Below are 288,358 nucleotides of genomic sequence, written 5' to 3' on the forward strand. Positions count from 1 at the left end.
AGTTCCTGTTCCAGCCTACAGGGGTGCTGCTGAGTATGGGCTTAAACACTTACACACCAGTAGGTCCCCACTTGGTCAAAATGAAAAAAAAAAATCACCAGAGTGTTTTTTACTTGATTTTAACATGATTTAACGCATGACCAAGTTGGGACCTGAAAAATGTCCCCTCTTTGCTCGGTGGTCCCCTGTTCGTGAATGTGTTACGACACCAATGTCCCCTGTTAGATAGGTAGACAAGTGCAAAGGAAACTCTGGGTTTACCGAAGAAAACCTGCTCCCGACCAGGTTAGGTTCACAGAGTGAGATACCATAGTAACTGACTCTGAGTAAGAGTTACCTCCCTTTTAGAAACAGGCTTGACTTAACCTGCTTTTTCGGGTTTCATTCTGAAACAGAAAACCCAGAGTTTCCCTCATTTCAGGGTTAACATACTCAGAGTTCTCACTTAAGTGTTAAGGTTAACCTCTAACCTTCTGAAACGGGCCCCTGAAACAAAGACAACACAGGCAGGGCTGCCAGGGCAGAACCCTGACACTGTTAGCTAACTTTTGTTTAGCAATATTTTGGTGTATATTTTTACATTTTTGCTGCTTTCAAACTCTCCCGCTTTCAAAACACTTTGTAACAAATGGACATGATCAAAATGCTTCAGGCATCATAAAATTCTTCCTTTTCTCTCCCCTGTTGTTCAAACTAAGTCATCGGCCCCAAAGAGTCACAAAACCCAAAGATCACTGTGGCTGAGCTCCAAAGATGCAGTCAGGAGATGGGAGAAAGTTAAACCATCACTGCATCCCTCCACCAGTCGGGGCTTTATTGCAGAGTGGCCCGATGGAAGCCTCTCCTCAGTGCAAGACACATGAAAGTTTGCTAAAAAACACCTGAAGGACTCCAAGATGGTGAGAAATAAGATTCTCTGGTCTGATGAGACCCCAAGATAGAACTTTTTCTAGGAAGGGTTCTGGTCATCCCAAACGTCTTCCATTTAAGGTTTATGGAGGCCACTGTGCTCTTAGGAACCTTAAGTGAGGCAGAATTTTTTTTGTAACCTCTGTGCCTTGCCTGTGCCTTTCTGTATCTGAGCTCTTCAGGCAGTTCCTTTGACCTCATGATTCTCATTTGCTCTGACATGCACTGTGAGCTGTAAGGTCTTATAGACAGGTGTGTGGCTTTCCTAATCAAGTCCAATCAGTATAATAAAACAGAGCTGGACTCAAATGAAGGTGTAGAACCATCTCAAGGATGATCAGAAGAAATGGACAGCACCTGGGTTAAATATATGAGTGTCAGAGCAAAGGGTCTGAATACTTAGGACCATGTGATATTTCAGTTTTTCTTTTTTAATAAATCTGCAAAAATGTCAACAATTCTGTGTTTTTCTGTCAATATGAGGTGCTATGTGTACATTAATGAGGGAAAAAAAATGAACTTAAATGATTTTAGCAAATGGCTGCAATATAACAAAGAGTGAAAAATTTAAGGGGGTCTGAATACTTTCCGTACCCACTGTATATGTGACTCAATTACAACGAATTATAATCAATTACGTATATGATCAGTTCTAGCTTAATAGCTGTTTAGAGAAACTATCCAAGTTTGTCCAGCAAACTGTTAGTTTTCAACAGACTATTATAAAAGGAAGGTTATTATCTGGCCACGAGAATAAAACTCCTATTATAGCATCAAAGCATAAAGCAATGGTGCCGGACTGAACGTAAAAGTGGCTTGGGTTTTATGAATGAGCAGCAGAACAATCGAGCATGAATATAATGTGTTTAATACATGAAAACTACTAATACAGAGGTTAGACATCTAACTATACACAGAGGATATACATATATACAAAGCGAAAGTAAAGGCAGGAAAAGAGAGGTGATCAAAGATTGGCAAATTACAAACAGTTAACCTTCGAGAGCCAGCAAAGAAAACTCACACAAATCTTAAAGAAGTTGAATATAGGTTCGGGTGCTGTAGAGTTTCAGAGCACTCGGTTCAGTAATTGGTCCTTCTTCAGGAGGGTGTCCTCCGGCGGGTTTTTCAAACAAGGTTTAAACTGAAGAGTAACATAACCGGAAAGAAAGAAGAGAGAGAGTCCATCTCCTAGGTGATGGTGGATGACGGCTTGACAAAACCAAAGCTTGTGCCAAGAAAATGGTCGTCCCTGGTAAGAATAGCACGTGATGGAAGCACGGTCATCTGAGACGTCCGGAGACGTGCACGAGAGGGCAATGGACAATTCATGTCTTGTGGCTCAATTTGCATAATTTTTGATACCTCAGATCAGGGTGTATTTTCTTCACAGTACCATTAAAAATATGTAATGACTGAGGCAAATCAGACACAATTATTTGTTAGTTCACCAATAGTTTTAAGCTCACTCTGGGATCTGACTGGCTTCCATTCCCCAAGAAGTTCTCAGTTACAAGTTTTATTGCACCAATAAATGCCACATGGAGAGCAGAGAAGAGACACACAAAGACATGCATCTTTCCTGCATTATCCACACATAACACAGACTCTCTTGCATTAATGTATAGACAGACTGTTCTATAAATGAACAGGCAAATTCCCAGGAAATGGTATCTATTATTACCGTTGCTGTATTACAATCATTGTATGTGTATGTTTTATGATACATTTAAGGTAACTTCAATCATGCCATGTTTAGTGTCTATGCGTTCGTATCGGGAAGATTTAAATGCTTGTTTATGGGGTATGTCCATACCTGCGCAACACATAAGTATTACAAGAATCTTTAATAGTTCTTATTCAAAAACTCAGCTTGTTAATCTGCTTAGTCGTAAAAGCCCTGACAAAGGGGGGTGTTGTCACCCGGAAATCTTCATTGGTCCAGTCAACAACTGAGAGGTGTAACTTTGACCAGAGGTTAAAAGCCAGCGAAAAATGCCACTCCCTCTCTTTTCCTTGCTTCTGGACGACCGAACGGATCTCCTTGCGGCCGGCCTAAGCCAGGCTGCAAGGCCTGTAGGCCTCGGCCTACAAACTAGCCATGTGCTCAACATCCAACATAGAAAAGACTGGCAACAACTTCAGATGAAATCCTCAAGATCTCTCCTCAACCTGGCGATCTGACGCTCCTCAGCCTAAAGGCATCTTGCAAGTATCGTACATTTTAACACTAAACAACGATTTAGTATTAATTTGTAAGACTTACCTTTGCCATTGCTGAAGAAACTGATGCTTCCTTTACAGATTTTCTTTGACTTTTTCCTATAGCTCTAGTAACAGTACCTCTTCCGGTTCAACCCTATCATTACTCATTCTTACCTACAGTACTTATGTGTGTGACCTTTGTTGTATGTTATGTGTTTGTTAGTTTAGTTATGTGTTTGTGAGTCAGTTAATAAAGATTTTGCACAATACATGTTTGGTTATGACTCTGTCTGCTAATAAACTGCCTCTTAAGTGATTTAGATCCCGACTAGGTGCTCTGAGTAGTACGGTAAAATAAGAATGCTATTTTTCCATAACTTGGAATTTAACATTTCTTAGAATTAATAAACAATCAACACTAAGTGTTCACTGGATGAACAGGTTAATTGATTGTAATATTAATCTTAATGTAGCTACATCCAGTTAATCTGATTAACAGATTTACATATTCATAATTAATCATAATTAATAATCATAATGAGTTATGAATAATTATTAATATGTCCCCTTTGAGTTAATTCACTACATATTTTGGTGGAAAACTAAAGGCATCAATTTAAGCAATTGTTTGCAGATAGACCAGTAATCAATCAGGTGTTTTGATAATCTTTATTGACATCTTATACATGCACATACAAATTTCTGATAAAATCAGCAAAACTGGGGCTTGAATGCGCATTCCCTTGAACGGCAGAACGTTCCTCGATTCTATAATGCATGTTTAAATTGTACGAAGAAGCTAACCTGAAATTATCAAAGAAATCATAATTTCAGTTGACGATGGAATTGCAGATTAGTAGTGCGTACAAAACGGTACCAAAATTAATTAACCTGAACTTGGCGAAGAAACCCCCACTTTCAGCTTTAAATGCATAAGTCTTTTTCTGACGACGTAATCGCAGATGAGCAGCGCATGCAAAGGGTATTAGAATAAATTAACCTGAACTTGGGCGAAGAAACCCCCACTTTCAGCTTTAAATACATAAGTCTTTCTGACGATGGAATCTCAGATTAGCAGCACGAACAAATAAACTAACCTGAATTTGGGCGAAGAAATCCCCACTTTCAGCTGTAAATGCATAAGCCTTTTTCTGAAAACGGATTTCCAGATTAAGCAGCATAACTTTACCTGTGAGTTTGTAATGGTGTTCTGGGCGAGACTTCCCAGTCACCGATTAAAGGTGCCCTAGAACTTTTTTAAAAAAATATGTAATATAAGTCTAAAACAGACAATACAATTCAAAGATGGCGCCTGTGTGTAACTCAGCTTGCCGTCTGCTCTGTTTGTCTTACGTGTTATCTGTTTTTATCCTGTTTTCATCTCTGCTTGTACACGAGTCAGCTCGCTTCGTGTGTATGAGCGCGAGTTCCTGCTAAATCTGAGGGGGGCGAGGTGGGGGTGTCGCTACTATTTTTAGGAGTTGCTTTAAATGTAAGCCTGCTTCTGAGGTAATGTTTGGGAGTTTTGAAGTGCTGGTTTTTAATGTGATCCTGACTAGGCCAGTGGTCTTTGCACTTTTATATAGACCTCCTAAATATAACAAAGACTTTATCAGGGAATTTTCTGAATTTTTATCTTCTATGTCAGGGATGGACAACTCCGGTCCTGGAGGGCCGGTGTCCAGCAGAGTTTAGCTCCAACCATAATCAAACACACCTGAATCAGCTAATCAAGGTCTTTAGGATTAGTAGAAAGTTGTAGGCAAGTGAGTTTTTATCAGGGATGGAGATAAACTCTGCAGGACACTGGCCCTCCAGGACCGGAGTTGTCCATCCCTGTTCTATGTTAATGAACTGTGACAGCCTTGTCATCCTTGGTGATTTTAATATACATGTCTGCTGTCCGGATAAGCCCCTAGTTCAAGACTTCTTATCAGTGCTGGACACGTTTAATCTGATGCAGTCAGTAGTGGGTCCTACTCATGTTTAAAGGCCATAGCTGGATTTGGTCTTGTCATGGGGTATTCCTGTCAGTGAGCTGGTGATAGAAAACACTGGGCTCTCCGATCATTATTTTATTACTTTTAACCTGCTTTTTTCAATGATCAGACATGGTGGGACCATCAATGATTCAACAGCGTCTGTTTTCTCAGAAGTTTTTAACTCTTGTTCACATTCATATATCACAGACTCATCCTCATCATGCACAGATCTAGATTTGTTGGTTGATGGTTTTAACTCTGAGTGAACTGGGATTCTGGACTCTATTGCCCCTTTTAAAAAGGTGAAATTAAAAAAAAAGTTTCTCATCCCTGGCTTAATGTAGAGAGCAGATTACTTAGGCAAAAATGGAGACAGGCAGAAAGGAGATGGAAAAGAGACAAGCTACAAGTCTCTTATGAGATTCTCAGAGACTGCATGCATCATTATCAACAGTTTGTTAAAGCTGCTAAGGAAAACTATTTTTCAGCTTTAATTACACAAAATTTGCACTGTCCGAAAAGAAAGTGCTTTTCCGTACAATCAATTCAGCTCTGAATAATGGTGGCCTAGCCGTTCCTGCCAGTTCTGAAATATCATGTGAAACTTTTGCTCAATTTTTTGTGGATAAGATTGGTAACATTAGAGCTAACATCTCAGTCCCTGCCTCCAATTCTGTCTGTCTCTTGGATCGGCCAGACTACTGCACTTTTGATCAGTTTTCCAGGTTTGAGCCTGTTTCCTTGCCTGTACTGTTAACAGTTATTCAACATCTGAAGCCGTCTGTTTGTTCACTGGATGTTATTACGCCTTGTCTTTTAATTCAGATCTGGGATGTTGTGGGTTCTACAATTCTTCTGATAATCAATCAGAGTCTTGCTCGTGGTATAGCAGCCCTTGTTAAAAAAGTCCAACTTGGACTCTTGACACCGTGGATCATGGGATCCTCATTGAACGGCTGGGGATGCTGCCTGTGGGTGTGATCTGCCAAAAATTTTGCCAATTCTGCCAATCTTATCATTGCTATGCTGACGACATCCAGCTTTATCTACCTCTGAGTTGTAGCGATGATGCCAATATCTCTGCGTTGTTTAAGTGTCTGGAGGAAATAAAGGCAGCTTTTATCAACTGAGAAGCATTGCTAAATTTAAGAGAATTTTGTCCTTCAGAGACAATGAGACTGTGATTCATGCTTTTATTTAATCCAGATTGGACTATTGTAATTCACTTTATATGGGGCTGTCAAAGAACCTGCTTTCTCGGCTGCAACTGGTACAGAATGCTGCGGCTAGATTGTTGACTGGTACCAGGAAGTGGTCCAGCATTTCCCTGGTGCTGGCTTCACTGCACTGGCTTCCGGTTGAGTACAGAATTCAATATAAAGTGTTGACAATCGTTTTCAAGGGTCTGCACAGTTTGGCTCCTGAGTATATTTCTTCTCTGTTAAAGCAGCATTGTGCCTCTAGACCGTTAAGATCCTCTCAGAGTTTGCTTTTAATTGTTCCTAGAGCACGGATGAAAACCAAAGGAGATCGTGCTTTCTCAGTGGCAGTGCAACGGTTGTGGAATAGTTTCCCACTGCACATTAGATCCTGTGACTCACTAGTTTGTTTTAAATCAATGTTGAAGTCGCACCTCTATTCTGTGGCTTTTAGCTGCCCTTAGTTTCCGGAACTCTGGCTGTGATGATTACTGTGGTACTGTGTCTGTTTTTAAGCTCTTTTTGTTATTTTCGTATTACTGTGTTTTTTGATATGTAAAGCACTTTGGCTCAACAAGTGTTGTTTAAAATGTGCTATATAAATAAATGTTGATTTGATTTGATAAGGTGTCCCCAAAATGTGTCTGTGAAGTTTCAAAATACCCCATAGATTTTTTTTAATTCATTTTTTTAACTGCCTATTTTGGGGCATAATTAGAAATGAGCCGATTCAGGGTGTGTGGCCCTTTAAATCTCTTGCTCCATGCCCCAAGAGCTCGCGCTTGCCTTAAACAAAATAAAAAAAAGTTCAAACAGCTAATATAACCCTCAAAATGGATCTTTACAAAGTGTTCGCCATGCAGCATGTCTAATCACGTAAGTACAGTGTTTATTTTGATGTATACATTGATTCTGAATGAGTTTGAGGCTATGCTCCGTGGCTAACAGCTAATCCTACACTGTTGTAGAGATTTATAAAGAATGAAGTTGTGTTTATGCATTATACAGACTGCAAGTGTTTAAAAATGAAAATAGTGACCGCTCTTGTCTCTGTGAATACAGTAAGAAATTATGGTAACTTTAACCACATTTAACAGTACATTAGCAACATCCTAACGAAACATTTAGAAAGACAATTTACAAACATCACTAAAAATATCATGTTATCATGAATCATGTCAGTTATTATTGCTCCATCTGCCATTTTTTGCTATTGTCCTTGCTTGCTTACCTAGTGTTGATTCAGCTGTGCACATCCAGACGTTCTGCCCTTGTCTAATGCCTTTCATAATGTTGGGAACATGGGCTGGCATATGCAAATATTAGGGGCGTACACCCCGACTGTTACGTAACAGTCAGTGTTATGTTGAGATTCGCCTGTTCTTCGGTCTTTTAAACAAATGAGATTTATATAAGAAGGAAGAATGGAGTTTGAGACTCACTGTATGTCTTTTCCATGTACTGAACTCTTGTTATTTAACTATGCCGAGGTAAATTACATTTTTGAATCTAGGGCACCTTTAAAGGCCTTTTTGCTATTCGTTACATCACTGTATTCATATTAATGCGCTAGACCGCACATATGAAACACACACAACGAATTTGTGGTGTAAATTCTGGCTTAGCTAAATAGCAATTCACCACTGTCTGTGAAGTGATGTGCTGCTGTGATTTTTGAGTTATGCGTGACCACACTGGAGTTCTCAATGCGGACTAGAATTCTGCTCTATTCTGATCGTGTTGCAGGCTGGCATTGGTCTCCTGGCAACGCATGACAACAGAGCGTGGAGAGCAGACACCTCTGAAAGTCTGATAACAGCACCCACATTACAGACTGTTGCGCAAACAACAAACCTCATGTAGCCAAATCTAGCTCTATAGAAGTCCTACACGTATACCCTACAAGTTAAAACCCTTTGTCTTGACTAAAAGCTGCTAGCACCCTGCTAGCACCTAAGGGGGGGTTCATGGGACTTAGAGATGAACCACTGACATTTCAAATCACTTTGAAACAGCTATGATGCATCATGAAGCCTCGTTTACTGAAATCACGTGACTTTAGCAGTTTGACACACGCTCCGAATCACCGATGCAAGACAAATGATTTACCTGTATTTCTGAAGCTTCACAAGGCACACCTCAAAGGCACCCATCTCTGGTTTAAACCATTTGTGTGTTTGTGTGTGTGTGTGTGTGTGTGTGTGTGTGTGTGTGTGTGTGTGTGTGTGTGTGTGTGTGTGTGTGTGTGTGTGTGTGTGTGTGTGTGTGTGTGTGTGTGTGTATGCGTGTGGTGTCACTCACTTTTTAAGTCTGAGTACCCCTAGTCAAGTTGAATTTAAATTAAATCTAAAATTTAATTAAATCAATTTGTTTAGTGTCATAGAACTATAAGGAAATTCCAAGTTTACTCTTTATTTTATTTTTTTTTATTTTTTTTTAACCCTATTCCTCCGGTTGATTTCTACTTCATGCTAATAGGCTACTTTGTTAACCTGACTATCCCTATGAAGCCAAGTTGAAGTTAGTTAAATTTGAAAATTTAATAAAATCAATTTTGTCTATTTGCCTTTCCTTTTAGATTCCTAAATCTATTAGGAAATTCTAATTTAATTTTTATATCAATTTTATTCTTCCTCTATGTGTCATTTCATTTCATTCACTTTCTTTTGTTTAAGCCTGAAAATCTCTATTCAGCCAAGTTGGTTTTAATTAAACTTAGCATTCAATGTCAGCAAAAGTAATTTGTTCTGGCCCTCTTCCTGTTCGTCGGAGTGATGAGATAGTTAGCAGGTTATCATCACTCAATGGCTGGCTGTCTAAGTGGTGTGCGCAGAATAATATAGGTTTCATAGACAATTGGAAAAGCTTTTGGGGCAGACCTGATCTGTTGAAAAGAGATGGTATTCATCCCTCCCGGGATGGTGCTGCTCTTCTCTCTAGAAATTTGGCAAATAGTCTTAGAGCTGAAACATGACAAACCAGGGCCCAGATCAGGACGCAGACAAACTGGCTAAACCGACCGTCTGCTAGCCGCCTCACGTCACAGAACTCAGATAATTCACAGCACATAGAAACACTTTCACCTAGATATTATCACATAGAGACTGTGTCTGTACCTCGAACTAGTAAATACAAAAAACTTCCAAAACCTTTTAAGGGTAAAAATTTAATTGATGTTCAAAAAATGAAAATCACAGATAAATCAGATAAACAAATGATAAAGCTTGGGTTACTGAATATTAGATCTATTTCTTCAAAAGCACTTATTGTAAATGAAATTATCACAGACAATAAACTAGACTTGCTGTGTTTGACAGAAACCTGGCTAAAACCAGACGATTACATTACTTTAAATGAATCTAGTCCTCAAGGTTATGATTATCGACACAATCCTCGACAGAAAGGCAAAGGGGGAGGTGTTGCTGTAATTTATAGTAATATATTCAGAATCATTCAAAAGAATTTCAAATATAATTCCTTTGAAGTGATGGTGCTTTATGTAACATTATGTAAGTTGACATTTGTGCTGGCTACTGTATACAGGCCACCAGGGCACCATACTGACTTTATCAAAGAATTTGCTGAGTTTCTATCAGAGTTAGTACTGGCTGCGGATAAAGTCCTTGTTGTTGGTGATTTTAATATCCATGTAGATAATAATAAAGACGCATTTGGATTGGCATTTGCAGATATTTTAAACTCTATTGGAGTTAAACAACACGTGTCAGGACCCACTCATTGTCGTAATCATACCCTAGATCTAATACTGTCGCATGGAATAGATATTGATGCTGTTGAAATTCTACAGCAGAGCGATGATATATCAGATCATTATTTAGTCTCGTGTATAATACAATTAGCCAAGGCTACAAAACCACCACCCAGCCATAAATATTGTAGAACAATCACGTCTGCCACTAAAGATTGCTTTATAAATAATCTCCCCGAGCAGTTTCATCGCCTTAGTATACCTGACAACTTAGAAGAACTCGATGCTGCAACAGAAACTATTGGCTCTCTCTTTTCCAGCACATTAGATGCGGTCGCTCCTTTACGTCTAAAGAAGATTAAGGAAACTAATCCAACGCCGTGGTATGATGAGCACACTCGGGCTCTAAAACGAGCTGTTAGAAAAGCTGAACGTAGTTGGAAGAAAACAAAACTAGAAGTTTTTCGCCTTTCGTGGAAAGAAAAAATGATTGAGTACAGAACAGCCATAAGAAATGCTAGATCTACTTATTTTTCAAATCTCTTAATAGAAAACAAACATAATCCTAGGTATTTATTTGACACAGTGGCTAAATTAACTAGAAACAGAGATTCAACTGCTGACGTTTCCATAGAGCACAGCAGTAATGACTTTATGAACTTCTTTACTTGCAAGATTGATAATATTAGAGAGAAAATTATAAACATGCAACCGTCTACAGTTTCTCTTCAGACAGTGCACTGTAGTGTCCCTGAGGTAAAACTAGAATCATTCGCCGCTATAGGAGAGGAAGAATTATCTAAACTTATCAAATCATCAAAATCAACGACATGTATGTTAGACCCAATGCCGACTAAACTACTGAAAGAAATGCTTCCAGAGGTCGTAGGTCCACTTCTTGATATAATTAATTCATCTTTAACACTAGGACACGTGCCAAAAACCTTTAAGCAGGCTATTATCAAACCTCTTATTAAAAAACCTCAACTAGATCCGAGAGATTTAGTAAATTACAGGCCAATCTCGAATCTACCTTTTCTGTCAAAGATACTAGAAAAGGCAGTTTCAACACAACTGTGTTCCTTTTTAGAAAGAAATGGAATCTGTGAGGATTTCCAGTCAGGATTTAGACCATACCATAGTACTGAGACTGCTCTCGTTAGAGTTACAAACGATCTACTCCTATCATCCGATCGTGGCTGTATTTCTCTATTAGTGTTATTAGATCTCAGTGCTGCTTTTGACACTATCGATCATAACATTCTTTTAAAAAGACTTGAAAACTATATTGGCATTAGTGGAATTGCTTTGGCATGGTTCAAATCATACTTATCTGACCGTTATCAGTCTGTGGTAGTTAATGAAGAGATGTCGTATCGATCACAGGTTAAATATGGGGTACCACAAGGCTCAGTATTAGGACCGTTGCTTTTCACTCTGTACATGCTGCCCTTAGGAGAGATAATTAGGAAGCATGGTGTTAGTTTTCACTGCTACGCTGACGATACTCAGCTCTATATTTCCTCGCGCCCTGACGAAACCTACAAATTCACAAAACTAACAGAATGCATAGCTGACATTAAAAACTGGATGACAAGAAATTTCTTATTATTAAATTCAGAAAAAACTGATTTCCTAATCTTTGGACCAAAAACTTCCTCAGAAAAAACCTTGAATACTCTCTAACACTTGACGGGTGCTCCATTAAACCTTCGTCCTCAGTTAGGAACCTGGGTGTGCTCTTTGATACCAATCTTTCATTTGAAAGTCATGTTTCTAGTATCTGTAAAACCGCCTTCTTCCATCTAAAAAATATATCTAAATTACGACATATGCTCTCAATGACAAATGCGGAACAGTTGGTTCATGCATTCATGACCTCAAGACTAGATTATTGTAACGCTCTACTGGGTGGTTGTTCTGCTCGGCTTTTAAACAAACTACAGTTGGTTCAAAATGCGGCAGCTAGAGTTCTTACTAGAACCAGAAAGTATGACCATATTAGCCCAGTTCTGTCAACATTACATTGGCTCCCTATTAAACATCGTATAGATTTTAAAATCTTGCTACTTACTTATAAAGCTCTAAATGGTTTAGCTCCCCAGTACCTAAGTGAGCTCTTAATGCATTATAGTCCTTCACGTTTATTGCGATCTCAGAATTTAGGCCAGTTGATAATACCCAGAATATCAAAATCAACTGAAGGCGGCAGATCATTTTCCTATTTAGCACCTAAACTCTAGAACAATCTTCCTAGCATTGTTCGGGAAGCAGACACACTCTGTCAGTTTAAATCTAGACTAAAAACACATCTCTTTGCTCTTGCATACACATCACATTATCAATACATTAACATTTTTCAAATCCGTTAATGTCACAGATCCCTTGTCTTCCTGGACTCCATATCCCATGATCCTCCTGTTTCATCACCTGCACTCACTTCCCTCGTCTGCTCCTCATCATCACAGATCACCTGCACCTGGACTCTATCATCTGCACTCCCTTTATAATGCACTCACTCCCTGCACTCCTGGTCCGTTCTCTGTTGTGTTTAATGTATGTTTGGTGTTCCTGCCCTGTGTTAATTAAAGTCTCTTACTATTGTGGAAATCCGTATCTGCCTCGTCTCTCTACACCAGCATCTTTAACAGAAGAACGGACCAATTATGCTGGATTTCCACAGAATAATGGAGACTTCCACCGGCTCCCTGGCTCCTGCTCCTCCTACGCCTCTCTCTCATCTGTCAGCCGGCGATCGCCTCATCGGGCTTCTTCAGGTTGGTCGTTCACTGGAGAGGTATGTGGAGGAGTTCGTTGAGCTGGCTTATCTGTCTGACTGGTCCGAAGCTAATTTAATCGCCCTGTTTTTGGACGGTCTGGATGACAACACTCTCCGTTTCCATGAACCTGATTATCGTCTCTCCTTAAGCGAAACTATCAATTTTATTTTGTTTTTGAATAATTCCCAATTCTATGTGGATGAGTGTTGGTCTTCAGTCCGTCCAGAAACACGGTCAGCCGGGCCAGTTAGTCAGTCTCCGTATTCCTCCGCTTACCCCTCCAGTGAACGTCCTTCCTGTCCCACACGGAACCCACACTCCTCAACTGGGTCCCGAAAGCGGAGGAGGAGGAAACAGTCCACTCCAGTCTCTCCAGAGCCCGCTCCAGTCTCTCCAGAGCCCGTTCCAGTCCCCACAGAGCCAGCTCCAGTGCCTGTGGGGATCTTAATTGTATTTGAGGGAATGAACTGGCCCTCAGCTCCAGCCGCCGCCTACGAGCCCTCAGCTCCAGCCGCCGCCTACGAGCCCTCAGCTCCAGCCGCCGCCTACGAGCCCTCAGCTCCAGACGCCGCCTACGAGCCCTCAGCTCCAGCCGCCGCCTACGAGCCCTCAGCTCCGGCCGCCGCCTACGAGCCCTCAGCTCCGGCCGCCGCCTACGAGCCCTCAGCTCCGGCCGCCGCCTACGAGCCCTCAGCTCCGGCCGCCGCCTACGAGCCCTCAGCTCCGGCCGCCGCCGCCGAGCCTGCCGCTCCAGCCGCCGCCGAGCCTGCCGCTCCAGCCGTCGCCTACGAGCCCTCAGCTCCAGCCGCCGCTGCCGAGCCTGCCGCTCCAGCCGCTCCAGCCGCCGCCGAGCCAAGCGCTCCAGTCTCCGTCGCCGAGCCAAGCGCTCCAGTCTCCGTCGCCGAGCCAAGCTCTCCAGTCTCCGTCGCCGAGCCGAGTTCTCCAGTCTCCGTCGCCGAGCCGAGTTCTCCAGTCTCCGCCGCCGAGCCGAGTTCTCCAGTCTCCGCCGCCGAGCAGAGTTCTCCAGTCTCCGCCGCCGAGCAGAGTTCTCCAGTCTCCGCCGCCGAGCAGAGTTCTCCAGTCTCCGCCGCCGAGCAGAGTTCTCCAGTCTCCGCCGCCGAGCAGAGTTCTCCAGTCTCCTCCGCCGAGCAAAGTTCTCCAGTCTCCGCCGCCGAGCAAAGTTCTCCAGTCTCCGCCGCCGAGCAAAGTTCTCCAGTCTCCGCCGCCGAGCAAAGCTCTCCAGTCTCCGCCGCCGAGCAAAGTTCTCCAGTCTCCGCCGCCAAACCAGCTCCATGCTCCTCCACCCACACATTGACTTTATTCCTTGGACTCCGCAATATGATCCTAAACCTCTCCAAGTATTTTTTGGGGGGGGGCCAAGTACCCGTGGGTGGGGGACATGTGGGCGCCACACATGTGGGTGGGCCTCTGACATGGCCTGCCAAGGCTCCTGACCCGCCGTGGCCTGCCAAGGCTCCTGACCCGCCGTGGCCTGCCAAGGCTCCTGACCCGCCGTGGCCTGCCAAGGCTCCTGACCCGCCGTGGCCTGCCAAGGCTCCTGACCCGCCGTGGCCTGCCAGGGCTCCTGACCCGCCATGGCTCATGGATCCGCCCTGGAGACCTCCACTCCAGTCCACTCATCCCCCGGCACCTGCATGAGGTCTCCAGGACGCCCGCCCCCCCCTCCCGGTTATTCTATTTACGGCGCGAGGACGCGCCTACCGGGAGGGGGAGGTACTGTCACAGATCCCTTGTCTTCCTGGACTCCATATCCCATGATCCTCCTGTTTCATCACCTGCACTCACTTCCCTCGTCTGCTCCTCATCATCACAGATCACCTGCACCTGGACTCTATCATCTGCACTCCCTTTATAATGCACTCACTCCCTGCACTCCTGGTCCGTTCTCTGTTGTGTTTAATGTATGTTTGGTGTTCCTGCCCTGTGTTAATTAAAGTCTCTTACTATTGTGGAAATCCGTATCTGCCTCGTCTCTCTACACCAGCATCCTTAACAGTTAAAGGATTGTTACGCTGCAATAATTAGGTCGGCCGGAACCGAGAACATTTCCTATAACACTAGATATACCTGTACATCAGAACAAGAATGGCATCTACGCTAATATCTGTCTCTCTGCTTATCCTGAGGTTTGCCGGGTGCTGGATCCAGGCCGTATCCAGGTCAGATGGAGAACCTGCGTCTGGACCTGACTACAACGTAGCCCAGGATCCCCGTATCCGCTTACATATATTTATATATAATCGATTTTTAATCTCTATAATAAAAATGTACAATTTCAGATTTTGATCTCCATATACATTTACATATATATATCTTCCAAGGGGTTTTTTCCCTCCTATGACTTTTTTCCCAGTGCTAGCACGCTGGGTTTTTCTCCTAGGGGGTTTTTTCCACCCCTGGAAGTCAGCCGACATTGGCTTAATGTAGCACCATCTTGTATATGTTACATATTACCACGCTTGTTTGTACAGTTTTAACCACTTCCCTTTTTTTCTGTGCTTCCAATATGTAAAGCTGCTTTGAAACAATTACCAATTGTAAAAGCGCTATATAAATAAATTTGACTTGACTTGACTTTAATTAAACAAACTTGGGCATTCACCTTCCCTTTAGATTCCCTAGAGATAAAAGGACCTTCTGTTTTTATCCTTTTTGTGTGTGTGTGTTATTCTACCATCACCCTCTTCCCTCTTTTTATAGGATTACAGTAGTTCTAGAAACTGTTGTTTCCTTAATGAGGCATAATGAGTTATAGGTTATTACTATCCTAAAGCCTATCTGTTAGCTACCCCTCCTCACTCCTTAGTGCCGAGTACATGAAGCACGGCCGCCGTCCAGTGCACTTTTGGCTCCGGAAAGGGCTAGGAACTCTTCCCGTTGTTTCTTTTCCTCTGACCTCAAGGCATCTGGTGTTTCTGTTAGCCTAGAGATTAGGTCATTACTTGAACCAGTGACACCTGCTTAACCATATTTCCTAGCAAAACTAAATAAGTAAAAACCTCTTTCCTTTCCTTCCTTTCCCTTTACTTATTTCATCTTTTTTTTTTTTTCTTCTACCAGTTTGTTCTATTCATTTACCTTATGGTGATAATTTCTGGAAAGGAACCATCAGTATTCTGAGTAATAGTTTAATGACGTGTACCAGCCCCTTCACGCAGCTTACAGCCGTCATCCAAGATAGTTAAACCCCTTAGTCTCATACCGGCTGCCCCCACTTCAGCTATTCACTCCCTATATGGCCCACATAGCTGTACGAACTTGCATTTGCCTGTGCCATCTCTCTCTCTTATGTCCCCATAAGTGTGTGAGTCTGCCCAGGACATCCAGCCCTGCCATCCAGGACCCCATGGAGACCCAGCGGAACAATGTGATGGTTGCCCTTCAGCCAAAGCAGTCAACAACCTGCAAATGCAGAGCTAGGGACAGCGAGATCGGCAGCACCAGCAGACATTTGACACCTGGCCTGAGCCACAAAGAGCTTCATCCTCTCCTTAGCCCATGCTCATACGGGCTTCCAACAGGAGGTAAATGAACGCTGCAAGTCACTGAGTTCCACAAAGAACCAACCCACTCAGCATGAGAAGGCACAGGACAGAGGCAAGGACCATGACAGAGCAGAGCAACTGAGGGAGATCAGCACTCTTCAAGAAGCTCGGACAGATGTTGAACTTTGCCATTTAAAGAACGTAAAGAACTGTTTGAATTTAAAGAAACACTAAAGCTAAGGCCCTTGAAGGCCATCCACATGCAGAATTGAAAGCCAAACACTGACTCCACAATTCAGCAGCGTGAGAGACAAACACATTGTGGTTCGAAAAGAACTGAAACATTCCGAACAACTGCAAATGGACCACACAAGGAACCTGCAACCTCCCCCAAACTTACACAAAGGGGGGAGGGGCCAGAGCCTGCAGCTTAGAAGACCACAGCGCCAATGCCAGCATAATAGACATTACCTTTGCCCAAAGTCCCTGAATGGTGTGACCCACCAAGACAGGCTTTCTGTTCATGATTATTTCTGACTTAACAGCCAGAAAAACTCCAATCAGACTATCAGCAGCTGAAACCAGTCAGCATAAAGGATTTCTCAGACTCAGAAGTCTGAATGCAGATTGAGTGCTGTCCTCGACACCCAAGCAAGGCAGATCTGAAGTCCCAATGTTACTGCCACAGGCTCAGACAAAACTTGAATGAATGGAAGACCTTTACCTCTTACACCAGTTAGTCACCTTTTTGGGCAGCACAACCTGCCCTCACACAATGCCATTCATTTGACCTAACGCAGAACGCCTGTAACACACAAGGCCCCTCAGCAGGGGTTCTTAAGACCCCAGTGACTTTGAACTGCAAACACAGTGCCTTCCACCTTGCTTCTACAAAGGTTCCTAGTCAGCATAGGGCATAAAGCTTTTAAAGCAGGTGAAAACGTGTGTTCGCAGAAATGCAGGAGTCTGCATTAGTAAAATATGAGTTTTACTGAGTGGAAGAAAACCTTGAAGGAATGTGTAAGTCTCAAGTGCTCATGACCATCCACGATGAGCTATTCTGAAACCTACAGACATTTGATATACACTGTTCGATTTGGCACTGCTGCACATTGATTTCCATTGATTTTTTTCGGGTTCAACGCTGCTCAACGCTGCTGCCTGCCTGCTGTCTGACCTACGCTCAGAGCTTCGTGGAGTTTATCCTAAATCCTTCTCTTTATTCCTATTCACATAATATAACTTTCTTATTTTTCACTAGATTACTTAACCTATTGCATAGTATTACTAAACGGAATGATTTATTACTAGCAATCCACCAGTGTAATCACCTAGTGTTAGCCATAGCCTGCTAGCCTGCTAGCTACCGTCTACTTTCTTTTTTCCACTAAACCAACCTTCCTTGTTGATTTAATGGCAGATTTATCCGATGTATGTTATTCTGATCTGTCCTCACCAGATCGGGAAGCTGTGGAGACGTTGCTGCCCGGCTTTCATCGATCCACCACGTGGTACAGCGTCCCGCACATCACCCTTGCCCCAGGCATCGGCAAGCGACCGAGACATCCAGCCAGCGAGTCCCGTGTGCGTTGCAGTTTTTCAAAGTTTTTCAAAGGCGTTCATCAAACACACGGTCAGTCATGTCCGACGATTATCATGTGTATTAAATGCAACATGTACAGCTTAGCTCTTTCTGTCAGCAGTGAGATTTACACATGCAATAAATGCAGGGATATTGTCAGGCTGACAGAGATAATCTCAGAATTAGAGACACGCATCCAAACTTTAATTGAGGATAGTGAGAATGAAAGGGCCTTAGATACTGCTTTGGATGCGACTAGCCTAGTAAACACTGCACATTCGGTTCCGGTTGTAGAAGCCATGCAGCAGGCTAACTGGGTGACTGTGAGGCGGCATAATGGCAAGAACAAACACCACTCTTCCGTTCTGATTAGAATATCAAACAGGTTCTCCCCACTCAGTGACGCACCCACTGAGAATTAATTGATGTTCAAAAAATTAAAATCACAGATAAATCAGATAAACAAATGATAAAGCTTGGGTTACTGAATATTAGATCTATTTCTTCAAAAGCACTTATTGTAAATTATCACAGACAATAAACTAGACTTGCTGTGTTTGACAGAAACCTGGCTAAAACCAGACGATTACATTACTTTAAATGAATCTAGTCCTCAAGGTTATGATTATCGACACAATCCTCGACAGAAAGGCAAAGGGGGAGGTGTTGCTGTAATTTATAGTAATATATTCAGAATCATTCAAAAGAATTTCAAATATAATTCCTTTAAAGTGATGGTGCTTTATGTAACATTATGTAAGTTGACATTTGTGCTGGCTACTGTATACAGGCCACCAGGGCACCATACTGACTTTATCAAAGAATTTGCTGATTTTCTATCAGAGTTAGTACTGGCTGCGGATAAAGTCCTTGTTGTTGGTGATTTTAATATCCATGTAGATAATAATAAAGACGCATTTGGATTGGCATTTGCAGACATTTTAAACTCTATTGGAGTTAGGCAACACGTGTCAGGACCCACTCATTGTCGTAATCATACCTTAGATCTAATACTGTCGCATGGAATTGATATTGATGCTGTTGAAATTCTACAGCAGAGCGGTGATATATCAGATCATTATTTAGTCTTGTGTATAATACAATTATCCAAGGCTACAAAACCACCACCCAGCCATAAATATTGTAGAACCATCACGTCTACCACTAAAGATTGCTTTATAAATAATCTCCCCGAGCAGTTTCATCGCCTTAGTATACCTGACAACTTAGAAGAACTCGATGCTGCAACAGAAACTATTGGCTCTCTCTTTTCCAGCACATTAGATGCAGTCGCTCCTTTACGTCTAAAGAAGATTAAGGAAACTAATCCAACGCCGTGGTATGATGAGCACACTCGGGCTCTAAAACGAGCTGTTAGAAAAGCTGAACGTAGTTGGAAGAAAACAAAACTATACGTTTTTCGCTTTCGTGGAAAGAAAAAATGATTGAGTACAGAACGGCTATAAGAAATGCTAGATCTACTTATTTTTCAAATCTCTTAATAGAAAACAAACATAATCCTAGGTATTTATTTGACACAGTGGCTAAATTAACTAGAAACAGAGATTCAACTGCTGACGTTTCCATAGAGCACAGCAGTAATGACTTTATGAACTTCTTTACTTGCAAGATTGATAATATTAGAGAGAAAATTAAAAACATGCAACCGTCTACAGTTTCGCTTCAGACAGTGCACTGTAGTGTCCCTGAGGTAAAACTAGAATCATTCGCCGCTATAGGAGAGGAAGAATTATCTAAACTTATCAAATCATCAAAATCAACGACATGTATGTTAGACCCAATGCCGACTAAACTACTGAAAGAAATGCTTCCAGAGGTTGTAGGTCCACTTCTTGATATAATTAATTAATCTTTAACACTAGGACACGTACCAAAAACCTTTAAGCAGGCTATTATTAAACCTCTTATTAAAAAACCTCAACTGGATCCGAGAGATTTAGTAAATTACAGGCCAATCTCGAATCTACCTTTTCTGTCAAAGATACTAGAAAAGGCAGTTTCAACACAACTGTGCTCCTTTTTAGAAAGAAATGGAATCTGTGAGGATTTCCAGTCAGGATTTAGACCATACCACAGTACTGAGACTGCTCTCGTTAGAGTTACAAACGATCTACTCCTATCATCCGATCGTGGCTGTATTTCTCTATTAGTGTTATTAGATCTCAGTGCTGCTTTTGACACTATCGATCACAACATTCTTTTAAAAAGACTTGAAAACTATATTGCCATTAGTGGAATTGCTTTGGCATGGTTCAAATCATACTTATCTGACCGTTATCAGTCTGTAGTAGTTAATGAAGAGATGTCGTATTGATCACAGGTTCAATATGGAGTACCACAAGGCTCAGTACTAGGACCATTGCTTTTCACTCTGTACATGCTGCCCTTAGGAGAGATAATTAGGAAGCATGATGTTAGTTTTCACTGCTACGCCGACGATACTCAGCTCTATATTTCCTAGCGCCCTGACGAAACCTACAAATTCACAAAACTAATAGAAAGCATAGCTGACATTAAAAACTGGATGACAAGAAATTTCTTATTATTAAATTCAGAAAAAACTGATATCCTAATCTTTGGACCAAAAACTTCCTCACGAAAAAACCTTGAATACTCTCTAACACTTGACGGGTGCTCCATTAAACCTTCGTCCTCAGTTAGGAACTTGGGTGTGCTCTTTGATACCAATCTTTCATTTGAAAGTCATGTTTCTAGTATCTGTAAAACCGCCTTCTTCCATCTAAAAAATATATCTAAATTACGACATATGCTCTCAATGACAAATGCAGAACAGTTGGTTCATGCATTCATGACCTCAAGACTAGATTATTGTAACGCTCTACTGGGTGGTTGTTCTGCTCGGCTTTTAAACAGACTACAGTTGGTCCAAAATGCGACAGCTAGAGTTCTTACTAGAACCAGAAAGTATGACCATATTAGTCCAGTTCTGTCAACATTACATTGGCTCCCTATTAAACATCGTATAGATTTTAAAATCTTGCTACTTACTTATAAAGCTCTAAATGGTTTAGCTCCCCAGTACCTAAGTGAGCTCTTAATGCATTATAGTCCTTCACATTTATTGCAATCTCAGAATTCAGGCCAGTTGATAATCAACTGAAGGCGGCAGATCCTTTTCCTATTTAGCACCTAAACTCTGGAACAATCTTCCTAGCATTGTTCGGGAAGCAGACACACTCTGTCAGTTTAAATCTAGACTAAAAACACATCTCTTTGCTCTTGCATACACATAACACTTTATCAATACATTAACATTTTTCAAATCCGTTAAAGGATTATTACGCTGCAATAATTAGGTCGGCCGGAACCGAGAACATTTCCTATAACACTAGATATACCTGTACATCAGAATAAGAATGGCATCTACGCTAATATCTGTCTCTCTGCTTATCCTGAGGTTTGCCGGGTGCTGGATCCAGGCCGTATCCAGATCAGATGGAGAACCTGTGTCTGGACCTGACTACAACGTAGCCCAGGAGACAATGGGCCTACAGATCCAGTTCTGGCTGCATCTATAATTCAGATTTTTAATCCCCGTATCCGCTTACATATATTTATATATAATCTATTTTTAATCTCTATAATAAAAATGTATAATTCAGATTTTGATCTCCATATCCATTTACATATATTATATATATCTTCCAAGGGTTTTTTTCCCTCCTAGGACTTTTTTTCCCAGTGTTAGCATGCTGGGTTTTTCTCCTAGGGGGGTTTTTTTCACCCCTGGGAGTCAGCCGACATTGGCTTAATGTAGCACCATCTTGTATATGTTACATATTACCACACTTGTTTGTACAGCTTATTTTTAACCACTTCCCTTTTTTCTGTGCTTCTAATATGTAAAGCTGCTTTGAAACAATTACCAATTGTAAAAGCGCTATATAAATAAATTTGACTTGACTTGACTTGATGACAACGACTTGTCAAAGGAAATGCTAACTCCAGCTACGACACTATGACACTAGATTGAACTGGTTAAGCTAGCACGGCCTAATGCCACTCACTTACACCTTCGTCTAACTGACACATGTTTGAATTGCATGTAGATTGGTGGTTGCAGGCTTGTTAGATGCAGATGAAACTATAGCTTGAATTGACGCCTCTGCTATAACAGAAAGAGTCTTAACACATTTTAGCATATGTTCAAATGGTATCAGTAAAGTTAAGCTGATTTTAGCGAAGAAAACCTAATATCATTATTAAAGCATAAGCCTGTTTTGACAAAGGAAGCTCAGCGGCATGTAAACTGTACCAGAATTGATTATTCTGCATAGGTTGGAGAAATACCAATTGCAGTATTGCTTAACCTGTTTCTGATGAAAAATCTCAGTACAGTGTTATAGGAATGTAGATTCGGATGAAGGTTTCCTTTCTACAGAGCAAAGGCCTTAGGAATTATAGCCAGAAGGACTCATTCACCTACACTTTAGCTGCATCTACAAGCATAGCTACCTGGTGATCAATATTATTTTTCATTGGCCGATAGAAACATCAGTATTTATTCACAAGACGAGACTTCAGCCCTCCAGCTAAGGTGGCTAACTAAACTACTATAGTTAAAGGTTAGCATTATTTACTTGACACCTTTAACTACAGCTTGTATGTATGCAGTGTGAAGTGATCTAAACCAATTTCCTTTAACCACATTCCTGGTTTTCTGACCTTTCACTTCCCTTACCTTGAATTCTTCTCAGCTACTTTCATCAACACTTAGGTGCATTTCTCCCTGAACACTGTTCAGCTTAATCTGCAGTTACTAGGGTAATTAAATCTAAATTTAATTACATGTAAACTGTTTAGTTAAAGAAGAATTCTAAGAGTTATTGAGACTTGTCAATAGCACACTAAACTAAACTTCAACACACAAATGGTTTGGTTCTGAACATGCTGCAGCTGTTAATCACTAGTGCTATTGACTATTCCCAATACCAGTTCATTCTGCTGTTTTAATCACTTCTTTAAGTCTTTGTATTGTAATCACAAAAGCAGTCGGCTATTCATTTTTACTACTATTATTTCTTTCATCTATGTGATTTATTTACATTTTCCTTTTGGTGTGTGATTTAATTTCCCAATAGAACCACAAGGATCTAGACATACTTTCCTTCTTGATTTTGTTTATTTACAACAGTTGCTTCAATTTTATGAGCCAGTTACAAACGTAATCTGAACAATTGCTATGGCATAATTTTGAGCACCACTAATGAACACAATCTAATAGGAAAGCTCTCCTCTTCCACTCCCTTTATCTTTTCCATTGGTTCAGAGGTCAAGTCTGTTGTGAGCCATCGGTAAGTTCTGATAAATAATTTGACATTAAGAACCATCTTAAGTCATTTATTAAACCTAGATGTATTTTATACACTTAGCTGCCCCACTGTGCCTTCAGCTCCAAACTCTTTTTGATCTTGCATTAGTCTCTTACCCTTACTCTCACAACAAGTGTGCCAAAATGTTGCAGAATGCTCAGCCTAACTGCCCAGATGGCAGACCAAAGGACTGGCTAAGTGTCGTGAGGAACACCCTCCTAACCTGGGTGCTGAACACTTGCAGCATTAGAGCCAAAAGCAACTGGACAACGATGGGAGTGAAGTAAAGGCAGATAACTCAAACCAGAGGTATGATCGCAGAGATCTGGCTGAAGCCAACTTCTTCCTGGCCCACAACCTCACATGTTTGAAACAGGAGGTAAACAACCTCAAATTCCAGATCGCAGGATCTCACAAGGAGCTGACACATGCTAAAAGCCGCACAGACCAGCTAGAGATGGGGGCTCTGGACAGACACAATGTCCCTGGCAGAGTGGAGTCACAGAAGAAAATCCATAGACTTCAAAACACTCTGACAGCTGAAAAGACAGCCAGAGAGTACCTGAAAAAAGGAAAAGGAACTTTTTCACAAAGAGTCGCTAGTAAAAATCGGCAAATTCTGAACTCTTGGACAAAGACTCCAGAATCAAGGGCCTGTAAATATCACCTGGATGTGTCCAGATCTGGGACTGAAGCTCTGACCAAGCAGCTTGACAACACCAAAGATGAACTTGACATGGCCCAAAGAGAACTGAGACACTCTTACTTGGAGCAGAAAGAACCACAGCAGGAGAGACATCGCTCTCACCCTCATGGAATCAGCAGAAGAGACTCACCTAGCCAAGCACCAAGGTACCAAGCCAAAGCCTTCTATTAGACACCTTACCTGCTAATTTCCTGAAATCCTCTGCAGTCGCAGAAGGAGAAGGATTAATTCAGATGAACCCTGAAATGGCACACAAAGTGACATTCAAAGACTTACAACAACAATCTCCTCGTCCATTACACAGCAGCCACCCAGAGGCTGCACAAGGGAAACTTGAAATGCCTGCATCAAACCTGTAGGAGCTTCTAACAATAGAAAGAGTGCTCCTTGAACAGCACTTACCTGAGGAGTGCTCAGAAGCACAAACTTCCAACCACTCACACAACACCACTTAGACCTGCTCAAGTCAGCACCACCACAAGAGCAGCGGGACACAATAAACTTCAGACACCTTCTGTCATCAACCCCAAATCAGTCCGAAACACTCTTCACACTACAGCTTCCATAACCTCTTCCTGCAACCACCTGCTCAAATGACACTGCCAAGGCACCTGATACCTCGACACCTGCTGAGCAAGCTCAAAGACCTGAACCTTGCCACCAGCAAACGTCTCGCCCGCAATAACTGACTTTAGGGTGACAGGTGACACGCTGTCGAGGCACTGGATGCTTCGATTCCTGCAGCACCAGCTCAGAGAACTTAGTTTGCCTACTGTCTGCATCAACCGTCATGGAACGACCACCACTCCAGGAGACATATACAACCAGGGCCCATCACAGCCTTCCAGCCTTGCATGCCAGTGATGTGTCTGATCTTTCTGCACCTTCAACGTCGCTCATTGTTGCCATAAGAGAGACAACAATGAGCGAATTATGGGGGGAATTATGTAATGACTGAGACAAATCAGACACAATTATTTGTTAGTTCACCAATAGTTTTAAGCTCACTCTGGGATCTGACTGGCTTCCATCCCCCGAGAAGTTCTCAGTTACAAGTTTTATTGCACCAATAAATGCCACATGGAGAGCAGAGAAGAGACACACAAAAACGTGCATCTTTCCTGCATTATCCACACATAACACAGACTCTCTTGCATTAATGTATAGACAGACTGTTCTATAAATTAACAGGCACATTCCCAGGAAATGGTATATATTCTTACCGTTGCGGTATTACAATCATTGTATGTGTATGTTTTATGATACATTTAAGGTAACTTCAATCATGCCATGTTTAGTGTCTATGCGTTCGTATCAGGAAGATTTAAATGCTTGTGTATGCGGTATGTCCATACCTGCGCAACACATAAGTATTACAAGAATCTTTAATAGTTCTTATTCAAAAACTCAGCAAAGGGGGTGTTGTCACCCGGAAATCTTCATTGGTCCAGTCAACAACTGAGAAGTGTGACTTTGCTCAGAGGTTAAAAGCCAGCGAAAAATGCGACTCCTTCTCTTTTCCTTGCTTCTGGACGACCAAACGGATCTCCTTGAGGCTTGCGGCTTTTTAGTTTAGTTATGTGTTTGTGAGTCAGTTAATAAAGATTGTGCACAATACATGTTTGGTTCTGACTCTGTCTGCTAATAAACTGCCTCTTAAGTGATTTAGATCCCGACTAGGTGCTCTGAGTAGTACGGTACAATAAGAATGTTATTTTTCCATAACTTGGAAATTAACATTTCTTAGAATTAATAAACAATCAACACTGAGTGTTCACTGGCCGAACAGGTTAATTGATTGTAATATTAACCTTAATGTAGCTACATCCAGTTAATCTGATTAATGGATTTACATATTCATAATTGGTCATAATTAATCATTCATAATTAATCATAATGAGTTATGAATAATTACTAATATTTCCACTTTGAGTTAATTCGCTACAAATAGAACAATGCATTTTACAGTTATGTGACATACATTGTTGAATGAGGTGTAATGGGAGCTTTATAATGAAACCAAACTTGTCATGTAAGAAAAGCATATAAAAGAAGTTATAGTTTACAGGCAAATTCCATCATTAAAACTGACACTAGCACAACTACAATCCTAGCTAAGCTTATACAGTAGGGATACCTATATGCAATTTGAAATACAACGGCGGGTACACTTAGGCATAGTCATATTTTGCACATATAATTGTCCATACGTGTTTGTGTGTGTCCGTGAGTGTGTGGTGTGTGTTGGAATTTGGCTGGTCTGGCTGGTCTGGCACTTAATACACATGAGGGGCCCTTTGATGTCCCAAAAGCTGGGAAATGGGGTTCTCTGTTTAACCTCAGCGGGTCCACAAAAGTGCCAAAGTGCTCGTCTTTCTTAGACCGGCCGGAGCCGATTCATGTTTTACATGCACAGTTCAGGAGGCTAAAAGCATTCTGAAAATTCCAAAGTTGGTTGGCCAAGACTGATTCTTGTACAGACGTTACAGTATTTTCCCTGTATTATGTATGTCTTTATGTTATATTAGCCTAATTATGATTCTTTAGTTATGTTAAGGTAAATGCTGACATCCAGGTGTATTTATTGTATTTATTGTTTTATGTACAGAGTGTGTCTTCCTCTGCACTTGTGGGTCATATGTCAGAACATTGTCATCTGAGTCATCTTCCTGCGCATACGTCATGGTGCTTTCGTTAGAGCACGTCAGAGGCCCAGATGGAAGAGAAGAACTTGTTGAACAAAGTCGTTTTTTGGGGGGGGTTTTTTGCACACAAAAAGTATTATTGTCGCTTCTTAAAATTATTGTAGAATCACTGTAGTCACGTCGACTAACAGATAAAATCTTGAGAGGTTCAGCGACATTGCTGGCAATGAAGGCCTCTCTGAGCCAACGGATTTGATCAAAAATATCTTAATTTGTGTTCTGAAGATGAATGAAGGTCTTAGGTGTGTGGAATGACATGAGGGTGAGTAATTAATGACAGAATTTTCATTTTTGGGTGAAGTAACCCTTTGTTGGATTCAACGCGGACCACCCAGAAGAACCCAAGCGAACGTTTAAACGCACTCCTGACAAAATGTCTGTGTTCACGCTCACAAATCTCTTAAACGTTTTGAACTAGCTACTTGCTATTAACCTGCTAGTACTTTATACAGTAGGGAAAAGTTATTCTTTCTTGGTCAGGAAGATAATTTTTCCTAGAATTGATAACCGATTATGCTGTCTGTTCGCTTGTCACAATGCAGAAAGGACCCAGAAGCGAATGCTGGTTCTTGTAATTTATTAAACAGTCAGTAAAAGGACAAAATAGGCTGTCTGCCGGTCACCGGCCGTGCAAGGCGGACGCAGATCAGGAGAAGGAGAACTCAAAGGAACCAGAGATCAAACAGGCGGAATGCCTGGTACAGGAAGCCTGCAGACAGAGGGTGCCCGCTGGAAACGCCGATCACACAGTCCACTTGGCAGTCACGGCAGTACAGGAGCGCAGACTTGTAGGCAGAAACAAACAGGGTGAAATCCTCGTTCGCCACGCACACACTGTGATACAGGACTAGATGAGCACACAACGACAAGGCGTAAACTGCAGACATGAGTGAACAAACAATAACCCGACAAAGACGAGAGAAGGGCATGAGAATTAAATAGCAAGGTAATCAGGGCAAAGGAGGAACAGGTGAGAGACTGTGCAGAGCGCAACCGCTGATTAAGATAGCGAACAGCTGAGGGAGAGTGAAAGCAATTAGAAGAGAAAGGCAAAAAAGGAATCAAACCAAACTCCTGACAGTACCCCTCCCTGACGGGCGCCCCCTGGCGCCCGAGGAAGACTGACGGGAGCGGAGGAAGTCCTCGATGAGCGAGCGGTCCAGCACATCCCTTCCCGGTACCCAGCTTCTCTCCTCCGGACCGTATCCCTCCCAATCGACAAGGTACTGATGGCCCCGACCCCGGGGTCGGACGTCAAGCAGCCTCTTAACCCTAAAGACGGGGGAGTTAGCGAGAACAGCAGGGGGGGGAGAGGGGGGAGAACGAGAGCGAACCGCAGGCTTAATGCATGAGACATGGAAAACGGGGTGGACGCGCTTAAGGGAATGGGGCAACCTGAGCCGTACAACCACTGGACTGATAACTTTAGTGACGGCATAGGGACCAATGAAACGGGGAGCCAATTTCCGAGCGGGCGTCTGAAGGGGTAAGTTGCGTGTGGAGAGCCAAACCCTCTGACCACACACATACCTAGGTGCTTTAGACCGACGACGGTTAGCGGCACGACGGGTGCGTTCCCCTGTTCGGCAAAGAACCGATCTCACTCTTCTCCAAGTGCGACGACAGCGCTGAATGAAAGCCTGGACCGAGGGAACAGCGGCCTCGGTCTCCTGAGAAGGAAACAGAGGCGGCTGGTAGCCCAAGCAGCACGAAAAGGAGACAGGCCAGTGGACGATGACGGCAACGAATTATGAGCGTATTCCGCCCACGTCAATTGCTCGCACCAGGAGGAGGGGTTATGGGCTGCTAAACAACGAAGCATCCGACTAAGATCCTGATTAGCGCGCTCGGCCTGGCCATTGGTCTGAGGGTGGAACCCTGACGACAGACTGGCAGTAGCCCCAATCTGTCGGCAGAATTCCCTCCAAAAATTAGAGACAAACTGGGGTCCCCTGTCCGAAACCACATTAGTAGGAAGCCCGTGAATCCTAAAGACATGGTCAACGACCGCACGTGCAGTCTCTTTAGCGGACGGAAGCTTAGGGAGAGGAACGAAATGAACTGCCTTAGAAAAGCGGTCAACGACCGTAAGAATCACCGTATTGCCACTGGAGGGGGGAAGCCCCGAGACAAAGTCCAGGGCAATATGGGACCAAGGACGGGACGGAATAGAGAGGGGCCGAAGCAGACCATCGGGAGGCGAACACCGGACTTTTGCTGAGCACAGACAGAACATGACGCAACAAAGCGACGTATCTCACGTTCCATGGCAGGCCACCAAAATCGCTGGCGAACGACTGCCAGAGTGCGTCCCACCCCCGGATGCGCAGCAAATTTGTAGGCGTGACCCCAACGAAGAACAGCTGGACGAACTGACCTGACGACGAAAAGCCTACCCTCAGGACACCCCTGGGGAACGACAGTGTGAGCCAGCGCCCTTCTCACCAACCGTTCCACACCCCATGTGACGGACCCCACCACGCATCCTTCTGGTAGGATGGTCTCTGTGGAGGAATCGCCCTCAGAGGAAGAGAACTGGCGAGAAAGAGCGTCAGGCTTAACGTTTTTGGACCCAGGTCTAAAAGAGATCGAGAAATCGAAACGCCCAAAAAAAAGAGCCCAGCGAGCCTGCCTAGAGTTAAGTCTCTTAGCAGAGCGGATGTACTCTAGATTACGATGATCCGTCCAGACAATAAATGGAGTGGAGACACCCTCCAGCCAATGGCGCCATTCCTCCAGGGCCAGCCGAATGGCTAGGAGTTCCCGATTACCCACGTCATAATTGCGTTCCGCAGGTGAGAGCCGGCGTGAAAAAAACGCGCACGGGTGAACCCTTTGATCAAGAGCGGAGCGCTGCGAAAGCACAGCTCCCACCCCGACATCCGACGCGTCAACCTCAATAATAAATTGTCTCTCTGGATCAGGCGAAATCAGAATGGGAGCGGATGTAAACAATCCTTTAAGACGTTCAAACGCGCATTGAGCCTCCTTAGACCAGACAAAACGGGACTTAGCAGACGTAAGAGCAGTCAAGGGGGCGGCAACCTGACTGAAATTACGTATGAAGCGGCGATAAAAGTTCGCGAACCCTAAAAACCGCTGAAGTGCCAAGCGCGACTCGGGAACGGGCCAATCCGTGACAGCCTGAACCTTGGAGAGGTCCATGCTAATGCCCTCTGCAGATACGACTGAACCAAGGAAGGTAACCGACTGGACATGGAACGCGCATTTCTCCGCTTTGACATAGAGACGATTCTCTAATAATCGCTGTAATACGCGACGTACGTGTTGGGTGTGTACCTGGAGAGATGGAGAGAAAATGAGGATGTCGTCCAGATACACAAAGACAAATATGTTGAGCATATCTCTCAACACATCGTTTACGAGCGCTTGAAAAACGGCTGGGGCGTTGACCAGCCCGAACGGTAGAACCCGGTATTCAAAATGTCCTAATGGGGTATTAAACGCCGTCTTCCACTCGTCCCCCTCTTTAATGCGCACCAAGTGGTATGCGTTACGGAGATCCAACTTCGTAAAAATCCTTGCCCCCTGCAGGATCTCGAAGGCCGATGACATCAGAGGTAAAGGATACCGGTTCTTAATGGTGATGTCATTCAGCCCACGATAATCAATGCAGGGGCGCAAGGAGCCGTCCTTCTTTTTACGAAGAAAAATCCCGCACCAGCGGGAGAGGAGGAAGGGACAATAGTACCTGCCGTGAGAGATTCGTCTAGATATCTCTCAAGCGCCTTGCGTTCGGGAGCGGACAGGGAATACAAACGCCCACGGGGAGGAGAGGTGCCCGGAAGAAGATCGATACTACAATCATACGGACGATGTGGGGGAGAGAAGCAGCCCGGGAACGACTAAACACCGCTCGCAGATCGTGGTACTCCTCCGGAACTCCAGATAAATCAATAGACCCCTCCTGAAAAACAGACAAAGATGAAACAGAAGGAACAGCAGAGACAAGACAATCAGTGTGACAAGACAAGCTCCATGATATAATAGAACTATTAGACCAGTTGATCTGGGGATTGTGCTGTATTAACCAAGGATGTCCTAGGACAATAGGGGCCATAGGTGAATGAAATACTAGAAAAGAAATTGTCTCTTGGTGGTTGCCCGATGTGGTGAGACTCACCGGGGCAGTAGTCCACCGAATGTTAGAAAGCACACGACCATCCAAGGCAAAAGCTGTGGGAGTCTCTTTTAATTCAAGAAGGGGAAGCCCGTGTTCAACAGCCCAGGTCTCATCAAGAAAATTTCCCTCCGCCCCAGAGTCAATCAGGGCAGAACAGACAACTGAAGAGGTGCCCCAGCGAAGAATGGCCGAAATCATGGTGCGAGATTTGAAGGATGGGGATAGAGGAGTTGCGCTCGCCAATACTCCCCGATCTACTGGCGAGCTCTCTCTTTTGCTGGACATGCGGCAGCAAAATGTCCAGTGCCACCACAGTAAAGACACAACCTCTCCCGGATGCGGCGTTGACGTTCAGCGGACGAAAGGTGTATTCTACCCAGCTGCATGGGCTCAGGCTCTGGGTGAGCCTCAGCTGGTGCCGATGATGTGAAAGGGGATTCCCGGAATCCCGTGACGTCAGCACGAGCGCGTCTGCGCAGATCAAAACGTTTGTCTAAACGAATGGCTAATTCCACCAACTCATCCAGGTGTGAGGGAAACTCACGGGCAAAAATTTCATCCTTCAGCTCATCATTTAATCCCTCCAAAAAGCGAGCCGTGAGAGCAGCCTCATTCCATTCACAGGTGGCGGATAAAGTCTTAAAGTCAATCGCATAATCAGCTGCAGAACGCCTTCCTTGACGAAGAGCCGCCAGCTGGCGAGAAGCCTCACGCCCAAAAACAGAGAGATCAAATACCTTCAACATCTCTTCCTTAAATGAAATGTACCGATTACAGCAAACAGCCTTAGCCTCCCAGACAGCCGCACCCCAATCCCGGGCCCGGCTCGTGAGAAGGGACACGACATACGCAACCTTGGCGCGGTCTGCAGCATACGTGACGGGCTGAAGGGAAAACACCACCTCACACTGGGTGAGAAAAGCCCGGCACTCGGTAGGCTCACCGGAATAACAGGGAGGATTGTTAATACGAGGCTCGGCCGTTTGTCGCGTCCCCGGAGATGAGGACTGGTCGTGACGTAAGTGATGTAGCTGGCTGGTCAAATCTGTCACCTGGGCCGTAAGTGTATCCACGGCGTGTCTGGCGGCTGATAACTCCTCGGCATGTCTTCCTAGCATAGCTCCCTGGAGCTCGACCGCTGAGCGGATGGCCGTCTCATTCGCTGGGTCCATATTGGTCGGGTTATTCTGTCACAATGCAGAAAGGACCCAGAAGCGAATGCTGGTTCTTGTAATTTATTAAACAGTCAGTAAAAGGACAAAATAGGCTGTCTGCCGGTCACCGGCCGTGCAAGGCGGACGCAGATCAGGAGAAGGAGAACTCAAAGGAACCAGAGATCAAACAGGCGGAATGCCTGGTACAGGAAGCCTGCAGACAGAGGGTGCCCGCTGGAAACGCCGATCACACAGTCCACTTGGCAGTCACGGCAGTACAGGAGCGCAGACTTGTAGGCAGAAACAAACAGGGTGAAATCCTCGTTCGCCACGCACACACTGTGATACAGGACTAGATGAGCACACAACGACAAGGCGTAAACTGCAGACATGAGTGAACAAACAATAACCCGACAAAGACGAGAGAAGGGCATGAGAATTAAATAGCAAGGTAATCAGGGCAAAGGAGGAACAGGTGAGAGACTGTGCAGAGCGCAACCGCTGATTAAGATAGCGAACAGCTGAGGGAGAGTGAAAGCAATTAGAAGAGAAAGGCAAAAAAGGAATCAAACCAAACTCCTGACATCGCTTGGACAAGCTGATTAAATAATCATCAAATTAATTCTGCTACAGTCTGAAACTAATCCAAATATTTATAATTAATTATAAATTGTTATAATTTATTATTCTTCTTTCTTTTTAGATCATTTGCTTCAGCTTTCAAATTCAAACACTTTCGTGTGCTTTCAAACGCCCCCGTCCATTGATCATTATAGCCAATCACAGACATATCTGATGAGTGAGTAAACACAAAGGCCAATCAGAGGTGTTTACGAATCCACTCAACAGCGCTCGAAGCATCACATTTTTAAAATTTCAGTACCGACTTGGTATCGCAGTTGGTACTTTTGACATCACTCAACACATAATCTATAAAGAAGCCAAAAATATGTATTCCCAGTTCAGCCTTGATGTTGTTCCCTCTCCTAATGTGAATTTTTTTTTAATCATCATTAAATGTTCAATAGGCAACTTTTTTGCTTGTTTCAGTTCTAATCCACTTCCTAGTATTTATAATCTCTGTTCATGAATTCTTTCCTGCTCTCATCCATTTATCACATGTTTACATCTGCAGAATAAAAAAAAACAGTAGCATTCCTAGCACATTACACAAACAGCCATGTTTAAAAATAGCTCAAATTTAAATTAATTTTATTTAACATTTACATTTACATTTAGTCATTTAGCAGACGCTTTTCTCCAAAGCGACTTACAAATGAGAATATTAGAAGCAATCAAATCAACATCAGTACAACAGTATGTAAGTGCTGTGTGAAGTCACAGTTTCATCAGTAAAGTGCTCGTAGCAAGGATTTTTTTTTTTGAATACACAAATTGATGGAAACATTAAAAAAAAAAAATTTAAAAAAAGAAGAAGATAGATGAATAAAAAGTAAGTGCTACTATTACTGGGTCAAGTGTTGATGAAAAAGATATGTCTTTAGCCATTTTTTTGAAAATGGCTAAAGACTCAGCTGCTCGGATAGAGCGTGGTAGGTCATTCCACCAGCCAGGAACAGACCCGGAGAAGGTATGTGAGAGTGATTTTGTGCCCCTTTGTGATGGCACCACATGGCGCCATTCACTTGCAGAACGCAAGTTTCTGGAGGCCGCATAAGTCTGAAGTAATGAGTTAAGGTATAGCGGTGCAGAGCCAGTGGTTGTTCTGTAGGCAAACATCAGAGCCTTGAATTGAATGCGAGCAGCTATTGGCATCATTTAAACATCATAATCCAAATTTCATTTATTCTCAATGGCCATTTTGTTAGGTACACCTTGCTAGTACCAGGCTGGACCCTTTTGCCTTCAGAACTGCCTTAATTCTTCATGGCATAGATTCAACAATGTGTCCTTAGAGATTTGGGTTTTTTTGTGTGTTCGTTCATATTGACATGATAGCGTCAAGTCAAGTCAAATTTATTTATATAGCGCTTTTACAATTGGTAATTGTTTCAAAGCAGCTTTACATATTAGAAGCACAGAAAAAAAGGGAAGTGGTTAAAAATAAGCTGTACAAACAAGCGTGTTAATATGTAACATATACAAGATGGTGCTACATTAAGCCAATGTCGGCTGACTCCCAGGGGTGGCAAAAAAACCCTAGGAGAAAAACCCAGCGTGCTAGCACTGGGAAAAAAGTCCTAGGAGGGAAAAAACCCCTTGGAAGATATATATAATATATGTAAATGGATATGGAGATCAAAATCTGAATTATACATTTTTATTATAGAGATTAAAAATATATTATATATAAATATATGTAAGCGGATACGGAGATTAAAAATCTGAATTATAGATGCAGCCAGAACTGGATCTGTAGGCCCATTGTCTCCTGGGCTGCGTTGTAGTCAGGTCCAGACACAGGTTCTCCATCTGATCTGGATACGGCCTGGATCCAGCACCCGGCAAACCTCAGGATAAGCAGAGAGACAGATATTAGTGTAGATGCCATTCTTATTCTGATGTACAGGTATATCTAGTGTTATAGGAAATGTTCTCGGTTCCGGCCGACCTAATTATTGCAGCGTAACAATCCTTTAACGGATTTGAAAAAATGTTAATGCATTGATAATGTGTTATGTGAATGCAAGAGCAAAGAGATGTGTTTTTACACCATCACACAGTTGCTGCAGATTTGTTGGCTGCACATCCATGATGCGCATCTCCCATTCCACCACATCCCAAAGGTGCTATAACGAATTGAGATGTGTCGACTGTGGAGGCCATTTGAGTATAGTGAACTCATTGTCATGTTCAAGAAACCAGTTTGAGATTATTTGAGTTTTGTGACATGGCATGTTATCCTGCTGGATGTATCAGAAGATGGGTACACTGTGGTCATAAAGGGATGGACATGGTCAGCAACAATACTCAGGTAGGCTGTGGTGTTTAAATGATGCTCAATTGATACTAAGAGGGCCCAAAATGTGCAAAGAAAACATCCCCACACCATTCCATCAGCACCAGCAGCAGATTGAACCGTAGATACAAGGCAGGATGGAACCATGCTTTTATGTTGTTTAGACCAAATTCTGACCCTGCCATATCAGAACAAGGGAGATTTTTCCAATCTTCCAATTTTGGTGAGCCAATCTGAATTGTAGCCTGAGTTTCCTGTTCATAGTTGACAGGAGTGGCACCCGATGTGGTCTTCTGCTGCTATAGCCCATCTGCTTCAACCCATGCCTCAGTTGTAACGAGTGGTTATTTGAGTTATTGTTCCCTTTCTATAAGCTCAAATCAGTCTGACCATTCTCCTCTGACCTCTGGCATCAACCAGGCATTTTTGCCCACAGAACTGCAGCTCACTGGATATTTCCTTTTTTTCTGACCATTCTTTGTAAACCCTAGAGATGGCTGTGCATGAAAATCCCAGTAAATCAGCAGTTTCTGAAATAATCAGACTGTCTCCCCATGACATTTTGTTCGCAAATGTACATTTGCTGTTAAAACAACTATTGCTAGGGAACTTTGCTTTTACATTGTTTAGATACACCAATCAAACAGTGTCCTGAGCAGGCCAGTAAGCTAGAGCAGCAGGGTGTAGGGTGGAGGGGTGTCACAGGGGACATGGAAATTACTATAAAGGGTGTTACAACTTGTCTCTCAGTGGCCCTTCCGTCTGAAAGAACAGCCTAGACTCTCTCATATCTCTGCCTCACATAATGGCCAGCAGGCAGGATGGTGTTTTTGTTCTGAAGGAGAAAGGCTTCAGGATGTTGCCGCTCAAAAGCAGTCGAAGTGGCTTCCTGTTGGGGGAAATGATCAAAAAGCTAGACAAGCCCTGGGTTGGACACGGCAAAACTTTCCACTATAATTCATATACACATATACAGGTTCATGCACATGTAGTGAAGTTGGATATGCAGAAGACGCTCTCCAGACCAAATCGAGGTGAGAATATTTCTCCTATTTTAATAAATAGATGCATAGGTTCTGGAACATTAGTTTGTTTTATGTTGATTTTTGCATTTGAAATGTGTTGTCTTATGACAAACATTAATTTTATAGTGGTCATGTGACATTTCTGTGCTCTGCTAAGGTTGCTTAATCATTGTCAGATGTGATTGGAAAAAACTAGGAAGAGTGGAGAGGTTTGGTTCAACATGTTTAATGAAAAGTTTGAAGATTCAAATGTCATGGACAAGTCACAACCATAGAAACCATGCTTCTGAGTAAGTTACCATTCCTATGCATAACATATCTAAAAATAAATACAGATTCACATCATTAAAATTCTCATTTAATTCTAAACTAATTTTAAGTGAATTTAAGCATAAAAACAATTAAAAAATGTACACTATGAAAAATACACTACCGTTCAAATGTTTGGGGTTGGTATAAGATTTTTTTATAAGATGTTTTTTTTTTAAGTCTCTTTTACTGAATTTATTTGCTGTATTTATTTGATAAAATACAGTAAAAAAAAACAAAAAAAAAAAAACAGTATAAAATACATTTATTTGATAAAATAAAGTAAAAAACAATTAAAATGATTTTATAAAATGTAATTTTATAAAATGTAATATTTTATAAAATGTAATTTATTCCTGTGATGCAAATCTGAATTTGATCTTTCAGAAATCATATTAATATGCTAATTTGCTGCTTAAGAAACATTTCTTAATATTTTCAATGTTGAAAACAGTTGCGCTGCCACTGCTTCATATTTTTGTGGAAGCTGTGATGCATTTTCTGTCAGGATTCTTTGATGAATAGAAAGTTCATAAGAATAGCATTTATTTGGAATATAAATCTTTTATATCAAACTCTTTACTCTCACTTTTGATCAATTAAACATGTCCTTGCTCAATAAAAATATTTATCTATTTAAAAAAAAAAATGATTTACAGAGTTGTTAAATTATTTGTGTTTTTAAAGTTTGTGTGTTAGATGATGACAAAGTTAACTTTAATGTAAAAATTACCATGCACAATTAAAAAATCCAGTATCAAAGAGTACTGATTCATATGAATGTAAAAATGTCTAATATCTTCAGATTATAATATACAACATCTATATTGTGCATTCCTTGCTAACCTGTTTGAGCTACCCTTCAGATTTGTGCAATTATTTTCCTAATTTTTCACAGACCTGACCAATGGAAGCTGCCAAATCCCTCTGGCAAATGACAGAATTGGTCTGACCTACATCTACAGCCTTTCCTTCGCTATTGGTCTCCCAGCCAACCTGCTCTCCCTCTGGGGACTGTACCAGCTAGGCCGGTCTGGTGGAGGTGGCTGCCAGCTGTTCTATATCTTTAACTTACTCCTTTCAGATCTTCTCCAACTACTCACCTTACCACTGTGGATCCTTTACCTGCAGGGAGACCACCGCTGGCCTTATGGATCTGTGACATGCCAGCTTGTGGGCTACGTTTTCTATGTTAACCTCTATGCCAGTGTCATTTTTCTTTGCCTCATCGCCCTGGACCGCTGTCTAGCAATTGTGTACCCTCTAAGCAGCCGTGGTGTACGGAAAGTGCGTGTGGCAGCCTTTTCTGGTGTAGTAGTGTGGACTTTGATATTTCTTTTCTGCCTGACTGGCCTCTATCCATCTGTGTTCGAGCCCCAGAGAGAGCTGTGTTTGGAGCAGTACCCTGTAAGCACTAGATATGCTTACTTCAAAATTGCCACAGTTGCTTTAGGATTCCTGATGCCCTGCTCTATACTAGGGTAAGTGAAAGGCTCTTAAGGACATTTATGTTTTGGTGTTTCAGTCCAACTGGGCCAATGAAATAATGTTCTTATTTGGTCCCGATCTAACAATTTATTAAAAAATTATAAACACTAAAACTAAACACTAAAAATGCAATTATGCAGTACATTGCTACTTCAGTTGTTGTGGTGTTGATTTCTAGATTATTGTGCAGAGTGATCAGAGTCATTTTAAATAATTGCAAAAAGCTTCATTAAGGGCAAGCTTCAAGCTTGCACAATGAGGCCAAGCCTTTTGGACAGCAGCCTGGTGTCAAGAAGGGCAGCAAAGAAACCAATTCTCTCCAAGAAATACATCAAGGACATACTAAAATTCTGCAGGAAGTACAAGGATTGGACATCAGAAGAATGGTGCAAAGTCATTTTCTCTGATAACGCCCCCTTCCGACTGTTTGGGACATCTGGAAAATTGTGACAAATTGTGATTTGCATCAACTCCAAGCACTAATAATGCAAGAATGGATCACCATCAGAACATCTTGGCCCAGAAGCTGCCAGAGCAAATTGCAGAATTTATGGCTTTTTCATATATTGAATGTTTTTGCCAATAAAAGCATTTCAAACTTATGAAATTTCAAATTTAAATTTCAAATTTTTGACGAAAATGGTATGAATGTTTTTCAAAACTAAATGAAAGCAACATGTTTATTATTAAGGTAGAAAATGGCAGCTGTGGTTGCCAGAACTTTACCATAAAAAAAATAGCAATGTTTTAGGTTTTACGGGACAGCACTTAGTTTACTGTTTATTTTACAGTTCAAAACCATATAAATTAAAGGTTTATAATAATTATGGTTCATAATTTATTTTTTAAAAAATCTGTTAAATTTACGGTAAATAATCATATTTCACTAACTGATATAATGTTAATTTACCAACCTATTGAAGTACTAATATATGTTTTGTACATTTGTAATACACTGACAACCACCAAACACAGTGGTGATGAGTCACATGATGAGTCAAAGTTCATCACAAGCAGCTTTTCCAAAAGCTGATAAAGACAATACTAATATATAGAAGGTGCACACAGTGTCATTCACACAAACACTAAACACCATCATGGTAACACACATAAAATTTTAAAAATGCAATAAACATTCATTTAAAAACATTAGATGTAACATAAAACCCTAATGTACATAACTGATTAGAAAAAAAATAAGAAAAACTGAGAAGAAACAGTTATTTCAACGAAAATACATCAAATGTGAAATGTCATGCAGGGAATTGGGGGAATGTTAATTTATGGTTTTTCACTGTAAAATGACTTGTTATTTTTCACTTCCAAAAAATGTAAATTTAATCATATTTTACAGTAAAATCACATTAAAAGTACCGTTAGATCTATTAGTTATTCACCGTATATAGTATGGAAACTTTCTGTAAACCAATAAACTGTTTTTCACTGTAGCATTTTTACAGTCTTTTGCAATTAAAATCACGATAATTTTTTACAGTGAAGTACAACATGAGTACAACATGAGTACATTTCTAAGAACTTGATAAAGATTTATTATCGTGGATGCTCTTATTTGTCACTGCCCCTGCAAACTTTTTAGCAACCCGTATTTATTAACATGTTGTCTCAACACACAGGCCTAGGAATTAATTTGCATACCGGAAAAATGCCATTGCAAAGATGACAAACACAGATACAACGTCTGTCTCTTTAAAGGAATGTTACTGTAAACACAATCATAACTATATCATTCATAACCTTTTGGCTTTTCTTTCCTCTTATTCATATTCAGGTACACCTCGGCCCGAATCGGATTAACTCTACGAAACTCCCCATCTGTCTTGGATCACGAACGCCGCAGGATTGTCGCTGCGCTGGTTGTCATCACTATTATCTTCATTGTCATTTTTGGTCCTTATCATCTGGTGGTCGGCTACAGATTTGTCACCCTGCTTCTCACGGAAACTGAAAAAGACCAGTGTTCAGTGGAAGTTTCCCTCTACCTTTACTATCGAATCTGCTATGGCCTCACAAGCCTCAACACCCTCCTAGACCCTCTTTTCTACATCTTTCTTTGCAACGATGCTCGCCAAGAGCTACGCAGATCTCTTCTCTGCCCCTGCCGGGGTAATAGGGTGCACCAGGGATCACGAGTACCTACTTTACCCAAAGGCCGTCTCAACCATAGTGCAGATGTTTAGCTTTAGCATACAGAATAGCTAATCGGGTTTAGTGACTTTGTACGGCATGTGCTGAAACCAAGGTTTTTTCACACATGACGTGAAATTTCTTATCAGACTAAGATCTGATTACCTGTCACCACTGCGATGACATCACTGATGTCATTAAGACATGGCTGGTATGAGACATTGGCACGTCCTCTGGATCACTGTCACAGGGAATGTGTGTCAGAGCTCCGCCTGCAGCATCTTCAGTCAAATGTTTAGACTCATATACAGCCTGAGGAGACTCTAATACGTCTCTATTTTGCTAAAAATACTTTTTTACATCTACCGAATTCAGGTGTGATTTTACCGAATTCATGTATGATTTTATACTACCTTTTAAAAGTTTGGGTTTTTTATTGTTTTTAAGGAAGTCTCCTATGCTTGCCAAGGCTGCATTTATTTGATCAATAATGCACTAAAAATATCTTTTTAAAATAACTAACTTTTAATTTCAAAATATATTATAAAAAGTAATTTATTACTGTGACGCAAAGCTGAATTTTCAGCATCATTACTCCAGTCTTCAGTGTCACATGATCCTTCAGAAATTATTCTAATATGCTGATTTGCTGTTCAAGAAACATTTCTGATTATTATCAATGTTGAAACCAGTTGATCTGCTTCATATTTTGGAGGAAACCATGATACTTTCCCTCAGGATTCTTTGATGAATAAAAAAGATCAAAAGAACAACATTTATTTGAAATAGAAATATTTTGTAACAGTGTAAAAGTCTTTACTCTGACTTTTGATCAGAAAGCTGCAAAAAAACAACAACAACAACAACAACAACAAAAAAGATCCTGGATCACAGCAAGTAAGCAACCAGGGCAAAAGTCTAGCTCTTTTTAAGGATTTTAAGGATATCCAAATCATGTCTGACACCTACTGGAAGACATATGCAAAGGCAGGCATACATGTGCTGTCAGATCAGATTTTGTTAGAACAGTACAATGAGAATATGAATGTAACTACATGCCTAGAGTGAAACGGAATGTGCTTGCTTTGGATGCATTTACACTATGGGCTGAAATATATATGTTGAACAATAATGCAACTATCAAGAAGTTCACTTTCGCCAGAAACTGGTAATCCACCTTTTCCCTATACTAGGCCTATGTTTTAGATCACGTGAGGCACTTCAGGTTTGGTTTAGTTTCACTCAACAAGGCTGAAACAAATAATTTCAAACCATAAGGCTATGCTACAAATAATCCTTATCCATCAGTGTGACTAAATGGGCAGTAAAATTTCCTTCATGTTCTAATATTAGACGTCAGGAGAATACCATAAAACTTGGTATTTTAATGTGACATGGAAGCCTACAAGAATATCTATGGCAAGAGCTCTTTTCAGTCACTGCATTATTTGTCCTCCTGATTATTTTCTCTTTCCCCCATAAATAAATTCACCGGAATACACGTTTCACAACAGCGTTTCCCAACCAGGGTGCCATCTGGCAAGAGCAGGAGTGCCATGTAAAAAGTCCTTCAAAAATTTTAAATTGCTAAAATGTTTAAAATCATTAATTATGTACCATCAATCTCTCATGTCTCCAATAACAACAAATAACACACAAATTTTAAATTAGCATAAAAATACGACATAAGAAAATTCGGTGTGGGTTGCGCATAATTCCTATTCCCATTCTTCATTCCCAGTGCGTACACATAAAGCTGCCTCTTGCAAGAGACTGGGTTGTAATTTTACATCCCAGACACAGGGAATACAAACACTGATCTCTCTATTCAAACCTGCAATAATTAATATGTTTAATGTCCCATGTCCTATGTCCCAGGACTATACGGAGCCCTGTGCTGACATGTAGAGAAAAAATAAACTGCATGTTTATGCTATTAATCATTCGAAACATGAGGACCCCATTTTATTGGAATATTTCGTCCCTGCATGCGTTTTAATTCCACTGTAGTTATATTGTGGCTACTTTTAGCCTATTTTTTTTAGTTTCTTCGTTTTTCAAATCGTAAGAACAAATTAATAGCCTAACAAAGTTCTCACATTTTTAGAAGGCTACAAAGACACAATTTAATAAAATGTGAACATCAGGTCCATAATTAATTTACAAAGTAACGCTTTAATAAAAAGTGATCAACAATTTCTTAATTTGTTTACAAAGAAATGGTTTAATAAATATGATCAACAATTTCTTAATTCATGGACACTTTATTTTTCTGCTAGTTGTGTTTAGAGCTCTGTATTGTACGTGAATGAATGTTTCAATGTGCATGCCTGACTTGTTGAAATACATCAGTGAATTAAGCTTTTTGTCTGCCGTCACTGTAATATCTCACTGTTACTAGTCTATTCAAATAACTGGAATATTATGCATTTATATGATAAATTATAGCCTATAAATGTAAGCAAATAAATTATGGTGTAAAAAAATAAAAGTGTGTTAGAACTACAGGACACACACATCTCAGTAGCCCGTATATGTTTGGGATTTAAACCCATGTCATTAGTGATACTGCTGTCCAATGCTCGACGACTGGACTACCAGTTGGATTTCCGTGAAATGTCCAGAAGAGAAGATCCCTTTTCCATCAGTAATCAGAGCGTCTGCGCATGCTTTATGCTTATTAAAGTGCAAGAGGGCTGTTCAAATCTTAATCAGGGATCGCACTGCATTTTGTTGAAAACAATAGGTTACTGTCGTAACCCAGGTTATCTACAACATCAAGTGGAGAGATCCACCTATGGGAAGGGCACCAAGGGCACCAATTGCACCAAGTCTGGCTAGACAGACAGAAGTTCATAGCCATTGCCAGGTAAGGCCCTACCCCCTTACCTGAGAGCATATATGAGCTGCATGCGCTGCTATTCTCCAGTAAGTATATTCACTTCTCGTGTGGCAAGCGGGGCAAAGCTGTTGGATCACTACACTCTATGTTTCAGAGAACCAGAGTTACGACATTAACCTATTGTTCTCTTTCATCATCTTGTGTTCGAGATCCACCTCTGGGAGAGACCTGGACAGCTCCCCGATTGCCCAATACACTCACAGTGAGGTTCTGTAAGCCAGAGGAGGATGGTCACCCTAAGGGGGCTGTGCCTGACACGTCCCAGAATCATGCACCTGACAACCCTGTTCGCACACACATGACCGCTGTGCACACGCAGGACATGAAACATGTATGAAGCACACACATGTAAATAATCCCAGCAATACAAATATAAACACCCAGGCAGGAATGTAAATGAATGGAAGGTGACATGAATGTGCATGGCCTGCCGGCCCACACATCCTTTGTTCTTTTACTACAACGTGTAAATAGGAAGGGAGAAAGGAAGGTAACAAGGAGGGCTATGAAGACCCCACCCCTAAAACAGAATGTGCTACCGAGGTTTTGGTAACATCTAGCTGGTAGTAATGCACAAATGTATGGGGAGAGGCCCAGCTGGCAGCAGAGCAGATGTTCTACAGTGACATTCCTCTAAACAAAGCCCAAGAGGTGGCTAAGCCCCTCGTGGAATGAGCTTTGATGTTACCTGGGGGCTGCACTCCCTTAGATTTGTGTGCCAAAACAATAGCATTCAAGCCAATGTGAGAGGCGTTGCTTAGATATGGGACTCCCCTTGCGAGGGGACACTTTTGAAATAAAGAGCTGGTCACTCTTCCAGAAAACACTGGTCCTGGTAATATACGTCTGTAATGCACAGACAGGACACAGAGTATTCAGCCTCTGATCCTCTGTGGAGGAAAAATGTGGAGGGTGAAAAGCAGACAGGGCCTCAAAAGGGTAATGAGACAGAGCCTCCAGCACCATGGAGAGGTCCCATTCACAAAGAGTTCTCCTGATGACTGGCAAAGAACGACGGGCACCCTTCATAAATCTGCAGATTAGAGGATGCTGCCCGACCGCTGAATCCTCAGAAATAGCTGCCAGGTAGATCTTAATAGTGGAAAAAGACCTGGCTTTGTCCATAAGGTCTTGTAAGAAACATAGAATATCAGAAATTGAGCTGATGATGATGATGTGAGACCACCAGAGGTGTAAAGAGTACCTGAAAACCATACTTGAGTAAAAGTACAGATACCTTGCAGCGAAAATTACTCCATTACAAGTTACAAATCACCAATTCCAATACGACTTGAGTAAAAGTCTTGAAGTATCTGATTTTAAGAGCACTTAAGTATTTTACTCATACTGAATGTAGGCTCTAAGATGCACTAGTCCTCGACACCTAAGAGACATGCCAGTGAAAATAAGAAACAATTGTTCCCTTTCAAAGGCTACACTCAAAGCTGCGCTTAGCTTAGTGTCCGAGGAGAGGGCACCGAGCTCAGTATTTTGGTCCGAACCCAAAGTGCCCCCCGGTATTCTGGTTAGGAAAGTAACCAGGCAAGTGTGAGGAGACGGGGTGGTGGAGGGATGCTGTAAAACTGTTGAGGAATATGGGTGAGTCGACTGTGTCTATATATATATGCTTTCACTCATGCTGATTGAGTAGATATGTTGATTACTGATTGCTAACAGCTGGCTGAAATTACGTGATGATTAGTCAGATTATTTGAACATTGCTCCTCCCGAATTTTGTTAATAAAACATCATTTATAGTCTGCGTGACATCATTGGAATTTGTCATAGGCGAGGCTATAATTAGATGAACCGCAGGTGCATCTGCAGGTCTTTTGTCTTCAGAGGCCATACTGTGAGGTGGGTGTGAAGCAGCTCTGCTCAAACTCTTTCCTTCAGCACTTTGTTATGAGTTAGATTTGACAAGCAGTGCGCAGAACTTTCTTTCCCCTTGTTCCTTTTTCAACTCTGTCTAACAAGTGAAAAGTGAACACACGTTTATTATATATTATATATTTGAGAGAAAGTCATGGCTGAATAAAGCAAAAGTTGTGTGTCTCCGTGTTTGCGTTCCATCTCCGAATCGGACAAACACACCAGCATTGTTTTGTTTGTTTGGGGAGAAGAGCGTGCTGCCCTTGCGTTATTACAGGGTGAGTGTGAGCACTGTGAATGTTCACAGTTTAAGTGCTTCGTGTTCGCTTTGTTTATTTCAAAGAGTAGCCCTCACAATGTGATCGTTGAGACTCGAGTGGCGATCTGGCAGAGGATTGAGAGATGGGTCCATCCCTGTTGCTCTTTCTCTCTCTCTCTCTCTCTCTCTCTCTCCGGATCGCGATGTCCTTTTGCCGTGAAATAGTTTGGATTGAAATAATGAGACGGGAGGCATCTCGTCTTTGCGGGAACTTTACTGAACAAAGTTTGATGAAAGACAAAAAAACTGTATTTGCTTAGCAAGCTAAAACATAGAGGGCGCGCAGCAGACCGTTTCCAGCATTCCCTGCCGATCATCTCTTGCACTGCTGCTCATGGGAAATGTAGTTTGTTTGAAAGAAAACGTTGTGAAGGTAAACTATAAAAACAATCATAAACATTAAAGCAATAATGATCCTTTTAACTTTATATTTAGCATCGTTCAATATCAATAAACTGCAAAAAATAAATTGCAACATGCAAAATTCATTCAACAGCCTCTGACTGTATTTCCATCTCTTTGTCAAGGTTTCTTGATTCTGAGCAGCTGACTGAGGGTTTGATGCAATGGTCTTGGGTGGTAAAGATGTAAATCGGTTACCGACCAGAAAATGAGCAAGAGTCAATGGCTGAGGTTCATCCAATTCGTTGTGAACGCAAGTGAGGGGTCTTGAATTTAGCACAGCCTCTACTTCAGTTAAGATGGTGGTTAGCTCTTTAAAATTTAATGAAGCTTTACCCAAGATTTTCTTCAGGCATGACTTTGTTGACCTCACAAGACGTTCCCAGAAACCTCCCCACCAGGCTGCTCGCTCGACTATGTACTTCCAGGTTATTCCCCTTTCAGCGAAGAAGATTCTGAGATCAGGCTCTTTGATTGACTTCCAAAGCTCCTTTAGATCCTGATCTGCTCGTTTGAAGGTCTTCGCATTATCTGAGTATCTAACCTTGCAAAGTCCCCTCCTTGCTATGAATCTCTTTAGTGCCAAAAGGAAGTTCTCTGTACTTTGACTTAAGACTAGTTCCAAATGTACGGCCCTAGTGAAAGCACAGGTGAAAAGTGCTATGTACGCCTTACTCGTACCATTACTGGTCTTCACCATGAACGGTCCAGCAAAATCCACACCAACTGTTTCAAATGGAGGAGATTCAATTACTCTGTCCCTCGGTAAGGGTGCGGTGGCCTGCTGGTCTGGCTTAGCCTTAAACCTCTTGCAGACGTGACACCTTCCGACTATCTGCTTAACGAGCTGTCTACCCTTCAGAATCCAAAATTCTGTCTCTGACTTGCATGAGTGTATCTCTTACACCCGAGTGCAAAACCTTCTCATGACAGTTTTGAATTAACAGTTCACAATACCTGTGTTTAGCAGGTAGTATCCATGGGTGCTGCTCTCTAAAGGTGAGATCAGATTGCTGCAGCCTTCCTCCCACCCTAATCGGGCCTTGCTCATCAAGGAATGGTTTAAGTTCTTTGATTTTTGAATCTTTATGTACATTCTGCCCTTCCCTGAACAAGTTCATCTCTCTTTCAAATGTCTCCTCTTGAGTCACTCTGACCCAATACAACTCGGCTGTCATTAACTCTTCAGCAGAAAGTTCTCCATGCTCCTTCACGCTTGAGCGTGTATTGGTGAGGAATCTCTTCCCAAGCGGTTATTCTGAGAACAGTACTAAATTTGCTGTATTTGCGCAGGTCAAGCAGCGTCTCTCTTTCATCTGTGCTGCTAAACTGCACTGCAACTTGGAATTTAGATCTGAGTTCTGCATTTACCTCTTCTTCTTGAAGCTCTACATCTGCTGATACTACGGAATCCACTGACTGGAGAAAATCAGGTCCATTCCACCACAAGTGATTATCAATCAAATTTTCTACAGATTGTCCTCTTGTTGGCAGATCTGCTGGATTGTGTTTTCCATTGCAGTGTGACCATGACTCTGGTTTCATGAGGCTCTGAATCTCAGTCACTCGATTTGCCACAAAGGGCTTCCATTTTTGCCCCGAACTGCGGATCCAGCTCAAGACTATCATTGAGTCTGTCCACATATGGAGCTGGCTTTCTCCGATTTTAAGAGCTTTTGACAGGTTATGAGCTAGCCCAGCACCTATCAAGGCTCCCATTAGCTCCAGTCGAGGAAGCGTCTGCTCTGGGGGGTCACTCATGCAGTGAAACACTAGTCAGACCCCCAAAGCATTTATAAAATAAATATATCTTTGTGCCCATGACGTCGGCCCACTCGACTATCGTGGGTGCGAAGGCACGCTTTTATGCGATGCTGCCTCAGATCTGAGAGATGCTCGCGTGTCATCTCTCCCCTGGGAGCGCATCATCAGAGGCGTTTCACAGCGAGTCAGGCTGGTACTGCGCTTTACACAATGGCTGTGTTACAGACCGTGTTTACTTGTCTGGTAATTTAATTCATTTAATGCTGCATTTAATTCTGTGGAATTAATAAGTGAAATGGCCATCTATATATATATAATATAATATATATTTTTATAAAATTACAATATATATATATATATATATATATATATATATATATATATATATATATATATATATATATATATATATATATATATATATATATATATATATATATTGTATATATATAAAATAATTTTATAAAAAAAAAATATATATATATATAAGCAAAATAAAATAGGTCCTCCATGACATTAACTCATTCATGGGGAAAACCTTATTTTTTGTGTGCCTTTGTGCCCTCTATGTCAACTTATTCGACTATCGTGGGTGCAAGGGCATGTGATAATACGATGGTGTTCCAGTTCGAAGAGACACTTTCAAGCTATCTCTTCTCTGGAGCTCATAGTCACTTAAAGAGACAGTGCTCCCCACCAAGCTATGCATAATAACATCCATGCTGGTAGGAAGGCGTTTTGATCAGTGTGTTAGACTGGTACTGCTTGTGTATGGCAGTGTTGCAGGTGGACCAGGCTGACCTGCTAAAAAAGGCTCAAAGGCAGACTGTAGCGAGTTGCGCTTCCCCTCGTAAAAACTGGGGACCAGCTCATCACACTCAACAGCCTCATAATATCTAACACCCGCCCCTTCTCAATACCTTCACATAAACTCTCCCCCGCCACCTCTGGTGCTTTCAGTGAAATGCTAGGTGTTCCGCTGATTCCTTTAACACATCAGGACGGGGAAAATCTAGCATCCCCTCAAAGGGAAGTATCAAAATTAGTGCCCATTTCAGAAAACTTGGCAGTGTGGAAACTACTGCCAGGGATTTCTGCGTGGGTTCCAAAGACAGTAGAAAAAGGATACAGAATCCAATTTATTCATCGTCCTCCGTGTTTCAACAGCATGGTCTCCACTACCGTGAAGCCGGGGGAAGCGACTTTAATGTCACAAGAGCTGAAGAAAGGGGTCATAGAGCATGTTTCTCTCTCTAGAGAGAGAGTCAGGTTACTACAGCAGATACTTCGTAGTTTCCAAAAAGGATGAGGGGTTGCGTCCAATCTTAGATCTTCGAGGCTTAAACCATTCAGTCAAAGCTCTCAAGTTCAAGATGTTAACCGTAAAGATGATCGTGTCGCAATCCAACATCACGAATGGTTCATAATGATCCATTTCAATCTCATATTTTCACATAGAAATATTTCCACACACAGGAGGTTCCTGAGGTTCACTTTTGGGTGCGAAGCTTACCAATATCGGGTTCTTCCATTTGCCTTGCCCTATCACCCCACACATACACAAAATGCATAGACGAATGGCTAATACTAGCACAGTCACAAGAGATGGCATTACAACACAGAGATGTCATACTAGCTCATCTAGTTTCTCTGGGGTTGAGACTAAACGAGAAGAAAAGTGTTCTCTGTCATACTCAGAGAATGACATATTTAGGGGTCGTATGGGATTCGACCACGATGCTGGCACAATTGTCTCCTGCTCGAGTCAAGACCATTCTAACCACCCTGAAAAATGTCAGGCTAGGCCAAGATTGCACTGTTCCCTTTCTATGTGGCTCAGACCACAGTTTTTTACCTTAGGCCCCACTCTATATGCGTTGATGTTGCAAGAAGCCAACAACAGACACTTCCTGTATGGGCTGGGGAGCAGTCTTAGGTGGCCGTCCAGTCCAAATGGATATGGTGAGGTCATCATCTCGTTTGGCACATCAATTGCCTTAAATTGATGGCTGTATTTCTGGCCCTGAAGTACTTCCTCCACCAGTTAAGGGGTTACCATGTCCTAGTGCGGGTGGACATTATTGCGGTAGCCTCTAATACAAATTGCCAGGATGGACATTTGATAATCAACAGTGCTTTGATCTGCCTGCATTGACACTATTCTTTAATAGATGCTGTGCAGCCAAAATCATGTACCAGTTATCAATGTAAAGCTGCTTTGACACAATCTACATTGTAAAAAGCGCAATATAAATAATAAAGGTGACTTGACTTGGACTGCGTTTGCGATGTCTAGACAGGCTAGTGCAGTGCATTCTGCTATGGACTCAGGACAAGTTCCTGTCCCTCAGGGCGATTTGTATCCCCAGATATCTGTCCAGACAGAGCATACAGACGGGGGAGTAGAAGCTCCACCCAAGGTAGTGAAACAAATCTGGTAAATATTTTATGAAACGGAGTTGGACCTCTTTGCCCCCCCAACAGGCAGCGCACTATATATATGGATACACTCTACTTCTTTCAGAGTCACCCAGCTCCCCTGGGTCTGGATGTGATGCACCTGTATGTGTTTCCTCCGATTTCTATGCTTCCAGGAGTTCTAACCAAAGTTCACCAACAAGGGACTTGCCTCTTACTGATGGCGCCACGTTGGCTGAACGGAATATGGTTCTCGGAGATAATATCTCTCCTCAACGGCTCGCCATTGGCGATACCGAAAAGGAGGGACCTTCTGTCTCAGGTGCAGGGGATGATATTTCATCCCCTGATGGAGATGTGGAAACCTTCATGTTGGCCCCTTAGGGGAAACCAACTAAGGCACACAGGGCTTTCACCTGATGTTATTGAGACTATTTTAAGTGCTAGGGCTCCCTCCACTAGATCAAGTTATGCTAACAAATGGGGTGTCTTTGAAAGATGGTGTATTGCACACCATACAGATCTGGTTAACTGCCAGATTTCTACAGTTCTGGATTTTCTGCAGGGAAAATTATCAACAGGCACATGCCCCAGACCCTGACAAGCTGTTAATGGCTATAACTTCTCTAAAGAAAACTGGGGACTTGCAGGCTTGCAGCAAAGAAAGCACAGCTTCTCGTTCCCGCCTTTTCAGGGAACAGGGTTACAGTAAAGTAACGCGGGGCGTTCCCTTTCAAAAGCTACACTCAAAGCTGTGCTTTCTTTGCCGCACTGGGGTGTCCCAGGACTACTCTTCAGACAAAATATCTGCAGATGCACCTGCGGTCAATCTAATTATAGCTTCACTTACAACACATTCCAATGACATCACGCAGGCTATAAATATAGGTCAATTACACTGACGTTGTTTTACACAGTTGAGTTTTTATATTGTAATAAATCAAGATCGACACAACTGCCTCTTAAATGTCTACAAATTCTAAAGTTTTAGTTAAGCTCAAATGCACACAAAAAAATCCATTAATAAACCAAAATCTTTCAAAAAGGTCTTGTCAGTATAGCAGGTAAATAAAAAAATGTTAAGTAAAATTAAATAGTCAAAGCCTACTTGCACTGGATGTGCTGGTTTTGGCCTCATCACCGTCTGCAGTCATGACCTCATCTTCTAAATCAAACACCTGCAGTTCAGCAACTACCTGCTAATGCACTTGCATTCACGTAAAGTAGCCTTGTTGACAAGTTTGGGTGAATAAAGGAAAAATGCACAAGATATGGTACCTTCAATGCCCTTAGATGACAAAAATATCTTCTTTATATTCGAAACAAACTGCTGCAGAAAAAGTTAGGTGCCATGCAAAATGTAATCTGTAATTGCATTACTCATCACAAATGTATTGGAGTAAAAAATATATTGACTTGTTCAAAAATGTAGTCAAGTAGAGAGTAAAAGTTGACAATCTTTCATACTCAGTACAACTACAAAGTAGCCAAAAAATATGTAAGTACAGTAACTAATTACATTTATTCAAATACTTTACACCACTGGAGACTTCTCCCATCACACCACCCTTCAAACACTTGCCACTTACAACCATATAAGGATTGTGTAGAAATGGCCCTTGCATTCTGTATAGTAGCAATCACACTTGGGGGAAGCCCTAGCGCATTTAAGTTTGTCTTCTCACAGGCCAGGCCCAGCGAGCCACCCTGTCCGGATGTGGGTAGGACAATGCGCACGTCACTGTTACAGAGCACCAAAGATTGTGTAACGGGCTGAAATGCAGTGAAAAAACCCATTGCATAAACACTCTCATTCTCAAAAGTCAGAGAAGCAAAACCTGGATAGATGAAGCCATTAGACCCTGCAGTCTGAGATATGTGCGATATTGCACTTTTGCTCCCTCTCTGAACTGTGACAGACAGTTCATTAGAGAGAGAACACGCTCTTGAGAGAGACATGCTCACATGGAGACTGAGTTCAGCTCCAAACCCAGAAAAATCACACTCTGACTGGGTGTAAAATTGCTCTTGTTTACATTCACCCTGAACCTGAAAGATGTGATGTGCATGAACACATGGCAGGTGTCCTACTGCACTTTCTCTTTCAATTCGGCTATTATGAGCCAATCGCCTATGTATGTCATAATCAGCAGACCTGACAAACTCAGGGGAGCTAAACCCGCTTCCGCACACAGACAGAAAGTCCTTGGACTTAAAGTGAGCCCGACATTCAAACTGACGAGATAATGCATCTGCCTTGACATTCTTAGAACCGGGTCAGTAGGTTACAGTGAAGTTGAAACGTGAGAAGAACAGGGACCAGTGAGCCTGGCGGGGGTTTAGTCTTTTGGCGGTTCGGAGGTATTCAAGACTCTTACGGTCTGTGAGGACGACAAACGGGTGTATGGCTCCCTCCAGCCAGTGGCGCCACTCCTCAAACGCTGCTTTCATGGCCAGCAGATCCCGATCACCGACGTTGTAGTTACGCTCTGCAGCTGTGAGTTTCCTGGAACAGTAAGCACAGGGGTACAGTTTAGGTGGCTTACCTTGTCGTTGTGAGAGGATTGCTAGAAGACGGGTGGTGGATGCATCTACTTCGACGGTGAACGGGAGTGACGGATCAGGATGGTGCAGGATGGGCGTAGAAGTGAAGCGTTACTTGAGCTGTTGGAATGCGTTTATGGCAGAGGGTGTCCACTTGAGTTGACATTGACCCTTTTTTACCATGCTGGTGAGTGGACAGGCTATGGTACTGAAGTTGTGTATGAATCGTCTATAGAAGTTGGAGAACCCCAGAAACCGTTGCATTTCCTTGAGGGTGTTGGGTCATGGCCAGTTAAGAATGGTGTTCACCTTTTTCTCGTCCATGGCGACGCCCTCGGGGCTGATGATGTATCCCAGGAATGAAGTAGAGGTTTTGTAAAATTCACACTTCTCAGCCTTGGCATATAGTTGGTATTGGATTAGTCGTTTAATAACCTGTCTGACTTTCTGGACGTGCTCCTCCATGGTGTTGGAGTATATCAGGATATCATCTATGTAGACAATAACAAAGCGGTTAAGCATGTCCCTGAACACGTCATTAATGAAAGCCTGGAAAACGGATAGACTATTGACCAGCCCAAAGGGCATAACAAGGTACTCGTAGTGCCCAGTAGCGGTAGAGAAGGCGGTCTTCCACTCGTCCCCCTCCCTGATGCGGACCAGATTATAGGCACTGCGCAGATCGAGCTTAGTGAAGAATCTGGCTGTGCAAAGCTGTTCCAAAGCTGCAGGGACCAGAGGCAGAGGATAGCGGAACTTGACAGTTATATCATTCAGACCACGGTAGTCAGTACAGGGACGGAGACTGCCGTCTTTTTTACTCAAAAAGAAGAAGCCTGCCGATGCTGGGGATGTGGATGGACATATGAAACCCTTGGCTAGTTCCTCCTCAATGTACTTCTTCATGGACTCAGAGTCTGGTTGAGAGAGCGGGAAGATACGGCCCTTGGGTGGTGTTGCTCCTGGGATGAGATCGATTGCACAGTCATATGAACGATGGGGTGGTAATTGGGAGGCACGTACCTTGCTGAACAACAGAGACAAGTCCTGATATTCTTCGGGGAGTTGCAGATCAGAAGGGGTTTCAGAGATGTGTGAGGGTTCGCTGGTCTGAATGGATCTGAGAGGAAGCAGGGTGGTTGCACAGGTCGTCCTGTGCCCAGGGGTCGCCCGTCTATTGCTTTCACTTCGAGAGAAGAAGAGCATTCAATTAAAGGAATTTTGAACTGTTGAGCATAAGATTGGGAGATAAAGTTCCCCGCAGCCCCGGAGTCTAGTAGCGGCATTGTTTCTCATAGGGTGTCATGAGACGTCAGAGTTATGAGTACGGAGATAGACAGGTCAGAGTTGTAATATGCATTAGATTCACTCACCGACCGTGGGTTCTCTGGACAAGTGCACACTGGACAGTTGTTGCCGACGGGACTGGGACTGCCGCAGTACAGACACAGGCGATGAGTCAGTCTACAACTTCTCTCTTCTTCAGATAGGTGGTAAGCATTGATCTGCATAGGTTCTGGGTTCTCTGATTCGACAGGTTGTATGGAGCGAGCACTGCGTCTCTGGCCAGCTTTGCGTGATCGGATGAGATTATCCACGTGAATGGCAAGTTCGATGAATTGATCCAAACTTTTCCCCTCATCACGACATACCAGTTCCGTCTGTAACTCATGAGATAATCCTCTTCTAAAGCAAACTTTCAATGTGTCACTCACCCAGTTAGTTTGTGCCGCAAGCGTGTGGAAAGCGAGAGCGTATTCAGCCGCCGTCCTCCTTTCCCGTGTTAACTCCATGAGACGATCACCTGCTCCCTTCCCGGTGCTAGGATGATCAAAAACCTCCTTGAATCGCTGCATGAAGTAGTCATAAGTCGGGAAAACCGCCCCATCTTCTCCCCATACAGCCGTTATCCACTCCAGTGCTTTCCCAGTAAACAGAGAACAAACTAGAGTGATCTTACTGGCATTGGTGGCATACATGGCAGGTTGTTGGCTGATGAAGAGGGAGCACTGGAAAGTAAAGCCTTTACACTGTGTGGGATCGTGTTGAACTTCTCTGGCAGAGAGAGGCAGGGATTCACCAGTGGTGGCAGTTGCGGCAGGGCAGAGATCTGCATTCCCTGCAGGGCCTTTACCAGTTCCTCTGTGAGAGTGAGAGTGAGGCGATTGAGCTGGTGCTGGTGGGCAGCGAGTTGACTGGCTTGGGCAGACATCGTAGCACACAGGTGAGAAAAAGCAGCTGGATCTTGTGTTGGCGAAGTCTTCTGTAACGAATCATCACTCAGGCTGGGATCCATTTGCATGCTTTTAATAATAATAAAGCATGGTCGTACAGGCAAGGTCAAACAGGAGCAAACAGGAATGTCAGGGACAGGCAGAATCGTGGTCAAGGTAACAGGCAGACAGGTCAAGACAAGCAGATATCACTCACAGATCGTTATTCCAGGCAAGGGTCAAAGGCAGGCAGAAAAGGATCGGTAACAGGTAGCAGCAGGGTCAACAACAGATAATCAGACAGAGATATAAACGCTCAGACTTCGCGATAAGAGGATGCATGAGAGAGTCTTTTATAGTCCGGGTGATGGGTAACAGCTGGAGCAGTAATCAGTCCAAGGCACGGGCTTATGGGTAATATAGTGTGTGTGTCAGTATTCGGGGGAAGGCTCCCTCCGATGGCCAGAGGAGGGAACCACGGAGTTCGTCTCTGTGACAATGACACATTTAATTAATAACATTTCATATATTACTTAAAGGTCCCGTTCTTCGTGATCCCATGTTTCAAACTTTAGTTAGTGTGTAATGCTGTTGTTAGAGTATAAATAAAATCTGTTAAATAAAATATCTCGCTTGGCATTGAACTTTGAGCTTTAAAATTTTCCAGAATTTCGGCCAGTTTGGACTACATCCCTCTACTTCCTTCTTTTATGACGTCACTAAAACAGTTTTTTGACTAACCTCCGCCCACAGGAATACACAAAAAAGGGGGCGTGGTCTTGTTGCGCTCCCACGGAGAAGAGCAAGAGTTGCGTTTGTAGAGTATGTTTGTCGCCATGTCGTCGAAACGGTGTTATTTTCATCCCGCAGTCCAATCACCTTTGTTTGGCCTTCCCAGGGACGCTGTACTTAGAGATCAATGGTTACGATTTATGTTTAACTCGGTTCCCGAAAATTATAATTGTGGTATCCTTACTGCAATAGTTAATGTTGGACTGCAGTGCACATAATGGCCACAAGAGGGGACTATGTTTATGTATATGGCTGTTTTCCGTATGAGGTACTCTTCTGAGTGAGTGCTAAAGTTGTACATTTTCTGTCGCTGCTTGTGGAGATTAAAGAGTTCAGTTTCTCAGGAATTATTGTCTTTTGTGTTCATTCGGCACAACACCACAATAATCCACATGTAAAACTATGTGCAGCACACGTTATGGTAAGAGGCGTGACCTTTCCGGGCAAGGAGCGCTAAGCTGCTGTCGAATCACAACACAGGAACCGCTGGCACAATCAGAACTCGTTACATATTTCTGAAGGAGGGACTTCATAGAACAAGGAAGTCATCAGCCCGTTTTTATGACAGTGGAAACAGCGATATACAGTTAAGTAAATTATGTGAAAAATACTGTGTTTTTTTTACACGCGAAACATGAACACATGTTATATTGCACACTATAAACACAATCAAAGCTTCAAAAAAACACGAAAAACGGGACCTTTAATCTATTAATCATATAGAAACTTTATTAGTTGCTGATGCAGTAATCATTAATTAATGGTTTAGTTCTCCATGAGTCATACATTAAAACATGATTATCTGTGCATTAGTTAAGCATGAACTAATTCATATTAGTGTACCCGTATTGTAAAGTGTTACCAAATGCACTTAGGCTATTTGATAATTAATTAGCCAAGACACATGGCTGTAATAGGCATTTTGGTTGACTACCTGCTATATGATCCACTCTGTGCTCTTGTGTCTCTGGACCAGAGAAGACTGTGTGCGCGGTAACGTGAAACCAGACTTTATTCAATGGAAAGCATATCACTGTCTTCATCGTTCCCTATCCCCTTTAAAGTCCACTATGTGCCATTCACAATGTAGAAAATAGTAAATGTGTGAACAAGTGACCGAGTTCAACCGCAGCTTCAGTGTCTATTTAAAATGTAGGAGGCAGGTTGCTGTTGATTCTAGAGAGCATTTGATTGGACAGAAAATATCTGATGAGAAGCTGAAATCTGCGGTGATATCATGAAAATTTTGAGACTGTAAACCAACTTATTCATAACCTTAAGACTAACATATTAGCTTTTGTAACATTATAAATCTCTTTACTGTCACTTTTGATCAATTTAATGCATCCTTGCTGAATAAGAGTATTTTTTATTTTTATTATTATTATTATTTAAATCTTACCCTAAACTTTTGAATGGTAATATATCATGGTTTCCACATAAAATATAAATCAGCCAAAACTGTTTTCAGCATTGATAATAAGACAAATTGTTTCTTGAGCAGCAAATCAGCATTAGAATGATTTCTGAAGGATCATGTGACACTGAAGACATTTCTCTAATGGAACATTAACTTCCCAATTCACTTTATATCCCTTTACTTCACAAATGCAGTGGCTTGGATCTGTTCAAACATCCTCTGATATTTGACACATGTCCTCCAACATCTGCTGTCTTCAGCTGTCATTTCTTCAACCCCCTCCTGAATTCCTCACCTTCTCATTTGGTCAAACTGTTTGATGTGTCACGACTCATTCCTCACCCATCAATAAGTAGCATCAAGTTGACCAACATCCTGGAACAGTTCACACCTTCCATGTTTGTTATCAAGTATCCCAGCATCCTGTTGACAATTCTATGTATTTTTTAGGCTACCTTAAGGGTACTTTTGTTTCCTTTTGTATCAGACTAGTGCATATACCATAACATGTGCAAGTGCAACATTCATGAAGCTGTGAAATTTCACTTTCCAACATCTGTTACAAAAAGTAGCCTATTGTAAGAATATAGTTTAGTGGTTATGCATGGCATTTGATTACTTATTCTATGATATTTTAATGTTGCCATAAGGTGTTTCAAACAAAGGATTATAAAAAGCAGCAGTTTCAAGTCTACATTTTAGATGAGTCCTGATTTAAAAAGAAATACACTGGGTATTTTAAATGTTTGACATACAAAATCAATCAGCTGTGCCTAATGCACCAAAGCCTTCAAAGTGTGTTTTGAATTTAGTACATTTTATGATTATTTATCATGAATAGGGTTCATGATTCCATAGGGTGTTTGATGTTATGAAAGGCCCCAACGCATCTGGCATTGCCTCATGTTTAACAAACATTATCATATTTTTGGAAACTGTGTTAACATGACATGTAGCCTACATATGATCATTTTTGTGAATCAGTAGGTCTCTCAAAAACCAGAGCCACCCAAATATAGCAACTACACAACTGGTGCTAATAGGACAAACCCGGCGAATCTGAAGCCGCGAGCACTGAGTCCGAGTCGACCGGCCCTCGACAGTTCCGTCAATCATGGCGCGCAGCTGTGCGTGAGTGGCAGCACAGTAGACCAATTCCAACCACAAACGCTACAATGGGCGGGGCGTAGAGTGGAGAGGGGTGGGGATTTCGGGGTCATTCACAGTCTTGCTGCTCCACTCTGACGGCGTGTGTTGGAGGGGAAGGGTGTAGCAGCACATAACTACAGTCTTGTTAATGAACAAACGTCCTAATCGAGATCGTTTTCAGATATAGTAGAGAGGATTCTCACGAAAATCACCCCAACATATACAGGAACCGTGAGTTCAAGTGCCATAAGGTGTCGGTGACTGTTGATTAGCGGCTGCGTTAGCTGTTGTGCTAACACCTCGTTTACATCCACCGTCATCAGACAGCATCAGTCCAGCACCAGACCCGCCACTTGCTGCACTCCTGCGATCTTCCCTCACGCTTTAGGCAGCCGTTATTGAGTTGATTTGCCCCCACTGGAAAGGTTGTCGGAGTTGAACCCCTCCCTGTGAGTTCTGTGCTCCCCCGTCACCTTTGCCCCCCTCTTTCACCCGAAACACTGGACACACACAAGCGGCCGGAGAACGGCGAGAGGCCCGTGAAGCTGGGGGTGATACCGGACTCGCACGCTGTCGGAGCGCCTAAAGAAAGGCACAGTCGTGGGGACGCGCCGACGAACATGGACGGGTTGGCGGTGGAGGTGCGCGGCTCCAACGGGGCCTTCTACAAGGTAACCTTATTTTAAACAACAATATGAAACCATTAACATCAAGTGTACGCATTCACAAACGAGTCTAGACAGCTCAGGTGTGATGCAGTGACGTGCATCACTTTCAAAGAGAACCGAGATGTAAGTGCTCCCTGCTATTTTGGACCTACTCGCTAGTCATCGGCCTGTTTGGATAGATTATTTATTTTATTTCTTAGCTGGTAAACATGAGAACCACCGAGTCCTGTTAGCAGGTTAGCTAATGAGTCTGTTGACAAGAAACCAATGGCAGTGTCTCAACCTAATGAGCTGCCATACCTATATAGTATTTATGGGCATCACAGGCGCTTTCATGAGAGGATGGGTGTCTCACTTTGTTTTGAGACACGTGATGGGACACTCCATCAGCGCTTGAAGAGATTGTTAGCCCAAAAATTAAACCCGTTATCATTTATCATCCTCATGTTTGTACCAAACCCTTTCTTTCTTCTGTGGGCCACAGAAGATGTTAGGGACTTATTTCACTTTCACTGCATCTTTTTTTCCAGACAACAAAAAAGTAAATGGTGTCTGACGGCATCATTCTTCCAAATTGAACAACAAATATTCATTAAGGATGAACTATCCATTTAAGATTAAGGCAGTGTTTTTGATTTTTATATCAAAGTGTCAGCCTTAAATTGTGTTTTATGTTCATTTTGGGAAACTAGAGCCACTGGTTGTTATTCACAAGCCTGTCCCATTTTTTTGGTCAGCATGTGTTCAGGTTAGGCCGTGGGGAAACCACTCAATTCAGCTTTTGTGTTGCTTCAACCAAATGAGCTGTTTGGACCAAAGAACCATTCCAGTACTGCTGTTGCCGATGATGGTGAATTTGTTCAAGTTGAGATCAGGCTCCTTTGATAAATCACAAGGTATTTTGGTGTCGTGACCATCCAGTTTTATCAAACTGCAGCTGTGAAGTGATGCAAATGTGTGCCATGAAGAGTCACATGTTTCACTGATTTCATCCATCTCTGTGGAAGTGTGAACTGAGAATTCAACAGAGCCCAACCCTGATAGAACAGACCATATGAAACTTTTTTTTTTTTTTTGATGGGCATATTATTCCATCGGTTATTTCATTAAATTGGATATTATTCCATTGTGATTTATTTAGTTAAGGATATACTATTTTGTAGTAAGATGACAGTGATGGCTGTTTCAAGCTGTAAAACTCTGAGGGGCCAAAGCAGGTGGGAGAGGAACAGGTGATCTGACACACAACACTCTGCAACCCCCCACCAATACTATTACTAGCACTCTATCCTTTGCTCTCTTTACTTTTTCTGTTCCATGACCCATCATGTTGTGATGTTATGTAAAAGATTAATTCTTGCCAATTTAGTCTCACCTCTGTTTTATTTATATGCACATTCTGCATTTTTGCTGTAAGCTCTGTCACCGTGTTCTTCTAATTCTAAATTGACTATTTAACAAGTAATCCCATTTCCAACAACAAGTTCTGATCCGGGGGATGATCTGATCAATGTCTTGGTTTGTAACCAGGTTATGTGAGTATAAAAATCTTAAGCATATTTCTAACTCCACCAAGTAGACATTGAAGGGTAAAGTCTGCCCCAATATTCAGATTAGTGATCAGTGCAACTGATATGTGCAGAATCTTAAATGATTACTTTTTCTCCTGTCTTGAATGTGTATTTTTAGTTTTATTAATTAATTATTATTTTTTTTAATTAACAGACTTTTTATAAGACCTATTCATAAGTTTGAAATATGAAAGTTATTCTAGATATGCAGTTTAACTTCAAGGTTTCTTTGAGGTTCCCCAGTGAGGGAATCAATAGAGGATGGACAAGGGTCGATTAGTTATCTGCAACTCATCCTGCTTGGTCCTTGTAGTCTGTAGTATCACATTCCCAGAACTGCCACCTTAACATTATGGTCCATGCCTCTCATGGGCATATGTGGTAAGCAAACATGGGAATATGTAACTTCACAATCTAGTACATTGGAATGGCTTCAACACAGGACAGTCTATATTAAAAGCATGCTCAGATTTTCAGATTTTGCTGACTTGTAAATAGCAGAATTAAAGACATTAAAAAATTATTTTAATAGCTCATAAATAGAGCTGGTTATTGTACATTTTACATTCACAGTTATAGACAGACATACAGAAATAAAACTTTAGACCTCTCTCTCTGTTCGATAATGTGGATTTGACAAGAGTGATTCATCCATTAGGTGGTTATATGTGAATTCATGTGTCTTGTGACTCTAAATAGGCCTACATATGCACCTGTGAGTAACAGATTTTGAGGAGGGGACTTTGGTTGCCTACTCCCCAATTATGTCTCGCATTCACAAGCCATCATGCGTGACGTGTTTGTGGCCATGTTTGTGGCAAATATATACATGTTGCTTTAGGAAGTTAATGTGTAAAATCACATGGTTTTGTATCACATCTGTGTCTCACAGGTGTTGTTAGCTCCCCAAACAACATGTGCTAACTTGGTGCCATTGAGAACCCTTTTGCTGATCATATTTTCCCTTCTTTTTTAGGGTTTCATCAAGGATGTACACGAAGACTCCCTCACAATAGTCTTTGAAAACAAGTAAGTTTTGGCCGTTTAAGTAGCACAACTGATTTCAACATTGATAGTATTAAGAAATGTTACTTGAGCAGCAAATCATCATATGATTTAAAAAGATTTAAAATGTTAAATTGTATTCATATTTCACAGTGTTGCTGTTTAACTGCGTATTCTTGATCCAATAAATGCAGCCTTAGTGCGCATAAGAGGCTTCTTTCAAAAACATAAAAAAATATTTGTAACTAGAGGTCGACCAATATATCGATTTGCCGATATTTTCCCCGATATTTAAGCATTTTTCCATAATCGGATATCGGTTTTGTAATATTGTATTTTCCGTTAAACACTGCCATCTTGTGGGTGTTTTGAGAATTGCGTGCAGGATCGCCATTAAAGGGTTAGTTCACCCAAAAATGAAAATAACGTAATTTATTACTCACCCTCATGCCGTTCCACACCCGTAAGACCTTCTTTAATCTTCGGAACACACATTAAGATCTTTTTGTTGAATTCCAATGGCTCAGTGAGGCCTCCATAGCCAGCAATGAATTGTCCTCTCTCAAGATCCATTACTGTACTAAAAACATATTTAAATCAGTTCATGTGGGAACAGTGGTTTAATATTAATATTATAAAGCGATGAGAGTATTTTTGGTGCGCCAAAAAAAACAAAACAACGACATATATAGTGATGGCCGATTTCAAAACTCTGCTTTAGAAAGCTTCGGAGCATTATGAATCAGCGTGTCGAATCATGATTCGGATCGCATGTCAAACCACCAGACTGCTGAAATCACGTGACTTTGGTGCTCCGAACCGCTGATTCAACATGCTAATTCATAATGCTCCGAAGCTTCCTGAAGCAGTGTTTTGAAATCGGCCATCATTATATAAGTCGTTATTTTGTTTTTTGGCACACCAAAAATATTCTCGTCGCTTTATAATATTAATATTGAACCACTATACTCACATGAACTGATTTAAATATGTTTTTAGTACCTTTATGGATCTTGAGAGAGGAAATGTCATTGCCGGCTATGCAGGCCTCACTGAGCCATCGGATTTCAACAAAAATATCTTAATTTGCGTTCGGAAGATTAACGAAGGTCTTAGGGGTGTGCAACGGCATGAGGGTGAGTAATAAATAACAGAATTTTCATTTTTGGGTGAGCTAACCCTTTAAAGCCCATTTGAGGGGAGACTAGACAACAGCGTGCACAGGTAAAGTATACCTGCTTTTCTATAATTAGTACATTTTATTTAACATAATAGCCATTAATGCACAAATTAGATGTTGCATAGATGCCTAAAATGTAGCTAGTTTATGCAGCTTATCTCTAAGAAATAGACAAACTCATGGAGTCACATAAGATAATCTGTCAAGTCCTGTCCCAATAAATATGTAACTTTGCATGAATTAAATAATACAGCCATGAATGAGCACATGTTGGAAATAAAAGCGCTGAATTTAATTCTCTCTGTTGTCTATGCTCATCATTAATCTTGTGAAATTTTCTGCATTTTGCTGTTCACTCAGTGGGTTGATGCTCAATAAACGGGTTGCTGCGGGTTTATGCTCAGCTACCGCATGTAATTTCACTTTTTGAAAACACCGTAATTATATAAACATTTACTATATAACCATTAATTCGCTAATAAACATCCAAGTAAACAACTCTATGGAAATTAATTATTCATTATCTCTGCGAGCCATCACCGTTTGAGTATAGTTCTGTGTAAATGTATAAAGATAAACAACGCTTTGTCCACAGATTTCATAATCTAGAACGACAAAAACATTATTAATAATTCTGATATAACATACCAGTTTAGAAATGCAATAAAATACAATGTTTTGTTTGTTCCAATATTCCAGAGAATATTATTCAGTTATTTAACATTATCCAGCGAATTATTCTTCACTCTTTAGCCTATTAAACGGCTTATAAATCTACTAAAACTGTGTAGTTTAAAATTAAGTATTGCATTTCTGCAAAGTTGATATGTCTCCTGTCTTTAATTTATTTTCTCCATTTGAAAACAGACATTCTACATTTATTTTGCTTATTGTTAACATTAGTGTTGCTGCTGATGCTTTTTATAAATTTTATTTTTGGAGGGAGTGATTGTTATAAATAAAATGGTTCAGTTCAGTGGTGTTGTAATTGTGTCAAAAACAGAAGTATAACAGTAAATAAATATTGGTTCTGCATATCGGTTATCGTGCACATAAACACACAAATTATCGGTATTAGTTCTAAAAAAAATCAGTATCAGTTGATCACTATTAGTGACCCTAGGCTTGGTCGATATGACCAAAAAAAATTATCACAATAACATTTTTTCATATCAGCAATATCGATAATTGTCACGTTAAATGTCAAATCTTTATTTCTTTCAAGTTTAAAGGCAGACTTTTGCTCCTGAGAGAAAGTTGAAGAAACCAGACCGTTAATTGTAGTTAATGAATTAATCTGAGGTAGAACATTCAAAACATTTTGGAGTTCCTTTTCGGTCTTTTTCCTTAACAAAATAAATTTAATAGAAAGAATTATTTCTTACTTTCTGCATGTTCTAACCTATGATATATTTTCAAATCATCACAGGTTTTTGTTGGCGGACTTTGATGGCACGTATCTTTGGTATACTTTGCTGTGCAGGCTGCAATATTAATAATATTACATGTTTTGTCTCTTAGAAATGCACATTTCACAGTAGCTTGATTTGACAGTAGCAGTAGCTTGAATTGTGTTTTAAACGCAAATGGTGGTCAGCTCCTGAGTCAGCATCAAATGCATGCATCGTGCTGCTCGTGTACAGTGTCGGCCAATACTGAGTCAGCGTTCTGACGTAGAACCAGGAAGTGCTGCACTGTTACTATGTCAACAGCTGGGCCTTGAAAGGTGCAATGACGTTGCTGCCTATGTGTGATTCAGAAACCTTTCGGATTTCATCAAAAAATATCTTATTTGTGTTCCGAATATGAACAAAGGTCTTACAGGTTTAGAACAACACTAGGGTACTTAATGAGAGAAATTCCATTTTTGGGTAAACTAACCCTTTAAGTGCTTCTCACTGGATCGCACAGTGCTGTTTAATAGTCACGTGATCAAGACCGTTCAGCAAAATGCTTCTGGAGCCCTGTGCTGCCATTTGAGCTGAGCTGATAAATGGTCTGTCTGGCACCGTTATCTGTGTTTCATTCTGCTTTTTCAGCATAAACATTATATTGAACATTTATCAAACTTTTGTTATCATTTTATCGAGAAATTAATTGCAATTCACGTTTTATCGCCCAGCCCTAACTGACTCCAAACTTTTGAATGGTAGTGTGTACATCTTTATAAAAAAATAAACATGGTTGTATCCAATATTTTATTTATTAAATTCATGCTAGTATTAACATGTACAAGTAGATCAATCTATATGTAATTTATTTAAATAAAAGTAAACTATCAGCTTGTTTTTTTTGTTTTATTTTGTGCTTAACTGACCGATCACTTCCACTTTTCCTTTAGCCATGTGCTTCAGCCCGTCTCTCAGCATCTGTGCTAATTCTCTCTGGCAACTGACAGACCAGTCTTTATAGTTCTCTCTCCCCCCCCCCCCCCCCCTCCCTCCATGTCACCCTATTCCTCCCATCTTTATCTGTTTTCTTTTTTCTTCTCTCACTCCCCGTTTTGGGCTGACTGAGATCCATAAATAGATCAGTGAGGTATGCAGGCAGGGGAGTGTGGGACAGTAGCCCTGCAATTCTTGGGATGGTTCTGCTGACCCATGGACAACCAGGAGCACTGTCATCTCTCTGATACCGTTTGCTTTTGGATTTTATTAGATTTGTGTATAATAGTGAATTTGTCTAACCTTTGTTTAGTTGATAAAGTCAAACAGATTAAGACAGTGTAAGGAATTTCAATAAAAGTGAGGTTTTTCACTAACTGAGAAAATTAGTTTTTTTTTTTTTTTTTTTGAACTTTTGTGTTCATTTAAGTGTGACTTATTCAAAGTTGTGAGCTTAACATTTGTTTCTGAGAGCATATGTTTTGCACATTTCAGTATAGCCACAATGAACCCTTATATCTCAGCGTTGACACCCCTCCTCACACAAATACTCCTCCACCAGCGTGATACTACTTTAAAACGGACATCTTCCAGAGTATACATATGCCATTAAACTGCGCTGTTTCTCTCTTCATTGGGTTTTGTTAGGCCAGTCTGCAGGGTTTTTGGAGGTGGGGTGTCAAAGAAGTGAAACTTGACTGACAGCTCTGTGTCTGTGTGTATGACTTCTTTTCCACAAGTTGGCAACCGGAGAGACAGCTGCCGTTCAGTGACGTGAGGTTGCCGCCCCCACCCGATTACCACAAGGACATTTGTGAGGGTGATGAAGTGGAGGTAGGGATACATTCACTTCTAAAACACCCGGAGCACTACTCAAAAAAGCCCCCACATATGAATCATCACTGGAGAAATAGCCCCTTGAAATGCTCTGCTTAAAAAACATGTATCAGGCTGTCATCTTATATTACTTTCCTTTGCCCTAAACACAGGTCATTCTTTAAAGACAACATGAAATGCCTTTACAACATGTTTAACTTTAGTAATATGTATATTACTTTGGAGTGAAATGCAGGTATTTATGTAAAAAGGGGCTTTATTTATAATAGAATCTTAGCCATGTGATTTGATTGGATTCTGAAATGTATATAGTGGTATTGTTTTTCCTTCCACTGCCCATGCAGCCTTTATGTGAGCAGACATGAAATTTCAGAGGTGACAAAAGTTATTTTAAGTTTTTGACCAAAAAAATAAGTTAAGCCAGTTATTTATATCTTTTGCTATAGTGTGTCAGTAGGAAATATCAGTTTAAAATTCCAAACATTCCTTTTGCCATTAATTGTAATCCAGTGAGAATTTTGTATGCACAACAGCTGGTATGCTCCACGCATAGATCTGATCTCAGTCCATCGAGTCCATCTGGGATTACATGAAAATACTGAGACTAAATCTCTAAGAAACCTACCTCCAAAGCTATCTGAAAAACTGTGCAGGTGTACCTAGGAGAAAAGCTGCTTTAAACACGAAGGGTGCTCACACCAAATATTTCTTAATTTTGAGTAGATTTGAGTTAAAAGAAGTTAATTGATAAATAAAATCTATTTATGACATTTATTTTTGAAAGCATCCTCACTTTACAGCATTTTCAAACAGGTGCCTAAAACTTTCACTAGCTTTGGAGGTAAGGTTGCCGCAGTTTTGCTGGATTTAGTCTGTCTCAGTTTTTGTTTGTTTGTTCATGTAACTGCAGATGCACTTGATGATGGTGAGATCAGATCTCCATGTGGAGCATACCGGCTGTTGTCAGACTGCTTGTGAATACTAACTGGATTATTGGATTATTACAATTAATGTGTAATGTAAACTGATATTTCCTACGGACAAAAAGACTATTGCAAAAGATGTAAGTAACTGGCTTAAAACCCTTTTTTTTTTTTTTTTTTTTTTAAACAGTACTCAATAATTAAATCAATGTAATGACCCTTTAAAATGTGTGATAGACAATTTGAAATTACTAATATTATATCTGTACCATTATCTGTTATTGGTGGTATTGGTATCAGCCAGAATTTTAATACCGTACACTTCACCAGCCACTTTGATATTGCCCATTTGACTGATTAACAGGTCTGAAACGAATCCAAAATCTGCCGACAACATTGTCAATGAATAATGCTTGTTTTGTTTTCAAGTATTCTTAGTTAATTGGGTAAATATTGTGTAAAATTAATGTTTCTGCAAATAGTATGTACATCTTAATTGCAGAAATCATGTTCATGGATGAAATTATTAACATTAAGGCCTGTTCACACCAGGACGAATATCGCGTGCGATTTTCGCCGGCGTTTAACGCCTCGTGACTAAACAACGGGCGCCAATGTGAGTGTGCACACCGACGCGAAAAACACGAGGAGTAAAAGCGTAATTTTTTTAAAAAACGTCTCTGGTTTGTTTTTTTGGTTTGAAGCGCCGCGTTAAAAACTGGCCGACCAATGAAATTGGTGCTTTTGTTCACGTGCCTAGAGCTGCTGAAGTTACAGTAAAACATGACTTGGTGGCGCTCAAGCACAAAACAGTCTTGCCGAGCACACAAGACGACGAAGAGAGAGTAAGTAGATGAGGAAGACCCCTACAAACTATCCCTGCGTCTCAAACAGCTCCCTAGCTTCCTAGGTCGTGTATCAGTAACTTATACCATTTAAATGAATGTGGCCGACTCCCTGATCAGTGCCCTGAGTATTGAACTAGGGAGCTGATTGAGACGCACGCTATGGGTGCTCTGCCAGTTCTTGGCCATACCAATAGATGTGTATTATTTCTGTATTTTTGCTGTTTTTTTTTTTTTTTTTCTTTTTTCTTTTACATTCAAGAAATATAGTTGAGAATGTCTATTTCATAAATGTTTATTTGCACTACGGTTTCTGAATACCATCTCTCAAATATGCCATTTAATATCTGCATTTTTATCTTCTTTAACTTTACTAATATATGTTTATTTGCACTACCGTTTCTGACTACCATCTCTCATATATATGCCATTTAATATCTGCATTTTTATCATCTTTAACTTTATTAATGTCATAAATATGTTTATTTGCACTACCGTTAAGCACAAGTGCCACATACTGTCAGGGAGTGAATTTGCACGTTCACTCTGCGTATCGCCAGTGAAAATCGCTTGGGTGTGAACACAAAAAACGTCTCGAAAAACGTTGGCGATAAACGCGTGCGATATTCGTCCCGGTGTGTACGGAACTTTACTGTAGCATGAAGCAGGGCCAAGTTCCTCGAGAGCAGTTTCTTCCAGTCAAGCGTATGTGGGGTAACGCAGCGCTGTTTTATGGTGAAAACATGCATTTGTGGAAAATCAAGAAAATTTGATTCAAAAAATAAGACTAAACGTGTTGAGCTATATAACGATAATTAGTTTTCTCTCTACAAATGTATCCATTTCCCTCGTCTAATAAAACATATAATATGAAAGCATCTTTGGTGTTTCCATGGTTTCTACAAAATGAAACAAAAAAACTTATATATCGAGAGTAAAGCGTGTATGAAGTTACTGATAGGCGACTGATAGGCATCTGTGTCCTGGTTAAAATGGCTTAATTTTCTGGATTTAAACATTCTTAGAAACATCTGGGTTAATGTAAGTACACAAGTCAACAAAATTTGACACTGTTCTAGTTATTGGATTTTAATCCAAACATATTACATATTGTGCCTTTTAAATTGTTTTATAATATATATTGGGCATCTTAATCTGGTGTTGGTGTCTTAAAATAAGAAATCGGTTGACCAATAGATTCAAATTTGCCTGACACACACTGCCTCTGTCATCTCTATCATACAACACATTCCTTTTACGGTACAAACAAATACTAATTAAGTGTGTCTACTTTCACAGACATTTCTTTCAGTGCTTTACTTACAAACTTACCTGACCTGATCTTTCTCCTGCAGGTTTACTCCAGAGCCAATGAGCAGGAGCCCTGCGGCTGGTGGCTGGCAAGGGTGAGGATGATGAAGGGAGAGGTAAGTCTGGTCCAGGTGTCCGAGCTATGCACATGAGCATGTCTTTGATAAGGTGTGTGTTACAGGGTCTGCATTTCAAGGGCTCTGTCTCTCATTATTCCCTCAGTTGGCCTCTGAAGTTGAGTCCAAAGTGAATGTATGAATATTGATGAAGGGTGTTTCAGGTCTTTCTGGGACTTGTTGCTCCAGTAGGTCTTTAACAAGCAAATCTGCAGCACTGACCCAGTTACCCATAAACATTGGAGTGATCTCATTTATTGAGTCAGACGGAAGCCCCTGGTGATCTAATGGCAGATTGCCATAAGCTCTACAATGTGTTCAGTATGCATGAGCAAGATAAACAACCTTAAAATGTAGGTCCATTTAAAGACATCTGGGATACCCACTTAAAGCATCAGCTTAAATGAATGTTCTGGGTTCAATACTAGAAATGCTCTAATGGCCGCATGAGTTGTATTCTGTCATTACCACAAAAAATAATTTTGAATTGTCCCTTTGCAATAATGTAAACATTAGCAGTCATTTCAAAGAAAAATACTGACTATACATTTATAAATTTTTCTATTGATGAGAATTTTATTCATCTTTAATTTTTAATTATGAAGAATAATCCATTATTCTTTAAGCTTGTTTTTTTATTCAGTCCCTCCAGGATTCCGCAATTCCGCGATCGCAGAATTTACTACAAAATCAAGCAAACTCAGCAAAATTCAGAGGGGCTCGCAATTGTTCTAAATTGCCGCATATTTTCCGCAGATTTTGAGCCTAAACGCGTCATGTGACGTCATCACAGCGTACATTCAGCCAAAGGAAAGCCTACTTTGAAGTAGATTACATGTAGTTTCATCTGTCAGTCAGTCAACCACCGCAACAATCCTGCTCCCGCTGTAAGCACGCAACCCTCTCTCTCACTCACACACACACACATACACGCCTATATTACAAACAGGGGACTATCACTCTACACCCGCCAAGAGGGGACTAGTGTTTCTGGTCATTTTGAAGAAACAAAAATGACATACAAAATTTTCTTTTAAGGTCTTTTTTCATAATATAACTTCAAATGAGCATTTTTTTTTTTATTTTTAAAAAAAATATGCCAAGAGGGGACCTGCAACTCTGACCGATGTCTACCTATCCAACAGGGGACCTCCATAGCCTGCAATGGAGCTATGTATGAACAGTGAACTGGCAGTGAAGTCATTCTGTAACTTTATATATATATATATATATATATATATATATATATATATATATATATATATATATATATATATATATATATATATATATATATATATATATATATATATATATAAAATTATAAATTATATTTATTATATTGTGTAATGTTCACACAGGCATAAGGGATCACAGTAGGCATAAACATACACAATATACAAATAAAAAAAAAATAATGACCAAACCATCAGTTATTAAAAATTTTAAACATTGAATTGCTTGAGGAAAAACCATTTGAATCAGTTTTAAATACAACCGAGGAAAAAATACAGTCATTGAGATGGCAACAGTTCAAAAGCTAATGTTTTGGACATTACAGAAGAGTATTTTCTTTAAGAAATGTATTCTCTGTTGTTGATTCATACAGTATATGATCAGTCCACATATCCCATTTAAGCTTATTGTCAAGTATACCAAGATATTTATAATTTATAATTAATTAAAAAATTTATGCTCTCTAAAATTAATAGACATTTTCTTTGTTTTGGAGATGTTTAGAGTGACATTTGATTCCTTGCACCAATTTAAAAAGATTGAGGACTGGACTGTGTAAAATAAATTAAATAAAAAAAAAATTAAAATAAATAAATAAATAAAAATAAATAAATAAATAAATAAATATTATTAGTGTATTTTTTATAGCAAGAACTAAGTTCAAAAGTTTAAATCTAGCAGAAACAGGTATAAGGTAACAATTGCAGGTCACCATTTTATCAGTTTAGTGATTATATTAAACAAATGGATACTGGTCCCCTGTTAGATGGTGTGAAATGATCTGGTTGCTTTGCCAGTTCTTCAGTTTCATTCATTTTGACCTTAAAAATCTTTTTACAGTGTATTTTAATAACAAGAATGGATGTTTTAGTGTTTTTATGAACATTGCTGCTACATTCAAAGATATACAGAATACAAAATATTGCTAAATATAAAGGTATAAATATAAAATTATTATTTAAGGCGAGACACTACAGGTGAATAGGGATTTTTTTTTAAATTAGAAGATATCACTGTGAAACTTCTCCAGTTTATTACTGGCATAAACATAAGAAAAAAATGTATTACAAGTTTTGTGTAAATTTATGTTTTAATATGCAAGTGAGGCCTTATATACTTAAATATATGCTAATTTGCATACATTTCCAAAAACCAGGTTTAAAATTTTTGGTTCTATTTGTTGACACATTAGATGAAAGGGCTTTTACAGAAGGGATTCTGGATATCTTATTTTGTGCTTTAGTAAATTAGAGAATACTGACAATAGCCTTAAAAAAACTTTTCATTTTGAAACTATTTCTCATTTTGAGAAAACGGCCTTTAAAGTTTTTATATTGTATAATTTCATTTATTTCTATTGAAACCCAACCTACAAACAAAATATATATTCAGTTTATTAATATCAGTATTATGTAATATTTAAAACACATGGAAATTGATAAATGAATAAATTATTAATAACAATAGCCTTAAGCTGAAGAGAACTACCTTAACAAACACACATAACAGCAGTCACAAAAACTGCAAACTTCTGCAGTACCTATCTCTCTCACACAGACTACACTCCAGCAACACACTGCTACAGAACCCATGATTCTGTGGATCGATGTTAATTTTCAGCCCTGATCCAGCACAGTTAGGACAACATAAACCACTGACTAATTCATACAATCATGTGACGTGAATTATGAGCCATTCCTGTGTGGCGCGACTGTCATTCCCAATCCCTCCAACACACTCTTTCTCTTTCCAAACAATAGGTTACGCGATGAGACACTCGCTGATGGGGTTTCATCGTCTAATCTGTTGTTTACTTTCTTTTTTACTAGCTCTTGCAAGTGACAGCTGTTGCCGTATTTTCAGTGAAACTTTATGACTTGATTTCGGTGCCGTCGCATTTTCTCTCAGGCGCAGAATAAACAAGGAAGCGTGACGCCTGAGAACCAATCACGTAGTCGGAAATTCACATCGGTCAATCAGATGTGGTTTTCGGCTGTAGATTCCCTGGCAAACTTTCGCGGTTGGTTATTTCTACAAAGGAAATGCCCATATTTGGATTAGACAGGGCTGTTAATGAGACTGAGAGCTTTACAATGATACCAGGCTTTATGGGTTAAATCAATCAGTGAAATTTGATTTGATTAAACAACGTGCCTTTGGTCCCCTGTTGGTAAATTGCGACATCTGTTTGATTGCGTTGCCATTTCTTACCATCACAAACACACTAAATATTTTGGAGGTCAGATCTCAAATTTTATGTTGACTTGCTGCATTGCTGCCAAATTGTCAGTTATCTCAATTAAATGTGAACTTAACTGACACTTTAGCTGAACCAACTGAAGATTTTCAGTGCAGAAATCAACATAAAACTGATTTTTGTCCTTTAAAATCTTTCTACTGCGATGAACATTATAAACATTGCTATTACATTCAGAGATAGTCAGAATAGGAAATATTGCTAAATATAAAGGCAACCAAGCAGGTGTCACTTTACCATCTAACAGGGGACCAGTGTCCTTTTGTGTAATGAAATCAATATAACATGCACATTTTGCTGCTGCTTAACTTCACCATGTACACTTTAACTTGTGTGAAAATGGGCATGGAATGGTGAATAAAAAATGGCAACCTATTATGGTAACCTGTTATTATAATGGTGAATTAGCTAATTTTGTTCAAGTCAATTATTAAACCTTACTGAACCAACCTAAATACTTTAATTTATAACAACAAAACAAAGTGTTATGGGTTAAATCGAGCACAAATAGCTCTTTGAAGTAATACCACTTTATACAGTGAATATTGATTCAATTAAATAAAGTGCTTTTGGTCCCCTGTTAGATGGCAAATTGCGTAATCTGTTTGGTTGTTTTGCCATTTCTTACCATCACAAAACACACTGTAAATATTTTCCAGGTCAGATCTCAAAATTTTTTGTAGACTTGATGCATTGCTGAGTTGTCAGTTATATCAATTCAATAATTTGAACTGAATGTCTTTTAACACTGGCACTTTAGCTAAAACAATTAAATATTTTCAATGCAACAATCAGCATAACACTGAGTTTTAACCTTTAAAATCTTTCTAAGTTGTATTTTTATGGCAATATCTGGTGTTTTAGTTTTATTATGAACATTGCTATTACATTCAGAGATATGAAACATTGCTAAAAGTAAAGGCAACAAAACAGGTGTCACACTTTACCATCTAACAGGGGACCACCGTTCTTTTGTGTAATGAAATAACTATTACATGCACATTTTGCTGCTGTTTACCTTTACCATTTAACTTGATTGGAAATGGGCATGGAATTTTAAAAAATGGTAACATATTGTGGTAAACTGTTACTGTAATGGCAAATTAACTAATTTTGTTGAAGTCAATAATTAAACCTTACTAAACCAACCTAAATACATACATTTTTACCCAAGGAAAAAAGTTTTATGGGTTAAATCAAGCAGAAATAGCTCTTTAAGGTAACAATTGCAGGTCATCACTTTATACAGCGATTTTTGATTTGATTAAACAAAATGCCTTTGGTCCCCTGTTTGATAGTAAGAAATGGCAAAGCAACCAAACAGATGTCACAATTTACCATCACAAACACACTGTAAATATTTTGGAGGTCAGATCTCAAAATGTTATGTTGACTTGCTTGTCAGTTATCTCAACTAAATTATGTGAACTAAATGTCTTTTAACTGACACTTTAGCTGAACCAACTGAAGATGTCAAAATGTCGGAGTATGGATATGTGTCAGTATATTATGTACATGCATTCAACAGCCCAATTAAATGTTTGTATGTCATTTATGTTAATCAACAAAAGATAAATAAATAGACTAAACTATTTTTCAGATACAGTATGTTTATTTAATATTTAATTTACTATTGTATTTGTAATTTGCTTAATTGCTTCTTTGTTCTTTTTTGTATAGCCTAATAAAAATAACTTACACAATTATAAAATTTATCATATTAAATGATAGCCCTGGCTAGGACACATTTTTCAATATTTGTCACTTTTTCAAAACTCTTCAATCAGTTCTCCAAACCAGCTTTCTGCTTCACAGCAGTTAATTTCACATTCAGAATATACTAAAACCACCAAAACACTTAAATTATGTCTCAAATCATGTCTTTTTTTTTTCTTTTTTTCTTTTTTTTTGCTGTTCAAAATTCACTGCAGTTTGTTACAATGTTCATGTTTGCATTAGTGTACAAAATTATTTCTTTATTAAGTTTTATCAAGTTTTCCCTTTTGTATAGATGATGAAAATGATGAAAGACTGACATGTAACTGTTCAGCTACACCTAATTGTTTTGATAGTATTTCATATTTGTTTTAGATTTGGAATATATTTCAATATGATACTACTGTAGAAATGTTGCAAATTTTTGTCTAAATAATAACTGTGTGAATAATTATGAAATGTGTCCTATAGTGATTGAAAAAACTGTAATAGCAGCTGTAAATGTGGCCTTATTTATCATTCAAAATTAGTGTTAAACACATTTACACAAACACATGTAGATGGTCAAAGTATCACTGCCTCTATAGGATCGTTCACACCACCATCCTGAGTGACTAAAGACACAGAATGATAATATGCAGTGAGGAAGTCGCAGATACTAAAAACTTAATGAGTTAAACTCTTTTTGTTTAAGATATAATTTAAAACTGTGGTCTAAAGATTGAATTATTTGGCCATAACTCATTATTATCCTTGATATTCTAAACATAGGTAATTTTGTGTGTATTTAGAATTGAGCTTGCGGCACCAACCCCCACTGACAATTTACATTTCAATAGGCTTCAAAAAACAATTTTGTCACAGGTGAGGTACAGGCCAAAAAAGCTTACTAACTACAAATACTGTTACAAATGTCTAAGAATCTGTGGAACTTCACAAATAAACTAAAGATTCTGGGATTTACCCAAATTAAATTAAAAAACAGTTTTACCACCGCTAGGATGCATTTCTGTTTAGGATAACTGAGTGAAGAGTTTTGGAAAATTACCTAACCAGCTTTCAGCTTCACAGAAGTTAATTTCACATTCAAAATGCACTAAAACTACCAAAATTACTACTCAATTCTTCACAAGACTAGCAAAAGTTCCCCCCAACAAGCACACTTTGTCACTCATAAAACCAAACAACAACAAAGCAGGAGCATTACACAATGTTTTCTTTTGTACTTCTTTACAAAACAAAAATAACATTATCTACTGTTTATAATTCACAGTAGTTTGTTACATAATCCATGTTAAATTAGATGGTGATGAAACAAAGACTAACACTTGTGTAGGTGTTCAGCTTACATATAATTATTTTGATTGTATTTGTTGTTTTTTAGATTCAGAATATATATCAATATGGTGTTACTGTAGAAATGTAGAAAATTTCAATCTTACTCGTTTTTGTGTTGTGTTAGGTCTTGAATTTGTTAAACAGTTTTGTTAAGAGTATGTAAGCATGTGTAAATTGGCCTGTATAGAACATAAAGCTTTGGTGTTGTTTGTGTCTAAGTGAGAAATGAATTGTATGTTACTTGACAAAAAGTTATTTGTCATGTAACAAACTGCAGTGAATTATAAACAGTAAAAAGTGTCAATCTTGTTTTGTAAATAAATTTTACAAAAGAAAACATTGTAACTTTGTCAAAAAACAGGAGCATTACACAAAGTGTGTTTGTTTGGGGGAAACCTTTTCTAGCCTTGTGAAGAATATGATTTGACACACAAATTAAGTATTTTAGTAGTTATAGTGCATTTTGAATTTGAGATTAACTGAAGCTGAAAGAAATGTGTCCTAGCGGTGGTAAAAATTGTTATAATTTAATTTGGGTAAATCCCAGCTCCTTCTCTTGTTTATTTGAGAAGTTCCACAGGTTCTTTGACATTGGTAACAGTATTGGTAGTTAGTGAGCTTGTTTGTCTGTACCTCACCAGTGATAAACTGGCCTTTTTGAAGCCTAGTGTATTGAAATGTAAAGCGGGGGCAGCGGGGGTAGTGCACTCAACACAATCCAAACCCAATCCTGAATACACATGAAATTACCTATGTTAAAATATCAAGGATGAGTTATGGCCAAATCATTCAATTTTTTGACTACAGTTTTAAATGGTCTTTTAAACAAAGAGAGTTTGTTTGACTCATTATTTTTTTAGTTTTGTCTGTGTGAATTTCTCACTGCATCCAAACCTTTAAGTTGATTTGGAGCTTTTTCAAAAATTATATATAATATCATGTCTGCTATTTCATAAAGAAACTTTGCTGCCATTTATGCAGCACTGTAACACTACAGAATTTGTAGTGTCTTATTCACCCAGTACACCAAACCAACTTTTTAACTTCACAGCGATTAATTTCATATTCAAAATGCACTAAAACTACCAAAACACATAATTTCTCAAATAAAGTCATTTTTCAAGAACACTAGCAAAAGTTTCACCCAACAAACACACTGTCACTCATAAAACACTATTGACAGGGATTATACAATATTTGTTTGCTGTTTTCTGCTGTTCAGAATTCACTGCAATTTTTTACATGATGTTACAGTAAAATTGTTCCTCCTAGGGTTTCCCCTTGTGTATAGACAGTGACTTAAGAAAATTTTCTAGCCATAAATGTTTTTTACTGGTCATGAAATTGTTTTTGCCAAAACAAGCAGTAATGACACCAACATTTTAGATACCAGTGAAGATTTAAAATTCTCTATTTCAATTTCAAGACCACATCTAAAACCACAAGCCTAATTGACCCAGGTGAAAAAGAATTATATTAAAAATATACTTTAATAAAGTGTACTAAGTATATTTTCTACATTTTGTACTATTTTCGTCAAATCCAAGTATAGTTAAGTGTATTCAATTATGTATTAACTTCAACTTAACATCTATTTAACTACACTTCTAGTGTAAATGGTATACTAAAATGGAACAACTTTTTTTAAACTTCAAGTGCACTAAAATACACTAATGAAAATCAAGATTCATGAGCAATTAAGCACACTTACAGTACAATTGTATTGTATTGCCATTCTAATGTAAATACTTAAAAAGGCGTTGCAGTGCAAATTACAGTTGTTTAAGTACATTTTGTGCATACTGCTATCATACTTATTACTATAAACAGTTAATTTAGTATGCCTCTGTAACATTTCAAGTGATCTACAAATGCACTTCCTAACTATATTTAGTGCTTTTAAAGTGTCCCACTATGACAATAATAATGTTTTTGAAGTGAAGTTCAATTACAACCTAAATGTTATTATAGTGTAAGGTAGAAACAAATTGAAAGTACATTTGTAATTTTATCCCCATTTTGTTATACTTAAGCATGAATGTTGGTATTACACTACAAGTGTATTACATTACAATTCAGTTCAAATACATTAAATCAACAGATTACAAATTGCATTTCAGAAAAGGATCTTTATTATTAACACAAAAGTAACACACAAAAGCAGATATTGGCAAAAGGAGGAACCTTGAACAGTCGACTTTCTCTGAAATGCCGGGAACAGACCAATGGTAAACAACTTACTACACATGCATATCTACAGGTGCTGGTCATATAATTAGAATATTGTGAAAAAGTTCATTTTTTTTCATTGCAAATTATTTTAAAAAAACTTTTATTTATACTAGAATCCCTACATGTAAAGTAAAACATTTCAAAAGTTTTTTTTTTTTTTTTATTGATGAGTGTACAGCTCATGAAAGTCCAAAATCCAGTATCTCAAAATATTAGAATATTTACATTTGAGTTTCATTAAATGACCATCCCTACAGTATAAATTCCGGGTATCTCTTGTTCTTTGAAACCACACTAATGGGCAAGACTGCTGACTTGGCAATGGTCCAGGAGACAATCATTGACACCCTCCACAAAGAGAGTAAGTCACAGAAGGCCATTACTGAATGGGGTGGCTGTTTACAGAGTGATGTATCAAAGCATATTAAATGCAAAGTTGACTAGAAGGAAGAAATTGGGTAGGCAAAGGTGCACAAGCAACAGGGATGACCGCAAGCTTGAGAATACTGTCAAGTAAAGCCGATTCAAACACTTGGGAGTAGGCCTGCACGATTCTGGGAAAAATATGAATCACTATTTTTTAGCTTAGAATTGATATCACGATTCTCTACAACGATTTTTTTTTTTAAATAATAGATGTCTGCATTTTTGGACGACTTTTCGATCTCTTGCCTTGTACGGCTGCTTCATCATATTGCACTTTTTGGTGACGTTTGAGGTGCTGGTAAAGGTTTGTGGTGTTACCTTGCGGCACTTTGTCGTTGGCTGAGGGTGAAGCCCTGTGAGAGCGGTCCTTTCAAAATAAAGGCTGATCTTTTTTTTTTTTTTTTTTAAATCGAAGTCATTTAAAAATTGAATCGTGAACATGGTGAATCGAGATCGCGATTTTATAACGATTTATCGTGCAGGCCTACTTGGGAGAGCTTCAAAATGAGTCAAATGAAGCCGGAGTCAGCACATTTAGACATCTTCAGGAAAAGGACTACCAAGCCACTACTGAAACAGAAACAACGTCAGAAGCATCTTACCTAAGGAGAAAAAGAACTGGACAGTGAACAGTGGTCAAAAGTCCTCTTTTCAGATAAAAGTAAATTTTGCATTTCATGTTTAAATCATGGTCCCAGAGTCTGAAGGAAGACTGGAGAGGCACAGAGTCCAAGCTGCTTGAAGTCTAGAGGGAATTTTCTGAAGTTGGTAATGATTTGGGGGGCCGTGACGTCTGCTGGTGTTAGTCCATTGTGTTTTATCAAGTGCAAAGTCAATGCAGCCATCTTCCAGGAGATTTTGGAGCACTTTATGCTTCCATCTGCTGACAAGCTATATGGAGATGCTGATTTCCTTTTCCAGTAGGACTTTAGCACCTGCCCACAGTGCAAAAAACACTTCCAAGTGGTTTGCTGACCATGATATTACTGTGTTTTATTGGCCAGCCAACATGCCTGACCTGAATCTATGGGATATTTTCAAGAGAAAGATGAGAAAGTCGATCCAACAATATAAAGATGATCTGAAGGCTCAATAGTGCCTCAGCAGTGCCACAGGCTGGTCACTTCCATGCCACACTTCACTGATGCTGTAATTTGTGCTAGGAGCAAGTCATTTGATGTAATATGTGCTGCCGACCAAGTATTGAGTGCACAAATGAACATGCTAAAGCAAGAACTTGAACTTTTCTGTTTTGAAAATCCATTTTTTGATTGATCTTAGAAAATATTCTAATATTTTGAGATACTGGATTTTGGACTTTCATGAGCTGTACACTCTAATCATCAAAAAAAATAAAAATAAAAAAAAAAAACAAAAAAAAAAACTTTTGAAATGTTTTACTTTACATGTAAGGAATCTAGAATATATGAAAGTTTCATTTTTAAAAATAATTTACAATAAAAAAATGAACTTTTTCACGATATTCTAATTATATGACCAGCACCTGTAGCTCTGACTTGAGTTACTAGAGGCCTTGTAGCTCTCATTGTTGCACTTCCTCCGTAGAAGGGCCCGAATCTCTGCCACCTCGGTGTTGGGGAATCGCTCCCTCACTGCATCTGTGAAAACGGGAAAGAGACATGGGGATGAATGAAAACAGGATAGACAATGTATAACATTGAAATACAATCATTGATTATAATGGATTTGTCAATCAATCATGACAATGGATTTGGATTCATAACTATGACATTACTGTACCTAAAATTGCGTTTTTTTTCTGGCTCAAGCTGCTCCTTCAGCTCGCCTTTTTTCCCTTTCCCTGTGAGGGTTGCCTATAAACGCAATATGTCACTTGTGGTCACAGTATTGGTACCTGCGCCAATTTGCCAGAGGCCTTGTAATTATTTCCGTACCAGGGCTGGGATGAACAGTTTCACATGGAGCATTCTGAGATCATTTTTTTGCTGAATTACCGCGGAGTGCAAGTTGTGCTAAAAAATAAACTGCCGGGATAATCATACAGCGCTTACACATCCAATAATGACATGTCCGATTCACGAACTAATAACTCATTTGAACTGATTCACTTAAATGAATGGTTAAAACAACTGATCTGTCCAACACTGAACTCATGAGACGTCTGAATCCATGTATAACAAATCGATACACTTTACAATAATGTTCCATTTTATTAAATTCTAGTTACCTACATTAGTATTTTTTTTTTTTTTTAAGAAAAAGGTGAGTGGCAGAGTGTATTACTATTATACGTTGTTGTTATTTTCATGTGAATGAAGAATTAAAAGATGCACTTTTTTCAGTAAGATATGCATTTTCAACAAATGTTAAATTCTGTTGGTTCAGGAAGGACACCATGACAGGCTGCTGGCTCCCACTGTCGATGTTAATTTTTTGTTGGAAAAGCACTCTCTGTGTTAGCTTAAAGCCCTCAAGTTTACATTGGTTACTGTATTTTTTCAATTGCTCTAAACAAGTATTTTGGGCGACCTTTTTTTTTTTATTGAATGCTAGACATCACTTTGTTGTTATTTTCATCTGAAAGAATTACAAGATGCACTTTTTTTTTTTAGTAAGCTAGGCCTATGTGTTTAAGGCTTCAAGGTTTTATCGAACGCTACCTCTGACTAATGCATTACTTTGCACTTGTATAGTCTTTTATTTTGGACTTTTTATAAATTGATATGTCTATTAATGGGGAGATTATCGATAATCGAATCAAACCGAAATAGAATCGGACTGAAAAAAAAGAGTCGTTAGATTAATCGATGCACCGAAAAATAATCGCTAAATTAATCGTAAAAAAAAATTATCGTTTATCCCAGCCCTAATCCGTACCAGCCCACTGTCACTTTTACCATATTGCTTAATCAGTGAAATTCAAACAAGAAGTTCCCGGCAAAAATGGCAGAGTTAAGTAGATTTTCAAATTTGTAATCTAGGAAGTCAGGTCTGTATTCCAAGACATAACGTGAACATGCATGTTCTTCAAATTAAAGGGTTAGTTCACCCAAATAGCAAAATTATGTCATTAATAACTTACCCTCAAGTTGTTCCAAACCCTTAAGACCTCCGTTTATCTTTGGAGCAAAGTTTAAGATATTTTATATTTAACTTAGTCCGAGAGCTCTCTGTCCAGAAAGGTAAGAAAAACATCATCAAAGTAATCCATGTGACATCAGAGGGTCAGTTAGAATTTTTTGAAGCATCGAAAATACATTTTGGTCCAAAAATAGCAAAAACTACGACTTTTCAGCATTGTCGTCTTTTCCGTATCTGTTGTGAGAGAGAGTTCAAAACAAAGCAGTTTGTGATGATATCCGGTTCGCGAATGAATCATTCGATGTAACCGGATCTTTTTGAACCAGTTCACCAAATCGAACTGAATCGTTTTAAACGGTTCGCGTCTCCAATACACATAATCCACAAATGATTAAGCTGTTAACTTTTTTAATGTGGCTGACACTCCCTCTGAGTTTAAACAAACCAATATCCCCGAGTAATTCATGTACTCAAACAGTACACTGACTGAACTGCTGTGAAGAGAGAACTGAAGATGAACACAGAGTCTAGCCAGATAACGAACAACAGACTGACTCTAAGATTACACTACAGATGAAGTGAAATCAGTGTACACTTTAATAAATTATACTTTGTATTACAAATAAGCGTACTTACTAAAAGTACACTAAATTACCATTATACATTTTTGTATTTTAACATATTTCATGAGAGTACTCTATGCCACTAAAAATACACTTATTTTAGAGTGTACTGTATAGTGTACAGAAGTCACACTTCTAATGAAGTGAGAACATAGTACACTTTTAAAAAAAGTATACTAACAATTAATTTCCAAAAAATATATACTTCCCATAAGTTCACTAAATTGCCACTCTAAGTATGTCAAATTTAATACACTTAAAAAAAATAAACTTCAATACAATTTAAAATACATTAACAACAAAGTACACTTTCAAAAAGTACATTTAAAAATTAATTTGATTACTGATAAATTAGTATACTTACTGTTTGGACTATTAAGTTGAACTTAATTACATCTTTTTTGAAGTATACTTTTAAAAAGTACAAATCAAATACTCTTTAAATAAAGTACAAGTAGAAGTATACTTGTTTTTAATTCATGTACTTCATTCATATTTCAAATACACTAAAGTATACTACTTTTTTACCTGGGGATATAAATGTAAAACATTATTAAAGACAAGTAAACAGTCAGTAATACAATTATTATCCAAATGATACAAATAAAATGAACCGTCCTTTTCAGGTTTTTCAGGTAGGTCTAACAGTAGTTTTCAGATACAGGAATTAAATAAAGTAAGGAAATGTAATATAACACTGCATAGCCTTCACTGTAAATTAAACATCTTTATTAATGAATACTTATTAAAGTTACAAAAGTTATCCAGTCAACAGAAGTGAGGGATAATTTTCTTTTGCCTTTGTTGTTTGATTAACATTAAAAACACAGACAATGCATGGATCTAAGATACTGATACTGTATATTAAGACCTAACCAACTATGTTTACTGGGATACTCACTATTTTTGACAGATTTTTTATTAGTCTGTCCACTTAAGAGCAAAATGTCATGCAAGACAGTTCAGTTAAATATTTGTGGGCTATCAAGAGATACTGATTTTTGGGCATGCACTTGTTTGCGCACACAAAACCTTTCTCACAGCACACAAAATGAGCTCCCTTTTGTGCCTTCTTGCACTTGAAGATTTAAATGGTCAAGGCTTAAACTCTCTTGATGATGCAGCGCTGACCCATCAACTGTCCCAATCGTTGTTTATGTTTGTTTACGTTCATGCTTTGTTAGAATTCATAAAAATGCTACCAGCCAACTGGCGTGTGACACCATTTTATACGCTCGCCAACACCAATTTTTACTCACATTTGGCGGTTGGGCAAGAATTAATATTAGGCCTTCTCTATAAGTACATGCTTTTTTTCAAAACTGTTCAACTTAAGTTCAAACCCGAACATAATATTACATTAAATAAGACATCAGTTTGATATATTTCTTTAGTAATATCATACTGAAATATATTTTCAGAATCTAAAAAATGATCTATCAAAATACTATCAAAACAATTAGATGTTGCTGAACATCAGTGATAATGTACTCATGTCCTCAGTGATAATCTGATATTTAGTTTATCTAGTTGTCATAAAACCAGACAATACATAAAGCCTGCTGTTTAAAAATCAAAATTCTAAGTTTTATGTTGATTATTGCATCTAAGTCTTAAACAGTTGGCTCAAATTAAATTAAATTTTAAAGTTGATCTGAAACAAAGTTAATTGAGCCAACTGACAATTTTGCAGCAATGCTGAAGTCAATATAAAATTTGGAGATCTTGATTGATTGATTTACTTGATTGATTTACTTTATTAATCCCCAAAGGGGAAATTCAATCTGACCTCAAATCTTTACAGTGTGTTTGTGATGGCAAGAAATGACAAAGCAACCATCGCACTTTACCATCTAACAGGGGACTCTAACAGAGTCAATTTGTTTAACAGAAGACTGTTCATTCTATAAAGTGATGACCTGCAATTGTTACCTTAAAGTGCTACTTCTGCTTGATTTAACCCCTAAAACATTGTTTTGTTGGTATATACTGATGTGTGTTCATTGGTTTATTGACCATGGTTAGTTTGTTGATGTTAAATAATATTTTGATGTGAAAAAAATGAGTTAGTTTACCTTTTTAGGTTATAATTTTTATTCATCATTCTATGCCCAATTCCACACAAGTTAAAGTGTACATGGTGAAGTTCAGAAGCAGCAGCATGTGCATGTTATAGTGATTTTACTACACAAAAGGACACTGGTCCCCTGTTAGATGGTAAAATGCAACCCCTGTTTGGTATCCTTGCCCTTATTTTGGATCAAAACTCAGTTTTATGTTGATTTCATTGAAAATCCTCAGTTGGATCCTCAGGAAAAAAAAAAAAAAAGAAAAAGAAAAAAAAAAAAAAAGTTCAGAAACAGATGTCGCAATGCACAATCTAACAGGGGTCCAAAGGCATTTTGTTTAATCATATCAATATTCACTGTATAAAGTGGTCACCTGCAATTGTTTCATTAAAGAGCTATTTCTGTTTGATTTTACCAATAAAACTTGGTTTTGTTGTCATAAATGAATGTATTCAGGTTGGTTCAGCAAGTTTAGTAACTGACTTAACAAAATTTGTTAATTTGCCAATAACAGGTTACCATAACAGTTACAATAACAGGCTACCATATTTTTTTATGCACAGTTCTGTGCCCGTTTTCACACAAGTTAAAGTGTACATGGTAAAGTTAAGCAGCAGCAACATGTGCATGCTATAGTGATATCATTACACAAAAGGACACTGATCCCCTGTTAGATGGTAATGTTTGACACCTATTTGGTTGCCTTTACATTAAGCAATATTTTGTAATCTGATTAGCTCTGTTTGTAACAGTAATGTTCATAATAAAACTAAAACACCAGCAAGTCAACATAAGATTTTGAGATCTGACCTCCAATATCTTTACAGTGTGTTTGTGATTGTAAGAAATGGCAAAACAACCAAACAGATCTGGCAATTTACCATCTAACAGGGGACTAAAGGTTGCCTGGAAAATCCAGCCTCACCACTGTACCAGCGGATGACTCTGGTCGGCCATTGAATCAATTTGATTTCTAGGGCGGAGCAAATCCGAGCAAACAGGAAGCGGAGTAAACCAATCAGAGAAGGGCAGATATGACGTTAGCAAAGCGACAAGAGAGTCAACAGCGAAAAGTAAATAATTAATGTGTTTTTGGTCATTTAAAACTGAATTCACGGCTGAATAGAACGAACTCAGGTGTCCCGTGCGCAGTCTTTGTTGATATTGAAGGGACTTTCGCCGCACTAGAGTGACGCTGTTTGTGTCACTGAAATAAACAAATCTGATTTCACGGTACGTTTTGGAGTTGACTCGAATCACGACGGAGGGCAGACTGACCAGACTGATATATCTTGTAGATATATATCAGTCTGGCCTTGCAAGACTAAAGGCATTTTGTTTAATCAATCAATATTCACTGTATAAAGTGATGACCCGCAACTGTTATCTCAAAGAGCAATTTCTTCTTGATTTAAAACAAAACTTAGTTTTGTTGGTATAAACTGATGTATTTGGTTTGGTTCATTGATGTTAAATAATATTTTTGATTTGAACAAAATGTTAATTTAGATGTTATTATTTTTATTCATCATTCAATGCCCAATTCCACACAAGCAAAAAGTGTTCATGCTAAAGTTAAGCAGCAGCAGTATTTGCATGTGCAGTAGTGATTTCACTACACAAAAGGACACTGGTCCCCTGTTAGATGGTAAAGTGCAATTAGCAATATTTCATACTGTTCATACTTACTGTTTACTGTTGTATCCCATACAACTAAATATAATATATGATAATAATAATAATGCTATCCTTACAAACCCAGACACTTAAAACAAACTTAAAAGACTTCCATGTCAAGGACAAAGTTCAAAATTTTAGGTTGACTGTTTTATTGAAAATTTTCAGTTGGTTCAACTAAAGTGCCTGTGTAAAACAAACAAACAAAAAAACAAGACATTCAGTTTGCATAATGTGATTTAAATCAGCTGAACATTTTCAACGCAGCAAGTCGATATAAAATTTTTAATCTTCACCTGATATAGTGACACCTGTTCAGTTGCTTTGTTTTTTGTTTTGTTTTTTTACTTTGGTTGATGAGTTGTATTTAATTTTATACTGGATGAGTATATATTTTGAAATACTGTTTTAAATGTCAATCTTAAATAAAATTTCATATTAATGTAATGCAAAGTTTGAAACTAGTAAGTTTTAGGCTTTTTCCCCCTTTTCTTTTACAAGGTCCCAGTTTGCAAATGTGTTGGTGACTAAATTGGTCAAATATTATCCAGATGTAGAATGATGCATAAATGATTTCTATATTAAAAAACAAACAAACAAAAAACATTTGAATATTTTGTTAATTTACATGGTAATTGTCTCTGAATGTATTAGCATAACAGTGAAATAATAATTAAGATAATTCAAAACATTTCTATAATTGGCCTAGTAGTATAAAAAATAAAATAAAAGGTTCCTTAAGAAAGCAGCCTGTTAAACAGCAGCTCGCAGTCTCCGAGCCTTTTCTAGGACAGCAAGCCTACTTAGTTTGTTATACACTATATATACACTACCATTCAAAACTTTGGGATCAGTAAGATTTTTAATGTTTTTAAAAGAAGTTTCATCTGCTCGCCAAGGCTGCATTTATTTAATTAAAAATACAGTAAAAACAGTAATATTGTGAAACAATTTACAATTTTAAATAACTGTTTTCTATTTGAATATATTTTACAAAGTAATTAATTCCTGTGATGGCAAAGCTGAATTTTCAGCATCATTACTCCAGTCTTCAGTGTCACATGATCCTTCAGAAATCATTCTAATATGCTGATTTGCTGCTCAAACATTTCTTATTATTATCAATGTTGAAAACAGTTGTGGTTTGTTTTTTTTTTTTTTTTCAGCTTTTTTTCAGGTTTCCTTGATAATTACAAAGTTCAAAAGAACAGCATTTATCTGAAATACTAAGCTTTTGTAACATTATAAACTACTGTTCAAAAGTTTGGGGTCAGTAAGAATTTTTATTTTAATTTTTTTGAAAAGAAATTAAAGAAATTAATGCTTTTATTCAGCAAGAATGCGTTAAATTGATCAAAAGTGACAGTAAAGTCATTTATAATGTTACAAAAGATTATATTTCAAATAAACTGTTCTTTTGAACTTTCTATTCAAAGAATCCTGAAAAAAAATATTGTACACAAATATTTTGTACAATTTTACACAATAAATGTTTCTTGAGCACCAAATCATCATATTAGAATGATTTCTGAAGGATCATGTGACACTGAAGACTGGAGTAATGATGCTGAAAATTCAATTTTGCCAACACAAGAATAAATTACATTTTAAAATATTTTCAAATAGAAAACAGTTCTTTTAAATTGTTTCACAATATTAATGTTTTTGTTGTAATTTTAATTAAATAAATGCAGCCTTGGTGAGCAGATGAAACTTTTTTTAAAAACATTAAAAATTTTACAGATCCCAAACTTTTGAACGTTAGTGTATATGAGATATAAGGGTTTTTTTGTAGTATATAATATAGTCAATAATAAAGTGTATAATTGTCAATAAAACAGTATACAGCAAATAAAGTAGTAATGTAGTAAATAATAACTACCCTCTAAACAATGTTTTGTTCCGTATCTCAAGAAGCAGTTCCTTAAGCAGCCTGTTAAACAGCAGCTCAGTCTCAGACCCTCTCTAGGACAGCAAGCCATTCAAACAATAGAGGAGTGTGAACGACGTGTGTTTATGGGCCATTGCAGTTCTTGCTCCAGCTTACAGGGGTGCTGCTGAGTATGGGCTTTGTTACGTCCCTCGTTAATTAGATGTAGTTTGTCTAGGAATATTATCAGACATAACAAAACAGTGGCAATGTGTGTATAATGGCAGTAACAGGATGGCAAAAAGAAAAGGGACAGACAAACCAGCAATTTCGTTGCAAAGGTTTAATTTCAGTAAATATAAGTGAAGTAATATAATAATAATAATAATAAAGTAGATATTTACAATATATACAACGTAACAAGAATAAAACAGCAAAAGATCTGGAGGAGAGGAAGGAGTGAGAGAGTGGAGCTTAAATCAAAGAACTAAGTATAACAAAAAAAACTAACTAAAGTTAAAGGGCTAAACTAACTAACAAAAGAAAATGCAGAAAGAAACATCTTCAACGTTCAAAAACGCTATAACTAAACCACGCTGTCTAACCAAACAAAACATACAGAAATAGCACCACTCGTTAAGGCTAGTGTGTCTAATACATATTTTCTTCTGCGTGTGTAAATGTAGGTCGCGACCTGCTTACCTGACTCGCAACCTCTCCAGCCAGGCTACATAGCTTTAAAACAGGATATGAGATGAAGGTTTCACGGGTCAGCTTTGAACCGGAACATGAGATGAAGGTTCCGCGAATACAGCGGTCATAAACAATCGGCATCCTAGATAAAGCATGTATCGAACACACAAGCACAAACGAACATAAGCACTCCCAACACAAGAGAAACTGACCCAACTGCAAGATAATAACAGCAGTAAAGTCGCAAACACTGATCAGTCTCTCAAACTGGTCTCTCGAACGAGAAAACCATCCTCACAGAGAATGTCCTATCTCCCCAACCCAGAGTCTGTTTTCGGGCTGCCGCCATTGAAGTTTTAAGCTGCTCACAAGCCGCTCCGTAACCCGCGATTGGTAGCGCGATCCCTGACGTCAGACCCTTACGCCAGCAGATTGACAGACGGATCGTCCAATCAGAAGTCACCCCTGAAATGGAGTACAGACACGCACATATATGCAGCGACATGAAAAAAAACAATTACATAGCGCAGCGTACGTAACAGGCTTAAACACTCACACACCTGTAGGTCCCCACTTGGTCAAAAATGAAAAAAATTCACGAGTGTTTTTTACTTGATTTTAACATGATTTAAAGCATGACAAAGTGGGGACATGAAAAATGTCCCCTCTTTGCTCGGTGGTCCCCTGTTCGTGAATGTGTTACGACACCAATGTCCCCTGTTTGATAGGTAGACAAGTATAACACACACACACACACACACACACACACACACACGCATGCTCTGAGTGACATCGTTTCCATCAATCGGTTAAGTTTATCAAGTGTCTGTATGTTGCATAAAAGAAGTTTGTGCACTCTGTAAACAGACCCAAAATGGACGAGGAGCAAGACTGAACAAGTGAAGGAGACTCTGAATGAAAATGTATTCGATAATATTTTCATGGTTAGCCCTGTAAAAACAGCAGGCAACTACTTCACCTTTCTGACACCGCTTGTGTACTGATTGTTTACATTCGAACTTTATAACTTATGTTCTTTTGCACTTTAATCTGTTTGAAACAATTGTTTGCTTTATACATATTCTTCAAAAGTAGGCCACTTTTATATTTAAGGTTCTCTTTTGTTGTATTATAAAAATACTAATCAACCCCGTAAAGCTTGAAATAACATAAGAAAATATATATATTTTTAAACAGAAGTTTTTTAAACCTTCAGACAAAGTTTGCATGTCAAGTCACCTTCATTTATATAGTGCTTTTTACAATGCAGATTGTGTCAAAGCAGCTTTACATTGATAATTGATATATCATTTTTCCTTTTAAAGAATAGTGTCAATGCAGGCAGATCAAAAGCACTGTTGAATAAATGTCAAGGATACTGTTGAATATCAAATGTCAAGTCAAAATAAATTAAATTAGGGCTACATGATTAATCGTATTTTATCACGATAACGATATCTGTTTCTCTCGATTGATTTTAAATAATAGTCACGATATTGGCCCGCTCTATGAAAATGAACATAATTTGGAAATATTGGAAGTAATATTAGGAATTTTGCTGGTTTATCTTTTGAAGTTCCTAAAGGTTTTACCAGTTTTCATAATGTTGATCAGCTAGAAATTATTTTTTTTTGCTTTACGAATTTGCCGGGCAATTTGAATCTGGTTTGTCTTATTGCAAACGAATTGTTACTTTAAAATCTAATGTGAATACATATTACAAAGCGCTCACCAAAACCATGTTTTGTATTGATTTACCATCTAACGAAGTTATCATAGTTGGTTAAATTTAAGTCTTTGTGCCACCTACAGGCCTTTTGGGTGAAGTGTAGGTTGGTAAAGAACTTGCAAAATAGCCACAGATTACATTACTCTTTTGATAGAATAAACATGATTAATAATCGTGATTATAATTTTGAGGAAACTGTGGCACTGGCTGTCGTGTTGATGTCTTCACAACGGATGATCTAGTCGACTCGATCTCTGCTGATACAGGCCTGCGTTGTGGTCGTGTCAAGGCACCGGTCCTCGGTCTCATCTGGAAACGGCCCCGAATCCGGTTGACTATGGTAAACCTCGGGATAAACAAGGACTAATATTAGCGTAGATGCCATTCTTTTTCTGATGTAACAAGTACATCTGGTGTTATAGGAAGTGTTCCCGGTTCCGGCTGAACTAATTTATGCAGCCTAATAATCCTTAAATGGATTTGAAAATATAAATACTGTATATAATGTGTTACGTGTATGCCAGGTTAAAGAGACGCGTTTTTAGTCTAGATTTAAACTGACAGAGTGTGTCTGCATCCCGAACAATGCTAGGAAGGTTGTTTCACAGTTTAGGTGCCAAATAGGAGAAGGATCTACCGCCTGCGGTTGATTTCGATATTCTAGGTATTATCAACTGGCCTGAATTCTGAGATCGCAATAAACGTGAAGGACTATAATGCATTAAGAGCTTGCTTAGGTACTGGGGGGCTAAACCATTTAGTGCTTTGTAAGTAATTAACAAGATTTTAAAATCTATACGATGTTTAACAGGAAGCCAATGCAGTGATGACAGAACTGGGCTAATATGGTCATACTTCCTAGTTCTAGTAAGGACTCTAGCTGCTGCATTTTTTACGAGCTGTAGTTTATTTATCAAGCGGGAGGAAAAACCACCCAGTAGAGCGTTACAGTAATCTAACCTTGAGGTCATGAATGCATGAACTAACTGTTCTGCTTTCTTCATTGAGAGCATATGTCGTAGTATAGATATATATTTTAAGATGGAAGAAAGCGGTTTTACAGTTGCTAGTAACATGGCCTTCAAATGAAAGATTGGTATCAAAGAGCACACCCAGGTTCTTAGCTGACAACGAAGACTTAACAGAGCAGCCATCAAGTGTTAGACAATATTCTAGGTTATTACGTGAAGAATTTTTTGGTCCAAAAATTAGAATCTCTGTTTTTTCTGAATTTAGTAGAAGGAAATTACTGGTCATCCAGTTTTTTATATCAGCTATGCATTCTGTTAATTTTGTGAATTGGTAAGTTTCGTCAGGGCGAGAAGAAATATAGAGCTGAGTATCATCAGCGTAACAATGAAAACTAACGCCCTGCTTCCTAATGATATCTCCCAAGGGTAGCATGTACAGAGTGAAAAGCAATGGTCCTACTACTGAGCCTTGCGGTACTCCATATTTAACTTGTGATCGATATGATATCTCATTGTTTACTACTACAAACTGATAACGGTCAGATAAGTATGATTTGAACCATGCCAATGCAATTCCACTAATGCCAACATAATTTTCAAGTCTATTTAAGAGAATATTGTGATCGATAGTGTCAAATGCAGCACTAAGATCCAGTAACACTAATAGAGAGATACAACCACGATCTGATGATAAGAGCAAATCATTAGTAACTCTGAGAGCAGTCTCAGTACTATGGTACGGTCTAAATCCTGACTGGAAATCCTCACAGATAGGTCTTTCTAAAAAGGAACATAGTTGCGATGAAACTGCCTTTTCTAGTATTTTTGACAGAAAAGTAAGATTTGAGATCGGCCTGTAATTGACTAATTCTTTAGGATCTAGTTGTGGTTTTTTAATAAGAGGTTTAATAATAGCCAGCTTAAAAGTTTTTGGTACGTATCCTAATGACAAAGATTAATTAACAAGATTAAGAAGGGGATCTATGACTTCTGGAAGCAACTCTTTCAATAGCTTAGTTGGTATAGGGTCTAACATACATGTTGTTGATTTTGATGATTTTAACAAGTTTAGACAATTCATCCTCTCCTAAAGCAGTAAATGAAATGAATTTGTTCTCAGGGACACTACAATGCAGTGTCTGACATGATACTGTAGTAGACGGTTGCATGGTTATAATTTTCTCTCTAATATTATCATTCTTGCAAGTAAAGAAGTTCATAAAGTCGTTACTGCTGTGCTCTTTGGGAACATCAGAAGTTGAAGCTTTATTTCTTGTTAATTTAGCCACTGTATCAAATAAATACCTAGGGTTGTGTTTATTTTCTTCTAAGAGTTTTGAAAAATAGGCAAATCTGGCAGTTTTTAAGGCCTTTCTGTACTCAATCATTTTCTCTCTCCACGAAATGCGAAATACTTCTAGTTTGGTTTTCTTCCAGCTACGCTCCATTTTTCTGGCTGCAGTTTTTAGGGCCCGAGTCTGCTCACTGTACCATGGCAATGGATTAAATTCCGTAATCTCTTTTAAACGCAAAGGAGCGACTGAATCTAATGTGCTGGAAAAGACTCTTGAAGCCCTGTTTATTTGAACATTTATCATGGTACAGTTAAAATTAACCTAAGCATGCCACTAATGTTTACTTGTATTGAACCTGGAACATTATTGTAAGGTTAAGGTAAAATGCTAGCATTTACATAAGCTGAATCAAAATAATCAAAAAATGTCTTTTTATTAAAGAGGACCTAGTATGCTTTTTTTACAAAGCCTTTATTTTGTGTTTGGGAATAGAATAGGTGTTCATGCTTGAATGCACATTATTTAGGGCTTTTGCACCGGAGGAACCTTTTCATATTTCCTAGAACTAATGGTGAAAGTACCCGCTTTTTGTTGTGTCCGCACCGCAGGAACTGGAAAAGATTTTAGTTCTAGGAATGCCTTTTGGGGGAACTGAATGAGCTCCTACTATAGAGTAGGGTCTATCCCAGCACAATCAGAACTACCAGTGACATAAGTGGCCGAACACACGTAGAACACCAGCACCCACCATTTTAAAAAAAAGCTGTGTGTACAGTTTATTGCCTATATATTTACTCCATGAGTATTCTACAAACAATTCTACAAACATAGAAAATAGTGATAAACAAAGCATAATACTCATAAAACATAATCATAAAATAAAACATAGCATAAAACAGTGATAGATGGACTTCTCAACCTTTACACTAAGGAGAAAATCCAACACGACTTTGAAGGGTCCAAGCGAAACATTATTATGCAGGGCCTGGCATTAAAGGGTTAGTTCACCCAAAAATGAAAATTCTGTCATTTATTACTCACCCTCATGCTGTTCCACGCCCGTAAGACCTTCGTTAATCTTCGGAAAGCAAATTAAGATTTTTTTGTTGAAATCCGATGGCTCCATGAGGCCTGCATAGCCTGCAATGACATTTCCTCTTTCAAGATCCATAAAGGTACTAAAAAAATATTTAAATCAGTTCATGTGAGAATAGTGGTTCGATATTAATATTATATTTTTAATATATATGGTGTGCCAAAAAAACAAAATAACTTATATAGTGATGGCCGATTTCAAAACACTGCTTCAGGAAGCTTCAGATTATTATGAATCATTGTGTCGAATCAGCGGTTCGGAGCGCCAAAGTCACATGATTTCAGCAGTTTGCCGGTTTGACACGCGATCCGTATTATGATTCGATATGCTGATTCACAACGCTCCGAAGCTTCCTGAAGCAGTGTTTTGAAATCGGCCATCACTGTTATTTTGGGGGTTTTTTTTGGCGCACCAAAAATATTCTTGTTGCTTTATAATAATATTATTGAACCACTATACTCACATGAACTGATTTAAATTTTTTTAGTACATTAATGGATCTTGAGAGAGGAAATGTCATTGCTAGCTATGCAGGCCTCACGGAGCCATCGGATTTCAACAAAAATATCTTAATTTGCATTCAGAAAATTAACGAAGGTCTTATAGGTTTGGAACGGCATGAGGGTGAGTAATAAATTACAATTTTCATTTTTGGGTAAACTAACCCTTTAAGCCTTGTCATGTGCAAGTGAATCAATCATTCACTTGGCCAAGTAATAATTTTGCTTGTCTGGGAAATTTATTCTGTCTGGAAGATTTATTCTGAAACAATATTGTCATCAATGTTCTATCAGCTTTGACATATATAAACCTGCATATTTGTGATATTTACCCTGAGGGCAGTAGGTGGCAGCAAATGACCATCTTAATGAGTGATTCGCTTAGGGTTTTTCACACCGCTTTTAATCCCGGGTAAAGAAGCGTTTCACACTTGTAATTTAGAAGCAGGGTTAGTACCGCTTTTCACCCGGGGTTATAAAACCCTGCTCTGGAGGGTGCCAAAGTTGTACAGTGTGAAATGATGCGGTATTAGAATGGTATGACTAGATGCTTAGCAATGGACAATCAATAGCGTGCCTAATATTCTACTATTTATGCTGCTGAAATGGACAAAAACAGTCAAGGGGGTCGCACACCGGACGCGAAGCTCGGCGCTGTGCAGCGTCGAGTCTCTGACAACTCACAGGTATCGCACACCGGCAGCGCACATTATATATGCGCAAGCTCAATTTTGACTCGACTCCTGATAGAAGAGCTGCACAATGGGAGTGTTTTACGTCAACAGGGAAACGTTACATGCCTATGCTTTAATATTTCGCACTGAGGTTAGTGTACATGGAAAAATGGCACAACAAAGAAAAAGGAAAGAAAATGCTACGTTTATTATACATTTTTAGACTTTATTCAAGCTGTTAAACTTAGAATGTGAAACTAATGTATCTTGCAGCACAGGGTGAAGTCAGTATGTACATTAAATGTATCTCAAATCGTCATTAATGTAAAACAATGTACATGGCGCTCTGTGGCGCGGCAGGATTTTAAACAACTTCCTGAGTCGTTGCTGGGCGCCGCGGACAGGCGCCGAATGTCGCCGCCGGTGTGCGTACTCTCATAGAAAACAATGCGTTCGAATTTTAAAGATGTGGCGTGACGCGTCTGGTGTGCGACCCCCTTCAATGTTAAACAGTAAGTGACTTAACGATTTGTTTATTGAACTGTTGAAATCAGTGTCACATTTTCAGTCGTGATGGTATTCAGGAAAACGGCACTGCTCCTTTGTTTTGTTTTTTCATTGAGGCTGCGGGAGCCTCAACAGCACAACCTTGTTACCTTCTATACATTATACATTATCCACTATCGGTTGCCACTGACAATAAATGTAATCAAATCAGAATCATTCTCATGTTTGGTGATTCCATATTTTTTTATTTTATTTATGTTTTAATCAGGCTCTGTCTGGTCGTAAAATTCTTAAAAAAAAATAAAAATAAAAAAAAATTGTAAAAGTAAAATTCTTTTACTTGCCCCTTCAAAAAATCCACCCACTCCCAGACAAGCCGACAAGTGTTAATGTTGAGCCCTGTTATGTATTGTCTCTTTATGGTTAATGATGTTTTTGAGAAATGCACCCCTTTTTATTTAGTTCCTCTGTCTAAGAAGCCCCTCCTCCAAAAAATAGTGTGCTCTAATTGGTCGGCTGGACCAGTTAGTTGGTGTTCAACCAGAGCATGTTTTGTCATGCCTCTTACCATAACTGTGAGTTTCAAAACACTAATAACTAACTCAACCAGGCCTCTTCCCTTTATTTTGCATATGCTTTAGGCAGGAGTTATTTAATTGAGGAATACTGTGATGTATTTGTTCCCGGAAGAAAACTCAAGACTACAATCAGTCAGTTTCAGGGAGTTCAGGAACAGTGCTTACTGATATAGAGAATAACTCCCTTTGGAGTGATTTTTTTTTTTTTTTTTTTTTTTTTTTGCAGACCTTTTTCATTCTCAAACAGCAACATTACACATGGCTGGAAATGGCTGAGATTCACAGGGGAGACTCTAGTTGGGAAGACTTTTATTTTAAATTATTTTTTTTTTTTTTCCCTTTCCTTTTTACTTTTTCTTCTTTGTTCTTTCAGTTACTTTTCAGACGTTTGTAAATATATAAAATCTTGTATAATCTATAATAACATTAAACATATTTCATGTTTCCTCCAAACATTTTTTATTTTATTTTTTTTAAATCGAGCAGGCACATTAAAAGGTCAGAACAGTATAAATGAATTGTCTGGCACACAATTCATTCAACAGAATCTCTGCTTGGACATAATTAATTACCTCTCTTTTGGTCAACTTAAAGATGCATTGTGTAAAAATCTGTATACTCATAAAGACAACTTGTTTCATTATTGGATAAATCAGTCATTTTGAGCAAATCTCTTGAATGAATTATTGACAAATACATTTTTATCAGTCACTTGTTGCCACCTGGTGGCGTTATGTAATTGATTCAATATTTATTTGACGCATTAAGTTATTTTCAAAAGGTGATTTACTCTTTTGATCACTACCGTAGATAGTGTTTATATTCGAACTATAAACTTCTATCCCAGTATTTCTTTGATCATTTTAAATTATTGTAACACAGAAATAATGATAGTCTACTATTGAAAAGACCTAAACATGCTTCATACCTGAACATGACAACTGCTCTCTGTGGATCAGCGGCAGTGCCAATGCAGATCTGAATGTTCGCATTTGTCAAAAGTTTAATACATGAATCATTGTCATTTAGGGTGTTTGAGACAAGATGGCAATCTTTTAAAGATTAATCGTGTCGCTCTACTGTGTCACATTAATGTAAACGTCTCTGTAACGAAGGTTCTTTGTGTAATGGGAAGGAAGAGGACAGGAATCGGCTTTAGGGCTGCTGACAGTCTTTATTCTCACCAGAGAAAAATATCAAACACATAAACAAAAAGACGGTGCAACGCACACTCAATAATTCCACATCCAAGGACGGGCTTCACTCCACGACACGAGCACAGCTCACTTAGTCCGACTGTCAGCAGTCCCTCTCTCTCTCACACGCTCCTGCTTCTCCTGGCGTTTTATCCTGTCTCCACGCCAGTTACTGGAACGAGAAACAGGTGTTCGTGATTTACATTCAACCCGTTCAATCACCGCACATCCCCAGACACTCCCTCCTGCCGCAGACCCCGCTAAACCACGCCCCCCTCGCCACATACCCCCACCGCCCGACTCAGGCCGGGGAGCCGTCCGGCCTGCAGCCCCCCCCCCCCATTTCTGGAGAGGAAGCCGGCCACAGCCATCTGAACACCCGGCCTGTGGATCACTTTGAATTTAAAAGGCTGTAAAGCAAGATACCAACGAGTGATCCGCGCGTTGGTGTCCTTCATGCGGTGGAGCCACTGCAGAGGGGCATGGTCCGAACAGAGGGTGAATTCCCGCCCCAGGAGATAATAGCGGAGGGTGAGGACGGCCCACCTGATGGCTAAACACTCTTTCTCCACGGTGCTGTACTTAGGAGAGCTTGCGGCTAATGTACAGCACCGGCCGCTCCTCACCCTCTATCTCCTGGGACAGGACCGCACCCAGCCCTCTGTCCGACGCGTCTGTCTGCAACAAAAAGGGGAGAGAGAAATCAGGGGAATGAAGTAACGGCCCGCCACATAAAGCAGCCTTCACCTGGGTGAAGGCCTGCTGGCACAGCTCCGTCCACTGGACCGTATCTGGTGCATCCTTTTTAGTCAGATCAGTCAACGGGCTGGTGAGGTCCGAATAATTAGGAACAAACCTTCTGTAATATCCCGCCAGCCCGAGGAACTGTCTTACCTCCTTTTTGGTCTTGGGACGCGGACAGGTTGCAACCGCTGCTGTCTTATCAATTTGGGGACGCACCTGTCCATATCCCAAGTGGAAGCCCAGATACCTTACTTCCACGCGCCCAATTGCGCACTTCTTCGGGTTGGCCGTGAGCCCAGCCCCTCTCAGCGATCTCAGGACAGCCCTCAAATGCTGCATATGCCGCTGCCAATCATTACTAAAAATAATAATGTCATCCAGATAGGCAGCCGCATACGCAGCATGGGGCCGTAAGATCTTGTCCATGAGTCGCTGAAAGGTAGCCGGTGCCCCGAACAGCCCGAACGGAAGGGTCACGAATTGGTGTAATCCAAACGGCGTCGTGAAAGCGGTCTTTTCTTTGGATAATGGAGACAAGGGGATCTGCCAATACCCTTTTGTTAAGTCCAGTGTCGAATAAAAGCGAGCTGTACCGAGCCGGTCAAGCAATTCGTCCACTCGCGGCATTGGATACGCGTCGAATTTCGACCTGCATTCACCTTGCGATAATCCACACAGAACCGTACTGAGCCGTCTGTTTTGGGGACCAAAACTATCGGGCTCGCCCAGTTACTGCTGGATTCCTCTATTACCCCCATTTCAAGCATTGCCTCTAATTCTGCCTGAACCACTTTTTTTTTGTGTTCAGGTAACCTATACGGCCGGCTGCGAATCACCACGCCCGGCTCTGTCTCGATGTGGTGCTGAATGAGGTCAGTACGGCCCGGTAGGGGAGAGAACACGTCGGCAAATTCAGCCTGTAATTTGGAAACATCAGTGAGCTGTGAGGGCGAAAGGTGATCTCCCCCCGGGGCCAGAGCGAGGGATTGTTTTTTTACATTCGCCTCTGGCCCGAGATCATCCTCCCCGCTAATCACCGTCGCCAGCATCACTGATTCCGCCTCACTCCACTTTTTCAGGAGGTTGAGGTGATAAATTTGACGTGCCCCTCTCCTATCGGACCGTATTACTTCATAATCGAGATCACCAACTCGCCGTGTGACCTCAAATGGTCCTTGCCACTTCGCCAGTAATTTTGAGCTTGATGTGGGGAGTAATACGAGCACTTTCTCTCCCGGTGCAAATTTACGCAGATTAGTTCCCCTGTTATACAACCGGCACTGTCTGTCCTGGGCTTGTAACAAATTCTCCATAGATAGCCGCCCCAAAGTGTGGAGTTTTGTTCTCAAGTCCAGCACATACTGAATTTCATTTTTCGACTGAGACGGTCCGTCCTCCCAAGACTCTCTTAGGACATCCAACACCCCGCGGGGGTGGCGCCCAAAGAGAAGCTCGAAGGGGGAAAACCCCGTGGAGGCTTGCGGGACCTCTCGCACAGCGAACAACAGGGGTTCCAACCATTTATCCCAATTTTTGGCGTCTTCTTGAACGAACCTACGAATCATGGATTTAAGCGTGCGATTAAAACGTTCGACCAGCCCGTCCGTTTGTGGGTGAAAGACGCTGGTTCGAATCGATTTAATGCCCAACAATTCGTACAGTTCGCGTAGCGTACGTGACCTAAACGCCGTGCCTTGATCAGTGAGGATTTCTTTCGGAATCCCCACTCGGGAGATTAAACTGAAGAGGGCGTCCGCAACACTCTTAGCGGAAATGTTGCGGAGAGCCACTGCTTCTGGATATCGTGTTGCATAATCCACAATGACCAATGCAAAACGATGCCCTCTCGCTGATCGCTCTAATGGCCCGATGAGGTCCATGCCAATTCGTTCGAAGGGGACCTGCATTAATGGAAGGGGGCGCAAAGGCGCTTTTGGAGTGGCCGGAGGATTTACCAGCTGACATTCACGACAAGACGCGCACCACCTGCGCACGTTCTCGTGAATGCCCGGCCAAAAGAATCGGGTCATGAGGCGATTTAGTGTCGCTGTTTGTCCTAAGTGTCCAGCCATTGGGTTGGAGTGAGCCGCATGGAAAAGCATTTCCCTGCGGCTCTTTGGTACTAACAACTGGGTTGTATCTTCCTTTGATTGAGTGTCTTGGGTCACTCGATACAACCTATCTTTAATAATCGCAAAATAGGGATAAGTTAGTGGTCGTCCAGGCTGGAGAGGCTGACCGTCAATCGTACTGACCCTCTCAAACGCATTTTTCAGCGTGTCATCGTGAGACTGCTCCAGGGGAAAATCATCACGGTCCGAGAGAATCAGTCTCCCGATCCCGCTCGGTTCCCCTGAGGCAGTCACCACTGGTCCCCGGTCAGTCTCTCCCGCCTGCACTCGCACTTCCCTTCCCCGCGTACATTTACTCCAAGAGGCACCCGAGCATAAATGCCCCAATAATTTATTAAATGCGGGCCAATTCGTCCCCAAAATTAACGGGTGCCGGAGGTGCGGATTAACTGCCACCTCCACACTATGCTTTTGACCCCTAAATAGAATCCCGACTGACACCAACGGATAACTCGCGATATCCCCGTGCACACACCGTACCTTAACCACGTGGCCTGTATCCAATGCCCCGGATGAAATCAGGCTTTGATGCACGGAGGTTTGGTTACAACCCGAGTCCACCAAAGCCTGATATGTACCCCCCTTGATACTCACTGGTATCTGGTACTGACCAGCCTGAACGGGGGCGACCTGCAGGTCGTCCGGGACCCGGATCAATGTCCCCACCTCCATCACTGGACACCGGTCTATGAAGTGATCCGGGTCCCCGCAACGCCAACAGGCCGGCCCAGACCTGCCCGCCGCTCCAGTGGCGGAGAACGGGCCGAATGATTGGCGTGGAGAGAGGGGAGAAGCAGGCGCGGGGTCCAGCCCGGCGGTGACCAGTCCCGCCCCCCTGGGCGGGGCTCTTGGCGCCACGAACTGCCGAGAATCCGTTCCACCCCGCCCTCGGGGCGGAACACGAGGCGGGCCGGGCGGACGGGTCCTATGTAGAGGGACAGGTTTAGAGAGAGAGAGGGGAAGAAGAGAGGGGGAGAGAGAGACAGATGGCAGGGATTCGCCGACCCCTGGGCACGCCACCAAGTGGTCCTCCGCCAATTGGATGGCCAAATCCAGCGACGTGGGCCGGTGGCACTGGACCCACTCGGCGGTCTTCTTTGGGAGCCGAGTGGTGAACTGTTCCAGCACCACGCGATCGATCATTTGCTCCGCGTCGCCTCCTTCGGCCATCAGCCATTTGCGGCACGAGTCCCGGAGCTGTTGGGCCAACACGAAGGGTCGGCCCGCCTCCCCCAGCTCCAGAGACCGGAAGCGCTGACGGTGCTGCTCGGGGGAGCGGCCGACCCGCTGCAGGATGGCCCTCTTGAGGTCGTTGAAGACCAGGAGGTTCTGGATGGGCAGCTGCTGTGCTGCCACCTGCGACTCGCCCGAGAGCAGCGGGACGAGCCGCATGGGCCACTGGTCCCGGGGCCAACCTGAGACCTCAGCAGCCTTTTCGAACAGGTCCAGGAAGGCCTCCGGGTCATCTTGCGGGCCCATCTTCTGCAGTGGCAGCTGGAAGGGGCCAGCAGCTGCCGCGCTGGTCGCCGTGGGAACCTCCCGGTCTATCCAGCTCCGGAACCTCTCGCGGTCCTCCTGCTGGCCCTGGATGATCGCCTCGAAGCGGCGTTCCTGGTCACTCCGAAGATCCAGCAGGGCCCGATGTTGTTCTTGATGCAGGACCACGAGGGATGCAATGATGTCCGCAAACGGCTTTCCAGCGGCGGGGGATGCCTGCATGGCGGCGGCTTCCGTCTTCCTTCCCGGGTTTCGGCACCAGTGTAACGAAGGTTCTTTGTGTAATGGGAAGGAAGAGGACAGGAATCGGCTTTAGGGCTGCTGACAGTCTTTATTCTCACCAGAGAAAAATATCAAACACATAAACAAAAAGACGGTGCAACGCACACTCAATAATTCCACATCCAAGGACGGGCTTCACTCCACGACACGAGCACAGCTCACTTAGTCCGACTGTCAGCAGTCCCTCTCTCTCTCACACGCTCCTGCTTCTCCTGGCGTTTTATCCTGTCTCCACGCCAGTTACTGGAACGAGAAACAGGTGTTCGTGATTTACATTCAACCCGTTCAATCACCGCACATCCCCAGACACTCCCTCCTGCCGCAGACCCCGCTAAACCACGCCCCCCTCGCCACAGTCTCTTTTTAGGCTAGACATCATTATTATACAGAGTTTGCATTAAAAACAATTTCAGATATGTAAACATTGTTTCATATCCATATGTTATCAGATAATTTTCTTTTATCAGATAATTTTCTGTTATCACATTTAAAAGTAACTGGTTCTGTTCAGATTTTCTGGTAAAATCTTGGTTCATCCAATAATTTACCTTGGGTGGTTTGCTCTGATGATTGGTTCTGTGAGGACTTGTGCTGACAGAGAGGCATTGGCTTACTGTAGCTATTTTAGCCAATCACGAATGTTTATTGCGAAGCCAACCATAGAATACTGCATTTTTTTTATTATACACTACTTTTTTCTTTTTTTTTCTTTTTTTTTGGTGCTATGTTTTTGTTGAATTTGTATCGCTTTCATAGGCTATTGAGTGAATAATGTATAGAAATCCTTTTAATTTCCTTAATCTGACCAATTTTAAATGGAATGCTGCCCCTCCCTCAATTTACTGTCCTCCTGCGTTACCACCCATTTCCAGCCCTGATTACACTAAAAAAACGCTGAACGTAAAAAAAAAACACAAGTTCCTGTTCAAACCTTCCTTTGCACACAGATTTTAACTAATTAGGTTAACGCAGCACATGGGTGACAGTCAGACCTCTCACTGGGACACTGTCTTCTCCCTCTTGCACACTTTACTCTGATATTGGGGCAGGCGAATAATAGGACTAATTTTTTAGACTTGACTTTTGACTGCATTCAAGGTCAAGTGTAGTCGGGTGTTACCCTGATATGAGATGTGGTAGCTCTGTGATTATTATAGGGTTTGTTATTAGGCAGGAGGGGCATTAGATATATAATTTTGCCCTTAAGATGCCTTCAGTCTCACTCAGCATGTGCTGTGCTAGTGTGTCTTGTCAGAGTGACTAATTACTGTCATTTTGAGCTAGTGGTCTAGCACAACAAAACCATCTGTGAGCAGCTTCAGTCTGTTTGCTGTGTCAATAAAGTGGTGAGGCTGTGAAAGAGGCCATTGTGACTTGTGTGATAAACAGTCAGCTGGTCATTACAGCAAGATCAACCTGACAGGGTGATCAAGAGCCAGATTCAAAGATGACTGTACATTTATCCCTCTTGTTGCATGGCTAATTGCCAAATAAGTAAATAAGAGGTGATTTAAAAATTGTTTTTTTGAGTTTAAATGATTTTATTAAATGGTCAAATATACATCTTAACAGTCATTATACAAAAATATTTGATCTCAGAATACTGTTTGACCAGAGTAACAATTGGCATAATAATCCAATTTAACTACCTAAAACAATTAATAAACATAGGTTAGCATGCAGACATTATATGTGTGGTGGGCATTGTGGTGATTTTTTTTTTTTTTGTCCTTTCAGTTCTATGTGATCGAGTATGCAGCCTGTGATGCCACATACAATGAAATTGTCACATCAGAACGAATCCGTCCAGTCAATCCTAACAGCCCCTCCTCTCAAAACTCCTTCTACAAAGTCCCCATCGCTGTACCCGAGGATCTCAGAGACATGTAAGTCACACATGCAGTGTTCTGATGGTCCATTTTATAATGTTTATACAACTCTTTATTGCAGTGGTTCTGTGGGGTCACAGGTCTATTCTGACAGGGAGGCACACAGCTAGGGTTGAGTATCATTTGAATTATAGTTTTGATTCCAATGTGGTAATAAAAAGAGAAAGATTTCAAACATATTGTTGCAAAACATTGTTGCAGCTGAATACCTTATCAGCAGAATATCAGCAGCTTAAAGAACAACTAACCAATAAACTAGACTAATATAAATTTCAAACATTCTTAAAGACAAGTTTATAGTCAGTAATACAATAAAAAAAAAAAATTGACAGTAACACAAATACAACTGAAAATAGTTATATTAGAAATAGAAATAAAATGTTAAATAACACTGCAACATTTTTGTTTTTATAAATAAAATATAGATTAATCCTTATTAAAGTTACAAAAGTTATTCAGTCAAGATCGAGTTTTTTTTTTTTTTCTTTTGTTCTTTTGTTCTTTGATTAACAATAACAAGACAGATGGCGGTTTATTAGTCTGCTGTCACTTTAGGACCTAATTAACAGATCCAATATACTGTTACACATGCATTTTCTTTCTCAGCTGTTTACGTTCAAATAAGACACACATAGTGTTTGTCCATTCAAGTGTAAGAAGATGTGAAAGAGAGCTCAATTTAGTCTTCGTGCACTATTTTTGTGTGCATGCTGGATGTGCCCAGAACAGAAAACGGTGTGCGATTGCCAAATTGAGTTCTCGCACATCTTGTGCTTGAATGGTTTAAAACCACATTGAAATGCGCACACACAGGAATTAAGTAGAACTGAAATTCTTAATTTTATATCAAGTATCCAATTCCAAAATTGGAATCGAGTTTCAATTCCTAACCCTACACACAGCAGGGGGGGAAAATGCTTAATGCAACTAATTATGTAATAATGCATATTTAGTTTTATAACTTTTGAAATATTTATCTTACAATACAGTCCAAATGTTTAGGGTCAGTTTTTTTTTTTTTTTTTTTTTTTTTTTTAAATTAAATTAATACTTTTTTCACAAGGATGCATTAAAATGATCAAATGTGACAGTAAAGACATTTCTAATTAACAATTATGAAAGATTTCCTTTTCAAATAAATGCTGTTCTTTTGAATCCTGAAAACCTTTAAGAAATATGAATCAGCACAACTATTTTCAACATTGATAATAACATTGATAAGAATTCTTGAGCAGTAAATCAGCATATTAGAATGATCTCTGAAGGATCGTGTGACACTGAAGACTTGAGTAATGATGCTAAAAATTCCATTTTGCACCACAGGAATATTTTTAAATTGTAATAATTCACAGTATTATTGTTGCCACTGTATTACTGTATTTTTGATCAAATAAATGCTGCCTTGGTGAACATAATACGTATAAGAGACTTGAATAGTAGTGTATATCTGCACGTATGTTCTGTTGTAATATGTCAAAGACTGTGCGTCCTCCCAGTGGTATTGTCTGTCAGTTGTTTCAGGCTAAACAAATTAAGCCAATGCCATCTTCAATAGATTGTGTGACATGCTTAAAAGCAATGAAAAACTTTGGGTAAAATAAAATATATATGAATTATATTAAGACAGACCAGCTGTACCACTGCTGTATTGAATGTGTGGTTTGGAATTTTGGAAGAATTCATTTTTTTTTATTTAATTACATTTTATTTTTATATTTTCTTATTTTAATGATGCAGTTGTTTAACTGAGAACATCCACAAAGACTTCAGGAAAGCAATTGGAGCCAACTGCATCTTCTACAACACCTGCACACACCAACTAATTGTCCTGGTCAGTGTTTAATTCTTATTTATTCTTGCTTTATGATGCATAAATATGCACTGTTGTGTCTGAAGGTGTTTGTCTGTTTCTCTACAGTCCATAAATGAGTCCACGGTGAAGCGAGCAGCCCTACTAAGTGACATGCATTTCCGGAGTATTCGCACCAAACTCATGCTGATGTCCCGTAACGAGGAGGCCACCAAACACTTAGAGGTAAGTGTCCTTTATATGCATGTTCTTGTAGAAGTGATTCTGGTCATACTGGAATTCCCCCTGTGGTTTAATTAAACTGTTTTAATTAAACATACAGCCATCTCGACATTTTTGTTTTTGTGTGTGCCAAAGACAAGTAAACAGCTGGCGTCTGCGTATCAGGAGGAAGTGAGGGTGCGTGAGGATCTAATGGGTCTGGCCATTGGTTCTCACGGTGCCAACATCCAGCAGGCCCGCAAAGTTCCCGGCGTCACTGCCATTGAGCTGGAAGAAGAGAGCTGCACATTCAGGATCTACGGAGAGGTCTTAATCTTTTCTTTAAGATCTTCTTAGGGGTGTAACGGTACATGTATTTCTACCAAAAAATTTAGGTATGGGTCGGTCTTTTCAGTACGCATGTGTACTGAACGAATACAGTGTTTTAACCGCTGCACTTGTGGTACTTTTCTGTTTGTGGAACGTAATTTCAAACTTGGAGTTTCACCCCAAGGATGGGACAATATAAATTATATAGACATACTTTGTTACAAGCACATCTAAAAAAAAATAGCGAAGGACACAGAATGAGCTGCTGCTGTGCATGGTCCAAGTTGTCTTAAACATGAAACATTTTTGTATTTCACTTTATATTAAGCACTTAATAAACCTACACGGCTTGCCCTACAGTTAGATGTGTGTGTTGTGTAATGCAATGCGTTTTCCTCAGCGCACAACTTACATCTTACTTTCCTATAAATGTTATAAATTCACTCAAGTATTTCTCAAGCATTCCTGACAGAAAACAAGTCTATATTTAAATGAGTCTATATTTAACTTTGCACACTTTAATGCAGCTTGTCAAATAGACAGTGGTTTAGAATGGGTTTGATTAATTCTAACCTAAATATAACCTAATTTTAAATTAGTTTGCTAACACATTTTGCATGTCAAAGTGTAAGCACTTCAGATCTCTTCCCCCAATTACAACACTATAAACTGCAGTGTATGTTGCTGCCAGTTGCAACAATGAGACTTTTTTTTTTTTTTTTTTTTTTTAATTTGAAGACGTACATAATTTGTTCAGTAAACCACTAAAACACGGTTTGTTTTTTCCCCTGCTGTACCGAACCGTGACTTCAAAACCGAGGTACATACCGGACCGTCATTTTTTTTGTGTACTGTTACACCTCTAGTTCATCTTGGATTGTTTTATAAAGATGCATGTAAGGTGAGTGACAGTAGTGTTTTTGATGGGTTTTGTCTCTCTGACTCAAGACCCCAGAGGCAGTAAAGCAGGCCAGAACTTATCTAGAGTTTAAAGAGGATTCCTTCCAGGTTCCAAGGAATCTCGTAGGTGAGTTGGTTTTCTGCTTATCATATTTCATTTGGACCTCTGGATGCAGTTTGTGAACAGACATTAGCTACGCAACATTTCTGAAAATCTGGCCCAAATGTTCTTACCCAATGATTCTTTTACAACAGGCAAAGTTATTGGCAAAAACGGCAAAATTATCCAGGAAATTGTAGACAAATCAGGTGTGGTTCGGGTCCGGATCGAAGGAGACAATGATAAAAAGCTGCCCAGGGAGGAGGTAGGCAGGCAGGGGGCTGGCAGAGACAACATTGTCAGCAGCCAAGAGGTGAATGAGCCGCCCACCTGATACAACAAACCTCTCACTGTTATGGCTAAATAAAACCTCAGTGAGGAAACCAATACATTATTAGTAACAAGCAGCTTATTTTCATGCAAGTGTTCACTAATATCGCAACTGCTATCCCTCCTCTTCCTTTGTTTTTCAGGGAATGGTTCCGTTTATTTTTGTTGGAACCAAAGAGAACATCAGTAACGCCCAGGCCTTGCTCGAATACCACGTGGCCTACCTTCAGGTTAGTCACCAATCCTTGAAAACTGATCTAGGAACAGGTTTTATCCTTTTTGTGCCTACATTTTACCTTAAGGGTTTTCAGCTTCTGAACTGATTGCAGTTGCTTAAGGGTGTCTGCAAATCCCATGTGTTTGTCTGATATTATTAAAGACTCAAAAGTGTACAAATTTTGAAACCTTATTGGCAACATAAAATTGCACAGATATATTTTACCACTAAAGTTCATTTAATAAAAAAAAGAGAGAAAAAAAAAGAACCGTTGTCTCTCGACTAGTCAGCTGATCTCTTCCAAGGAAAGTGGTTGGTCACCCTTAACCACAACCTCCTTTAGGGGTAGATTTGGTGGGGGAGGGGGCAAAGTGTGGATTACATGCTATGTACCCAGGCGCCTCTCAAAATAGACATTTCCTATCTCCGTCTCACCCCAGCTCTACCACATTGCCCCCCACCATCAGTGTGCAGCAGCTGTTTCAAACCAGCAGCTGTCACATTCTGATTTGACACCCTCAAACACTTTTACAGACATGTTTGATCTAGTGAAATCCCACCACAGTAAATGCTGTCTATGCAGATAATCCTGCTTGATGAGATGAAGGACTGGCACTCTCATAGCCAATCATTTCATCTGCCGCCGTCTCTATAAGAAAGACTTTAAGTGCTTAACTGTGTATTTTGTTTTGTTTGTGTAATAGTCAAACAAACAAAATAATAATACACAAAATAATAATAATATACTATATACTATATTATAATTATACATTTTGTTGTCTTTTATATTGTTGGTTTTATTATATATTGTATTATACTATATTGTTTTATGTGTATCGTATTATATTATCATTTATAATTAGATATTAAATTATCCTGTATTTTATCAAATTATATTGTCAGCAATATAAATAGTATATTTAATTTTTCCCTGTTTGCTTTTAAATAATGAAAACCAGTAAATATATTTTATAATGATATATTTTATTTTGTTTTATACTTTAAATTATATTATATTCTTCATTGTATTATAATTTATAATTGTATGTTGCATTATACATGTTTTATTATATTATCTTATTTTACTTATTGTATTTTATTGTTATATGCTATATTGTCAGATATTAATAGCCTAAGCAGTTTCTGCTCTTATGTTACTAAACAATGGCAACCAGTCTGCTTTATATCGTATTATCTTTTGTGATAGATTTCTGTTTGTGTTTTCTATGACTGCATATGTAGTTTAAGTGCCTGACACCTCTGTTATTGACAGGAGGTGGAGCAGTTGCGTCTCGAGCGTCTACAGATTGATGAACAGCTCCGACAGATTGGGGTGGGATATCGTGCACCCCCCAGCCGCTCTGGTTCAGGGGCCGCCGGCGAGCGTGAACGAGGCTACCTCACGGACGAGAGCACCAACTCTCTGCAGGCCACACGCACTTATGGAGGAAGAGGACGTGGGCGAAAATCTAACAATACATACTCTGGCTATGGTGAGACTACAACTCCCATGATGCTCCTCTGTCTTGGACAGTCTTTACAATCGTTAAGTCTGACGTCAACTGTGGGATTAAATTCACACCAATAGTATTGCAGTCATGGATCACTGAATGTATAATTTCTGCACTGACTACAATAGTGTTACAGAGGAGATAGTTACAGAAACCAGGTAGATTTGATATTCAGTGATTTATTCAAACACTTACTGTTTATTTACATAACTACTTGCATAATACTATAAGATTAATGTTTTAAATATAGCTTTAAAAACTAAATTATAGATCAGGGATAGACAACATCAGTTCCGGAGTCCCGCTGTCCTGCAGAGTTTAGCTCCAACCCTGATTAAAAAAAAAAAAAAAAAAAAGACACCCGTCTGTAGAGGATATGCACGTGACGTCACCGTCGACTGTTAGGACTGCGGTCACGCACGCTGAGTGGCAAAAGACTGAGCAGCAGCATTGGTTTTCAGCGTGAATGTCGCGAAAAACACACAAAACACATTCAAAATGGGAAAGAGCTTTGCGGCTGACTGTACAAATAGATTTGACACAAACCCTGAGGTATATATTTAAAAACTAAAGAAAGCAACAGAAAAAGAAGCAAATGGATCACTGCAATTCACAGAAACAGTTGGACTCCAGCAGAGAAACATGGATTTGCAGTTATCTTTTTGTGTCGAACTGTTGGATTTTGAGGTAAAATCATACCTTATATATTGTATTGTTATATATTATGTTGACGACTCATCAATTAAATATTTTCCATCTTATATTATGCATAATTGGGTGTTTTTAAATAAACAACACTGTCAAAAACTATACTATAAAAGTTTTAGGGCTGGACAATATGACGATATAACATTGATATAAGTGATTAAGCAGATGTAAACCTACCGATATTGTAGTTATATAAAATATTCACAGGCAGATTTCCCGGCGTCAAATCAGGCACATATAAATGTCAGGAAACACGACTCCTGGCTGCATGTCAATATCCATGGATTAGGTTTATTCAACAAGTTGTAAGAAACACTTTCGAGTCCAACCTTTAGGGTAATTCGTTAGTTTTACTCGTGTTTTCGCCGTTTCTCCTATTAATCCAGTTACGCAGCTGGTTCTTTTGCCACTCAGTCTAGCTGAGGGAGCGCGTTTTCGGCGGGAAAGTGATGTCGATGCATACCCTCTATAGTATTAATAATCCTGAAAACACTGATTAGCTGGTTCAGGTGTGTTTGATTAGGGTTGAAGCTAAACTCTGCACTCCAGGACCGACATTGCCCATCCATGTTATAGAAATATGAATTTAAATGGCCAGCAGGTGGTGGAAAGTTACTGTCTTTATGAGTGAGTTTTTCATTTAAATGTCTCATTCAAAATGTTGATTCATTAACGAAGCACTGCTGTTGCTCAGAGGCGAGCGACACAGTTCTGCTGTTTGATACTCCTTTCATCAAAATGGTGCAAAAACACGCTCAGAATTAACATATTGCTATATTGATTTATTTAACAGCTAATCTAATATTGGGGAAAACACTCTTGCTGGTGTGATTTAACTGGTGTGATTGCTATTGCTTAAAGGGTTAGTTCACCCAAAAATAAAAATTGTCATTAATTACTCACCCTCATGCCGTTTTACACCCGTAAGACCTTCGTTGATCTTCAGAACACAAATTAAGATATTTTTGTTAAAATCCGATGACTCAGTGAGGCCTCCATAGTCAGCAATGACATTTCCTCTCTCAAGATCCATTAATGTACTAAAAACATATTTAAATCAGTTCATGTCAGTTTGTTTTTTTTGGCGCACCAAAAATATTCTCGTCACTGTATAATATTAATATTGATCCACTGTACTCGCATGAACTGATTTAAATGTTTTAGTACTTTTATGGATCATGAGAGAGGAAATGTCATTGCTCTAGGGAGCATAGGGCAGGCCTCACGGAGCCATCGGATTTCAACAAAAATATCTTAATTTGCGTTCCGAAGATTAACAAAGGTCTTACGGGTGTGGAACGGCGTGAGGGTGAGTAATAAATGACAGAATTTTCATTTTTGGGTGAACTAACCCCTTAACTTTATCATTTTTATAATTTTATAATCTCTGTTCTAAAATGTGATCATTCATAAACCAGCACCCTTGTCAATGACATACTGTACATGGAAGACAAAATCTATAAATCTGTTTACAAGAAAACAATACATGACAAAATATGCAGGCAAATTTGCAATTTCGAGCAATATACAATGATCTAAATAATTGTGATGGCATATCTTTAACTGTAATTCACAAGCAAATATATTGTGCAAAAGACAGGAATTGAAGAGACAACAAGCAAGCATATTATTATTATTATTATTATTATTGTATGAGTGCTAAAAATATCTAACATTAACATAACGGGTATAGACGAGCCAGGCAAACATAAGAGTGATGTTGTGAGGCCGCTGCATAGTGGCAGTTGCATTTCGCGGTTCCACGACCAGTTTTAGGTGCATTAAAGGTAAATATAACAGTGATGGATCGTCAGACAGGCTCAACTGTGACAGATTGTCATTAGGATGGTGAATTTAACAATAAAAGATTGCCAGGTGGACGTATATACTGGCGACAGGTGGAGTTGCAGGCAAATATACAGTGTAACGTGTCCTGCCACAGAAAGATTTTACCACAGCTCGGAAATTGCCAGCTGTGATGGTTATTTTCCCCTGTATGAGTGTAAGCATCAGTAGCCATGAGTCACATTGAAGTGATGTCATCTTTCTCTCTTCGATTGATTGGTTAGAGGAGGAGCTATAAATCGAGAACTAGTGGACCAATGGTGACGCTTAAGCCCTCCGTAATTTATATGAAACTTGAACTGCGACATTTGGAAATGCAAGACCAGAACGTGGAAAGAAGAGCAAAGAGAAAAAAAAATAAAATAAAATATGACCACATTCTTTGCTATTCTGATCATTTTGCATTATTTGTTTTTTTTTTTTTTAAGGTTTTTTTTTTTTTTTTTTTTTTTTGATCCGTGACCACAATAATATTGGTGGGAATTTAATCCTATAGTCAAGCATCACTTTTTCCAGGTCCAAATGCTCTATCAGATCCCAAAAGCAAATAAAGAGTACTAATATACACTCATGGTGTGCTGTAAAACTACAGAAAATTTCTTCTGAACCACTAGATGGCACAAAAACCCTCAACAGTACTTTTCTCAACTCTTTTGACATGATCACTTGCAACAGTTAATGTTCAGTGTTTCTTTTTTAAATATTATGAAGTATTTTTTTTTTTTCTTTCTCTCCTGTATTTCTTTAGGCGGCCTTTTGCTCCATGTTGATGGGCCTTGTCTGAGGCGGGATGGGAAGGGGGGACTTTTGAGGGGACTTTTTTAGGGCCTAAGCCAAGAATGGCGTAGGGCCCTCTTGATCTAAGGATTATTAGGGCCCAAGCCAACGAAATGGCGAAGGGCCCTCTTGATCCCCTAAGGATTATTATTTTTAGGGCCCAAGCGAATTAACGTGCAGGGCCCTCTTAATCCCCTAAGGTTTTTTTTTTCTTTTCTTTTTTTCTCCGTCTTCCGGGGCTTTTGGGGGGCCTTAACATGCTCAAAAACTTTTGAGAATTGGCACACACATTGGAATCCGCGGCCATCACGGCCGGGCAGAAGCTGGTACCCGGGCATGGCAGGGGGGCTAAACATCACCCCCTTGAAAAAAAGTCTGAAAATTTGGTCCAAATATTAAACACGCTTGCACGTATTAGTATGAAACTCGGTACACATATAGACCTCATCAGGCCGAACAACTTTCGTACTCTAAGTTAAACGCCACGCCAACAGGAAGTCAGCTATTAAGGGTTGTTTGAAAAACGCATGCTCTGTAATTTGATATACTCCTCCTAGACGATTAATCCGATCACCACCAAACTTGGTCAGCATGAAGTCAAGACACTGATGATGAAAAATTGCCAGCGGATTTTTGATATCTCATAGTTTTGGCCGTGGTTGATATTTGAAAAATTGTTGCCATGGCAACACGTCAAACTTTAATCATATTCTTGAGTGTTTTTGAGGCTCTTAACATGCTTCAAATTGCATGAAACTCGACACACGCGTCAATATTTTCAACCAGTAGATATGGACAAAGCCATAGAAATGGGCGTGGTGGAGGGGCTCAGTAGCACCACCTTTTGACAAAAGTGGCGGGTTCGTTTTTCCTAGAGTCACCAAACTGGGTACACATATTCTCATCAAGCCGGAAAATTTTCTAATTTACATTCATTAGCTCCGACCAACAGGAATTCAGCTATTTTGGTTTGAATGTTAATTTTTTGAAAAAAACAGGCTATGAATTTTATACTACTACTCCTACAGGGTTTATACAATTTACACCAAACTTTTTTAACTTTGTGCTAACACATTGAAGTTGTTTGATTGTAAACAGATTTTGGATATCTCAAACGGTTTGGCCGTGGCGAGGCAACAAATTTATAGCAAGAAAAGGGAAACAAAGTGTTATAACTTCTTCATACATTAATTGATTTTGATGAATCTTCGGCTGTGTGTTCGTTGTACAAGGCTGGATGTGACTATTGTGATTCAAAGTTATAGCGCCACCAACTGGCAGCAGGAAATGTGTTACTTTCAGCATGCTTTGAGATCACCCTCTTATTTTTACCTGATTTGCTTCAAACTTCATTGGAATAATGTCAATGCATGGCAGATGTAGTCCTTTGAAAAGAATCGTGATATCTCAGACACACATCAAACTTTAATATTCGTTTTGGATGCTTTTGAGACTCTTAGCATGCTTCAAATTGTTTGAAACTCCACACACACATCAGGATTGTTAGCCAGTAGACATGGGCAAAGCCTTAGAAATGGGCAGGGAGGAGGGGCTCAATAGCGCCACCTTATATTCCAGTAAATGTAGAGTGAATTTGACATAGTTCTTCGATGTTTGTTTAACAGTTTTAACTGCCCACTGTGCACAGTTGCCCTGAAGCCACCGGGGTGGCGGTGGCGGGCCCAAGCCCGGTGGCATCGCTGCTCGCAGCTATATTTAGGGACAAAGGCTGAAGGCCCTATTGTTTTCTTTAGGATTATTATTATTAGGGCCAAAGCCCAAAGGGCTGAAGGCCCTATTGTTGTCTTTAGGATTATTATTAGGGCCAAAGCCCTGTAAAGGGCTGAAGGCCCTTTTGTTCTCTTTAGGATTATTATTATTATATATATATATATATATATATATATATATATATATATATATATATATATATATATATATATATTATATATATATATAATATATATATATATAATATTTTTTTTTTTTTTTTTTTTTTCTAAGTTTGGGAAAGATAAAATACGTTTTTAACACCAGGATTTGGGGATCCTCTGCCGTTCCTCCTTGCAGATCCTCTCCAGGTCTGTCAGGTTGGATGGTAAACGTTGGTGGACAGCCATTTTTAGGGCTCTCCAGAGATGCTCAATTGGGTTTAAGTCAGGGCTCTGTCTGGGCCATTCAAGAACAGTCACGGAGTTGTTGTGAAGCCACTCCTTCGTTATTTTAGCTGTGCTTAGGGTCATTGTCTTGTTGGAAGGTAAACCTTTGGCCCAGTCTGAGGTCCTGAGCAATCTGGAGAAGTTTTTCGTCCAGGATATCCCCCTGTACTTGGCCGCATTCATCTTTCCCTCGATTGCAACCTGTCCCTGCAGCTGAAAAACACGCCTACAGCATGATGCTGCCACCACCATGCTTCACTGTTGGGACTGTATTGGACAGGTGATGAGCAGTGCCTGGTTCTCTCCACACGTACTGCTTAGAATTAAGGCCAAAAAGTTCTATCTTGGTCTCATCAGACCAGAAAATCTTATTTCTCACCATCTTGGAGTCCTTCAGGTGTATTTTGGCAAACTCCATGTGGGCTTTCATGTGTCTTGCACTGAGGAGAGGCTTCTGTCGGGCCACTCTGCCATAAAGCCCCGACTGGTGGAGGGCTGCAGTGATGGTTGACTTTCTACAACTTTCTCCCATCTCCCAACTGCATCTCTGGAGCTCAGCCACAGTGATCTTTGGATTCTTCTTTACTTCTCTCACCAAGGCTCTTCTCCCCCGATAGCTCAGTTTGGCCGGACGGCCAGCTCTAGGAAGGGTTCTGGTCGTCTCAAACGTCTTCCATTTAAGGATTATGGAGGCCACTTTGCTCTTAGGAACCTTAAGTGCAGCAGACATTTTTTTGTAACCTTGGCCAGATCTGTGCCTTGCCACAATTCTGTCTCTGAGCTCTTCAGGCAGTTCCTTTGACCTCATTATTCTCATTTGCTCTGACATGCACTGTGAGCTGTAAGGTCTTATATAAACAGGTGTGTGGCTTTCCTAATCAAGTCCAATCAGTATAATCATACACAGCTGGACTCAAATGAAGGTGTAGAACCATCTCAAGGATGATTAGAAGAAATGGACAGCACCGGAGTTAAATATGAGTTTCACAGCAAAGGGTCTGAATACTTAAGAGACAAGGAGACAATGGGCCTACAGATCCAGTTCTGGCTGCATCTATAATTCAGATTTTTAATCTCCGTATCTGCTTACATATATTTATATATAATCTATTTTTAATCTCTATAATAAAAATGTATAATTCAGATTTTGATCTCCATATCCATTTACATATATTATATATATCTTCCAAGGGTTTTTTTTCCCTCCTAGGACTTTTTTCCCAGTGCTAGCACGCTGGGTTTTTCTCCTAAGGGGTTTTTCCACCCCTGTGAGTCAGCCGACATTGGCTTAATGTAGCACCATCTTGTATATGTTACATATTACCACGCTTGCTTGTACAGCTTATTTTTAACCACTTCTCTTTTTTCTGTGCTTCTAATATGTAAAGCTGCTTTGAAACAATTACCAATTGTAAAAAGCGCTATATAAATAAATTTGACTTGACTTAGGACCATGTGATATTTCAGTTTTTCTTTTTTAATTAATCTGCAAAAATGTCAACAATTCTGTGTTTTTCTGTCAATATGGGGTGCTGTGTGTACATTGAGGGAAAAAATGAACTTAAATGATTTTTAGCAAATGGCTGCAATATAACGAAGAGTGAGAAATTTAAGGGGGTCTGAATACTTTCCGTACCCACTGTATATACAGTGTTGGGCATGTTACTTTAAAAAAGTAATTAGTTATAGTTACTTCTCACAAATAGTATTGGAGTTAGTAACTGAGTTACATCATTATAAAAGTAACTAATTACCAGGGAAAGTAACTATTGCATTACTTTAAAAAAATAAATAAAAACAAATTACTTGGATGCCTCTAATATTAAATATAAGTATAAAAATAAATTATTCTTGATCGACTTGTGACATGAATCCGCTCTTGCTCACGACATGAAATTTCTCTGTACTGTACTACGAAAACATAGTTTCATATTTAGGGGCCAAGCACCGAAGGTGCTTAGGCACCTATTGTTATTGTTGGCGTTCCGTACGCTTATTAGGGGCCAAGTACCGAAGGTGCGGAGGCACCTATTGTTATTGTTGCCGTTCTTTTTAGGGGCCAAGCACCGAAGGTGCGGAGGCACCTATTGTTATTGTTGGCGTTCTTTTTTTTTATTTTTTTTTTTATTCTTCTTCTTCTTCTTCTTCCGCTCTTGAAGTCTATGGCAACCCATAGAACCGCTTGCGGGAAAGTTGTGAAATTTGGCACACAGTTAGAGGACAGTCTGACCTTTGTCCACAGCAAATTTGGAGTCTCTATCTCAATCCCTCTAGCGCCACCAGCTGTCCAAAGTTGCACTTATGTTTATGTTAATAACTTTTGAACCATAAGGGCTAGAAACAAAATTTTTTCCTCTGATTCCTTGGGTCAAGACGAATCGAACGCACCCTATGACGTCATTTTCCGTCATGAAAATTTTTCCGCCATTTTGAATTTTCTGAAAAACTTACTTTTTCGAACTCCTCCTAGGCCGTTACTCCGATTTTCATGAAAATTGAATCAGATCATCTTCAGACCATGCTGACAAAAAGTTATGGAATTCAAGTTGATTCCTCAAACCGTTTTCGAAAAACTCACGAACGAATTGTACGTAGTGCTTGCGAAAACAGAAGTAAGGCTGTATCTCCGCAACGCTTTATCGTATTCAGACCAAACTTGGTACATGTCATCACAAGCATGACCTGAGGTACCATGCAGTGTTTCGGCGCAGCGCCACCTACTGGTGCGGAGATATGAAAAATGGGTATTTTTGCTTATAACTTCTGATGGGTTTGTCCAAAAATCATAAATTTGGTCTCGTTGGATTCGGGGAATCATGCCGAGTCGAATGATATCCAATTTTCCCATATCGGCCATTTTGAATTTTGTGCTAAAATGCTGTATTTTACGAACGCATTAACGTATCTTTACAAAACTTGGTATGGGTCATCAGCACAATGCCCTGAAGGAGCCTGAGAAGTTTCGGCACAGCGCCACCTTGTGGTCAAAAGTTATAACAAAATTTACAAAAATGCTAATAACTTTTGACTGTATTCACCAATTGTAATGAAACTGGTCTCAGTAGATTCCTTGGGTCATGCTGAGAACATAGATATCACATTTGCTATAGTCAGCTAAACTTCCTGTCCGCCATATTGTTTTTCTTCAAAAACCTACTTTTTCTAACTCCTCCTAGACCGTTGCTCCAATTTTCACCAAAATTGAACCGTGTCATCTTCAGACCATGCCGACAAAAAGTTATGGATTCCAAGTCGATAAGTCAAACCGTTTTCATATACCGGAGCAAAGAATTTGAGATGTGATGCACAAATTACCCTTGAAGCTGTATCTCTACAATGCTTTGACATATTTAGACCAAACTTGGTACATGTCATCACAAGCATGACCTGAGGCATTATACAGTGTTTCGGTGCAGCGCCACCTACTGGAGTGGAGATATGAAAAATTGTTATTTTGCTCATAACTTCTGATGAGTTTGACCAAAATTCATAAATTTGGTATGGGTCATCAGGACAATGCCCTGAAGGAGCCTGAGAAGTTTCGGACCAGCGCCACCTCGTGGTCAAAAGTTATAACAAAATTTACAAAAATGCTAATAACTTTTGTCTATATTCACCAATTGTAATGAAACTGGTCTATGTAGATTCCTTGGGTTATGCTGAGAACATAGATATCAAATTTGCCATAGTCAGCTAAACGTCCTGTCCGCCATAATGTTTTTCTTTAAAAACCTACTTTTTCGAACTCCTCCTAGACCGTTGCTCCGATTTTCACCAAAATTGAACAGTGTCATCTTCAGACCATGCCGACAAAAAGTTATGGATTTCAAGTCCATATGTCAAACCGTTTTTGTATACCAGAGCAAAGAATTTGAGGCATGATTCAAAAATGACTCTTGAAGCTGTATCTCTTCAGTGCTTTGACATATTGACACCAAACTTTGGAAGTGTCATTGTCACCTCACTCTGACCATACCACAACAATTTGGACACAGCGCCACCTATTGGTCGAAAGTTATGAACCAGTAAATCCCCATTTTTGAAAATTTTTCAGCTCTTATGCCTAAAATGATCTTAATACGTCTTTAATTGTTCACTGTTGCAGTTGGTCTGATGCTCCCAGCCGTGTTGGCTGGTTTCTTGTGCCGTTTTTGTGCTTGGCCCCATAATTGCTGCTTGCAGCTATATTTAGGGGCCAAGCACCGAAGGTGCGGAGGCACCTATTGTTATTGTTGGCGTTCTTTTTTTTTTTTTTTTTTTAGGGGCCAAGCACCGAAGGTGCGGAGGCACCTATTGTTATTGTTGGCGTTCTTTTTTTTTTTTTTTTTTTTTAGGGGCCAAGCACCGAAGGTGCGGAGGCACCTATTGTTGTTGTTGGCGTTCTTTTTTTTTTTTTTTTTTTTTATTATTATTAGGGGCCAAGCACCGAAGGTACGGAGGCACCTATTGTTATTGTTGGCGTTCTTTTTTTTATTTTTATTTATTTATTTTTTTTTATTCTTCTTCTTCTTCTTCTTCCGCTCTTGAAGTCTATGGCAACCCATAGAACCGCTTGCGGGAAAGTTGTGAAATTTGGCACACAGTTAGAGGACAGTCTGACCTTTGTCCACAGCAAATTTGGAGTCTCTATCTCAATCCCTCTAGCGCCACCAGCTGTCCAAAGTTGCACTTATGTTTATGTTAACTTTTGAACCATAAGGGCTAGAAACAAAATTCTTTTTTCCTCTTATTCCTTGGCTCAAGACGAATCGAACGCAAAATTTTTCCGCCATTTTGAATTTTCTGAAAAACTTACTTTTTCGAACTCCTCCTAGGCCGTTACTCCGATTTTCATGAAAATTGAATCAGATCATCTTCACACCATGCTGACAAAAAGTTATGGAATTCAAGTTGATTCCTCAAACCGTTTTCGAAAAACTAACGAACGAATTGTACGTAGTGCTTGCGAAAACAGAAGTAAGGCTGTATCTCCGCAACACTTTATCGTATTCAGACCAAACTTGGTACATGTCATCACAAGCATGACCTGAGGTACCATGCAGTGTTTTTTTTTGTTTTTTTCAAAAAATTTTCCCATATCGGCCATTTTGGCCGTCGGCCATTTTGAATTTTGTGCTAAAATGCTGTATTTTACGAACGCATTAACGTATCTTTACAAAACTTGGTATGGGTCATCAGCACAATGCCCTGAAGGAGCCTGAGAAGTTTCGGCACAGCGCCTCCTTGTGGTCAAAAGTTATAACAAAATTTACAAAAATGCTAATAACTTTTGACTGTATTCACCAATTGTAATGAAACTCAGTTGATTCCTTGGGTCATGCTGAGAACAAAGATATCAAATTTGCCATAGTCAGCTAAACTTCCTGTCCGCCATATTGTTTTTCTTTAAAAACCTACTTTTTCGAACTCCTCCTAGACCGTTGCTCCGATTTTCACCAAAATTGAACCGTGTCATCGTCAGACCATGCTGACAAAAAGTTATGGATTTCAAGTCTAAGTCAAAACGTTTTCGTATACCAGAGCAACGAATTTGAGGCATGATGCAAAAACTACTCTTGAAGCTGTATCTCTGCAATGCTTTATCATATTCAGACCAAACTTGGTACGTGTAATCACAATCATGACCTGAGGCATCATACAGTGTTTCGGCGCAGCGCCACCTACTGGAGTGGAGATATGAAAAATGGATTTTTTTGCTTATAACTTCATATGGGTTTGTCCAAAAATCATAACTTTGGTCTCGTTGGATTCGGGGAATCATGCCGAGTCGAATGATATCCAATTTTCCCATTTCAACCATTTTGGCCGTCGTCCATTTTGAATTTTGTGCTAAAGTGCTGTATTTTATGAACGCATTCAAGTATCGTTACGAAACTCTGTATAGGTCATCAGAATAATGCCCTGAAGGAGCCTGAGAAGTTTCGGACCAGTGCCACCTTGTGGTCAAAAGTGATTATGAAATTTACAAAAATGCTAATAACTTTTGACTGTATTCACCAATTGTAATGAAACTGGTCTCAGTTGATTCCTTGGGTCATGTTGAGAACATATATATCAAATTTGCTATAGTCGGCTGAACTTCCTGTCCGCCATATTGTTTCACTTTAAAAACCTACTTTTTCGAACTCCTCCTACACCATTGCTCTGATTTTCACCAAAATTGAACTGTATCATCTACAGACCATGCCGACAAAAAGTTATGGATTTCAAGTCGATACGTTAAACCGTTTTCGTATACCGGAGCAATGAATTTGAGGCATGTTGTAAAACACACTCTTGTAGCTGTATCTCTGCACTTCTTTATCGTATTTAGACCAACCTTGGTACCTGTCATCACAAGTATGACCTGAGGCATCATGCAGTGTTTCGGCGCAGCGCCACCTACTGGTGCGGAGATAAGAAAAATGGCTATTTTTGCTTATAACTTCTGATGGGTTTGACCAAAATTCATAAATTTGGTATGGGTCATCAGGACAATGCCCTAAAAGAGCCTGAGAAGGTTCGGACCAGCACCACCTTGTGGTCAAAAGTTATAACAAAATTGACAAAAATGCTAATAACTTTTTTTTCTAATTGCTAACTGCTGCTGTTGGTCTGATGCTGCCAGCCATGTTGGCTGGCTTCTTGTGTCGTTTTTGTGCTTGGCCCCGTAATTGCTGCTTGCAGCTATATTTCTTCTTCTTCTTCTTCCGCTCTTGAAGTCTATGGCAGCCCATAGAACCGCTTGCGGGAAAGTTGTGAAATTTGGCACACAGTTAGAGGACAGTCTGAGCTTTGTCCACAGCGAATTTGGAGTCTGTAACTCAATCCGTCTAGCGCCACCAGCTGTCCAAAGTTGCACTTATGTTTATGTTAATAACTTTTGAACCGTAAGGGTTAGAAACAAAATTCTTTTTTCCTCTGATTCCTTGGCTCAAGTCAAATCGACTGTACCATATGACGTCATTTTCCGTCATGAAAAATTTCCCGCCATTTTGAATTTTCTGAAAAACATACTTTTTCGAACTCCTCCTAGGCCGTTACTCCGATTTTCACGAAAATTGAATCAGACCATCTTCAGACCATGCTGACAAAAAGTTATGGAATTCAAGTCAATTCCTCAAACAGTTTTCGTAAAATAAGCGAACGAATTGTGCAGAGTGCTTGCGAAAATGGACATAAAGCTGTATCTCCGCAACGCTTTATCGTATTCAGACCAAACTTGGTACATGTAATCACAAGCATGACCAGAGGCATCATGCAGTGTTCCGGCACAGTGCCACCTACTGGTGCGGAGATATGAAAAATTGTCATTTTGGGTTTGTCCAAAAATCATAACTTTGGTCTCGTTGATTTCAGAGAGTCATGCTGAGTCGAATGATATCCAATTTTCCCATTTCAACCATTTTGGCCGTCGTCCATTTTGAATCTTGTGCTAAAGTGCTGTATTTTATGAACGCATTCAAGTATCATTACGAAACTCGGTATGGGTCATCAGGACAATGCCCTGAAGGAGCCTGAGAAGTTTCGGCACAGCGCCACCTTGTGGTCAAAAGTTATAACAAAATATACAAAAATGTTAATAACTTTTGACTGTATTCACCAATTGTAATGAAACTGGTCTCAGTAGATTTCTTGGGTCATGCTGGGAACATAGATATCAAATTTGCCATAGTCAGCTGAACTTCCTGTCCGCCATACTGTTTTTCTTTAAAAACCTACTTTTTCGAACTCCTCCTAGACCGTTGCTCTGATTTTCACCAAAATCGAACCATATCATCATCAGACGATTCCGAAAAAAAGTTATGGATTTCAAGTCGATACGTCAAACTGTTTTCGTATAACGGAGCAATGAATTTGAGGCATGATGCAAAACACACTCTTGAAGCTGTATCTCTCCACTGCTTTATCGTATTCAGACCAAACTTGGTACATGTCATCACAAGCATGACCTGAGGCATCATGCAGTGTTTCAGTGCAGCGCCTCAGGAGATATGAAAAATGAATATTTTTGGTTATAACTTCTGATGGGTTTCACCAAAAATCATAAATTTGGTCTTGATAGATTCTGGGCATCGTTGAGTCGAATGATATCCAATTTTCCCATATCGGCCATTTTGGCTGTCAGCCATTTTGAATTTTGTGCTAAAATGCTTTATTTTACGAACGCATTAGCGTATCTTTACGAAACTCAGTATGTGTCATCAGGACAATGCCCTGAAGGAGCCTGAGAAGTTTTGAACCAGCGCCACCTTGTGGTCAAAAGTTATAACAAAATTTACGAAAATGCTAATAACTTTTGACTATTTTAACTCATTGTAATGAAACTGGTCTCAGTAGATTCCCTGGGTCATGCTGAGAACAAAGATAGCAAATTTGCCATAGTTGGCTGAACTTCCTGTCTGCCATATTGTTTTACTTTAAAAACCTACTTTTTCAAACTCCTCCTAGACCGTTGCTCCGATTTTCACCAAAATCGAACCGTATCGTCTTCAGACCATGCCGACAAAAAGTTATGGATTTCAAGTTGAAATGTCAAACCTTTTTCGTATACCGGAGCAACGAATTTGAGGCATGATGGAAAACACACTCTTGAAGCTGTATCTCTGCAATGCTTTGACATATTGACACCAAACTTTGCAAGTGTCATTGTCACCTCACTCTGACCATACCACATTAATTTGGTCACAGTGCCACCTATTGGTCGAAAGTGATCATTTTTGATCATTTTTCAGCTCTTTTGCCTTAAATGATCTTAATAGGTCTTTAATTGCTCACGGTTGCATTTGGTCTGATGCTCACAGCCATGTTGGCTGGCTTCTTGTGCCGTTTTTGTACATGTTATGTTTTAAAATAATTTATTTAAGTGAACGGCACGAGTAAGATGCATCATAAGATGAGCAATATATCGGAAGACACAGAGTGGGTTTAGACATGATTTTGACCACTTCAGTTTTGTTTTGTAGAAAGCGTTTCTTTAAAGTGAATTTATGGGAAGCTTTTATGGGATTGTTCACTTGAGTTCTATATAGCATATATTATGTAAATGCTCATTATTATAGATTATTCTCTCCAGTATTTAAGAAATTAAATTAATATAAATGTGATTAGTCAACTAATGGCTAGTCGACTAAAAAAAAAAAAAAAAACTTATTTCACATATAGGCTATTTTCGATACAGCATGTTATTCTAGTTTTAACTGTGTTCACATGCTCTGACACACATACACACACAGAGCATCATACATTATTATCAGTTTAACTCCCTGAGGTCTGAAAACGCGTCGGCGCGTTTTGCAGGATTTTTTTCACATTGCAGCAAAACAGACTTTAAATACTCCGTCAATTCTTGTCATAGAGACATAAGTAATATATCAATTGAAACTATAGAATGTCTTTTATTTGTGTACACTGAGTAAAAACGCAATGTTGTGCTTTTTGTAAAATAAAGAAAACTAACATGATGTGTGATCTCTCCTCTCCCTCTGAACGAAGTCCAATCTGATAGTACTCAGAAAATGAAATGTCAGGTTTTAATCCTCAATATCCACACACATCAATATTGTCAACCAGTAGACATGGACAAAGCCATAGAAATGGGCGTGGTGAAGGGGCTCAGTAGCGCCACCTTTTGACAAAAGTGGGGGGTTAGTTTTTCCTACAGTAACCAAACTCGGTACACTTATTGTTCTAATCAAGCCGGACAATTTTCTAATTTACATTCATTAGCTCTGACAAACAGGAAGTCAGCTATTTTGGTTTGAATGTAAATTTTTTGCAAAAACAGGCCTTGAACTTAATACTACTTCTCCAACAGGGTTCATACAATTTACACCAATTTTTTTTTACTTGGTGCTAATACATTGAAGTTGTTTAATTGCAAACGGATTTTGGATATCTCAAATGGTTTGGCCGTGGCGAGGCAAAACATTTATAGCAAGAAAAGGGAAACAAAATGTTATAACTTCTGCATACATTTAATTGATTTTGATGAATCTTCGGCTGTGTCTTCATTCTACAAGGCTGATCACATAGATGTGACTATTGTGAGTCAAAGTTATAGCGGCACCAACTGGCACCAGGAAATGTGTTTCTTTCAGCATGCTTTGAGATCACCATCTTATGTTTACTCTATTTGCTTCAAACTTCATTTAAATAATGTCAAAACATGTCAGATGTAGACCTTTGAAAAGAATCATGATATCTCAAACACAGTTGCCTTGGCAACGCATCAAACTTTAATATTCATTTTGTATGCTTTTGAGACTCTTAGCATGCTTCAAATTGTTTGAAACTCGACACACGTCAGAATTGCTATCCAGTAGACATGGACAAAGCCTTAGTAACGAGCAGGAAGGAGGGGCTCTATAGCACCACCTTGTAGTGCAGTAAATGTGCAGTGAATTTGACATAGTCCAAATAATTTTGACATAGTTTGACTTTTACTGCCTATTACCCGCTCTGCACAGTTGCCCAGAAGCCACCGGGGTGGCGGTGCCACCAGGCTTTGGCCCGTCATCGCTGCCCGCAGCTATATTCTTTTTCTTTTTTTTTTCTTTTTTTTTTTTTTTTTTAACAAAACCACTTTTAATATTTAATTTCACAACACAATATTTTACCAATGTTCTATAATAAAAAAAAAAAACATTTTATTTTCTATAGTCATACACAATGGGAATAATAAAAAAATTTCCTTGAGGTATGACTTCATCCTTATTCACCCAAAAATTTAATTTCTGTCATTAAGTACTCACCCTTGTCATTCCAAACCCGTAAGACCTTCTTTCATCTTCGGAACACAAATTAAGATAGTTTTGCTGAAATCCAAGAGTTTTTTTTTAATCCCCCATAGAAAGCAACGTAATTACTGTCATTCCAATGTCCAGAAAGGTATTAAAGACATTGTCTAAGTGACTACAGTGATAGTGATAGTAGAGAATACTTTTTGTGCGCAAAAAACAAAACAAAAATAACTAATATACTTATTGTAAATTGTTGAACGTTCTCATTGCTTCATAACATTAAAGGGATAGTTCACCCAAAAATTAAAATTTGATGTTTATCTGCTTACCCCCAGCGCATCCAAGATGTAGGTGTCTTTGTTTCTTCAGTAGAACACAAATGATGATTTTTAACTGCAACCGCTGCCGTCTGTCAGTGGTATAATGCAAGTCAGCGGGAACTTGGACTATAAGAGTAAATAAAACATGACAGACAAATCCAAATTAAACTCTGCGGCTCGCGACGACACATTGATGTCCTTAAACACGAAAAGATCGGTTTGTGCGAGAAACCGAACAGTATTTATATCATTTTTTTTACCTCTAATACACCACTATGTCCAACTGCATTCTTCACTCGATTCATGAGGTCTGATCGTGCTCTGACAACGGCAGTGATGTCTCGCGCTGTCGTGTTTTATTTACTCTTATAGTCCAAGTTCCCGCTGACTTGCATTATACCACTGACAGATGGCAGCGGTTGCAGTTAAAAATCATCATTTGTGTTCTACTGAAGAAACAAAGACACCTACATCTCAAATCATATGCCAACGTAACTATCCTACAATATTTTTGTGAAAAGCACTACAAAAAAAATAACTGACCCTGTGTTCCTAAATGGCTTCAAATAGGAATGCTTCCAACATTCTTTTCATGCAACTATCAGAAGCAAATACAAAAGTGGGGTGTTTATCAGCTGCGTGAATGTCGCATTTAATTATCCTTGTCTTCTCCACAGGAACAAATTCTGAGCTGTCAAATGCATCAGAGACGGAAGAGATAGGGGAGCGGGAGCCCAGGCCAAAAGGGGTTGGGGCAGAGGACAGGGGTTCCAAGCGTGGAGTTCGTGGCCGTGGCTCCAGCACTGGCAGGGGCCGAGGAGGACCAGGGCCCCGAAATACTAACACCATCAGCTCAGGTACATGCCGTTTGTATTTATTATACAGAATTAAATAGGTCTTGGAACTTTTTTCATAGTGAATATAATATTCAAGTTATGCTGTTAAATATTTTAATCTGATAGAAATTGCTTTGTTGTGAGTTAAATGTCTATATGAAGAGTTTCGTTGCAAAAATTTTTGCAAATTTAATTTTTCAAAAATCTTGATTTTTGGTTGTGCATTCCAATTAATATCAATTCAACTGCAGTTGGTTTGTTTTGATTTAAACCTTCATAACTTAAAAAATACAGCTAAATAGCACCATAAAACAAAATAATAACATAACATAATAATAAACATGTTTTGATAAATGTTAAAAACGGAGTTATCTCGTTTTGCAACAAAACTCTTCATATATTAAGTCAAGTCACCTTTATTTATATAGCCCTTTTTACAATGCAGATTGTGTCAAAGCAGCTTTACATTGATAACTGGTACATAATTTGGCTGCACAGCAGCTCTTAAATAATAGTGTCAATGCAGGCAGATCAGAAGCACTGTTGAAAAAATGTCAAGAATACTATTGAATATCAAATGTCAAGTGTCCCCAACTAAGCAAGCCGAAGGTGACAGCGGCAAGGAACCCAAACTCCATCAGGTGGCAAACAAGTGGCAAATAGGTGTTAAAATGGAGAAAAAAAATACCTTGGGAGAAACCAGGCTTATTCGAGGGGCCAGTTCTCCTCTGGCAAACAGTGCTTTGTTACAATCGGGTTGCTATCATAAGTCTGATAGGATCACAACAATCAAAGTATTTATTTCAGTTCCATCCAGTTGAGGATCGTATTCATCACGCCGGTATGGTCGGCTTGTAGAGGAACTGTGGCACTGGCTGTCGTGTCGATGAGGCCTTCACAATGGATGATCCAGTTGACTCGATCTCTGCTGATACTTCAGGGCTGCGTTGTGGTCGTGTCCAGTTGAGGATCGTATTCATCACGCCGGTATGGACGGTCTGTTGAGGAACTGTGGCACTGGCTGTCGTGTTGATGATGTCTTCAAAATGGATGATCTAGTTGACTCGATCTCTGCTGATACTTCAGGGCTGCGTTGAGGTCGTGTCATGGCACTGGTCCTTGGTCTCAGCTGGATACGGTCCGTATCCGGTTGACTACGGTAAACCTCGGGATAAACAGAAAGACTAATATTAGCGTAGATGCCATTCTTTTTCTGATGTAACAAGTACATATGGTGTTATAGGAAGTCTTCCTGGTTCAGGCTGACCTAATTTATGCAGCCTAATAATCCTTTAACAGATCTGAAAATATAAATTGATAATGTGTTGTGTATGCCAGGTTAAAGAGATTTTTTTTAGTCTAGATTTAAACTGACAGAGTGTGTCTGCTTCCCGAACAATGCTAGGAAGATTGTTCCAGAGTTTAGGTGCCAAATAGAAGGATCTACCGCCTGCGGTTGATTTTGATGTTCTAGGTATTATCAGCTGGCCTTAATTCTGAGATCGCAATAAACATGAAGGACTACAATGTATTAAGAGCTCACTTAGGTACTGGGGAGCTAAACCATTTACTGCTTTGTAAGTAATTAGCAAGATTTTAAAATCTATACAATGTTTAACAGGAAGCCAATGCAGTGATGACAGAACTGGGCTAATATGGTCATACTTCCTAGTTCTAGTAAGAACTCTAGCTGCTGCATTTTGTGCGAGCTGTAGTTTATTTATCGAGTGAGCAGAACAACCACCCAGTAGAGCGTTACAGTAGTCTAGCCTTGAGGTCATAAATGCATGAACTAACTGTTCTGCATTTTTCATTGAGAGCATAAGTCAGAGTTCAGATATATTTTTCAGATGGAAGAATGCAGTTTTACAGATGCTAGTAACATGGCCTTCAAATGAAAGATTGGTATCAAAGAGCACACCCAGGTTCCTAGCTGACGACGAAAACTTAACAGTGCAGCCATCAAGTGTTAGACAGTATTCTAGATTATTGCGTGAAGAAGTTTTCGGTCCAAAAATTAGAATCTCCTGAATCTCCTGAATTTAGTAGTAGGAAATTACTGGTCATCCAGTTTTTTATATCAGCTATACATTTTGTTAATTTAGCGAATTGTTGATTTTCGTCAGGGCGCAAAGAAATATAGCTGAGTATCATCAGCGTAACAATGCTGAGTATCATCAGCGTAACAATAAAAAATTAATGCCATGCTTCCTAATGATATCTCCCAAGGGTAGCATGTACAGAGTAAAAAGCAACAGTCCCAGTACTTAGCCTTGCGGTACTCCATATTTAAGTTGTGATTGATATGACATCTCATCGTTTACTACTACAAACTGATAACGGTCAGATAAGTATGATTTGAACCATGCCAATGCAATTCCACTAATGCCAACATAATTTTCGTGTCTGTTTAGAAGAATATTGTGATCAATAGTGTCAAATGCAGCACTAAGATCCAGTAACACTAATAGAGAGATACAACCACGATCTGATGATAAGAGCAAATCATTAGTAACTCTAATGAGAGCAGTCTCAGTACTATCCTGACTAATCCTGACTGGAAATCTTTACAGATACTATTTCTTTCTAAAAAGGAACATCGTTGTGATGAAACTGCCTTTTCTAGTATTTTTGACAGAAAAGTAAGATTTGAGATCGGCCTGTAATTGACTAATTCTCTAGGATCAAGTTGTGGTTTTTAATAAGAGGTTTAATAACAGCCAGCTTAAAGGTTTTTGGTACGTATCCTAATGATAAAGATGAATTAACAATATTAAGAAGAGGATCTATGACCTCTGGAAGCATCTCTTTCAATAGCTTAGTCGGTATAGGGTCTAACATACATGTGGATGATTTTGATGATTTAACAAGTTTAGACAATTCTTCCTCTCCTAAAGCAGTAAATGAATTGAATTTTTCTTTAGGGACACTACAGTGCACTGTTTGACACAAGACTGTAGTAGACTGTTGCATGGTTATAATTTTTTTTCTCTAATATTATCAATATTGCAAGTAAAGAAGTTCATAAAGTCATTACTGCTGTGCTCTTTGGAAACATCAGAAGTTGAAGCTTTATTTCTTGTTAATTTAGCCACTGTATCAAATAAATACCTAGGGTTGTGTTTATTTTCTTCTAAAAGTTTTGAAAAATAGGCAGATCTAGCAGTTTTTAAGGCCTTTCTGTACTCAGTCATTTTCTCTCTCCACGAAATGTGAAATACTTCTAGTTTTGTTTTCTTCCAGCTGCGCTCCATTTTTCTAACTGCTGTTTTTAGGGCCCGCGTGTGCTCATTGTACCATGGTGTTGAATTAATTTCCTTAATCTTTTTTAAACGCAAAGGAGCAACTGAGTCTAATGTGCTGGAAAAGAGAGAGTCAATAGTTTCTGTTGCAATATCGAGGTCTTCTAAGCTGTCTGGTATGCTAAGGCGATGAAACTGATCAGGAAGATTATTTATAAAGTGATCTTTAGTGGTAGAATAGATGGTTCTACCATATTTATGGCAGGGAGGCAGTTTAGCCGCTTTCACTAAATGTAATATACACGAGACTAGATAATGATCTGAGATGTCGTCACTCTGCTGCAGAATTTCAACGGCATCAATATCGATTCCATGTGACAATATTAGATCTAAAGTATGATTACGACAATGAGTGGGTCCCGACACGTTGTCTAACACCAATAGAGTTTAGAATGTCTGTAAATGCCAATCCTAATGAGTCTTTTTTTATTATCTACATTGATATTAAAATCACCAACAACAAGGACTTTATCTGCAGCTAGTACTAATTCTGATAGAAAATCGGCAGTCTCTTTGATAAAGTCTGTATTGTGCCCTGGTGGCCTGTATACAGTAGCCAACACAAATGTCAACTTACGAATTCGAAGGAATTATATTTGAAAGACTTCTGGCTGATACTGTAAATATTACTATAAATTACAGCAACTCCTCCCCCTTTGCCTACTACTATATTAGTAGTAATAATAGTAATAATAATAATAATAATAATAAAAATAAATTGACATCTATTAAAAAGACTGGAGGTGTCATAAATGAAATTATCAAAAGTTGTTGGAACTATATTTTTTTAGAGAAATATATACAGTTGATAAAATACATATAATGATTCCTTTTTAGTATTATTATTAACTCTTTCCCCGCTAGCATTTAAAAAAAAAAGAAAATTGCCCACCAGCATTTTTGATCATTTTCACTTTCATAGCCCACAGAATTTTGTTTAATTATCTGAACATACAACATACCAAAATTAAAGAACAGAACCTCTGCTTTTAAACAGCAACAAAAAATTACTGTAGCTTTTGTTTTGAGTAATTCACTGTATGTGGATGATCCACATACAGCGAATTACTCAAAACACTTACAACTAACAGTAAACAAATACATACAGATTTTCGGGGGTGCTTAATAAACTGACAGACTTTATATCTGCAAAATGTCTCTGAAGAACTGCATATTCTCCATTACCCTTATAGCTCCATAGACGAGAAAACCCGTAAAAATAGGAGTCCCGCCTTAGTAAAGGAGATGGTGCAGATCTCATACATATTGAAGCTTAAAAAATATTAAAATGTATACAAAAACAAATTAGAAGATTAATCACAATAAAGTTACAATAAAGAATTAATATGTATATAATTTGTACAGTGATGAATATGCAGTGTTATTTTACTTTTGTTTATTTTATTTCTGTACCTGAAAACTGTTAAATCTGCCTAAAAAGCAGTGTTTATTTCATATGTATCTTTCTGTTGTCTTTATGTAGTCCTGCTGAATGTTAAATGGATCCAATCCATGTTCATAAAAAATTATTTAATGATGTGGTAATAAACCTGCTAGCATATTTTAATGCAAGTGTTTTTGAACTTTGCATATTTAAAACATGTTCAAAATACTATCTATTTTGATGACAAAATCTCAAATAAGTGAGGAAGTGACAAATATTGGTATCGGCCAATAATTGTTCGTTAAAATCGGCATCGGCCCCAAAAAATATCAGTGCATCCCTAGTTGAAATTGAGTGTTATTTTGTGTGTTTTTGCACAAGATTAATACAGGGAAAGGTTATTGTTCAATGTTCTGTTATTTTGGTATTTAAATGTGTTTCTGTGATTAAGTTTTTAGGGTTACCATCGTGGTGAAGGATAGTGCCTGTGGTTAGGTCGAGAATGGGCTGTATCAAGGCTATATATATACTGCATGTTGATTAACTCTCTGAGGTCTGAAACCGCGCCGGCGCGTTTTGCAGGTTTTTTTCACATTGCAGCAAAGCAGACTTAAAACACTCCGTCATTTTTTTTTGTTATAGACCTAAGTAATCAATTGAAACTATAGAATATCTTCTTTATTTGTATACACTCAGTAAAAACAAAATGTTGTGCTTTTTGCAAAATAAAGAAAACTAAAATGATGCATGATCTGTCCTCTCCCTCTGAGCAAAGTTTAATCTGATAGTTCTCTGAAAATGAACTATAACTTAGTGAATACTAATCACAAAAAATTTTGACTTATGTCTAAAGACACGTTGAAATGTCAGGTTTTAAATCATGTAAGTCATATCGAAAACAAAAATTCTGTGTTTATGTAATCTGTATGAAAAGAGACGCATGTCAGAAGTTCGTGATTCAGCTCATTATCTGCTAATGTGGCCACGCCCACGGAGGGAGCGCTATTCAGAGGCAAATTATGAGTCAATACAGGCATACATCATCTCAATCATGTATTTATTGTCTTGAAAAGTTTTTATCTGTATGTAAAAGCCATGGTTAGCGACCTCTGGAAGACATGCCGTTAGTTCCTGATATGTCCTCTTCTTCTTTAGAATAATTTGTGGACTAAGTGTGCACACAGAGGGCCCTCCGACTGCAAGTATGAATTGAAAACACCATTCCTGAAATGTCCTCTTCTTTAGAATAATTTGTGGACTAAAGGTGTACAGAGCGCCCTCCGGCTGCAAGTATGAATTGAAAACACCAGCGCTCATAGTGATGTCAATGAATATAGAACAAATATAACTCCTCTGTAGAGAAAATTGACAAACATATGAGAATCCATCAATATTTCTCCAAATGTGCATGCTTTTAAACTAAAAATCTATATTCAGACTCTTTGCATCACAGAAATACATTATATTTTAAAGAATATAATAGAATACCATTATTTTAAATTGAGCTGAGACATGATTACAGAGGTTTTTTTCACAGCCTACCTGACTGAAAGGCCTCATTATTATGCAGCACCATTAGAGGTTCTTTATGTGATTCTTTTGTCTTCTCAGGTGTAAATGACCCATTATTCATGATGATTCACGCCTCCACGCGTACTGTTTCTTGACAAAAAGTGTCTTACAAAAACTAAATCAATATATTGTTTTATATGAACAAGTAGGCATTATAATTTTTACATAATTTTTAAGCAAAAACTCTAGCCTACAACCTCCAATACCCAGAAGTCTTGTAAACACAGATTTAATATATATTTTTGGCCTTATTTCAGTGTCTTAATTTTTTTTGTTTTTTCAATAGCCACGCATAAACGTTATTCCTTCAAAAACACAAACATGTGCATACATGTTCCTCACATATTATGGTTGCCTAGTTTGTGCTGAATACAGTGTAATGACACTTGTGTCATTAATATGTTTATGAACAACTGAAAAAAGCACAAATGTCAAAACTTCTCCAGGCCCCAAATCAGCCTCAGATTCCAGAGGGTTAACAGTTCATGCAAGTAAATAGTGATAGTCTCTTTGATGGTTACATTAGTGCATACTGGTGCGCTGTTAACTAATACTAAACCGTAAAGATTAGGTGTTAGTTTATTCAGTATTTCAATTTTAATTATAATTAATGAATTTGTGTAGTATAAAATATCTAAGTTCTACTAATCTTTGAGTTGTTTACTTAAATGTTTTGAGTAACCACTGCAGCAAAATAATTGAAAAAAAAGAAACACATGTATAGTAAACAATAGTTTTAATTACAGTTGACTTTAACATTAAATAAAACTAAAATTAAAAAAATTTCAGTTTGACTTCATTGTTATTTCTAATTATTCTTTACTTAAAATATTTGAGTTGCTTATTTTAGGGATGTCCCGATCACATTTTTTTGCCCTCGGGTCTGAGTCATTTGATTTTGAGTATCTACCGATACCGTGTCCCGATCCGATACTTCTATAATACATGAAAAAGAATACAGAAGAGCGAAAAAATATATCCAGGATCCAGGAACAGTGCTTTACAGGTTTTTCAGGTATTTAACAGTAGTTTTCACGTACAGAAAATGGATAAAGTAATCAAATATAAAATATCACTGCATATTATCTTTACTGTATAAAATAAAGATTAATCATTATTGAAGTTACAAAACTATTCAGTCAAGAGTGATTTCTTTGTTATTTGTTGTTTGATTTAACATTAAATACAGGCAGCAGGAATAGTTTTTTTTTTTTCCCTATAAGACATGCACATCCAGTACATATAGTGTTACACATGCGCTGTCTTTCTCGACTAATATGTTCACATAACCGACTATGTTTGCTAGGATACTCGCTAAGACGGGCATGTTGACATAATTTTTGTATGAATTTGTCCGCTGAAGCGCAAGACTTGAAAGAGAACTCAGTATTTGTGCGCTGACTGAAATAAGCGTGTGCGCGCTTCGGATGAGTGCACACAAATCTTCTCTCAGCGCGTGCGAGTTCTCTTTCGCGTCTTGTTCTTGAAGGTTTAAATCAGCGAGGCTTAAATGAGTTAGTTTAAACACAGATAGCAACGTGTGCTGGTCAGGTCTCACCTGTATCAACACCCGGGTGATGACGGCGTAAATGGCTGGACATTAGAGCAGACGGCACTCGCAGTTAACAGTTTACCAAGAGTGATTGTTTTGTCCAGGCTTTCTGATTATCGTTGTTGTAACGTTTTGCGCATCCATCGATTGAAACATACATTATCTGAACTATCTGTCTGTTTTCCACGTTGCTATTTTAAAAAAACCATAGTAATCAATAGATGCGTCGTCATTCGAGATGGACAGCAGTGTAAGTGCGTACCGATCTGCTAATGTATGCGATTAACGCCACGAAAGAAACAGGAAGTTGTTGTAACTCAGGCATACAATGTCCGATCTGCTTCAAACTTCACGTGTTCAATGATAGTCCTGGCCTGAAGACATCAACATGGCAAAATTCAGTTACGGTAAAAGCGCCACCTGTTGGCCGCAGGAAGTGTGGCATTTCGAAATGACTTTGGCATAATTCTCCTGTATTCACTCACTTAAATGCATGACGCCCACTGTTCACTGTTTTCCTGAGGCCAACGGGTGGCGGTGAGCCCGGGTGCGAGGGCCCTCTCAACGCTGCTTGCAGCTTTAATTAGGGCCCGAGCACCGATGGTGTGAGGACCCTATTGGAATTGCTCAGTTTATTATTATTATTAGGGCCCGAGCACCGATGGTGTGAGGACCCTAGGACCCTATTGGAATTGCTCCGTTTATGTTTATTATTATTATTATTATTATTATTATTATTATTATTATTATTATTATTATTATTATTATTATTATTATTATTATTATTATTATTAGGGCCCGAGCACCGATGGTGTGAGGACCCTATTGGAATTGCTCCGTTTATTATTATTATTATTATTATTATTATTATTATTATTATTATTAGGGCCCGAGCACCGATGGTGTGAGGACCCTATTGGAATTGCTCCGTTTATTATTATTATTATTATTATTATTATTATTATTATTATTATTATTATTATTATTATTATTATTATTATTATTAGGGCCCAAGCGAAAATTCGCGCAGGGCCCTCTTGTTCTTCTAAGGATTATTATTATTATTATTTTTTTTTTTCCGTCTTCCGGGGCTTTTTGGGGGCCTTAACATGCTCAAAAACTCTTGAAAATTGGCACACACATTGGAATCCGCGGCCATTAGGACGCCGGAGAGGCTGGTACCCGGGCGTGGCAGGGGGGCTCGACAGCGCCCCCTTGAAAAAAGTCTGAAAATTTGGTCCATATATTAAACATGCTTGCACGTATTAGTATGAAACTCGGTACACATATAGACCTCATCGGGCCGAACAACTTTCGCGCTCTAAGTTAATCGCCACGCCAACAGGAAGTCAGCTATTAAGGGTTGTTTGAAAAACGCATGCTCTTGAATTTGATATACTCCTCCTAGACGATTAATCCGATCGCCACCAAACTCGGTCAGCATGAAGTCAAGACACTGATGATTAAAAATTGCCAGGGGATTTTTGATATCTCGAACGGTTTGGCCGTGGCGAGGCAACGAATTTATGGCGAGAAAAAGGAAACAGGAAATGTGTTATAACGTCTTAATACATATATTGATCTTTATGAAACTTCACGAGTGTGTTCGTTATAGGAGTCTGATCACATGGATGTGACTATTGTGAGTCAAAGTTATAGCGCCACCAACTGGCAGCAGGAAGTGTATCACTTTTTGAAATGTTTTGAGATCACCCTCTTATTTTTACCTGATTTGCTTCAAACTTCATCAGTGTAATGTCAATACACAGCAGATGTAGACCTATGACAGGATTTTTGATATTTGAAATATTGTTGCCATGGCAACAGGTCAAACTGTAATAATATTCTTGAGTGTTTTTGAGGCTCTTAACATGCTTCAAATTGCATGAAACTCGACACACACATCAATATTGTCAACCAGTAGACATGGACAAAGCCATAGAAATGGGCGTGGTGGAGGGGCTCAGTAGCGCCACCTTTTGACAAAAGTGGGGGTTAGTTTTTCCTACAGTCACCAAACTCGGTACACATATTATTCTCATCAAGCCGGACAATTTTCTAATTTACATTCATTAGCTCCGACCAACAGGAAGTCAGCTATTTTGGTTTGAATGTTAATTTTTTGAAAAAACAGGCTATGAATTTTATACTACTACTCCTACAGGGTTTATCCAATTTACACCAAGCTTTTTTTAACTTGTTGCGAACACATTGAAGTTGTTTAATTGCAAACGGATTTTGGATATCTCAAACGGTTTGTCCGTGGCGAGGCAACGAATTTATGGCGAGAAAAGGGAAACAGGAAATGTGTTATAACTTCTACATACATTGATTGATGTTTATGAAACTTCAGGAGTGTGTTGGTTGTAGTAGTCTGATCACATGGATGTAACTATTGTGAGTCAAAGTTATAGCGCCACCAACTGGAAGCAGAAAATGTGTCACTTTCAGCATACATTGAGATCACCCTCTTATTTTTACCTGATTTGCTTCAAAATTAATCAGAATAATGTTAAAACTTGGCACATGTAATCCTTTGAAAATGGGCAGGGAGGAGGGGCTCTATAACGGCACCTTGTAGTGCAGTAAATGTGGAGTGAATTTGACATAGTCCTTTGATGTTTAACCGTTTTAAGTGCCTATTGCCCGCTGTGCACAGTTGCCCTGAAGCCACCGGGGTGGCGGTGCCACCGGGCTTGGGCCCGCCATCGCTGCTCGCAGCTATATTTATTTTTTTTTATTTTTTTATTTTTTTTTATTTTTTTTTTTTTTCCGTCTTCCGGGGCTTTTTGGGGGCCTTAACATGCTCAAAAACTCTTGAAAATTGGCACACACATTGGAATCCGCGGCCATTAGGACGCCGGAGAGGCTGGTACCCGGGCGTGGCAGGGGGGCTCGACAGCGCCCCCTTGAAAAAAGTCTGAAAATTTGGTCCATATATTAAACACGCTTGCACGTATTAGTATGAAACTCAGTACACATATAGACCTCATCGGGCCGAACAACTTTCGCGCTCTAAGTTAATCGCCACGCCAACAGGAAGTCAGCTATTAAGGGTTGTTTGAAAAACGCATGCTCTGGAATTTGATATACTCCTCCTAGACGATTAATCCGATCGCCACCAAACTCGGTCAGCATGAAGTCAAGACACTGATGATTAAAAATTGCCAGGGGATTTTTGATATCTCGAACGGTTTGGCCGTGGCGAGGCAACGAATTTATGGCGAGAAAAAGGAAACAGGAAATGTGTTATAACGTCTTAATACATATATTGATCTTTATGAAACTTCACGAGTGTGTTCGTTATAGGAGTCTGATCACATGGATGTGACTATTGTGAGTCAAAGTTATAGCGCCACCAACTGGCAGCAGGAAGTGTATCACTTTTTGAAATGTTTTGAGATCACCCTCTTATTTTTACCTGATTTGCTTCAAACTTCATCAGTGTAATGTCAATACACAGCAGATGTAGACCTATGACAGGATTTTTGATATTTGAAATATTGTTGCCATGGCAACAGGTCAAACTGTAATAATATTCTTGAGTGTTTTTGAGGCTCTTAACATGCTTCAAATTGCATGAAACTCGACACACACATCAATATTGTCAACCAGTAGACATGGACAAAGCCATAGAAATGGGCGTGGTGGAGGGGCTCAGTAGCGCCACCTTTTGACAAAAGTGGGGGGGTTAGTTTTTCCTACAGTCACCAAACTCGGTACACATATTATTCTCATCAAGCCGGACAATTTTCTAATTTACATTCATTAGCTCCGACCAACAGGAAGTCAGCTATTTTGGTTTGAATGTTAATTTTTTGAAAAAACGGGCTATGAATTTTATACTACTACTCCTACAGGGTTTATCCATTTTACACCAAGCTTTTTTTAACTTGTTGCGAACACATTGAAGTTGTTTAATTGCAAACGGATTTTGGATATCTCAAACGGTTTGGCCGTGGCGAGGCAACGAATTTATGGCGAGAAAAGGGAAACAGGAAATGTGTTATAACTTCTGCATACATTGATTGATGTTTATGAAACTTCAGGAGTGTGTTGGTTGTAGTAGTCTGATCACATGGATGTAACTATTGTGAGTCAAAGTTATAGCGCCACCAAATGGCAGCAAGAAGTGTATCACTTTTAAAATGCTTTGAGATCACCCTCTTATTTTTACCTGATTTGCTTCAAACTTCATCAGTGTAATGTCAATACACAGCAGATGTAGACCTATGACAGGATTTTTGATATTTGAAATATTGTTGCCATGGCAACAGGTCAAACTGTAATAATATTCTTGAGTGTTTTTGAGGCTCTTAACATGCTTCAAATTGCATGAAACTCGACACACACATCAATATTGTCAACCAGTAGACATGGACAAAGCCATAGAAATGGGCGTGGTGGAGGGGCTCAGTAGCGCCACCTTTTGACAAAAGTGGGGGGTTAGTTTTTCCTACAGTCACCAAACTCGGTACACATATTATTCTCATCAAGCCGGACAATTTTCTAATTTACATTCATTAGCTCCGACCAACAGGAAGTCAGCTATTTTGGTTTGAATGTTAATTTTTTGAAAAAACAGGCTATGAATTTTATACTACTACTCCTACAGGGTTTATCCAATTTACACCAAGCTTTTTTAACTTGTTGCGAACACATTGAAGTTGTTTAATTGCAAACGGATTTTGGATATCTCAAACGGTTTGGCCGTGGCGAGGCAACGAATTTATGGCGAGAAAAGGGAAACAGGAAATGTGTTATAACTTCTGCATACATTGATTGATGTTTATGAAACTTCAGGAGTGTGTTGGTTGTAGTAGTCTGATCACATGGATGTAACTATTGTGAGTCAAAGTTATAGCGCCACCAAATGGCAGCAAGAAGTGTATCACTTTTAAAATGCTTTGAGATCACCCTCTTATTTTTACCTGATTTGCTTCAAACTTCATCAGTGTAATGTCAATACACAGCAGATGTAGACCTATGACAGGATTTTTGATATTTGAAATATTGTTGCCATGGCAACAGGTCAAACTGTAATAATATTCTTGAGTGTTTTTGAGGCTCTTAACATGCTTCAAATTGCATGAAACTCGACACACACATCAATATTGTCAACCAGTAGACATGGACAAAGCCATAGAAATGGGCGTGATGGAGGGGCTCAGTAGCGCCACCTTTTGACAAAAGTGGGGGGGTTAGTTTTTCCTACAGTCACCAAACTCGGTACACATATTATTCTCATCAAGCCGGACAATTTTCTAATTTACATTCATTAGCTCCGACCAACAGGAAGTCAGCTATTTTGGTTTGAATGTTAATTTTTTGAAAAAACAGGCTATGAATTTTATACTACTACTCCTACAGGGTTTATCCAATTTACACCAAGCTTTTTTTAACTTGTTGCGAACACATTGAAGTTGTTTAATTGCAAACGGATTTTGGATATCTCAAACGGTTTGGCCGTGGCGAGGCAACGAATTTATGGCGAGAAAAGGGAAACAGGAAATGTGTTATAACTTCTTCATACATTAATTGATTTTGATGAAACTTTGGCTTAGTCTTCGTTGTACAAGGCTGATCACATGGATTTGACTATTGTGATTCAAAGTCATAGCGCCACCAACTGGAAGTAGAAAATGTGTCACTTTCAGCATACATTGAGATCACCCTCTTATTTTTACCTGATTTGCTTCAAAATTCATCAGAATAATGTTAAAACTTGGCACATGTAATCCTTTGAAAATGGGCAGGGAGGAAGGGGTCTATAGCGGCACCTTGTAGTGCAGTAAATGTGGAGTGAATTTGACATAGTCCTTTGATGTTTAACCGTTTTAAGTGCCTATTGCCCGCTGTGCACAGTTGCCCTGAAGCCACCGGGGTGGCGGTGCCACCGGGCTTGGGCCCGCCATCGCTGCTCGCAGCTATATTTAGGGCCCAAGCGAAAATTCGCGCAGGGCCCTCTTGTTCTTCTAAGGATTATTATTATTTTTTTTTTATTTATTTTTTTTTTTTTTCCCGTCTTCCGGGGCTTTTTGGGGGCCTTAACATGCTCAAAAACTCTTGAAAATTGGCACACACATTGGAATCCGCGGCCATTAGGACGCCGGAGAGGCTGGTACCCGGGCGTGGCAGGGGGGCTCGACAGCGCCCCCTTGAAAAAAGTCTGAAAATTTGGTCCATATATTAAACATGCTTGCACGTATTAGTATGAAACTCGGTACACATATAGACCTCATCGGGCCGAACAACTTTCGCGCTCTAAGTTAATCGCCACGCCAACAGGAAGTCAGCTATTAAGGGTTGTTTGAAAAACGCATGCTCTGGAATTTGATATACTCCTCCTAGACGATTAATCCGATCGCCACCAAACTCGGTCAGCATGAAGTCAAGACACTGATGATTAAAAATTGCCAGGAGATTTTTGATATCTCGAACGGTTTGGCCGTGGCGAGGCAACGAATTTATGGCGAGAAAAAGGAAACAGGAAATGTGTTATAACGTCTTAATACATATATTGATCTTTATGAAACTTCACGAGTGTGTTCGTTATAGGAGTCTGATCACATGGATGTGACTATTGTGAGTCAAAGTTATAGCGCCACCAACTGGCAGCAGGAAGTGTATCACTTTTTGAAATGTTTTGAGATCACCCTCTTATTTTTACCTGATTTGCTTCAAACTTCATCAGTGTAATGTCAATACACAGCAGATGTAGACCTATGACAGGATTTTTGATATTTGAAATATTGTTGCCATGGCAACAGGTCAAACTGTAATAATATTCTTGAGTGTTTTTGAGGCTCTTAACATGCTTCAAATTGCATGAAACTCGACACACACATCAATATTGTCAACCAGTAGACATGGACAAAGCCATAGAAATGGGCGTGGTGGAGGGGCTCAGTAGCGCCACCTTTTGACAAAAGTGGGGGTTAGTTTTTCCTACAGTCACCAAACTCGGTACACATATTATTCTCATCAAGCCGGACAATTTTCTAATTTACATTCATTAGCTCCGACCAACAGGAAGTCAGCTATTTTGGTTTGAATGTTAATTTTTTGAAAAAACAGGCTATGAATTTTATACTACTACTCCTACAGGGTTTATCCAATTTACACCAAGCTTTTTTTAACTTGTTGCTAACACATTGAAGTTGTTTAATTGCAAACGGATTTTGGATATCTCAAACGGTTTGGCCGTGGCAAGGCAACGAATTTATGGCAAGAAAAGGGAAACAAAGTGTTATAACTTCTGCATACATTAATTGATTTTGATGAAACTTTGGCTTAGTCTTCGTTGTACAAGGCTGATCACATGGATTTGACTATTGTGATTCAAAGTCATAGCGCCACCAACTGGAAGCAGAAAATGTGTCACTTTCAGCATACATTGAGATCACCCTCTTATTTTTACCTGATTTGCTTCAAAATTCATCAGAATAATGTTAAAACTTGGCACATGTAATCCTTTGAAAATGGGCAGGGAGGAGGGGCTCTATAACGGCACCTTGTAGTGCAGTAAATGTGGAGTGAATTTGACATAGCCCTTTGATGTTTAACCGTTTTAAGTGCCTATTGCCCGCTGTGCGCAGTTGCCCTGAAGCCACCGGGGTGGCGGTGCCACCGGGCTTGGGCCCGCCATCGCTGCTCGCAGCTATATTTCTTCTTCTTCTTCTTCAAAATGAATCGCATTTGAGAGGGCCTAAACGTGCTCGAAAACTCACGAAACTTTGCACACGCGTCAGAAGTGGTGAAAATTTACGTCTGTTATGGGTTTCGGAATTGGGCGTGGCAAAATGGCTCGATAGCGCCATCTAACGTACAGCCCCGCTCGCTACATAACACTAGGGGTTTGAAATTCGGTACACACATTTATCAGCCCAGTACCTACAAAAAATTCTCTTGGAGCGAAATCCGAAACCAAACAGGAAGTCAGATATTTTGAATTAATTCACCGTTTTTTGCATTTTCCAGACGTTGTAGTTTAACGAACTCCTCCTAGAGATTTAATCAGATCAATGTCATTTTTGGTCAGTCTAATCTAAAGGCCTTTGTGACGTTAAATTGCGAAGATCTAGAGTTTTCGCTGAAGGGCTTGTCCGTGGCGGCCTGGCAAAGTTTGATGTTTCGCCATGAAACAGGAAGTTGTTGTAACTCAGACAAACAATGTCGGATCTGCCCCAAACTTCACATGCTTTATTAGAGTCCTAACCTGAAGACATCTTCATAACAATATTCAGTTACAGTCATAGCGCCACCTGCAGGCAACAGGAAATGACATGTTTTATACTGTGATTAACTCCTCATAGAGATTTAACCAGATCAACATCATATGTTGTCAGTCTAATTTTAAGACCTTAGCGATGATAAATATCAAAGATCTTGAGTTTTCGCTGAAGGGCGTGTCTGTGGCGGCCTGACAAAGTTTGATGTTTCGCCATGAAAGAGGAAGCTGCTGTAACTCAGGCATACAATGTCCGATCTGCTCCAAACTTCACATGTGTGATAAGAGTCCTGGCCTAAAGACATCTATATGACAATATTTAGTTAGTCATAGCGCCACCTGCTGGCAACAGGAAATGGCATGCTTCACAATGTAATTCACTACCAGAGTCACATTTCATTATGCCACGAAGTACCAAACATGCTAGAGACACGTTAAATCATGCAACACTTGGCTGAGTGCTAATTTATGCGATTAACGCCACAAAAGAAACAGGAAGTTGTTGTAACTCAGGCATACAATGTCCGATCTGCTCCAAACTTCACATGTGTGATAAGAGTCCTAGCCTAAAGACGTCTATATGATAATATTCAGTTAGTCATAGCGCCACCTGCAGGCAACAGGAAATGACATGTTTTATACTGTGATTAACTCCTCATGGAGATTTAACCAGATCAACATCAAATGTTGTCAGTCTAATCTTAAGACCTTAGCGATGATAAATATCAAAGATCTTGAGTTTTCGTTGAAGGGCGTGTCCGTGGCGGCCTGACAAAGTCTGATGTTTCGCCATGAAAGAGGAAACTGTTGTAACTCGGACATACAATGTCCGATCTGCCCCAAACTTCACATGTTTTATTAGAGTCCTGACCTGAAGACATCTATATGACAATATACAGTTACAGTCATAGCGCCACCTGGGGGACACAGGAAATGACATGTTTTATACTGTGATTAACTCCTCCTAGAGATTTAATCAGATCAATGTCATTTTTGTTCAGTCTAATCTAAAGGCCTTTGTGACGTTAAATTGCGAAGATCTAGAGTTTTCAATGAAGGGCGTGTCCGTGGCGGCATGACAAAGTCTGATGTTTCGCCATGAAAAAGGAAGCCGTTGTAACTCAGGCATACAATGTCCGATCTGCTCCAAACTTCACATGTGTGATAAGAGTCCTAGCCTAAAGATGTCTATGATAATATTCAGTTAGTCATAGCGCCACCTGCTGGCAACAGGAAGTGGCATGCTTTATACCGTAATTCACTATCAGATTCACATTTCATCATGCCACGAAGTACCAGACATGCTAGAAACACGTTAAATCATGCAACACTTGGCTGAGTGCTAATGTATGCGATTAACGCCACGAAAGAAACAGGAAGTTGTTGTAACTCAGGCATACAATGTCCGATCTGCTTCAAACTTCACCTGTTCAATGATAGTCCAGGGCTGAAGACATCAACATGGCAAAATTCAGTTGCTGTAAAAGCACTACCTGTTGGCCGCAGGAAGTGTGGCATTTCGAAATGACTTTGGCATAATTCTCCTGTATTCACTCACTTAAATGCATGACGCCCACTGTTCACTGTTTTCCTGAGGCCAACAGGTGGCGGTGAGCCCGGGTGCGAGGGCCCTCTCAATGCTGCTTGCAGCTTTAATTATTATTATTATTGTTTTAAAATATTTATTTATATATTTTTTAAAATTATTATTATTTTAAATTAAGAACAAACTCCTGATCTGACCGCAATGTTGGGAAAATACGAACAAAACTAGTATTACTGTAAAGAAACGCACACTTATGATGTGTCTGAACAACAGCACAAAGCTGAACAGGCAGAGGAGAACAAACAGCACTGGAATGGTCTATTGATGATATTTATAATGTGGTCTCTTGCATAATACAGCATTGTAGCCAGGATTCCATGAAAGGATTTTGTGAAGAGAAAAAATAAATAAAAATTGGCCCTTAAAAATGTTTAGCGATTAATTTCTCAAATGTCGACAGTCTTTTTTCTGTTTATCTTTAGTACACAAATTTTATGTCGATACTTCAAATTTCACAAAAATGGTTTTGGAAAAAAATTGTCAAGAAAAAAAGGCTTTAACGCAAATAAATGTGGTGTCACACAACAAGTCAAGTCAAATTTATTTATATAGCGCTTTTACAATTGGTAATTGTTTCAAAGAAGCTTTACATATTAGAAGCACAGAAAAAAAGGGAAGTGGTTAAAAATAAGCTGTACAAACAAGCGTGGTAATATGTAACATATACAAGATGGTGCTACACTCCCAGGGGTGGAAAAAAAAATCCTAGGAGAAAAACCCAGCGTGCTAGCACTGGGAAAAAAGTCCTAGGAGGGAAAAAACCCCTTGGAAGATATATATATAATATATGTAAATGGATATGGAGATCAAAATCTGAATTATACATTTTTATTATAGAGATTAAAAATAGATTATATATAAATTTATGTAAGCGGATACGGGGATTAAAAATCTGAATTATAGATGCAGCCAGAACTGGATCTGTAGGCCCATTGTCTCCCGGGCTACGTTGTAGTCAGGTCCAGACACAGGTTCTCCATCTGATCTGGATACGGCCTGGATCCAGCACCCGGCAAACCTCAGGATAAGCAGAGAGACAGATATTAGTGTAGATGCCATTCTTATTCTGATGTACAGGTATATCTAGTGTTATAGGAAATGTTCTCGGTTCCGGCCGACCTAATTATTGCAGCGTAACAATCCTTTAACGGATTTGAAAAATATTAATGTATTGATAATGTGTTATTTGTATGCAAGAGCAAAGAGATGTGTTTTTAGTCTAGATTTAAACTGACAGAGTGTGTCTGCTTCCCGAACAATGCTAGGAAGATTGTTCCAGACTTTAAGATCTGCCGCCTTCAGTTGATTTTGATATTCTGGGTATTATCAACTGGCCTGAATTCTGAGATCGCAATAAACGTGGAGGACTATAATGCATTAAGAGCTCACTTAGGTACTGGGGAGCTAAACCATTTAGAGCTTTATAAGTAAGTAGCAAGATTTTAAAATCTATACAATGTTTAATAGGGAGCCAATGTAATGTTGACAGAACTGGGCTAATATGGTCAGACTTTCTGGTTCTAGTAAGAACTCTAGCTGCCGCATTTTGGACCAACTGTAGTCTGTTTAAAAGCCGAGCAGAACAACCACCCAGTAGAGCGTTACAATAATCTAGTCTTGAGGTCATGAATGCATGAACCAACTGTTCCGCATTTGTCATTGAGAGCATATGTCGTAATTTAGATATATTTTTTTAGATGTAAGAAGGCGGTTTTACAGATACTAGAAACATGACTTTCAAATGAAAGATTGGTATCAAAGAGCACACCCAAGTTCCTAACTGAGGACGAAGGTTTAATGGAGCACCCGTTAAGTGTTAGAGAGTATTCAAGGTTTTTTTCGTGAGGAAGTATTTGGTCCAAAGATTAGGATATCAGTTTTTTCTGAATTTAATAAGAAATTTCTTGTCATCCAGTTTTTAATGTCAGCTATGTATTCTGTTAGTTTTGTGAAATTGTAGGTTTCGTCAGGGCGCGAGGAAATATAGAGCTGAGTATCGTCAGCGTAGCAGTGAAAACTAACACCATGCTTCCTAATTATCTCTCCTAAGGGCAGCATGTACAGAATGAAAAGCAACGGTCCTAGTACTGAGCCTTGTGGTACTCCATATTGAACCTGTGATCGATACGACATCTCTTCATTAACTACTACAGACTGATAACGGTCAGATAAGTACGATTTGAACCATGCCAAAGCAATTCCACTAATGCCAATATAGTTTTCAAGTCTTTTTAGAAGAATGTTGTGATCGATAGTGTCAAAAGCAGCACTGAGATCTAATAACACTAATAGAGAAATACAGCCACGATCGGATGATAGGAGTAGATCGTTTGTCAGTCTCAGTATTATGGTATGGTCTAAATCCTGACTGGAAATCCTCACAGATATTATTTCTTTCTAAAAAGGAGCACAGATGTGTTGAAACTGCCTTTTCTAGTATCTTTGACAGAAAGTTAGATTCCATATTGGCCTGTAATTTACTAAATCTCTCGGATCTAGTTGAGGTTTTTTAATAAGAGGTTTAATAATAGCCTGCTTAAAGGTTTTTGGCACGTATCCTAGTGTTAAGGATAAATTAATTATATCAAGAAGTGGATCTACGACCTCTGGAAGCATTTCTTTCAGTAGTTTAGTCGGCATTGGGTCTAACATACATGTCGTTGATTTTGATGATTTGATAAGTTTAGATAATTCTTCCCCTCCTATAGCGGCGAATGATTCTAGTTTTACCTCAGGGACACTACAGTGCACTGTCTGAAGCGAAACTGTAGACGGTTGCATGTTTATAATTTTCTCTCTAATATTATCAATCTTGCAAGTAAAGAAGTTCATAAAGTCATTACTGCTGTGCTCTATGGAAACGTCAGCAGTTGAATCTCTGTTTCTAGTTAATTTAGCCACTGTGTCAAATAAATACCTAGGATTATGTTTGTTTTCTATTAAGAGATTTGAAAAAGTAGATCTAGCATTTCTTATAGCCGTTCTGTACTCAATCATTTTTTCTTTCCACGAAAGGCGAAAAACTTCTAGTTTTGTTTTCTTCCAACTACGTTCAGCTTTTCTAACAGCTCGTTTTAGAGCCCGAGTGTGCTCATCATACCACGGCGTTGGATTAGTTTCCTTAATCTTCTTTAGACGTAAAGGAGCAACTGCATCTAATGTGCTGGAAAAGAGAGAGCCAATAGGTGCTGTTGCAGCATCGAGTTCTAAGTTGACAGGTATACTAAGGCGATGAAACTGCTCGGGGAGATTATTTATAAAGCAATCTTTAGTGGTAGACGTGATGGTTCTACAATATTTATGGCTGGGTGGTGGTTTTGTAGCCTTGGCTAATTGTATTATACACGAGACTAAATAATGATCTGATATATCATCGCTCTGCTGTAGAATTTCAACAGCATCAATATCAATTCCATGCGACAGTATTAGATCTAGGGTATGATTTCGACAATGAGTGGGTCCCGACACGTGTTGTCTAACTCCAATAGAGTTTAAAATGTCTGCAAATGCCAATCCAAATGCGTCTTTATTATAAGTGGGGTGTCAAATTAAGGAAGACTGTTAGTTTTCAATGCTGACAATAAGAAAGGTAAAATAAAATACATAAATGTTACTTCTGTATCTGAATAAATAAAAGTTCTGTCATAAAATTGTGAGTCTGTTTTGATTGTTCATGTGCAGAAGTGGTTCTAGGCTACATGACAAATGAAAATCACAAACATGACATTTGTAATTGAAATCATTTTATAAGCGCAATTTTAATATAATATAAAATTGTATCTCAAATAAATTAGGAAAAGTTTGACTCCTAAAGACTCCTAATAGAATTTTAGAAATGTTATGTGACAATAAGCCTCAGTTTAACTAATGCAGACAATTTTAAAAAGTTGAATACTCAAAGTAAATGTTTTAGGTCACAGCTGCATCGGTCTTTGAAAAAAAAAAAAAAAAAAATAACAGTGGTTTGAACTCTGAATCCAGAACAAATAACTCTTTTGCTTTGATCTTTTGCTTTGAATGCTTGACTGCATGCTCTATGCATTTTTCTTTCATGAATGACGTCATCACTCACCATTTTATAGGTAAAAGACCAATTGGATGGAAACGGCCTTGAGACAGCAAATTTGGCAAAAAAACAAAATTGCATATATTTGCTTTGTCGATAACACAAAATTGCAAAAACTGGATGGAAACTTGCCTTGTGAAAGGGTTAAAAGAGTTAATTCTCATTAATACAGAGAAAAGTTCAGAAACTGATGACATAGACCCAAACTACTGCCATGGCAGCCAATCACCACTCCAAATTAACACATAAACCCAACTTTTCATGACATTGGTTCAACTTTTCTTTTTAAAGAAGAAATGGTTTAGAAAAACTAAAAAATAACCACTTTACCCTTAATAACATAAGTGCTATCGTTGTTTTTCCTCCATGTGCAACCTGTACAGTGTTTTAGGGTCTCATGACCCTTTAAAATGCTTTGTAGCCTATGCATAGGGGCTTTCACACTGTGTAGTTATAGAAACTCCGTTATAGGAACTAGCCATTCCTCATCTTCATTATTTTTCAATAGGTTTAACAGTCCTATCTAATACGTTATTAGATAGAACTGTTAACGTAAATTGAATATGAAAAAGTATCATAACGTTTGCCATGTGGTTGATGCCCAGTGTCGCTAGTGGAGTATAAATGGGTCATTCCATGTCAAATCAACAATATTTCGGAAACTTCCCCGGCTAAAATTTTAATATTTTAATTTTTTTTTTTTCTGTATAAAGACAAACATAAATAGTGATGAAAGCCAAAATAATAATGTCACAGATGTACATTTACTGAGTAATCCACTATTTTGTATAAGGGGGTCAAAATGACAATTTTCACCTGATATTTGGAGCCAATTTACAGGGGTGTAAAAATGAGAAAGTTGGCAGCAGCACTATTTTATTTTTACACAGATTAATAGGTCTATTAGTAAAGTTTGTTGATTTTTAGCAATATCTGTTTCATTATATGCTAATGAATAAAAATGGCAAAAAGCACTTTTTTTTTTTGCCTTCAATTTGCGTGCCTGTAACTCAAGAAGCATTAAAAATATCTAAATTTTAATCTGGTTCTTAACAAACTTTCCTTTTGGTATCTTCATTTTAAAGGCCCTCGATGGTTCAAACTTAGATATGGACATGTTAATGTGGCTCCATGAGTAAATTGGTAAATTGTACACATTTTCAGTGGTTAAAAACCAAATGTGGGTCACTGAAGAACAAATTATGTTGAATCTTGAAATGTATCATGTTTTTCTGTCAACTCGAATGTATAAAATAATATATAATGAGTGCCATAAATATTCCTTTTCCATAGTTTGCATGCCTGTAGTGTAACTCAAAGTATCCAAGATATCTTAATATCCTTTTAGATTCTCATTCTTAAAGCGTCATGAAACCCCCCCTGTTTTAGCCCAGTCATTCATGCCTCAGAGCTGGACAAAGTCTCGTAAAATGGGTGTGTAAAGCTGTGAAAAAGTGGGAGTGTAGAGGGGAAAGAGGGGAGGCGACAACCAATAAAACACAGAGCTACAACACACTCATTATACAGAATCCTTATTTATATTTAATTTGAAAATACATTATGAAATATGTGCACATACACGGTGCTGGTTTAGAGCAATAGATTATATGAAATGTCCATAAATATCTATAAAAACTTGAAACATGCTTGCTTCTGTCCGTATATGATCTATGATCCACATGACGAGTGGTGTTAAAGGGGTGATGAACTGAGAAATCAAATTTTCCTTGAGCTTTTGACGTATAAGAGGTCACCATACTATAAGAATATCCTTTAAGTTTCAGAGCTGAAGACTTTCTTGTTAGTCCAATAAAAGCTTTTATTGACACCAGACCCAGCAAACGACAGGATTTTCAAAGTGGGGATCTATGACGTCAAAGGGCAGCAAGCACCGCCTCCGCAGAAGATCATCAACGCCTACTTCATCACTGCCTGTTTAGCCCTGCCCACCGATTCACGCATGACATGCAATAGAATAGGTAGCCTATAAGTAACATAGGCCTACGTTGTGCCAAAACGGATCAAATTACCAAGCAATAAACATGCAGTGCCTGGACTCGACAGTAATGCAACATGTATTTAACTGTGTTAATTCTAATGCTGATCTGGTATGATTCAGTCATGTTCTTTGAGTGTAAGTAAATCAAACCCGTGACTAAACATCAACTTGCATTATTTCTCTGAGTAGGATGAAAATAATGTGTTATTTAATGGTGATTAAATTATATAAAGAAAGCGATCAAAGAAAGCTCCCTTTGCAATCATTGGAGCAGCGTGTGCTGAAGCTGTCAGTCAAACAGCGCGAGTTTATCAGTGACTAATGCTCAAAACTCCTGTTTTATTCAACTAATCTCTAATATTGCATTTTTCTGAGGAAACATTTACACTTACGGAGCCCCGCACATGACATGCAAGAAAAAATCATACGCACGATTTAGCCTACTTTTTTTTTTCTTTTTTTTCCCCCTGCATGACATGTATGATTGCTCCATACACTTATATGTGCCTAAAGGACAACAACGCAGTTGCAGGCAAGAAGTGAATGGACAGAGCGCGTCATCTGAAATTTCCGCTGTAATGCCATCTCATGCATAATTCGGCGCAGTACTTGGAATAAAATTTCATTCTCATGAATAATTAGAATTAATGAGCTCTTTGTCATGAAAAATTGCAGAGAAGCGTACAGAAACACTTGACGTCAGCCCATTCGCCTAGCCCCGACTCTGGATCTTGCCAGTAATATAAATTGACGTAAGAAGCCGTGGCGTTGCTCTGATTTTGCTTTTCAAACCGGAAGACAGAAATTGCTCTAAAAAATGCACAAAAAAAAAACAAATTTCCACTTATGGATAAAGTTGAGTACCTTTAGTGTTTTCAATGATGTGCAGCCTGGACATATGTTCAAATCTAAAAAATAAAATTAAAAAAAAAGTGTTTTGGGGTTCCATGACCCTTTAATAAACTTTCCCTTTGAAATCTTCATTTTCAAGGCCCTGTATAGTTCAGTCCCAGAGATATGGGGATCTCAAAGCAGCTCCACTTTCAAATTGTAAACCAAATGTGGTTCACTTTGCACACAGCTGATACTTATTGCATTTAAAGTGGAATGACTGAAGAATAAATTTTAAACTAGAAATTTCTTCTTTCCCTCTATCAAAAGAATTGCATAAAATATAACTGAGTATCAAAAATGCACCGAAAATGAAGCCGAGGAACAATAACTTGCTCTCAAAGGTGTATTCATAAGAATCTATATTTGAATCAAATTGGGGGATATTTGGAAGATAGATTTTGTTAATTTTGCTTCTGAAGCTACCATGAGTTTAAATATGCGATATCATAACTGCACCTTACCGCTTTGACATCCCTATATCTATGAGATTGAACCATATAAGGCCTTTAAAATGAAGATTCCAAATTGATGACTTGTCACATTGGGGTCCCAATACCCATGGGCACTAAAAATGAAGATTTCAAAAGAAGTTAATTAAGAATGAGAATTTAGATAATAGATATTAAGATATCTTGAATACTTTTAGTTACAGGCATGCAAAATTTGGAAAAGGAATATTTATGGCACACAGACTGGTATGTTCTATGCAATTGAGCTGTTTGTGCATGAAAATTATACATTTCTAGTTTTAACATTTGTTCTTTAAATATTCCTCTTCAAAAGAAAAAAAGTGTCAGCTGTATGTGGAGATCGACCGATATATCAATTTACCAATATTTTCCCCAATATTTAAAGGTGCTGTAGAACATCTTTTTAAACGATATAATATAAGTCTAAGGTGTCCCCTGAATGTGTCTGTGAAGTTTCAGCTCAAAATACCCCATAGACTTTTTTTTTTTTTAACTGCCTATTTTGGGGCATCATTAAATAAGCGCCGATTCAGGCTGTGGCCCCTTTAAATTCTCGTGCTCCCTGCCCCCGGAGCTTGCGCTTGCCTTAAACAGCATAAACAAAGTTCACACAGCTAATATAACCCTCAAAATGGATCTTTACAAAGTGTTCATTATGCAGCATGTCTAATCGCATAAGTATGGTATTTATTTGGATGTTTACATTTTATTCTGAATGAGTTTGATAGTATGCTCCGTGGCTAAAGCTAACATTACACACTGTTGGAGAGATTTATAAAGAATGAAGTTGTTTATGAATTATACAGACTGCAAGTGTTTAAAAAATGAAAATAACAATAGTCTTTTCTCCGTTGTAAGGTAACCTTTAGGTCATTTATTAGCTCAATTTAATTGTTAAAGGGAATAAGAATTGAATCAACTGTAAATGATTCAGAATTAATATTTAACACTTCATCAATTATTCGTCCAGCGAAAATTGAGGTTAGAGTATTTTACCAATTCTGGATAAAATATTATTCTGTGGTCAACAGTAACAATATTTTATTAGGGTTATTGTTATTAAAATTATTATATTATTATAAGCAAGAGGTAACCTGATCTTTAAGTCTAAGGCAGTAATTTGACACACAACACAAGAAACTCGTATATGTGAAAATCAAAACAAGATTTATTGACTACTTCTAATGATTACAGGAAACTAAGGCTAAACGCACACACACACACACATACATACACGCACACACATTCACGGAGTTGATGAGTTATGAAAAGTCTCAAGTTCAGTGCTAACTTAACCTGAGGAAAATCACAAAAGCAGAGCTTTGGCTTGATTCTTTAGGTTTAAAGGAGTTTCACCAGTTTCCAGCAAGAGAGAGAGAAGTTTGCCCGTTCTGGATTGGCTGTCTTTCAGGTGACGTCTTCTCGGGAAAGCCCTGTGGGTTGCGCGGAAGCTTTGAAGGATGCTGCTGGCTGGTGAAGCTGTTCTGATCTGAGCGTCTGGCTTGAGCGGCTCTCTTCTTGGGAGACTTTGGTCAGATATTTCACCGAGGGTTGTGGAGTCTGAATGTGACGGCTGTTGATCAGCGGCGTGGCTCGTAGTTGAAATCGGCGGCTGTTAGATGGAAAATCAGCCCCGATAAAGGATCTTCTCAACTTCTTCTGTTCAGCATGACCCAAGCAACTTTTCAGCCGTGGTCAAAGTATTTCTGACCGACTTCTGACTTCCAGCTTCTGACTCTGACTTTACTTCATATTTCTGACTGACGTTAGCTTGTTCGGACAGCATAGTTTTAAAGGAGCAATTCTGGCTCCATCCTTCAGATGCGATCCTCCAATGAGACGTTGCTACGGAGATTAGACCCGCCTCGTCTATTGTCTATTGATCACATCGCATGATATCTGCAGAACATTCTCCTGTTTTATTAACAACTTTATAAAGTTTCTTAATATTTTCCTGATACTGAATTTCAATGTTTCATTCACACAGAATTACAGAGAATTATAAACTCTGTATTTAGAGCTCAAACATGACATACTTCTTACACACATATTACTAGACTGACCTAATTAAAAACAATGATTACAAGAGAAAGAAAATGCATACGGGAATCCAAACATATAATGCATTGACTCCAACATATCAGTAATCACATCATAGCAAATGTTATCCTGGATATAGTTAATACTTTAAGTAATCGACAATTGTCCCTTTTGAGATTCAAGATTGAGTCCTTAAGCATAGTTTAAACTTTGACCGGAGTCACGAGTGACCGGGTCAGGATGGATTGCTCAAACAAGGGAGGTATAGATAGGACAGATTCGTCTTTAAATCCATTGATGGGTGTTTTCCTGTTCCGTCCGATAATACAAGAGGGTTTTGTGAGAGAATCAATAGATTTAATGTGATCAGACCCACGTGATGGGTTCTGATTAGTTTATTGCTGATGAGCAAAGAAGTCCTTTAGACAGAGTCCTTTGTTAAAAGAAGTCACGTCATCACTTCTGTGAAGGCTACGTTTTTCCTGTCAGGAAATGGCTCTTTTGGACCAAATGAAGCTTTGTTCAATCATGCCTCTGGCTGATAAAGCCATTTGGTAACATCTGTCGAACGGGTCCCTACACCGTGAATACAGTAAGAAACTATGGTAACTTTATCCACATTTAGCAGTACATTAGCAACATGCTAACGAAACATTTTAGAAAGACAATTTACAAATTTCACTAAAAATATCATGATTTCATAGTCTGGCTATCACCAGACCAAGCTCAATTTAAAATTGAACATTGGTCTGGAGAGTCTGTATGGATTTTCTGCTGCACAAGAGGCGTTATCAACGAGCATTAGTCATGCAATTGGATAGTCCATCAACCAATCAGATCAACGATCTGGGTGACGTACTTTGCAGAGCGATGCGAAAATTTCAGACAGGTTTACTGTGTGTCTCAATCAGTTCCCTAGTTCAGTAGTCAGGGCACTGATCAGGGAATCAGCCACAATCACTTTCATGATATACTGATTCACGACCTAGGGAACTAGGGAGCGGATTGAGATGCAGGGTTAGTTTGTATTGGTTTGTAGCATTGATCAGTGGTTTGCAGGAGCAGCAATGGCATCGAGCGATTTTTGCAGGTTGTGCAAAAAAAAACATGAAAGTGAGTGATATTTACACCCAGTCGAGCGATTTGTTTGCTAACTAAAGAAGTCATTCAGCATCGTCGAGAGGTTAAAAGGCGACTCTGATACTGTTCTGGTTCAGTGTAAATACCAGAAAATGCCTATGCATTTTCAATCATTATATTTTAAAGAATATAATAGAATACCATTATTTTAAATTGCAATAATATTTCAGTGTTGCTGTTTTTTCTGTATGTTTGATATACACCATGAGCTTGAGACATGATCAGTGTCTCACAGGTTTTTTTCATAGCCTACCTGACTGAAAGGCCTCATTTATGCAGCTCATTAGAGCTCTTTATGCAATTCTTTTGTCTTCTCAGGTGAGAATCACCCATTATACATGAGGATTCACACCTCCACGCATACTGTGTTTCTTGACCAAAGATGTTTTAGAAAATTTAAATCTCTCTATTGTTTTATATGAACAAGCAGGCAGCATAATTTTTACCTCATTTTGAAGCAAAAACTCTAGTCTACAACCTCAAATACCCAGAAGTCTTGTGAACAAAGATTTAATATATATTTTTTGGCCTTATTTCAGTGACTTAAGTTTTTTGTTTTTTCAATAACCACCCATAAACATTATTCCTTCAAAAACACAAACATGTACATACATGTTCCTCACATATTATTGTAGCCTAGTTTGTGCTGAATACAGTGTAATGACACTTTTTCCACTAATATGTTTATGAACAACTGAAAAAAGCACATGTCAGGGCATGTCAAAACTTCTCCAAGCCCCAAATTAGCCTCAGACCCCTGAGGGTTAAAAAAGGGTTATGACACTTACACGTTTTCTCTATCAAGATAATCTTTACAAGTTAACACAACATTTATAGATTTTGAAGCCTAAATAAAGTCGTCAGATATAAAAGGCTAACAGTAGGCTATAAACGGACTACAGCACACCATGGTCGCGGATCAATGTCGTCACCACCAAGCTTCTTCAAACTGTATTTAGAAAACAACTTTATTTATAAACATGCTCGCTGATTATGATCTGCGCTGTGTATGAATACTTATCCACTTTTTCATGAGAAATGCTGTCCAAAAGTCCCCGCCAAAGGAAATAGTCCCTTTTAGCATTTTGTTAGCAACCACCGTTTTTAAGACACAGTAAAAGATAAAAAAATCACAAGTGGGTTATAACACGTGTGTTTTATGTCGTAGATCAAAACGTGAAAGTATTTAGAGGCTTTAACCACAGACCTTATTTTAGGTGATTTTAGCAATAAACCCATTCAAAAAACCCATTGACTTGATGGCGTTGGAACCGGAATTCCTAAGATGCTAACTCGTTTCCGGGTTTTGCCTACAAAAATGCGTCATCCCTGAGGCACTCTATGAACGCAGAATATAGCCGCCCTAAACTACGTCACTGTCATGACAACCAAAAATAATTCCAGTCAGCTCAGGCGGCGCGAGATTCAAGAAGCAGGGAGATGAAACATATAGAGCAAATAATAAAAATATTGTCTACCAATAAGGGGCATTGAAGTAAAAGAGTCCTGTACTCACATTGTGAAGCCAACCACCAAAATAACAGCAGAGAATCATTGTGTGTCAATCGCCGTTTGTAATCTTCCTGTGAAGAGACTGTCGGATCAACGCTCTGCTACATTTCTCTCAGATAAGGTAAATGCTTAACACAATCGGCGTCACTGTGATTGTGCATTGTTATTTTGGAGTGATGGTCGTGCGAGAGACTGGTAGATCAGATAGAGTTTGAAAGCTGCTTGCCGTCGCTTCTCTATCGTCATCGTGTTATACCCGCCAATAGCGAGCAAGGTGGATAAGCAAGTCTGTGATTGGTTTCCGCAAAAGTGTAATGGAAGCAATAGAAATGAATGCACAGGTTTCCAGACTGAGTTGCCGAGCAAAATCAAATCGCCGGCAGATCAGGCTGGGTTTACCCAGACTAATGATATCATGGATCATGTCAGTTATTATTGCTCCATCTGCCATTTTTCACTATTGTCCTTGCTTGCTTACCTAGTCTGATTCAGCTTTGCACATCAAGACAACCTGCCCTTGTGTAATGCCTTGAACATGAGCTGGCATATGCAAATATTGGGGGCGTGCATATTAATGATCCCTACTGTTACATAACAGTCGGTGTTATGTTGAGATTTGCCTGTTCTTTGGAGGTCTATTAAAAAAAAAAGAGAGATTTATATGAGGAGGAGGAAACAATGGTGTTTGAGACTCACTGTATGTCATTTCCATGTACTGAACTCTTGTTGTTTAACTATGCCAAGGTAAATTCAATTTTTGATTCTAGGGCACCTAGAATCATTTTACCATATCAGTTTTGTAATATCAGATTAACCCATAAGCTGCGCCATCTTGTGGGTGTTTTGAGAATTGCACGCAGGACCGCCATTACAGCGCATCTGAGGGGAGATGAGACAACGGCGTGCACAGGTGAAGTATACTTACCTGCTTTGCTGTAATCGGTAAACTTTAACATAACAGCCATTAATGCACAAATTACATGTTACATAAATGCCTGAAATGTAGCTAGTTTATGCAGCTTGTCTCTAAGAAATAGACAAGCTCACAGAGTCACATAAGATAATCCATCAAGTCCGGTCCCAATAAAGTAACTTTGCGTGAATTAAATACAGCCATGAATGAGCAAATAAAAGCATTAAATTTAAATCTCTCTCTGTTGTCTGTGCTCATCATTAGTCTTGTGAAGTCATCTGCATTTTGCTGTTCACTCAGTGGGTTGATGCTCAGGAAATTATCCAGCATGGCCACTGCATGTAACTTTTAACAAGATTCACTTATTTAAAACACCGTAATTATATAAACATTTATTATATAACCATGTAATTCACTTATAAACATCAAAGTAAACACAGTGGAACATTTTTATCTCCTCGAGCGATCGCAGTTTGAGAATAGTTCTGTGTAAATGCATAGATCATGCAACGTCAACTGGCGGCCCGCGGGCCAAATCCGGCCCGCCAGAGATTTCCATCTGGCCCCCAGAATAATACTGAATTCAGGAAAAGCCTTGTAAGAGGAAAAAGTTTAGGGCTGGTCCGAATACCATTTTTTTTTGATGAACATTGACTATTCGAAGCTTCGGAGAGAGGGGCTGAACATATTTTTCTCTCTAATAAAGTCAGGAATCTGTGTCTGTATGTCCGTTTGCATTTTTATTATTTCGAGAACCGTTCATCCAATCGACTTCACAAGGGAGTGCAGTGTCGCATTTGATGCAATATAGATGGACACGCGAGACGCGACACATTAAGAATTAATAAACTTTTAGTAAAATACAGTCAGAGCAGCGCGAGCAGGAAGCGGCGCACCTCACGCAGGCAGGGCTTATGCTCCGAGAACGGACATTGCACTAGTGATATTATAAAACGCACACACACACGTCTGTTAAATTAAGCAATACTTTTAAGGTAGTCTAATATTTTTCTAACAAATTGGCACAGTAAGGGTAGATTTAAATAAAGAAAAAACGAAATTTAAATAAAGAAAAAACGAAATTTAAATAAAGAAAAACAAAATTTAAATAAAGAAAAAACGAAATTTAAATAAAGAAAAAACAAAATTTAAATAAAGAAAAACTAAATTAAGTTAAATTAAAAACGAGATTAATTTAAATTGATAATAACGGGTAAAAATGCCAATACATTTTGTTTCTATTATTCTATTCATACAAACTCCGCTGTTCTGCACTCTAGCCAGAGAACACTCCCGCTGCTGGAACCATAGGGCTGGAAGAACACACGTCGGTTCTATTTCTTGCGTGCACGCGTTTTCTGCGTGGCTCGAGCGCGCCTGTCTCAGTGTGCAAACTCCAACCTGTTAAATATGGGAGCCGAAATAAAAGGGACACGCCACGCAGCTGAGACGCTCACGCAGCCAGTGTGTCGCCGGCCTTATTCAAGGGGGAATGAGAACCGTTTATTTTTAAATCTACCGAAACAAAAAGCCTTCTGAAAAGTAGATTGTGCCATAGAATGCCTTCAGTCAAGAATGACGATGGACGCGTTCTCTCATTGAACATCTTTTATTGTTTCACATGTTCATTTTTTCACAAATGTCAAAATTTTCCTTGCCTGGGATTTGCGAAAACAATTGCGTGACAGTGATGGACCGCTTGACAGCCTCACAAATATGAAGCCTAAAATATCGCTATCGCCCCCTGGTGGCTTGCTGCAGTACAGGTAATATGTAAAAAATAACTTAAATTTGGAATTAGAATTAGTATATCAAATAATAACATATTAGGATACAATTCAAATTTAATTTTATATTACGAGTATCTGGCCCTTACAGTGTCTGCAGTGAAAACTTCTGGCCCTTGGACAAATATAGTTGATGACCCCTGGCATAGATAAACAGCACTTTGTCAGCAGATATTTCACAATCCATAACGACAAAAACATTAATAATTCTGATATAACACACCAGTTGAAAAAATGCAATAAAATACAATGTTTTTTGTTATATTCCAATATTCCAGAGAATATTATTCAGTTATTTAACATTACCATTAATGTTAACATTAACATTAACGTACCATGAAAGACTACTAATTTTCAACTAAAACAGTTTAGTAACAGTGTACTTTTTTATTTTTTGCACTTTCAGACCCTTCTGTTTATTGGTGTATAAATAAGATTTGTTTTGCTTTCTATGCAAGGAGGGAGTGATTGTTGTAAATAAAATGGTTTGTTCAGTTCAGTGGTGTTGTAATAGTGTCAAAACCAGAAGTATAACAGTAAATAAATATCGGTTCTGCGTGTCGGTTATTGGGCACATATAGTGGGTACGGAAAGTATTCAGCCCCCCTTAAATTTTTCACTCTTTGTTATATTGCAGCCATTTGTTAAAATCATGCAAGTTCATTTTTTTCCTCATTAATGTACACACAGCACCCCATATTGACAGAACACAGAATTGTTGACATTTATTCAGATTTATTAAAAAAGAAAAACTGAAATATCACATGGTTCTAAGCATTCAGACCCTTTGCTCAGTATTTAGTAGAAGCACCCTTTTGATCTAATACAGCCATGAGTCTTTTTGGGAAAGATGCAACAAGTTTTTCACACCTGGATTTGGGGATCCTCTGCCATTCCTTCTTGCAGATCCTCTCCAGGGCTGTGTTCCAGTTCGTTTTTTAAATGCCCTTCAATTACTAACTTCCCTCTGTCTCATTGACTCAGATGTACGTCCTTGCTTACGTTTCACGAGTGCCCACTACTGGCGGAACCTTTGCAATGGGCTGAACTGGAACGTCCTAAGCCTTGATCACTTGGAATCTGCAATGGAGCTGATTTATTATTTATTTTTTCCCCTTACAAAATTGTTTAATACAACATTCTATATGTATATATGTGTGTTTTAAATGTTTAAAAAAATAATTAATATATAGAGTTGTTTGTGGTGGGGTAAAATAAACGCGATATGCGGTGACATCATAATCGTGTTGCATTGTGGGTTATGGAGCTGCCTGAAGTGTACATGTGAAGTAGACTCGCTCCCTCAGTCAAAATCGAGGGAGTGAGTGTCTGTACATATATACTTCCCTTGTCAACTTCACGAAGTGGAACGCACTTCAAAATGGTGGCAGGGATTCCCCCGAGGAGAAGTGTTTAGGGAAGTTTGCGAGTGCGTGTCTAAAACTGGAGTGGAACACAGCCCAGTGCTGTCAGGTTGGATGGTAAACATTGATGGACAGCCATTTTTAGGTTTTCTCCACACATACCGCTTAGAATTAATCTCATCATCTCTCACCATCTTGGTGTCCTTCAGGTGGGCTTTCATGTGTCTTGCACTGAGGAGAGGCTTCCGTCGGGCCACTCTGCCATAAAGCCTCAACTGGTGGAGGGCTGCAGTGATGGTTGACTTACTACAACTTTCTCCCATCTCCCGACTGCATCTTTGGAGCTCAGCCACAGTGATCTTTGTAGCGAATTAACTCAAAGGGGAAATATTAATAATTATTCATACCTCAATATGATTTATTAATTATGATGAATTATGAATATGTAAATCTGTTAATCAGATTTACTGGATATAGCTACATTTAATCTTAATATTACGATCAATTAACCTGTTGTCCAGGGGACACTTAGTGTTGATTGTTTAATAATTCTAAGAAATGTTAAACTCCAGGTTATGGAAAAATAACATTCTTATCGCACCGTGCTACTTAGAGCATAGGTTCGGGTCTAATTCATTTAAGGGGCAGTTTATTAGCAGACGGAGTCAGAACCAAACATGTATTGTGCACAATCTTTATTAACTAACTCACAAACACCTAACTAAACTAACAAACACATAACATACAACAAAGTAAGGTAAGAATGAGTAATGATAGGGTTGAACCGGAAGAGGTACTGTTACTAGAGCTATAGGAAATGTCAAAGACCAATCTGGAAAGGACTCATCAGTTTCTTTTAGCAATAGCAAGGTAAGTCTTACAAATCAATACTAAATCGCTGTTTAGCATTGAAACGTACAATACTTGCGAGGTGCCCTTAGGCTGAGGAGCATCTGATCTGCAGATTGAGGATAAATCTTGAAGTTATTACCTGAAGTTGTTGCCAGTCTGTTGGGTGATGAGCACATGGCTGGGTGATGAGCACATGGCTGGGTGTTGTAGGCCGGGGGTCTACCAGCCTTGCGGGACGGGCCTAGAGAGGCCGGCCACCAGGAGATCTGTTCGGTTGTCCAGAAGCAAGGAAGAAGAGAGGGAGTGGCACTGTTCGCTGGTTTTTAACCTCTGGTCAAAGTCACACCTCTCAGTTGTTGACCGGACCAATGAAGATGTTGTAATTCCGGGTGGCAACACCCCTCCTGTCAGGGCTTTTGCAACCCAGAAAGATTAACAAGCTGAGTTCTTGAATCAGAACTGTTAAAGATTCTTGTAATACTGATGTGTTGCACAGGTATGGACATACCGCATACACAAGCATTTAAATCTTCCTTCTACGAACGTATAGACACTAAACATGGCATGATTGAAGTTACCTTAAATGTCATAACTTAAAAATCATAAAACATTTAAATACAATGACTGCAATACAACACAGTAATAATAGATACCATTTCCTGGGAATATGCCTGTTCATTTATAGAATTAATGCAGTAACGTCTTTGTTCTGTGTGGAAAATGCAGATTTCCTGTGTCTCTTCTCTGCTCTCAATGTGGAAGCACATTCCTCAGTGCAATAAACTTCTCGGGGGATGGGGACAGTCAAATCTTAGAGTGAGCTTAAAACTATTGGTGAACTAACAAATAATTGTCTAATTTGTTTCAGTCATTACATCTTTACCTCTCTCACCAAGGCTCTTCTCCCCCAATAGCTCAGTTTGGCCAGACGGCCAGCTCTAGGAAGGGTTCTGGTCGTCCCAAACGTCTTCCATTTAAGGATTATGGAGGCCACTGTGCTCTTAGGAACCTTAAGTGCAGCAGAAATTTTTTGTAACCATGGCCAGATTTGGCCTTGCCACAATTCTGTCTCTGAGCTCTTCAGGCAGTTCCTTTGACCTCATCATTCTCATTTGCTCTGACATGCACTGTGAGCTGTAAGGTCTTATATAGACAGGTGTGTAGCTTTCCTAATCAAGTCCAATCAGTATAATCAAACACTCAAATGAAGGTGTAGAACCATCTCAAGGATGATCAGAAGAAATAGACAGCACCCAAGTTAAATATGAGTGTCACAGCAAAGGGTCTGAATACTTAGGACCATGTGATATTTCAGTTTTTCTTTTTTTAATTAATCTGCAAAAATGTCAACAATTGTGTTTTTCTGTCAATATGAGGTGCTCTGTGTACATTAATGAGGGAAAAAATGAACTTTATGATTTTAGCAAATGGCTGCAATATAACAAAGAGTGAAAAAATTAAGAGGGTCTGAATACTTTCCGTACCCACTGTAAACACACAAATTATCGGTATCAGTTCTAAAAAATCAATATCGGTCGATCATTAGCTGTATGCAAAGTGACCCATATTTGGTTTTTGACCACTGAAAATGTGTACAAATTTACCAATTTAGTCCAATGTAGGATCTTAATCTCTAGCATGAAACTATTTAGGGCCTTTAAAATGAAGATAACCAAACGGAAAGTTTAAGAACCAGAATCTAAAAAGGATATAAAGATATCTTTAATACTACTTGTGTAATTTGCCTTAAGTTTGCATGCCTATAACTCAAGTGATTTTTGCCATTTTTGAACTGTCACCATTGGCATATAATGCAACAAAGGTTGCTAAAGTCAACAGATTTTACTAATAGACCTACTAAACTCTGTAAAAATAAACTGATACTGCCATCTTTCTAAAGTAAACACCCCTGTAAATTGGCTCCAAATTTCAGGTGAAAAATTGTCATTTTGACCCCCTCTACAAAATAGTCTTACTCTGTAATTGTACATCTGTGACATTTAATATTTTGGCTTTCATCTCTATTTATGTTTGTCTTTCTACAGAATAAATATTAACAAAATCAAAAATTTGAGCCGGGGACCACTGGTTGAGTTGACACTGAATGACCCAAATAGATATCATGTTTTGCTTGGTTCCTTTCAAAATTGCATTGGATTTCATCTTAAAGGTTTGTGTTTGGAGTAAAAATGTAGACTATAAACTGTTTACATGTTGTTGGTTTTTTTTTTGTTTTTTTAATGGCGAGTGCTTGTGTTTTGCGTGTTCGCCCAATCGATGTACACTTAACGTCACTTGTAGTGTTCTTATTGAGCTGGGTTAGACCCTACTCGGAAGTAGGAGCTAATTTAGTCCCTTCAATAGGCATCCCTATAACTAAAATCATTCCCAGTTCCTGCGGTGTGAACACATCAAAAAACGGGTACATCCGCCAATAGTTATAAGAACTATGAGAACGTTCCACCGGTGCGAAAGCCCCTCATGCAAACTCCTGCATATATTTTGTGCCCTGCTGAACTTCTGTGTGTTTCCAGTGCTCCGAGATCCAGACAGTAACCCATACACTCTGCTGGAGGGAGACGGTGAACCGGGCGGTGATACAGACGTCAGTGAGAACATGGGCGGCAGTGACCGCAGGAGACGTTCACGTCGTCGCCGTAATGACCAGGAACCCAGCCTTATGGATGCAGCTGCTAACGAATCAGACAGTCAGGCAGCCGCCAGTGAGAATGGACTGGGTATGACAAAATTTCAGGTTATTTTGATATGCACAGGTTGATTTAAGAACATTTGAGCTCACATAATTTGTAACCTTTATTTGCATAGCACTATTAACTTTGTATTGGTTTCCCCTTTCCCATCACAAGTCTAATGATGCCATGGGTATGCAATGCAGCAGCAAGAAAGCGTTTTTTTTGTGCATCTCACTTCATTTTTTCCTCTTGTGGTTATTCACCACCTTGCAAGTTGGCTGCTCAACTGTTTTTTTTTTTTGTTTTTGTTTTTGTTTTTGTTTGTTTGTTTTTGTTTGTTTGTTTTTTTGGGGGGGGGGGTTTGTTGTTGTTGGTTTTTTTTTTAAGAATGTGGTCAGGAGATATACAGCTAATATGGTCCACTGACCTAGTTCTACTTTGTCACTATGCAGTTAGATGCACACTGAACTCTGCTCATGTTAACAGTAACAAGTCAATATTTTGTACATTTGGAACAAAATCAATTCTGCTCAATGAAATCCTTCATAACATCAGAGCTTGCGTTAACTGAAAAATCATTGACGGAAAAATCTGAGGGCCCTCCATCATTTGGACTGGTCCGTGATAGACGCCTGCTTTTATTCCTTCCACGCAATAACAACCCAGGCAAGGATAGTTGGCAAAATTCATCCATGGCCTTTATTTTATTGGGCATATTCTGCCTTGTGGGCCCATTTAATACATTTAGGTAGTTGTTTCAACTGGACTTGGTGTTTGAAGAGACACCAAAGCAAAAAATCATCTCACACACTTTCACCCCCCACCCCTCTGGCCAAAGCATCATACATTTTTATTGTGTGCCTCAGCAGATTGTGAACTAAATGGGGAATGTATTGTTAGGAGTGCAATACCACCAAGTCTGAACAGGTAACACAACTTTGACGGTGGAAGCTACTAAACGTAGACACACTGTGGCATTCACAGTGACATCATTCACTGGGCATCATCAATTGTCTGATGTCAGTGGCCATGAATAAAAGATAAAATAGATTACACAGTTTAGAATAATCACATAGTCCTAGGCCTGCAGTTGAGAAAGCCAGTTTTAATTTCTCAAATCCAATTTGTCATTAATTGCACAATTACAATTTTCTAATTTTTTGTTGTTACTCATACTTAGAAGAAGATAGGAGATCTCCACACATCTGATTCAAATGTTGTGGTGATAAAATAATCAAAAGTTACAGCATTTGGAACCAAGGTAGCCTTTTTGTTTAGCCCTTGATGCTCCCTAATGGGCATTTCTAAAATCGTTCCCTCATGAGGAATATCTCCTGATCGACACAAGGGATTGTTGATTGTGGACTTATTACAATCGGGAGCATCCACTGTAAGTAATGTGCCATTTTCTACAATCTATGCATGTTTTGTGAAATGGAAAACTTCACGAGAAAGCTACACTTGATTTTAGTTCGCGTCTGTGGGGTGTAGCGAATTAACTCAAAGGGGAAATATTAATAATTATTCATAACTCAATATGATTTATTAATTATGAATATGTAAATCTGTTAATCAGGTTTACCGGATATAGCTACATTAATCTTAATATTACCATCAAATAACCTGTTGTCCAGGGAACACTTAGTGTTGATTGTTTAATAATTCTAAGAAATGGTCATTTCCAGGTTAAGGAAAAATAACATTATTATCGCACCGTGCTACTTATATCTATATCACTTAAGAGGCAATTCATTCAATTCAACATAACATAGACAAAGGGTCACACACATATGTAGGTCAGAATGAGTAATGATCGAGTTGAACCAGAAGGTTCAGGTACTGTTACTAGAGCTATAGGAAAGTCGAAGACACTATGGAAAGGACTCATCGGTTTCTTTTAGCAAGAGCAAAGGTAAGTTTTACAAATCAATACTAAATCGCTGTTTAGCATTAAAATGTACGATACTTGCAATGTGCCCTTAGGCTGAGGAGCGTCGGATCTTGAGGTTGAGGATAAATCTTGAGGTTATCGTCTGAAGTTTGTCAGTCTGTTGGGTGATGAGCACATGGCTGGGTGTTGTAGGCCAGAGCCCTACCAGCCTTGCGGGCTAGGCCTAGAGAGGCCGGCCGCAAGGAGACCTGTTCGGTTGTCCAGAAGCAAGGAAGAAGAGAGGGAGTGGCCTTGTTCTCTAGCTTTTAACCTCTGGTCAAAGTCCAACCTCTTAAAATTGATGCAGCTGTTGGAAATCTCTTTGGGATCTCTTGAAGCAGAAGTTACTCTTTATTGAGAAACACCCTGTGGGTCGCTGTGGTCATCCAAAGGCTGACTAAGGCAGTGACTTGGTAGTTCATATACATTCAAGGGGTAGGGATGCATAGAGTAGAGGTGTGGACAATCTAAACCAAGCATGCAAATGCAGTACAGGAATCAGATCATTCCCTACATTTCCCAGCCATGATCTAATCGGCATAACTGTGTCATTCAAATGCATAGGTCTAATCCAATCAGTCTGACAGTATTGCCCATACCTTTACATTATCATAGAGACAAAGGCACTGCTGTATCTTGAGCTTGTCCTGCCAAATGGTCAGGATGTAGGATCCGCAGATCTTAAACAGATTCTTAAATTTGTAATCCCACAGTTCCCCCTTTGAGAGTTCTAATAACTCACATAATACAAATTTAAACCTTCTTAAATCCCTTCTATAACATATGTTTGTTAACATAAGTTTCATCTTCCAGTCATGCAACTTGTAACCGTTACAGGCACATACATCTTATTCTGTGTCGTGTCCAACATTTACATAAGTGTTGTTCTTTAACTTGAGTATATTGTTGACACACATATACAACGCTGGGTGGTAACATGTTGTATTAACTACATGATGACACAGAAAAACCATGTAGCATAAGCGTGGAAGTCCTAAAAGTCCATGGTGCCTGAATAGCTGTGGAGTCTGTTCCCTGTAGAGTCCATTTCCATGTTTGTCCCAAGATGATTCTTTGTCGTTGTGCAACTCCGAGTTGCTCAGATGACTCCGTCATCATGAAGGTTGTTCATGGTTATCTGAGGTGATGCTTTACACCAGGTGCTGCTTGAGACGTCATGGCATATACACATACCTGCACACCAGAAAACAAAGAGACAGCAGACCAGCAGTATTCATGCATAGACTTTAGTACGTTAAACCTCTGATGATCGTATAGTTTTTCTGTCTAACTCTGATCATCATAAACTTCTAGTGATCGTATAGTGGTTTTGTTCTTCTTTTTCTTAACCTAGTCTTAATCAATTTGACACCTATAGACCAGTAAGGTGGGGATAAACTGAGAGAGGGGGAAACCTATGAGGAAGTCTTGACCACAGGGTTAGCCCCCAAGGCCTTTTGCACTTCGGTTCTTCCCTGGGCTCCCCACTGGTCTGTGTGTCCTATTCTCTCCCTGTAGTTAGTTTGCAAACTTTACTGTGCTACATCTCCATCTTCCATTGAAACATCAGTCATAGCAGACATCATAACCCATAGAGGATGGATAAGTGAATGGTGTGTGCTGTAGCATAACATTTAAGGCTGTGAGTGTACTTAACCAGTGTCCCCAAATGGTGGGAGTGATAGTCAACTTTCTTTTGTTCAGAATGAGTCTTTCAGCTTTCTTGTAAAATACTGATGAAATTAAGCACTCACATCCCAAATGGTTAGCATGTCAGCAAGCTGCTGCTCCAAGAGTTTGGAGAAGAGGGGAGGGGCAGTTTCAATGTAGCAAGTAGACTGAGTAGGAGCTGAGTAAAGCTGTTAATTTCTTTTAATGCCTTTTTGTTTTAATACGCTCTTTCATCCAATGTCCAGGTTTACCACAGTAATGACAAGTGCCTTCTCTCTTAGGACATTTACGTTTCTGTCGATTCTCTGTGTTGACCTTAAAGGATGCTGCTGCAATCTTTACTCTTGTCTTGACATCTGAGTCTCTTTCCCAAATAGCTAACCTATCCAAGTTGTTTTGCAGGGTTCCATTGGACCATGTGAGGTCTAAGAAAGGCAATGCATTTCTGTATTCTGATGAAAGCCCATCAAACCACATGCGGACCAGTTGTCCATTATCCTTTAACACCTTCTCTGGAGTGTCAGCTATTCCACTGTATGCTGCCGCTGACTGACAAAATCTTTCAGTGTACTCACTTACAGTTTCATCCTTCTTCTGTACACAACTAGTGATCTTTGACCAGTCCACCTTTGGTCCAACAAGGTTCTGTAACACACTCAGAACTCCTTCTCTCAATTCAACTTTGCTGGAATGCTGAAACTCAGAATTATTTACAGCACTTTCAAAATCATTGAATTCTGACTCTTTCAGGATTTGTGACATTAGCTGTGTGACTTCAGCTAGGGACATCATAGAGCTTCATTTTTCTGGACAACTCTGTCCTAAACTCAGAAAAGTTTCTATGCACTGATGGCAAATTCTCAGCAATTCTTTCTATGTCTTCAGGACCAATAGTGGTACTGACTGCTTGTAACTGCAGTATGGGGGTTACAGATGGAACTGTGTAAACCCCTTTTGCCCTACTCTGAGCCTTTTGTCTCGCTCCACACACTTCAACTGCATTTACAGCTTTATCCATGAATCCAATATTGTTATTGCCCTCTAGTCTACAGAAAGACTATAAGTCAGGATAGCTTTCATCTGACTGTTGGTCTGAGTCACATTTGGTTGAGGCTTTAACACTCTGAGGTCTGACGGTATCGCCGGCGATACCACCGTGGTTTTTTTCTTATCAGTGTGAAAGAGACTCAAAATACTCTGTCAATTTTGCACATACAATTAAGAGTTATACACCATTTTAATCTGTGGAATATCTTCTTTCATTTGTGTACACTCAGAGTAAAAACAATGTTGTGCTTTTTGTAAAATAAAGAAAACTAACGTGATGCATGATCTCTCATCTCCCTCTGAACGAACTCCAATCTGATAGTTCTCAGAAAATGAACTGTAACTTAGTGAATACTAATGACAAAAAAATTACACTTATGTCTAAAACGTTAAGATGTCAGGTTTTAAATCATGTAAGTCAAATCGAAAACAAACCTTCTGTGTTTATGTAATCTGTATGAAAAGAGAGCCATGTCAGAAATCCGTGATTCAGCTCATTATCTGCTAATGCGGCCACGCCCACGGAGGGAGCGCTATTCAGACGCAAATTCTGAGGCAATGCATGCATTCATCATCTCAATCGTGTATTTATTGTCTTGAAAAGTGTTTATTTGGATGTTAAAGCAATGGTTAGCGATCTCTAGAAGACATGCAGTTAGTTCCTATTTTCTTTTCTTCTATAGATGAATTTTAGATGAGTTTTTGTTTCTTTAGCGCCCTCCGGCTGCAGTATGTATTGAAAACTCCATTCATGGAATAGCCTCTTCTGCTTTTAGATGAATTAGTGGACTAAAATGCACAGAGAGCCCTCCGACTTCAAGGAGGAATTGAAAACACCAGCGCTCATAGTAATGACAATGATATTAATATAATATTAAATTAATATAACTCCTCTGTATAGAAAATTGACATAAGCATATGAGAATCCAATATTTCTCCAAATGTGCATGCTTTTAAACTAAAAGCCTATATTCAGACTCTTTGCATCACAGAAATACATTATATTTTAAAGTATAATATAAAACCATTACTTTATATTGTAATAATATTTTTCTGTATGTTTCATATATCATGATGAGCTTGAGACATCACAGAAGGTTTTTTTCACAGCCTACCTGACTGAAATGCCTCATTAATATGCAAGTCATTTCAGCTCATTACTATCCAATTTTTTTTTTCTTCTCAGGTGAGAATGGCCCATTTTCAGTGGTGATTCACGCCTCCTCACATACTGTGTTTCTTGGCAAAAAGTGTCTTACAAAAACTAAATCAATATATTGTTTTATATGAAGGAGTAAGCAACATAATTCCCAACCTCTGAGTGAGATGAGACACATGAGTGTGCAACTGTTTGTTCTGCTCTTCTAACTTAGCAATATGTTGAATTTGGTCTTGTACAATGGATAGAGTAAATTCTCTGTGGCAGCAGACAATGCCCTTCATATTTTTCTTCCGAATTCAAGCACCAAAACAAAAGTACCTTTTTACGTTCTTCAATAGACCAAACTTTTTCTGGATGAATCCCAAATTTCTTTGTCAAATCCAATCTGACTGACTGTCACTATTGAGTCCATGTGCTTTCCTAACAATGATTTGAACTCACTATCTGTCCATAAAGGAGTAGCTAGTCCACCTTTCTCAGTTGTTGGAATTAGTCTAGCGTTCTTTCTCAACATTGTGTAATGTCTTTCTGGCACAACAATACACTTCAACACTTGACAGAGCAGAGGTTAACCTAGTTAATACACATCTTAATGTATTCAACTTTCTCTGATGAGCAGAGTTGAAACAACTTGCTACCACACTTTAGCAGTTATAAACTTCCCTGAATTAACAGAGGATAAAACTTCCCTAACTTTACAGAGGATAAACCAATATTAGCATGTGATGCCAATCTTCTCTGCCTGAACAGAGGATAAACTTCATCTCTAAAAGAACATTTTTAGAGGATAACTTAGTTAACCAAACCCTACAGCTGTCTGTTAACTCTTCTCTGACGGCGCAGAGGATAACACATTGTACTGGTCTTAATGGTTCTTTTGGATAGAGTATCACTCACCAACCCTTGGGTGTACAGGAAAATTCAGCCTGGATCTTCTTTTGGATCAGATCTGTTGTGCTTGAAGTTCCAATCTGGATTGAGGTGAGAAGCTCTATCCGGGTCACGGCACCAAAACTGTTGAAAATCTCAGAAGCATAGACCAGGAGACTTTGGGATCTCTTGAAGCAGAAGTTACTCTTTGAGAAACATGCTGTGCGTCGCTGTGGTCATCCACAGTCTGACTAAGGCAGTGACTTGGTAGTTCATATACATTCAAGTGGGAGGGATACATAGAGGTGTGGACAATCTAAACAAAGCATGCAAATGCAATACAGGAATCAGATCATTTCCTACATTTCCCAGCCATGATCTAATCAGCATAACTGTGTCATTCAAATGCATAGGTGCTAATCCAATCAGTCTGACAGTATTGCCCATTCCTTTACATTATCATAGAGACAAAGGCACTGCTGTATCTTGAGCTTGTCCTGCCAAATGGTCAGGATGTAGGATCCACAGATCTTAAACAGATTCTTAAATTTGTAATCCCACACAGCCAATGAAGGTGTTGTGTTTACGGGTGACAACACTCCCCCTTGTTGGGGATCTTATGACGGAGCAAGATTAAACTGGCTGAGCTTTGAAGAAGAACTATTAAAGATTCTTGTAATACTTATGTGTTGTGCATGTATGGACATACCGCACACGCATTCAAATCTTCCCGCTGGGAACCCATAGACACTAAACATGGCATAATTGAAGTTACTTTAAATGTATCATAAAACCACATACATACGTGAATACAATTATTGTAATACAGCAATGGTAATAATGGATGATATTTAATCTCCTGGGATTGTTAATGTTTATTTATAAAACAGTCTGTCTGTACATTAATGCAAGAGAGTCTGTTATGTTTGGATAATGCAGGAGAGATGCACGTTGTGTGTCTCTTCTCTGCTCTCCATGCGGCAGCACATTCCTCTGTGCAATAAACTTTTAACTGATAACTTCTCGGGGGGGATGGGGATAGTCAAATCCCAGAGTGAGCTTAAAACTATTGGTGAACTAACAAATAATTGTTTGATTTGTCTCAGTCATTACAGGGGTCTTATGTGTCGTAATTCCGTAAGGAATATCCTGTGATCATCTTCATTGATTGTTGATGTTGGTCTCATTTTAATCATGAGAATCTGCAAATTTCCACAATTGGAGCATGTTTCCTGAAGTTACGAGTGACACAAATGCCCAAAAGGTCTCTGAGACCTTTCAAGATTATCTGAGCTGTATGATGTTTTTGACACATTGCAGTACATAGTACAAAAAAAAAAAAAAAAAAAATTATGAAAACATTTATTTTTCAGCAAATACCTCGGCACTCCTTAGGAGTTAATCGAATTGTTTACATTCATTGTAAAATACAGACTCTAAGCTTTCAAATTACACCTATTTTGTTGATCAAATAAGTAGCTTTGAAAAATTATTAAATTTTTTTGTAGCTAGGTGATGCCCGTAGGCGGTACACTCTGATTTAGCGGGATGACTCTACACTCAGTAAGAATTTAATAAAATGGAGGCATTAAAAGGCTGAGTTTCTAGCTTTAAGATGATACCTATTTTATGTTATTCCTGTCAGTGGTTGCTTAGTTAGGGCCCGAGCACCAATGGTGTGTGAGGACCCTATTGTAATTGCTCAGTCAATTATTATTATTCTCCGAAATGAATCACATTTTTGAGAGCCTAAACATGATCAGGCAGAAGTGGTGAAAATTTACATCTGAGGTTTCAGAATTAGAATGTTTCAGAATTGGTGTCAAAATGGCTCGATAGCGGCACATACAAAATTTCAATTAAGTGCTCTTCATGCTTCGTTTCACGTACAAGTATGAAATTCGACACATGTACATATACACATGTAACAGCCCAATACCTACTAAAAAGTCCCTGGGAGCAAAATCTGAAAACCCAACAGGAAGTGAGATATTTTGAATTTTCTCTGCAACGTTTTTGCAGTTTTTGTCATTTCCAGATGTTGTACTTTAACAAACACCTCCTAGAGATTTGATCAGATAAACATCATATTTGGTCAGTCTAATTTAAAGGCCTTTGTGACGTTAAATTGATAAGATCTTGAGTTTTCGCTGAAGGGTGTGTCTGAAGTGCCCTGATAAAAATTTGATGATTCGCCATGAAACAGGAAGTTGTTGTAACACAGGCATACAATGTCCAATCTGCCCCAAACTTTACATGTTTGATTAGAGTCCTGGCCTGAAGACATCTACATGCCAATATTCAGTTAGTCATAGCGCCACCTGTTGGCAACAGGAAATGGCATGATTTACACTGTAATTCACTCCCTAAAATACATTTAAATATGCCATGAAGTACCAACCATGCTAGAAACACGTTAAATCATGCAACAGTTGGCAAATTGTTGTTGTATGCGATTAACACCACGAAACAGGACATTCTTGTGACTCAGGCATACAATGTTCAATCTGCCCCAAACTTTGCATGTTTGAGAAAAGTCCTGACCTGAACACATCTACATGACAATATTCAGTTATAGTAATATCGCCACCCACTGGCAACAGGAAGTGACGTTTAACACTGTGTTGCACTACTAGCAACATACTAAAATATGCAATTGAGTTTTAAACATGCTATAAACATTCTAAAACATGCTAGCAACACTTAGCTGAAAGCTAAAGCATGCTATTATCATCATGAAACAGGAAGTAGTTGTAACTCAAGTATACAATGTCCAATCTGCCTCAAACTTCACATGTTTGGTAAGTGCCCTGTACAATATAATAGTAAACAATTATTTTTCTTTTTTTTACTAGAAGCTAAAATTACTGTAAGACGTCTGTTATGTGCCTGTTCAAATCAAAATTTATATTTAACTTGGTCACCCAATCTCGTTCTCATTCAACACAATGCACAAAAGTGGTCTCAGTTAACATAAAACAAAATCTTAGCATATCTGAAATCGATCAACTTTTCATACTGTCTCCCAGGGATAACAGGATACATATTCTCTAGACATCTTCAGATAGAGTATAATATTTAAACACATGCAGTTATTATCTTACTATTTATTCATCATTTTAGAGCACCTATTTCTCAATTTTATGTAACCCATGTGAGCCAATACACAAGTAAATCGAAGTCTAAAGTTTGTCCACTATTCAAAATTTCCTAATTCTCACAGAGTGCTCCAAAGTTACATATTTTTATTTATTTTTTTCAAATTTCAGCATTTATTTCAAAATGTAACTGTATTGATCTATAGATCATATTCAACTTTCAGCATTTTTCTTAATCAGAATTAAAGTCTAATTTAAACAAAGAGCAAGTTGTAGTGCTACAGCATCTCAGGGCATATCCCCTTCCCGAATATGTTGACAGCGTTCTGTCAAGAAGCCCTACTGGGTTTATACAGTCCCAACACAAGATCATTAACACTAACTCAGAAGGTTACTGTCTCACCCTGAGCACAGGCCTTTAGTCGTCCAACACTAAATCACTGCCTCGATTGTGATCATATAGGCATGGTATCTTTAGCACTTATAACTCCAACATACATGACAAGTTGCTTTTTGCAGGAACAAAGTTTTATTGACAGTTTGCTGGGAGCACTCAATCACAACAACTAAAATACTCAACAAATACCACTTTGGTTGAATTCAATCATAATCCCTGCCCTTAATAGCCAAGGGCTATCATTTAAATGTGATCATTATTTTTCTTCATTCATTGTCTTAACGGAATCCAAAATTCAATTTCATATTTGATTTCACTTTTTAAATAATTTTGAAGCATTTGTAAGGAAAAGTATGGAGTCCATCCTTCCTTAACCCTCTGGGATCTGAGGATTTTTGGGACCCTGGAGAACTTTTGACATGCCCTGACATTTTTGCTTTTTTGTAGTTGTTTATAAACCTATTAATGGCAAAAGTGTTGTAACGAAATGTAGCGGTTATTAATCAATTTATGGATGAAATATGAATATAATAATTCATAAGGTTATGAATAAATTATGATTCATATATCGACCCAACGGGGAATTAAACTTATATTGTGAATCAATTACAACGAATTGTAATCAATTACATATAGTTCTGGTTTAATAATTATTTAGAGAAACTGTTCGTTTGTCCAGCAAACTAAGTCCCTCACAGAATATTATAAACAGTTATTCTCTGGCCGTGAAAATAACTTTATAGTTTTATAACATAAAGCAATCGAAAAGCGTTAAAGTGACTTGGTTTTCAGCTGAAAGAACAAACAGAACAATCGAGCATGAATAACGTTTTAATATATGCAAACTACGAATACAGAGGTTATACATCTAAATATATATACAAGAAAATACACACCTATGTACAAGAATAGAAATAGAGAAGGAAAGAGAGAAGGCAAGTAGCAAACTCACAACCAGTCCTAAGCCAGCACGGAAATCAGTTTCATCATCTAAGATTGAGAAACGGCAGTATACTTGCATTGGTTGCGTGTGTCGAATTTCAGGTTAGCGCTGGTGCAGTTCGTCTGCTTCCTCCGTTCAGCGGGAAGGTTTGAACTGAGGACGAGAGTGAGTTTCGCTGGAAGATGGCGATCCCGAAGCTGAGCGCGGTGGCAGCGCGTGGTCACCGGAGAGGTCCGGGAAAAACGTGCACGAGATGCTCGTGAGACAATCGGGAGAGAACACACAAGAAATTGTGCGTCTTTGCTTTTATGACAGATAAGCCGACACACCTCCTTGAGGTGGGGTAGCCAATAACATGGGTGCAAAGTTGGCGGGAAAGCTTTCCCATTGTTTGGCCTCACGACTTAATCCAATGATTTATGACTACCAGATCAGATCTCCAAAAGGAGTGTGTTCTTCACAGTATCATTAAAAACATAGAAAAATGCATTTGTCCGTTTGGTGACATGTCTCAATGAATAGCTCGAGTCCGGAGCTTTGAAACGAGATCAAACTCGATAGGTCAGAAAGGCATAGGAGAGAAGTTATGGTTTACAGACAAAATTATATCATTAAAATGCACACTAGCACAAATACACTCATTTAAACACTAGGAAACATGCATAGGCCCTAAAATATATGAAATATATATTTCAGCATAGTGGTATATATATATATATATATATATGCAGTTAAAAGTGTATGTTTGTGTGTTTCTGTATGTGTGTCTGTGTGTGTTTTTTGTGTGTGCCAGTGTGTGTGGGTGCTGGAATGTGGATCTGGCCCGTAGTCCACATGAGGGGCCCCTTTGATGTCCTAAGAGCAAGGAAATTGGGCCTGCTGTGTTACCTCGGAGGGCCACAAAGGTGTCAAGTGGGCTCATCTTTAGTAGACAGTTCGGAGCCGATTTAGTGATTAAGAAACAAAGTTCATCAGGTTAAAAGCGTTCTGAAAACTCCAAAGTTTATTGATTATCCTGATACGTGTGCATACGCTACAGTGTCATTACTCTGTATTCTGCACAAACTAGGCTACCATAATATGCAAAGCTGAATTTTCATCATTCAATGTGAATAAATCAGTGTGAAAGTTTTGTTGTGGCACTTCACATACTGGCTAATTAATTTTGCAATTTAATGCGTTGCTAATACATTTTAAATATTTATTACATATGTCTGTCGATTTCACTCATCTCGGTATAGCAATATAGTTTGGGAAAAGCCAATATTGCATGTTTACCAATGTAAGTTATGTGTAGTAAATGAAATCGTGCATCTGCGCCACATGGATCACCTCAAAATTTGCATTTGAATGCTGCACACTCTCCGTGGGCGTGGCCACATTAGCGGATAATGAGGTGACTTGTGAACAACTGACATCTCTCTCTTTTCAAACAGATTACACAAATAGTCTGTTTGTGTGATCTGTTTGAAAAGAGATGTCAGTCGTTCAGGAATGGTCCCTCTGCCGAACATTGGATCTACAGTCTGGCAGAATGAAGACGAGAAGTTCCTCGTCCCCATCCACCGACAGAGAGATTCCGAGGACTCCTGACTGGCTCGCCAAATTGTGGTAGATTTTCCCCTACACACCTGACTTAAGTTTACCTGGGTTGTCTCCAGTCAATGCCCCAAAATGCGCAGCTTGTCAATGAAGCATGGCTCCAAATGCTAATCCATCTGAAAGCAATGCAAGCTTTAGTCACTTATAATGTGCATTTGAAAAAGCAACACGTCAAACATCTTTCCAAACGCATTTATTAACATCTTGTCCAACAAAAGACATTTTATAACCTGTTTTTACTCCAAACACACTTCATAAAGTGAACATCAAGCTGTGGATAAAATATAAAATAATCCCCAGCCTTTGCCAAATCACGTGTGGTTTAATTGCGATTAAACATGCAGCCCTAGAATAAGGTCTGTAGTGTTCACTAACTTGCAAAAACCCAGACAGACTCCAGACTATGCCTTAGAATATGCTTTAACTTTCTGGAGTCTGAGGCTGATTTGGGGTCCTGATGTAGTTTTGACATGTCCTGATGTGTGCTTTTTCAGTTGTTTATAAACATATTAATGACAGAAGTCTCATTACACTGTATTCAGCAGAAACCAGGCTAAAATAATATGTGAGCAACAAGTATTTACATGTTTGTATTTTTGAGAGAATTACGTATATGTGTGGTTTTTGAAAAAAAAAAAAAAAAAAACCTATTATACACTGAAATAAGGTCTCAAAATACACTAAATATTTTTTCACAAGACTTGGGAACTGTATATTTTAGTCTAGAGTTTTTGCTTCAAAATGTGGAAATTATACTACCTACTCGGACACATAAAACATTGTGTTGATTTTAAATTTCTAAGACACTTTTTGTTTACACAAGCTGTATGCGAAGAGGCGTGAATCTTCATGAATAATTCTGAGATTCACACCTGAGGAGATTAAGACCAGTGGTGTAGTCAGGGCCATACACACGTGTACTCTGTATACTTACTTTTTGCCCAGGGCTGTTTACGTATTACAACTTCTAAAGGTCTGTGCACACCGGGACAAATATTGCACGCGATTATTGCCAGCGTTTTTCGAGACATTTTTTGTGCTCACACCCAAGCGATTTTCACTGGCGATGCTCAGAGTGAACATGCAAATTCACTCCCTGACAGTATGTGGCGCTTGTGCTTAACAGTAGTGCAAATAAATATATTTATGATATTAATAAAGTTAAAGAAGATAAAAATACAGATATTAAATGGCATATATATGAGAGATGGTAGTCAGAAACGGTAGTGCAAATAAACATATGATATTAGTAAAGTTAAAGAAGATAAAAATGCAGATATTAAAGGTGCCATCAAACATTTTTTTACAAGATGTAATATAAGTCTAAGGTGTCCCCTGAATGTGTCTGTGAAGTTTCAGCTCAAAATACCCCATAGTTTTTTTTTTGTTTTTTTTTAACTGTCTATTTTGGGGCATCATTAAATATGAGCCGATTTATGTTGTCCGGCCGCTTTAAATGCTGACGCTCCCCGCCCACAGAGTTCGCGCTTGCCTTAAACAGTGCCTAAACAAAGTTTACACAGCTAATATAACCCTCAAATGGATCTTTACAAAGTGTTCGTCATGCATGCGGCATGCATCCGTCGGATTATGTGAATATTGTATACTGTTATATTGTTTACATTTGATTCTGAATTAATTTGAGGCTGTGCTCCGTGGCTAATGGCTAATGCTACACTGTTGGAGAGATTTATAAAGAATGTTGTTTATGAATTATACAGACTGCAAGTGTTTAAAAATGAAAATGGTGACGGCTCTTGTCTCCGTGAATACAGTAAGAAACGATGGTAACTTTAACCACATTTAACAGTACATTCGCAACATGCTAACGAAACATTTAGAAAGACAATTTACAAATATCACTAAAAATATCATGATATCATGGATCATGTCAGTTATTATCGCTCCATCTGCCAATTTTCGCTATTCTTGCTTGCTTACCTAGTCTGATTCGGCTGTGCTGCTCCAGACATTACTGCCTGCCCTTGTCTAATGCCTTTCATAATGTTGGGAACATGGGCTGGCATATGCCAATATTGGGGTTGTACACCCCGACTGTTACGTACTAGTCGGTGTTTATGTTGAGATTCGCCTGTTCTTCGGTGGTCTTTTAAACAAATGAGATTTATATAAGGAGGAAACAATGGAGTTTGAGACTCATTGTATGTCATTTCCATGTACTGAACTCTTGTTATTTAACTATGCCAAGATAAATTCAATTTTTCATTCGAGGGCACCTTTAAATGGCATATATGAGAGATGGTAGTCAGAAACAGTAGTGCAAATAAACATTTATGAAATAGACATTCTCAACTATATTTCTTGAATGTAAAAGAAAACAAACAGCAAAAATACAGAAATAATACACGTCTATTGGTATGGCCAAGAACTGGCAGAGCACCCGTAGCGTGCGTCTCAATCAGCTCCCTAGTTCATTAATCAGGGCACTGATCAGGGAGTCAGCCACATTCATTTAAATGGTATACTGATACATGACCAAGGAGCTAGGGAGCTCTTTAAAACGCAGGGATAGTTTGTAGGGGTCTTCCGCGTCTACTTACTTTCTCTTCGTCGTCTTGTGTGCTCGGCAAGACTGTTGTGTGCTTGAGCGCCACCAAGTCATGTTTTACTGTAACTTCAGCAGCTCCAGGCACGTGAACAAAAGCACCAATCTCATTGGTCGGCCAGTTTTTAACGCGGCGCGTCAAACCAAAAAAAACAAACCAGAGGCGTTTTTTTTTTTTTTTTAAATGACGCTTTTACACCTTGCGTTTTTCGCGTCGGTGTGCACACTCACATTGGCGCCCGTTGTTTAGTCATGAGGCGAAAATTGCACGCGGTATTCATCCTGGTGTGAACAGGCCTTTAGGATCAGTATTTGCGTATACCCATTTTTTGCTTCAAAAGTCCATAATCTACTGTCATGTTAGCTTCCCCTTTAACTGTGTGGCCAATGCTGTTGTGTAAACTCGCGATTCTTTGTTGTAATTGGTGCATTAGCACTTCTATCTTTCTACCTTTTCCTGCCCATCATCGACTAAAAAAAAATCAGGCTTGACTGTGCGGGTTTGCACTGCAGTGAGAGAACTCCGCTCAAATCCTCTTGGTGTTTTAAGCGGTTCATTGAGCGCAGTTCTCTCACTGCAGTGCTGTGAGAAATATGGTGGAGAGAGAATAAGACTATTAATTAATCATATACATCATGCATTCGGAGCTTTTAAGCGCTAAGTTCTCGTATGAACTGAAGACCATCAGCTCAACTGAAGCCCAGTTTATGTAATGCATCAGTGGCGCGACATTACTGCCTGCCCTTGTCTAATGCCTTTCATAATGTTGGGAACATGGGCTGGCATGTGTGCATGCCAGCCCAGTGGCCTACTCTGAATCTTATCATGCTCCAAAAGTGTAAGATTTCCATGAGCCATTCCTATTGTGACACTGATGATAAAATGCAATCCATTTGAATTCTATTTAGAGTTGAACACTTTAAAACGCTATAGAGAATGTCAAGCATGATCTAGACCAGGGGTGGGCAAACTCGGTCCTGGAAGGCCACTGCCCTGCAGAGTTTAGCTCCAACCCTAATCAAGCACACCTGAACCAGCTAATCAATGTCTTCAGGATTACTAGGACCGAGATTGACCACACCTGATCTAGACTGATGAACAAAAGACTGATGAAAAGAGAAAAAAAAATATTATTTTGCACCAACTACACCAAATATCATTTTGCACAAACTATTCATGACCGACCCTTATGTTTATCACATTTTATTGTATTAATTGTGATCAATTTATGTATCTCGGTCAGTACTTTTGACAACATTAGGGGCTATTATATTTAGATGTCTCGCTGTCCCTAAGTTTCTTTTCCCCCTTTTCTTATATTTGGACATGATTCAGACAAACACTGACTTTGGCCCAAGGTTTGAGGACATTTAGGTTTCAAAAGAATACAAATTATAAATTATTCCTGCAAGGAAAAAGAAATGTTTCATTCATTTAAAAAAAAAAAAAAATCCATCCCGGGTCACAAAGAATTATCAAAGGAAACTGCCTCAGAAGATAAACTGAAAACATATTGGTCCCCTTGCATCTCATGCTCTTTGTCTTTCCTCATTTCTCTCAGAAGAGGAGGGCAGGCCCCAGCGCCGCAATAGAAGCCGCCGTCGCCGTAACCGTGGCAATCGTCCTGAGGGAGGCTCTACCAGCCGTGACAGACAGCCAGGTGAGAGATTGGGAAGGGGTCAAGATGCAGGAAGAAGGGACTAAATAAAGAAGAGAATTTTTGAGAGAGAATGGGATTGAGTGGGATTGTGTTTCTGACCAGATTCAATCTTGCATTACCAGCATGAGCACCAGGGCTTATTTTTTTGTACCTCTGTAGTATTCAAGCTTTTTTTTTTTTTTTTTTTTTCAGTAGGACTGTTATAAAATATTTGCTGGTATGATAGCAGATAGAGGTCTGCATGAGCTTTAAACCGAAGCCCAAAGTCCTGGCCCGTCCTCGAGATCATTTAACCCGACCGGACCGGGCCGATAGTTACATTTTAAGCCCGATCCCGACCTGAACACGGAGTCCATTTCAAACAGAAAATAACTTTTTGCAATATGCTGAAACGATCAATAAACGAATACATGTAAACAAACACAGTTTCATCAAGACATAGCGGCCCTCTCAGCAGTCAGCACGCCGGAGGAAAGGAGAAAAAGTGCATGCTTACCAATTATGAAACTTTGCTCAGTAAACAGGTGTAATGGTCACATGAAGTCCTCAAAGATAAAGAATTCAAACTTCAACAGTGTTGATAGCAACCCAAGAGATGCCGCTCGTCTTCCATGTTGTGTTTTGCATGCCGTCTACTGAACACGTGCGCAAAATGGTTTTGTATAAATTATATATATTCTAAATGTATACTGTATATTCAAAGCTGTTTTGTGCATGTGCTCTCATGCGCTCTTTTGGTATATGTGTGGGGTTTTTGTTTTTGTTTTTTGCTACAAGCCTGCACATAGCGAACAGCTTTCAGACACAACTTTCTTCTATTCTTTATAGTTAATTCGAGGCAGTTTATAATGGCAAATGTCAAGAGCGCACATCTTAATTTGCCTTGGGCACCTAATAAACCAGAACCACTACTGCTAGGGTACACTTTGTCTTTAGTGCATCATTAAATGGTTGACGCAAAGGAAGTACAAGAACTTCAGTGGGTACTTTCCCTAGTCTCTTCCTGTTACATAGGCACAGCATATAAAATGTGTAGTTTCAGAAGACTTGTGGCTTCTTTTTCTTCCTCTCTGTGCATTCTGCATATGTCTTTTAGTCCTTTCTTTCTCTATATTTCACAAACTTCATTTGTTAGATACAATACTTAAGATATTATACTTAGTTTTATACTTAAATCTAAGTATAAGAAAAACTAATCTTGAAACTTATTTGCTATTTAATGTTTTAATATTAACTAGATTCATTTGTTTGTCTATGTAATTTTACATTTTAATACAATTTGTTATTCCTTATTCAAATTTGATGTCTGATTTAATCATTGCTCGTCTGCCTGCATCTCACTGCATCAATATGTTAATCTTTAGATTGTAGATTGTTGCTGATTTGTTTGATGTTAATTTCACAGTTATGGTCTACAGAGAGTGTAATACTTCTGACTACTGTTGCTCTCTGTGTTGATATAGTTACTGTTGCTGACTTCATCTCTCGTGCCGATTCCCAGAGCAGACAGAATCTCTCAGGGAAGGAGGAGGCAACGCAGCATGTGTCACGTCCCAAGGTCTGCAAAAACTGTAACACTAAACACACCCCTCACAATGAGAGGAAAAATATTTTTTAAATATTTTATTATTATTATTATTATTATTATTATTATTATTATTATTATTATTATTATTATTATTATTATTATTATTATTATTATTATTAAAAGAACAAAGTTCCAGGTTTGTTGTGCTTGCTTGTAGGGCTGCACAATGTGGCTAAAATGTTTTGATTATATATCAGTATGACTATAAAATATAAAAATAATAATTATGGTTACTGTCATGGTTAACTAAAATTAAAAATATTAAAAACATTCCTGTTAGGCTGAAGTGTCACCACCCCCGTGAAAAAAAAAAAAAAAATTATAATCAAATTGCTAAGCAACCACTGACAGGAAATAGGTATAATTTTAAAGCTTAGAAACACAGCACTCGTTAAATGTTGAACAAAATGGTTGGATGCATTAAAAAGCTGAGTCATCACTCTAAAATGGAGTGTACCACCCGTGGGCGCCATCTAGCTATAAAAAAAAATGAATAATCATATTTTTCAAAACTCCTGCCTAGATCATCACAAAATAGGTGTCATTTGAAAGCTTATAGTCGGAACTTTACAATGAATGCCAATTTGATGAACTGCTAAGTACTGCAGCGTTATTTTGTATTTGTATGTATTTATTTATAGAGCACTTTCCAGGCTACTCTGTAGCTCCAAAGTGCTGTACATTGTAAACAAAATCAATGATTAAAATACAAAAAGACAAACAACACAACAAAACACATCATCATCAATAATAATCCTCATCAATAATAATAAATACTTCTGTGTAAAGTTAAAACGCCAGAGAAAGCAGATGTGATTTTTAAATGACTCTTGAAGATACCTATTGTAGAGGATGATCTAACCTCGAAGGGAAGCGTATTCCATAATCTTGGACCAGTGACAGCAAACGCGCGGTCTCCCTTGGATTTAAGATCACTAATAAAAGTTTGTTTGAAGATCTCAACATTAAATGTGATTTATATGGCTTAATGAGCTCCACCAAATATTCTGGCGCCATTCCATGTAATGCCTTAAAGACATACGTTAAGACCTTGAATTGGATCCTGGAATACACTTCTAACCAGCCTAATGAAGACAACAGCGGAGTAACATGATCAGTCTTCTTAGCCTATATAAGCATTCTAGCCATAGCATTTTGTACAAGTTGGAGACGTGCAACATAAGTCTGACAGGTTCCAGAATAAATAACAAAGATAAAGATTATTACAGTAATCTATCCTGGAGAAGATAAAAGCATGGATGACTTTTTCTATGTAGCGAATTAACTCAAAGGGGAAATATTAATAATTATTCATAACTCAATATAATTTATTAATTATGATTAATTATGAATATGTAAATCGGTTAATCAGATTTACTGCATATAGCTACATTAATCTTAATATTACAATCAATTAACATGTTGTCCAGGGAACACTTAGTGTTGACTGTTTAATAATTCTAAGAAATGTTCATTTCCAGGTTATGGAAAAATAACATTCGTATTGCTCCGTGCTACTTAGAGCATAGGTTCGTGATCTCAATCAGTTCAGAGGCAATTAATTGGCAGATGGAGTCAGAACCAAACCTATATTGTGCACAATCTTTATTAACTAACTCACAAACACATAACTAAACTAACAAACACATAACATACAACAAAGGTCACACACACATTCACACATTCATACACACACACTCCGTTGAACTGGAGGAGGTACTGTTACTAGAGCTATAGGAAAAGTCAAAGGCAATCTGGAAAGGACTCATCAGTTTCTTTTAGCAATAGCAAAGGTAAGTCTTACAAATCAATACTAAATCACTGTTTAGCATTAAAATGTACAATACTTGCAAGATGCCTTTAGGCTGAGGAGCGTCGGATTGGCAGGTCGAGGAGAGATCTTGAGAAATTCGTCTGAATTTGTTGCCAGTCTTTCTATGTTGGATGTTGAGCACATGGCTTGTTTATAGGCCAAGGCCAGCAGGGTTCTGTTCAGTTGTCCACGAGGCAAGGAAAAGAGAGGAAGTGGCCTTGTTCTCTAGCTTTTAACCTTTGGTCAAAGTCCAACCTCTTAAAATTGATGCAGCCAATGAAGGTGTTGTGTTTACGGGTGACAACACTCCCCCTTGTTGGGGCTTTTATGACTGAGCAAGATTAAACTGGCTGAGCTTTGAAGAAGAACTATTAAAGATTCTTGTAATACTTATGTGTTGCGCAGGTATGGACATAGCGCACACGCGAGCATTCAAATCTTCCCGCTGGGAACCCATAGACACTAAACATGCCATAATTGAAGTTACTTTAAATGTATCATAAAACCACATACATATGTGAATACAATTATTGTAATACAGCAATGGTAATAATGGATAATATTTAATCTCCTGGGATTGTTAATGTTTATTTATAAAACAGTCTGTCTGTACATTAATGCAAGAGAGTCTGTGTTATGTGTGGATAATGCAGGAGAGATGCACGTTTTGTGTGTCTCTTCTCTGCTCTCCATGCGGCAGCACATTCCTCTGTGCAATAAACTTTTAACTGATAACTTCTCGTGGGGATGGGGACAGTTCAATCCCAGAGTGAGCTTAAAACTATTGGTGAACTAACAAATAATTGTGTCTGATTTGTCTCAGTCATTACATCTATGTCGCTAGTTGACAGGATTGATTTTAACTTAGTCAAGTCACCTTTATTTATATAGCACTTTTTACAATGTAGATTGTGTCAAAGCAGCTTTACATTAATAACTGGTACATTATTTTGGCTGCACAGCAGCTCTTAAAGAATAGTGTCAGTGCAGGCAGATCAGAGCACTGTTGAATAATAAATGTCAAGTCAAATGTCAAGTGTCCCCAACTAAGCAAGCCAAAAGCAACAGCGGCAAAGAACCCAAACTCCAATAGGTGAAATCAGGGGGCAAACAAGTGGCAAATAGGTGTTAGTATAGGGGCCAGTTCTCCTCTGGCAAACAGTGCTTTGTTACGACTCAGGTTGCTATCTTAAGTCTGATAGGATCGCAACATTTAAAGTATTTATTTCAGTTCCATCCAGTTGAGGATCGTATTCATCACGCCGGTATGGATGGTTGTTGAGGAGCTGCGCCACTGGCTGTCGTGTTGATGAGGCCTTCACAGCGGATGATCTAGTTGACTCAATCTCTGCTGATAATTCAGGGCTGCGTTGTGGTCGTGTCAAGGCGCAGGTCCTTGTTCTCACCTGGATATGGCCCGGATCTGGTTGACTACGGTAAACCTCGGGATAAACAGAAAGACTAATATTAGCGTAGGTGCCATTGTTTTTCTGATGTAACGAGTATATCTGGTAGTGTTCCCGGTACCGGCTGACCTAATTTATGCAGCCTAATAATCCTTTAACATATTTTAAAATATAAATTGATAATGTGTTGTGTATGCCAGCTTAAAGAGATGCGTTTTTAGTCTAGATTTAAACTGACTGAGTGTGTCTGCTTCCCGAACAATGCTAGGAAGATTATTCCAGAGTTTAGGTGCCAAATAGGAGAAGGATCTACTGCCTGTGGTTGATTTTGATATTCTAGGTATTATCAGCTGGCCTGAATTCTGAGATCGCAATAGACGTGAAGGACTATAATGCTTTAAGAGCTCACTCAGGTACTGGGGAGCTAATCCATTTAGTGCTTTGTAATTAATTAGCAAGATTTTAAAATCTATACAATATTTAACAGGAAGCCAATGCAGTGTTGACAGAACTGGGCTAATATGGTCATACTTCCTAGTTCTAGTAAGAACTCTAGCTGCTGCATTTTATACTAGCTGTAGTTTATTTATCAAGCGAGCGGCTCAACCACCCAGTAGAGTGTTACAGTAATCTAGCCTTGAGGTCATGAACGCATTAACTAACTGTTCTGCATTTTTCATTGAGAGCATATGTCGTAGTTTAGATATATTTTTAAGATGGAAGAATGCGGTTTTACAGATGCTAGTAACATGGCCTTCAAATGAAAGATTGGTATCAAAGAGCACAGCCAGGTTCCTAACTGATGACGAAGACTTAACAGAGCAGCCATCAAGTGTTAGACAGTATTCTAGGTTATTATGTGAAGTTTTTGGTCCAAAAATTAGAATCAGTTTTTTCTGAATTTAGTAGTAGGAAATTAACTGGTCATCCAATTTTTTTATATCAGCTATGCGTTAATTTTGTGAATTGGTAAGTTTCATCAGGGCGCGAGGAAATATAGAGCTGAGTATCATCAGCGTAACAGTGAAAACTAATGCCATGCTTCCTAATGATATCTCCCAGTAGCATGTAAGGAGTGAAAAGCAACGGTCCTAGTACTGAGCCTTGCGGTACTCATATATTCAACTTGTGATTGATATGACATCTCTTCATTTACTACTACAAACTAGTGTTGTCACGATACTAGAATTTCTAACTTCGATACGATACCTTGAAAAATATAGACCTGATCCATGCATATGTACACTACTACAGCCCTGTTCAACTTCTTGGCTTCATTTGAGTTTGCTTCATACTTTCTTTGCTGTTCAAATACAGCTGGTAGTGTAGGTTGTGATTGTGTTGTTTTTGTTGCAGGTCGAGTCTCATCATCTTTCTGGTACTACAAGAGAATGCCAAACTTTAATAAACATTTTTTTTTTTTAGACCACACTTTTAAAATGAACTGAATGAACTAATCTAAGAACGTATGTTGATGGTAATAGATATTTGTTAACATGAATAAGCAATGAAAAATACTTACAAAACATTTGTTAATCAAAGTTAAAAGTTGATTTAAACTAACATTCACTAATACATGTACTAATTAAAATCCAAAGTTCTATTTGTTAATATTTTTTCATTGGACCAGAGCTAACATGATCCGTTAATTTTTTTATTACCTAATACCTACTGTTATCAAAGATTAAAATATACTGTAACAAATGCATTGCTCATCGGTCATAAAAGCTGGTTAATACATTAACGTTATTTGATGAACAGATTTAAACGCAAACGTGCGTGCATCACACGCGAAAACAGTGCTCTCTGGATCGACATGAAGTCGTCAAGTCACCTTTATTTATATAGTGCTTTTAACAATACAGATTGTGTCAAAGCTCTTAACAGTATCAAATTGGAGGATAGAGTGTCAGTAATGTATAATAATAATACCAACCTCGAGAAATTCTTTATACAGATCCGGGTGTAGGTCTCTCAGGTGCTTTGCTATATTAGTAGTGTTAGCGCCTTTTGTTAGCACTGTTCTGTAGCATCGCTTGCATATTGGCTTGCTTGTGTCCTTCGGCTTTCCATGTTCATTTGCCTCATATGCAAAATATTTCCAGATAGCACTCCTGCTGTGTTCCATATCAACCAAAGCCGGTCGCTGCACTCGCCATCTTTCCATTCACTTCACTTTTGCTAACCAGAGCGAATGAGACGAGTGCGAGTGCGAGCGCATGTGGTGGTCGTCAACGCGCCTTTGGAGAGAAGTGAAAGTGAAAGCGCGGCTAGTATCGATACTTCGGGAAATTAGTATTGGTACCGTTCAGATATTTCAGTATCGATATTTATCGAAATATCGATATTTTTGACAATGCTACTACAAACTGATAACTGTCAGATAAGTATGATTTGAACCATGACAATGTAATTCCACTAATGCCAACATAATTTTCGAGTCTATTTAACCCTTGTGCAGTCTTCGTTTGGGGACTGCACTCGTGGTCTTCGGGGGCTCTGAAGACCCTGGCAACAAAATGCAATTTTGTAACAATATAATATATTTTTTAAAAACCAATGTAATTTTACTCTGTTTGTTCATGTTTTTACTCAACATGTGTACAGCTTTTGGAGGATTTGTGATATCTTTTAAATTTATATAAATAAATTAAAAAATATTTTTTAAATAGGTTTTTATGCAAAAGCAGCTTTTTATGTAAAATTCACTTTATAAAAGGCCCAGATTTCTAACTTTGATTCATGTGGATAACATGGATAATTTGACATGGATTAGTGTAAGATTTTTGCCCATCTTTTGGAAAATGCAGTTATAAAAGTAAAAAAACTATCATTTTTACCAGTTGATGGTTGTAAAGCTCCACTATATGCTATGTGCTATTTGAATGACTGAAAGATGTCTTTTTACAATTTTTTTTCAGTTGGATTCATATCTAAATGTTATGAAATAACAATTATAACAATAAAAATTACTTTTGGTCAAAGTTTAGCATTTTTTGTACTGAAAAAATCTTTTTTTTTTTTTTTTTTTTTTTTTTCAATAATATCATCAATAATGTAACCCACAGAGACCCCACTTAGAAACTGGACAAAATCCATTCTCAAAATCAGAAACAACGCACAACACACATAGACAAAAATGAAGTGGCACACTTCCAAAAATTTAAAAAACATCCTCAATACAAAATGGGCATGCTCACACACAAAAATAAAAATTATTTATTTTATTATTTTATTATTTTTATTATAAAATTATTGAAAAACTGATTTTGCCCTGCACAAAAAATGTTAAACTTTGACAAAGTATTTTTTTGTTATAATTGTGATTTCATAACATTTAGATATGAATCCAACTGAAAAAACACTTGTGAAAAGACATCTTTTCAGTCATTCAAATAGCACATAGCAAATAGTGGAGCTTTACAGCCATCTACTGGTAAAAATGTTAGTTTTTTTCTAAAAGCATTTTTCAAAAGCTGGGCAAAAATCTTACACTAAACCATGTCAAATTATCCATGTTATCCACATGAATCAAAGTTAGAAATCTGGGCCTTTTATAAAGTGAATTTTACATAAAAAGCTGTTCATGCATAACCTATTTCAAAAAATATTTTTTAATTTATTTATATAAATTTAAAAGATATCAGGAATCCTCCAAAAACTGCACAAATGTTGAGAAAAAAACATTAATAAACAAAGTAAAATTACTTATTTTTAAAAAATATATTATATTGTTACAAAATTACATTCTGTTGCCCGGGGTCTCCAGAGACCCCGAAGACCACGAACGTAACAATATTTTTTACACTAACATAAAAACAAGATATCACTCCAATTGTAGATCTTAAAAGTGTTGACCACCATACAAAGTCTCATGCCATTTGGACAAAGAACTTTTTTTTTTTTTTTTTGAGCAAACATCATTTGCGGGTCAAAAAGACCCCGAAGTTAAAAGAATATTGTGATCAATAATGTCAAATGCAGCACTAAGATCCAGTAACACTAATAGAGAGATACAACCATGATCTGATAAGAGCAAATCATTAGTAACTCTGAGAGCAGTCTCAGTACTATGGTACGTTCTAAATCCTCACATTCTATTTCTTTCTAAAAAGGAACATAGTTGTGATGATACTGCCTTTTCTAGTATTTTTGACAGAAAAGTGAGATTTGAGATCGGCCTGTAATTGACAAATTCTCTAGGATCAAGTTAGGTTTTTTTAAAAAGAGGTTTAATAATAGCCAGCTTAAAAGTTTTTGGTACGTGTCCTAATGAAGATGAATTGACGATAATTAAGAAGAGGATCTATGACCTCTGGAAGCATCTCTTTCAATAGCCTAGCCGATATAGGGTCTAACATACATGTTGTTGATTTTGATGATTTAACAAGTTTAGACCATTCTTCCTCTCCTAAAGCAGTAAATGAATTGAATTTTTCCTCAGGGACACTACAATGCACTTTCTGACGTGATACTGTAGTAGATGGTTGCATGTAGGGATGTCCTGATCAAGTTTTTTTGCCTCCGAGTCATTTGATTTTGAGTATCTACCGATACCGAGTCCCGATCCGATACTTCTATAATACATAAAAAAGAATAAAGAAGAGCGAAAAAACAGATCCAGGATCCAGGAACCGTGCTTTTCAGGTTTTTCAGGTATCTAACAGTAGTTTTCACGTACAGAAAATGGATAAAGTAATCAAATATAAAATATCACTGCATCTTTACTGTATAAAATAAAGATTAATCATTATTGAAGTTACAAAAACAATTCAGTCAAGAGCAGTGAGTGATTTCTTTGTTATTTGTTGTTTGATTTAACATTAAAAACAGGCAGCAGGAATAGTTTTTTTTTTTTTTTTTTTTTCCCCTATAAGACATGCACGATCCAGTACATATACTGTTCCACATGCGCTGTCTTTCTCGACTAATATATGTTCACTTAAGACATAACCGACTATGTTTGCTAGAATACTCGCTAAGACGGGCATGTTGACATAATTTTTGTATGAATTTGTCCGCTGAAGTGCAAGACTTGAAAGAGAACTCAGTATTTGCGCGAGTTCTCTTTCGCACCTTGTTCTTGAAGGTTTAAATCAGCAAGGCTTAAATGAGTTAGTTTAAACACAGATAGACACGTGTGCTGTTCAGGTCTCACCTGTATCAACACCCGGGTGATGACTGCGTAAATGACTGGACGTTAGAGCATACCGCACTCACAGTTAACAGTTTACAAAGAGTGACTGTTTTGTTCACACTTTCTGATTATTGTTGTTGTAACGTTTTGCACATCCATCGACTGAAACATACATTATCTGAACTCTGTATGTTTTCCATGATGCTATTTCACACAAACCATAATAGATGCATCATCATTCGAGATGGACCATGGTGCAAGTGCATACCGAACCGTAAGTGGAGAACTGTTGCACCCCAATACATACATATCCGAGTCCTGATCGGGAGGTAACGTCGGATTCCGATCGAGTCTGAAACCACGTGATCGGGCCCGATTTCCGATCACGTGATCGGATCTGGACATCCCTAGTTGCATGGTTATACATTTTTCTCTAATATTATCAATCTTGCAAATAAATACCTAGGGTTGTTTATTTATTTATTTATTTATTTTCTTCTAAAAGTTTTGAAAATTGGCAGATCTAGCAGATTTGAAGGCCTTTCTGTACTCAATCATTCTCTCTCTCCACGAAATGCAAATACTTCTAGTTTTGTTTTCTTCCAGCTGCACTCAATTTTTCTGGCTGCTACCTTTAGGGCCCGAGTGTGCTCATTGTACCATGCAGTTGGATTAATTTCCTTAATCTTTTTTAAACGCAAAGGAGCAGCTGAGTCTAATATGCTGGAAAAGATGGAGGCAATAGTTTCTGTTGCAACATCGAGGTCTTCTAAGCTGGTATGCTAAGACGATGAAACTGATCAGGAAGATTATTTATAAAGCGATCTTTAGTGGTAGAAGTGATTGTTCTACCATATTTATGGCAGGGAGGCAGTTTAGCCGCCTTGACTAAATGTAGTATCTCACTAGATAATGATCTGAGATGTCGTCACTCTGCTGCAGTATTTCAAAATCATCAATATCGATTCCATGTGGCAATATTAGATCTAAAGTATGATTATGACAATGAGTGGATCCTGACACGTGTTGTCTAACACCAATAGAGTTTAGAATGTCTGCAAATGCCATTCCCAATGAGTCTTATTATCTACATGGATATTAAAATCACCAACAACAAGGATGTCATCTGCAGTTAGTACTTACTCTGATAGAAAATCAGCAAATTCTTTGATAAAGTCTGAATGGTGTCCTGGTGGCCTGTATACAGTAGCCAGCACAAATGTCAACTTACATAATGTTATGTAATGTACCATCACTTCGAAGGAATTATATTTGAAAGACTTTTGACTAATACTGTAAATATTAATATAAATTACAGCAACACCTCCCCCTTTGCATTTCTGACGAGAATTGTCTATAAGCATAACCTTGAGGGCTAGACTTAAAGTAATTTAATCGTCCGGTTTTAGCCAAGTTTCTGTCAAACACAGCACATCTAGATTATTGTCTGTGATAATGTAATTTACAATAAGTGATTTTGAAGAAAGGGATCTAATATTTAACAACCCAAGTTTTATCATTTGTTTATCATTATTATCATTATTTTTTATTTGTTGAACATCAATTAAATTTTTACCATGAAATGGTTTTGGAAGTTTTGTTTTTACTAAAACGGGGTACAGACACAGTCTCTATGTGAGGAAATAATATGTGAGGAACATGTATGTACCTGTTTGTATTTTTGAAGGAATAATGTTTATGCGTGGTTATTGAAAAAACAAAAAACTTAAGTCTCTGAAATAAGGCCAAAAAAAAGTATATTAAATCTGTTCACAAGACTTTTGGGTATTGGAGGTTGTAGACTAGAGTTTTTGCTTCAAAATTATGTAAAAATTATGCTGCCTACTCCTTCATATAAAATAATATATTGATTTAGTTTTTGTAAGACACTTTTTGTCAAGAAACACAGTATATGCATGGAGTTGTGAATGATCATGAATAATGGGCCATTTACATCTGAGAAGACAAAAGAATCACATAATGATGACCAGAAATGACTTGCATATTAATGAGGCCTTTCAGTCAGGTAGGCTGTAAAAAAAAAAAAAAACCTCTGTAATAATGTCTCAGCTCATCATAAACAGCAGTACTGTGAAATATTATTACAATTTAAAATAATGGTATTCTATTATATTCTTTAAAATATAATGTATTTCTGTGATGCAAAGTGTCTGAACAATTGTTACCTCTATGGTATTTCATATAGGCTTTTAGCTTAAAAGCATGCACATTTGGAGAAATATTGATGGATTCTTATATATTTGTCAATTTTCTATACTGAGAAGTAATATTTATTGTCATCAATATGAGTGCTGGATACTGTGTTTTCAATTCATACTTGCAGCCGGAGGGCGCTCTCTGTGCACATTTAGTCCACAAATTATTCTAAAGAGGACATTTCAGGAATGGTGTTTTTAATTCATACTTGCAGCCGGAGGGCGCTCTCTGTACTCCTTTAGGCCACAAATTTATATAAAGAAGAAAAGGAACTAGGAACTAACGGCATGTCTTCTACAGATCGGCGTGTTTTCAGACCTCAGGGAGTTAACTTCACCCAAACAGCTATGGAGTGTAGCACACGAGTGTCACATCTGAGTGTCATCCGCATATACGTGATACGAGATACCATTTTTTATTTTTTTTTATTAATCCCAATGGGAGCATATATATTAAAAACAAAATAAGGCCAAAAATGGACCCCTGAGGGAACCTCACTAGTAAGATGTTCTGGATGTGACGAGAAATTACCAACCTTCACTATAAAAGTTCTTTGCTCCAAGAAGCAAACCATGAGTGAACCATTCCTTGTATTCCAACAAACTGCTTTAACCGGTTCAAGAGAATCAAAAGATCAATGGTATCAAACGCTGCAGAGAGATCTAAAAGTATTAAAGCAGCATTGTCCCTTTATCATCTATTATCTAAAATACTATGCTTAGTTAAATAAGTAGTTAATTGTTTAAAAATCAAGGCCATCCTTTAATATATGTGCAGGGGCAGTGTCACTGGGACAGAATGAACGCTTCAAATGACGAAGAATATCATGAATTTCCAAGAGTGACAGTTTCAAACTGACTAAAACCTGTTGTGCCCATTACACTCAATTTAGCGGCAGGAGTACCAATACTGGTTCTAATCCCAGTCTCTTGACCACAGTGAGTAACTCTCGTGGTGTGCTATATGTAGCAATGATATTGCTGAAAAAAAAAAAATAAATTTTTTTTTTTTTTTTTTTGTACTATGTACTCCAATGTGTGAAAGGCATCATACAGCTCAGATAATCATGTGAGATATATCATTTGAAAGGTTTCACAGAGTGGAATACAACAAGTATAATTGTTTTGGGCTTAAATTGAGTATAAATTGAGTATAATTGTTTTGGGCTTTGACTAAGCCCCGCAAGACCCATATGTAAATAATAAACCGATGCAGCTTTTGTCACATTTTGGCTCGTAACTTTGAGAAACGCTTTGAAATGCTCTGATTGTGGAAAAAATTGAGTCCAACATCAGCATAATCTAATAAGCCGATCAGGAGTTTTTGCTCCTGATCGGATTCAAATGCTTTTCGTTTATCAAAAGGAACCTGATAAAAATGTTGACGTGTTGGCTGCGCATTACCAACGTCCACATCATGGTGTATTAAATGCGTGCGCGATGGCACATCTCAGATCAAACTGGGGAAATTCGGCCACTACATGTAATAACTCGGATCTATGCCCATCAGACAGATGATTGACAGACTTTGTCAATACCATCAGGTAAATACACAAAACCATCAGTAATAAACGGAGCGTAATTTGAATTAGAATCGGTTTTAAGAGTCTTTGATTCAACAACAGAGTCAGGGAATATATCAGATTTTACAGAAGTGGACAATGTCTCCACTAATAATGTAGGAACAACAGTATTTACCATTTTGCTTTGTGACCTCAGTTTGCCTGGCAACACCGGACATTAATTTTTCCAGTGTCCTATGTTAAAGCAATAATGGCAAACATTCAACATCAGTTTTCCCGTGCACAAAGTTAACCGGCCTCTGTGTAGGAGGCACCACATACAATTTTTGTGAACGTTGCAGAGACAAATGTTCTCGGTGGCTAACACCACTACCTGCACGAACATCAGCAAATCCACTCTTATGGGTTACAATAAATTCATCCGCCAGTACAGTGGTTTCAGCAATGGTATTGGGCTTATTTTCATTGGTATATATAGCAGTGTTGTCAGTAACAATGTTTCTAAACTGCTCCAACAGAATCAAATCTTGCAACTCCACAAAAGTACTTGCATTCGAAGCAGCACACCACCAATCAAAATGTGGTTTCAGCTCTCTTCCCACTTCTACATGGGTTTGACGTTCTCCTTTTCTCCAGTTCCTAAAATGCTGACGATATGCCTCTGGAACTAATTCATGCACCTTCAGAATGGTAGACTTAACCTTATGATAATCTTTTGATCCTCCACCGTAAAAGTGCCATATAAGTCTCTAGTGCTCTCTCCGCAATGACACTTTGAAGCATCACTACACAATCTGTAATAGGCCAATTACATTGTTCCACAATACTCTCATTAAAATGGATCACGGATTTTCATGACCTCACATCACACTTCAGCTTCTCGCCAGATCTTCTGTCCAATCATATGCTCTCTAGAATCTGAAGTCCCGTCCCTCCTACGCTATAAACGGACGAGGAAATGGTTCGAGATTAGAAGGAAGCGGAGGTTTTACAGATTTTAACAGCTCTGGCCGAACTGTGGTTTAAACAAAATGCTATTGGCTATTTTTAAAAAGGGGCGGAGCTGTTCGATATGTCCCGCCTTGTCTTCCTTTTTCAGTTTAAATAATGTCAACACATTGAATAATTCTGCGCGTTCCAAGACACTTCAGTGGGCCTTTCACAAAAATTAGGCCAAAATGGAAAAGCCATAAGTGACAAACTAAGGACACCTTTATTATTTAGAAATTAAAGGGATAGTTCACCCAAAAATGAAAATTTGATGTTTATCTGCTTACCCCCAGTGCATCCAAGATGTAGGTGACTTTTTTTTCTTCAGTCGAACGCAAATTATGATTTTTAACTGCAACCGTTGCCGTCTGTCAGTCAAATAATAGCAGTAGATGGGAACTTCAAATATAACAGTAAATAAAACTTGCTTAGACAAATCAAAATTAAAACCTGCGGCTCGTGACGACACATCAATGTCCTAAGACACGAAACGATCGGTTTGTGCGAGAAACCGAACAGTATTTATATAATTTTTACCTCTAATACACCACTATGTCCATCTTCGTTCAGCTTCCTGTTAGTGAGGTCATATAACGCGTTCTGAAGACGGAAGTGATGTCTCGCCCATATACTTCAATGAGCGCGAGACATCAATTCCGTTGTCAGAGCGCGATCTGACCTCACTAGCCGGAAGCTGAACGGAGTTGGACATAGTGGTGTATTAGAGGTAAAAAATTATATAAATACTGTTCGGTTTCTCGCACAAACCGATCGTTTCGTGTCTTAGGACATTAATGTGCCGTCACGAGCCGCAGGGTTTCATTTGGATTTGTCTATGGAAGTTTTTTCGACTCTTATTGTTCAAGTTCCCAATCACTGCTATTATTTGACTGACAGACGGCAGCGGTTGCAGTTAAAAATCATAATTTGCGTTCGACTGAAGAAAAAAAGTCATCTACATCTTGGATGCCCTGGGGGTAAGCAGATAAACATCAAATTTTCATTTTTGGGTGAACTATCCCTTTAAGAGCAAATAGCAGTCAGGCACTGCTAATCAAATGCCTTTGATTAATCAATCATCATCAAATTTAAGCACCTCTATAAAACTTGCAGTTTTGGCTGTTTGCTGATCTGGAGCATTCAGGTGTGTTAACACAATGCCAAGGAACAAAGACATCAGCAATGATCTTAGAGAAGCAATTGTTGCTGTCATCAATCTATACAGCCATTTCTAAACAATCTAAAGTCCATCATTCTACAGCAGTGGTCACCAACCTTTTTAAGCCCAAGATCCCTGACCTCGACCTTTTTGAAAGACCAGATCTACTTGATAGAAAAAGACAGCCCAGATTGTGTTTAGTATTTTTTTTCGTGGCCAATGTAGATTCTGATTTATTTATTTTTACAAGCAAATTGGATTCTGATACTGGTTGTAGATATTCATTATTAGTATTATTATAATAAACAAAAATACATAGCCATTTCAAATTCGGAACCACTGCTTTTTGATCACAATCCAAACAATTTTTAATTAATTTAATTTCTGGATTTAAAGCAGAAACAGAACAGTCTGACTTTATCTTTGTGAAATTGTAACTTACAATTATGCTACATACACAAAAAAGCATGAAACAAAAACATAAATTCAACAGCAGGTGGCGCTTATGGAGCAGCAGTAATAGTGTTTCTTTGGTTACCGCTGTAAACAATACTGAAAAATGTGCTAATAATTAGCTACTATATTCTAAGGTAAGAGGAAAATAAAATGCCATTGCCATCGAAATCTTTCTGAAGACTGATCTCCTTTTAAAGATGCATTCATATAAGCCCTCACCCAAATTCAATATTTATATTTTCTTCCTATATTTCGAGCATCATGAACAGTGAGCTGATCTGCCTGCTACAGAATTGTCTCCTCTTTGTGTCCGTCTAAAGCGTCTCTGGCCTCTTGTTAACAGGCGTTTAAAGACTCAGAAATGATGTGGGCTATTTACCTTTATCTGTCTGTCCCAGTAGCTCCCAAAAATAAAATAAATACAAAAATACAGCGATTGCGATCGACTGGTTGGTGACCACTGTTCTACAGTAAGGAAGATTTATTCACAAGTGAAAGACATGCAAAACAGACACAAGTCTTTCCAGGAGTGGACGTCCCAGCATATTCACCCCAAGATCAGACCGTGTAATGCTCAGAGAAATTGCAGACAACTCAAGAACTACACCTCAGACTCTACAGGCCTCAGTTAATGTTAAATCATAAAGTTCATGACAGTACAATTGGAAAAAGATATGGCAAGATAAAGTATGGCATTTTTGTCAAGGCTGCTAGGAGAAAGCCGCCTCTTTAAAAAAAAAAAAAAAAAAAAACGGCAGCACGGCTTAGGTTTTCAAAGTTTCATCTGAACAAACCACAAAATTTCTTGGACAAAGTCCTTGGACAAAGTCTTTGGACAAAGTCCTTGGACAAAGTCCTTGGACAGACAAGTAGAGATGTTTTGCCATAACACACAGCACCAAGTTTGGTAAACTAAAAACAGCATATCAGAAGAAACACCTCATACCAAAAGTCGAGCATGCTGGTGGAGGGGTGATGATTTTGGGCTTGTTTTGTAGTCACAGGCCCTGGGCATCTCGCAGTCATTGAGTCAACCATGAACTCCTCTGTATTACCAAAGTATTCTAGAGTCAAATGTGAGGCCTTCTGTTCGACAGCTAAAGCTTGGCCAAAATTGGGTCATGCAACTGGACAATGATCTGAAGATCTCCCACAAATTTACGACAAAGTGGCTTAGAAAGAAAAGAATAAAGGTGTTGCAATGGCCAGGTGGAAGTCCAGACCTCATCCTAACTGAAAAACTGTTGCAAGAGCTGTGCATAGACAAATGCCCACAAGCCTTAATAAACTGGGGCAACATTATAAAGAATGGACCAAAATTCCTCCAGAATGATGTAAGAGACTGATGAAGTCATACAGAAAGTGATTACTTCAAGTTATTGCTGCTAAAAGTGTTTGACACCCATGGCTTTTCCATCTTGGCTTTATTTTTGTTAAATAAGTGACACGTTCTGATATGTTGTGTTGTTCATCGGAGGTTTTATTTTCCAAATTTTAAGACCTACCAAGGACCTTGTTTGTTTGATTGTTTGTTTGTTTGTTTGTTTGTTTGTTTGTTTGTTTTGTTTTTTCTTTTAATTTGCTGATATGGAAAAGCATGAGATTCAATAGGGTGTCCTAACTTTTTCACATGACTGTATGATTCCTGTAGGATTTAATATCTGAACATAGAACATCAGTCAAGAATTATATTAAGATATTATGATAATCAAGCACTATTTAATGATATAACTTTAGTAATTAGAACTAAAATTTGGTAACCATGTATGAATGCATATTTGTCATTTTAACTGATCTTAAAGGGGACCTATTATGCTCCATTTTACAAGACGTAAAATAAGTCTCTGATGTCCCCAGAGTGTGTATGTGAAGTTTTAGCTCAAATTACCTCACAGATAATTTTTTTTATTGCATGTTAAAATTGCCCCTTTTAGTGGTTGAGCAAAAACATGCCGTTTCAGTGTGGGCCCTTTAAATGCAAATGAGCTGCTGTGCTCGGCCTAAGAGGGCGTAGCTTCAAGAGCTGATTCTCCGGTGTCGGGAGTCAGTCAGGACACACTATAATAAACTCTCTCTCCCTTATATTATCATCACCAACATAGCGAAAAACACAGAAACACTCATTACAACTAACAGTAAACAAATGTATAAAGACCTTATGCCTTTCGGGTGGTGCTTATTAAACTTTATACCCGTAAATAAACTCAGATGAACTGTAATAAAGTGTTGTCAGCTTCATTACTGCCATATCCAGTAACACTCTGGAGACTGTAAGCTGGATCACAAACAGTTTTACTTGTATATCCTTGAGTAGCACGTTTTAGCAGTCTCTGTTTTGTATTGTCCCTTTGTATTGATATTTCTTCACTAAGCAGTCCGGTGTGAAATGATTTGCGCAGACAAAAAACGAATTTCGGCAGAACTGAGGGAGCATTTTCCTGGAAAACCAAGTTTTCAGCAGCTCAGATTTAGGTAGTAAATGAAGAGAGCTATGTGGATTAATCCATCCAGCTACAGAATACCTAAAATGCTTGGGAAACATTCTCATCAGTGCAGTAATGGCAGACTTGTTGTGAACTCGCTCAGGGCGGTTCTGTTCAAACGGCAGTGTCTGTCAACACTCGTGGGTGGGACCTGTGACTTTGGTGACCTCACAATGCCAGGGATCTGGAAACGGCTTGTTCTGAGACACTGCTTAAGATTTATGGGGATTAAAAAAAAGGAGTGGGTGGATTTGTATCACTATAGGGTGGTTGTGTATTGCCTGGCAAGGCCAGACTGATATTTCTTCTACAAGATATAACAGTCTGGTCAGTCCGCCCTCTGTCGCGATTCGAGTGAACTCCAAACCATACCGTGCAATCAGATTCGTTTATTTCGGTGACGCAAACAGCGTCACTCTAGTGCGGCAAAAGTCCCTTCAATACCAACAAAGATTGCGCACGGGAGACCCGAGAGTTTGTTCTGTTCAGCCGTGAATTCAGTTTTAAAGGTCCCGTTTTTCGTGTTTTTTTTGGAGCTTTGATTGTGTTTATAGTGTGCAATATAACATGTTCATGTTTCGCGTGTAAAAAAACAGTATTTTTCACATAATTTACTTATCTGTATACCGCTGTTTCCACTGTCATAAAAACGGGCTGATGACTTCCTTGTTCTATGAAGTCCCTCCTTCAGAAATACGTAACGAGTTCTGATTGTGCCAGCGGTTCCTGTGTTGTGATTCGACAACAGCTTAGCGCTCCTTGCCCGGAAAGGTCACGCCTCTTACCATAACGTGTGCTGCACATAGTTTTACATGTGGATTATTGTGGTGTTGTGCCGAATGAACACAAAAGACAATAATTCCCGAGAGACGGAACTCTTTAATCTCCACAAGCAGCGACAGAAAATGTACAACTTTAGCACTCACTCAGAAGAGTACCTCATACGGAAAACAGCCATATACATAAACATAGTCCCCTCTTGTGGCCATTATGTGCACTGCAGTCCAACATTAACTATTGCAGTAATGATACCACAATTATAATTTTCGGGAACCGAGTTAAACTAAGTACAGCGTCCCTGGGAAGGCCAAACAAAGGTGATTGGACTGCGGGATGAAAATAACACCGTTTCGACATGACGACAAACACACTCTACAAACGCAACTCTTGCTCTTCTCCGTGGGAGTGCAACAAGACCACGCCCCTTTTTTTGTGTATTCCTGTAGACGGAGGTTAGTCAAAAAACTGTTTTAGTGACGTCATTAAAGGAAGTAGAGGGATGTAGTCCAAACTGGCCGTTCGATGTAGGCGACTTCTGTTAAATAAAATATCTCGCTTGGCATTGAACTTTGAGCTTTAAAATTTTACAGATTTTATTTATACTCTAACAACAACATTATACACTAACTAAAGTTTGAAACATGGGATCACGAAGAATGGGACCTTTAAATGACCAAAAACACATTAATTTACTTTTCGCTGTTGACTCTCTTGTCGCTTTGCTGACATCATATCCGCCCTTCTCTGATTTACTGCGCTTCCTGTTTGCTCGGATTTGCTCCGTCCTAGAAATCGAATTGATTCAATGGCCGACCAGACTCATCCGCTGGTACAGTGGTCAGCCTGGATTTTCCAGGCAAGGTTGTGTACACACACTGTCAACACACATTTATGTCCAAACACCATGCAAAAGTGAATTTTGCATAATAGGTCCCCTTTAAGACTGGTGGTGGTGCTTAAGATATTGTTGCTCATTTCAGTGTTTCTGGAAAAAAAATGGATAATAGTAATGGACAATAGTAATTATTAAAAGATACTACTACTACTACTACCACTACTAATTCTACTTCTAATAACATACAACGCATTAAGGATTCATGAGCTGCTGGGTTCATAAATATTAATCACGTTGTCAGCGTTTGCTCGAACTGATTTGCTGAAATCACAACAGACGGTAATAGATGAGCGCCAGCCAATGAGATTCAAGTATTTCTTCTGCTTGTTCTTAAAAGCTGAATAATTCCCAATGAATTCCATTATTTTGACAAGAAAATACAACAAAGTACCATTTACATGTAGCACATTGATTCTGCGTGGTATGTAATAAGTCTCTCTCTCTCTTTATCTCTCTTTCTCTCTCTCTCTCTCTCTCTCTCTCTCTCTCTCTCTCTCTCTCTCTTTGTAGAGAGTTGTGAAGTGTGCCTGCAGTAAGCTGCCTTTCAGACAGCATGCAATCGCTAATTCAGTTCTCTTTCACAGATTATTGCGCAGAATGGTCAAATATGGTCACATCCTGGCGAGTATCCATGCAAACACAGTCGGGTGTGTCTTAAGTGAACGTAAACAGTTAAGAAAGAAATTGTGTGTGTTCCATGTAGGCCTATTGGATCCATGCATCAGGTCTTAAAGAGATGGCACCGTAATAAACCTGCTGCTATCTGTGTGATAAATGTTAATAAAACAAAATAATTGTATAGTTAATTTATAGAGTGAAGACTATGCAGATAAAAGATCAAATAATTTTAAATATATTGTTAGATAAAATGAAATGACTATATTGTGATATAAAATTACATTAAAAAAGGTTAGTTATTATGTGACATGATTGGTAGTGTTTTTTTTATTTTATTTTTTTATTAATTTATGAAACAATACATTTTAAGCTTTGTCATATTCAATTATATTTACTGTAATTTTCATTTTTTGCCATGGTATCGATTCAATATTGTACCACCATCATAAAATGTTTAAAGGCTTTCCTTTAGGTAAAAGGACAATTTCATGAGGATTAGGCACAGAACAAAGTCTTAAACTGCATTTCATTCTCTCTTCATCAGGAAAATGGGACTAGCACGAGTAAGGAAGAGCGCACTCTCTCCAAGCGCTCCCCTAGCAACGGTGTGGCATCGTCCGTGGAGGCTGTAGCCCTGGTGAATGGCGTCTCATAAAAAGTCATCTCGCCCCCTCAAGACCCATGTCTAAAGCAAGACACCATGGCAAACTCTGTCCCTGCTTGCATTCACGTAAACCTTTAAACTGACGAATGAAAATTGACTAAAACCCTTGAATTCATACAAGTCTATGAGAAGAAAATGATACAAAAAAAAATGACGAACGCATCTACTTTAAACCACACATAACTGTGTATGTTTATCCTATCTATCAGTACTTAGTGCATATTTAAGACAAGCTTGCCAAAAATGAGCTCATGGATATGACTCAAATTTCTGACATAACACAGAAAACAGGACGTGACTATTTGGTTTTTATATTAGGTTTATTTTTTCATTGCTGTCATTATTTGTTTTTGTTTGTTTATACTCACTGGTGTGGGATTGTGAAAACGATCCCAAATAGATGCATCTCTGAAACAGTGTTAGCTAAACTAGGGTGGAGCTAGTGGAGAGGTGATGGGTTGAAGGCGGAGCCTCTCACAAGTGATTGACAGTTGAGTCTGTGGTACTATATATATAATTTTTTTTTTTTTTTTTTTTTTTTAATAGGGCAAAACGGACAGACATTGTGCCTTGAATTTAAAAAAAAAAACTTGTATTTTCTTTTTTCCTTAATATTTGCGTTGTTCATGAGATGAAGTAGATGGTTCCTGTTTGGTGTTTTATTTTGTCTGAGGAAATGACAGGATAATGCAGAATTAGAGGAGTTAGAGTTTGGGGGGGAGAGACAGATAATTAATGCCAAACATGAAATTAGGACGTTTGTCCAAGGTCAAGTAATTATTTGAAAGCCGTTTAATGTGTGTGTTTGTATGTACGAGTGTGCCTGTTTGTACATGTTGTGAGCATATAAATTTGGAGGAACGTTACATGATCCAAGAGACGACCCAGAAGAATCCCAAATGGATTTTGTCTCTTTAGTTAAAGTGGAGTGAAAGTGGCTTAAGTGTCAACAGCCCTTCCAAACAGAACTAGAGAGAGATGTAAATGAACTAACTGACTGGTTTCTGATAATTTTCAGCATCTTTTTCCTCAGCAGTCCACCGTACCTTCTGGTGGAAGGCAGGCAGGATGAGTGTGAGTGTGGAAGGTAGCACACACCTAACAGCTCCCAGCCTTTTAGCCACAACTGACTAAAGGGCAGGAGGTGGTTTGTGCCCCCCTGGTGTGGATGGTTGGTCTTGAAGGCACTCTGGAAACAATGAAACCCTATTAAGATAAAGCCAGTAACACTGAGACAATGCTTGAGTTCACACACACGTGCATGTACACACATACATCCGAGAGCATAGTAATGTACTCCAATTCTGTCAAATGGGAGTTTTGGCCTCTGCTGGGGATTTTTGATGCAGTGGCAGAGAAGCTGATCAAGTGTTTGTGTCCCTGGTTGTCATGGTTAAAGGGGAGAGGACTGTTCCCTCACTATATTACTGTCATCTCAGTTCTTGCTCTCAAAGGTGTTTTTTTTTTTTTTTGTTGTTGTTGTTTTTTTGTTTTTTTTTGGTTGTACTTTCCACATAAAAGAAAAAAAAAAGATTAAAATGGAAGTGAAATAAATTATTTCTGCAATGACACCTGTGTGCAGTTTTGCTTTCCTCCCCCAAGTAAATGATTAGTAAAAGAAAATGATCGTCAAACAAAATATAGTATGAACTGTTTTGTGAACCTGTCTAAATAAATCGAAACCCTAATATGAGAGATTTTTTTAGCAATAAACATTAAACATCCAAATTGTTAATCAAATTCAAAAGAAATTAAACATAAAATGTTTACATAAAATAAACAATTTAATATATATATATATGTGTGTGTATATATGTGTGTGTATATATGTGTGTGTATATATATGTGTGTATATATGTGTGTGTATATATGTGTGTATATATATGTGTGTATATATATGTGTGTGTATATATATATATGTGTGTGTATATATATATATGTGTGTATATATATATATATATATATATATATATATATATATATATATATATATATATATATATATATATATATATATATAGTTTATAGGGAAAAGTTACTTTTAAAAGTAATTAGTTACAATTAGTTATTGTATTAATTATAAAAAATTAATTGTGTTCATGAAAAGTACTGCATTGCATTATGTTTGCATTACTTTTTCTTGTTTGATTTCTTGTTTAAAGGATTAGTTCACTTCTGAATGAAAATTTCCTGATAATTTACTCACCCCCGTGTCATCCAAAATGTAAATGTCTTTTTCTTCAGTTCAAAAGAAATTAAGGTTTTTGAGGAAAACATTCCAGGATTTTTCTCCATATAGTGGACTTCATTGGGGTCCACGGAGTGGAAGGTCCAAATTGCTTTTTCTGTGCAGCTTCAAAGCGCTCTACGTGATCCCAGACAAGGAATAAGGGTCTTATCACTTCACTAGATCAGTCATTTTCTAAAAAAAAAATAAATAAATAAAAATGTATATACTTTTTAACCACAAATGCTCGTCTTGCACTAGCACCTCAAAAACCTTAATTTCTTTTCGTCTGAAGAAAGACAGACATGAACATCTTGGATGACATGGGGGTGAAATGTTAATTCTGAAGCGAACTAATCCTTTAAAACAAAAGTTCTATTTTTGGCAAATGTAAAGGCCCTTTCACATCAAAAGTGAAATGAAAAGGTGTGTTCAATTTGAAGCAGAACGATCGGTTTATGACATCAAAGCACCCCGAGAACAGATGGCTCTGTATGCTTTCGAATTGCTCTCACAGTGCTTTGATGTCACACTGATCTGTATGAGCAGCGCTGCTTCAGGTCGAACACACCTAATAAACTCACTTCTTTACAGTAGAGGGCACAGCTCAAACAACCTTTCCGCTATGCTGCCAGTTTGGATTGCAGAAGAATATGATACAGGAGAAGAAAGTTCAATATCTTACTTCAGCAATAAAAAAAATAAAAAAAATGTTTATCTAAAGTCATTTTAGCTCATTACTATGGCTGAATTGGATCATTGAATGTCAGCAGCAAAGACATTGCTGAATGCATAAAGTATATTTGTATCATTTAATATATTTAATACATCCTATTCTGAGTTTGCATTTCACTGTTTTTATTCATTTTGAGGAACACTGTTTGTGCTAGCTAGATGAGTAAATGCTTGCTTACAGTAACTGTCATGTTTACAAAGCACACAACACCTCTGCACTTACTCCTGATTTTTCTCAACAAGAGGACAAGAGAGCTGTCAGTCAAGAAATAATTTTAAAAGTAATGTGTTACTTGTTACTTGGAAAAAAAGTAATCTGATTACGTAACTTGTTACTTGTAATACGTTACCCTATAGTCTTGCATAGCCAGACTTTCAAACTGACTGCAGAAGGTATGGACTCCATCGCAGCATTCATTGGCCAAGGACCACCCAAGAGAATGTCTGACTGACATTTAAAGCAACAACGCAGTTTGTTTTGTTCCACATCATGTTTGGGGGTTGAAAATGTAAAGTCGATGTGCCTACAATAACAGACTGGCATGCATCTAATAAATGAATCATTCAAGAACTGCAACAATGGTGCTGCAAACAGTGTTGGGTATAACGTGTTACTAAGTAATTTGTTACTGTAATTACTTTTTCAGTGGATAAGTAATTTAAGGGATTACTGTTCATTTTTTTTATTACAGTTACTTACAATGTACTTGCTTTACATACTGTAAATTAGTTCAACAGTTCTGTTTTAATCAATAGGCTATTGAATTTAAAATCTGAATTTGTCGTCTAAAGGTAAAAGTGAATGCTGCCTCTTTAAAATCGTTAGCTGTAGTGCAGTTGGCTGCGTAGTTGCTGTCTGAAGATGTCAACAAAAGAGAAAAGCTTTAATAAGGATTAATCTATCTTTCATTTATACAGTTATGACTATGCAGAGTTATTTTATATTTGATTATTCAATTTCTGTGGTATTTTTACTTACTATTATTACACCTACCGTAGGCCTACCTGAAAAAAATATATAGGCCTAGCATTGTTTTATTTGTATCTTTATATACTTTTACCATGGTATCGACTTTGGTATCGAGTATTGTGCACTTGGTGGTATCGATACAGACTACTAGATTTTTGGTATTGTGACATCCCTATTTGTTACTAAAAAAAATTTAAGTATTATAGTATGTTTTAATAAAGCTAAAACGTTTTAAAAAGCTATAAAAGGCTAAACTAGTCCATGTTTGACTCGTATTTAAATTATTAAAAGAATGTCCTTTCTATTGTCTATCTTGTCAAGGTTTATAAGGATTTTAAGAAGTAGCCTAATTAGTAATGTTTAATTACTTATTGAGTAATTAAATTACTTTTCAAAAAAGTAATTAGAAAAGTATTTAAAATACAACATTGACGATGTAATTAGTAATTAATTACTTTTTTGAAGTAACATACCCAACACTGGCTGCAAAACACTTCACTTTTGAAAATCCAGCATTTAGTTTATCCTAAAAAGTGTCCATTGTCACAGTTGTAGCGTATGCACACGTATCAGGATAATCAATAAACTTTGGAGTTTTCAGAACGCTTTTAACCTGATGAACTTTGTTTCTTAATCACTAAATCGGCTCCGAACTGTCTACTAAAGATGAGCCCACTTGACACCTTTGTGGCCCTCCGAGGTAACACAGCAGGCCCAATTTCCTTGCTCTTAGGACATCAAAGGGGCCCCTCATGTGGACAACGGGCCAGATCCACATTCCATATATATATATATATATACCACCACTATGCTGAAATATATATTTCATATATTTTAGGGCCTATGCATGTTTCCTAGTGTTTAAATGAGTGTATTTGTGCTAGTGTGCATTTTAATGATCTAATTTTGTCTGTAAACCATAACTTCACTCCTATGCCTTTCTGACCTATCGAGTTTGATCTCGTTTCAAAAGCTCCGGACTCGAGCTATTCATTGAGACATGTCACCAAACGGACAAATGCATTTTTCTATGTGTTTAATGATACTGTGAAGAACACACTCCTTTTGGAGATCTGATCTGGTAGTCATAAATCATTGGATTAAGTCGTGAGGCCAAACAATGGGAAAGCTTTCCCGCCAACTTTGCACCCATGTTATTGGCTACCCCACCTCAAGGAGGTGTGTCGGCTTATCTGTCATAAAAGCAAAGACGCACAATTTCTTGTGTGTTCTCTCCCGATTGTCTCACGAGCATCTCGTGCACGTTTTTCCCGGACCTCTCCGGTGACCACGCACTGCCATCGCGCTCCGCTTCGGGATCGCCATCTTCCAGCGAAACTCACTCTCGTCCTCAGTTCAAACCTTCTCGCTGAACGGAGGAAGCCAACGAACTGCACCAGCGCTAACCTGAAATTCGACACACGCAACCAATGCAAGTATACTGCCGTTTCTCAATCTTAGATGATGAAACTGATTTCCGTGCTGGCTTCGGACTGGTTGTGAGTTTGCTACTTGCCTTCTTTCTTTCCTTCTCTACTTCTATTCTTGTACATAGGTGTGTATTTTCTTGTATATATATTTAGATGTATAACCTCTGTATTCGTAGTTTGCATATATTAAAACGTTATTCATGCTCGATTGTTCTGTTTGTTCTTTCAGCTGAAAACCAAGTCACTTTAACGCTTTTCGATCGCTTTATGCTTTGATGCAAGTTATTTTCACGGCCAGAGAATAATGTTTATAATATTCTGTGAGGGACTTAGTTTGCTGGACAAACGAACAGTTTCTCTAAATAATTATTAAACCAGAACTAATCATATATGTAATTGATTATAATTCGTTGTAATTGATTCACAATATAAGTTTAATTCCCCGTTGGGTCGATATATGAATCATGTCAAGTCAAGTCAAGTCAAAATTATTTATATAGCGCTTTTACAATTGGTAATTGTTTCAAAGCAGCTTTACATATTAGAAGCACAGAAAAAAAAGGGAAGTGGTTAAAACTGTACAAACAAGCGTGGTAATATGTAACATATACAAGATGGTGCTACATTAAGCCAATGTCGGCTGACTTCCAGGGGTGGAAAAAAACCCCTAGGAGAAAAACCCAGCGTGCTAGCACTGGGAAAAAAGTCCTAGGAGGGAAAAAACCCCTTGGAAGATATATATATGTAAATGTATATGGAGATCAAAATCTGAATTGTACATTTTTATTATAGAGTTTAAAAATCGATTATATATAAATATATGTAAGCGGATACGGGGATCCTGGGCTACGTTGTAGTCAGGTCCAGACGCAGGTTCTCCATCTGACCTGGATACGGCCTGGATCCAGCACCCGGCAAACCTCAGGATAAGCAGAGAGACAGATATTAGCGTAGATGCCATTCTTGTTCTGATGTACAGGTATATCTAGTGTTATAGGAAATGTTCTCGGTTCCGGCCGACCTAATTATTGCAGCGTAACAATCCTTTAACGGATTTGAAAAATGTTAATGTATTGATAATGTGTTATGTGTATGCAAGAGCAAAGAGATGTGTTTTTAGTCTAGATTTAAACTGACAGAGTGTGTCTGCTTCCCGAACAATGCTAGGAAGATTGTTCCAGAGTTTAGGTGCTAAATAGGAAAATGATCTGCCGCCTTCAGTTGATTTTGATATTCTGGGTATTATCAACTGGCCTAAATTCTGAGATCGCAATAAACGTGAAGGACTATAATGCATTAAGAGCTCACTTAGGTACTGGGGAGCTAAACCATTTAGAGCTTTATAAGTAAGTAGCAAGATTTTAAAATCTATACGATGTTTAATAGGGAGCCAATGTAATGTTGACAGAACTGGGCTAATATGGTCATACTTTCTGGTTCTAGTAAGAACTCTAGCTGCCGCATTTTGAACCAACTGTAGTTTGTTTAAAAGCCGAGCAGAACAACCACCCAGTAGAGCGTTACAATAATCTAGTCTTGAGGTCATGAATGCATGAACCAACTGTTCCGCATTTGTCATTGAGAGCATATGTCGTAATTTAGATATATTTTTTAGATGGAAGAAGGCGGTTTTTTCAGATACTAGAAACATGACTTTCAAATGAAAGATTGGTATCAAAGAGCACACCCAGGTTCCTAACTGAGGACGAAGGTTTAATGGAGCACCCGTCAAGTGTTAGAGAGTATTCAAGGTTTTTTCGTGAGGAAGTTTTTGGTCCAAAGATTAGGAAATCAGTTTTTTCTGAATTTAATAATAAGAAATTTCTTGTCATCCAGTTTTTAATGTCAGCTATGCATTCTGTTAGTTTTGTGAATTTGTAGGTTTCGTCAGGGCGCGAGGAAATATAGAGCTGAGTATCGTCAGCGTAGCAGTGAAAACTAACACCATGCTTCCTAATTATCTCTCCTAAGGGCAGCATGTACAGAGTGAAAAGCAACGGTCCTAATACTGAGCCTTGTGGTACCCCATATTTAACCTGTGATCGATACGACATCTCTTCATTAACTACCACAGACTGATAACGGTCAGATAAGTATGATTTGAACCATGCCAAAGCAATTCCACTAATGCCAATATAGTTTTCAAGTCTTTTTAAAAGAATGTTATGATCGATAGTGTCAAAAGCAGCACTGAGATCTAATAACACTAATAGAGAAATACAGCCACGATCGGATGATAGGAGTAGATCGTTTGTAACTCTAACGAGAGCAGTCTCAGTACTATGGTATGGTCTAAATCCTGACTGGAAATCCTCACAGATTCCATTTCTTTCTAAAAAGGAACACAGTTGTGTTGAAACTGCCTTTTCTAGTATCTTTGACAGAAAAGGTAGATTCGAGATTGGCCTGTAATTTACTAAATCTCTCGGATCTAGTTTAGGTTTTTTAATAAGAGGTTTGATAATAGCCTGCTTAAAGGTTTTTGGCACGTGTCCTAGTGTTAAAGATGAATTAATTATATCAAGAAGTGGACCTACGACCTCTGGAAGCATTTCTTTCAGTAGTTTAGTCGGCATTGGGTCTAACATACATGTCGTTGATTTTGATGATTTGATAAGTTTAGATAATTCTTCCTCTCCTATAGCGGCGAATGATTCTAGTTTTACCTCAGGGACACTACAGTGCACTGTCTGAAGAGAAACTGTAGACGGTTGCATGTTTATAATTTTCTCTCTAATATTATCAATCTTGCAAGTAAAGAAGTTCATAAAGTCATTACTGCTGTGCTCTATGGAAACGTCAGCAGTTGAATCTCTGTTTCTAGTTAATTTAGCCACTGTGTCAAATAAATACCTAGGATTATGTTTGTTTTCTATTAAGAGATTTGAAAAATAAGTAGATCTAGCATTTCTTATGGCTGTTCTGTACTCAATCATTTTTTCTTTCCACGAAAGGCGAAAAACTTCTAGTTTTGTTTTCTTCCAACTACGTTCAGCTTTTCTAACAGCTTGTTTTAGAGCCCGAGTGTGCTCATCATACCACGGCGTTGGATTAGTTTCCTTAATCTTCTTTAGACGTAAAGGAGCGACCGCATCTAATGTGCTGGAAAAGAGAGAGCCAATAGTTTCTGTTGCAGCATCGAGTTCTTCTAAGTTGTCAGGTATACTAAGGCGATGAAACTGCTCGGGGAGATTATTTATAAAGCAATCTTTAGTGGCAGACGTGATTGTTCTACAATATTTATGGCTGGGTGGTGGTTTTGTAGCCTTGGCTAATTGTATTATACACGAGACTAAATAATGATCTGATATATCATCGCTCTGCTGTAGAATTTCAACAGCATCAATATCTATTCCATGCGACAGTATTAGATCTAGGGTATGATTACGACAATGAGTGGGTCCTGACATGTGTTGTTTAACTCCAATAGAGTTTAAAATATCTGCAAATGCCAATCCAAATGCGTCTTTATTATTATCTACATGGATATTAAAATCACCAACAACAAGGACTTTATCCGCAGCCAGTACTAACTCTGATAGAAACTCAGCAAATTCTTTGATAAAGTCAGTATGGTGCCCTGGTGGCCTGTATACAGTAGCCAGCACAAATGTCAACTTACATAATGTTACATAAAGCACCATCACTTCAAAGGAATTATATTTGAAATTCTTTTGAATGATTCTGAATATATTACTATAAATTACAGCAACACCTCCCCCTTTGCCTTTCTGTCGAGGATTGTGTCGATAATCATAACCTTGAGGACTAGATTCATTTAAAGTAATGTAATCGTCTGGTTTTAGCCAGGTTTCTGTCAAACACAGCAAGTCTAGTTTATTGTCTGTGATAATTTCATTTACAATAAGTGCTTTTGAAGAAATAGATCTAATATTCAGTAACCCAAGCTTTATCATTTGTTTATCTGATTTATCTGTGATTTTCATTTTTTGAACATCAATTAAATTTTTACCCTTAAAAGGTTTTGGAAGTTTTTTGTATTTACTAGTTCGAGGTACAGACACAGTCTCTATGTGATAATATCTAGGTGAAAGTGTTTCTATGTGCTGTGAATTATCTGAGTTCTGTGACGTGAGGCGGCTAGCAGACGGTCGGTTTAGCCAGTTTGTCTGCGTCCTGATCTGGGCCCTGGTTTGTCATGTTTCAGCTCTAAGACTATTTGCCAAATTTCTAGAGAGAAGAGCAGCACCATCCCGGGAGGGATGAATACCATCTCTTTTCAACAGATCAGGTCTGCCCCAAAAGCTTTTCCAATTGTCTATGAAACCTATATTATTCTGCGCACACCACTTAGACAGCCAGCCATTGAGTGATGATAACCTGCTAACTATCTCATCACTCCGACGAACAGGAAGAGGGCCAGAACAAATTACTTTTGCTGACATTGAATTTGCGAATCATAATTTATTCATAACCTTATGAATTATTATATTCATATTCCATCCATAAATTGATTAATAACCGCTACATTTCGTTACATAAATTTGGTGGAGGATTCGCGAGCAACGTTTTAAACTTGGTTTTTGTTAAAAGAGCAATGTAGAATAATTTGTGTATGACTTAATGTACATGCGCGCTTTATTCAGTGAGAAGACGCACGAGTCCTCTCTACGCACCGTTAACAAGCTGCTGTTTGTGTCTAAAAACACTGCAGGCCTAGCCTTGGTTGACCGTGAAATACACTGCAGTCTATTGATATTTCAAGCTCGTATCTGTGAAGGACGACAATCTTTGCAGTAAGTTACAGTTTTGAATATTAATTTCCGCTTGAATTAACGAATTGAATCGTATTCAACGCGTTTTGAAACGAGTATAGTGGCGAATATTCCCACTAAATCTCTTTTAAGGCCTTATTAGTAAATTGCCACTACTGAATCTGAATTATTTGTGTCGTCCAAAAATTCATAGTATAGCTCCTGGGTTACGCCGTTTGGCCTAGCTACCCAAACCACGTATTCCCGCTTACAAATCTAATCGGAGAGCAGTTCACCTGGTTTATCGATTGATGTGTAAAATTTGGAGCTATATCAACATTCTGATCCAATGTTGATTTGTAACCCGCGGCGAAGGAATCCCGCAAGCGTTACATATTCGCGTGCATTAAAGTTTGCACCAAAGGGACTGATTCCCAGAGTTGTGTACCCGTGAGTAAAACGGTACACATATATTTATGAAAGAATCCGCTGAGGTTCTATAGTTGTAATCGTGACCGTGCAGTTAAAACAGCGTAAGGGTCAGAACCCCACAAAGCGCTCGTTTTTATATCACGAATTAAAGAAAGGGGATGCAGTAACTCTGACCAGACGCCAGAGGGCAGTCTGCTCAGGTGTGCCACCCCTCCCAGCTGCTCAACGCTGCTGCCTGCCAGCTGTCTGATCTACGCTCGGAGCTTCGTGGAGTTTATCCTAAATCCTTCTCTTTATTCCTATTCACATAATATAACTTTCTTATTTTTCACTAGATTACTTAACCTATTGCATAGTATTACTAAACGGAACGATTTATTACTAGCAATCCACCAGCGTAATCACCTAGTGTTAGCCATAGCCTGCTAGCTACCGTCTACTTTCTTTTTTTCCTCTAAACCAACCTTCCTTGTCGATTGAATGGCGGATTTATCCGATGTATGTTATTCTGATCTGTCCTCGCCAGATCGGGAAGCTGTGGAGACGTTGCTGCCCGGCATTCATCGATCCACCGCGAGGTACAGCGTCCCGCACATCACCCTCGCCCCAGGCACCGGCAAGCGACCGAGACATCCAGCCAGCGAGTCCCGTGTGCGTTGCAGTTTTTCGGACGGCGTTCATCAAACACACGGTCAGTCATGTCCGACGATTATCATGTGTAGTAAATGCAACATGTACAGTTTAGCTCTTTCTGTCAGCAGTGAGACTTACACATGTGATAAATGCAGGGATATTGTCAGGCTGACAGAGAGAATCTCAGAATTAGAGACACGCATCCAAACTTTAATTGAGGATAGTGAGAATGAAAGGGCCTTAGATACTGCTTTGGATGCGACTAGCCTAGTAAACACTACACATTCGGTTCCGGTTGTAGAAGCCGCGCAGCAGGCTAACTGGGTGACTGTGAGGCTGCATAATGGCAAGAACAAACACCACTCTTCCGTTCCGATTAGAACATCAAACAGGTTCTCCCCACTCAGTGACGCACCGACTGAGAATCCTGTTGAAAGTGCCCTAGTAATTGGCGATTCTATTACACAGAACGTGAAAATAGAGACACCAGCCACCATAGTCACATGTTTGCCGGGGGCCAGAGCACCTGACATCAAAGCAAATTTAAAAGTGCTGGCTAATGCTAAACGTAAATATTCTAAAATCATTATCCACGTCGGCACAAATGATGTTCGACTTCGCCAGTCGGAGATCACTAAAATTAACATTAAAGAGGTGTGTGAACTCGCAAATTCAATGTCAGCAAAAGTAATTTGTTCTGGCCCTCTTCCTGTTCGTCGGAGTGATGAGATAGTTAGCTGGTTATCATCACTCAATGGCTGGCTGTCTAAGTGGTGTGCGCAGAATAATATAGGTTTCATAGACAATTGGAAAAGCTTTTGGGGCAGACCTGATCTGTTGAAAAGAGATGGTATTCATCCCTCCCGGGATGGTGCTGCTCTTCTCTCTAGAAATTTGGCAAATAGTCTTAGAGCTGAAACATGACAAACCAGGGCCCAGATCAGGACGCAGACAAACTGGCTAAACCGACCGTCTGCTAGCCGCCTCACGTCACAGAACTCAGATAATTCACAGCACATAGAAACACTTTCACCTAGATATTATCACATAGAGACTGTGTCTGTACCTCGAACTAGTAAATACAAAAAACTTCCGAAACCTTTTAAGGGTAAAAATTTAATTGATGTTCAAAAAATGAAAATCACAGATAAATCAGATAAACAAATGATAAAGCTTGGGTTACTGAATATTAGATCTATTTCTTCAAAAGCACTTATTGTAAATGAAATTATCACAGACAATAAACTAGACTTGCTGTGTTTGACAGAAACCTGGCTAAAACCAGACGATTACATTACTTTAAATGAATCTAGTCCTCAAGGTTATGATTATCGACACAATCCTCGACAGAAAGGCAAAGGGGGAGGTGTTGCTGTAATTTATAGTAATATATTCAGAATCATTCAAAAGAATTTCAAATATAATTCCTTTGAAGTGATGGTGCTTTATGTAACATTATGTAAGTTGACATTTGTGCTGGCTACTGTATACAGGCCACCAGGGCACCATACTGACTTTATCAAAGAATTTGCTGAGTTTCTATCAGAGTTAGTACTGGCTGCGGATAAAGTCCTTGTTGTTGGTGATTTTAATATCCATGTAGATAATAATAAAGACGCATTTGGATTGGCATTTGCAGATATTTTAAACTCTATTGGAGTTAGACAACACGTGTCAGGACCCACTCATTGTCGTAATCATACCCTAGATCTAATACTGTTGCATGGAATAGATATTGATGCTGTTGAAATTCTACAGCAGAGCGATGATATATCAGATCATTATTTAGTCTCGTGTATAATACAATTAGCCAAGGCTACAAAACCACCACCCAGCCATAAATATTGTAGAACAATCACGTCTGCCACTAAAGATTGCTTTATAAATAATCTCCCCGAGCAGTTTCATCGCCTTAGTATACCTGACAACTTAGAAGAACTCGATGCTGCAACAGAAACTATTGGCTCTCTCTTTTCCAGCACATTAGATGCGGTCGCTCCTTTACGTCTAAAGAAGATTAAGGAAACTAATCCAACGCCGTGGTATGATGAGCACACTCGGGCTCTAAAACAAGCTGTTAGAAAAGCTGAACGTAGTTGGAAGAAAACAAAACTAGAAGTTTTTCGCCTTTCGTGGAAAGAAAAAATGATTGAGTACAGAACGGCTATAAGAAATGCTAGATCTACTTATTTTTCAAATCTCTTAATAGAAAACAAACATAATCCTAGGTATTTATTTGACACAGTGGCTAAATTAACTAGAAACAGAGATTCAACTGCTGACGTTTCCATAGAGCACAGCAGTAATGACTTTATGAACTTCTTTACTTGCAAGATTGATCATATTAGAGAGAAAATTATAAACATGCAACCGTCTACAGTTTCTCTTCAGACAGTGCACTGTAGTGTCCCTGAGGTAAAACTAGAATCATTCGCCGCTATAGGAGAGGAAGAATTATCTAAACTTATCAAATCATCAAAATCAACGACATGTATGTTAGACCCAATGCCGACTAAACTACTGAAAGAAATGCTTCCAGAGGTCGTAGGTCCACTTCTTGATATAATTAATTCATCTTTAACACTAGGACACGTGCCAAAAACCTTTAAGCAGGCTATTATCAAACCTCTTATTAAAAAACCTCAACTAGATCCGAGAGATTTAGTAAATTACAGGCCAATCTCGAATCTACCTTTTCTGTCAAAGATACTAGAAAAGGCAGTTTCAACACAACTGTGTTCCTTTTTAGAAAGAAATGGAATCTGTGAGGATTTCCAGTCAGGATTTAGACCATACCATAGTACTGAGACTGCTCTCACAAACGATCTACTCCTATCATCCGATCGTGGCTGTATTTCTCTATTAGTGTTATTAGATCTCAGTGCTGCTTTTGACACTATCGATCATAACATTCTTTTAAAAAGACTTGAAAACTATATTGGCATTAGTGGAATTGCTTTGGCATGGTTCAAATCATACTTATCTGACCGTTATCAGTCTGTGGTAGTTAATGAAGAGATGTCGTATCGATCACAGGTTAAATATGGGGTACCACAAGGCTCAGTATTAGGACCGTTGCTTTTCACTCTGTACATGCTGCCCTTAGGAGAGATAATTAGGAAGCATGGTGTTAGTTTTCACTGCTACGCTGACGATACTCAGCTCTATATTTCCTCGCGCCCTGACGAAACCTACAAATTCACAAAACTAACAGAATGCATAGCTGACATTAAAAACTGGATGACAAGAAATTTCTTATCATTAAATTCAGAAAAAACTGATTTCCTAATCTTTGGACCAAAAACTTCCTCACGAAAAAACCTTGAATACTCTCTAACACTTGACGGGTGCTCCATTAAACCTTCGTCCTCAGTTAGGAACCTGGGTGTGCTCTTTGATACCAATCTTTCATTTGAAAGTCATGTTTCTAGTATCTGTAAAACCGCCTTCTTCCATCTAAAAAATATATCTAAATTACGACATATGCTCTCAATGACAAATGCGGAACAGTTGGTTCATGCATTCATGACCTCAAGACTAGATTATTGTAACGCTCTACTGGGTGGTTGTTCTGCTCGGCTTTTAAACAAACTACAGTTGGTCCAAAATGCGGCAGCTAGAGTTCTTACTGGAACCAGAAAGTATGACCATATTAGCCCAGTTCTGTCAACATTACATTGGCTCCCTATTAAACATCGTATAGATTTTAAAATCTTGCTACTTACTTATAAAGCTCTAAATGGTTTAGCTCCCCAGTACCTTAGTGAGCTCTTAATGCATTATAGTCCTTCACGTTTATTGCGATCTCAGAATTTAGGCCAGTTGATAATACCCAGAATATCAAAATCAACTGAAGGCGGCAGATCCTTTTCCTATTTAGCACCTAAACTCTGGAACAATCTTCCTAGCATTGTTCGGGAAGCAGACACACTCTGTCAGTTTAAAGCTAGACTAAAAACACATCTCTTTGCTCTTGCATACACATAACACATTATCAATACATTAACATTTTTCAAATCCGTTAAAGGATTGTTACGCTGCAATAATTAGGTCGGCCGGAACCGAGAACATTTCCTATAACACTAGATATACCTGTACATCAGAATAAGAATGGCATCTACGCTAATATCTGTCTCTCCGCTTATCCTGAGGTTTGCCGGGTGCTGGATCCAGGCCGTATCCAGATCAGATGGAGAACCTGCGTCTGGACCTGACTACAACGTAGCCCAGGAGACAATGGGCCTAAAGATCCAATTCTGGCTGCATCTATAATTCAGATTTTTAATCCCCGTATCCGCTTACATATCTTTATATATAATCGATTTTTAATCTCTATAATAAAAATGTACAATTCAGATGTTGATCTCCATATACATTTACATATATATATATCTTCCAAGGGGTTTTTTCCCTCCTAGGACTTTTTTCCCAGTGCTAGCACGTTGGGTTTTTCTCCTAGGGGTTTTTTTCCACCCCTGGAAGTCAGCCGACATTGGCTTAATGTAGCACCATCTTGTATATGTTACATATTACCACGCTTGTTTGTACAGTTTTAACCACTTCCCTTTTTTTCTGTGCTTCTAATATGTAAAGCTGCTTTGAAACAATTACCAATTGTAAAAGCGCTATATAAATAAATTTGACTTGACTTGACTTGACTTGACATCTCCGGTGACCACGCGCTGCCATCGCGCTCAGCCTCGGGACCGCCATCTTCCAGCGAAACTCACTATCAAGTCCTCAGTTTAAGCCAACGAACTGCACCAGCGCTAACCTGAAATTCGACACACACAACCAATGCAAGTATACTGCCGTTTCTCAATCTTAGATGATGAAACTGATTTCCGTGCTGGCTTAGGACTGGTTGTGAGTTTGCTACTTGCCTTCTCTCTTTCCTTCTCTACTTCCACTCTTGTACATAGGTGTGTATATTCTTGTATATATATTTAGACGTATAACCTCTGTATCCGTAGTTTGCATATATTAAAAAGTTATTCACGCTCAATTGTTCTGTTTGTTCTTTCAGCTGAAAACCAAGTCACTTTAACGCTTTTCGATCGCTTTATGCTTTGATGCAAGTTATTTTCACGGCCAGAGAATAATGTTTATAATATTCTGTGACGGACTTAGTTTGCTGGACAAACGAACAGTTTCTCTAAATAATTATTAAACCAGAACTAATCATATATGTAATTGATTATAATTCGTTGTAATTGATTTACAATATATGTTTAATTCCCTGTTGGGTCGATATATGAATCATAATTTATTCATAACCTTATGAATTATTATATTCATATTTCATCCATAAATTGATTAATAACCGCTACATTCGTTACACTGGACTACTGTAATGCTCTCTTGGCTGGCCTTCCAGCATGCACTGTCAAGCCTCTACAACTGATCCAGAATGCTGCAGCAAGACTGGTCTTCAACGAACCGAAGAGAGCGCATGTCATTCCTCTCTTCATCAGTCTGCATTGGCTGCCAGTAGCTGCTCGCATTCAATTCAAGGCTCTGATGTTTGCCTACAGAACGACCACTGGCTCTGCACCGCTATATCTTAACTCACTACTTCAGACTTATGCGCCCCCCAGAAACTTGCGTTCTGCAAGTGAACGGCGTCTTGTGGTGCCATCACAAAATGGCACAAAATCGCTCTCAAGGACCTTGTCCGGGTCTGTTCCTGGCTGGTGAAATGACCTGCCACGCTCTATCCGAGCAGCTGAATCTTTAGCCATTTTCAAAAAAATGCTAAAAACGTATATTTTTCGCCAGCACTTGACCCAGTAATAGTTTTTTTTTTTTTTTTTTTTTTTTTTTATTCCTTGCTACGAGCACTTTACTATCATAACTGTGACTTCACTCAGCACTTATGTACTGTTGTTCTCATGTTGATTTGATTGATTTTACTATTCTCATTTGTAAGTCGCTTTGGATAAAAGCGTCTGCTAAATGACTAAATGTAAATGTAATGTAAATGATAAATTTACCCATTTAATATCATAAGGAATCCAAGGCCCACTTTATGGCTAAACACTCCTTTTCTACCGTCGAATAGCGTACCTCTCTCGGAAACAGTTTATGACTGACGTAAGCCACCGCCCATCGGCTCTCTGGTTGTCCTTGCAATAGGAAGGCTCCTACTCCTCTCTCAAAGGCATCAGTCTGAACAATAAAGGGTCGATTAAAGTCAGGATTGTGCAGCATAGTGTCAGTTGTCAAAGCTCCCTGGATGTCCCGGAAGACTTTCAATCTCTCCTCAGTCCACTGCAGTTGGTTTGGGCAACATGCCCCCACCATGCCCGTTAGTGAAGCAGCCCTGCTGGAAAAGTTAGGGACAATGCGATAGTAAAATCCAGCCATACCCAAAAAAGATCGCAGGTCCTTGCGTGTCTGAGGCACCACACACTTCTCCAAGGCTTGAACTTTCTTCACCTGTAGTCATACAGTGACATAGCCCAGGTATTTAGTCTCTTGTTTAGCTACAGCACACTTATTTGCATTGACAGTGAGGCCAGCCTGCTGAAGGCACTGTAAGACTTCCCGGAGATGCTGCACATGTTCCTCCCAGGTATTACTGTAAACGACAATATCATCAAGATAGGCAGCAACAAAAGGTAAACCACGTACTTGGTCTATTAACCTCTGAAACGTTGCCATGGCCCCATGAAGGCTGAAAGGTAACACTTTAAAATGGAAGAGGCCACCTGGTGTTCTGAATGCAGCCAAGGGTCATGAGGACTGAGTCAGTGGAATTTGCCAATACCCTTTAGAAAGGTACATAGTTGACAGATATTTGGATTGGCCAAAATGATCAGTTAAGTCACTTAGGCGAGGGGTAAGGTAGGAATCAAGCTGAGATACTGAGTTCAGATATTGTAAATCAATACAGAATTTAACACTCCCATCCTTCTTTGGCACAAGGACTATGGGATGACACCACTCACTATTCAAAGGCTCAATAATGCCCAAGTGGAGCATAAGATCTACCTCTTCCTGCAAGGTCACCTGGAATCGCTCAGGTATTCTATAGCTCTGGCGTTTCACGGCAGCATCCGGTTTCAGTACTACATCACGCTTAGTCAAGTTGGTAAACCCAGGATATTCAGAAAATACCTTCGAAGAGAGCTTGTGACCTGTGACCGCTGAGAAATCTGTTAGATGATCAAGCCTTATGTCCCCAGAAACTGGCTGTGGCAGACTCTGCTCATCCGATTCTTCCTCTTCAACACAGCGAACCATCGGTGACTGTCAAGTCACCTTTATATAGTGCTTTTTACAATGCAGATTGTGTCAAAGCAGCTTTACAGTGATAACTTGTATATAATTTTGGCTGCACAGGAGCTCTTAAAGAAAATTATGTCATCGTCCATCATAAGTAAATTCAGTATTGATCCATTTGGTTGTAAGAATCAATAGTTATTTTAGTTCATTTATCTATATCAGCACTGGAGTGAACAATGATGTCATCATCCAGCTCAGTTCAGTTCACATACAATGGTGTCAATGCAGGCAGATCAAAACACTGTTGAATATCAAATGTCAAGTGTCCCCAACTAAGCAAACCATAGGCGACAGCAGCAAGGAACCCAAACTCCATCAGGTGACATAATGACAAACAGGTGTTATAATGGAGAAAAAAAACCTTGGGAGAACCCAGGCTCAGTCGGGGGCCAGTTCTCCTCAGCGAACAGTGCTTTATGATGATTCAGGCAGCTATCATAAATCCGATTGGGATCGCAACAGTCAAAGTATTTATTCCAGTTCCATCCAGTTGAGGATCTTATTCATCACGCCGGTATGGACAGTTTGTTGAGGAAATGCGCCACTGGCTGTCGTGTCGATGAGGCCTTCACAGTGGATAATCTAGTTGAATCAATCTCTGCTGACACTTCAGGGCTGCGTTGTCAAGGCGCAGGTCCTCAATCTCACCTGGATATGGCCCGGATCCGGCTGACTAAGGTAAACCTCGGGATAAATAGAGAGACTTATATTAGCATAGATGCCATTCTTCTTCTGATGTAACGAGTACATCTGGTGTTATAGGAAGCATTCCCAGTTCTGGCGGACCTAATTTATGCAGCCTAACAATCCTTTAACGGATTTGAAAACATAAATTGATAATGCGTTATGTGCATGCCAGGTTAAAGGGATGCGTTTTTAGTCTAGATTTAAACTGACTGAGTGTGTCTGCTTCCCGAACAATGCTAGGAAGATTGTTCCAGAGTTTAGTTGCCAAATAGGAGAAGGATCTACCGCCTGCGGTTGATTTTGATATTCTAGGTATTATCAGCTGGCCTGAATTTTGAGATTGCAATAGACGTGAAGGACTATGATGCGTTAAGAGCTCGCTCAGGTACTGGGGAACTAAACCATTTAGTGCTTTGTAAGTAATTAGCAAGATTTTAAAATCTATATGTTTAACAGGAAGCCAATGCAGTGTTGACAGAACTGGGCTAATACGGTCATACTTCCTAGTTCTAGTAAGAACTCTAGCTGCTGCGTTTTGTATGAGCTGTAGTTTATTTATCAAGCGAGCAGGGCAACCACCCAGGAGATCGTTACAGTAATTTAGCCCTGAGGTCATGAACGCATGAACTAACTGTCCTGCATTTTTCATTGAGAGCATACGTCGTAGTTTTGATATATTTTTTAAGACGGAAGAATGCGGTTTTACAGATGCAAGAAACATGGCTTTCAAATGAAAGATTGCTATCAAAGAGCACACCCAGGTTCCTAACTGACGACTTAGACTTAACAGAGCAGCCATCGGGTGTTAGAGAGTAATTCTTGGTTATTACGTGAAGACTTTTTGGTCCAAAAATTAGAATCTCTGTTTTTTTCTGAGTTTAGTAGTAGGAAATTACTGGTCATCCAATTTTTAATATCAGCTATGCATTCCGTTAATTTTGTGAATTGGTAAGTTTTGTCAGGGCGCGAAGAAATATAGAGCTGAGTATCATCAGCGTAACAGTGAAAACTAACGGCATGCTTCCTAATGATATCTTCTAAGGGTAGCATGTAGAGAGTGAAAAGCATCGGTCCTAGTACTGAGCCTTTCGGTACGCCATATTGAACTTGTGATCGATATGACATCTCTTTGTTTACTACTACAAACTGATAACGGTCAGATAAGTATGATTTAAACATGACAATGCAATTCCACTAATGCCAACATCATTTTTGAGTCTATTTAAAAGAATTTTGTGATCGATAGTGTTGAATGCAGCACTAAGATCCAATAACACTAATAGAGAGATACAACCATGATCTGATGATAAGAGCAGATCATTTGTAACTCTGATGAGAGCAGTCTCAGTACTATGGTACAGTCTAAATCCTGACTGGAAACCCTCACAGATACCATTTCTTTCTAAAAAGGAACATATTTATGATGAAACTGCCTTTTCTAGTATTTTTGACAGAAAAGGAAGATTTGAGATTGGCCTGTAATTGACTAATTCTCTAGGATCAAGTTGTGTTTTTTTAATGAGAGGTTTAATAATAGCCAGCTTAAAAGTTGCTGGTACATATCCTAATGATAAAGATGAATTAATGATATTAAGAAGAGGATCCATGATCCTCTGGAAGCATCTCTTTCAATAGTTGGCATAGGGTCTAGCATACACTGCCCTAGAAAAGTGGGGTTTTGGACAATATTGGCATGAATCCTTTTTAATTTGTGATAATTTTGCACTGATAAGGGACAACACAAACTACAAAAAACATTTTATTATATAAACAGTTAATAACTTAAATTTTTGATTCTTCAAAATATCCACCATTAGCAATTATCTGACCTATACTGGGTTCTAATTGGTTCATTGTATTCTAAACTTAATTGGCAATCAATTGTTGAAGCTATTAACAATCAATTGTTGTGCTGACCCAAAAATCTTTTACAAACCTGGGCCAAGTTTAAACCACTAACCAGGCATCACAGCTGGCAAAGGGGCATGTCTGACTTTCACATGTATATATTTCCATTATTATGTAATCAAAATGAAAATTATTATTGCTGGTCTTCAATTATAATGGCAAGTTACTGTAATGTATTTCCACCAAAAAAATGATAAGGATTTATGCTGATATCATAAAACACACAAAAGATGGAAGGTGAGATGGATCAATGGTCTAAGGCTACAAAGCATATGATTACTGAAGAATTAAACAAAGTGGAGACTACTGTTGTTTCTGAAGTACGTTTCCTGGTTCAACAGCTTCAAGCAGAAGTTCAGCAGGACCTCAAGGCCACTTTTCGGTGTCTGAAAAACAAGAACAGTCCAACAAAGACTTTCATCAGTACAAAAATCAAATGGATGACTTCTGTATCAACACTCAAAAATTCCAGTCAGACTTGTCTGACCAACTTCACACACACAGATGAAAGAGATTAAAGAGATGCCTACTCACCAACAGAAAGTATCTTCAACCAGTATTCATGTGTCGCCAAGCTCAGTACCACTTACTACCACCCCATCTGTACCTATAGCAAAAAGTGATCACCTACGACTTACCTTTCCCTCCTTTGGAAAACCAACTGATGATCCAGATCCTTTGAACTATTTGACTCAATGTCATGATTTCCTGGCATTGCATCCATTGTCTGATGTGGATTTATTAGCTTTTTTCTGTACAGTTTTGTATTGAACTGTCCGCGACTGGTGGGATGTGGCACGGACATCTGTATTCACCTGGACTGAATTTGAGGCAGCTTTCCTTTCTTCATTTCTTTCTGAAGATTGAGGATGAGTTGGCGGAAAGAGTCAGAAGAAGAACTCAAGATGAGGAAAAACACATTAGGGATTTTGCTTATTCATAAATGGAAGGCAACATTAACAGAGAGTGAAATTGTGAAAATGATTCTCAAAAGTATTAAACCTCACCTTACCAGCCAGCTCCGCAATCGAGTATTTACCGTGGAGGAGTTGGTTAAGCTAGATCATCAACTGGAGAAAGACTATGAGCAGCAACTCCAATATGAGAGCAGTTTACACCACAAACAACAGTCTATGTCATCTCAAGCACCTGTAATTCAACAGATGGATAAGATTCTAGTTCAGTGCTGGCGGTGTAAGGGTCACCTTCCTCCAGGGAATTGTCCTGGTTATGCTTCCTCTTCAAAGCAAACATTTCATCAGCCACAGCAATCCCAGAGTAAGAGACCACACCAAGGTCCAAAAAACGGTGGTCCACCCTCCAATAATGCCGTCTCAGCTACAAATACAGCACCTATGTCAAAAACGAATCCTGTTACTGACAACCCACAATGTGCAGTACCACAACAACTCGTTGTTCCAATTAATATTGGTGTCTGGAAAGGTAAAGCCACCCTCATACATGAGAGTTTGTGGAAAGAGCTTAACCCCCAAGAGGGTCTTCAACCATGGACCTCAGGACCTCTCTATCTAGCGAATGGCGAGGCTGAAGTTCTTACCGCAACATCTTTGACATATTTAGCAGTCTTAGGCCTGGACTTTATCTTCCTAAGTGGTCTTCAAATCAATATTGCTGATGGGAAGTATTTTTATAAATGCGTACCTGAAGTGGAATACTTCTTCCAACCAGGACAAGCAAGCATACCTAACAGTAGAGTTCTATGTCCACCAAAAACAAAGCGGTGTGAATGTTCACTACAAAATCTATCTCTACTGAGCGCTGTTCCACCACCTCAACTCCCGTTGGTATCACAAGAGACTGATTCTACCCTTATAGAGGATAATTGTTTAATTGACGAAGCAATCAAGGAAGCAACCTTGTCTCCTAATGATGAAGTGCAGTTACACTAGATCTTGGAATCACATCCAATGGTGTGCACTCGTCGGCCAGGACGAACAAATGTTCTTCAACACAGCTTATACATCAATCAACAAGTACCTATCAAACAGCGACCTTATCGGCTCACTCCTGTGAAGCAAGCCATTGTTAAAGAACAGTTGAACGCTGGAATCATAGAACCCTCACATTCCGCACGGGCTCCACCAGTTGTTTTAGTTCCCAAAAAAGATGGAAGTCTCAGATTCTGTGTGGATTATCAAAAGGTCAATGCCCTCACAGAAAGTGATGCTTACAGAACCCAATGCCCTCACAGAAAGTGATGCTTACACCTTGCCTAACATCACAGAGATTTTAGAGTCCCTCTCTGGTGCATCCATTTTCTCAACTTTGGATCTTAACCCTCAGGGGTCTGAGGATTTTTGGGGCCCTGGAGAAGTTTTGACATGCCCTGACATTCAAAACCTGACATTTCAATGTTTTTTTAGACACAAGTCAAATTTTTTTGTGATTAGTATTCACTAAGTTACAGTTCATTTTCTGAGAACTATCAGATTGGACTTTGTTCAGAGGGAGACGAGAGATCACGCATCATGTTTGTTTTCTTTATTTTACAAAAAGCACAACATTTTGTTTTTACTCCGTGTACACAAATAAAAGAAAATATTCCACATATTAAAATGGTGTATAGCTCTTAATTGTATGTGCAACATTGACAGAATATTTTGAGTCTCTTTCACCCTGGTTAGAAAAAAAAATGCGGTGATCACGCCGGCGTGACCGCCGACTGGCTGGTATCATCGATTCGTCCCAAACTTCTCGAGGATCGTTGAACCTCTTAATACCTTGAAAAAGAAAGGTCATCCATTTCAATGAATGTCACAGTGTCAAAAGGCCTTTGACTGTTTGAAAGTTTTTCTGACATCTTCACCCATTTTGGGACATCCCAACCTTCAGTTACCTTTCACGGTATACACTGATGCAAGCGAAACTGGCTTAGGTGCTGTGCTGATGCAGCGGAAGGAGCAAGGCAGTGAAGAAGTACGCCAGTCGAACCTTAAATAAAGCAGAGGTTAACTACTCCACCACAGAGAAGGAGTGTCTAGCAGTAGTTTGGGCACTTGAGAAATGGCAGCACTATCTGGAACATCGATTGTTCACCGTTGTCACCGATCATTCTTCCTTGCAGTGGGTAATGAGCTCCACTAAAACAACTAGTCAACTCCTTCGATGGGCTCTCCGTCTACAAAGGTTTGAATTTGTGTTGGAATATCGGAAGGGAAAATTGAATGTTGCTCCCGATGCTCTGTCACAGATGTACCTCACTCACCTGAGTGTACACAAGTAAGAAGGATGATCCAGAATTTCCCATCACCCCAGACAGCATTTGGGACGAACAACATTGCGATCCTGAAATCACAAAAATATTTCAAGCACTGGCCAAAGATGAACGTGCTCAGAAGGAACAGTATGTAGTAGTCGAAGATAAGCTATATCCAGGGGCGTAGTAACCGGGGGGGACGGGGGGGACACGTCCCCCTCACTTTTAGAAACAGGTGATTCTGACCCCTGGTTTTTTTTTTTTTTTTTTTTTGGATCCAGCGTGAATATTTCCGGCACCGGCAGTGTTCTCTGATTTGTTACTTAGATTTGAGTGAACTAACATTCAGCCAATCACAGAGCGAATCATCTCTTGGAAGCGTCTGCTATGAGCTTCAAATCTCTTGTTGCTGTTGTGAGTTATCGTTCGTTCATTCACTTTGCTATTAGGCCGTCTGGGATAAAATGCACCCCAGAAAAAAGCAAAGGGCGATTACACCTTTTTTTCAAACACACACTGTAAGTATGTTACAGTATGTCGCGATGACACGAATCACGCGATAAAGTTTTCATGTTATGATTTAAACTAACTGTTACTGTAACGTCAAAAGACAACAGAACCCGTATGGACCTCGTCACGTCGCGCCGGATTCAGTGTGTTAAATGCTGTCCTACTTGTCGCTTTGTATAAAAGCGTCTGCTAAATGAGACGTAACAAATTATTGGTTTCTTCTGTCTTTTGTTGCCAACGTGCTGCTCGCGGAGTAGAATTATCCTTTCACAATAAATCAAATTTGTTTTGCACCGAATATCTTAAAATACTTTATCAAATTTAAAATATATATATTTTTATACTTTATGTAAATATTCTACTTTATGTCCTAACTGGTCTGTAGGAAGGGCAGGCTGTGACGTCACTGACAGAGAGAGGGGACAGTTGCTCAACCTCTCCAGAATGTGTACAGGTGAGATTTGTATAAAAAAAGCAGATTGACTATTTTAAGGCAGTGTTTTCTTAATTGGAACTGCTTGCCAATATTTTAAGGAATTACACATCAATTTAATTCCTTAAAACAAAAGATCAACCATCAATCACCTTTATTTATATAGTGCTTTTAATAATACAGATTGTGTCAAAGCACTGAACAGTATCAAATAGGAGAATAGAGTAATTTATAATGACACGATTAAACACTGAATTTCCAGTTTAAGGAATTTTATTATTGAATGCAGAGACGTCATTGTCTAGGTCAGCTCAGTTTAAATAGGATCTGTGTAATCAAATCAACGATAATCGCTAGAAAAAAAAGATAACATTTTCTATTTTATGTTAAAATTAGTTTTATGTATAAAGGCTGTGTGTTCCAATAGTGTCAACTACTGTATTAATTAATGTATAATTATAATTATATTAATTAATGTATATTAACGTATAATTCAGTTTGGAAGTTTTGTTTAAAAATCTAAAAATTTAGGTTTTATTGATATATTTTCATAAAATGTATGCTGTATAAAATTACTGTAGATGTAATCTGTATACTCATTTAACACAACTATTAAGAAGTAAGAAAAGTTATTGTTCAAATGTAGTGTAACTGAAATATTTTAAATATCATAAAATATCTTTATCTAAATAAAGTATAGATGGTCTCACATTGGTCTCAAAGTCCTGCAGTATTTTTAAATTTTGAGGATGATTTCACAAAAATAGGTTCCTGTAAGCTATCATGGCATGTTCCCAAAATTGCCACTAGGGTGCTGTAAAATGCCAATTGGTATTCTATTTAGAATTTATTATTATGAATATCAGCTTTGGGTCACATCACCATACAGCTGTCCCCCCCACTTTTAAAATGGCTGCTACGCCCCTGGCTATATCACATTGCTCACCAGGCTGATGGTAAAATTTACTACCACATTGTCATTCCTCACTGTCTTATATCTACCCTTCTCCAGTACTATCACTCCAGCCCTCTCAGTGGACACCTTGGAATCTTCAAAACCTACAAGAGAGTACAAGATGTTACCTTTTGGCATGGTATGTGGACTGACGTCAAATCGCCAGTGGACAAATTCCATTCCCACATGCACAGTCAAGTGGTTTTGCACTTTTAGAGTTGTCTTCGGCTGTTTTTTTTTTGTTTTTGTTTTTTTGTTTTGTTTTTTGTTTCTTGTGTCCTGTTCTCTGTGGAGGTGTTTGAGAAATGCACAATGTAACTGTCTTAAATGTGATAATTTAAGCTAAGGGTATGTTTGCTATGTTTGGGTATATGATTATTGTGATTCTTAGGTTTTTTTTATTCTAAAAAATACATTTGCAAATGAATTGATGTTTCCATATGAGTTTGATTTGATTCTGTCCTTTCAAGTTCCCCTCATATGTAACGGTGGTTTTTAAATGAGCTATCCAGAGTTAATTTATTGACAGGATTAAAGCCCTGTCTGGCGCCTGAGCAAATTAATAAATATATAAAATTATTACATTTTTAAAAGTTGAGGGGCTACCATCGCTACAAAGTCTGTATGGTTCCCTGGTGGCCTGTATACAGTAACTAGCACAAATGTCAACATAACATTACATAAAGCACCATCACTTGGAAGTAATTATATTTGAAAGACTTTTGAGTAATACTTGTGGTAGGGTGACACTAGGACCTGGGGGAGAATTGGTGAGGTACGATCGGAAAGGGGGTTGAGACCAATGATTGCCGCACATATTAATCAGGTGAATAACCATGTGAAAGGGAAGATAAATAATCAGAAAAACAACAGGAACGGGATGCGGGGCTCTTTGTTTGTTCGGGAGCGAGTTTATGCTTAATATAGCAGTGGATAACGTGAGCGGCTAAAGCAAGGTAGCACCTGTTTTGTTATGGGTTTGTTTGTTTTCTAATTATAATGTTATGTTCCTTGTTGCAGTATGTGATTCAGGAGCAGAACTGATGACTAATATTTCAGTGGATAGTACAACCAACTAAGAAAAGGACCGGGGCTGACGACTATTATATCAGAGCATGCACTACTAAGACAACAAGGTAGTAGCTGAATCTGTAGTTTGATTAATTGTTTTTGTTTTAGAAAATATTAATGTGTACATTTTTATTGTAGGACTGGCACCGATTGTTATCTGTTTATTTTAGAGTTTTGTATGCTATTGTGTAGCCGATGTGGGGTTTAATGAGTTAACTCGTTGTTAAGTGTTTGTTTTTTCTTAGTGTACTCTCAGGATATGTTGAGTCCTTCCTTTCGATAAATGTTCAACGTGTATTGGGAGGTAACAATAGATGGTTTTCATGAGAACGAATGGTAATCGTTGCGTTGTTGTTTTAAATGTTTTTGTGTTTGTTTTTAGGTTTCCCAGGCGGTTGCACTTGAGGGGCAGTGGGCGCACGTGTGGTGTTTTTGGTGGATGCAGTGGTTTGGTGTGTGGGTTTTTGTTACATCGTAAGTATTTGCTGTGGTGAATTGGTTTGGAGAATTATTAACTTTAACTCCACTTGTTCCTCAGTGTGCTGCCTGGTTTGTTTTTTTTTTTTTTTTTAATCTTTCTTTATTGTGTTTATGCTGGAGTGTATTTTAGTGTTTTAATAAAACTGCTGTGTAAAAGCTTGTTGTACTAAAATCATCTTGACTGCTGGTTTATTCCATACATGATATACCTGTAAGTTGGGCAAGGTTACATACTGTAGATATTACTATAAATTACAGCAACACCTCCCCCTTTGCCTTTCTGACAAGGATTGTGTCGATAATCGTAACCTTGAGGGCTAGACTCATTAAAGTATGGTAATTGTCTGGTTTTAGCCAGGTTTCTGTCAAACACAGCACATCTAGATTATTGTCTGTGATAATATAATTTACAATAAGTGCTTTTCAAGAAAGGGATCTAATATTCAGCAACCCAAGCTTTATCATTTGTTTATGTTGAACATCAATTAAATTTTACCCTTAAATTTTTACCCTGTCACTTCTCAGGACAGGGAACCCACTCCTTCAACAGGTTAATGTGCAAAACTTGAATGGAACGATCTTGACCAGGCATACTGATTTCATAGGTCGTAGGACCCAGGCATTTCTTGATTTCATAAGAACCTTGCCATTTGGCTAGCAGTTTACTCTCTTGACTGAGCAACATGACAAGTACCTTTTTTCCGACCTCCAAATTTCTCTCTCGAGCCAGAGGGTCATACCAGGTCTTCTGCTGTTCCCTGGCTTCCGCCAAATGATTCTGAGCCAAAGTAATCATTGTCTGCAAATGTTCCCTCATTCGTGGAACATAGGAGACAACACTGGTGGGCCCTTTTCTTTCAGGACTTCCTTCTCACATCTCCTGGAGCAGAGCCAATAGGACCCTGACATCACAGCCATACAAACAGTTCGAAAGGAGAAAAGCCTCCCTAGTGAAAAAAAGTATATTTTATTGTATTTTAAATATATTCCCTTTTTCTATAGTACACTGCAAATATACTAACAAAAAATTTACTATCGTTAAATATATAAAAAGTATATTAGTATCATATTTTCCCAATACAACTTTTAACACACTTTAAAATAATTGTACTTTAGTATATTTTCTAAAAAAATATATTTTAGAAAAACATACTTGAAGTGTAAGCTCAGTTTATTTTTTAAAAGTGTATTTATTTGCACTTTATAAAAATATATTTGAGGTATATTTTAACTGTGTGCTGAAAATGATCATTGAAACAATGCACTGAAAGTATATTTAAAAAATACATTATTTAATATCCTGAAGTTTTAGTGTATCTAATATATAGTGTGTATATTAATAATGTGTATATTTTTTAAGTTTACTTCTTCATCCTTGGAATTCTTTATATTACTTGTGCTTATTTATTTCAGTATGAATGCATTAAAAGCCCATTTAAAATATGCAGTGTAGTCTATACAATTTCCAAATATATGTAAATGTTTATTAAGTTTATACTGGCAGAATCATTTTACAATCGTACACACAAATCTATATCTAAACAACACACCAGCAGCACAAGTAATGTTACATGCGAAAAAATTTGGTCAGGTGTCACACGATAGGGCCTTTGTTTGATTGGCATGGCCTCCCCTGTCTGAATCCTATGCTTAATTATTCCAGTCCTACCTCTGTCATCAGAGTTCTTACTGAAAATATCTTGAGTACTTAGTTAGTAGCTCTGTTAAGTATTCAACTTGAGATGTAGACAGGTTAGAATTATCAATGGATATGGGTGGGGCTGTGTTACAGGGATCAGACAGGACATTACAACATTCTCCCTCCAAAACTTGTGTCAGTAGAAGAAAGAAAGTAAAACTCACCAAGATGTTGACCTGCATAGAGTTCGATGTCTTCTTCTGTGGAATATTGGATAAATCACCTAGCCCAGACGGTATTACATCTAATTTTTATCGCCATTTTTGGGAGTTTGTCTTTTTCACTCATTGAATGCATAGTCCATATGGGAAAGAGTCATGAACATGAGCCAGTCCGTTCACAAAACCTCCTCCCAGACTTACTTCAGTACATGGCTTTTATACATGTTCAGGGGGTGGTGTAGCAGTGGTGTAACAATTGTCCAGTCAGAATATACTTTTATGATATAGGAATGTGGTACATATAGAAAAAACAAGTCTAAATATGGTCAACATCTGGTCCAGTGCCCCTGCCTGCCTGGGGCTCCAGTAAGACCTAAAAGGCAGGGACCTTTCTTGGCTGCTTTCCAAAAAACACACACACAAATACATTGTGTACATTAAAACCAGATGTGTGACGAAACCATGACAACTAGTCTCCATTCTACCCTTGCATCCGTGAAGACCAGTGTACTCATTTATAAAGTGTGCATACACACAAAACGGGGCTGGAAACGTGCGTACGCCAGTTCCCACGCAAAGGTTGTGATCTATAAAAAACAAATGTGACGGGAGAATGTGCGCACGTTTAAGCAAACATTGAGCCGTGCGTACACATATTTTCCGGAGACAAAGGGAATTGGCGACACAGATGGTGAGCTGAGGGACTGACGGCAGATGAAGGAAAACCACTTTAAATTTTCATTATGAGCCATAATCATAAATACATTGCACGTTCACAATAACAGTTTAAATAAATAAAAGAATGATTTAAACTTGCGTGGAAACTCACGTTTTCATTTTGATATACACATTTACATTAATATTACACTTTCACTAATGACGATAAGCACTGAAATTACATTACGCAGTCATTACGGAGAAATTAATCAAACGCGATATGAAATCAGATAGTAGATGTGCTGTTTTCGATCACTTTTCCTGTTGCACGCTGCGTTAATGACAGCGAGGAGCGCTAGGAGCACAATAATTCCTCTTTAAACTAAACTGCAGATGTTATGACAAAATATTTTAGCGAGAACGATGATCAGTGATGCACACTTAACTTCGATATTATGGAAGACACTGCTGGATTCAGTGGTCAAACGGTCCGTTGTCCTGTTTGAATAGGTCCAATGATAATATCTTACTGTATAACCGCAGCTGCACAGAGTGTTGATGTCATGTGAAGGATCTTCAAATGATTACCACTGTATATGAAGGAGAAGAAGGCCGAGCTGCAGAACCGAGAAGGCGGAAGCCATCAGCCCTAGCATCCTCTGGAAGAACTTCAGAAGGAGATAGGCTCTGTTCCTGACTGATGCCGTGAGCTGCTAAATGGCCAGAGCGCTGAGTCGAAGACTGCACCCAGGAACGTTATACGTTGGCTGGGGAGCAGTGAGCTCTTGGCAAAGTTGACTCTGAGACCCAGGAACTCCATGTGGCTGAGTAGCACGGATCTGTGATGCTCCAGCTCGGCTCGTGACTGGGCTAGGATGAGCCAGTCGTCGAGATAATTGAGAACCCGGATTCCCAACTGTCTCAGTGGGGAAAGCACCGCGTTCATGCACTTGGTAAAAGTGCAAGGAGCTAGGGACAGCCTGAATGGAAGGACCGTATATTGGTAAGCCACACCCTCGAATGCGAATCTCAAGAATCGTCTGTGACGATCAAACCTGCGCGAGGATCAGCTTCAGCGTTAACATCTTGAACTTCCATCTCATGAGGGAGAGGTTCAAGAGCCTGAGATCCAAGATGGATCTGAGACCGCCATCTTTCTTGGGGACTAGAAAATAACGGCTTTAGAACCCTGAATTGCTCTCTGAGGGGGAAACTATTTCTATAGCTCCTTTCCTTAGAAGAGACGTGACTTCGGCTTGGAGGACATGAGCGTCGTCCGTGTTGACTGAAGTCTGAAGCACCCCGCTGAAGCGCGGGGGCCTTCGGGCGAACTGAAGCGAGTAGCCTCGACTTACGGTCCCCAGGACCCATCTTGACACTCCGGGGGTGGCCTGCCAGGTCTTGGCCCGCATGACAAGGAGTTGGAGCACTTAGGCAGGAAGTGTCGCATGGCCTGGGACGACTTCTGTGCTGCGGTGAAGCGTTCCATAAAGCCCTCTACTGCTGGCCTGAAGAGATCGGAGGGAGAGACCGGGGCATCCAAAAAGACCGTCTTGTCCATCTCCTTTATCTCGGTCAGGCTGAGCCACAAGTGGCGCTCAAGCACGACCAGGCTTGCCATGGATCGTCCAATGGCCTGGGCTGTGGCCTTTGTGGCACACAGGGCTAAGTCAGTGGCACTGCGGAGGTCACGGAAGGCAGGTGCATCGATGCCGGACTCGTCCAGAGAACGGAGGAGCTTCGCCTGAAGCACCTGGAGAATCGCCATGGTGTGCAGCGCTGAGGCAGTCTGGCCCGTGGACATGTAAGCTCTGCCAGCCAGGGCAGAGGCGGTCCATTTGCAGCAACGCCGCTGCCGTAAAAAAAACGGCATTTGAGGGGCTCTTTTAGAGCGGCGAGGGCCGCTGGAAGCTCTTTTAGAGCGTTATGAACCGCTAGGAAAAGCTCTTTTAGAGCGGCAATAAACCGCGGCAAAATGCTCTTTTAGGCGCACCGGATGGCAACAGGAGACGGGCTGTCAGGCGGCCGGAAGTGGGCGGCTCGAGATGGCGCTCGAGGCAGCAGTTGACGAGGGCGCCAGCGCTTCTTCGTCGGCGAGCTCAGCAGTCCGCTATGGGAGCCTCTTCGACAGCGGCGAGAGCCTCTTTCCAGGTGAGCTTCTTCCAGGCAGCGAAGGCTTCAGCCGGAGATAAGTGAGGAGCAATGTGAAGTCATCGCTATAGCAAAACGCCTGCTTATATAGCCCTAAACCCGCCCATTTCAGCGGGAATATTTGCGTGCTTTATTGCCATAGGCCGTGCAGCTATGCCGCGCCATCATTGGTTCAACAACTTGTCTATGAGTGAACCAATGACGGTGCAGTTACACTGCATTATTGAAAAAGGCTTCATTAACGGGGAAAAAGGAGACCTTTCCCCATACGTAGACCATGGTTTTACCACAGTAACTGCAGTTTTAATGTGGTATTTGTAGTTAAAACACAGTAACTGCAACACTTACCATGGTTTTACCACAGTAACTGCAATTTTAATGTGGTATTTATAGGTAAAACAATAACCACAACAATTACCATGGTTTTACCATAGTTACTGTAGTTTTGATGTGTTATTTGTAGTTAAAACAGAGTAACCGCAACACTTGCCATGCTTACAATATCTTTTTTTTGTATTGTAGTTGTAATTCAATATTTTTTGTGTTTTGCAGTTACTTCGATGACATATTCCATCTCCATCCCCCACAACCTTTAATCCAACAGCTCTTTTAAGAAGCCATCTCTCGCAAAAGCCTACTTACTGTCCGTTTGTCTCTCTCTCTCTCTAATTCAACTTCATATTATCTTAATTGGCATGACTTGTACAGTATTGCCTTTACCTGAGCAATAAACAAAATCATGATTATATAATACATTAAAAATAAGAATAAATAAATACATGATTTTTTTTTAATACACCAGAAGTAACAGTAATATTAAGACAATGTAAAAAAAAATGTACATGCATTCAGACAGGTTAAGAATATTCTCACTTCTCTCTCTCAGCTTTTCCTTGCCTATTTTTCTGAAATTGTAATCTGTAATTCATTTACACATATTTTTGTTCTCGTTCTTTCTTCTTCATCATGGCATATTTTTAAAACTCAGAATTAAATTTTGACCATTTCTGTCAGGAAGGTGCTTGCATTAACAGGGAACTTGAACCTTTGAAGGACTTGTTCAGCCTCCTTGGCAGCTTCCTCAGCATTGGGAGATTTGAGTTCAACACTTCACAGGTATTGAACACCGTAATTTCATGTGTTGCTAACTAATTTCCTTAACGTCCTTCTTCTCAGATATTTTGGTCACAGAGAAATATATGCATGTTGAGACAGTGTGTTAAAAATGATCTTTGTTTCAGCTGAAAATGAAGACCAAAGGAAGGAGAGGGATGAAATTGGCCATCTTGTGCATTTACGGAGAAGACAAAAAGCTGCAAAGGCAATGGTATGTCTGTGTTGGTCTTAACCCTTGTTTGAACATTTCTGCAGTTATATTTCGCACAGCATTTGATGTTTCTTAAACTTAACATAACACAAGGCCCTATCAGCTAGAAGTAGTAATAATTCTTAAAATTTACCAAGTCAGCAAATTCATATGATACAAACGTACTTGTACAAAACTCGTACACAGAAACGCCTTCCTCTCATTCTGCTAATCTTACACACAAAATACTTCCTTTTTCTGCCCATTTCTCTTCATCTTTAGTCCTTTATTCCCTCACTCACTTACACATTCTTTTTTTCTCTGTTTTAAGGTAGAAAGAGTTTGCATGATGTCTTTGTCAGACTCAATCTGATGTATAGAGATGAACTCAGGAGACTGCTAGAGTTCCTAGTGAACTTGAGCTCGAAGCTGCTGAAACTGAAATGCCTGCTAGTGAGGCTCAGCTAGTTATTGCCATGATCAGCCCTCCTCAGGTAATATTTGTAGAAAATTGTAATCAATATTTATTCATCAAATCCTCTGACCTGAATCTTTTAGTGAATTAACTTAATTATAACTTGTCTAATGTATAACAACAATAGTAATTAAATGTGGGGTCAATGGACATTTTCTTGTTTTACAGCTGAATTGGAAGACTAAAAACGCAAAGAAATTCAGTCACAGCAAGCCAGGCATACCAGTCCTGTTGGGGATGAGGAATGAACATGGCCATCTTGTGCCTGAACAGAAAAAAAAAAAATGAAAAAGGTGCACATTTCCATTGGTGTAACGAGGCGGGACTCAGGCAGAGATCCATTTGCAAGCTTTATTACAAAAGTAAACGTGTTCGTACAGGCAGGGTCAAAGCAGGGGCAAACAGGGACAGCAAGGGACAGGCAGAATCGTGGTCAGGATACAGGCAGTAGATCAGGGCGGACAGATATCGTTCACAGTCCAGATAACAATAACCAGTCCAAAGGCAGAAGGCAGAGAATCATAAACCGTAAATAGGCATGATCAATAACAGACAGGCTGGCAGACAGACAGACAGACAGACAGACAGACAGACAGGATACAAATGCTCAGAATTGTCACAGGGTGAATCAAGACCTCGCAATGAGGTGGTGTGTGAGTGAGTCTTAAATAGTCCAGGTAAAGAGCTTCAGGAGTATGTGGCAATAGATGATTGGTGGAGTGAGTGCATGTGATAGGCAAGGGAGGATTATGGGAAATGGAGTCCGGAGTGAACAGGAACGTGACAATTGGTATGTCTGTATCCAAACAAATGGAGTTAAATGTAGTACAGCATTTGATATTGATCTCTCAAAGGACTATTCGAGTTAGCAATTATCATTTTCACTTTCACATCTTTTTATTGCTCCTAGAATAAGCAAATCAGCTGTGTGATCATCTTTGGAATTTGGGCAGGAAATTACAGAATATGGTGAGTTTTCACCAGAACTATTTTTCTGGAGTTATTATTGACTTATTGTTTTGTCTGATTGTTTGAAGGAGGATGAAGTCAGTTGATTAAGAAATTGACATGTTGTATTTGTAATAAAGAGTTTTCAGCACATTACTGATTTGTTTTGACTGCTATAACAACACATTCTCTGTTCTCATTTTCTACTTGTATAGGTAGAGAAGCTGGCAGCTGGCACTGAAAACACTCAATGCTGAGGCCAGACCTTACAGAAATGGTCAGAGAAGCAGGTTTGAGTCCAGAGATAATGGAGTCTTTGTTGACGGGAGTATTCTGTGGCCCCCAAGTGCAGCACTGCAGCCTGAAACCAACAGATCTACTGTGACAACTCAAATGCTATGGCCCATAAAAGTAAACATCACAACCTTGTGAACTGAGAGATAACCAATGGTACGTCCAGTGCAACAATTATAAGTAATATTATATATTGTTTATTGATTTACCACCTCCTAAATACATGTTTTCTTGTGCTAGGACTGGTTGAGAAAAAGCTACACACATCAGAGGTGCTGATGAACTATTTGAGCTGCTTCAAATTCACATCCCTAGGGACCACACATTGCCCATCCACACTGATGCAGTGCTGAAGAAGGCTCATCATTGTCTTTTCTTCCTCAGACAGATGAGGAAGTTCAGTGTGAGCCCCAAAACCCTGAAATTATTTTACACATGCACTGTGGAGAACATCCTGACTGGCTGCATCCCTGCCTGGTGTAGGAACAGCACTGCCCTCAACTGCAAAGCTCTGCAGAGAGTGTTATGACCTGCACAGAACATAGTTGGAGGTGAGCATCCCTCCCTCCAAGACATCTACATCAGGTGGTGTGTGAGGAAAGCATGGAGAATCATCAGAGACTCCAGCCACACGTGCCGTGGACTGCTCTCACCGTGACCATCAGGCAGACATTCTCGCTGAACCCGCACCAGCAGACTGTGAGACAAGTTCTTTCCACAGGCAATCAGACTGTACTGAACTCATGACAGTAACACCACACAGCAGCACACCCCACCACACCAGCCTAATATGCACTGCACTTTATCAGTTACACTGACTGGACTCTGACTCACCCTGACATTCTGTTTGCACTAATTCATACTGTACTGCACTGCAAAGGTAAATGTATAATGTGATTATTTTGTTTATTATTGTTTTCATTTTGTACTCTGTGTATAATATAATATTGAACCATGTATTGTTCTCTACCTGTCTCTTATGTATGTGTATATTGTTAATACTTTATGTGTTGTGTATATATTTCATACTGTCATTCTGCAGAGTTTGCACTAAAGAATTTCATCACCTGCACACTTGATTTCATGTCATGCTGACAAAGTGATTTGAATTGGTCACATCTTTTGTTCATTTGTACTGTACAGTGCTGGATAACAATTTGTAAATTGTTAGAGACATGGAAGAAAAAGATTATGTAGGGACATGGATAAGCAAGCAAAAGGAAGAAAACCAGGAGAGATCTGATAAGGAAACTGGATGTGATTCTGTGGTGCTCAAGACATTTCACCATGCATGCATGTGTGTGGCTTCATCAGTGTTGTGAACTGATTAATATAATATGATCTTAACATAACCCATTTTTATTTCTCTTCATTATCACTTGTCTTTATGTGCTACTTTAGCTGTACTCATGCTGTATTTGCCAGTAAAGTGTTGAATATGGTGTTATATAATAAAATATGGTCAATATTCTGTATTAAGGATGGTGTTTGGTTTGATTTAATAAAAAATACATAATTACCATAATTATTTTAATTGAGACATGAACATATAGTCATAATGACATATGGGACAACAGTTTGATAGAATGTTACCATTGCATATGCTTAGTGGCATATATGCTGTGTCAAATAGAGTAAATATGTTAAATTTCAGATACATGAAGGCAAGGCTAAAAGGTGTATTACAAGAGACTGCATGGGCTATATACAGGCACTTCGGGCAATGTACCAGGGAAAGATCAACATGGATCATGTACTATAAGCAAGATGAGCATGCACATTTCTGATGTCCAGCACTTGAGGAGGACAAAGATAAGAACATTTTGAGACAGAGATTTACAAATGGCTTATTTTATATTATGATTTTTTGCACACAAGAATTTGACCTACATACATGCATGAACGTTTTACACATACCTTGTGTACCTGTGTATGTTTTACTGCCCTTCCACCCTCAGGGGCCCAGTAGAGTCCCTTGGAAGAGCAAGAAAATGCACATTTCAGATGGCTGTAAATCAAATAAGTCTGATTACAGTATCACAGAGAAAATTGGTATGACAACTACTTGTGCTATGTTTACTAAATAATGTTGGACACAGCTTTCAAATATATATACGAAAAGTGCTCATAATAAAATACCATATTTCAGTCTGCCTTTCAATTATGTCATAGAGGTTTGCACAATGAACATGATTAGATAATCCTTTTGTTAATTAAAGAAAGTATTTTTTCCATATCATTATTAAACGTTTTAAACTACATTACCCATAAGCCCCTGTCATTCTATCTATTGAACGCCAAAAACATGGCGCTGTTATTTGTAGTTCAGTGGAGACATGCTAGGGTTAGGATATTAGTAAAGAGGTAATTTCTCACAACACAGCAACACCGCTTTGTTAACTGAATGTATTACTAACATAATAATAACAGCAAAAAGAAATTTGCAACATTAAACGTTTTTTAATATGGGTTAAAAGATTGTCCAACCACAACGAGTCCTGCGGATGCCAAGGGAAGGGCAGAGCCAATGACAACCCATTTGAATAGAAGCATCACACTTACTTGTACATATATGATAATAACTGACAGGATCTTCCAGGTTCTACAGTTACACATTTATTTGCCCTCATTAAATATGAAACTAAAATGACGGATTACATTGTGGGGTTAACCTGATGCAGTAATAGATTTGTTGATTACAGTGAAAAACAAATTTCCCCAAGCAAGGGCCTAATGGTTTCCATTTTATGCATGGTGTACACTAATATTATTTAATCCATAACATTTAAGCTAAAAAGAAAAAAAAAAAGAAAAAGAAAAAAGTAGTATTATTTAAAAAAAAAAAATTGCAGTTGTATACTGTATGACAGAAATATTAAAATGATTCAAAATGTTTCATAAATACTCTGGTAATTATTCAAGCATTGCAGTATTTCTTGACCAAAGATAAATGCAGCTACTGTTGAAATGAAGTGCTTCTGTGACATTTACAGTGTATTTATGGTGTATTAAAGACAGGCTATACATTTAATCATTTCTATTTCCTGGAAATGGACCCTATACACCTTGACATTCTTAGCTTTACCAAAAGGCATAATGAATGCACACATTTTGTAGTAATTTCCCAATTTTATTGATATGTCAAACTGTTTAAAGAAAAAAATTAGTGCCCAGGGGCCGTATTCACAAAACATTTTATCTTACCACTAAGAGTTCTCCTAAATAGCAGTAAAAGTTCTTAGCTAAGAGTTTTCTCTTAAAACCTATTCACAAAGCTGCTGAGACAAACTTTTACTAAGGAATAGACTGAAGTCTTAAGCTAAGAGTAAGGGCGGGGTTGACCTCGTTGCTATGGAGTATACACACAGTGATTGGCTGATGGGGGAGGAGTCAGCGATTTAATCATAGAAATATTGTAGAATGAAAAATAAAGGTTTTAAAATACAAATGCTGCTCTATTCAAATAAATATTTTTTAATAAAAAAAGTCAAAATAGGTTTTAAAATAGGCTAAGTGTCACTAATTAAACTAGTATATACAGTTAATTGTAAAACCACTGCCACAGGTAATCAGACAATATTTATTTATTTGTTAAAGATCGGCAAGTTAGGAGCTACTTTTAGCCTTCAGGGGCCGTATTCACAAAACATCTTAAGGCTAAAAGTAGCTCCTAACTTGCTGATTTAGGAGAAACTCTTAAAAATAATGGGCGTGTCAGTCCTAATTTTAGGAGTCCTAAATTTTTGCTCTAAGAGTATTTCACAAAGCATTTTAGCGCTAAAAGTAGCTCCTAAATCTGTGAAACGTTAGGAGTAGTCAAGAGAACTCCTAAGTTACTAAGACCAAATCACAAACAGTCCTAATCCACCCAAAGACACTGTACACCATTGAGGCAATAGCGATAGAGCCTTAGTTGCTGAACTTTTTCTTCATAAATGCAATACATTTTTATTTATAGATTTGAATCTACGATGAGACGCAAAAAAAAAAAAAAAAAAAACCTTTAACAAATAAATAAATATTGTCTGATTACCTATGGCAATGGTTTTCATGAGTTCACACTTACAAATGAATAAATAGAGTAAAAATATATATATATAATAAGCGTATTTGGTGTGCTGTCCAAAGGGATTGAGGGCTCTGAGCTTAGAATTTAGCCCAAACCCAAAGTTATCTCCATATCTCCAGCCGAGAGTGAAGAGTGGGGTGGCGGAGGAATGCAGAAAACTGTTGAGGTAACTAGGCGAGTCGGCTTTCGTCTGTGTATATATTCCTCCTCTCGAGCTGATTAGAAAAACTGTTCGAATGTGTTTCTCCCAAACTTTGTTTATAAAACATAATTTGTGGCTTGAATTCTGCAATATCTTGAGATGCAGACATCCAAGAGGTGGACAATTAACTGTATATACTAGTTTAATTAGTGACACTTAGCCTATTTTAAAACATTTATGGCAAAATTTTATTTTAACTATGGCAACATTTTTATTAAAAAATATTTATTTGAATATGGCAACATTTGTATTCTAAAGCCTTTATTTTAATGTGGAAACATGACACCTCATTCTACAATATTTCTATGATTAAATCGTTGACTCCTCCCCCATCAGCCAATCACTGTGTGCTTACTCCATAGCAACAAGGTCAACCCCGCCCTTACTCTTAGCTTAAGACTTCTGTCTATTCCTTAGTAAAAGTTTGTCTCAGCAGCTTTGTGAATAGGTTTTAAGAGAAAACTCTTAGCTAAGAATTTTACTGCTATTTAGGAGAACTCTCAGTGGTAAGATAAAATGTTTTGTGACCCATTTCACTTCAGTAAGCTTACTGATTTCACAACAATTCTTTCATGAGTTCTAACACACAGGACAAATCTGCAGTTAAACCTCAGTTTTTATTAATCTCAGTATTTTTCCACAGCCCGTTGCTTATAAAGAAAACCCTTGTATAGAACTAGTTGATTCACTGCTTGGATCTTCTCATGTACTATCTCCCAAACCATCACTTTTCTGAAGAGTGGAATGTCACACTACAGAGAAAGAGACACATGAATCAAGAGCATAATAAAATGTTTAAAGGATTCAATGTGGTAATTTTAACAGTTCAATGTGGTCTCATTCACTAAGCAACACACAAATTTGTGTATGAACTTTTTGGTAACGCTAGATTACAGCCCGGAAAGTACTGCGTAATTACGACGAATTTACAGCATAACTTTCAATAATTATAGTGTAACTATACAGTAAGTATGTGTAAGAATAGGGGAACAATATGTAAAGTATTGGGAATAAAGGGGTAACAACCAGGAAAATAAATTATTTATACTGTAAATATTTTATATCTAAGGGGTACTTATGACATATAACTAAGGGGTAAGTATGACATTACGGGCCGTAAATTAAAGTGGAGCTTGTTACCCTCTTATTTCATGTAGTTACAGGGTAAATATGACATTACGGGCCGTAAATTAAAGTGGGGCTTGTTACCCTCTTATTTCACGTAGTTACAGGGTAAATATGACATTGCGGGCCGTAAATTAAAGCTGTGCTTGTTACCCTCTTATTTCATGTAGTTACAGGGTAAATATGACATTACGGGCCGTAAATTAAAGTGGGGCTTGTTACCCTCTTATTTCACGTAGTTACAGGGTAAATATGACATTGCGGGCCGTAAATTAAAGCTGTGCTTGTTACCCTCTTATTTCATGTAGTTACAGGGTAAGTAATTAATAAAATGCAAACAATCTGATATCTGTTACGGTACGCTGGTGTTAGAGAGACGAAACGTATACGGACATCCACAGTTAAGGTACTTTAATGAACAAACGCAGGAGAAGACACACACAGGTACAACTTAAGCAACAACATCAAGATCTGACAGGGAGTGAAGGGAGTGAGTCCATTATATGGGGAGTGCTGACGAGGGAGTCCAGGTGACGATGATCTGTGATGATGAGGAGATGACGAGGGAAGTGAGTGCAGGTGTGGAGACAAGAGGATCATGGGATTTGGAGTCCGGGAGACGAGGGAACTGTGACAATATCACTGACTCCGAAACCTTTATTTGAAAAACAACTTTATTAAAAACAGGTCTACAACACTTCATTTTTTTAAATCAACTTTTCATTTCAAACTCTAAAGTCCTGACAGAAAGTAACAGTAAGACAGTAAGTAAAGTTTTGTCTGTTTTTTGGTTGTTGTTGTTTCTCGCTTGGCTTCCACCTGCTCTTGTTTCTCAGCTGATGAATCTTAAGAAGGAATCCTGTTGCTATTCTGTATTATAAGAAAATACAGTACACCCCAAAATTCTCATGGTTTAGGCTATTCATCTTTTCGCTTCCGACCAATTGTCACCAGCGCCTGTATGAGAGTCAACTTTGCGTTCGATGAAGCAAATTGAAATGAGCAACGTGAAGCTTTCTGTCACGGTGTCCACAGAAACAAGCAGGCAAGATCCAAGTGCAGAGGTTATTTAATGTGTAATCCAAAATCATAAATCCAGAACAGGCAGGGGTCAAAATCCAAAAAACAGTCAAACATGAAACAAGAAAACAAACAAAGAAACGAGTGACCTGAACTGAAAACTCCATGACAAAAGCAGAAACAAACAGGGTATAAATAGACAGACACTGACGAGAGAACTCAAAACAGCTGGGTGCAATGACATGGTGATAATGAGTCCGGGGAGTGCGTTATGGGTAATGTAGTGAATGCAATGGGTGGAAATGAGAGTCCGGAATGGAGTGCCCTCTAGTGGCTGATAGGGCACTCTCACTGGTGATCGTGACATTACTCCCCCTCAAAGGAGCGGCTACCAGACGCTCCACCAGACAAAACACAAAAACATAAAAAACTCAGGAGGGAGGTGGACCGGAGGAGGATCAGGGGGAGGGATGGCGGGCCAGATCCAGGCCGCCCCACTGAAAGCCAGGGTGGTGCTGGAGGAACTGACCGAGCTGGTTCCAGCGGGTCTGGAATCCTGGTTGAGTGCCAGGGTGGCACCGGAGGAATTGACCAGGCTGGTTCCAGCGGGTCTGGAATCCTGGCTGATTGCCAAGGTGGTGCTGGAGGAACTGACCAGGCTGGTTCCAGCGGGTCAGGAATCCTGGCTGATTGCCAGGGTGGTGCCGGAGGAACTGACCAGGCTGGTTCCAACGGTTCAGACGGCCTGGGCAGTAGCGGCAAGGCAGAAAGCCTGGGCGGCAGCGGCAGGGCAAAAGGCTTGGGTGACGGCGGCAGGACTGAAGATCTGGGCGGTGGCGGCAGGGCAGAAGGCTTGGACGGCGGCGGCAGGGCAGACCAAGGGTGCTCCGTGACCGAATCAGGGAGAGCATGCAGCTCGGTGACGACCTCCGTGGCCGTATCAGGGAGAGCGGGCAGCTCGGTGACGGCCTCCGTGGCCGTATCAGGGAGAGCGGACAGCTCGATGAAGGCAGCGGGCTCGGGCTGCTCCGGGACGGCAGCGGGCTCGGGCTGCTCTAGCGACGGCGGCAGGGCAAGGCGCTTCGTTGGCGCCGGCAGGGCAAGGCGCTTCGTTGGCGCCGGAAGGGCAAGGCGCTTCGTTGGCGCCGGAAGGGCAAGGCGCTTCGTTGGCGCCGGAAGGGCAAGGCGCTTCGTTGGCGCCGGAAGGGCAAGGCGCTTCGGTGGCGCCGGCAGGGCAAGGCGCTTCGGTGGCGCCGGCAGGGCAAGGCGCTTCGGTGGCGCCGACAGGGAAAGGCGCTTCGGTGGCGCCGGCAGGGAAAGGCGCTTGGAGAACCCACGATCAACCACTAGAGTGGTCTCCAGGCCTTGTAGGATGGAGGAAGCCCTTTTCCTCCTTCTCCTCCACTTATGAGGGTGAGGCGGTGGCTTACCCAAAATGGCCTCACTGACTGGAGCGGGCTCTGGAGTGGACTCACTAACTGGAGTGGACTCACTGACTGGAAAGGGCTCTGGAGTGGACTCACTGACTGGAGCGGGCTCTGGAGTGGACTCACTAACTGGAGTGGACTCACTGACTGGAACGGGCTCTGGAGTGGACTCACTGACTGGAGCGGGCTCTGGAGTGGACTCACTGACTGGAGCGGGCTCTGGAGTGGACTCACTGACTGGAGCGGGCTCTGGAGTGGGCTCACTGACTGGAGCGGGCTCTGGAGTGGACTCACTGACTGGAACGGGCTCTGGAGTGGACTCACTAACTGGAGTGGGCTATGGAGTGGACTCACTAACTGGAGCGGGCTCTGGAGTGGACTCACTGACTGGAACGGGCTCTGGAGTGGACTCACTGACTGGAGTGGGCTCTGGAGTGGACTCACTGACTGGAGCGGGCTCTGGAGTGGGCTCACTGACTGGAGCGGGCTCTGGAGTGGACTCACTGACTGGAACGGGCTCTGGAGTGGACTCACTAACTGGAGTGGGCTCTGGAGTGGACTCACTAACTGGAGCGGGCTCTGGAGTGGACTCACTGACTGGAACGGGCTCTGGAGTGGACTCACTGACTGGAGTGGGCTCTGGAGTGGACTCACTGACTGGAACGGGCTCTGGAGTGGACTCACTGACTGGAACGGGCTCTGGAGTGGACTCACTAACTGGAGCGGACTCTGGAGTGGACTCACTAACTGGAGCGGACTCTGGAGTGGACTCACTGACTGGAGCGGACTCTGGAGGGGACTCACTGACTGGAGCGGGCTCACTGGCTGGAGCGGGCTCTGGAGAGGCCTCCGGGCCTTGAAGGATGAAGGAAGCCTTCTTCCTCCTCCTCCTCCTCCTCCTTTTACCTGGGTGAGGCAGAGATTCAGTGCTCACCTCCTTTCTGGTCTCTGGAACGGACTCACGAGCTGGAGCGGGATCTGGATCGAACTCACTGGTTGGAACGGGCTCTGGAGTGGACTCACTGACTGGAGCGGGCTCTGAAGTGTACTCACTGACTGGAGCGGACTCTGGAGGGGACTCACTGACTGGAGCGGGCTCACTGGCTGGAGCGGGCTCTGGAGAGGCCTCCGGGCCTTGAAGGATGAAGGAAGCCTTCTTCCTCCTCCTCCTCCTCCTCCTTTTACCTGGGTGAGGCAGAGATTCAGTGCTCACCTCCTTTCTGGTCTCTGGAACGGACTCACGAGCTGGAGCGGGATCTGGATCGAACTCACTGGTTGGAACGGGGTCCGGCTGACCCATTGTGGCCCACCCACTCCGATGTTCGAGATAGTGGACGAACCCCCAAAAATCCAGGTCCTCCAGTCCCTTCAACTCCCACAGCGGCAACGGGTCATCCAGGCAACCATTAAAAATCTCTTTCAGCGCCTCATCATTATATCGCAGCCCCACGGACATAGTCCAGAAAAACTGGGCAAAACCCCCTACACAATTTCCCTCCTGACGTAGAGCCAACACCGCTCGAAGTACCGCCATCCGCTCCTTCACCGTAACCGGAGGAGTGATTTGGATAACCATCCTGCTGGTTCTAGTAGTGATGGAGTTTTCTGTCATGGTGTCCACAGAAACAAGCAGGCAAGATCCAAGTGCAGAGGTTATTTAATGTGTAATCCAAAATCATAAATCCAGAAAAGGCAGGGGTCAAATCCAAAAAACAGTCAAACATGAAACAAGAAAACAAACAGTGACCTGAACTGAAAACTCCATGACAAAAGCAGAAACAAACAGGGTATAAATAGACAGACACTGACGAGAGAACTCTAAACAGCTGGGTGCAATGACATGGTGATAATGAGTCCGGGGAGTGCGTTATGGGTAATGTAGTGAATGCAATGGGTGGAAATGAGAGTCCGGAATGGAGTGCCCTCTAGTGGCTGATAGGGCAATCTCACTGGTGATCAGGACACTTTCATGACGTTCTTGCGGGAAATTCATTTGAAACTCGCGCGAGAACTGCCGTCTCTGTTATTCTGTCTTGTTTGTTTCTCATTCTCATTATCTGTTATTCTGTGTATTTTGTTGTGAGCATTACTAAAAAAATAATTAAAAAAAAAACTGACGGCATCCAACATCTGCGTGAGTTTCTCGGCACGCCTACATCACGCTTCAAGATACGGCAAGCATGAACTCTCAACCCTCGCATGCACGCGCAGAAGACAGCTGGTCGAAATTTTTAAAGATATTCAAATATTTGGTATTTTTCTTACAAATACGTACCGTTTCACTTCAGAAGACATCGATTCATCCATTAGGGTCATATGGATTACTGTAGTTATTGCTGTTTGTGCTGTTTGATGTTTCGACTTTTAGGAACATGTGAGCTTGCATTATAAAGCGTTCCCAGATGATTTATTTTTTTCCTAAAATCCTTTCTGTGTTCATCTTAAGAAGGAAAGTCGTATACATCTCAGATGGCATGAGGGTAAAAGATGAGTAAACAGTGAGCACATTTCCAGGTGTTCTGTATTTTTTAAATACAGAATAGCAAATGGGATTCCCTCTTAAGATTCATCAGTGGAAAGAAAGAAAAAGAGGAACAAGAGGAGGAGGAAGCCAAGCAAGAGAAAAAAATAAGAAGTGTTGTAACTTTAAATCTGTTTTGAAATAAGTTGTTTTTCAAATAAAGTTTTCCAAGTGATATGACTGTTTGCGTTTTTATTTATTTATTTATTTTTATTAATTACTTACCCTGTAACTACATGAAACAAGAGTGTAACAAGCTCCACTTTAATTTACGGCCTGTAATGTCATACTTACTCTGTAACTACATGAAATAAGAGGGTAACAAGCACCACTTTAATTTACGGCCCGTAATGTCATATTTACCCTGTAACTACATGAAATAAGAGGGTAACAAGCTCCACTTTAATTTACGGCCCGTAATGTCATACTTACCCTGTAACTACATGAAATAAGAGGGTAACAAGCTCCACTTTAATTTACGGCCCGTAATGTCATACTTACCCTGTAACTTCATGAAATAAGAGGGTAACAAGCTCCACTTTAATTTATGGCCCGTAATGTCATACTTACCCTGTAACTACATGAAATAAGAGGGTAACCAGCTCCACTTTAATTTACGGCCTGTAATGTCATATTTACTCCTTAGTTATGTCCAGTGGTGTAATGTAACGAAGTAATAATACTTCGTTACAGTACTTAAGTATTTTTTGAGAGAATCTGTACTTTACTTGAGTCTTTATATTTCTGTCAACTTTTACTTTTACTCCACTACATTTCCTAAATAAAATGTATACTTTTACTCCGATACATTTTCCCAAAGCATTTTCGTTACTTACTACAAAATAAAGTCGGAAGAACACAGACTGCAAGCAAGTGCTCGCACAACCGCGGTTAATTTCATTTTCCAGGTTGCATCCATTGCTGGAGCGGCTGAGAATATGCGCTGTCATTATACAGTACGAGAGCGGCCTCTAGAGGCGAAATAAAAACTATTACTGATGCCTCGTATTGTTTGTTTTGACACGTGACGTGAGGCTGCGCGCTGCCTCTATGCGCGCTGCACAGAGCGGGGCACTTCAAAAACGGATTTAAAACGAAAAACAAAGCGGTATGTTATAGTGTACTTAACAGTACATGTTTTCATATCATTATAAAGTAATTAGTTAAATGCTGCATTAGTGGAGAGCAGTAGTATGTTCTCCGTCGAGGCTAACATTAGTATTACCTCAAGCGGTTAAAACAATGTGACAAAAATACCAACTGTTTAATGTCACGATTGTTACCATTCAATTGCATTATTTTATATCCATTTGTTCGCTGTTATGCATTAGTTATCCAGCGAAGTTGCATATTTAAACTGTATCCTCATCATGCAGCGACAGAAAACATTTATCAGAAATGCATTCGATTTGTTCTTTTTATTGGCACTGTAACACATATTTTGATTAGATCATCATCAAGTTTTCTAAAATAGAGGCAAATAATGTGTGAAAGTATACATATAATTGACCCATGCTGTGCCTTTGTGTGTAAAGATGGTAAGTTTTAAACATGACTGTTATGAAATGGTAACACTTCACAATAAGAGTCCATTTGTAAATTAAAGGTTAATAAAAGTATTGTCCATTGTTAATTTCGACATTTACATTTTTACATTTTAAAGTTCTCTCTTACATTAGTTATAATGCACTATGAATTAACATTAACAATGATCAATGTATAATTAATATATTAGTATTTTTTATATTTAAAAAATTCAATAAACATTTAGCCATTTTTTAATTCAAAGAAACAAAATGTAAGAAAGAGTTAAAACTGAACATAATCATGCTGCTCAAACTGTGTATAGAACAATTTTTAATTATATTTTTGCTCCTTTTACATTTACTTGTACTTTTACTTTCAAAACTTAAGTACGTTTAATATCAAAAAAATACTTTTCGTTCTTAAGTACAAAAAATATCACATACTTTAAAACTTTTACATTCTAAACAGTGACTTTGACTTCTACCAAAGTCATTTTCTGGTAAGATAACTATACTTTTACTCAAGTATGGTTTTCGAGTACTTTATACACCACTGGTTATGTCATACGTACCCCTTAGTTATAAAATATTAAAAGTATGAATAATTTGTTATTTTTCCTGGTTGTTACCCCTTTATTCCCAATACTTCACATATTGTTCCTCTATACTTACACATACTTACTGTATAGTTACACTATAATTATTGAAAGTTACGCTGTAAATTTGTTGTAATTACGCAGTACTTTCTGGGCTGTAATCTAAAGTGTTACCAACTTTTTCATCAATAACTTTCATTCTAAAATGTGTTCGAAACCTACTGAAAAATGTAGGAACTAATAAAAATAAATCAAATATTCTTGATGGCCTTATAAACATTATAAAATTAGTGAATGAGACCCACTATTCCCACTGTTTTAAAGCTACATTAAGTTGTGCAGCTCTTTGTATTCAAAAGATTAGTAAATATTAAGTAAACTTTATTTTAAAGAAGAGAAATTGCTTTTTATTTCAAACTCTTTTTGTATATCTGAATCACGTTTAAAGATGTATTCCTGTCTACATATGTAAACTGTATATAAAGCCATGCTAATACTTAGCTTACTACATACTGGACAAAGTTTTGCTGGGCAATCCGCTTTTTTGCTGTTTTGAATATGGAATCTTTTTCTTCTTGTGTATTCATGTTCAGTATGCTGCAGAACAAAAGAAAATAAAGCTTAAATTAAATTTTTTTGGGCCAGACACTAACTTTTTTTTTTGTCAGTGAACAAACATTTTTATATGGCATACAGTGCCTTCCATAGTTACATCTATAGTGACATCTATAAATATAGTGACATCTATAAATATGATTAATATGAGGCAGAAGTACAGAATGTCGCATTTTATTACTGACTGTTTCAACACAAAATGTTTTACCAAATAAGTACAGCACTTTTAAAGTGTCAACCCTCTGCCTAATGTGAGCAGACGTATTGGGACGGTTTAACAAAGTAAATGTAAAAGTGTAAAAGCTAATATTTAATTGTGAATCCCTTGCAAGCAATCACAGAAGTGAGTCTGTGACCGAAAGACATCACCAGACTCTGGGTTTCACACTTATGCTTTTCCAGGCCTTTAATACAGCCATTTTCAAAGGTTGCTTGTTTTGGGGAGTTTCTGCCTTTAGTCTCCTCTTCAGCTGGTGAAATGCTTGTTCCCAATACTTCTGCTCACATTAGGCAGAGGGTTGACACTTTAAAAGTGCTGTACTTAGTTGGTAAAACGTTTTGTGTTGAAACAGTCAATAATAAAATGTGACATTCTGTACTTCTGCCTCTTATTAATCTTTTACAGTTTTCGACTGCTAAATGACAGTGGGCACAACTGGAGTCACATGTGCAAAACTCTAACTACAGTCTGCACAGCAGCAGTTCATGTGGACCAAACTCTAGTTCGTTTTTCATTGCTTGAACACAGTTTTCAAAACTCTACACACTTATCCCATGACTTTAACCACAACCTGCACAACACTGTGGATTTACAGCACTTTGTTCAAATGCTAACACACTGCTGTCAAAACTATGAACCACACATTCAAAACAGAATAGATTTCAGCCTTGTGCCTTTCAAACATTGCAATTTCAGCTGAAAGGCTAAGCAGGTGTCTTGTTTTAGACTTGTTAGTGAACACACACACACACATATATATATATATATATATTTATACAACAATTCTGTCTGGTTCTCGAATGTGATTGGCTGATAGCCATGCGATATTTCAGTGATAACAGCACTCCTACTGCCTTTTCACCGTTTGTATCACTCCGCTTGAAGTGACCGTCATGGCGGCCGATCAAATCAACCGTCATTTTTACAAATACTACTCCTTGTACCACGAACTGTAGTTTTAATAGTTTTTTAGGCAAGAATGTAGTTGTTTAGACCTGAAATATGTGACTCATATTTAATAACAGTGCCTATTTTACAATTTGTTTTGACGTTTTCGGAGATGCGAATCGACTTGATGAATGAATGTAATGCAATAAACCAGACACAGGTAATAGCCTACTCTCTCTCTCGCGCACTCTCTCTCTCTCTCTCTCTCTCTCTCTCTCTCTAATACTCTAGAAAATTCAATGTGTTTCAATGAAGCGACTCAACGTTCCTTCGTTACTAGTTCTAAAGTGACATTTTAGAGTTAGCAACGGTGGCTTGGTTTAACTGACAACTTGAGTTTTGAAACGTTCCTTCGTTACTAGTTCTGAAGTGACGTTTTAGAATTAGTAACGGAGGCTTGGTCCAACTGTCAAATTGAGATTTGAATCCATGGCGGAAGGAAGTAGTGCTGCACAAAAGAGGGTTTTAAAGACACTCCGTTGCTGTTCTTATTTATTTACACACTCGTGCCGTCGAACTGTTGTATAAACGTAGTTAGAGTTTTGCACATGTGACTCCAGTTGTGCCCACTGTCATTTAGCAATTGAAAAAAACTGTAATGAAATTTACAGCACTTTGTTCAAATGCTAACACACTGCTGTCAAAACTGTGAACCACACATTCAAAACAGAAGATTTCAGCCTTGTGCCTTTCAAACACTGCAATTTCAGCTGAAAGGCTAAGCAGGTGTCTTGTTTTAGACTTGTTAGTGAACACACACACACACACATATATATATGTAACTCATTACTGTAATTTCGTAAATTACTACAGACTATTGAAGCAAACTGCTAATTTCCATTTACCTTAAAGAATTATGTTCTAAAAATTTAAATAAATCATGTGAAAGAATGTCACTCTTTTCTTTGGAGAAAATATTACTTTGTATGAAATCACTGAAATTGTTAAAAATGTAAAGATGAAAAGTTTGTATTTTCTGTGTTGGTGTTTGATGCTAGTGTTTTTACTCTCAGTGTGTTCTGAGTGACAGTGTGTGTTATCTCAGTGAGGGTTGTGCATAGTGTTTGGCTGCACTGAGCCTGTTTTGAGCCATGTGTTACAGTTTTTTACAGACGTTAGGACACATTTCTCAATACTTAGGTCACTTTTGCAAAACTCTTCACACAGTGAGCACAACAGAAGTCTATGTGGGCTAAACTGAGGATCAATTATCATTGCTTCGGCACAAAATGCATTCAATGACTACATCTCAGTCACGATCACCATCTGCCCCTGTCACGCCCTGGACTACATCTCCCACGATCCTCTCTGCCAGTCACATGTTCTCTCCTCGTTAATCACCACACCCAGCTGCAGCTCATTACACGGACTATAAAGGACTCATACACACATCGCCTCACCGCTAGGTCTTGTTTTCCCTGTGATACATTTACAAGCGTTTTTATCTTGTCTGCCTGTCTGTTTCCCGTCTACGATCCTGTGCCGCCTGTCCTGACCTTTGCTTTGTATACTGACCTGTGATTGATATCTGCCAGCCCTGACCCTCTGCTTGTTCCTGACTACGATTCTGCCTGTTCCTTGCTGTACCTGTTTGCTGTTATCTGACCCCTGCCTGTACGACCACGCTCACCTTTTAATAAAGCTGCATTTGGATCTTACTCTGAGTCCCGCCTTCGTTACAGAAGACCTAGCCACATCAAGATCCAGCAGCTTTGTTGGGCGTTCTAGTCCCAGCATGGATCCCGCAATGCGCCTTGTAGGCCTTCGTCAAGTTAACTGCACCCTGGAGGCACATATTCAGATATTCCTGGACATTTCTCATTTTTCTGATTTACCGGACTGTGCCCTGATTGACTTTTTTGCCCATGGACTAAACGAACCTCTTAAGGGGTATTTATGGTCCCCGAGGGACGTTTATGGAATTCTTGGACTTTGCCTTGCTTACCGTAGGTTCACGTTTTACTGTGGGTGTTGAGGGGAAATGCGACACCGCAGTGAATCATATAATGGCCGCCGCATCAAAGAACACTCACAAAATGGCGGTCACGACAACATCACATCACGTCTTTGCTGATCCCCTAGAGCCACGTCCTGTCTTCGCCGATCGCCCAGAGTCACGTCACGTCTCCGCTGATCGCCCAGAGCAACGTCACGTCTCCGCTGATTGCCCAGAGCAACGTCACATCTCCGCTGATCGCCCAGAGCAATGTCACATCTCCGCTGATCGCCCAGAGCAACGTCACGTCTCCGCTGATTGCCCAGAGCAACATCACGTCTCCGCTGATCGCCAAGAGTCACGTCACGTCCCCGCTGTGATGGCCAAGAGGGCTGTTTTCACTTTTTATGTTCTGGCTGTCCTGCGTGCGTGGAGGATGCACTCGAGCGCAATTGAATTTGAAACTGTATGCCAGCCCGAGCCCGCTGCCGTCCCAGAGCAGTCCGAGCCCGCTACCGTCCCAGAGCAGCCCGCTCTCCCTGATACGGCCACGGAGGCCGTCACCAAGCTGCCCGCTCTCCTCGATACGGCCGTGGAGGCCGACACCAAGCTGCCCGCTCTCCCTGATACGGCCACGGAGGCCGTCACCGAGCTGCCCGCTCTCCCTGATACGTCTGCCCTGCTGCCGGCGCCACCCGAACTCCTTGCCCACGAGCCCGCTACGGACCCCGCTGAAATCCCCAAGAACTTTTGCGCTGCGAAGATCTTTGAAAGCCGGTGCGTCAATTCCAGACTCATCCAGGGAGCGGAGGAGTTTGGCCTGGAAGACCTGAAATATGGCCATAGTATGAAGCGCGGAGACAGCCTGGCCCGCCGAGGTGTAAGCCCGTCCAGCCAAAGTAGAGGTGGTCCGACAGGGCTTGGAAGGAAGGGCCCTCTTAGTCTTCCATCCCACAGCCGCGGGAGGGCAGAGGTGAGCAGCCACCGCTTTGTCTAGGGGTGGCAGGTGCTCATAACCCTTTTCTTCGGCACCGTCAACGTCGGTGAGGGCGGAGCGGTGCGTCGTGTGAAGGCGGGCGGAATTCGTGAGCTCCTCGTGGACCTCGGGAAAGAAGGGCGCTGAGCGCTGGCGAGGTGCTTGGCGGCGGCCTGGTAGGAACCATTCGTCCAGGCAGCTGCGAGACGGCTCCTCTGGAGGGGCCCATTCAAGGTCCAGCTCTTCCACGGCTCTGGACAGGACGTGGAAAAGCTCGGCATCCATGCCCTGGCAGTGCTCAACGGGTTCCAAGGGAGGCGGAGCAGTGTCTTCCGGCTCGCCAGCCCATGCTTCTGCTTCGGAAGCCGCAAGTGACATGGAGTCATCCTGCTCGTCGTCTGTTCCTCCAAATGAGACGAGGTCACTTGCTTCGGCAGAGGGACGCTGCTCAGGGCGGGAGAACAGGACGGGAGATGGTTCCCTCGGATGAGAAAGCGAGGCACGCGGGGGCTGGGCCGGCGTCAGCTCGTCTGACTCCGGGCGCTGAGTCGCTCTACCCCGCTGTCTCTTCCTGGCCGGTTCTCAGGAGGAAGAAGACGGGAGGGCGCGAGCGGCGAGATCGCCTTCCGTGAAGACCCGCGGGAACTGAGACTCGCAGTGCGGGCATGAGTTCCCAGCAAGCGCGCCGTCCGCATGGGGCTTGCCCAGGCAGGCGACGCACTCGGCGTGACCGTCGCTATCGTGCAGGGGGGCCCTGCACGTAGCACATGAGTGACGGGGCATCGTGAGACGCTGGTGCCGTGAAAACGGCAGTTGGGTGGCTCTTAGAGCGGCGAGGACCGCGGAAGCTCTTTTAGGAGCGGTGAAAACCGCTGAAATCGCTCTTTTAGAGCGGCGTTAAGCCGCGGGTGAAGCTCTCAGGCGGCGCGTCAGATGGCGGCAGGGGACACACAGGAAGCGGCCGGGAGCGGGAAGCGGGAGGCGGCGGCTCAACGACTGCGCTGAAGCTGCAGTCAGTGAGGGCGCCGGCGCTGTCCTCAACCGGCGAGTCCAGGCGAGTCCGCTCAGACGGCCTCTTCAGACGGCGGCGAGAGCTGTCAGGAAGGCGGCGAGCTTCTTCGGCTTCAGGCGGAGATCAGCGAAGAGATGTAGAAGTCGTCGCTGAAGGAGAAAACACTGAAATCCTATGGCGAAACGCCTGCTTATATAGCCCGTAACCCCGCCCATTTCGGCGGGAATATTCGCGCGCTTTGTCGCCATAGGCCGCGCAGCTATGCCGCGTCGTCATTGGTTCAACAACTTGTCTATGAGTGAACCAATGACGATGCAGTTACACTGCGTTATTGAAAAAGGCTTCAGCAGCGGGGAAAAAGGGAGACCTTTCCCCATACGCAGTACGAGTGAAGTATCAAAAGGGAACCTGACATATGTTGTATATTTGTGTGTCCGCCACTGCCCCCTATCGGTTGTCGTGGTCCCTGCATGCAGCGACACACAAGCGCGGGAAATTATACACAACGCGGGACTTTATACACAACGCGCGAAATTAGACGCGAATTCAACACTGCGCATGCTCAGATTAGCATTACTCATTTTGATTGGCTGGATGGGAGAGAGCTTCGACTATCAACAGGTGATTCAATTTCCCGGGAGTTCTGGAAGTGCACGTTTTGGAGAAAAGGTAAGAAATACATTATAAAACGTTTTAATAGGTTCAAATGATAAGTATGGTTATGGTTATGGTATTTAGCAGACGCTTTTTTTCCAAAGCGACATACAAATAACAACAATACAGAGTTAAACTTAGCAGTAAAACGGGCCATTCCACGAAATCAGGGCCTTTTCAACTCTGGCAAATTAAAAAATAAGTTTAACAGTTAATCGATTTGTTTTAAACATCCATGAAATGAAGACCGAATAAAAGTACAAGAAATTGTATTGTGCCATCTCAGGCTATGTATTGTTTTTTATTTTATGACTACAAAACCTCATGTTTTGATATTTTTGTCATGCCTGCCCAGGTGAAAACATACTATAGTAATCTATAGTGTTTTAGAATCATACTATAGTAAATTGTAGTAAATTGTACTGTATATATATATTATAGTATTTACAATACTTTGTTAATGAATGCTACAGCATACAGTAGTATTAACAAAAGTGAACTGATAATCTGTTATGAATGCTGTAGTATACTTTAGTTTTTACTACAGTAAACTGCAGTGTATTATAGTATAATATACCCTATAGTTGTAGAAGTTACTTAGTACAATATTGGGCAACGTAATTTGATTATATTACTATAGTTGTTAAATTACCACAGCAACTATAAACTTACCACAAGAAATTAATTCAAGTACTTTACTATAGTATGGTTCCAAAACACTATAGTATTTACTATAAATTACTAGAGTATGTTTTCACCTGGGTATTACAGACACATGCATAACTATACAATAGTTTTAATTAGAAGTATGTTTATAGTTTTCACATATTTGAGCATATTAACAGGACTGACAATTGTTACAGAACTGACAAGACACATTCTTCAGTATACTCTGCACATATTTGTTTACATAATATTGTAAAGTTTTACTTTTTTAAATTGCACATTACATTTCTAAGAGATCTAAAGCCTGGTTTCACAGACAGGGCATCTTGAGACAAAACAATGACACTGATATATTTTATATTGATATATTTTAAGATATGTCAGTGCAAGTTACTTTCAGTTAAAACAGCTCAAACATGCATTTTAATCTGAGACTATCTTAAGACTTGTCTGTGAAACCAGAAGCTAATGTTTTAGGGTATTGAAATTAGACCCTTGTGTTCATCTGTCTGTGTATGTCCCCTCACAGAACTTAAAATATATTGATATACTGTTTACATGTTTGTTCTTAATTTCCTTAGCAAATTGTGTCATGCCACTGAGAACTACTCCCCTTCAGGATGCCATTAATCACATCCTTGAAGAAAGAGACAAGAATTCAATGTTAGAAATCAAATATATTAATCCAGTTAAAGGTGAGTGACTTTGACACACTGCAGGCTAGACTGATGGGTTACACTGCACTGGTTCTTGAATTGATATTATGACCAGTGGTTTTCAGTCTGACTATTAATTGTACAAATATCAATATAAATTAAAGTTGTTAATAGTATTTTAATAATATTTTAGTTAAAAGTGGGCCTGTCTGTTGCTGTATTCTACACTTGGACATGTATTCATTATTCTACATGTAGAATAGTGGATAGTCTGCTACCCCTGTGTCTAATAACGTTGTGTCCGCAGGTCGTGGTATCTTCACTTTAGCTGTTTTCAATCAAGGAGACTTCGTGGTGGAGTACAGAGGGGAGCTGATTGATGCAGCTGAAGCTGAACATAGATGTAAACTGTACCACAATGCATGTTCGATCTTTATGTTTGACTTCATATGGAAGCGGAAGACATGGTGGTATGTTCAGAATGACTAATATGTTTAGATTTCTATAGTGAAAAGTCAGGATTTCTGAAGTAAAACTCATGTTGCTCTTAAACTTATCAACTATGCATCGAACAAATTTACTTGCATTGGATGTTGGCATTAGTGTAGTTGCTTACAAATGAATGTACAATCTGTTTAGTGCATGACGTTTGTAAATTTGCAGTATTGATGGAGCACTTGAAGATGGGTCATTTGGGTGACTGGTAAACGATGAGCACAAGGCACCGAATGGCAGAATGAAGTTGATCGAAGCAGAAGGGAAGCCACATCTCTGCCTTTTTGCACTGAAGGAAATTACGGCAGGAACTGAAATCACTTATGACTATGGTGGGAAAGAATGGCCCTGGCGTAAAGAGGTGAGTCATTTAGATTTTTTTCCTATGAATTAGTGTCACAGTTTAAAGCCTATGCTTCTAGACATCTTGATAACAATGACATCATCTCTGTCTTAAAAGCTTCTGTGTGTTAGGCTTTGTCAGTTTCATGATGCCACAGAGAATACACAATACCTATCGCTTGTTAGTGCCAACAATTATAACCAAAAAACAGAAGTCACTTCTTGGTGGTATTAAATCTGGTTTTCAGTCAATCGTGTCAGGTTAATCTTGAACTTGCATGACTCTCTCAGGTGATGCCAGCAAACTAATCTGTATGTTTTGTCCTCTATGTTTTGTAGATTCTCCCTACTGTTACAAGCACTGCTGCCCAAGAGTCTATTAAAGACCGTTTTCAAGACCAAACCATGTCATCCACAGTCTCTATTGAAGGTCAGTGACTGTTTGACTTATGTTTTACATTAGTTATGGTGGGCAAATAAACGTATTGTGTCTATAAAGGATGTGAACCAGTGATGGTGTGGTGGCTTCTAGAGTGATGCACAACCCCACCCTCCCTGGCCTTCCTCATATTCTTTCCTGTGTTATACAGAGACCAGAGAGAGACCAGAAGTCCAGTCCTGCAATATAACATCAGGCAGTTCTGCTTGTGAGGTGAGGTTGAATATGGCTGTCTGTTTTACAACAATGGGACTTTAGTCAGTTCAACTGTACAATAACACAATTGTGCAGGTGATGTCCAAGTTCACATGTGCATTTTTCTGTTTAACTTGTTTAGACACAGCTCAGTGGTGCAAGCATCCCCTCTGGCCAACACTCCGTTGCAGAGCCAATGTTTCCTCTACAGACCTATTCAGAGGTGAGTCCCTGCTTGAATAAGCAATGCCTGGTAAATACTGGTGTAACGAAATGTAGCGGTTATTAACCAATTTATGGATGAAATATGAATATAATAATTCATAAGATTATGAATAAATTATGATTCATATATCGACCCAACGGGGAATTAAACATATATTGTGAATCAATTACAACGAATTATAATCAATTACATATATGATTAGTTCTGGTATAATAATTTTTTAGAGAAACTGTTCGTTTGTCCAGCAAACTAAGTCCCTCACAGAATATTATAAACAGAGTTATTATCTGGCCATGAAAATAACTTGCTGTTATAACATCAAAGCATAAAGCGATCGAAAAACGTTTAAAGTGACTTGGTTTTCAGCTGAAAGAACAAACAGAACAATCGAGCGTGAATAACGTTTTAATATATGCAAACTACGAATACAGAGGTTATACATCTAAATATATATACAAGAAAATACACACCTATGTACAAGAGTGGAAGTAGAGAAGGAAAGAGAGAAGGCAAGTAGCAAACTCACAACCAGTCCTAAGCCAGCACGGAAATCAGTTTCATCATCTAAGATTGAGAAACGGCAGTATACTTGCATTGGTTGCGTGTGTCGAATTTCAGGTTAGCGCTGATGCAGTTCGTTGGCTTCCTCCGTTCCGCGGGAAAGTTTAAACTGAGGACTTGAGAGTGAGTTTCGCTGAAAGATGGCGGTCCCAGAGCTGAGCGCGATGGCAGCGCGTGGTCACCGGAGATGTCCGGGAAAAACGTGCACGAGAGGCTCGTGAGACAATCGGGAGACAACACACAAGAAATTGTGCGTCTTTGCTTTTATGACAGATAAGCCGACACACCTCCTTGAGGTGGGGTAGCCAATAACATGGGTGCAAAGTTGGCGGGAAAGCTTTCCCTTTGTTTGGCCTCACGACTTAATCCAATGATTTATGACTATCAGATCAGATCTCCAATTGGAGTGTGTTCTTCACAGTATCATTAAACACATAGAAAAATGCATTTGTCAGCTGTGTGACATATCTCAGTTAATAGCTCGTGTCCGGAGCTTTACGGAGAGACCAAACTCGATAGGTCAGAAAGGCATAGGAGAGAAGTTATGGTTTACAGACAAAATTATATCGTTAAAATGCATACTAGCACAAATACACTCATTTAAACACTAGGAAACATGCATAGGCCCTAAAATATATGAAATATATATTTCAGCATAGTGGTAGTTTACAAATACAGTTCAAAATGTATGATTGTGTGTTTCTGTGTGTGTCTGTGTGTGTGTTTTTGTGTGTCCCTGTGTGTGTGGGGTGTTGGAATGTGGATCTGGTCAGTCTCTGGGAGGGGTGCTCCTTTTGAAGTCACCAAAGTGAGGAAGTTGCCGTTTTCTGTTTACTCTCTCAGGTCCACAAACCTGCCGAAAGTCACAGTCGTCCGGAGCCGAGTTAGTGATTAACAAACAAAGTTCATCAGGTTAAAAGCGTTCTGAAAACTCCAAAGTTTGATTATCCTGATACGTGTGCATACGCTACAGATTCCCCCTTTCAGCCAACGAAGTTCCTGTGCGGACTTCGTTGGACGGTAACCAAGTTCGATGGCACATGGATCCGGATGGTCACGCAGCAGGTGGTTCCTACTGGTCCTTGAGGGAGAGCAGATAAGCACCTGTCCATGGATTCTTGCATCCCTTTGATCCCTTGGGATAGGATGAAGGCCAGGCCCAGGGCGAGAGTACTTGATTGCCATGGAGAGGCAACGGGTTGTGTTGGCAGGAGTCCAAGCTTGGGCTTTAGGTGAGTTGGTCAGGACAGGCAGTCGTGAGAGTGCTTGGAGGGCTGCATCAATAGGAGTACTGTCACTTGGCTGGGACCCCCCTTTGTCAATCCTCAGTTCCATTCCTGGATCTAAGGTGTGATGGTGATCCCTGGGAGAAGATGGGATTTCCAGTTCTGACTGGTTCTCTTTGCTTGAGAGACAGTGCACCGCCAGATGGCTGCGGTGAAGGATGGAACCCAGGGGTACCTGGATCCACTTACTTGGATTGGGCAGGTTGGCACGAGTGGCGGTGTTGTGCTGATTGTAGATTAGGATGGCAGCATGAGTGGGGGTGTGGACGAGTAGTCGATCACCCACAATCTCGGCTTGTGTTCCGATGACTGGGGTGTGAGGCTTGGCCTCGGCAGGGCAGCGTGTGTTGCTGGTCATAAGCTGCAACCGGCCCATTCCTTCAGTGTGGTTTCTGAGGGAGAGCTGGTTTGGGCAGAAGGACTGAAAGTCTTTGGTGAAACTACGCCTGCAAAAGTCGGGAGCCAGGCACAGCCGTGGGTTGCTGTTGTGGTGGGCTACCACATCTGAGGTGTGTTTCTTGGCATGGGTGTTACATTGCCACCACCTGATATTGACCTTGTCTTTGGGTCTGGAGATGTTATCTCGTTCACCGCTGGGTAGATTGAGAAGGACGGCCACCTCATTCTGCTCAGGGTCGACGTGCAGTAGGATGGCAGCACCCAGGGAGTCAGTGAGGTGGGCTGGAACAGTCTTGGTGGGTCTGCCAGTAGCAAAGTCCAGCACACTTTGTGTAGGATACTGAGGGATCCTATTCATAGCCACTCTGTCCATAGAGAAGCTAATTTCTCGTAGCAGGTCTGTCAACAGAGCTATAACCAGCTGATTTTGGGCAAAGTCATTCTGAAGGACTGTAAACAGTTGCTTCCTTGAGTTCGCCGTTTGGATCAGCAGGAAACTGTGAGTGCAGAGAACCACCACAATACCTTTCCGGGATTTGCAGGTGGTTTGCAGGGTTTGGCTCTGTGTTGCGAGTTGTTTTCTCAGTTGTAGGCAGAGCTTTTGGTGATGCTGATGAGGAGAGCAGGCTGTGATGAGACTCAAGTCTCCTGGTTGGTACAGGTGCAATGGCAGTGGCACTTGCCGTGCCATCAGTAGTTCCGTGGGGAACACCTGAGTTGACTCCTGTATGGTGTCTGTGATGGCCATGAGCATCAGATGAGATTTTACAGTCCAGTCTTTCTGGTCGACTGACCGTGGAAACGTGACTCCTCTGCGTTGCAGTGGAGCTCTGTGATTTGGGTTTACAGTTTGGACTTGACAGCAAACCTGACATTCTCTGACATACTCTGCCACATCTTTCTGCATGCTGGGCCAGTACAGCACTTGTTCCAACATCTCATAAATAGTTCTGGTGCCATGGTGTTTGGCGCATGGTGTGTCGTGGGTGTATATCCGTTCACCCCCCTTTTGGCCCTGTAGCAGTACAAGCTTTGGCGCTGTGAAGACATCAGGGACATATTTTAGAAAGTTCACTCCCACACGCAGCATGTGGTTGGTCTCATGTAGTCGTTTGTGGCCAGGGGCCATCATGGGACCAGATGCCGTGAACGGGAGGTTGGAGGGGTATGAGTGGTGGTGCAAAACATTTCGCATGGAAGTGTTGGCAAGTTTGGTTGTCAGTGGCAGTGGCAGTAAGGCGGGAAATGTTGCAGGAACAGTCCACTGGCCGGGGGTTGTTGTTGCCACACTAAGGGTGGGTGGATGGGGTGCAGGGTGCCAGTCTTAGCAAGGGCATTAGTTTGGTCGTTCACGCCTTTGTCACGCCCTGGTTGCTTTAAGCGTCTTTTCACCTTTTCCCCGTAAGTGATCGTGTCGTGTGCTTGGGTGAGGTGATCAAGTGTCTGGAACAGGTGTTGATGTTTCACCTGCTTGTTGCATTCAGTCTTGAAACCAGTTTGTTTCCAGCCCAGAAGATGGCATGTGAAACAAGGTCTGGCATAGTGTGAGTCTGTGCACCTGAGTTCTCTGGTGCATTCTGTGATTGGCAGGGTTGGTCGCTTAACCATCGTACCCCTGCACTTGCCTGTAGGATGCCCTCATGGATGTAGGAACGTCCCTCGACGTAGGCCATGGGCATTCCTTGGCACGCATTCTCTTTGAGGTACCTGTGACAGGTTGGTTGCCACTCTGGTTTGACAATGGACCAGATGGGGACTGAATAGGTGCTGTTGCATGGGTAGCTAACACCTTTTCCTTCCATGAAACAAATAGTTTCCTGCACTGGTTCATGTGAGGTGATGTGACTTTTGTATTGCCTGATGAAGGTGGGAGGAGCATTTGGGTGTGTTGCACTATGCATCATGTGAAGTTTAGTGAGACCACAGTCTAAAAAGTCTTGGGCAAATGTCGCTTTGAATTTGTTCAAGACCTGTCAGAGTTTTTGACAGTCTGCATCATTCTTTAGAGCACTTGCATCTTTCTGAATCTGTTGGCCTTTAGAGTCAAACCTGGGGAATGGCCCCTCTGTTGTGGTGACAGCCGTCAGGTTGGCTGTCAGAGGTGCAGCGCTTTCCTGAGTTTCACAGGCAGGCTGGTTAGAGACTGTGGATACTGCAAGGTGTTTTTCCTCCATCAGCTCCGTTCTGCGCACCTGTTTGGTGGGTACCAGTTTTATGGGAGTGATGGAGATGCTCTTGAAGGATGCCGTGAAACTTGTGTTGCTTAAGCTTCCTTCTGGGACCATGGCAGCTGGTATTAAGTTAATGACTGTTAACCTGAGTTTAAAGTCATAGGGGCCGTGGTCCACTATCCATTCTAGATAGTAGGCTTTGGGAATGCTGATGTCTGCGACCATGCATTCGTTGAGCCAACTGTGAACTGCATAGGGTGGCACTTCAGTTAGGGGTGTGGTTTTTAGAGTGAGTCCAGGTTCCACGCCTTCAGGTGAAAGTGTGAAGGGGCCCAGCATGTGGCTTAGGGTTTGACCACATTGCTTGTTGAGCCAAACAGCACCCCCTTTGGTGTAAGGTGGTACTACCGTTTCCTGTGTGTGGAGCCAAACAGCACCCCCTTTGGTGTAAGGTGGTACTACAATTTCCTGTATGTTGATCCAAACAGCACCCCCTTTGGTGTAAGGTGGTACTGCAGGTGCAGAGAGAGTTACAGTCTATGGTGAGTTGAAGTACGCCGGGTGGCAACCTTGAACTGTGCTCTGAGCCGGGGTTCCCGCGGTTAGCTGGGAGATTTCCCGCGACCTCTGTGACCTGACCGTCTGGCTCATGTGGTCTGGGTGACTGGGAAGGCAGAAGTTCACACACTTGAGCCCAGATTTTCAGCGGTCTGGCATTAAATAAGGGCTCAAAACAGTCTAGCAGGTCTTTGTGGATGAAACAGGGAAACGTGTCCATTTGCGCTACACACACCGGAGGTGCCAGGCTCACTCGACCAATGGTGTGGTGCATGGGAGCTGTGTGTTCAAGGTGGACCTCATTTGGACTGTGCGACTGCACATTCAGCTCACATCTTTGTGACTTGAGAGTCTGATTTTGTCTTTCAGCTTCATTTCTCAATCTTTCAAAAAGGTAAGGACAGGTTTCTGGGTAGTGGTCGGAGACTGTGTAACTGGTTTGATTTTCTACAGTCTTTTCAGGAGCAGTGTTCTGCTTGGAGTGAGCTTCGTCAACCAAGTTTTGCAGCTGCTGAGTAGACATACTGCGTGAGCAGACCAAGGCTGCCAGGTGATCACTCACCGCAGGGTGCAGCTCTCGGAGAAGCAGAGTGTTGAAGATGAAATCTTCCTCCATCGCTGGCTGACCACATGCTCTGAAGTAGGCCATTTGCAGTCGGCTGTAGCAAGTGTATGGGTTTTTCAGTCTGCCCCGTTTTAGGTCCATGGCAGCAGGGAGCCCTTGATCTGATGCAGGGTCAGAAAGCTTTTGGATCAGAACCTGTCGCAGGTGCTGGCAGTTGGATGTGACAGCTGCTGGCGAAGGTCCTTGGCCGTTGGACGTTTTGGGCAGTGGACTTTTAACCCCATTTGGAATTAGGGCTTCTTGACTGGTTAGGGGAAACTCGGTGATGTGTGTTTCCCCTCCCATGCCACTTTTCAGTACTCTGTAACCAGTGTCAAGTTCATTCACATAGTCTCTTTGTTGTTTCGGAGCCATAACTCCTTTCTGGGCCTGTTTGAGATGATTTTCACAGGTCAGGGCTTTAGTGTGTCTGTCTTTCAGCTTAGTTTCTGCTTTGGCTACGGGAGCTTCGCTGTGTTGGAGTTTTCCAGTCAGTTTTCTACGCTCCACCTCCAGGTGGAGCTCTGCAAGGGCTTTTTGAAGTCTTTGCAGCTCCTCCTGCAGCTTGGGTTTGGATTCGTCCGCTGTCCAACGTTGGTCCTGGGTCTCGACGAGTCGCTGATCGTGGTGACGATGAATCTGGGCCTGATTCCTCTGGGCATCGTCCGCCTGGAGCTTGAGGTTGTGGGCGATGGCTCGGATGACTTTCGCCCATTCTTTGTAGCTCGGCGTTGGATTGTGGGCCATTAGTCGATTCAGGTTGTCGTCCAGCTGCTCGTTGCTTAGGTGCTGGGGATCCACAGCGTCGTTGGGCAGGATCGTGCTGGTCAGGGAGCCCAACCCGGTCGTGAGTCCGTCCCCATGGGTGCTGGGGCTGGCTGCTCTGAATACGTTAGCTTGCTGTTGGCGAGAGAAAGACAGCACAAACAGAACCAATGCAAGCACGCGCAGGGCTAACGACTTATAATAATGCATGATTATATAATTCTTTGGTTTGGTTCCAGTTAACTGGTGCAGACAGTTAGTGGAATGTAGGCTAGACACTTAATTGTCAATAGCCAAAAGGACCACGCGGGTCAATTTGTGTGGGTGAGTGCCGGATTTGAATAAAGATTTTGACAGGCGGTAGCCCTAAGAGTCCTTTGATGACTCTCGCTGCTCGGTCGTCTATCTATTACTCAGTTCTCCGTGATGGCTCTCACAGGCTCTGCTTTTACATGAACTGAAAGAAACAAACACAGTACAGAAGCAAAACAGAATGGGTGGATGCAATTCAATGAGAAATACAGCAGTAAACAAATAGAAAGGAATAAAAATAGAATAGCAATAAACTAAAACAGAAGGGCTAGAGGGGAGAAGTGAAACTTAAACTTCCTATTCCAGCTGGGTTTATGACGGTGTCAGGCGAGTGCACTGTTGCGTCATAAAACCTAGAGGGATGGTCTGGATCGAGAGCCTAAGGGTTGGCCCGCACCCGAATAATTGAAGAATATGTAATATTCTGTGGTTTTCAATTAGGTGAAGTGACTGTATGTCACTAATTTAGGCCTGGGTGAATCGTGGGTGCTCAGATAAGAACTCAATGGCAGGCCACCTTTCCTTGACGTTTAAACACTCTTCTGCGGTTTCCGTGGCCACCTGTCCCCTTTGTACCACGGTGCAACCTCTCAAACAGGGAACACCAGCACAATTGCGCACTTTGGCAAGGTATTTGCGCCAACGGCCCGAGTGACCGAGTTTTCCCTAAACTCAGAGTCTGTCCCCTTTACGGGCAGTTACTCCAAACGGGCTGTTCTGTCGTGCAGAAGCCTGAGCAGGGAAATTAAACAAAATTGCCGTTTGTTGTCAATCTGGCTCGTTGCCTCCCTGTACCTGATACACAACTCGCTGATGTCCTTGCGTGTTGCCCGTGATACGAGGTCAGAATGTCTCCGATTCACACACAGTCAGTGCAAGAACCGCCAGGCCAGGCAGCTCCACTCACTGGAACTCACTGGGGCGACTGTCAACTCACCACCAGGGCGCTAAAGGGCCTTATCTGCAAGTGCACAAACAGTCAGGTAAACACAACTTAATTGTAAATTTAAATTTCAATTTAAATCTTGTTTAAATAGAATTTAAATAATTAAGTGTGTAGGATAAAAGAGTAGGGGTCTAAAATGAACTAGCTAGAAGCAGAACAAAAGTAAAAATAAAACAAAACAAAACAAAACAAATCAGATGCACTTGATTCAAATTTGAATTAAACTCTGTTCAATTAAATTTAAATGAGTGCATTGAATAACAGAATGGGAGAAAGAAAAGAGAAAGCCTTCCCTATTTGCAGATTTTTCCTAAAGAGAATTGCTTGTTGATGAGCAAAAATGCCAACTGATTGACACTACTTAATTTTAAGATTGAATTAAATGTTATTTAATTAAATTCAAAATAAATGTATGAAATAAGGGAGGCTTGGGGTGTGCGTGAATGTTATTGCCAGCCAATAACACACAGGACCCAGAACTAAGAGTGAATAAAATAAAACATTAAGTAATAAAAGGGAATGAATTTCCAAAGTAAAACTAAAGAAATAACTTGAGAGAAAGAGAGAGAAAAGACAAAAAGGGAATAGATGAAATAAAACAAAGTAGAATACAAATAAAATAAATAAACTAAAATAAAATAAAATAAAATAGAGTAGATCTGTGAATACAGGAGAAGAATACAAGGGAAAAAGAATTGACTTATCTGGCAGTGTCCACCAGGGGGCGCACTCTCAGAAAGTGAATTCCCTTGTTGGAAGGGAAACTTAATTTAAATTAAAAATTTAAACGTGTTTAAATTAAATTTAAATCAGTAAACCACATTCCAACAATGATTGGAAAGCATAACCACCAAAAGCAAATTACTTTTACAACTCCCCGCAGTATAGAGAAGCAAAAGATAACTTGGAGATAATTTCAGTTCAAAGTATGGAGCGGCTTTAACTCAGAATGTCCACGCGGTGGCGTCACTGAGTCCACACAACCAATAAGTAGGGAGGGGTGGCACACCTGAGCAGACTGTCCTCTGGCGTCTGGTTAGAGTTACTGCATCCCCTTTCTTTAATTCGTGATATAAAAACAAGCGCTTTGTGGGGTTCCGACCCTTACGCTGTTTTAACTGCACGGTCACGATTACAACTATAGAACCTCAGCGGATTCTTTCATAAATATATGTGTACCGTTTTACTCACGGGTACACAACTCTGGGAATCAGTCCCTTTGGTGCAAACTTTAATGCACGCGAATATGTAACTTTTGCGGGATTCCTTCGCCGTGGGTTACAAATCAACATTGGATCAGGATGCTGATATGAGCTCCAAATTATTACACACCAATCGATAAATCAGACGGACTGCTTTTCCGATTAGATCTGTAACGGGTATCACGTGGTTTAGGTAGCTAGGCCAGACGACGTAACCCAGGAGCAAACCAGCTATGGTGAATTTTTTTTTAGGCCTTTCAAGAGATTTAGTGGAAATCTCGCCACTAAACTCGTTTCAAAACGCGTTGAATACGATTCAATTCGTTAATTCATGCGGAAATTAATATTAAACTGTATTTGCAAAAGACTGTCGCCCTCTTGCATAAGTCTGAATATTAATGAACTGCAGTTATTTCACGGTCAACCAAGACTAGGCCTGCAGTGTTTTTAGACACAAACAGCAGCTTGTTAACGGTGCGTAGAGTGAGGACCCGTGCGTCTTCTCACTGAATAAAGCGCGCATGTACATTAAATCACACACAAATTATTCTACATTGCTCTTTTACCAAAAACCAAGTTTAAAACGTTGCTCGCGAATCCTCCACCAAATATATGTAATGAAATGTAGCGGTTATTAACCAATTTATGGATGAAATATGAATATAATAATTCATAGGATTATGAATAAATTATGATTCATATATCGACCCAACGGGGAATTAAACATATATTGTGAATCAATTACAACGAATTATAATCAATTACATATATGATTAGTTCTGGTATAATAATTATTTAGAGAAACTGTTCGTTTGTCCAGCAAACTAAGTCCCTCACAGAATATTATAAACAGAGTTATTATCTGGCCATGAAAATAACTTGCTATTATAACATCAAAGCATAAAGCGATCGAAAAACGTTAAAGTGACTTGGTTTTCAGCTGAAAGAACAAACAGAACAATCGAGCGTGAATAACGTTTTAATATATGCAAACTACGAATACAGAGGTTATACATCTAAATATATATACAAGAAAATACACACCTATGTACAAGAGTGGAAGTAGAGAAGGAAAGAGAGAAGGCAAGTAGCAAACTCACAACCAGTCCTAAGCCAGCACGGAAATCAGTTTCATCATCTAAGATTGAGAAACGGCAGTATACTTGCATTGGTTGCGTGTGTCGAATTTCAAGTTTAAACTGAGGACTTGAGAGTGAGTTTCGCTGAAAGATGGCGGTCCCAGAGCTGAGCGCGATGGCAGCGCGTGGTCACCGGAGATGTCCGGGAAAAACGTGCATGAGAGGCTCGTGAGACAATCGGGAGAGAACACACAAGAAATTGTGCGTCTTTGCTTTTATGACAGATAAGCCGACACACCTCCTTGAGGTGGGGTAGCCAATAACATGGGTGCAAAGTTGGCGGGAAAGCTTTCCCTTTGTTTGGCCTCACGACTTAATCCAATGATTTATGACTATCAGATCAGATCTCCAAATGGAGTGTGTTCTTCACAGTATCATTAAACACATAGAAAAATGCATTTGTCAGCTGTGTGACATATCTCAGTGAATAGCTCGTGTCCGGAGCTTTATGGAGAGACCAAACTCGATAGGTCAGAAAGGCATAGGAGAGAAGTTATGGTTTACAGACAAAATTATATCGTTAAAATGCACACTAGCACAGGTGCTCCTTTTGAAGTCACCAAAGTGAGGAAGTTGCCGTTTTCTGTTTACTCTCTCAGGTCCACAAACCTGCTGAAAGTCACAGTCGTCCGGAGCCGAGTTAGTGATTAACAAACAAAGTTCATCAGGTTAAAAGCGTTCTGAAAACTCCAAAGTTTGATTATCCTGATACGTGTGCATACGCTACACTGGGGTCTTGCAAAGCATTGTGCCTTCATGCCCTGTGTTCTCTTCAACAGACACTGAGTCGAGAGCAGAGTGTCAGTCATCCAGTCCCGCACCAGACAGCCCTGAGCATGAGGTTAGTTTGAATTCAGCTGTTTATCATGGGATGTATGAATGAGGGTGTCCGTCTTAGGTGAAATGAACACTATATCAGCTGATGCCTGTTCATCTTTGCATATTGCTGTTCTTTTTTTTAGGTGCATTGTGTCAGAGGTCAATGTGGCACTTCTCCAATCCCCTCTGTAGCGAAAATTAACTCAAAGGGGAAATATTAATAAATATTCATAATTCATTATGATTATAAATTATGATTTATTATGAATATGCAAATTCGTTAATCAGATTAACTGGACGTAGCTACATTAAAATTAACTTTACAATCAGTTAACCTGTTCGTCCAGTGAACGCTCAGGGTTGATTGTTTATTAATTCTAAGAAATGTCAATTTCCAAGTTATGGAAAAATAATATTTCTTATTGTACTGTACTACTCAGAGCATGTAGTCCGGATCTATCACTTAAGAGGCAATTCATTAGCAGACGGAGTCAGAACCAAACGTGTATTGTGCACAATCTTTATCAACTAACTCACAAACACATAACTAAACTAACAAACACATAACATAACATACACAAATGGTCACACACACACAGAATGTCAGAATGAATAATGATAGAGTTGAACCGGAAGAGATGCTGTTACTAGAGCTACATGAAATGTAAAAGGCAATCTGGAAAGGAATCATCAGTTTCTTCAGCAATAGCAACGGTACATCTTACAAATTAATACTAAATTGCTATTTAGTGTTAAAATGTACGATACTTGCAAGGTGCCCTTAGGCTGAGGAGCATCGGCTCTGCCATCTGAGGAGAGGTCTTGAGGATTCAGTCCGGAGTTTTTATCAGTCTTTTCCATGTTGGATGAGGAGCACATGGCTTGTTTGTAGGCCGAGGCCTACAGGCCTTGCAGGCCTCGCCTAGGCCGGCCGCAAGGACAGTCCGTTCGGTCGTTCAGGAGCAAGGAGAAAGAGAGGGAGTGGCACTATCCACTGACTTTTAACCTCTGGTCAAAGCCAACCTCTTAGGAATGATGGGGGCCAATGAGGATGTTGTATTTCCGGGTAACATACACCTCCCCTTGTTGGGGCTTTTATGACCGATTAAGATTAAACTGGCTGAGATTTGAAGAAGGACTATTAAAAGATCCTTGTAATACTTATGTGTTGCGCAGGTATGGACATACCGCATACACAAACATTCAAATCTTCCCGCTGGGAACCCGTAGACACTAAACATGGCATGATTGAAGTTACGTTGCATGTCATACCACTTAAAAATCATAAAACATGTAAATACAATGAGTACAATACAACAACAGTAATAATGGATACCATTTCCTGAGATTAACATTTCTTTTATAGAACAGTCTGTCTATAAGTTAGTGCAGTAACATCTGTGTTCTGTGTGGAACATGCAGGGAAAATGCAGAGTTTTGTGTGTCTCTTTTCTGCTCTCCATGCGGCATTTCTCTCAGGCTCCAGAATGAGGTTAAAACCATTGGTTAACTAGCAAATAATCATGTCTGATTTGTCTCAACCATTACATAATTCCCCCCTTTCGCTCTTGTTGTCTCTCTTACAGGGAGCGACGTTGAAGGTGCAGAAAGATCAGACACATCACTGATACACAAGGCTGGAAGGCTGTGATGGGCCCTGGTTGTGTGTGTCTCCTGGAGTGGTGGTCGTTTCATGGCGGTTGATGCAGACAGTCTGTAAGCTCAGGTTTCTGAGCTGGTGCTGCAGGAATCAAAGCATCCAGTGCCTTGACAGTGTGTCACCTGTCACTCTAAAGTCAGTTAGTGTGGGCAAGAGGTTTGCTGGTGGCGAGGATCAGCTCTTTGAGCTTGCTCAGCAGGTGTCAAGGTAGCAGGTGCCATGACAGTGTCATCTGTCATTCGGACACCCGTGAAGCAGGTGGTTGCTGGAAGAGGTTATGGGAGTTGTAGTGTGAAGTGTGTTTCAGATTGACCTAGGGTTGATGACAGAAGCGTTTGTTACCTCTGCTCTCAGTCCGAAGGAGTCTGAAGTTTGCTGTGTCCCTCTGCTCTTGTGGCAGCGCCGGCTTGAGCAGGTCTGAGGGGTCTTGTGTGAGTGGCCAGAAGCTTGTGCTTCTGAGTACTTCTCAAGTAAGTACTGTTCAAGGGGCTCCTTACTAGCGTTAGAAGCTCCTACAGGTTCGATGCAGGCATGTCCGGTCGCCCTTGTGCTACCTGCTGTTGGAGGTCATGCGGTGTCTGCAGGAAGAGGATGTTTCCATCCATGGCTTCTCCCTGTGGTAGGTCTGGTGCCTGGGTCTGTCTGAATTAATCCTTCTTCTTCTGTAGCTTTAGAGGATTTCAGGAAATTGATGATAATGATAATGTGTCAAGCAGAAGGCTTTGGCTCCCCCCTCTGTACCTCTGTGCTTGGCTGGGGGAGGTTCTTCTGCTGCAGGCAAGATAGTCTTAGTTCTCTTTGGGCCATGTGAAGTTCATCTTTGGTGTTGTCCAGCTGCTGGGTCAGAGCTTCAGTCCCAGATCTGGACACATCCAGAGGACGATCACAGGTCCTGATTGTGTCATCTTTGACCTAGAGTCCAGAATTTGCTATTTTTAACAGTGACTATTTGTGAAAGAGTTCTTTTACCACGTCTTCTCTGGCTGCCTTTCCCAGCTGCTCTCGTTGCTGAGCAGCTGTCAGAGCCGTTTGCAGTTCGTGGCTTTTCTTCTGTGTCTCTATTCTGTCAGGGTCCTTGTGTCTGTCCCGAGCCTCCATCTCTAGCTGGTCTATGTGGCTTTTAGCATGCATCAGCTCCTTGTGAGTCTCTGTGATCTGGAGTTTGAGGTTGTTCACCTCCTATTTCAAAACAGTAAGGATGTGGGTCAGGAAGAAGTTGACTTCAGTCAGATCATTGTGACCATACCTCTGGTTTGAGTCATCTGCCTTTACTTCTCTTCCATCTTTGTTCAGTTGCTTTGGCTCTGGTGCTATTTGATCAGCAGCACTGGTTAGGAGGGTGTTCCTCACGACACCTAGGTAGGCTGAGCATCTGCAACATTTAGGCACGCTTGTGGTGAGAGTAAGGGCAAAAGACTACTGCACGATTAAACAGAATTTAGGGCTAAAGGCACAGTGAGCTGCCAGGTGTATAAAGCTAGGTTTAATAAATAAATAAACTTAAGATGGTTCTTAATGTCAAATTATTTATCAGAACGTACTGATGGCTCACAACGGGCTCAACTTCTGACTGAATGGAAGAGAGAAAGGGAGAGGAGGAGGAGAGCTTCCCATTGGATTGTGTTCATTAGTGGTGCTCAAAATTATGCCATAGCAATCGTTCAGATTACTTTTGTAACTGGCTCATAAAATTGAAACAACTGTTGTAAATTAACAAAATCAAGAAGGAAAGTATGTCTAGATACTTGTGGTCCTATTGGGGAAATTAAACCACATGAGGAGAAAGGAAAAATGTAAATAAATCACATAGATGAAAGAAATAATACTAATAAAAATTAATAGCGGATGGCTATTTGTTACAGATCCCTTGTTTCCCTGGACTCCATTTCCCAGTATCCTCCTGTTCTCCACACCTGCACTCACTTCCCTCGTCAGCTCCTCATCGTCACTCATCACCTGCACCTGGACTCTATTGTTAGCACTCCTATATAATGCACTCACTCCCTGCACTCCTGGTCCGTTCTCTGTTTTGTTAAGGTGTCTGTCTGTTGTTCATTGCCATTGTTTGAAGTAAAGTCTCTATTATCGTGGAAATCCGTATCTGCCTCATCTCTCTACCAGCCACCCGTAACAGAAGAACGGACCTATACCGACCGGATTTTCCACGAAAAAAAAAAGAATGGAGACTTTCCCCAGCTCCCTGGATCCAGCTCCTCCATCGCCTCTCACCCTAACAGCCAGCGAACGCATTATCGGGCTCCTGCAGGTAGGACGTTCGCTGGAGAGGTATGTGGAGGAGTTCGTTGAGCTTGCTTACTTGTCTAACTGGCCCGACGCTCAGTTGATCTCCCTGTTTTTGGATGGATTGGATGACGACACTATCCGTTTTGATGAACCTGTTTTTTGTTTCTCCTTAAGCGAAACTATCAATTTAATTTTGTGGTTGAATGGCTCCAAATTCTTAGTGAAAGAGGTTCAGGATCAGTGTTGTCGTCCGGTCCATCCAGAAACACGGTTGGCCGGGCCAGTTAGTCAACCTCCGGCTTCCTCCGCACACCGCTCCAGCGAACTCCCTGCCTGCCCCAGGCTGGACCCATATTCCGCTACTGGGCCCAGTAAGCGGAGGAGGAGGAAGAAAGCGGCCCCAATGTCCCCAGAGCCCGCTCCAGTATCTCCAGAGCCCGCTCCAGTATCTCCCGAGCCCGCTCCAGTATCTCCAGAGCCCGCTCCAGTATCTCCAGAGCCCGCTCCAGTATCTCCAGAGCCCGCTCCAGTATCTCCAGAGCCCGCTCCAGTATCTCCAGAGCCCGCTCCAGTATCTCCAGAGCCAGCTCCAGTATCTCCAGAGCCCGCTCCAGTATCTCCAGAGCCCGCTCCAGTATCTCCAGAGCCAGCTCCAGTATCTCCAGAGCCAGCTCCAGTCCCCACAGAGCCAGCTCCAGTGCCTGTGGGGATTTTAATTGTATTTGAGGGGATGAAATGGCCCTCAACCCCAGTCTCCGCCGAGCCAAGTTCTCCAGTCTCCGCCGAGCCAAGTTCTCCAGTCTCCTCCGAGCCAAGTTCTCCAGTCTCCTCCGAGCCAAGTTCTCCAGTCTCCTCCGCCGAGCCAAGTTCTCCAGTCTCCGCCGCCGAGCCAAGTTCTCCAGTCTCCGCCGCCGAGCCAAGTTCTCCAGTCTCCGCCGCCGAGCCAAGTTCTCCAGTCTCCGCCGCCGAGCCAAGTTCTCCAGTCTCCGCCGCCGAGCAAAGTTCTCCAGTCTCCGCCGCCGAGCAAAGTTCTCCAGTCTCCGCCGCCGAGCAAAGTTCTCCAGTCTCCGCCGCCTACGAGCCCTCAGCTCCAGCCGCCGCCGCCGAGCCCTCAGCTCCAGCCGCCGCCGCCGAGCCAGTCGCTCCAGCCGCCGCCGCCGAGCCTGCCGCTCCAGCCGCCGCCGCCGAGCCAGCCGCTCCAGCCGCCGCCGCCGAGCCAGCCGCTCCTAGTATGGTCTCTGTGATTGAACTCTCCAGCCCAAAGACTGTTTTCCCTCCCAGCCTCCCTCTCCCGCCGCCTCCAAGTCATGTCTATACTGCACCTCCACCTCAAGCCCCCTCGCCCAGATCTCCACCTCGGACCTCTGGGCGATTACCTTCACCCCGGCTCCAACCTCCCTCTGCTCCACCGTTGCCCATCAGTCCTCCAGCTTCACCAGTCTCCATCCTGCCTCCACTCACACCTTGGTCATTCATCAGCCTGCCCTCCCCTCTGGACTTCACTCCTCCGTCTCCGCTCCGTCACTCCGTCCCTCGGATTCAGTTGGCCTCCTCACTCCCCCGGTGTTCGTTTTGTTGGCTGTCCTTCTGCTTTCACTGCGGCCTTCTGGAGCCCCGGCTGCGCTTCGGTCGGCGGAGCCTTCGGTTCCGCCATCACCCGCCAGTCCTTCAGCGACGCCTGGGCTCAACGCCTCGAAGGCTTCGGCTCCTGACCCGCCATGGCTGCCCGCTGCACCTGACCCGCCATGGCTGCCCGCTGCACCTGACCCGCCATGGCTGCCCGCTGCATGTCTGACCCGCCATGTATGCCCGCTGCATGTCTGCCCGCTGCACCTGACCCGCCATGGCTGCCCGCTGCACCTGACCCGCCATGGCTGCCCACGGCTCCTGACCCCCCATGGCTGCCCACGGCTCCTGACCCCCCATGGCTGCCCACGGCTCCTGACCCGCCATGGTTTTTGGACCTGCCCTGGAGACCTCCACTCCAGTTTACTCCTCCCCCTGCTCCGGTTTGAGGTCTCCAGGGCGCCCGCCCCCCTCCCGGTTGTTACATCTACGGCGCGAGGACGCGCCTACCGGGAGGGGGAGGTACTGTTACAGATCCCTTGTTTCCCTGGACTCCATTTCCCAGTATCCTCCTGTTCTCCACACCTGCACTCACTTCCCTCGTCAGCTCCTCATCGTCACTCATCACCTGCACCTGGACTCTATTGTTAGCACTCCTATATAATGCACTCACTCCCTGCACTCCTGGTCCGTTCTCTGTTTTGTTAAGGTGTCTGTCTGTTGTTCATTGCCATTGTTTGAAGTAAAGTCTCTATTATCGTGGAAATCCGTATCTGCCTCATCTCTCTACCAGCCACCCGTAACACTATTATGATTACAAATCAATACAAAGATTTAAAGAAGTGATTAATACAGCCGAATGACCTGGTATAGTCAATAGCACTAGTGATTAACATCCGCAGCATGTTCAGAACTAAACCATTTGTGTTTTGAAGTTTAGCGTGCTATTGACAAGTCTCAATAACTCCTAGAATTCTTCTTTAACTAAACAGTTTACATGTAATTAAATTTAGATTTAATTACCCTAGTAACTGCAGATTTAGCTGAACAGTGTTCAGGGAGAAATGCACCTAAGTACAGATGAAATTATCTGAGAAGAATTCAAGGTAAGGGAAGTGAAAGGTCAGAAAACCAGGAATGTTGTTAAAGGAATTTGGTTTAGATCCCTTCCCACTGCATACATACAAGCTGTGGTTAAAGGCTCCAAGTAAATAATGCTAACTGTTACTATAGTAGTGTAGTTAGCCACCTTAGCTGGAGGGCCGCTAGGTTGCATTAGCTTAGCTCCCTAGCCTGGTTTGTTACAATATGATGTCACAAGGTGTCAAGTTAGTACTTCCTTTGACAAGTTGTTTTCATGAGAAGCAGTGCATGTCCGAGCGATTCTACAGTTCATGAAGAATGTCTGCGCATTTGAAACGAGTTACGCATCAAGTTAAAAAAAAAAAGTGCTTATGCTTCAATAATTCAACCTTGAATTCAGTCAGATGCAAGTATGGTTTGATGTTTGTAAATTTTACTCATGTAAAATTCTTCTCTCTACTTGTAACATCTTTTGACTAATTTAGAGAGTAGTTACCCAGATTTGATGCAAATCAAACGGGTCTAGGCGCACAGAAACCTCGTCTTGTGAATAGATACTGATGTTTCTATTGGCCAATGAAACATAGTATTGATCACCCGGTGGTTATGCTTGTAGATGCAGCTAAAGTTTAGATGAATGAGTCTCTCTGACAATAATTTCTACGGCCTTTGCTCTGTAGCAAGGATGCCGACATCTAAATCTACATTCATATAACACTGTACTGAGATTTTTCATCAGAAACAGGTTTAGCAATTCTGCAATTGGTATTTCTTCAACCAAAGTAGAATAGTTACTGGTACAGTTTACATGCTGCTGAGCTGAGATTCCTTCGTCAGAACAGGCTTACGCTCTAAAACTGAAATTAGGTTTTCTTCGCTAAAATCAGATTAACTTTACACTGATACCATTTGACTTATTCAAATGTGGCAAGACTCTCTCTGTTACAGCAGAGGTGTCAATTCAAGCTATGGTTTTAATCTCTAGACTAACAGAGAAAGACCAGATGCCTTGAGGTCGAAAGGAGAAAAAACAACGGGAAGAGTTTCTAGTCCTTTCCGGAGCCACAAGTGCACTGGACGGTGGCCGTACTTCATGTACTCAGCACTAAGGAGTGAGGAGGGGGAGCTGAGAGATAGGTGTTAGCATAGTAATAACCTATAAATCATTATGCCTCATTAAGGAAACAACAGTTTCTAGAACTACTGTAATCCTATAGAAAAAGGGAAGAGGGTGATAGTAGAATAACACAAAAAAAAAAAAAACATAAAAACAGAAGGTCCCTTTAGACCTAGGGAATGTGAATACCCAGGTTGATTTAATTAAATGCTAAGTTTAATTAAATCCAACTTGACCGAACAGAGATATAGAAAGAAAGTGAAGGAAATAAAATGACACGTATAGGAGGAATGAAGTTGAACAAAATAAAATTAGAATTTCCTAGTAGATTTAGAAATTTAAAAGGAAAGTTAAACAAACAAAATTGATTTGGTTAAATTTTCAAATTTAACCAAATTCAACTTGGCTGCATAAGGATAGTCAGGTGAACAAAGTATTAGCATGAAGTAGAGATAGGAAACTAAACAAATTGATTTAATTAAATTTTAAATTTAATTTAAATTCAACTTGACTGAATAATGTCAGACTTGACAACGTGAGTGACGCCACATACGCACACACACGCACACATATACAAATGGTTTAAACCAGAGATGGGTGCCTTTTGAGGCGTGCCTTGTGAAGCTTTGGAACTCAAATGAATCGTTTGTGTTGCATCAGTGATTCGGAGCGTGTGTCAAACTGCGTGATTTCAGTAAACGAGGCTTTGTGATGTGTCCTAGCAGTTTCAAAGTGTTTCAATAAGCGCTACAGTTTACTGAAATATCATGTCTTGACAGAAACCTCAGGTTTAAGGATATTAGATGATTCATTGATCACATTTAATTGATAACATTTGTGAATGGTTTATTAAAGATGTCTCATATTCGCTATTCGTATTCATGTGTCTCTAGTATTCACTACGCTTACTGTTCTGACTCGCAAAGGGGCGCTTTGAGCGGTTCGACCAGTGAATCGTTTGTGACGCAATTGATTCATTTGATTCGGAGCTTCACAACGCATTGTGTTCCCATCAGCGGTTCAAATCAAAATCCCTCCTAAAGGGAATTCCAAAGTCTATAAAGTCTTTGGCTTGAATGCTTCACGCTTGCACGTCTAGGTGCTAGCAGGGTGCTAGCAGCTTTTAGTCGAGGTAATGGGTTTTAACTCGTAGGGTATACGTGTACATTTCTTTTATAGAACAGTCTATAAGTTAGTGCAGTAACATCTGTGTTCTGTGTGGAACATGCAGGGAAAATGCAGAGTTTTGTGTGTCTCTTTTCTGCTCTCCATGCGGCATTTATTGGTGCAATAAAGTTTGTAACAGAACTTCTCGGGGGATGGAAGCCAGGCCCCAGAATGAGGTTAAAACCATTGGTTAACTAGCAAATAATCATGTCTGATTTGTCTCAATCATTACACCTCTTTCGCAGAAGAAGTTGGTGTCCAGCAGCAGGAGGTGTCACTCCCTGTGTTCTCAACAGACCTTACCAGTGGTCAGTTAAAGTTTTGAGTAAACTTCTGGCAATGCATGGCATCCCTGAGGGTTTGCAGCATGAAAAACGTGGCAATATCAGGCCATTTATAGATGATTAATTTGTGTCTTGATGGATATTTTGAGTAGAATTTTTGTCTGTCAGGGATGTGAGTTGAGTATGTTATGCCTATATGTGGTTATATGACTTGAGGAAATCCAAGCACTAAATCTCCCTGTGTTCCCTTGTACAGAGACCGAATCGAGATCAGCGTGTCAATCATCCGGAGCCACACCAAACGACTCTGCTTGTGAGGTGAGTTTGAATTTACCTTAGTTTTGAAATCGATCAATGTTAGAAGTACTGTGATGTTCCATGGAACACAATTTCCAGTGTTTTAGTAAACATCTTGCAGCTGTGGTGGAAATGTGCTCTATTCAGTATGGATGGTCTTTTCTAACCACGGTGTCCCCCCAACACTGGTGTTTTTATGAGTGTGCCACACACTGGGAATTCAACAGTGGAAGACTCAGGGTTTGAGCATGAGTCTGTCTGTGTCACTCACACAAACACAGATCTTTACCTTTTTTTTTTCACAAAATTACTTTAGTTTCTTAGAATTGTTTTTACTTTTATTTACTTACATAGACTAGGGTAATCAACCTATTTCCTTGCAGTTAGAGGTTATGTAGTGCTGTGGCTAGGAAGAAGAGAATAATTCCTTTCCCCTATCAGCTAGTTACCCGCTGTTTCACTAGTGGTCTGTATTGTAGAAAATTGTCTCATTCTTCTACCTACAGCACTCGCTGTCTTCAAACAACAGGGCTATAGGTTGATTTACCCTGGGCCTGGAATGTAACTTTTAGTGTTAAGCAAAGCCTTTGTTTGGTAGAGATCCCTGTTACAGATAATAGAAGTTAAGCAGGGTAAATCTAAATTTGGCTTTGGACACAGGTTCAGAAACTAGATGTGTTGTTTTTTAAATGCCAGATGAAGGTTTTCTTCATTATTTAGAGGAATTGTCTTCTTTGCCATCATCATAAGAGTTCCAAGTAGAAGCATATCTCTCTCTTGTGTGTGATGAGTGATGCCCCAACAGTTAGCCAACAGTTAGCCAAGCTTAACATAAGTCACAGGAATTGAATAGAGATGCTTTGCTATTATATCTCTCTAGTAACTTCTTTCCCCTTTTTCATCTCTTCTGAAGGATTTGTAGAAATGGTTGTGTGAAAATAAAATATCCAAATGTTGTTGTTTTTTTTTTGTTTGTTTTTTTTTAATTCATGATATAATTTGTGTATGTAAATGTGTTTTATTTCATGTTTTAAATGTTTTTTTGTTTTGTTTGTTTTTTTTCCACAGTGTACAATCCATAAGCTGTTTTTTGAATCGGTGAGAACTGACAAATGCTGGATATGCCATTCACCTTTGACATCTATCAGATGGCACGGTGTAAGATGCAAACGTGTGTTATTCATCTTATTTTAATTAATGCATTTCTCAGTATACCATAAGTAGTTTAATTTCATGCCATGGGTCAGTTCCAGGCTCACACCTATAAAGCATAAAAACATGTTGCTTGAATGTTTTCAGTTCAAACCATTGCGGTGGAAAACACTGTAGTGGCAGATACTATGATATACCACAGAAGTGAGTTTGCAAGCTGAGGCATATGGCAGAGAACAGAGAGCATACTGCAAACTAACCGTCTTTTTGGAATCAAAAAAGGCCATTGATGTGAAGTGATCATTTTTATTTTGGGGGGGGGGGGTCAGTGAGTTAGAGAAGCCGCATCACAAATCTATCACGCAGGGTTTCCCTATCCCTGGAGACATTCGCCTTTGGATGTTGAACAAGTCCTTAATTCATTTGCTATTAGCATTTATATTTTTAGACTATCTATATTGTCCTATTGCTCTTTGTTGATTAGACTTAGCCCTAAGTTAGGCTACAACCTTAAATCCTCGCAAATGTTTCACTCTTTTGTTCTGTTCGCTGCAGCTTGGTTAAAAGTATTTCATGGACTTTATTCATGTGCAGTGTTAACCCAATTGCACAATGAGCGAAACACCACTGTTTGAAATTCGTCTATATAACAATTCAACAAACTCATTTGTGACGTTATCAGTGCAAAAACAGTTCTTGGTTTGAACCGCTACTGGAACATAGGGCAATGTTTGTGCTGCTTCGTCAGCATTTTTAAAGATTAGCTTGGCTGAAAAGCATAATGTACAAACGTTTCATTATGTCTAAGTGAGAATCAACAAATACAAAATACCCTCAAGTCCGTGGTGCGCTCAGGTCATTGCTGAAGTCACTCTGTAATTGCGCAGATGCTCACAAACTTCGAAGATGATGTTAAACCCTTCGAGCAAACATTGCATCAAACTTGGAAATTTCTTAGAATGTCTATCCCAGTCAACACGTGAGATCATGCGATGATCACAGTGACATCACACAATCCTCATACTGTGATCCTCAACATGTGTGTAAAGCGTGAGCTCAACGTGAGTTCATCTGATCATCATACTGTGATCCTCAACGTGTGTAAAGCGTGAGCTCAACGTGAGTTCATCTGATCCTCATACTGTGATCCTCAACATGTGTGTAAAGCGTGAGCTCAACGTGAGTTCATCTGATCCTCATACTGTGATCCTCAACGTGTGTAAAGCGTGAGCTCAACGTGAGTTCATCTGATCCTCATACTGTGATCCTCAACGTGTGTAAAGCGTGAGCTCAACGTGAGTTCATCTGATCCTCATACTGTGATCCTCAACATGTGTGTAAAGCGTGAGCTCAACGTGAGTTCATCTGATCCTCATACTGTGATCCTCAGCATGTGTGTAAAGCGTGAGCTCAACGTGAGTTCATCTGATCATCATACTGTGATCCTCAACGTGTGTGTAAAGCGTGAGCTCAACGTGAGTTCATCTGATCCTCATACTGTGATCCTCAACGTGTGTGTAAAGCGTGAGCTCAACGTGAGTTCATCTGATCATCATACTGTGATCATCAACATGTGTGTAAAGCGTGAGCTCAACGTGAGTTCATCTGTTCCTCATACTGTGATCCTCAGCATGTGTGTAAAGCGTGAGCCCAACGTGAGTTCATCTGATCATCATACTGTGATCCTCAGCATGTGTGTAAAGCGTGAGCTCAACGTGAGTTCATCTGATCATCATACTGTGATCCTCAACATGTGTGTAAAGCGTGAGCTCAACGTGAGTTCATCTGATCCTCATACCATGATCCTCAACATGTGTGTAAAGCGTGAGCTCAACGTGAGTTCATCTGTTCCTCATACTGTGATCATCAACATGTGTGTAAAGCGTGAGCTCATTGTGAATGCTTCACACTCCGGTCCAGTTGGCGGTGGTAAATGCACCATCTAAGCTGGTCTTCCAACCACCATAAAACATGTAAAGAAGAAGAAAAAGTTGTGCATGGTATTGTTACACCGCAGAAATGGTGAGTGGCCTATTTACATACTTTTAGATGTGCAATGTGGTCTGGTCTTTTTTTTTTTAGCAGAGTACTGCTCACACATGCTACATGTGCACCAGCAATTTTACCTTCAGTAATCACACCAAATTTGCTAGCTGCAGCTAGTTTGCATATCAGTATTTGTGAATTGTTAGGCCTGTTATGTCAGATCATTACAACATTACTAACTTTATATTTCAATAAATTAATTTGTTTTATTTATACTTATATTTCAATAATTAACAAGCGCTGTAAAACAACAGTAAGCAAGAATGCTGCACTGGTGGAATAACGTAAACTATCATTGCTCTTTGGATAAAAAGATGAAGTACGCCTACTCTTAGACACTCATATTAAAGATAAAAAGCCTTATTTCACCACGCTATATGACTAGTTTTTTAACAACAACTTATATCCGCGGAACTGTAGCTGTTTTATGTTAAAAGCTTCAACGTCACTTCCCATTTACCAAAACTCAAAGTGACTGACATTCATCCTCTTATTAACATAACAAGCAACTTTACCCAGACATCAGATGCAACACTACATCATTGAGAATGTAAAGTGTAGATCTACAAAAGTGTAGTTTAAAGTACTTTATGATACACACTTTCTTTAGGATACACAACAATTGTCCAAAGAAGACTTCTTATAGCGTCAGACAATGTTCTCTGTCTGTATAACAGAACTGGGAAAGATGGGAAGAAGGTGTTGCCACCTGTGCTCCTGACATGTTTGAAAAGTAAGTGTTTAAGTTTTGGTTTGTGCATCTGGATGCTGCTATAGAAATTGTAATGTTAACACCTTGCTCTTTGTGTTTTTAGAATGTGTCAGGTCTTTTCACAAACAAAATGAAATAGAGGTGAAGAAGCTAAAAGTAACCACCAGAACAACACCAGACGTGGAATGTATTCGCAGAAATTTTTTTGGCCAACGCCAGCACCAGGGTGAAAAGGAAACCAAGGAAAAAGCTGACTTTTTGTTTGATTGTTTTTATTGATGGAAATAAAGAATGTGGGTGTAAAAGTTTGAGTTAGCTGAATCATTTTAGATAACAGTGAACTAACACAATTATTGTGGTGTTATATGGTGATCTTACAGTATGAGCACACAGTGATCTTACAGTATGAGCACACAGTGACCACAGTATGAGCACACAGTGAGTGTGATGTGACCTCATATTTCCACCACAGTATGAGTGCACTGTGATTGTGCAGTGACCTCATGTTGTGAACAAAGTATGAGCACACAGTGAGAGCTCTGTGTGGTTACACTTTTAGTTCACTGTGACTCTCACATTATGACCGCACCATGAGAATATTGTGAGCTCATAGTGACATCATTGTGAGATCAAATTTTTGACTGGGATGTTCTCAAAGTATCTGTCCAATAAGCATTCTCAAGTGTTTTTTTTTCTTTTTTTTCTTTTTTTCTTTCTTCTCTAACTTTGTGCCTTCCAGTAAGTCACTGGGCCTATCTTTAGACGAGTTGATAATAGATCGAGTGGGCTTTTCGAGTTGACTTCGAATTTAGTTTGACTAATTGTGATGATAATTTAATTTATGTAGGATAAACATTTCAACATTTCTATTCCACATTAGATCATTCTGCCAGAAGTCTTTAGGTCAAGGATGCATTCTGAAACATAGCCTATATGTCCTCACACCTTGCCTATTACACATAAAAATAAAAAAAAATCTGTTTTTACAATAACAATGTTTTATAATCAGAATCTCAAACCTCTTGATTGTTAGGATGATGCCATATCATATTTGTAATTTTAATACTGTTTGTATCTGGAAATCCCATCAATTTACAGCAGTCATTTTTTTTAAAAAAATCTGCTTTTCATTCTAAACTCACTGTGCTTTAGTTTTCAGTTAACTTTATGCTTATGTTTATCACTACATACTTTTTTAACTTTGACTTTGAATGGGTAATGTAAATGCTCTGCCACTCCAGTGAATTTTACCTCATTGGTTGAATGCTATGTACATTTGTCTAAATGGAAAATGTGAGCCATCACTCAAACTGTGCATTTGTACTGAACCGTTGCATTTCTTGTTTTTGTATATTTCATAAGTGTGAAGCTGTTTGCATTTAATAAGAAAATTAGTATGTAATTGGTCAGCATGGGAAACTGATCAATTTTTGCCTAACACTGTGGTTTGCTTAATTTTGTCTGAAGAATGCTGTGGTGTGTGGCATAAAATCTGCCTCCAGAAACCCTCAGAAGACTGGGATATATCAGATGTAAGTGTACATTGAAGTATTATATGCTTAATATCAATTTGATGGCTCTTAGCAGTTTGTTTTTGACATCCATCCTTCCCATGTGTATTTCTGTTATTTATAGTATGCTGTATTTAATTAATGTAATTAATTAATTTGATGTACTTTACAGGATGATGTCTCATCTGATGACGAGTACATCCCAGAGTCTGTATCAGATCCAGAAAGCTCAGGGACAGAGTTGAGTGTTGAGTTGCTTACACCACCCAAAAAGTCCCATACCACTAATATGCCTGATTTAGGCATTACTGTTGCTGAACAAGGACAGACCATAGATATACATGACAACAGTAAGAATATCCTGATGGATCTAGAAACTACTGGTGATCTCCAAAGTGACCCAGAACCAGAAAGCTCAGAGTCATACCAGCAGAAAACAAAAGTTGCGAGTAACGAAAAGGGTACTGTGGATATTCTTGGCCAAAGTAAATCCCCAACCAAATCAGCAAAATTCCTTAAAAGCCAAGTCAATTATTGTTTTGTACCTCAAACACAATTTGCACGTCATCTCAAGAGGCATGTAAATGAAAATGCTGAAATTGCTCTGGCACTCCAGTTCTCCAAATCATCAAAGGACAGAAAGGTTCTTCTTGAGAAATTCCGAAACCTTGGCAACTTCAAGCACAACTCAGTTGTTAAAACCACAGGATCAGGCTGTCTTAAAGTGAAAAGGAGTTCCAAACAGAGCAGCATCCCTGAGACGTATGATTACTGCTTGTACTGTAAGGGTATGTTATCCAGAAAAGAACTTTCTCGACATATGAAAAGATGTGCTCTAAGACCAGAGAATAATGTTGAAGAGGGACCTGAGTTGAGGACAGAGTCTTTGGTATAGCATCTGCTCAATCCACAATGTCCCAGCCAATTTCAAGTGAACTTTGGTCAGTGCTGGGCAAAATGCACAAGGATGACGTGTCCACTGCAACAAGAAATTACCATTATCTCATGCAGTTTGCCCAGTCCCTCTTTAATAAGCATGGGAGTGACAGATCTAAGCATGAGTATATAAGACAGAAAGTAAGGGAACTTGGGAGATTACTTGTGACTTTGCGCCACACAACAAGAATCCATAACATGGAAGAGGCAATAAAACCAGGCAATTTCTTTATTCTTACTAGTGCTGTCAAGAGAGTTTCGGGTTTTGATAATGAAAACAACACGTTCAAAGCCCCAAGTTTGGCCCTGAAAATTGGGCATTCTCTCAGATAGATAAGTGACCTCATCATGTGTCGTGCTCTCATGGAAGAGGACCAAGAGGTGATCGATTCCATCAGGAGGTTTCATACACTTCATGAAACAAAGTGGTCTGAATTAGTTTCCCATTCTGCCTTATCAAACCTGAGTGAGGCAAAATACAACAAGAGCACCAGGCTTCCACAGGCCAAAGACGTTCAGAAGCTACAGTTATATCTTGGTCAGCAAGTGGAATTGACTAAGGAGAAACTAGCCGATAACCCAACAGCAGGCACTTATGCAGCACTAGCAAAGGTGACCCTCTGCCAAGTCATTTTGTTTAATAGGAGGAGGGAAGGTGAAGTGGCACGGATGACTGTAAAAAATTTTGAAGATCGTGACATGTCCCAACTAAACAATGACATAAGCACTGGGCTTTTGCAAACAATTCGCCAGAGTGGAACTGAAGGGGAAAAAAGGACGAAAGGTTGCTGTGATCCTGGCTTTTTTTATACATTTAGATAACAGCCTACTGTTATTTCAAACATGTATGAACTTTTTATTGCATTTTTTTTTTTTTTGTTGTTGTTGTTTTGTTTTTAGACAATGAAGAAATGTTGGCTTCTGTGACTTTAGGATCGCCTCACCTCTCCGAGACTGCAGCTGAAGGTATAATCTCAATAATGGACCCAAAGTTTGTCCAACATATCTCATGCAATGAGCTGGGATCTGTGGGTTCATTACAGTATATTAAAATGTTTTAGTCAGGAATTTTCCAGTAGTACGATAGTAAGAAATTTTGTTAGAAGCTTAACTTTTTATCATCTCTCTTCAATGTGACTAGGGATGGAACGGTATGAAAATTTCATATCACGATTATCAATATTATGGTTTTGTTAAAATGAGATGAAAATGTTCAAAAAGAACAGAGGCACACACAGAAAGGATTTCAACAAGTTTTATATTTCAAAATCAACAAACAACAAATAAATCAAGCAGCTCTATGCAGTGCCGCGTTAAGCCTTCGTGGGGCCCTGGGCTAACGAACGCAAAGGCCCCCCTCCCCCCACCCCTCCCCCTCAACATCCATAATCGCGCGTCTTATGCGAATGAAGATTTTAATATGAATAAGATATCAATTTAAAACATGCAGACAAAAATGGTAAAAACATTTCTAGGATGGATTGACAACAACAATAGGCTCATATGCGCTCCTGCATCATTACGAATTTGCCTTGCTGATCTAAAAATGTAAAAAATAAAATTTAAATTTAAAAAAGGCTTTTTAACAAGTCCAAGTTTAAATTCGACCGATTCGACTCTGGCTTTGGAATTTCAGAATGGTCATAGCATCATTTCAGATGTGATGTGCCTGAAGATTATTCTAGTTAATTATTCTGTCACAGACTTTTTTTTAATGCACGTTTTATACCTAATAAATGTACTATTAGTTTCTTCTCTAAATATGTTTCCATCACGTGTTATGTGCATTTTATTTAGTTAAAAAAATGTATCCACCCCAACTGTCATGATCACCAGTGAGAGTGCCCTTTCAGCCACTAGAGGGCACTCCATTCCGGACTCTCGTTTCCACCCATTGCATTCACTACATTACCCATAACGCACTCCCCGGACTCATTATCCCATGTTCATTGCACCAGCTGTTTTGTATCACATCATTAGTGTCTGTCTATTTATACCTGGTTTGTTTCTGCCTTCGTTTGTGGTTCTTTGTTTAATGTTACGTGTACTTCTGGTTCTCTTGTTTGGTTTTCTTTGTGTTATTTTTGTACCTGTTTGTGTTGGACTGATTTTATGGACTTTGACCCTTGCCTGTTTGGATTACGTTCTGGATTACCCTAATAAATTGCTGCATTTGGATCTGTCTTCGTCTTCGTGTGTACCGTGACAGAAAGAACCACAATGCAGAGATCCAGCAGCAGGAGACTCCGGTCATCAGTGGGGGCTGAGGAGGCTCAGGCGCTTTTGGCAACTCTTCGCCAGGGGAGAATGGGAGTGCGGACATTCGTCCAAAAGTTCTGGTCACGGGCGGAGGGGTATGGTCTCTCTGATGTGGTCCTCAAGGACACAATTAATAACTGTCTTAATGACCCTCTGCCGCAGTGGGAGATGGAGCTGGTGGGGAAGTTAAATTTTTGGAATTTCACCAGTTACCTGTATCTGCATAGGGATGGGCAGATTCAGAGACCTCCAACACCCGCTCCAGTCCGTGAGCCCGCTCCAGCCCATGACTCCGCTCCAGACGCAACAAAGGAGGTGGGCACTGAGTCTCCGCTTCCCACATCTAAAAGGAGGAAGAGGAGAAGGAAGGCTTCCATCCCCCAAGACCCGGAGGCCTCTCCAGAGCCCGCTCCAGCCAGTGAGCCCACTCCAGAGCCCGCTCCAGCCGCTTCTTTGGTCAGTCCTGCCATGGCCCAGAAGGCTGTCTTCACCTTCTATGCCTTGATTGTCCTACGTGCCTGGAGGATTTATTCAAGGTCTGTCGACCATAGTCCAGTCTGCCAAGGTCTGTCGACCATAGTCCAGTCTGTCGTCCCGAAGCAGCCTGAGGCCGCTGCCATCCCGGAGCAGTTCGAGCCCGCTGCCGTCCCGAAGCTGCCGTCCCGGAGCAGCTCCAGCCTGAGCCCGCTGCCGTCCCGGAGCAGCTCCAGCCTGAGCCCGCTGCCGTCCCGGAGCAGCTCCAGCCTGAGCCC

At 39.7% G+C, this 288,358-nt stretch overlaps 2 protein-coding genes and 2 long non-coding RNA genes across 11 annotated transcripts; all 4 read left to right on the plus strand.

Moving 5' to 3' along the window:
- Window positions 1-35,760: 35,760 nt before the first annotated feature.
- Window positions 35,761-42,285, plus strand: si:dkey-165a24.9 (probable G-protein coupled receptor 132). Of its 3 annotated transcripts, none has more exons than XM_067399866.1 (4): window positions 35,761-35,889; window positions 36,057-36,170; window positions 37,088-37,670; window positions 39,467-42,285. In XM_067399866.1, the coding sequence occupies exons 2-4, from the start codon at window positions 36,161-36,163 to the stop codon at window positions 39,873-39,875; spliced, it is 1,002 nt and encodes a 333-aa protein (XP_067255967.1). In that variant the 5' UTR covers window positions 35,761-35,889; window positions 36,057-36,160; the 3' UTR covers window positions 39,876-42,285. The 3 variants fall into 3 exon arrangements, with proteins under 3 accessions (XP_067255967.1, XP_067255964.1, XP_067255965.1); XM_067399864.1 differs by having other exon boundaries at window positions 35,827-35,889; window positions 36,038-36,170; XM_067399863.1 differs by lacking the exon at window positions 36,057-36,170 and having other exon boundaries at window positions 35,799-35,889.
- Window positions 42,286-57,713: 15,428 nt separating this feature from the next.
- Window positions 57,714-214,076, plus strand: fxr2 (FMR1 autosomal homolog 2). Of its 5 annotated transcripts, none has more exons than XM_067399867.1 (18): window positions 57,714-58,288; window positions 60,833-60,885; window positions 65,166-65,259; window positions 68,386-68,457; window positions 102,596-102,744; window positions 104,485-104,578; window positions 104,666-104,782; window positions 104,915-105,085; window positions 106,037-106,115; window positions 106,244-106,401; window positions 106,562-106,648; window positions 107,909-108,128; window positions 125,354-125,533; window positions 162,730-162,933; window positions 179,737-179,835; window positions 181,299-181,393; window positions 212,599-212,650; window positions 212,683-214,073. In XM_067399867.1, the coding sequence occupies exons 1-18, from the start codon at window positions 58,238-58,240 to the stop codon at window positions 213,627-213,629; spliced, it is 2,922 nt and encodes a 973-aa protein (XP_067255968.1). In that variant the 5' UTR covers window positions 57,714-58,237; the 3' UTR covers window positions 213,630-214,073. The 5 variants fall into 5 exon arrangements, with proteins under 5 accessions (XP_067255968.1, XP_067255970.1, XP_067255972.1 ...); XM_067399869.1 differs by lacking the exons at window positions 212,599-212,650; window positions 212,683-214,073 and adding exons at window positions 200,866-200,928; window positions 201,444-203,301; XM_067399871.1 differs by lacking the exons at window positions 212,599-212,650; window positions 212,683-214,073 and adding exons at window positions 200,866-200,952; window positions 201,444-201,580.
- Window positions 214,077-226,204: 12,128 nt separating this feature from the next.
- Window positions 226,205-229,951, plus strand: LOC137030647 (uncharacterized). Of its 2 annotated transcripts, XR_010896449.1 has the most exons (4): window positions 226,205-226,768; window positions 227,760-227,841; window positions 228,723-228,838; window positions 229,156-229,951. It is a non-coding gene; the product is annotated as an uncharacterized lncRNA (long non-coding RNA). The 2 variants fall into 2 exon arrangements; XR_010896448.1 differs by lacking the exons at window positions 226,205-226,768; window positions 227,760-227,841 and adding an exon at window positions 228,409-228,658.
- Window positions 229,952-234,494: 4,543 nt separating this feature from the next.
- On the plus strand, window positions 234,495-238,393 carry LOC137030646 (uncharacterized). The gene is made up of 7 exons (XR_010896447.1): window positions 234,495-235,037; window positions 235,163-235,248; window positions 235,559-235,721; window positions 235,871-235,995; window positions 236,613-236,671; window positions 236,866-237,100; window positions 237,185-238,393. It is a non-coding gene; the product is annotated as an uncharacterized lncRNA (long non-coding RNA).
- Window positions 238,394-288,358: the final 49,965 nt, after the last annotated feature.

Source organism: Chanodichthys erythropterus, chromosome 11 (genome assembly GCF_024489055.1).
Source record: "Chanodichthys erythropterus isolate Z2021 chromosome 11, ASM2448905v1, whole genome shotgun sequence".
NCBI lineage: Eukaryota > Metazoa > Chordata > Actinopteri > Cypriniformes > Xenocyprididae > Chanodichthys > Chanodichthys erythropterus.

Bases quoted from the DNA above. Each gene is read 5' to 3' on its own strand.
- si:dkey-165a24.9 (XM_067399863.1), top strand. From the start codon at position 35,859: ATGCAGAAGACGCTCTCCAGACCAAATCGAG. The intron at 35,890-37,087 runs GTGAGAATATTT...AATTTTTCACAG, and splicing joins GCTCTCCAGACCAAATCGAG to ACCTGACCAATGGAAGCTGC. The intron at 37,671-39,466 runs GTAAGTGAAAGG...ATTCATATTCAG, and splicing joins ATGCCCTGCTCTATACTAGG to GTACACCTCGGCCCGAATCG.
- fxr2 (XM_067399867.1), top strand. From the start codon at position 58,238: ATGGACGGGTTGGCGGTGGAGGTGCGCGGCTCCAACGGGGCCTTCTAC. The intron at 105,086-106,036 runs GTCTTAATCTTT...CTCTGACTCAAG, and splicing joins CATTCAGGATCTACGGAGAG to ACCCCAGAGGCAGTAAAGCA. The intron at 179,836-181,298 runs GTGAGAGATTGG...GTGTTGATATAG, and splicing joins CAGCCGTGACAGACAGCCAG to TTACTGTTGCTGACTTCATC.